This window comes from Coregonus clupeaformis, chromosome 18, assembly GCF_020615455.1.
Source record: "Coregonus clupeaformis isolate EN_2021a chromosome 18, ASM2061545v1, whole genome shotgun sequence".
Lineage (NCBI taxonomy): Eukaryota > Metazoa > Chordata > Actinopteri > Salmoniformes > Salmonidae > Coregonus > Coregonus clupeaformis.
Window position 1 is genome coordinate 45920849 of NC_059209.1, and position 288358 is coordinate 46209206.

The 288358-nt window shown below is 42.8% G+C and overlaps 11 protein-coding genes across 21 annotated transcripts; 6 read left to right on the forward strand and 5 right to left on the reverse strand.

Moving 5' to 3' along the window:
* Positions 1-34024: 34024 nt before the first annotated feature.
* On the reverse strand, positions 34025-41466 carry LOC121587332 (alpha-1A adrenergic receptor-like). The gene is made up of 2 exons (XM_041904235.2): positions 40563-41466; positions 34025-34923 (listed from the first exon to the last, which is right to left on the reverse strand). Exons 1-2 carry the CDS (start codon positions 41464-41466, stop codon positions 34412-34414), a joined length of 1416 nt encoding a protein of 471 aa, XP_041760169.2. The 3' UTR covers positions 34025-34411.
* An 18287-nt stretch (positions 41467-59753) lies between these two features.
* On the forward strand, positions 59754-61392 carry LOC121530853 (transmembrane protein 230). The gene is made up of 3 exons (XM_041836143.2): positions 59754-60312; positions 60634-60756; positions 60900-61392. Exons 1-3 carry the CDS (start codon positions 60217-60219, stop codon positions 61038-61040), a joined length of 360 nt encoding a protein of 119 aa, XP_041692077.1. The 5' UTR covers positions 59754-60216; the 3' UTR covers positions 61041-61392.
* A 2639-nt stretch (positions 61393-64031) lies between these two features.
* On the forward strand, positions 64032-114022 carry LOC121530852 (protein turtle homolog A). Of its 3 annotated transcripts, none has more exons than XM_041836140.2 (22): positions 64032-64839; positions 72935-73030; positions 77050-77256; positions 98356-98502; positions 99273-99424; positions 99536-99653; positions 101246-101387; positions 101819-101964; positions 102076-102218; positions 102321-102461; positions 106442-106558; positions 106667-106817; positions 106934-107045; positions 107146-107321; positions 107415-107653; positions 107846-107930; positions 108192-108362; positions 109122-109158; positions 109432-112986; positions 113143-113312; positions 113459-113668; positions 113949-114022. In XM_041836140.2, the coding sequence occupies exons 2-21, from the start codon at positions 72970-72972 to the stop codon at positions 113650-113652; spliced, it is 6264 nt and encodes a 2087-aa protein (XP_041692074.2). In that variant the 5' UTR covers positions 64032-64839; positions 72935-72969; the 3' UTR covers positions 113653-113668; positions 113949-114022. The 3 variants fall into 3 exon arrangements, with proteins under 3 accessions (XP_041692074.2, XP_041692073.2, XP_041692075.2); XM_041836139.2 differs by having other exon boundaries at positions 64032-64796; XM_041836141.2 differs by lacking the exon at positions 113459-113668 and having other exon boundaries at positions 64042-64796.
* A 9494-nt stretch (positions 114023-123516) lies between these two features.
* LOC121530850 (transmembrane protein 127-like) lies at positions 123517-127031 on the reverse strand. The gene is made up of 3 exons (XM_041836138.2): positions 126268-127031; positions 125991-126155; positions 123517-125842 (listed from the first exon to the last, which is right to left on the reverse strand). Exons 1-3 carry the CDS (start codon positions 126509-126511, stop codon positions 125532-125534), a joined length of 720 nt encoding a protein of 239 aa, XP_041692072.1. The 5' UTR covers positions 126512-127031; the 3' UTR covers positions 123517-125531.
* A 289-nt stretch (positions 127032-127320) lies between these two features.
* LOC121530849 (probable cytosolic iron-sulfur protein assembly protein ciao1-B) lies at positions 127321-129586 on the forward strand. Of its 2 annotated transcripts, none has more exons than XM_041836135.2 (7): positions 127321-127751; positions 127870-128018; positions 128125-128236; positions 128389-128477; positions 128646-128847; positions 128933-129008; positions 129092-129586. In XM_041836135.2, exons 1-7 carry the CDS (start codon positions 127613-127615, stop codon positions 129324-129326), a joined length of 1002 nt encoding a protein of 333 aa, XP_041692069.1. In that variant the 5' UTR covers positions 127321-127612; the 3' UTR covers positions 129327-129586. The 2 variants fall into 2 exon arrangements, with proteins under 2 accessions (XP_041692069.1, XP_041692070.1); XM_041836136.2 differs by having other exon boundaries at positions 127322-127751; positions 128646-128838.
* Positions 129587-130670: 1084 nt separating this feature from the next.
* LOC121530848 (U5 small nuclear ribonucleoprotein 200 kDa helicase-like) lies at positions 130671-147766 on the reverse strand. The gene is made up of 44 exons (XM_041836134.2): positions 147567-147766; positions 147002-147165; positions 146718-146889; positions 146352-146544; positions 146080-146234; positions 145820-145972; positions 145641-145740; positions 145410-145546; positions 145162-145242; positions 144812-144985; positions 144549-144686; positions 144223-144378; positions 143903-144073; positions 143529-143722; positions 143273-143396; positions 142627-142776; positions 142348-142458; positions 142130-142261; positions 141799-141987; positions 141436-141633; positions 141097-141249; positions 140876-140956; positions 140376-140459; positions 139829-139935; positions 139577-139695; positions 139301-139455; positions 138998-139187; positions 138527-138700; positions 138188-138348; positions 137618-137845; positions 137292-137483; positions 136949-137127; positions 136665-136816; positions 136457-136565; positions 136233-136341; positions 135932-136121; positions 135094-135258; positions 134789-134910; positions 134486-134629; positions 132048-132224; positions 131767-131927; positions 131460-131541; positions 131256-131348; positions 130671-131047 (listed from the first exon to the last, which is right to left on the reverse strand). The coding sequence occupies exons 1-44, from the start codon at positions 147609-147611 to the stop codon at positions 130898-130900; spliced, it is 6414 nt and encodes a 2137-aa protein (XP_041692068.1). The 5' UTR covers positions 147612-147766; the 3' UTR covers positions 130671-130897.
* Positions 147767-148800: 1034 nt separating this feature from the next.
* On the reverse strand, positions 148801-155881 carry slc20a1a (solute carrier family 20 member 1a). The gene is made up of 11 exons (XM_041836133.1): positions 155673-155881; positions 154144-154846; positions 153860-154000; positions 153506-153591; positions 153211-153307; positions 151172-151291; positions 150824-151036; positions 150148-150628; positions 149879-150064; positions 149579-149663; positions 148801-149329 (listed from the first exon to the last, which is right to left on the reverse strand). Exons 2-11 carry the CDS (start codon positions 154493-154495, stop codon positions 149174-149176), a joined length of 1917 nt encoding a protein of 638 aa, XP_041692067.1. The 5' UTR covers positions 154496-154846; positions 155673-155881; the 3' UTR covers positions 148801-149173.
* Positions 155882-173811: 17930 nt separating this feature from the next.
* On the reverse strand, positions 173812-178782 carry LOC121587331 (transcription cofactor vestigial-like protein 4). The gene is made up of 5 exons (XM_041904234.1): positions 178600-178782; positions 176169-176292; positions 175817-176048; positions 175185-175272; positions 173812-175071 (listed from the first exon to the last, which is right to left on the reverse strand). The coding sequence occupies exons 1-5, from the start codon at positions 178664-178666 to the stop codon at positions 174761-174763; spliced, it is 822 nt and encodes a 273-aa protein (XP_041760168.1). The 5' UTR covers positions 178667-178782; the 3' UTR covers positions 173812-174760.
* A 2018-nt stretch (positions 178783-180800) lies between these two features.
* LOC121530846 (synapsin-1) lies at positions 180801-199835 on the forward strand. Of its 3 annotated transcripts, none has more exons than XM_041836132.2 (13): positions 180801-181798; positions 184832-184889; positions 187807-187898; positions 188419-188575; positions 192443-192532; positions 193300-193362; positions 193484-193626; positions 193820-193894; positions 193982-194084; positions 194208-194357; positions 194546-194615; positions 194770-195379; positions 196163-196981. In XM_041836132.2, the coding sequence occupies exons 1-13, from the start codon at positions 181473-181475 to the stop codon at positions 196170-196172; spliced, it is 1947 nt and encodes a 648-aa protein (XP_041692066.2). In that variant the 5' UTR covers positions 180801-181472; the 3' UTR covers positions 196173-196981. The 3 variants fall into 3 exon arrangements, with proteins under 3 accessions (XP_041692066.2, XP_041692065.2, XP_045082821.1); XM_041836131.2 differs by lacking the exon at positions 196163-196981 and adding an exon at positions 197037-199835 and having other exon boundaries at positions 180803-181798; XM_045226886.1 differs by lacking the exon at positions 196163-196981 and adding an exon at positions 196999-199835 and having other exon boundaries at positions 180804-181798.
* Positions 199836-217113: 17278 nt separating this feature from the next.
* LOC121530845 (apical junction component 1 homolog) lies at positions 217114-225143 on the forward strand. The gene is made up of 2 exons (XM_041836130.2): positions 217114-217286; positions 220355-225143. The coding sequence occupies exon 2, from the start codon at positions 220409-220411 to the stop codon at positions 223658-223660; it is 3252 nt and encodes a 1083-aa protein (XP_041692064.2). The 5' UTR covers positions 217114-217286; positions 220355-220408; the 3' UTR covers positions 223661-225143.
* A 1347-nt stretch (positions 225144-226490) lies between these two features.
* On the forward strand, positions 226491-255726 carry LOC121530844 (GTPase-activating protein and VPS9 domain-containing protein 1-like). 6 transcript variants are annotated; one of them, XM_041836128.2, is made up of 29 exons: positions 226491-226660; positions 232566-232778; positions 233211-233478; positions 233675-234250; positions 234418-234501; positions 234631-234765; positions 235285-235474; positions 236092-236166; positions 237352-237506; positions 237671-237800; positions 238010-238135; positions 238230-238403; positions 242127-242264; positions 243523-243657; positions 244880-244987; positions 245304-245384; positions 245977-246323; positions 246587-246674; positions 247625-247657; positions 248988-249056; positions 249169-249291; positions 249367-249496; positions 249698-249810; positions 250089-250248; positions 250538-250725; positions 250954-251167; positions 251400-251472; positions 251593-251790; positions 252162-255726. In XM_041836128.2, the coding sequence occupies exons 2-29, from the start codon at positions 232594-232596 to the stop codon at positions 252300-252302; spliced, it is 4437 nt and encodes a 1478-aa protein (XP_041692062.1). In that variant the 5' UTR covers positions 226491-226660; positions 232566-232593; the 3' UTR covers positions 252303-255726. The 6 variants fall into 6 exon arrangements, with proteins under 6 accessions (XP_041692062.1, XP_045082822.1, XP_045082823.1 ...); XM_045226887.1 differs by having other exon boundaries at positions 243526-243657; XM_045226888.1 differs by lacking the exon at positions 247625-247657.
* Positions 255727-288358: the final 32632 nt, after the last annotated feature.

Below are 288358 nucleotides of genomic sequence, written 5' to 3' on the forward strand. Positions count from 1 at the left end.
TGGTTGAAAAACGAGTTTTGATGACTCCAACCTAAGTGTATGTAAACTTCCGACTTCAACTGTATATACACTACCGTTCAAAAGTTTGGGGTCACTTAGAAATGTCCTTGTTTTCGAAAGAAAAGCAATTTTTTTCACCATTAACATAACATCAAATTGATCAGAAATACAGTGTAGACATTGTTAATGTTGTAAATGGCTATTGTAGCTGGAAATGGCTGATTTTTAATGGAATGTCTACATAGGCGTACAGAGGCCCATAATCAGCAACCATCAGTCCTGTGTTCCAATGGCACGTTGTGTTTGCTAATCCAAGTTTATCATTTTAAAAGGCTAATTGATCATTAGAAAACCCTTTTGCAATTATGTTAGCACAGCTGAAAACTGTTGTGCTTATTAAAGAAGCAATAAAACTGGCCTTCTTGAGACTAGTTGAGTGTCTGGAGCATCAGCAATTGTGGGTTCGATTACAGGTTCAAAATGGCCAGAAACAAATAACTTTCTTCTGAAACTTGTCAGTCTATTCTTGTTCTGAGAAATTAAGGCTATTCCAAGCAAGAAATTGCCAAGATACTGAAGATATCGTACAACGCTGTGTACTACTCCCTTCACAGAACAGCGCAAACTGGCTATGACCAGAATATAAAGAGGAGTGGGAGGCCCCGGTGCACAACTGAGCAAGAGGACAAATACATTAGAGTGTCTAGTTTGACACGCCTCACAGGTCCTCAACTGGCAACTTCATTAAATAGTACGCGCAAAACACCAGTCTCAACGTCAACAGTGAAGAGGCGACTCCAGGATGCTGACCTTCTAGGCAGAGTTGCAAAGAAAAGGCCATATCTCAGACTGGCCAATAAAAATAAAAGATTAAGATGGGCAGTCTGAGATATGGCTTTTTCTTTGCAACTCTGCCTAGAAGGTCAGCATCCCGGAGTCGCCTCTTCACTGTTTATCGTCTTCTCACCATAAGACTAGTGAATAGCCTTCTCATAAGACTATGGGTACCTCTTTATTGTTCAGTTTTATTGGTTTAATTTTATTATGTTATATTGATACAAATTCATTTAAATTGACTTACTGAAATTCAGTCGCTGTGTCCCTCAATTGTTCCCGGATGATGTGTCTCCTCCTGGGCAGCTCACAGTAAGGGTCTGGTCTGGGCGGGTCCTCATCGTCTTTTGGTCAGACGGGAATTTCCCTCACGCTTCATTAAATGCGCCACCGGTTTTCCTCGCAGACCCTCACTGGAAAGCTCCGCAGGCAGAATCAATCATCCTGTTCATTGATGCCAAATTGTCATGGATATTACCACCAGACAAATTATCTTTACACGATAACATTTTCCATAACAGAGGTTTGTCAGACTGCCTTAAAATAGCATCTGGCTTGTCCAGTGTTTGCTGGACAGAGAGAATAAAACATTCACCTCACCTCTGTCAGAGACTGGTCTTCCCTGGCTGCCTGACCCTGCTGAGACCCCTGTCACCATCTGATCCTCCTAAAATGAGGCATGACAAAGAATTACCTTGGTGTACATTTATACATTATATTATCCAAGAATAGAATAAATAGTTCAATAATTGAAATGACCATTATTCCCACATCCCAGACTGTAGCTTTAAGCTTAAGCTGCTGTCATGTAGCTACTGTAGGTCTACCAATCAATTCAAGATGGAACTTTGTATCATTCACTGAATATACTGCAACATTCACCTGAGCACCATAGACTGGTCTTCCCTGGCTGTCTGACCCTGCTGGGAATCTTCCGACTCCTAAAATGTAGGCTATAAAAATAGCTCAAGAGAAAGTGAAAGTTTCTCCAACTCTTCAAACTACATCTAGCGTATTGGCTGATATAGCCCAGTAATACAATGTAAGGGCCATGTGAGAATCTTTGGTAATCTAACCTATTTCTTAAGTTATTTTTGCGCATTTGATATTGCCTATGGGGCTCAAAATAGCTGGGACCATGGCTGGCATGTGAGCTGCATCACATATGCCTAAAATAACCTTGCGGGACTGCGGTTGAGACCAGTTCTTGCGGTAGTGGGTGGGAGTGCGACAGAAAGCCAGCGGGTGCGGGCCGGAGCGGGATGAAGAAATTCGTCTATAACGTTAGAGCTCTTTGTTACTGACTGTGTCAGTGTGAAAAGTAGGGAATTAGCTAGGGAAACTGACAGATCAATAAAGTTACATTCCCATACTGACTATTACAACTCACATTGCACTGAAAAAACATCAGAACATCAATCTTCAACCGTTTGGCTGATGGTTTCATCGTTTGATTCAGGTCTAGTTTGATTGAGGCAAAAATAATAGCTAATGTAAGCCAACTTTTGGCCAGCTCTCTCTCTAACGGTACATCAACTGGCGAAAGCTTGCCAAGTTAATTTACTTCTGAAACGGGACAAAACAAAGGCTACAAAACATTTCCATACAAACAACTGCTGTTAGATAGTAATAATAGCCACCTCATATCGCTATCTAACAGATAACTAGAGGCTAGAGCTGACCTGGCTGTGGTAGCTACTGTCATGACTGTCCACGAGAATCCAAATAGGTCAGATCAGGTTTGCAATGAATAACTTCAATCAGATCCCCTCTCACCCACAGAGGGGGGTTAACAGCTCTAACAGATTTTTGACATTATTTCTTGTAATATTTATACACATTAATTAAGAGTGAATAAAAGGATGGGTTACGAATTAACATACCAGACCAGAAAACATGAAAATGGCAGCTACACGTTTCAAATGATTGGAACTTTGAAACTCAACATGAGGTGGAGAGAGTAAACTCACCTCCCAGACAATCGTTGGTACGGCTGATAAGCTGGCCTAAGTAAGGTATCTTCGAAAGTGAATTTAAGTAGAACCATCCTGCTACTCCACTCTGCTCAAGCCATCGTGTGACGCTACTCTCGTCACCCCACTGGGGACCATCGATACGGCTGGCTAGCCTATCTTCAAAGAAGCAACTTCAAGAGCGAATGGAAGGAAAATCCATTCTGTAGTTTTGTTCATGACTACATGACAAGTAATCGGAGTCCGGACAACTATGAAGAAGAGAACAACAGTAGAAGACTTGTTGGAACCTGTTTGGACAATCAAAGCCTTACAAGCGTGCCGCGAGAAGGCCCAACTCACTTTCCAGGGCGGCCCGGTTCACCGAGAGATCCATGAGAGACTAAGACATTTCACGTAAATACATTCATGATTTGTTACTCAAAGCGGCGGCGGTTCGTGTGCAAAGTATATGGTTACTATAGAGGAGAGTAGTTTCCGAATGTGGCAATGTTAAGTGTCTCTCCCTCTTCCTCTCTTCTTTAACAAGCCATGTTGTTGTCATTCCACTAGGGACCTGTTTTCTCCAGTCAATAACCGGTGCAGAGTGTGTATGTTTATCCTGTGTTCCCATTTAATTAGCTAATAAAAAAATTATTAAACAAATTTATGTAGTACTGAATCATAAGTAAGGCACTAGTTGAGTTTTTTTTCTGTTAAGTTAAACAGCAGTTACCTGCTACCTTTTACAACTTGGTGAAAGAGCACTACACGTACACACTGAACCATGCTCAACTCTCCCGTGCTGGTCCAGCCAGAAGCTTTGCCTTCACACAGCCTGTCAGCCCGCTCTGTGGTGTCCGTGCAGTTCTAAATCCAGTCGGATAAACACTCCAAACAGCCAATCCGACCGCATGGTCCTAAAGCACACCATTGCCGCTTTATGTATGACATTCCAATGCTAAAACTCGGGGGGTTGGGACACGGGACATGTCCCCCCTGTCCCCAGTGACAGTTGCGCCCCTGATAAAATACATATGAATATGAGAGGATAAATAAACACATTAATTAATGTGTATAAATATTGCAAGAAATAATGTCAAGAATCTCATGTTCCCATTGTAATGACTACGATTTCAATTGTATTTTCAACGTTACATATAATCCAGTAATTATAAATCACTGTTCTCAATCTAAAGGCGAATAGTCAATGTTGTTCATTGTAGTAGTTTGTCTTGAATTCTTTTGATAAATCATGCGCTTTAATTATATTTATTTGCTAATAACACCTTTGAGATGCTGGAGTAGAAATGATGTAGAAACAATTGAAGTGTAGGCTATAGGCAAGCACACTAGGTGGAGACAGTCGTCTTTGTGTGGTCAGCCTCAGAATAGCCTCTCTACAGGCTCATCATAGGGCAGCAGGCAGCCTAGCGTTTAGAGCGTTGGACCAGTAACCGAAAGATCGCTGCTTCGAATACCCTGTACTACTATGGCTCACCCTGTAAAACAACACATTTCACTGCACCTATCCGGTGTATGTGACAATTAAACATATATTTTTATTTTTCAGGGGCGCAACTTTGGTTTTAGAAGTGTGGGGGACATAATGTTTATTAAAAGAAAAAATAATAATTGTTGGATAAACACTCCAAACAGCCTACCCAACTGCTCGGAGGCGTCTACATGGTCCTAAAGCACACTGTTGCCTCGTTTTGTATCACATTCCAATGATTAAACTTGGGGGGACAAAAATGCAATTTCAGAATGTGCTGGTGCGATAGATGGGGGTACTGAATCCTGGCAACAACATGGGCTAATTAGTCCACCAGCAGTTTCATGATTATCCACGACCATGCAGTTGTCCAATTACGACTGAATCTAGTTATGTGAGGGCACACTAATTGATAGTGTAGTGGAGAAGGGAGAGGGGGTCGATCAATCCACCCCCACAGACGAGAGCTTCTGAAAACAAACACTGTAGAAGAACTTCAGTGGAACAAAGCTCCAGGGGAATCCTATGTGCACATGTAGTCATCATCAGTGTTTTCCTAGAACTGCAAACAGTGAGAACGTAGCAGTCACTATTGACCAGCATGTTCTCTCACACACACATTTCTCATTCATTGCACATGCAGTGCCCACATGAAGAAAGACTACACAGTTTACTATATAATACTACAGTACTTACTATAGAATTCTCTAGTAAACTAGTATACTGTAGAATACTATACTACCCACTGTAGTATCCCTAGATCATGTGTAGTACTTACCATAGAAGGTTGTACTATAAAGGGAGATACCTAGTCAGTCGTAGAACTGAATGCATTCAAGTGAAATGTGTCTTCCACATTTAACCCAACCCCTCTGAATCAGAGAGGTGTGGGGGGCTGCCTTAATCGACATCCACGTCATCGGCGCCCGGGGAACAGTGGGTTAACTGCCTTGCTCAGGGGCAGAACAACAGATTTTTACCTTGTCAGCTCAGGTATTCAATCCAGCAACCTTTCGGTTACCGGCCCAACGCTCCGACCCGCCAGGCTACCTGCCGCCCACTCAATACTTCCTTATTATCCCCCCAAAAAACAGTAGTAAATACTTCAGTAATGTCTGCCAATTACACTACATTATTTTTATATATAAATACTACAGTATTTAATTTGCATGTACCCTGCCCATCCCCCTCCACCATGTCCCAATTTGTGTCACCCATAAGTGAGAAACCTACATGCCAAGTATAGGCCATATACACTACATTACCAAAAGTATGTGGACACCTGCTCATCGAACATCTCGTTCCAAAATCATGGAAGTTAATATGGAGTTGGTCCCCCTTTGCTGCAATAACAGCTTCCACTCTTCTGGCATCTAGATATTGGAACATTGCTGCAAGGACTTGTTTCCATTCAGCCACAAGAGCATTAGTGAGGTCGGGCACTGATGTTGGGTGATTAGGCCTGGCTCGCAATCGGCATTCCAATTCCTCCCAAAAATGTTCGATGGGTTGAGGTCAGGGCTCTGTGCAGGCCAGTCAAGTTCTTCCACACCGATCTCGACAAACCATTTCTGTATGGACCTCGGTTTGTGTAAGGGAGCATTGTCATGCTGAAACAGGAAAGGGCCTTCCCCAAACTGTTGCCGCAAAGTTTGAAGCACAGAATCATGTAGAATGTCATTGTATGCTGTAGCGTTAAGATTAGTCTTTACTGGAACTAAGGGGCCTAGCCCGAACCATGAAAAACAGCCCCAGACCATTATTCCTCCTCCACCAAACTCTACAGTTGGCAGTATGCATTGGGGCAGGTAGCATTCTCCTGGCATCCGCCAAACCCAGATTCGTCCGTCGGACTGCCAAATGGTGAAGCGTGATTCATCACTCCAGATAACGTGTTTCCACTGCTCCAGTCCAATGGCAGCAAGCTTTACACCACTCCAGCCGACGCTTGGCATTGCGCATGGTGATCTTAGGCTTGTGTGCGGCTGTTCGGCCATGGAAACCCATTTCAGAAGCTCCCAACAAACATTTATTGTGCTGACTTTGCTTCCAGAGGCAGTTTGGATTTCGGTACTGAGTGTTGCAACCGAGTACACACGATTTTTACAAGTTACTCGCTTCAGCACTCGGCGACCCTGTTCTGTGAGCTTGTGTGGCCTACCACTTCGCGGCTGAGCCGTTGTTGCTCCTAGAGGTTTCCACTTCACAATAACAGCACTTACAGTTGACCAGAGCAGGTCTAGCAGGGCTGAGATTTGAGGAATTGACTTGTTGGAAAGGTGGCATCCTATGACGGTGCCACGTTGAAAGTCACTGAGCTCTTCAGTAAGGCCATTCTACTACCAATGTTTGTCTATGGAGATTGCATGGCTATGTGCTCGATTTTATACACCTGTCAGCAACCTGTGTGGCTGAAATTGAAGAATCCACTAATTTGAAGGGGTGTCCACATACTTTTGTGTATTGTGTTCCCTACAGATTATAGAAAAAAAGCAGAAGTGCTGAACTATTTGTTCAGCGGTAATGGAAAAATTACTAAATTGTCATACTTGAGTAAAAGTAAAGATACCTTAATAGAAAATGACTCAAGTGAAAGTCACCCAGTAAAATACTACTTGAGTAAAAGACTAAAAGTATCTGGTTTTAAATGTACTTAAGTATAGTGGTGGAAAAAGTCAATGCTATACATCAAATACCTTGTATTAAGCTAACCAGATGGCATGATTTTCTTGTTTGTTTTAATTTATGGACAACCAGGGGCACACTCCAACACAGACATAATTTACAAACACAGTATTTGTGTTTAGCAAGTCCACCAGATCAGAGGCAATAGTGAAGGCAGTAAGGATGACAATGTGTTATATTGATAGTTGCGTGAATTGGACCATATTACTGTACTGCCTGAGCATTGGAAATGTAACGAGTACTGTTGAGTGTCAGGGAAAATGTATGGGAGTAAAAAGTACATGTTTTCTTAAAAAATGTAGTACATTTAAAATGTGTCAAAAAATATAAATAGTAAAGTACGGATACCTACTTAAGTAGTTCTTCAAAGTATTTTTACTTAGTTAATTACTTTACACCACTGCCATTCAGACCCCAGTCCTACCTACCTACAGGTTATGGAAAATGTGCTCTTTTAGTATTTCTCCAGTAGGTTTCCTCGAGGAGAAAGCATCCACTTCTATGTCAAAGATAATAAAACAAAAACACTATGCTAAATATTACAGTAATGTCAGCAAAAATACTACAGTAAATACTACAGTATACTACAGTCAGCAAAAAACACTACATTAATTACTATAGTATATACTACAGATTTATTTTATTACAGCATGTATACTATAGTTAACTGTAATTACTACAGTATACTACAGTGAATACTACAGTAAAGTCTGCAAAAACAATACAACTCAAATTAAATAAAAAAGATATATATATTTGTCACATGCTTCCTAAACAACTGCTGTAGACTAACAGTGAAATGCTTACTTAAGGGCCCTTCCCAACAATGCAGAGAAAGAAAATAGAGAAATAATAGAAAAGTAAAACACGTAGTCTTACGGCTTGGGGGTAGAAGCTGTTCAGGGTCCTTGCATCGGTACCACTTTCTGTGGGGTAGCAGAGAGAACAGTTTATGTCTTGGGTGGCTGGAGTCTTTGACAATTTCTAGGGTCTTCCTCTGACAGCGCCTGGTATAGAGGTGCTGGATGGCAGGGAGCTCGGCCCCACTGATGTACTGGGCCGGACACACTACCCTCTGTAGTGCCTTGCGGTCGGATGCCAAGCAGTTGCCATATAAAGCGGTGATGCAGCCAGTCAAGATGCTCTCAATGGACAGCTGTAGAACTTTTTGAAGCTCTGAGGGCCCATGCCAAATCTTTTCAGCCTCCTGAGGGGGAAGAGGCGTTGTCGTGCCGTCTCCACGACTCTGTTGGTGTTTGTGGACCATTATAGATCCTGCCTTGGCAGCAGCTAACGGGGATCCCTAATAAATACAAATACAAATACAATACCCCATAATGACAAAGTGAAAACATGTTTTTAGAAATGTTTGAAAATGAAATACAGAAATATCTCATTTACATAAGTATTCACACCCCTGAGCCATTACATGTTAGAATCACCTTTGGCAGCAATTACAGCTGTGAGTCTTTCTGAGTAAGTATCTAAGAGCTTTGGACACCTGGATTGTACAATATTTGCCCATTATTCTTTTCAAAATTATTCAAGCTCTCAAATCGGTTGTTTATCATTGCTAGTGTGGTGTCGAGACAATGCTGCAATGCTGCGTTGACAAGGAATCCGCTGACACTGTACTTGATTATAACGGTTTATTACATCAAAGATTTCAGCATCAATTTACAGATTTCTGCTGAATCTGGAGAACAACTAACCCAATCTCAAATATGATTATTCTCCCGTCCCTTTTTTCGAACATGGTATTTATCCTATGTAACACAAAATGGCGTTTTTTGAATAGACCAATCCCTGGCCTCCACATATCCCCATGTCCACTGTCTTAGGGGGCCCCTATAGTAATGCTTTCCAGATGTTTCAGCAAAGCAGAGTAAAGTCCATTTAACCAACAATATGAAAACCTCAGCCAAAGCTATACATGTTCAGATACTACATATTTCCCCCCTTCGAGACTAATTAAGTCTCGAAAACAAAAAGAATAGGATTATGACAAATAACAATTTTTATTACATCAGGATTCTTGAGTAACTTTAGCAATAAAACAACATTTATGAAGTGTGAACACATTTTTATGTAGACACATTTTCATGGAGTGTGAGAGCGAAAAACCTATCTGGCAGCTTTCATTCCAAATATCCATCAATCAATCAAGACAGGAAAATTCTCTCACGGCCCCTCTGCCCCAGGCGACCACCTAAGTACTCCAGATCAATTTATAAATCTTCATCAATGCATTTTAAGCTATGATGCAATTGAATACACATGAAAACCCCAGAAAACAAAATACAATCAAAAATGTCCACATTCAGGCTGGTCGACCCATCGGACCCTCCTGTGGATTCTCTCTGTCCCTGCCTAGACCCAATATCCCTAAGCATCCACGAAAAAATTAAAATAACATCTGAGGTCCCCACATGTACCCAACAACAGAAAACATAATTCTTCAAAAAATTTATACAGAAAGAATATGACACAAATTATGTATTACACATGCAAATATGTATATAAATCATTGCAGACACTGGAATGTAGTCCACTACACTGCATCTCCTCAGCAGTGTCGACTTTCAATGCAACGTCGATGATGGAATCTGAACATTTCCACACCTTCCTTGTTCAACTTTCTCCAGTCCATTCATATTGTCCATGTTTGAGTATTTCAATCCCACTCTACACATTCCCCCATATGCTTCTGGAAGAAAAGAAAACACCAACCAGTATCTTTTGCAAAGCAACACATGAAGATTAAAACATCAATATCAAAAATAATATATAAATGTTACATATAAATGAATCACATTCCATTTCCCCCCTTTGATTCATAAGAAAACACTAAATATCACAATAATATGCAAAGAAATTTGAAAATTGATCGAACAATAAGATATTCAAAATTTCCTAGAGTTACTTCAACCCTAGTTTTCATAACATTTTGGTCTGACTTTTTCCCCCAATTTTTGAAAAATCAATTTCACTGATTTATCCACAAAACTCTTTCCCATTAGCTGAGGATATTCGATCGGGAAATCCCCACTGTTTATGACTTCTTTACACAAGAACTTTGCAACCGACTGAGCTTCTTTTCGCTTGGTTGGACATACCTCCGGCCATCGTGAAAATCTATCCACAACCACCAGCATATATCTTTTCCCTTCAACTGGTTTTATCATATCAACAAAGTCGATAACCAACTCACGCATAGGACCTCTCGGTGTAGGACCTCTCTGTGTATTCGTGCCGTGAAAGGAGAGGTTCTTCTTTGTCTGAAAGCAATGGCTAGCTAGTTTGCTAACTATTCTAGCTAGCTAACTAACTAGCTATCAGCAACGGTATAGTTGTTTCACGCCTGAGAGTGCCTGTAATTACGCCAGCTGGCTGCCTACAATAATCACATACAATAATTGCCTACCATTCAGCTGTTTTCTAACCTCATTGTCTGAACCGTTAACGTTAGGTAGCAAGTGGCTACTGTGCTTGAAAATTAGCAAGCTTGTTGCAACCTGGATAGCTACTTGTAAACAATAGCTGGAACGACCGAGTGAACAGACGCGAACTGGCTGAGTCAATTCAGTGGCTAGCTTTGCACTTGGCTAGCTAACACTAGCTGCTAGGGGTAAGTCATAACCTACACTTGTGTTTTTATTTTTTTATTTTTTTTTACATATTGATAGCCCGAGTCGCTCAAGGAATTCGGGACATGGGTGACTAGTTAACGTTAGTTTGGCTCTCTCTGTGTATTCGTGCCGTGAAAGGAGAGGTTCTTCTTTGTCTGAAAGCAATGGCTGGCTAGTTTGCTAACTATTTTAGCTAGCTAACTAACTAGCTATCAGCAACGGTATAGTTGTTTCACGCCTGAGAGTGCCTGTAATTACGCCAGCTGGCTGCCTACAATAATCACATACAATAATTGCCTACCATTCAGCTGTTTTCTAACCTCATTGTCTGAACCGTTAACGTTAGGTAGCAAGTGGCTACTGTGCTTGAAAATTAGCAAGCTTGCTGCAACCTGGATAGCTACTTGTAAACAATAGCTGGAACGACCGAGTGAACAGACGCGAACTGGCTGAGTCAATTCAGTGGCTATCTTTGCACTTGGCTAGCTAATAGTAGCTGCTAGGGGTAAGTCATAACCTACACTTGTGTTTTTTTTTTTTTCATATTGATAGCCCGAGTCGCTCAAGGAATTCGGGACATGGGTGACTAGCTAACGTTAGTTTGGCTCTCTCTGTGTGTTCGTGCCGTGTGTTATGACGAGGTGCCCGGACGTTTTCACGGAATAATACTGCACCTAGTTAGCTAGCTGAATAAACTAGGTTAGTCTATTCCTAGAAAACATTGAACCGCTGTAGTTTACAACAATTATAGTTTCTGAGGTGGAAGTTGGGAGAGTTATATTTGGGAGTTGTGGCTCTCTCCTTTCCCAGATGTTTAGTTCATTTTATTCCGATCTCCTCTGCATTATTGTAGCCATCTGCTGCAGCCTGTCAACTATGCCTCTGCCTATCCCTGTTCTCTTCTCTCCGCACAGGCTACACAAACGCCTCACACCGCGTGGCTGCTGCCTCTCTAACCTGGTGGTCCCTGCACGCACCACACACCTGGAGTTCCAGGTCTCAGGCAGCCTCTGGAACTGCCGTTCTGCTGCCAACAAGGCTGACTTCATCCCAGCCTATGCTACCCTCCAGTCCCTCGACTTCCTGGCGCTGACAGAAACATGGATTACCACTGAAAACACTGCTACTCCTACTGCTCTCTCCTCGTCTGACCATGTGTTCTCGCATACCCCGAGAGCATCTGGTCAGAGGGGTGGTGGCACAGGAATCCTCATCTCTCCCAAGTGGACATTCTCAATTTTTCCCCTAACCCATCTGTCTATCTCCTCATTTGAATTCCATGATGTCACAGTCACTAGCCCATTTAAGCTTAATATCCTTGTCATCTATCGCCCTCCAGGTTCCCTTGGAGAGTTCATCAATGAGCTTGACGCCTTGATAAGTTCCTTTCCTGAGGATGGCTCACCCCTCACAGTTTTGGGGGATTTCAACCTCCCTACGTCTACATTTGACTCATTTCTCTCTGCCTCCTTCTTTCCACTCCTCTCCTCTTTTGACCTCACCCTCTCACCGTCCCCCTACTCACAAGGCAGGCAATACGCTTGACCTCATCTTTACTAGATGCTGCTCTTCTACTAATCTCACTGCAACTCCCCTCCATGTCTCCGACCACTACTTTGTATCCTTTTTCTCTCTCGCTCTCCTCCAACACTACTCACTCTGCCCCTACACAGATGGTAATGCGCCGCCGCAACCTTCGCTCTCTCTCTCCCACTACTCTCTCCTCTTCCATCCTATCATCTCTTCCCTCTGCTCAATCCTTCTCCCTCCAATCTCCTGATTCTGCCTCCTCAACCCTCCTCTCCTCCCTTTCTGCATCCTTTGACTCCCTGTGTCCCCTATCCTCCCGGCCGGCTCGGTCCTCCCCTCCAGCTCCGTGGCTTGATGACTCATTGCGAGCTCACAGAACAGAGCTCCGGGCAGCTGAGCGGAAATGGAAGAAAACTAAACTCCCTGCCGACCTGGCATCTTTTCCTCCCTCCTCTCTACATTTTCTTCATCTGTTTCTGCTGCTAAGGCCACTTTCTACCACTCTAAATTCCAAGCATCTGCCTCTAACCCTAGGAAGCTCTTTGCCACATTCTCCTCCCTGCTGAATCCCCCCTCCCTCTCTGTGGATGACTTCGTCAACCATTTTGAAAAGAAGGTTGACGACATCCGATCCTCGTTTGTTAAGTCTAATGACACTGCTGGTCCTGCTCACACTGCCCTACCCTATGCTTTGACTTCTTTCTCCCCCTCTCTCCAGATAAAATCTTGCGACTTGTGACTGCAGGCCGCCCAACAACCTGCCCGCTTGACCCCATCCCCTCCTCTCTTCTCCAGACCATCTCCGGTGACCTTCTCCCCTACCTCACCTCGCTGATCAACTCATCCTTGACCGCTGGCTATGTCCCTTCCGTCTTCAAGAGAGCGAGAGTTGCACCCCTTCTCAAAAAACCAACACTCGATCCCACTGATGTCAACAACTACAGACCAGTATCCCTTCTTTCTTTTCTTTCCAAAACTATTGAGCGTGCCGTCTTTAGCCAACTCTCTTGCTATCTCTCTCAGAATGACCTTCTTGATCCAAACCAGTCAGGTTTCAGGACTGGTCATTCAACTGAGACTGCTCTTCTCTGTGTCACGGAGGCTCTCCGCACTGCTAAAGCTAACTCTCTCTCCTCTGCTCTTGTCCTTCTAGACCTGTCTGCTGCCTTTGATACTGTGAACCATCAGATCATCCTCTCCACCCTCTCCGAGCTGGGCATCTCCGGCGCGGCTCACTCCTGGATTGCGTCCCTACCTGACCGGTCGCTCCTACCAAGTGGCGTGGCGAGAAGCTGTCTCCGCACCACGTGCTCTCACCACTGGTGTCCCCCAGGGCTCAGTTCTAGGCCCTCTCCTATTCTCCCTATACACCAAGTCACTTGGCTCTGTCATATCCTCACATGGCCTCTCCTATCATTGCTACGCTGACGATACACAACTAATCTTCTCCTTTCCCCCTTCTGATAACCAGGTGGCGAATCGCATCTCTGCATGTCTGGCAGACATATCAGTATGGATGACGGATCACCACCTCAAGCTGAACCTTGGCAAGACGGAGCTGCTCTTCCTCCCGGGGAAGGACTGCCCGTTCCATGATCTCGCCATCACGGTTGACAACTCCGTTGTGTCCTCCTCCCAGAGTGCGAAGAGCCTTGGCGTGACCCTGGACAACACCCTGTCGTTCTCCGCTAACATCAAGGCGGTGACCCGATCCTGCAGGTTCATGCTCTACAACATTCGAGAGTACGACCCTGCCTTACACAGGAAGCGGCACAGGTCCTAATCCAGGCACTTGTCATCTCCCGTCTGGATTACTGCAACTCGCTGTTGGCTGGGCTCCCTGCCTGTGCCATTAAACCCCTACAACTCATCCAGAATGCCGCAGCCCGTCTGGTGTTCAACCTTCCCAAGTTCTCTCACGTCACCCCGCTCCTCTGCACACTCCACTGGCTTCCAGTTGAAGCTCGCATCTGTTACAAGACCATGGTGCTTGCCTATGGAGCTGTGAGGGGAACGGCACCTCTGTACCTTCAGGCTCTGATCTGTCCCTACACCCAAACGAGGGCATTGCGTTCATCCACCTCTGGCCTGCTGGCTCCCCTTCCTCTGCGGAAGCATAGTTCCCGCTCAGCCCAGTCAAAACTGTTCGCTGCTCTGGCACCCCAATGGTGGAACAAGCTCCCTCACGACGCCAGGACATCGGAGTCACTCACCACCTTCCGGAGACATTTGAAACCCCACCTCTTTAAGGAATACCTGGGATAGGATAAAGTAATCCTTCTACCCCCCTAAAAACAAAAAAACAAAAAACAAAACAAAAATTGTAAAGTGGTTATCCCACTGGCTATAGGGTGAATGAACTTGTAAGTCGCTCTGGATAAGAGCGTCTGCTAAATGACGTACATGTAAATGTAAATGTAAATGAATGTGACCAGGAAGAACAGTCACACCTTTGTGCACCTGCCTATGACATAGTCAACCTGTTCAAGCAAATATGGTGCCCAAAAACCATACTCCTTTGTGATCTTTCTCCTAACCTCCCCCCTTGCAACATGAGCTAACCCATGTGCTTCCTGAATCATTAGGCCTAATAGGTCTAGAGGCGCTACTATCAACCCCTCATGGTTTCTCCAAAGACCAGTAGCATCTTTGACGGCACCTCGGTCTAGCCATAACTGTTTGTCAATCGTAGAAGCAGCTTGCTGCATCAAAATCACATCCTTAACCGTAATTTTGTCTTCCAAGTCCACTCCATGAGTGACCAGAAAAACCTTGCCCAATTTGTCCGCTCCTGTGACGGCTTTTGCAGCTTCATCAGCAGCTTTGTTCCCTTGTGTGACTTTTGACACATCTGTTTTATGAGCTGCACACTTAGCTATCGCTATCTCTTTAGGCTTCATCATAGCATGCAACAATTTCATTATTTGCGCATGATGTTGTATTGGAGAACCATCCGTTTTCTTAAACCCTCGACCTTTCCACACTGCTCCAAACAAATGACATACACTATGTGCATATGCAGAATCAGTATATATCGTCACTCGCTTTCCTTCTGCTAATAAACACGCTTCTGTTAGCCCCACAAGTTCAGCAAGTTGTGCGGACGCAGGCTGTGGTATTACTTCAGCCTTTTCAACAACAAATCCAGTTCCTTGGGCTTTAACTACTGCATAGCCAGCACACAATTTATCTCCCACACGAAAACAAGACCCATCAGTCCAATACTCCAGGTCTGCCTCACGTAATGGAAAGGCTTGCAAATCTGATCTAAGCCTCGAGTATTTCTCTGCTTCTTGAACACAATCATGTGGCTCACCATCCTCTGAAGTTGGCAAGTTCTCGGCTGCATTCACCGTATCACACCTCACTAGGGTGACATCTTCCTGCTCTAAGAGCCTATGATAGTATCTGAGCCTAGGCATAGTCAATGTATATTTTCCATAGTTCAGAAGATTTCTGAGACTATGATGGGTAAGAATTGTTACTGGGTAACCCATCGTAACAGATTATGCATTGTCATACATTGAATATACTCCCACCATTGCTCTGTAGCACAGTGGTAGCCCTAGTTCTACTTCTGAATAGGCAGTAGAGTAGTAGGAAATAGGTTGAGGATTCGTCCCTGTACCTGTCGGCTGACAAAGAACTGCACATGCATATTTACCTCCAGTAGAAGTAGACACATATAACAAGAAATTCTTAGAGTAGTCTGGTAGTGTGAGTGCAGGTGCCTCCTGTAGCCTCTGTTTGATCGTTTCAAATGCCACAAGGCCTTCCTGTGTCCAGGAAAGATTGCTATGGAGTTGACCACTCCCAGTATCTTTAACCATAGCTCTCAAAGGTCCCTACTTCATTCACTGCTCTCAAATCATTAACCATACGATAAGTCTCGTTTCTTCAAAGGCAACAAAGGTGTGTTACTCTGAGGATTTTTTATTGTCCTCAAAACACCTGCTTTCGAAAGTCCTTCAATTTGTGGTTCGATCCTGGCTCCTGGTCGAAGTTCAACTTTCACCGGTTGGGCTGATTTCACAAATCCAATATCGGCACTGTGTTGAGACCACAAACCTTCTGGAACTTGTTGCAACATCTCCTCTTTCATAGGGTCTGAATCCATCTTCGCACTGCAAATAGATTCATGTGTCATCCGTACAGCTTGTGGCTGTCCTTGTCCTTGAGCCGAAATCATGATTTTGAGAAATCGCTGATCTTCACTCCTCCAAATCGCCAAATTCTCTTTCATCGGTACGAAGACAGCTTTCTCTGCTTCTGTCATCATTTCTCCTATATGCTTCTGGGCAGCATTCTTGAAATACTTGAGCGTACAATGAAATTGATATTCCGGAAGCCTCGCACCTGGCATGTTTGCAACAATGAATTTCTCCCATATCTTAGCCTGCTTCAAAAAATCTGCACTGAGATTTCCAATCCAAAATACTGAAGAAGAGTCAATCTCTGTCGTCATCAACAATTGGTAAACCTTTTATTTTGGCACTTCTACCAGACAGCCATCTGGCGTACATTCTATTGTACAATTCAATCTACACAATGCATCTCTTCCCAACAATGCAATAGGTGTATGTTCCTATACCAGTATGGGTATTGTAGTTTTCTGATTTTTATAGCAGAGCTCAATTGGTTCCGTAAGAGGAATCAGCTGTTTCACTCCCTCAAATCCGATTGTCCAAATCAGTTGATTGGACATAGGAAGATGTGTAGCATATTCAGGCCGAACACAGGTAAAAGCAGCTCCGCTATCCGCCATCACTTCCAATGGTCGATTGTTTACTTTCACCTCAATTGTTGGATCTTTTTCCGGTCCTACCAGCTGACACCCCCCTTTCAGATCTTCGGGGTACCTCTAGAATCCTTGCTCCGGGCCCCTATAAGGGTTCACCGGTCCTCCAAATGATCTTGACTGGCCCCTGTATCTTCCTCTGAAATTCCCTCTGGTGTTTCCTCCTGGCCCATTACACTCACAGGCAAAGTGACCAACCTGTCCACAATTATAACACACTTCTGAAGATTGCTGGAAGTATGGATTAAATCTTCATCCTCTTCCTCTTCCTAAGCCTTCTCGTCCTCTTCCTCTCCAATTCTGTGTCTGTCCAGAAACTGGCTGTGGATATGAAACAACTGGTCCCACTAGTGGTGGCTGGTACAATTGCGGTTGGAACTGGTTCGGTTGAAGCTGTAGCAGTGATTGTTGATTTGGTGAACACTGATTCTGCATAACCAAAGCCTATTTATTCTCCTTCTTCTTATTCTCCACCAGTTGTATTTGATTTAGTTTTCTGAGTTTCTTGGTCCTGTTCTTTCTGGTTGTGGTTCCTGTATAGATCCACTTGATGGGCTATATGATCTGTATAGATACCTTTTGTCATGCTTCCAAGTCCAACCACCTCTGCCAGTTTGCTCCTTACTGGTGAGGGCAGCCCCATCTGCAGTTCGGCTCGCAAAATTGACTGCTCTATTTGACTCACATCTGGATAATTTCCGGTAATATTTCTCCACACTTGATGAACTCTTGACACATAGGCTCTCGGATTTTCTTGTTGTCCTAGTGGGTCAATCAGAATGTTGTCAGGATGCACATTTGTTGGAAACGTATCTTTCAGTGCTCTCCACAGCCGATTTCTACTTGCAGCTAACAACTCAGGATCATTCACCGCAGTCCCCACATATCGATTAAGTCCAGCTCTCTGAAAAATATCTTCCATACCTGGAATCCCAAGGAGATTAGCCAAAAGTCTCTTAATGTCTCCTATGGCAGACTGTGTTCCCACCGTAATTTCTTCCAACTTAGAAATCCAAGGATATGCTCCATCTTGAAGAGTAGGCAGCTTCTCAAGTATATCTGACATATCGGTATTCTGCAAAGGCTTATACTCCAGGTTCTGTCCTCGAATTATCACTGGCATCATCTTCTTACTCGTGCTCCCTTTTCTTGGCCGCAATATATATTTCCTCTCCAATTTTTGAGATTCTTTTTTCAGCAGTTTTTCCTTCTGTATCTTCAACTTCTTGAGTTGTTCTTCCAATTCTCTTACTTCTTCTAAATTATTCGCCTTATCCAAGCATGATATGCATCGATCCATATCTCTTTCTATTTCTTCTGTGCTAGTCATTGTAGAATAAAATCCACTTGAACATGAAGCACCTTTAATCTCCAAATCTTCATCGCTGTCTTCATCTTGTCTTTCATCAGAGCTCGGATCTCTTGTATCCTTCTTCTTTCAACTTCCATCACCCCTTCTTTCCGCTCTGGCCAACCTCTGTCTGATCACAGGGTCATATCCACCCATGATCTCTTCTGAATTACTCTGATCATCATCATCATCATCTTCAAATTCCATCCTCCTGAACCTCACTATACCCTTAGTTTCCAGACATGTCGTTTTCTTCTTACTTTTGGAGTTTGGATTCATCTTTATGGTCGTTTCTGCTTGTCCTCTCTCTATTATTCGTTCATCTTCATCTCTGATGCAATAATCACCCTCCTGAATGATCATTGGAAGTTGAGGATAGACGTCCTTAAACTCTACTTCTTCCTCGTAAGGTGGGGGCCTTTTTGCTGAATCCGTATGTGAGAAAGGTGTATTGACTTCTGCCATTAGTTTTTCTGTTACCTTCGCCTCTTTTGCCATTTTCTCTACACCTCTGTCTCTTTTATCTTTTGTATCTTTTATCAGTTTTTGTCCCTCATTTTCAAACAACTTAAGAACACCCAGCTCTCTTTGTCTCTTTTCTTTATGTTGTTCCCCTTTTTTCCCCTTCTTTTGATCTGCCTTATATGTGGACACAAGTACTTGCATTATCTTAATTACTTCTGGGTTAAGTGTCCCTTCCACTGGCCATGGTTGTTCAATGTCAGGCCAACGTTTATTCAATTTTCCAGATAACCTTGCAATACCATTAACTAGAGGATTACTATTTTGTACTACATCAACAGGAGTAATTACTTTCGTAGTTTTTATGTCCTTTTTCTGCATTGTAACAACTCTTTTATATTCCTTTATTGTGAATTTTATTTTTTAAACTAAATAATTTTTAAATCATAAAATACTTTAAGCTATGTAGCTTATCATTCCCTCCTTTTTTATTTTTTTCTACCAAAGTATTGATTAGTGGCAATCTTACCACATCTGGTAAAGAAAAGTAAAGGAAACTAGTCAACTTCAGAGCAATCAAAAAAGAAAGACCTGTAATCCAGCAACACTACAGCACCCACAAACCAATTGCTTAATAAGCACCCAATCACTTTAATTTTACAGAACAATCTCAGTGCTGGATTTTCAACACAACTCTAATCAAAACAACCCATGCACAAAAAACTTCAGTGTGCAATTCTCAATTACATCAATTGATCAGTCTGTTGCCAAGTCCCTGTCAAATGGTCACAACATGAAATATTATATGCATACACAATGTATCTATTATATCCTGTAAGGGAAAGTAAGTTTGTGGATAGAACAGTACTGGCCTTAATTTGACTGGATCCGGACTGCACACGCTGTCGCGGGACGCACTGGTCAGCACCTCCTTTCTCTCTGTCTCCTCCCTCTCGTCTCTCACACCACAGGAGAACAAAATAAACAGACAACAATTCAGTCCTTTATGCATACCTATGTTCACATTCGCGCTAAGAAATAAGCAAACAGCTTAACTCAGGAATATTATAAATAGCGCAATAATATTTTATTTTATTTTTTTATTTTTATGTTTTATCCGTCAACATAGCTCTCATTTATAAATTCCATGGATCTCAATCAAATTGTTTCATAGTTAAGCAACAGCCACGTAACAAACAGAATACTTTATTTGTGTGTACTCAAAGTCTCCCCCTCCTTCTTTTTCAGCTCTAAGTCTGCGTCTCCCAGCAGCTCAGTGCAGGCAGGGGAGTGGCATATTTGCTCTGTGTAACTCTAAACTCATAAAATCCCACACATGCGCAGCTCATTTACTAGTGCGATTTCAAGGTGAGAGGAGCTCTCCCGCAAGTAACTTTTCTCTAAGTCAAACAGCAGACAGACCAGCTGTCCCTCCATTCTTTCCAACACAGACAAACAGTAACACTGAACAAATCGCACAAACCAACACAAAACATAGAACTAAAATCCTACTTCGAAGTTTCTTAATTTTACTATCTTCACTTATTCTACTCTAATCTGCAGATTTATAGTTATTTTATTATCCATTACAAATCCTCTCTATACAATCATAACGTCCTCCCGGGGGCTCATAGATTTTAACAATGTTGAAAACGAATCCTCTCTATACAATCATACAGTGGGGAAAAAAAGTATTTAGTCAGCCACCAATTGTGCAAGTTCTCCCACTTAAAAAGATGAGAGAGGCCTGTAATTTTCATCATAGGTACACGTCAACTCTGACAGACAAATTGAGAAAAAAACATCCAGAAAATCACATTGTAGGATTTTTAATGAATTTATTTGCAAATTATGGTGGAAAATAAGTATTTGGTCACCTACAAACAAGCAAGATTTCTGGCTCTCACAGACCTGTAACTTCTTCTTTAAGAGGCTCCTCTGTCCTCCACTCATTACCTGTATTAATGGCACCTGTTTGAACTTGTTATCAGTATAAAAGACACCTGTCCACAACCTCAAACAGTCACACTCTAAACTCCACTATGGCCAAGACCAAAGAGCTGTCAAAGGACACCAGAAACAAAATTGTAGACCTGCACCAGGCTGGGAAGACTGAATCTGCAATAGGTAAGCAGCTTGGTTTGAAGAAATCAACTGTGGGAGCAATTATTAGGAAATGGAAGACATACAAGACCACTGATAATCTCCCTCGATCTGGGGCTCCACGCAAGATCTCACCCCGTGGGGTCAAAATGATCACAAGAACGGTGAGCAAAAATCCCAGAACCACACGGGGGGACCTAGTGAATGACCTGCAGAGAGCTGGGACCAAAGTAACAAAGCTTACCATCAGTAACACACTACGCCGCCAAGGACTCAAATCCTGCAGTGCCAGACGTGTCCCCCTGCTTAAGCCAGTACATGTCCAGGCCCGTCTGAAGTTTGCTAGAGTGCATTTGGATGATCCAGAAGAGGATTGGGAGAATGTCATTGTCACGGTTTCGGCCGAGGCTGCTCCTCCTCCTGGTTCGGGCAGGCTTCGGCGGTCGTCGTCCCCGGAGTACTAGCTGCCACCGATCTATGTTTCATGTTCGTTTGGTTTTGTCTTGATGTTGTACACCTGTGTCTTGTTAGTCCTCGTTAGTGTCCCATTTAGTTCTCGTTGGTTGTGTGTGTCTTTGTGTGTGATTGCTCTTCTGTTTCGTGTTGGAGCTACTATTTTCCCTCCAGTGTTTTGGAGAGGTTCTTTTGCACATGTTTGTGCGCCGTTTGTTTTGTCGCCTGTGTGCGCCGTGTATTCGCCTTCGGGCTTATTGTGCTTATGTATTTTGTGAATATTGCACTAAAGCCTTTGGACTGAGCCTCTGCGTCCTGCGCCTGATTCACACACCACACCCACCTTCAGCACCCGTTGACAGTCATATGGTCAGATGAAACCAAAATAGAACTTTTTGGTAAAAACTCAACTCGTCGTGTTTGGAGGACAAAGAATGCTGAGTTGCATCCAAAGAACACCATACCTACTGTGAAATATGGGGGTGGAAACATCATGCTTTGGGGCTGATTTTCTGCAAAGGGACCAGGACGACTGATCCGTGTAAAGGAAAGAATGAATGGGGCCATGTATCGTGAGATTTTGAGTGAAAACCTCCTTCCATCAGCAAGGGCATTGAAGATGAAACGTGGCTGGGTCTTTCAGCATGACAATGATCCCAAACACACCGCCCGGGCAACGAAGGAGTGGCTTCGTAAGAAGCATTTCAAGGTCCTGGAGTGGCCTAGCCAGTCTCCAGATCTCAACCCCATAGAAAATCTTTGGAGGGAGTTGAAAGTCTGTGTTGCCCAGCGACAGCCCCAAAACATCACCGCTCTAGAGGAGATCTGCATGGAGGAATGGGCCAAAATACCAGCAACAGTGTGTGAAAACCTTGTGAAGACTTACAGAAAACGTTTGACCTGTGTCATTGCCAACAAATGGTATATAACAAAGTATTGAGAAACTTTTGTTATTGACCAAATACTTATTTTCCACCATAATTTGCAAATAAATTCATTAAAAATCCTACAATGTGATTTTCAGGATTTTTTTTCTCTCATTTTGTCTGTCATAGTTGACGTGTACCTATGATGAAAATTACAGGCCTCTCTCATCTTTTTAAGTGGGAGAACTTGCACAATTGGTGGCTGACTAAATACTTTTTTTCCCCACTGTAACGTCCTCCCGGGGGCTCATAGATTTTAACAATGTTGAAAACGAATCCTCTCTATACAATCATAACGTCCTCCCGGGGGCTCATAGATTTTAACAATTTTGAAAACGAATGCTCTCTATACAATCATAACTTCCTCCCGGGGGCTCATAGATTTTAACAATTTTGAAAACGTTCTCTCAAATGGAGACTCATAAGGTTTTAACCGTAATTAACATCTTTCCTTACCAAAACTAAAACCCCTGTTCTCAACCAAAACATATATATGTATATATATCTAACATAAAATCTTATAATAGCATGAGTCGACACACAGCTGAAACACAGCAGAGACCTCTTTATTTTGCACAAAACACACACTCTCTTTCTCTCACACACACATGAAAAGAATGCATCCATTCATACGGTCCTTAAAAGAATGCTTCCGTCGCTCCTATTTCCTTTATATTCCTTCCTACATTTCTGCTACCTTGAGTTGCAGATATTCAATGAGAGGCTACTTCGGACATATACCTCGTCAACTATATACCGAGAGGTAACATACAATTGAATTTGTATTCAACAATCTCCAGTCCCTTGGACTGACCTGAAAATCCACCTAGTGAATTGACAGGATTTGTGGCCCATCTAATGATCGCCTCGTTTGAGGGCTTCTGTAGATCAGCGACGTCCTAAGAGTATACATTTTTCCTTAGTTCCTTTTCCATTCTATTCCGTTATTTTATTCCTTTTCCCTTTCATTTTATTCAAGCCAAATATCCCTGGGCCCAGTGTTATCAATTTCTTTTTTCCTTAGATATTGTATTATATTCACACTCCCCCCTGTTTGCATTGTTTCCAACGCAAACAACTTTAGAAATTTAGAACGGATTCTCATCCCAAAGCAAATAACAGCAAGGCGCACACACAAGTTCTTAACGGTGCATCCCCCAACGCACACACAGTCACACGAACTGACTAGCGCCCAAAGTTGTGAGAAAGCTCACCTTATCTGCCGGACTCTGTAGCGGGAGTCAGCTCGGAGCCCATGATGCAACGCTGAACAGACGCAACTCGTCCCAAAATCCCCGTCGTCAATTTCTGTGGTGTCGAGACAATGCTGCAATGCTGCGTTGACAAGGAATCCGCTGACACTGTACTTGATTATAACGGTTTATTACATCAAAGATTTCAGCATCAATTTACAGATTTCTGCAAAATCTGTAGAACAACTAACCCAATCTCAAATATGATTATTATCCCGTCCCTTTGTTCAAACATGGTATATATCCTATGTAACACAAAATGGCATTTTTTGAATAGACCAATCCCTGGCCTCCACATATCCCCATGTCCACTGTCTTAGAGGGCCCCTATAGTAATGCTTTCCAGATGTTTCAGCAAAGCAGAATAAAGTCCATTTAACCAACAATATGAAAACCTCAGCCAAAGCTATAAATGTTCAGATACTACACTAGACAACCATTTTCAAATCTTGCCATAGATTTTCAAGCATATTAAAGTCAAAACTGTAACTCAGCCACTCAGGAACATTCACTGTCTTCTTTGTAAGCAACCCAATTTGGACTTGTGTTTTAGGTTATTGTCCCGCTGAAAGGTGAATTCAAAAAATTAAATAATCTCAATTGAATCTTCAATTCAGGCTGTAACACAAAAACATGGAAAAAGTCAAGGGGTGTAAATACTTATCTGAAGGCACTTTATATCATAGTATGCTATAGTATTTTTTTATGTTGGTGGAAATGCTTTGGGAGTGTAGTTTTATGGAGTCAAGAGGTTATTTCAGGACAATGGCGGTTAGGCTGTGTGTGTCTGAGTCTCTGAGTCTCTCTCAGAGAAGGAATGAATGAACAGCATCTTTTCCCTCGTGGGAACTTCGTATCGAAGTATTTCTATGGAAGTCTAGCCTTCATATGTCACCAGCACGTCACATTGAGCTGAATCAAAGGCTAAATCATCAGGGTCTGGTTCACGTGTCATTGCAACAGAGGATGGAAACTTTTATTTTTTCACTCTGATCCCTTTTCAGTCAAAGCTCTATTAGTGGAATACATTAGAAGGGTTGCATTTCAAAGACCGTAGAACATTAAAACCCAGAAGCTGGGGGGTAGAGCAAAGAGAGACTTAAAAATATGTAATACCTTTCTCAGTTATTTTTATTAATTTGACTGACGATACTAGTGTGCTACCTGCATTACTATTTTATCTTTCTTTGGAAACTACAGCCCACGCACCCACACATTTCTTATTCAGGAAACTGGGAGCATCTATATGCGAAGGGTGTCTACTCGGTACTGGTTGTAGGTTTTTACCCACAACTTTTCTATGATAAAAAAAAAGCAATTGCGTACGTTTAATAATGCAGGTTCGATTGAATTGGGCTCTTAGTCTCTTTGTATGTCTCTTTATATCCCTCTCTCCAGCCCAGAGAGCGAGAGACAGTGAGTTCATCATCAATATCGTCTGTGGTTTGAGCCAGTAGCCTGTCGATGACGTCAATACTGAGACAGTATGACTCACACAGAGAGGGGCACGTTCAAGACAGCCAATGTCAATGGGGACAGACCGTCTGCTGGCTCAATAAGTATTTCTGGCCACTCCCCTCCGGACAGCCTTTCCACTTGGCTGCCAGGACTTGCTGGAGATACTCATCTTCATGCTGGGAGTGTTGCAATGCCATCCGCATTCCAACCACACAGAGGGAGCACATTGTAACACCCCAGAGAAAATAACAGTAGGAAAGTCAACCAATACTACCTGCGCTCCATATCCTGTTCACTACTATGCTTCTGCCTTGACTTAAATCACAGATAAGCCCATGTAGAGATTATTATGCCCACACTGTGGCAATTGCATACCCACATGAGGAAACCTACTGGAGGTAGGTAGGTAGGGAATACAGTATATGGTCTATACTTGGCATGTAGGTTTTTCACTTATGGGTGGCACAAATTGGGATATGGGGGAGGCGAATGGGCAAGGTATATGCAAATTAAAAACTGTAGTATATACTAGTATTTGTATTTATTATGGATCCCCATTCGCTGCTGCCAAGGCAGCAGCTACTCTTCCTGGTAGTTATACAATTTAAAAAACATTACAATACATACATTACAGAATACACAACCCACTAAGTGCGTGCCCTCTGGCCCATACTCCACTACCACATATCTACAACACAAAATCCATGTGTACGTGTGTGTATAGTGCATATGTTATCATGTGTGTGTATGCATGTGTCTGTGCCTATGTTTGTGTTGCTTCACAGTCCTCGCTGTTCCATAAGATGTTTTTTTCTGTTTTAAAAAAAAATCTGATTCTACTGCTTGCATCAGTTACCTGATGTGGAGTATAGTTCCATGTAATCATGGCTCTATGTAGTCCTATGCACCTCCCATAGTCTGTTCTGGACTTGGTGACTGTGAAGAGACCTCTGGTGGCATGTCTTGTGGGATATAAATGTTAAATGTTGGGTATGCATGGGTGTCTGAGCTGTGTGCTAGTCGTTTAAACAGACAGCTCGATGCTTTCAACATGTCAATACCTCTCACAAATACAAGTAGTGATTTTTATTTTATTTTATTTCACCTTTATTTAACCAGGTAAGCCAGTTGAGAACAAGTTCTCATTTACAACTGCGACCTGGCCAAGATAAAGCAAAGCAGTGCGATAAAAACAACAACACAGAGTTACATATGGGGTAAACAAAACATAAAGTCAAAAATACAACAGAAAAAAAATATATAGTGTGTGCGAATGTAGTAAATTATGGAGGTAAGGCAATAAATAGGCCATAATGCAAAATCACTACAATTTAGTATTAACACTGGAATGATAGATGTGCAAAAGATGATGTGCAAATAGAGATACTGGGGTGCAAATTAGCAAAATAAATAACAATATGGGGATGAGGTAGTTGGGTGGGCTAATTTCAGAATGGCTGTGTACAGGTGCAGTGATCGGTAAGCTGCTCTGACAACTGATGCTTAAAGTTAGTGAGGGAGATAAGAGTCTCCAGCTTCAGAGATTTTTGCAGTTCGTTCCAGTCATTTGCAGCAGAGAACTGGAAGGAATGGCGGCCAAAGGAGGTGTTGGCTTTGGGGATGACCAGTGAGATATACCTGCTGGAGCGCAGACTACAGGTGGGTGTTGCTATGGTGACCAGTGAGCTAAGATAGGCTGGGATTTGCCTAGCAGTGATTTATAGATGACCTGGAGCCAGTGGGTTTGGCGACGAATATGTAGTGAGGGCCAGCCAACAAGAGCGTACAGGTCACAATGGTGGGTTGTATATGGGGCTTTGGTGACAAAACGGATGGCACTGTGATAGACTGCATCCAATTTTCTGAGTAGAGTGTTGGAGGCTATTTTGTAAATGACATCGCCGAAGTCAAGGATCGGTAGGATAGTCCGTTTTACGGCATGTTTGGCAGCATGAGTGAAGGGGGCTTTGTTGCGAAATAGGAAGCCGATTCTAGATCTAACTTTTGATTGGAGATGCTTAATGTGAGTCTGGAAGGAGAGTTTACAGTCTAACCAGACACCTAGGTATTTGTAGTTGTCCACATACTCTAGGTCAGACCCGCCGAGAGTAGTGATTCTAGTCGGGTGGGCGGGTGCAAGCAGTGTTCGGTTGAAGAGCATGCATTTAGTTTTATTAGTGTTTAAGAGCAGTTGGAGGCTAATGAAGGAGTGTTGTATGGCGTTGAAGCTCGTTTGGAGGTTTGTTAACACAGTGTCCAATGAAGGGCCAGATGTATACAAAATGGTGTCGTCCGCATAGAGGTGGATCCAAGCGTCACCAGCAGCAAGAGCGACATCATTGATATACACAGAAAATAGAGTCGGCCCGAGAATTGAACCCTGTGGCACCCCCATAGAGACTGTCAGAGGTCCAGACAACAGGCCCTCCGATTTGACACATTGAACTCTATCTGAGAAGTAGTTGGTGAACCAGGCGAGGCAGTCATTTGAGAAACCAAGTGATGAAGTCAATCTCTCCTCTACTTTGAGCCAGGAGAGATTGACATGTATATTATTAATGTTTGCTCTCTGTGTACATCCAAGGGCCAACTGTGCTGCCCTGTTCTGAGCCAATTGCAATTCTCCTATGTCCCTCTTTGTGGCACCTGACCACACGACTGAACAGTAGTCCAGGTGCGACAAAACTAGAGCCTGTAGGTCCTGCCTTGTTGATAGTGCTGTTAAGAAGGTAGAGCAGCGCTTTATAATAATATGCCATTTAGCAGATGCTTTTATCTAAAGCGACTTACAGTCATGTGTGCATACATTTTTACATATGGGTGGTCCCGGGGATCGAACCCACTACCCTGGCGTTACAAGCGCTATGCTCTACCAATTGAGCTACAGAAGCTTTATTATGGACTGACTTCTCCCCATCTTAGCTACTGTTGTATCAATATGTTTTGACCATGACGGTTTACAATCCAGTGTTGCTCCAAGCAGTTTACCTTAACTTGCTGAATTTCCACATTGTATATTACAATATTTAGTTGAGGTTTAGGGTTTAGTGAATGATTTGTCCCAAATACAATGCTTTTAGTTTTTGAAATATTTAGAACTAACTTATTCCTTGCCACCCATTCTGAAACTAACTGCAGCTATTTGTTAAGTGTTGCAGTCAGTTCAGTTGCTGTAGTAGCTGATGTGTATAGTGTTGAGTCATGTCGTTAGTAAAGACTGAAAAAAGAAATGGGCCTAGACAGCTGCCCTGGGGAATACTTGATTCTACCTGGATTATGTTGGAGAGGCTTCCATTAAAGAACACCCTCTGTGTTCTGTTAGACAGGTAACTCCTTATCCACAATATAGCAGGGGGTGTAAAGCCATAACACATATAATACATACGTTTTTCCAGCAGCAGACTATGATCGATAATGTAAAAAGCCGCACTGAAGTCTAACAAAACAGCCCCCACAATCTTTTTATCATCAATTTCTCTCAGCCAATCATCAGTCATTTGTGTAAGTGCTGTGCTTGTTGAATTTCCTTCCCTATAAGTATGCTGAAAGTCTGTTGTCAATTTGTTTACTGTAAAATAGCATTGTATCTGGTCAAACACCATTTTTTTCAAAACTTTACTAAGGGTTGGTAACGGGTTGATTGGTCAGCTATTTGAGCCAGTAAAGGTGTCTTTACTATTCTTAAGTAGCGGAATGACTTTTGCGTCCCTCCAGGCCTGAGGGCACACACTTTCTATTAGGCTTAAATTGAAGATATGGCAAATAGGAGTGGCAATATTGTCCACTATTATCCTCAGTAATTTTCCCTCCAAGTTGTCAGACCCCAGTGGCTTGTCATTGTTGATAGACAACAATACTTTTTTCACCTCTTCCACACTCACTTTACGGAATTCAAAATTACAATTCTTGTCTTTCATAATTTGGTCAGATATACTTAGATGTCAGTGTTTGTTGCTGGCATGTCAAGTTTGCTAATCTTGCCAATGAAAAAATAATTAAAGTAGTTGGCAATATCAGTCGGTTTTGTAATGAATGAGCCATCTGATTCAATGTAATTAGTCATTACTGTAGTGTTTTTGCAGACACCACTGTAATATTTACTGTAGTGTTTTGCGGTCTGTAATATACTGTATTATTTACTATAGTATTCTACAGTATACTACAAAATCCTATAGTAAGTACTACACATGATCGGGATACTACAGTGTGTAGCAGGGGCGAACTTTGGTTTTAGAAGTGGGGGGGACATATTATTATTATTATTAAATTTTTTATCCAGTCGGATAAACACTCCAAACAGCCTACCCGACTGCTCGGAGGCGTCCGCATGGTCCTAAAGCACACCATTGCCTCGTTTTGTATCACATTCCAATGATAAAACTGGGGGGGACAAAAATGCAATTTCAGAATGTGGGAGGGACATGTCCCCCCCGCCCCCAGTGAATGTTGCGCCCCCAGGTGTGTAGTATAGTATTCTACAGTACTGTATACTACAGAATTCTATAGTAATTACTGTACTATTCTATAGTAAACTGTAATATTTTTTTCATGTGGGTATCCATGCAATCACTTTTATTTGTGTGCTTGTGTAAGTGGCGGTCGGTGCCGTTTAAGATGAGGGAGGATATTTTTGTATTTATTGAGCATGGCCTTATTTCTATTACAGCATATTGGATGACTGTCATTCATATTCCATTCACCCAGCTCAATGTAACATTGATAGGTTTAGGCTACTACATGATACTCAAAATTTTCCTATCATGAGGTTGCTACAACCTAGCCTATTAATAAAAGTGTACAATGTAGGTGCACAGGTCGAGAGAAAAAATTTGAGTAATCAATGTGACAGACAGTGACACATTCAATACCGCCTTGCACACTCTTGCCTGCATCTAGCTAATCTAGGGTGTAATAATTTGTCCAACAGTTGCAAACAAGGGTTTCTATTGGACAAATTCAGGTAGGGTTATTCTGTTTGCTTCCGTTTAAGAAACATTTTGCAACAGAATCGGTGGAGTGAATACACCCCTGATCACACGCAAACACAGTTCACTTTCTTTCATAGCAGCCACATACAAACAGTATGATATTTTTGCTCATTGTAGAATTCCTTCACACATCTACGCGCTCTCCTCCTCTCACCTTTTCCCTTCGCTTGTGGACTTCAGTGCACATCACATCAGCTGTCTGTGACCAGGCGGAAAAACCTTTCCAAGCCAAACCTTCATATCATAACCGCTAACCACTACACACAGCCTACATCGTTGTCACCATAACGTCATAGCTAGTCAACATAGCTACTAGAACTAAAGCCTTAGTAAACCCGCTACAATCATGCAAGCAGTTTAGCAGTTACGGTGGCAATACATTAATAAAACCAAAAGCTTGCCTTGACTTGGAAGAGTTCCAGTGTTGGATAGTCTTAGCCAGCTAACTAACATAGCATCCCTCTCTGTTTGAGCCAGGCGTTTGAGTAGGCTAAACTAGCTAGCTGCATTCACTAGCTAAGTGAAAGTGGAAAAAAAATACAACGAAATATACAGTGCTGTGAAAAACGATTTGCCCCCTTTCTAATTTTCTCTACTTTTGGATATTTTTTATACTGAATGTTATCAGATCTTCAACCAAAACCTAATATTAGATAAAGGGAACCTGAGTGAACAAATAACACAACAATTGCATACTTATTTAATTTATTTCATAAACGAAGTTATGCAACACCCAATGCCGCTGTGTGAAAAAGTAATTGCCCCCTTTCACTCAACAACTGTTTTTTCCACCTTTAGCTGCAATGACTCCAACCAAACACTTCCTGTAGTTGTTGATCAGTCTCTCACGTCGCTGTGGAGGAATTTTGGCCCACTCTTCCATGCAGAACTACTTTAACTCAGCAACATTTGTGGGTTTTCAAGCATGAACTGCTCGTTTCAAGTCCTGTCACAACATCTCAATTGGGATTAGGTCTGGACTTTGACTAGGCCATTCCAAAACCTTTTAGCCATTTTCATGTGTGTGTGCCTGACATTCTCCTGTAGAATTCTCTGATACAGATTGGGTGGACAACATGTCAGTTCATGCAGCAAGAACTCTGATAGGTTGGAGGAAATCATCCAGAGGTTGTCATTATTACTGTGTAAGTCTATGGAAGGGTGTGAGAACCATGAGCCTCCTAGGTTTTATTTAAAAAAATGTTTAGTCATTTAGCAGACGCTCTTATCCAGAGCAACTTACAGTTAGTGAGTGCATACATTTTTCATACTGGCCCCCCGTGGGAATCGAACCCACAACCCTGGCGTTGCAAGCGCCATGCTCTACCAACTGAGATACAGGAGGGACTTTGTATTGAAGTCAATGTACCCAGAGGAGGACCCTAGAGGGTGCTGTTGATGCTACTGTAGACCTTCATTGCAAAACAGTGTGTTTTATAAAAAAAATTTGGGGACGTGAATATATTTAGTATAGTTATGTCTAAGAAGGATCACTTTTTTAATGTTTCACTATTTTTATTTTTTGAAATTCACTGAGGAGGATGGTCCTCCTCTTCCTCCTCTGAGGAGCCTCCACTGTGTGGATGCAATCTGCAAATGTGTCCCTGAAACTGGAAAGCCTGAGCTACAGTATGAAGGAACATTTCTCACTGGCTCATGGTGGATTTAGAGGCTTTGGAGCAGTTATGAGGTCAAAACCCATAAAATGATCCCTCAGAATTCCAAAGGAGGAAGTTAATCTTCTATCTGGCAGTGGAGATTGGAAAGTGGTATCGTGGGAATGTTGGAGTACAAAGCAATACTGCCCATGTTTGTTTATGAAACATGTGTGTTCATGAAATCCCCCCAAAAAAGGATTCTCAAAGTGACGTTGAATACGTGACATGGAAGGACATTATCCTCTTGGGTTCCAGCCTGCTGTGGATAGTATAGTGTGATTCATTTGAGATGGGCATTGTGCCTGCCCTCTGACTCCACAGGGAGACTGGGAGGGATGTCACAGTATCACACAGTCACACACTATTCTCACAACGGGACAAGAGCTTGGTAAATGGTAAGACAATGGGAGAAAGATAACATTTTTTTTTTTTTACCACCAATTTCATATGTACAGACTTGACCTATTATGCATTGGTAATATTCTTTATAAGTATACAACTTGAAAACATTACACAAGGAAGACATTATTTGGTCCTTCTTTGGAAATACCTTCACAAACCCCAATATCTTATCAGGAATATCTGGAATAAATAATACATATATTGATATAGCTAAAGTGTAGATCCCAGTAAAATTACTGAGCTCCTTATGGAAAACTTTTTTCTAACACGTATATCAAATCAAATCAAATCGTATTTGTCACATACACATGTTTAGCAGATGTTATTGTGGGTGTAGCGAAAGGGGAGGGGGATATATTTTGCTCTTGGGGAACTATCAGTTTTGGCCTAAGATTAGAATAGTAATTTGGACTGTTTTTCTATTCAAATCAACTGGATAGTAAAGTGTGAAGAGTGGCAAAGACCACCTGAGAGAATGTGCACTTGTCTTAAAGGCCCAGTGCAGTCAAAAACGTGATTTTCCTGTGTTTTATATATATATATATATACAGTGGGGAGAACAAGTATTTGATACACTGCCGATTTTGCAGGTTTTCCTACTTACAAAGCATGTAGAGGTCTGTAATTTTTTATCATAGGTACACTTCAACTGTGAGAGACGGAATCTAAAACAAAAATCCAGAAAATCACATTGTATGATTTTTAAGTAATTAATTTGCATTTTATTGCATGACATAAGTATTTGGTACATCAGAAAAGCAGAACTTAATATTTGGTACAGAAACCTTTGTTTGCAATTACAGAGATCATACGTTGCATGGAGCCCCAGACCGAGGGTGATTGACCGTCATCTTGAACTTCTTCCATTTTCTAATAATTGCGCCAACAGTTGTTGCCTTCTCACCAAGCTGCTTGCCTATTGTCCTGTAGCCCATCCCAGCCTTGTGCAGGTCTACAATTTTATCCCTGATGTCCTTACACAGCTCTCTGGTCTTGGCCATTGTGGAGAGGTTGGAGTCTGTTTGATTGAGTGTGAGGACAGGTGTCTTTTATACAGGTAACGAGTTCAAACAGGTGCAGTTAATACAGGTAATGAGTGGAGAACAGGAGGGCTTCTTAAAGAAAAACGAACAGGTCTGTGAGAGCCGGAATTCTTACTGGTTGGTAGGTGATCAAATACTTATGTCATGCAATAAAATGCAAATGAATTACTTAAAAATCATACAATGTGATTTTCTGGATTTTGGTTTTAGATTCCGTCTCTCACAGTTGAAGTATACCTATGATAGACTCCTGAGTGGCGCAGTGGTCTAAGGCACTGCATCGCAGTGCTAACTGTGCCACTAGAGATCCTGGTTCGAATCCAGGCTCTGTCGCAGCCGGCCGCGACCGGGAGACTCATGGGCGGCGCACAATTGGCCCAGCGTCGTCCAGGGTAGGGGAGAGAATAGCCGGCAGGGATGTAGCTCAGTTGATAGAGCATGGCGTTTGCAACGCCAGGGTTGTGGGTTCGATTCCCACGGGGGGCCAGTATATAAAAAAATAAATAAATGTATTCACTAACTGTAAGTCGCTCTGGATAAGAGCGTCTGCTAAATGACGTAAATGTAATAAAAATTACAGACCTCTACATGCTTTGTAAGTAGGAAAACCTGCAAAATCGGCAGTGTATCAAATACTTGTTCCCCCCACTGTATATCCACAGTATTAGGTTGGAATAATACTGTGAAATTGTGAAAATTATGATGATGCACTTTTAGTGTAAGAGCTGGATGGAGTTTTGGCCTGCCTGGTGGCATCACCAGGTGGTAAATTAGTTAATAGACCAATAAGAAAGAGAGTTCCAATAACAGCTAATTTTCCGTTTTCCCCTTCCCATTCAAACCACTACCAGACAGCCATAGCAAAATTCTTGCTTAAGAAATTGCTCTTTGCTAAGAAGCTTTTTTTTGTTTCTCACTACTGTAAGACGCTCTGGATAAGAGCATCTGCTAAATGACTAAAATGTAAATGTAATGTTTATTTTTGATCATTTTAATTGAATCAATCACAGTAAGGTACTTAACTGTTACCCCAGAAATGAGTTGATATGTAGATACAAATGGCTGCATTGAACCTTTAAAGAGTGTCAACATCTCAAGGTAAGACCTTGGTTTAGTGTGTAAAAACATCATTCATTTAAATCCACTGGCATTGTGTATCTGCAGTCAGAATATTCAAAATATTTCAGAATTTCATCGACCATCTCCACCAGCTATTATTAATGTTCCATCGTTGTAAACTCCACTGGGCTTAGAAATGTATTCACTTTTCACTTTAGTTCCATTAATAGCACTGGACCTTGAGGGTGCATCATCCTTTTGTTTAAGAGAAGATGAGCTACAGTATTCATACCAGAGACATTCAAAATAATTTACTCCATCATTATCTCTGGTTATACAGCCTCTCCATTTTCACACAAAGACAGCTGGTGGATCTTAATGATGGGCAGGGTCCCATGTGGAGGGGGCTCGGGATGGCTGGGCTGCTGGCTGTGGCTCCCGTCTCTGATGCAGCAGCAGGTCTTCAGCAGACTCTTACTGCACAGTTGGGCCACCTTAGCCTGTCCTGTCTCTATCTTCCACTCTCTGCCATCCCTAGAGGAGGGTGTGCGGGACAGGGCTATGGAGGAGGAGGGGCTAAGATGGGAGGGGTCGCCTCTGCCATCTAGTCTCAGAGTGAGAGAATTACCCTGGACATGGGCTTGGCTGAGGCCTGGACCCAGGTGATGAGTGGCTCTGGGCTGGGCTCTCAGACAGCGCACTCCCAGAATACTCTGGAAGGCCTTCTTAAACTCCTGGTTGGAACAGGGGTAGATGATAGGGTTGATGCAGCTGTTGAAGTAGCCCAGCCAGAAGGTGATCTTGAAAACTGTGTCCGAAGGTCTGTATGCTGGGAATATGGAACCTATAATAGGCCACACACACACACACACACACACACACACACACACACACACACACACACACATGCCACACATACAGAGGGAAGAAATCGGATTAACATCAAGGTATTGACGTCAAGGTATTAGTTGTATTCAAATTGCCTTCATAAATCCTGCTGCTTCTGATTACAGAGGCTCATGGGAGAAAGTGTGAAACAGTGTGAGCTGCACACTTAATTGTGCAGTAGATTAAATGGTTTAACATGCCCATTACATGCAGCACTTGTTCTCAGTGCAAATATGAAGGACTTTTCACACCCAATGCTCGACACATTAAAATTATTAAATGGCTTGGATGGCCTTGAATTTGAGCATCTATCTTCAAAGGTAGGATGGGCGAGCTGTCTTGTGAAATTCTTTATTGGAGAAGCTGTTGGAGAAGGTTTAGAGTGGGCTTTTGAATAAAAAAACTGAGTGACGTGGAGATGGATAGAGAGGGAGAGTGAAAGAAAGAGAGCGAGCGAGGGAAAGAAAGGAGGTGAACTTTGAGTAGATAAGATTCCGTGCCAAGTACATCTCAGATGACTACTGTGCAACAAGCAACAGCAATTCTATTACTCTTCTTGCAACTGAATTCATACATTCTGGAGGCTATAAACCCTAAAGGGGGAACTTGATTGCCGTTACTCATGTAGCCTCATTTGTCTATGAAAAGTTAACTCCATAAAGACAGTGATGAAAAACATGCTTTTTTAAGAAAGCTAAACAACTCACTTGGTCTCATTCTCTCCCTCTACTGCACCAAACAGAGGGTATACAGTGATGTATAGCGACTGAAAACAAGATAGAGTGAGCAATAAATAATGGATGATCAATAGATGTGCTCACTTCCCAAGAGAGACGTTGCCATACATCCAGGAAGACAAGGATGCACACTACTGCTATAATACTGTAGCTCACTACCAACACCACCAAATATAATTCATCATGTCAATAATGATTTCAGATTTTTTATTTTATTTTATTTATTTAACCTTTATTTAACCAGGTAAGCCAGTTGAGAACAAGTTCTCATTTACAACTGCGACCTGGCCAAGATAAAGCAAAGCAGTGCGATAAAAACAACAACAACACAGAGTTACATATGGAATAAACAAAAACGTACAGTCAATAACACAATAGAAAATAGAAAATCTATATGCAGTGTGTGCAAATGTAGTAAGTTATGGAGGTAAGGCAATAAATAGGCCATAGTGCAAAATAATTACAATTTAGTATTAACACTGGAGTGATAGATGTGCAGAAGATGATGTGCAAATAGAGATACTGGGGTGCAAATGAGCAAAATAAATAACAATGTAAATAACAATATGGGGATGAGGTAGTTGGGTGGGCTAATTACAGATGGGCTGTGTACAGGTACAGTGATCAGTAAGCTGCTCTGACAACTGATGCTTAAAGTTAGTGAGGGAGATAAGTGTCTCCAGCTTCAGAGATTTTTGTAGTTAGTTCCAGTCATTTGCAGCAGAGAACTGGAAGGAATGGCGGCCAAAGGAGGTGTTGGCTTTGGGGATGACCAGTGAGATATACCTGCTGGAGCGCATACTACGGGTGGGTGTTGCTATGGTGACCAATGAGCTAAGATAAGGTTGGGATTTGCCTAGAAGTAATTTATAGATGACCTGGAGCCAGTGGGTTTGGCGATGAATATGTAGTGAGGGCCAGCCAACGAGAGCATACAGGTCACAATGGTGGGTAGTATATGGGGCTTTGGTGACAAAACGGATGGCACTGTGATAGACTACATCCAATTTGCTGAGTTGAGTAATGGAAGCTATTTTGTAAATGACATCGCTGAAGTCAAGGATCGGTAGGATAGTCAGTTTTACGACGGCATGTTTAGCAGCATGAGTGAAGGAGGCATTGTTGCGAAACAGGAAGCCGATTCTAGATTTAACTGTCTAACCAGACACCTAGGTATTTGTAATTGTCCACATATTCTAAGTCAGACCCGCCGAGAGTAGTGATTCTAGTCGGGTGGGCGGGTGCAAGCAGCGTTCGATTGAAGAGCATGCATTTAGTTTTACTAGCGTTTAAGAGCAGTTGGAGGCCACAGAAGAAGTGTTGTATGGCATTGAAGCTCGTTTGGAGGTTTGTTAACACAGTGTATACAAAATGGTGTCGTCTGCGTAGAGGTGGATCTGAGAGTCACCAGCAGCAAGAGCGACATCATTGATATACACAGAGAATAGAGTCGGCCCGAGAATTGAACCCTGTGGCACCCCCATAGAGACTGCCAGAGGTCCAGACAACAGGCAGATAACAATACCAAAGATGCATGGTAGGCACCAGTGCAACTACCGACTAACGACCACAGCACCAGCAGACAAAATACCACTACCCTTGTGAACATGTGAGCAAACAGTTGCTTAGCTCTTGGTCATGTCTTTATAAATGGCTACTGGAACAAACCAGTCTCAAAATAAACACACTGCCAAGACAGTGATAGCCCTCCTAACCCTTTTGACCCACTCAAATCCCCACAAGGGTTAGTTTCCCTCTTAATGAAGAAATACAGCCTGTCCCAATAAACCAAAGCAAACAAGAATAACCATCCCCAGCCTAACACAATCAATCTTAACTGGAAAACTGTTCTGTGATTTAATACATAACATTGTGACATGTTGTCCAGACATGGTAAGGGAATAGAATCACCACCAAGAAGCGCTAGCTCTCTATTGCAGTTGCTATATTTATGAGCATGAGAGTATATAATACATCGGAATCCTGAGGGGTTCGGAAGGAGTTGACTTGATCTTAAAAAACACTTGATTTGTATTTTCTTCCCACATTCATCCCATACTGAAATGATTAAACTAACAAGCAGACTTGATCTGTCCTTCCTGCTGTGATCACATTGATGAGAATGCCTCTGTGCAAGAGAAATAGATGCTGAGAAAGAGAGAGAGAGAGATGGAGAGAGAGAGCAAGAGATGGAGAGATGGAGAGCGAGAGAGAGCGAGAGAGATAGAGAGAATGGTTGTCTGAAAAGTGTGTGTGAAATATGAGCAGCAGACAGGTCCGGCAGCGTGTGCTCAGCACTCTATAACTTCATGCAGCTCACTCCACCAATCCCCTAATGTTGCCAGAGAGACTAGGGGATCATAAACTGGCTCCCCAAACTCCCAGTGACCTCTGCTACAAGGCCACCTATAGGTTGCTAGGAAGGTTGCTAGGGAGGTTGCTAGGGGGCAGGATAGCAGACAGTCCTTCTGCCTGCTCAGGTCAGAGCCTCATCAGTCTCTCTCCAAGTGGACAAGAGTGATGGAGTGCGTGGACAGACGTGAGTGATGTTGTTATTGAAACTTGTGTGCATTTACTGTTGGTTGTTACTATTGCTAGTCATTAATAGTAGTTGATGCTACTATGTGTTAAACAGTCATTGTCATGTTATGTTTATTATGTATAGTATATTCATTCATATTTCTCTTTGTACACAACCACATCCATTGCATATGTCCTCTGGAAATGAATAGTTTCATTCCAAATCGCTATATATCAATTTTCAGAAATGTTGGTAAATTAGCTTTTATTGTTTAAAGACATTATTAATGAGATTAATGTGTTTTTTCACGATCTAATCATGACATGGGGTTGTTCAATGACAGATGTGTATTTGTTTAAGATCTATCACGTCATGGTTTCATTTCAGAGAGACAAATAATCATGTTTTATTTCCTAAATGCTATATATCCACCTCACTCTCAGATAAATAAGTAGTACTGTACTGCTAGGTTTTACACAGTCAAATGTAACAAATAACTACATTTTTAATAAAGAAATGTACAAATGATACATTTGTGACATCAATATATATAAAAAAAGGTTTTAAAAAGATAATTAAATGCAGTAATATGAGATCTCTATGTAAAACATTTACATTTCACATTTTAGTCATTTAGCAGATGCTCTTATCCAGAGTGATTTACAGTAAGTACATGCGTCTTAAGATAGCAAGGTAAGACAACTACATATCACAGTCAAATACACAGGACACGAACATTCCATTCCAGCTAAACAATGGATATATAGCGTTTAGCAAAAAAACTAACATTTTCATACTCTCTCAAATCTATGAATAAAAAAATCTGACAACAGTAATATTTTATACACACATGAAGGTACCCATAAGCAATCATTTCTGATGAAAAAATACTAATGTGAAAAATGTGTGGATATAGCATTCAACTCTTCAAATAAAGTTTATTATGTGCAACTCTCTGTGAGGTTGCCTTATTCCTCTGACTGGGAAAGGTGTCAGTGAGTCACAGACCAGCCCAACTGGAGAGCCGCTCTCTTTCAACCACAGCAGCTCTTTGATCACACTGAGAAGATGACTGGGACAGAGGCTGACTGAAAGGGACTACCCACACATTCTGAGAGTATCTCTGTTATCTGAAGAATCCTATGATGACCCATTGTCTGGCTAGCCTAGTACCAGACCCGGCCACAGCTTTTACCTTAGTTGCCTGCACTGCATTCCTGAGACACCCAAATTACAGTAACTCCTCAGTGGCCTTCAGAAAAACCATTAAATTAATACCCCAAACTATTAATTTCACAAGCACTTACGGCTGTGGCTGGATAACAAAAATCGACAATGGTGTCTTGGAAATGAATTAATGTAAATGTAAATGGATGTTTCAAACGTACTCTATCTCTCTCTGTAGCTCTCTATCTCTATCACTTTCTAATGTGTGCGTGTGTGTTTTCATGTGCCTGTGCATGTGTGTGTGTAGTTCAAGTCTCTAATGTAGGATAATTTCTTGAGACTGGTATTTTGGCTTGCCTGAAAATCCTCTCAATATTTTCTACACAATAGTGTTACATAAACACGATTATTTCATCAATCAGTTTTCTTTTAAAATAATACTGACTCTATTCAAAACTTGTGATAACATCAGTAAACGCTTATGGCAATTATAGTGTGGTCTGAAATAAAAGCTACTGAAATTACTTTTTTATTTCATTATTTCCACATGAAATACCACATTATTGGTAAGTGTATATATATGCTAATATTTCTTTGGGTCTCGTAGTAAATTAGACTTCAAAGCAGTCATGTGTGACAAGTAAAATAACATCAGGGGGAGGAGAAGATTGACATTTTGCACAGTTGAAACAAATACTTTGATTAGTGTACTCTTTTTAATGATACATTTTAGTTATTTCAGATGGTTTCTATTTGTAAACAAGTTTTAATTTGTGTCATCAATGAAAGTAAATCTTTGCAGATGCAGCCCATTACTGATTAATGCGACAATATACTAAATTTTACATCATCCACATCCAACAACCTCACATAACCTAAAATAACTGATTTATTACACATGTAAATAAACTTTTTTCTACTTCTATGGTTGATAGCGTATGACATGAGAAAGGCATGCATGATATGGTACCAGAGACTGTTGTGAACATCTATTTTGGGAGTCATCCCACACTCCCTCCTACATCTCTGCAATGCAATTTAATTACAAACCCTCATAAATTCCTTTGCCAAGTGTAGATACAACAGGGGGTGGCATTAACAGCATGACACTGCAGCTGTGGAGCACAGTCTACAAGGTAAGGTACAATGGGTACAATGGGTAACACTCACCTATGGGCAGCACCAGGAAGAAAGGCAGCCAGCAGAGCACAAAGCAGCCAACCACAATGCCCAGGGTCTTGGCGGCCTTCTTTTCTCGGGAGAACTTGAGGAGGCGCAGGGCGAAGTGTGTGTGGCTGCGCAGGGCCTCGTCCTCAGACACGGCTGTGTTGCCGCGATGGATCCTCAGCGTGATGCTCTCTGAATCTGACTTGTCTGTTTTGTGCCCCACCCTCAGGCCCCGGCTCTCCTGGCGGGCCACCACATACACCCTGCAGTACATAGACAGTATGATGGCCAGTGGTAGGTAGAAGGAGCCCACAGCAGAGAAGATGGCATAGGCAGGCTCCTCTGTGATCTTACAGATAGAATCATCCTCAGGCACCGGCTCCTTCCAGCCAAACAGAGGGCCGATGGAGATGGTGACAGACAGAGCCCACAGGCCAACCAGGGCCAGCAGTGCCCTGCGCTCTGTCACGATGGCTGGGTAGCGCAGCGGGTAGCTGACCCCGATGTAGCGGTCCACTGAGATCACACACAGGCTCATGATGGAAGCTGTGCAGCACAGCACGTCCATCGCTGCCCACACGTTGCAGAATGGCCGTCCGAACACCCAGTACCCTAGGATCTCAAAGGTGGCAGAGAAGGGCAGCACGATGGAGCTCAGCAGGAGGTCTGCCACCGCTAGGTTGACAATGAAGTAGTGTGTGACTGTTCGTAGGTGTCGATGACAGACCACAGACAAGATAACCAGGATGTTCCCAAAAACCCCAAATATGATGAAGGTCCCAAGTATCAGTCCCAGCGCCACAGCCTTGATCACATTGAGCTCTGGGACAAATGCTTGGCTGCAGTTGGAGCAGTTCTGTGTCGGAAGCTCTGGGGTCATGTTCATGTTGTCTGCTATAGGAACCATCTGTTCTCTATACAGTATTGATACACTGTGCTGCCCTTTACTGTAACAGTAGTCTGATAAACAGACTGCAGACAGTAATGTTTTCTGAGAGAAGACAAGGACATCAGAGCACTTTCCTGAGAGCCATTAAAATAAGGATCACATTAAGTCTGTCATGTCAAATCATAATTTGACTGATGATGTCTCAATCTAATGGGAATTACGATTAATCAAAAATAGAAAGCTATGTTCTTGTTTAAAACACTGAGAGAGACACACATTGTGTATGCAGAGGAATGCTATTTAACAAACAAATGCTAATCCATCTTGAGATTGTCCTTGATGGTAAGCCACAAGTTATAATACAGCTGGTTACTGAGGATCATGTTCATAGGCATAGCTCTGGGGTCCCTCTCTCTGATCTTCCCAATATCTACTTCAAAGTGAACAAGTGCAAGTCTGTGTCATATAAAACATGTAGAATAGTGGGAAGAGGACAGTGAAGCATATAAAATCTGCAAAATTGTCAATCTGAGTAGTTTGGTTTTAGTTTGGTCCAATCCAACTGGAAGAGAATACTGAAATATGTTCTCACTGTTAAAGCTTGAGCTCCAGACCAGACCCCTTTCCAGAGTAGGAGTTAGGAGGTAGGATGTAGGAGGGTTATTACAGGTGAAAAGACAGGCCAGTCCCAGGGCATGTCTGGCCAAGCCTCCTGAAAGTGGGAACAGCCTCAGCTTGGATGTGGATGAGTTGAATAGTCACTGTGCATATGTGGCATGACACCCCCTGAAAAAAAGAGATACAGCCACAGTGATGCTTTGGTCTGAGTAAGACAAAGTGTAAGCTGGTATGACATCCAACCACCACAACAGATCTCATGCTAAATCAAACCTAGGTAAGACAAGTCAAAAACATTTTCAGACAGCCACAATTTATATTCTGCCGCATGTTTCAATATCATTAGCGGCATAAAATTACCTATCTGGCTCCTACCCATACCCATTGTATGGGAGATACAATCCCATCTCTCGTCCTGAATTAATTTCCTTTTTGAAAGAAAAGCAGGTGCAGACTTTGCACCTGCTGCAAACGCTTAGCAAATCTGTCCCTTTTTCTCAATGTATCTGTGTAGCCTAAGAATAGAATAGGAAGAAAGCCTCCATATAAAATTGGATTTGATTGCTGACTTTAATTACTTTATATCCTTTCATATACAGTGCTTTCAGAAAGTATTCACACCACTTGACTTTTTCCACATTTTGTTGTTGCGTTAGAGCCTGAATTAAAAATGTATTAAATTGAGGTTTTGTGTCACCCATCTGCACACAATACCTCATAATGTCAAAGTCGAATTATGTTTTTAGAAATGTTTACAAATTAATTCAAAATGAAAAGTTGAAATGTCTTGAGTCAATAAGTATTCAACTATTTTGTTATGGCCAGCCTAAATAAGTTCAGGAGTAATAGTTTGCTTAACAAGTCACATAATAAGTTGCATGGACTCACTCTGTGTGCAATAATAGTGGATAAGATGATTTTCGAATGACTACCCCATCTCTGTACTCCACACATACAATTATCTATAAGGTCCCTCAGTCGAACAGTGAATTTCAAGCACAGATTCAACCACAAAGACCAGGGAGGTTTTCCAATGGTTCGCAAAGAAGGGCACCTATTGGTAGATTGGTAAAAAAAAGCAGACATTGAATATCTCTTTGAGCATGGTGCAGTTATTAATGTATCAATACACCCAGTCACTACAAAGATACAGGTGCCCTTCCTAACTCAGTTGCCAGAGTGGAAGGAAACCGCTCAGGGATTTCACCATGAGGCCAATGGTGATTTTTAATCAATCAAATTCAATCAATCAAATGTATTTATAAAGCCCTTTTTACATTAGCAGATGTCACAAAGTGCTATACAGAAACCCAGCCTAAAACCCCAAACAGCAATCAATGCAGATGTAGAAGCACAGTTTTTCTTCAAGTTAAAGAGTACAATGGCTATGATAGGAGATAACTGAAGATGGATCAACAACATTGTAGTTACTCCAGAATACTAACTTTAATGACAGAGTGAAAGGAAGGAAGCATGTACAGAATAAAAAATATTCCAAAACATGCATCCTGTTTGCAATAAGGCACTAAAGTAATACTGCAAAAAATGTTTACGTTTAAAAAAGAATAACGGGCTAATATTGTACAATCCAGGTGTGCAAAGCTCTTAGAGACTTACCCAGAAAGACCCACAGCTGGCTGTCTCTCCTTTGCCTTCAAAGAGTAAACTTTCATAATAGAGGACATAGCTACATGATATTCAACATAAAAAACAACTGTCTGACTGATGTTAAATTTACACACTGTCTGACTGATGTAAAATGTATCTAATCAGCCTTGTCTCTGCTGCTCAATGGCATTTGGTACATGGACGTCAACTATGGAATATAGATTTGATCAAATGCCTGACAACACAGTAGAAAACTAAAAGTGGAGGGAAACAGCCCTAGTTTGATTTATATTGTGTTATGATAAGCAGCTTTGACTGAGATGATGACATTAGAAGTTCATCTGAGTGCAGCTCTTAGACTATAAGTCCATCAGTGTCTAGGTTTATGTATTCTAACCAACTCTCTTGTACTTTACATGCACACCATCCATTACCATACAGAATAGGTGAAAGTAGAATCAATGGGTGGAAAAAACGCACATGGGTAGTGATGGGTCTAAATTAAAAACATTACTTAGTCACCTACTGTCCTCCTTCCCTCTCTCCTCCATCATATTATTGGTTCAGTCTGCTTTCCAACAGACACTGGGAGACAAATTCACCCTTCAGCAGGACAATTACCTAAAACACAAAGCCAAATATACACTTGAGTTGCTTACCAAGATGACATTGAATGTTCCTGAGTGGCCTAGTCACAGTTTTGACTTAAATTGGCTTGAAAATCTATGGCAAGACTTGAAAATGGCTGTCTAGCAATGATCAACAACCAACTTGACAGAGCTTGAATCGTTTTTGAAAGAATAATGGCCAAATATTGTACAATCCAGGTGTGCAAAGTTCTTAGAGACTCAGAAAGACTAACAGCTGTAATAGCTGCCAAAGGTGATGGTAACATGTATTGTCTCAGGGGGGTGAATACTTATCTAATCAAGATATAATAGTGTTTTAATTTCCATACATATTTTAAAAATGTTAGAATTTTTCTTCCACTTTGACATTAGAGTATTTTGTATAGATCATTGAGAAGAAAATGACAATTAATCCCACTTTGTAACACAATAAAATATGGGAAAAGTCAAGTGGTGTGAATACTTTCTGTCTGTCTCTCCTTCGCCTTCAAAGAGTAAACGTTCATAATAGAGGACACAGCTAGATGTACTTTTTCACAATGTCCCACAGAAAACACCCACTGACTGACTGATCTAATCAGCTTTGTCTCTGCTACTCAATGGCATTTGGTACTTTTAGACGTAATCTGAAAGTGGAGGGAAACAGCCCTAGTTTGATTTATATTGTGTTATGATAAGCAGCTTTGACTGAGATGATGACATTAGAAGTTCATCTTAGTGCAGCTCTTAGACTATAAGTCCATCAGTGTCTAGGTTTATGTATTCTAACCAACTCTCTTGTACTTTACATGCACACCATCCATTACATTTACATTTTAGTCATTTAGCAGACGCTCTTATCCAGAGGTCTTACAGTTAGTGAATACATTTTTTTTTTATATATACTGGCCCCCCGTGGGAATCAAACCCACAACCCTGGCGTTGCAAACACCATGCTCTATCAACTGAGCTACATCCCTGCCGGCCATTCCCTCCCCTACCCTGGACGACGCTGGGCCAATTGTGCGCCGCCCATGAGTCTCCCGGTCGCGGCCGGCTGCGACAGAGCCTGGATTCGAACCAGGATCTCTAGTGGCACAGTTAGCACTGCGATGCAGTGCCTTAGACCACTGCGCCACTCAGGAGTCACCATTACCATACAGAATAGGTGAAAGTAGAATCAATGGGTGGAAAAAACACACACGGTTAGTGATGGGTCTAAATTAAAACATTACTTAGTCCCCTACTGTCCTCCTCCCCTCTCTCCTCCATCATATTATTAACCACAGCGTGACCTTTCCTCTGTGCCCTACAGAGTCCTGCTCCTCACTGGCTGAGCAGCTGCTGAAGCAGGCTGGTGAACACCTGCATACAGTCAGATGCCACTTACATTCACACCTCCAACTAGTTCCTGCCTGTGGTATGCTGCTGGAGCGAACACTGGGATGTTGCCATCATATTACTCACGGTGTGGGTTATAACACACAACAGCACTTGGCTTGTGTCCTAGCAGGATGAGAGTGCTAATTTGCTTTAAGGGCAATATAGGTGCTGAAGACAGTAACATCTGAACCAGTATCTCTAGACCTCTCTAACGCCCAGAAAGCTCAGATTCAAACTCCCATTCACCAGCTCTGAAAGCGATATAATCTCTAAATATGTTTGCTGATCGCCAAATATGGAGTTTCGCTGAGCAACTATCTTCATTTACTCCCATTACGGCCCTTATGTACTTCCAAAAATGGTCTAAATAAAATGTACAAGCAACCAAAGAAAATCATATTCTGCACTTCCAATCACTCATTACTGCCACTCACAGGTCGGAAGTCTACAACAGCTCAATACATTTTATTTAGACCTTTTTTGGAAGTACATACCAGCCGTAACGGGAGTAAATTAAGATAGTTGCTCAGCGAAACTCCATATTTGGTGATCAACAAACTTATTTTGACATTATAATGCTTGCATAGCTGGTTTGATCCAGAGTTTTCTGGGCGTTAGAGAGGTCTCTAAGGCACAGATACTCACTTGGGTAGTGTACTAGCAGGATGAAAGAGTGCTCATTTGATTTAAGGGCAAGATAGGGTGCTAAGACTGTATCTGATTTTCAGCCACTGAAGCGGGTGGAACAAATAAAAAACTGCCCATGGCAAAGTTATGAATAAACAACAATGACAGTTGCATCATTGTCACACATGAAAGCAATACTTAATGAGTTGCCCTCAGCATAGTGCCTTGTAAGCAACATTTGGATGTTAGAAATTAGGTACATACCAAACTCAGGTGGACAGGTAACCTGAAGTTCCTCAATAAATGACCACAAACCCAAACTGCAAACACATTATACTCAAATCAAGAAAACAAGGATTGTTTGTGTCTAGCAAGTTGCACAGACAGCCAACACCCTCTAAATGGTGCCTGTTGTGATTTGTTCAAGTTAGGGATAGTTAAAGCATTACATTATGCCTGAGACAGTGTGTCCACATAACTGCAGTCATGACTGCCCCTAAAGCAACATCCATTCTGTCCAAGATTACATCACAATTACTGGTACGCTTTAATTAACAGTTATCACATTATTGCAGTAGTATGGTGGTATTCACTGTCTCCGTTAGCTCTAATCAAGTGATAATGCCCGAGAAGCCGGTGTTTGGAGGATATATTGGCACGGTGTCGTCGTCTCGGGCCGACAAACCGTGCCACTATATCCTCCAAACACCGGCTTCGAGGGCATTTTCACTTTTATACAACCCAGTCATTCGTTCTAAATGTTCTATTGCCATTCTGGCTGGCAACATTCTTATCCCTTGCTTGCTAGCTAGCCAACTACGGCTAACTTAGTTACGTCAAACAGTGCAGCCAGAATAAAAACAAAGTAGCTGCATTATTTGGATACATCAATAACAATGAGCTAATGATGTGCGATTTCACCTGGCATAGAAAATGTGCTCTCTTGTCAGGACACTGTTGTTCATAGGAGCTAGCCAACAACACAGCTAACATAATCACTTCAAACTGAAGCTGGAAAGACTGCAAACTAGCTGCACTTCGTTTCGTTTGACCTGTTTTCTATTGATATGTCTTTGTACATATCCATAAAAATGGTGCTGATTCATGATTTCGACTGGCTGAGAAAAGCTGCCTGCCTGCCTGTCTAATCCCAACTTCCGACACGTTCATTACTATGTGACAGCTGTAGATCGAATATGAATATTGAAGCAATGTTGCAAATGTCGGAGAGACAGGTCTATACAAATCTCTGCTGTTGAAAACTAAATGTTAGTCTAAAAGAAATGTGAGATATTGTCTAGATGTTTTTTATAGTATAGATCAAGTTTATAAATTGCCTGGCTGGGCTGATGAGACAGTGGATTGTGCAGTCAGATGGAACAGAGTACATAGGCATTTTATCATCACAGATTTAGCCGGTGGTAACTTGTGGAATAGACACCAGCTGGAATGCGGTTTTAACCAATTAGCATTCAGGATTAGACACACCCATTGTATAATGCTCAGTAATCACACTGTTTGTTTTTCACATACATTAATGGACTGTGTAGTGACCTCTTACAGCTCAATTCTATTGCATGAAAAACTGAAGGAAGGAAATGAATATATAGTAGGCCTATGTGTGAAAAATACATAAAAGAAATACAAATAGACGATTTATAAGAACAAGAAAGAAAGAAAGAAAGAAAGAAAGAAAGAAAGAAAGAAAGAAAGAAAGAAAGAAAGAAAGAAAGAAAGAAAGAAAGAAGCCATAGGCTAACAATTCACATGGCTAACAATTCACTGTTTCTCCTTACTGCTAGCTCTTCAAGGCTAATGTAAAGTGCAATGCATAAAAAAATTAAATATATTATTTCATACATTGTTATAGTCTATTGCAGCAAGCAAATACGCTATAGGCTTCAGAATTATGTCATTGTACACATTTAAACTACACAATCCAGGCTCTGTAAAAGCGCCAGATATCTAATGTTGATTAGGTTATTGACTAGTATTGAAAATGACAAAGTTGATAAAATTAACATATTTGTGTTGAACTGTAGACACTAGAAGGAACCGTTTTCTTTCTGTAAAGAATAAGAATAATGAGAGAATGAAATAGTCTAGTAGATATTCTGTCTTTTGACCATAACTGTGATTCTCATAATTGGATGTAATTTTAAACCAATACTAGCCTACATTTCGTTCTCCTCAGCCTATTTTTCCAATACAGCCCAGTGTACATCAAAGTAGCCTATGGAATACATGCAAACATGAATAACATATCTGTTGACAATCATCTAAAAATAGATTGCAATAAATGAGTTACTTCTTCAAAAAACAAACTCGATCCCATTGACAAAGGCAAATAAACATTTTAACTGGACCGTTACTCACCTAACTCTTGACACTTGTCCCGAAGGTTTGAACAGCAACAAATGTCAAGTATACGGAAAAGCAAAAAGAAAGCTGAAAAAGGAGTATTGTGAGGTGTAATCAGGCCAGGGTGATAATGACTGCGGGATTTTGTGATGTCCTCTGCTATCTCGACCGAGGTGAGGTATCCGATATTAATTCAGATAGCCAAGTGCGCTCCTAATGGAAAGCCCTGGAGCCATTTAAGTGCTGCTCTTCAAGAGCATTTACTCCTTGAAACGATGACTACGAAATGAGTCATTGCTCATTCCCCCCGCCTCCACTATAGCCAATACCTCTCAGTTTCCTTCTACAGATCAGCATCCAATGTGTCATCAACATTTATACAGAACTTTAGATTTTCCCAGCGATATAAACAGCGCTGGCATAGCCATGTTTCATGGTTTCCACAAAATTATGAATCATTATAACACGATCATACTAAAGAATCGAATGAAACTGGTTTGGAGATGCTGTATATTGTTTATTATTTAATTAATTGGTTTAAAGTTATGTTACTTTAAGCTCAAAACTATAAAGAATAAATAAAGTTATGAAAAGTGCCTGAAACACTCCCCCTGTGTTTTAAATGCTAAAGTAAATGTATGCAGGTCAACTACTTTAGAAGAGCTGCAGAACACAACAGATGTTTATGTCTTGTGGATTAAATAGATGAGTCTCATATCTCCCATGGGCCTCAAACAAACACACATGCACACACACACAAACACACACAATAAGCAATAAGACGATTGACACTCATGGATAAATCCTCAAATAGTATAAACTACAATCTCAAATGGTTCCAGATGTAAGATATTTATGGGGTGCTGGGAACTGTACAATATCTGAGTCTTACAGTGAGAGATGTCACTGTCCCTGAAAAGACCATCTGACCATCTCTGGCTTCAGCAATTCATCAGAGGCTCTTTACCTTCATCGATATGCTGTGCTTTACTCCTCCACTCTCTACCATCCATTGTAAACTGTTCATAGCTTTTTTGTTTTCAAGCTCATAAAGATTCAACACCAACCCAAGTCTATAGGATGCTACTGTATCATAGCAAATAATGATCTTTCTCCCCCACTGGCAGATGAGCAACAAACCACCTCTCAGTACCTGCTTCTCCTGCCTGGGGACGATACACTTCCCCCCCACAGCGCTTACATCACCATGACAACTCCTAGTTGTTCATCACCACTTAAAATGACTAGCAATGGTACACTCTTAGAAAAAGGGTTCCAAAAGGTCTGTCCCCATAGAATAACCCTTTTTAGTTCTAGGTAGAAAGCTTTTGGGTTCCATGTAGAACCCTCTGTGGAAAGGATTTTACATGGAACCCAAAAGGTTCTACCTGGAACCAAAAGGGTTCTTCAAAGGGTTCTCCTATGGGGACAGTTGAATAACCCTTTTAGGTTCTTGATAGCACCTTTTTTTCTAAGAGTAGGTTACAGATGCCGTATCTTAATTTGATCAACCTGTTGTTGCAGGAATGTTCCTAACGGAAAATGTATCAACCCCTACAAAAAATGTCCATTAATAATATAATAATTCACATTTCTCGTTGCTCCAGGATTATATTCCTGCTGTAGCAAACTGGCTCAAATTAAGATCCTACATCTGTATGTAGAGTAAACATATTTAGCAATAATGACGTTATTTGCACAGAGGGGTTGGGTTAAATGCGGAAGACACATTTCGGTTGAATGCATTCTGTTGTGTAACTGACTAAGTATCCCCTTTCCCTTTCCCCACATTTGGGTTGCATGCAGAGAAAATCTGTTCTGACCCTTCCTTACTGCACATCTGACCTTTTATTTCACTGGTGAGATATTAATAGTGATGAAAAAATGTCAAGGACATCATTACATTTAATGATGGAATATGAAAACGTTTTTTTTTTATGTGCTGTGCTGTGAATAGATCAAGATATACTATCTTATGAGCTACCGAGCCCAAATGAGATTCATTTGGTTAGAGATTTCTCTAAACGTTAGAACAAGAGCAGACAATTACTATTCCAGATTGTATCTCTCTTTCCCTCTCTTTCCACCCCCTCTCTTTCGCGTCTGTCTTTCTGTCTGTCTGTCTGTCTGTCTGTCTGTCTGTCTGTCTGTCTGTCTGTCTGTCTGTCTGTCTGTCTGTCTGTCTGTCTGTCTGTCTGTCTGTCTGTCTGCCTGTCTGTCTGTCTCTGTGACCTGTCAGAATGGCAATTATCAATCTGAGCCTTTCAGTCTGCTGAGTTTTCATGTTTCTAAAATCAAGTTAGAGAACATTACACTTAATTGAGGGACATATCTTGTCTAAACATTCATACAAATGTTGACATTTACACTGACACTCACCTTAATGACTTCCGCTAGAGATGTTCTTCTTGTAGATCAAATATGTGACAAGTTCCTTGACAACAACTCCTCAAATTTCACATACATACGTATTTTAAACACAGTTATTAGTGGATTGGATCACACAACCATCTTTGGATTTACTGACAAAAAATAATGTCATTCAGTTCCAACAGCAAGAGCCTTCAAAGTTTAACACTATGAGGAGATGACATTGTATGATCTGTCCAGCAGCCGCTTATAGATACCCGGGTCTTCACATTTACACAGGAAGGTGCCAGTCTGACTCATCCATTTGAACCGAGGATAAAGCCTTATGGAATCTGCTGAAGTGTGTTAGCGCACCAGCCAATCCTCCACCCACACACAAAAACATCTCAGGTCGAAAAAAAGACAGGTTTTATGCATCAGTGGTTGAAGTGTGTTCAAGGCTCACATGGGCAGACAGATTGAAGATGAGGAAGAAATTCTTGCATGCTTAATATTTATTTTGAAAACCAACATTTTCTTGTGAGATAATATTAAAAAGGTTAGAAATACAAGAGCTAAAACAGTGAATGTCTCATTCTCTGTTAACCACTTACTTTAGCTCATTTCACCTTTTCCATCCATTTTAGAGGAATTTAAAACATTCTATCTATGTAATGGCAGCTATGGGGAGCATCGACTAATGACCCCTGCTCGGGAGGAAGAGCCGAACCCTGCTCGGGTAGAGCCGAACGAACAAATCCTGCTCGGAAAGAGCCAAACAAATTAACACTGACCACTGCTCCGTGAGCGAATCAACTGCTGTGTTAGTTTACCCGGTGCTCATAGTTAGCCTATAGCCCTAAATCCTACGCCTTTCATACGTTTCTAATCAGGCCATAGTGATACTGTGTATTATTGTCATTGTTGTAAAAGCAGAATTTAAAATAAAGAATCTTTGATTGCACTTTGGCCTGCCTCTGCGGTTGTGTTTGCCGTGGGATTTTAGAACTCTGCGTTTGACATTTCCAGTCATGGCACTCTCTGAATTGCTGTAATGAAGTCGGCCCTAATTATTTTTGCCGATGGAACTCTGCCCCCAAACAGGACTCTAATTATGGCCCTGCTGCAGCTGCCTGACTGCTGCAAACACACACGAACATCCCCGGGGCTATGCACATCTGGTATTATGCTATAACTGACTGTGGGGGAATAATGCTCTAGTGGTTATCATCTAAAATGGCAACCCTTCATGTCTCCTTTGGACCAAGGACAAACTATTTTAGATGTTGACAAACTAACTCTTGCGTGATTGATTTAGGGCTTGGTTTCACACATGGTTGAATCATTTTACTATATTGAAGTGTTACACTGTCTTTAGTGTCTTGTCTTTTGCGTCTTAATGAGTGAGTTTTGAGAAAGAAAATCAATGCCTCAAACCCCACCAGGACTAATATTTGTCCAATTAAAATGGCCATTACATCTGTATTTTAAAAGTAACATTTACACCACATCCTTGTCAATGAAGTATTGGTTACCATCAAGTCTAACCATCTGTTTTATCTGATCACAGAGTAATTATCTAATCATCCTCTGAATCAGTTTCACATCAATACACCATTATTTAAGCTTCCATGACCAAATTCCAGAGGGAACTGTTGGGCCATCATTAATTAAACAATACCGATACATTTTAGTGGCTTTGTTTACTCTAAAATTCTATACAAGGAAATAGATGTTTCCCACAGACATGTTTTTGCACTCTCTGCACTACCAGAAATTATATGGTAAAAAAGTATACGCAATGCATCATTTAAAGTGCCTTCAGAAAGTATTCATTCCCCTTGACTTTTTCCACATTTTGTTGTGTTACAATGTCTTTTTTTTTTCAACGAGCTACACAAAATACTCTGTAATGTCAAAGTCGATAAAAATTCTTACAAAAAAAATTATTTACAAAAAAATATTAATGACTAATAAACACTCATATATCTTGATTAGATAAGTATTCAACTCCCTGAGTCAATACATGCTAGAATCACTTTGGCAGTGATTACAGCTGTGAGTCTTTTGGGGTAAGCCTCTAAGAGCTTTGCACACCTGGATTGTACAATATTTGCCCATTATTATTTTTTAAACATATCAAGCTCTGTCAAGTTGGTTGTTGATCATTGCTAGACAGACATCTTGCCATAGAATCTCAAGAAGATTTAAGTCTAAACTGTAACTAGGCCACTTAGGAACATTCAACTCCCTAATCCTTGCCGATAACAATCATATCCATAACATGGTGTCACACCCTGATCTGTTTCACCTGTCTTTGTGCTTGTCTCCACCCCCCTCCAGGTGTCGCCCATCTTCCCCATTATCCCCAGTGTATTTATACCTGTGTTCTCTGTTTGTCTGTTGCCAGTTCGTCTTGTCTCGTCAAGCCTACCAGCGGTTTTCCCCTTACTCCTGTTTTGTTCTAGCCCCTGTTTTCCAGTTTTCTCAGTTTTGACCATTCTGCCTGCCCTTGACCTGTCGTTTGCCTGCCCCCTGTTTTTGTAAATAACCTTTTGCTATTTCGAACTGTCTGCATCTGGGTCTTATCCTGAGTGGTGATACATGGTGCAGCCAGTGATGTTGTGTTGGATTTGTCACAAACATAATGCTTTGTATTTAGGACAAAAAAGTTCATTTATTTTCCACATTTTTTGCAGTATTACTTTAGTGCCTTATTGCAAGCAGGATACATGTTTTGAAATATTTGTAATTTAGGTTAGTATTGTGGAGTAACTACAATGTTGTTGATCAATCCTCAGTTTTCTCCTATCAGAGCCATTAAACTCTGTAACTGTTTTAAAATCACCATTGGCCTCATGGTGAAATCCCTGAGCGGTTTCCTTCCCCTCTCGAGTGACTGGGTGTATTAATACACCATTCAAAGTGTAATTAATAACTTCACCATGCTCAAAGGGATATTCAGTGTCTGCTTTTTACATTTTTACCCATCTACCAATAGGTGCCCTTCTTTGCGAGGCATTGGAAAACCTCCCTGGTCTTTGTGGTTTAATCTGTGCTTGAAATTCACTACTCGACTGAGGGACCTTACAGATAATTGTATGTTTGCGGAACAGATATGGGGTAATCATAAAAAGTGAGTCCATGCAACTTATGTGACTTGTTAAGCACATTTTTAACTCCTGAACGTATTTAGGCTTGCCATAACAAAGGGGTTGAATACTCAAGACATTTCAGCTTTACATTTTTTATTCATTTGTAAACATTCTAAAAACAAAATTCCACTTTGACATTGTGGGGTATTATGTGTAGAGTGGCACAAAATCTTAATTTAATCCATTTTAAATTTAGGCTGTAACAGAACAAAATGTAGAAAAAGTAAAGCCGTGTGAATTCCTTCTTAAGGCACTGTACTGTATATGGTGCACTGCATTGTAAAAGAGAACATCAAGACCAGAGGAACAAGCTTGTATTGTTTTTCACTTGAAAAGTGTGATGACAACACAAATAGCAGCATGTAGAAAATGTTGTAGTGTCCAATTGGACATGTGTTGTCTCAAGATTCTAATAACTTGCCAGACAAGAGATTCATTTATTTTATACAAAGCAACTCTGATGAGCCTATCACAGTAGCGGCGGAACAGGTTCTCAGATATTTAAATAAAATCTTCCCTGTTTGACTCACATTTAGCCATAAAATTATTCATAATCGGAGCATTTACACCATGAACGCTGTGTGTGACCCTGGCAAAGCGCTCATATCACTGTTTCCCCGCTAGCTAGCTGCAGGGCTGTACTGTGAGGTTGCTATCAGACACTCCTGCCTACAGGGGGCTCTCTAGTTTGTCTATGTGATGGCGGTCCAATTTTCCCAGGACCAGAGGGGCAATGTGGAATAATATAGTATTTTTCAGGGAAGGAAGACAATTTCCCTCTATCATCTGCAACTACATTAATTATTTATCACAGTGTAAAAATTGTGCAGTATTGTTATTCTCTGTGTGTTAGAATCATCAGGTAACCTGAATAGACTGTCTGCCTCTGCCCTCTTTTTTCTTCACAGACAACACCAAGTGTATCTACTTTATTGACCTGTGCAGAGCCATCAGCCACAGCTCTTATTGCACGGACACCGGATAGATAATCAAATCGTTTCTAGTCTGTTAAACACTGTCTGAGACACAGCCTTGATCAACAACGGCAACATATTCTGGGAAGTGATGGCCTTTAATTGTTTATTTGACTCAATATCACCATTCATTGAAAAAGTCAACTTCTCGTATCACAGTTAATATATTGACTAGAGGGCTAATTTATATTTTACAGACCACAGAGTTCTGGACAAGATAGACCCTGCAGAGATTGGTCTATTCTGAGGCAATTTGATGAGAACAGACATACAGTATGGGAGTGAATGGTGCACATGGAATGTACCTCAGTAAGTATGTGGATATGGATACAGCGATGGAAACAAAGCCGTAAAACCATGTTCAGTACATAAAACAATACAAAATATTTGAACATGTCACTTCAAAATGCACTAGACACAAAGATGAGAGATGGGGTTTGTATTTGTCTAATTGACTAAAAGCAAGATAAGTAAGAGACAAATATATGGGAGAAATATACAAAGAGATTACAACATTTTATCTCAGAGAAAGGAGACACTGCACTGAATAAGAGAAACAGGGTTTATTTAAGCACATCAATCCATTTTGAGTACAAGCCTCAGGCCAAAGGATGTGATATAACCATATTTGATAACAATTTCAGATAACAGTAATTGCCTATTCAATCTGACGTGTCGTCATCGTATGAAAATGAATGTCTAACATGGATTACTATGAGCCTGTGCACCATTTCATGTTTATTGACAAAGACTGTTGAGGTGCAACTGATGGCGTGTGTGTGTGTGTGTGTGTTTGAGTAGGGGTGGGAGGTGATCCCTGCACAGTTTTGATTGTTATTTCAACAAAGCTTCTTAATTTTATTCGCACAAACAACAGGAAGTGACAGACGCAGTAGCTGGAGGTCTCTTGCAAAAGTCCTAATACAGTTACCATCTGTTGATTTGACTTTTTTTCATACAGATGTAGGATCTTAATTTGAGCCAGTTTGCTACAGCAGGAAAATAATCCTGCATTAAAAGGAAATGAGAATTGTTATGTGGATTGTAATTAATGCAACATTTGTGTAGGGGCTGATACATTTTTCGTTAGGGCAAATCAAGTCTGAAAATTCAAAGTGGAAATTACAAACTTTAGGGAGAGGTCTAAATGTACACAATTGTTACCCGGAGGAAAATGGGGGCGGGTCATACTTTTTCAATTTCAGTCAGGGGGAGATGGACACGGAGATGGACAGCGCATGGGTGCTGAAAGTAGGCCAATTTGAGATTGATTTAGAACCACAGAGAGTTACCGCAAGTCGCAAAGAAAACAGGAGCTGCCTCCACTATTCCAGCACCATTTCAACTTCAACATTTCAACATCATCAAATCACCTCTGATTAGTCTAATACAGTGACAACTAAAAGATACCAAAAACGATTTAGTCCAATCAATTAAGCTAAATATGTGGCTGTCCATGGTTCTGATTTCTGTGTGCATGTGTGCATGTGTGCGTGCGTGTGTGCATGTGTGTGTGTGTGCGTGCGCGTCCGTGCAAGAAGAAAAATATGTTGACTCACCCTACTTGTAGAGAAACGCTAATGCCATCCTCCTCTCTTTCATGTTGATGAAACGGTCTATCACTCTGTCATACAGTACATGCTTTTATTTGTTATTGTCCTAGGCTACCTGGCTAAAATGCTTGTTCGCTAGCCATACTTCCATTCATGGGCAACGTTAGTTAGTTAACATTAGCCTTCTACATCTAGCTACATATTGAACTTATATCCTCTCAGGCCAGGGGCTCAACAATGTATGAATTAATGGTTGGATCAGAAATCGCTGTTATAATCATTGGCCAGTATGGAGAATTAAGTAAAACCACAAGTCGAAATCCCTATCTCCATCCATGGCTAGTTTAGGAAAAGGTCAATTTTAGCTAGCTAGCCACCGGAGGACAACAACACAACGAGACGCAACAATTGAAGTTTTTCTGTCAATGACATATGCTCTCAATGAGATTTGATAGGAGTGATGCCAAAATCCAAGTTGGCTTCCCTTGACACTTTTTTTTAGGTGCGCCAGGACCATTCACAGTTGTGCTCGCTCAGTTTAACTCAACGCTGATTGGCTAATGTTTTATACTTTTTTTTATCAAGGGAGGCGAAGTGCTCGCTGGCTTCCCTTGTCTTCAATGCTACGGGTGGCAACAATGTCATACTCGTTTCGACCAGACAGCATCAAATAGATGGCCTACAAGTACAAAGACAGAGGGACGCTGTTTCGCTCGTTCGGATGCTTTCTCCTGTGAGATACAGTCAGCCTCTTGCGAATTGAGGGAAAATTATGAAACACAGGGAGGAAAGTTAAATTATTTTAAATTTTTGTAAATGTTTTATTGTCCAATTTTTGGGGGAAGCCTGGCTTCCCTTGGCATCATGAATACACGCCACTGCTATCAATTGATGTTAAAAATTTCAACAGGCGATTACATTTTTACATTTTAGTCATTTAGCAGACGCTCTTATCCAGAGCGACTTACAGTTAGTGCATACATTTTTTTCATACTGATTAAACAACATACTAACTCTAAATCAGTCAGGAGAAAGCCAGGTAGCCTAATTAATTATTTAGGCTATATTATTATTATTTCAAGGCTATAGCCTGCCATTTAAGAAATAAATTGTGAAGCATTTGTGTCACACTACAGGCTGGCAGGAACACTCAGCATTTCAACAATACATCAACAACAGCACTTCAACAACATGCCTATAAATTTCGCATTTAGGCTACATAAAATGAAATTTATTCACTTTTAGAAACACAAGTTTGGCCAGTCAGGTTTGAGGATCATGTGGTGAGCTATGCATGTCTAGTTTGTTAATTTAGCCTAGCAGATGCTCTTATATTCCCATGCCCTAATCACAGTCAACACAAATGTTATTTCTTCACACCAAAGAAAATAGGTAAAAGACAAAACAGTACAGATAAAAAAAAATTGAAAAAAAAAATTGTGTGCAGGTGAGGTTAGAAGCCCAAAAGGGCTTATATGAAAACCACACCACAAATATAAGTAAAAATAATAATAATATGTTTAATCAATCAGTTAAACAAAGCTTATTAATTATAATTGTACATAATATACTCAGTAAACAAGGAAACAAGAAAAAACATGCTTGATTGTGTGTGTGTGTGTGTGTGTGTGTGTGTGTGTGTGTGTGTGTGTGTGTGTGTGTGTGTGTGTGTGTGTGTGTGTGTGTGTGTGTGTGTGTGTGTGTGTGTGTGTGTGTGTGTGTGTGTGTGTGTGTGTGTGTGTGTGTGTGTGTGTGTGTGTGTGTGTGTGTGTGTGTGTGTGTGTGTGTGTGTGTGTGTGTGTGTGTGTGTGTGTGTGTGTGTGTGTGTGTGTGTGTGTGAGTGTGAGAGTTAGGCTACATGGAGGGAAATATTGGGTAGTTTGGTTCATCAAGCTGAATAAAATAAAGTTTGATTTTTTAAAAACATTGAAAGATACTTTGTTTATCTGGAACCATTCAGAAAAATGTGGCCATACCTTAGTTGGCTTGATTAATTATTGAATCTAAATTCTTGTGTAATAAAATCTAATTGGTATCATCAGCAAAGAGAATGGGAAGTACGGTAGAAAACAGCAGCAAGAGGTCATTGATATAGATTAGGAGTAACAAAGGTCCAATTATCGAACCATGTGGCACACCACAGGATATCTTGGCCCTGGTAGATGCACATCAATTTGCATAAAAAAAGTATTCTCTATCATAAACATAACTATAAAACCAATTATATGTATAATCATGAAAACCGTAATAATGCAATTTAGAAAGTAATATTTCATGATCAGCCATGTCAAAACGCTTTGGATAAATCTAAAAAGATGCCAAGAGCGTATTCATTGTTGTTAAGGGCTGTAAAGATTTTATTCACAAGTTGCAGAAGAGCCATATCTGTGGAGTAGTTTTTACGAAAACCATATTGGTGCTCACATAGAATACAGTGTTGATTTAAATGTTTCAACATTCTCTTACACACCAATTTTTCTAGGATTTTAGAAAAACACGGAAGTACAGATATTGAGCGATAATTTGTAAAATATCTTGAATCCCCGGATTTATAGAGGGGGATAACTTTGGCAATTTTCAAATCTTAAGGAACAATACCAGTTTGCATAGATTTGGTGAAGATATACGAGGAAGACACTGATTTCACCAAAAAGGCACCAATCTCATCATGACCTGCTGCTGATATCTTTAAATTACTGATTACCTCTATCACATCCATTACATCAGGAGGATCAAACTGAAGCAGAGAAGGGAAATGTCGGGATTTCCATCAGTTTTCTCAATTTTATTTGACAAAGAGGAACCCACACGCACAACAAAGTTATTAAATGCACATTAAATAACACCAGGACCACCATAGCCTATATTATAACCTACATATAGCCTACATTTCTTGTGATTCACTTGAGCGGTACCAAATTGTTTTTCAGCTGTGATACGGCAGCGCCACTTAGTGGTAGGTTACTTCCAATCCACTTCAGGGACCTGGGATATATTCATTCTGCCCATTCTGATGCAAAAAGTTTCTCATACGGAAGCAAACGGAACGAAACGGGTAGGGACCTACCTTGAATATGTCTAATATAAACTTTCATTTTGCTCTGTTTTGCTTCCGTTTGGTTCTTAAACGGTAAACGGTTTTCGTAATGAATACACCCCTCTTATCTGGAGAAAAGAAACGCGCATTGCGCAGGCATTGTACAGACGAAACACGGAAGAAGTCACTTCAGCATGAGTAGCAAGGACTACGCCTACAGACCATCGTTTTGATTTCGGCAGAATTAGGATACCTCTATTTTGAACTTCTTATCTGAAAAGGCGGTACCCTTCTTTCTATTCACACTTGGTTGCAACGTAGGCTACAGTAGGCTAATTATAGTGAGTCGAGAGGAGCTGACAGCCTGATTACCACATTCGTCGCAACATTGTAGCTGACTAGGCGAGTGCCATCAGTGTAGCTAGCAATGTAACAGAACAATGCAACATTTTTAAGCAAGACTGATACTTTTGTTTCCCGTAATTTAAAGTAAAGATGACAGCTCGCAGCAGTGTAACACATGGAATACCTAACACTAAGGTCAGGTACTCCAAATTAGCCAGTGATGATGACGGCTACATTGACCTGCAGGTAAGCGCTTGAGTGTGCTAGAATGGGCCTGGTAGGGTTGGAATGGATTTCTGGAATCTATAGGCCATTTGAAATGAACTGCCCATGGCAATTATGTGAATCTATAATCATTATGTAACTACGCTATAGACATAGTCCAATATCATTATGTAACTATAGACATAGTCCAATATTGTTATTGCATCAATCTACCCTGTATATGAAATAATGTTGTAATATCAGTATTGGAAAAAGCTTTGGGGATGGTTTGGGGAAACACTTATCACAAAATGTTTGATCTTCTGTGGTGTGTTGTTATGAAGTAATGTTTATCCCCCCCAGTTCAAAAAGAGCCCACCAAAGGTCCCATACAAAGCCATTGCACTGGCCACCGTCCTCTTCTTGATTGGCTCGCTGTTAATCTCCATTGGAGCCCTCCTATTGGCAGGGTACTTTGAAGTCACAGTGAGTATGAAAGTCCATTTGTACATTCCTGTCATGTTTCACAACAACACAACAAACACATTTCACACAATTAACTTTGACACATTCCAATGTGTTCCTTAGAAATCAATATTTTATAGATTTTCTGTCTTGATTCATTTCAGCATGCTGACCGGACTGTGCCTGTTCTCATCATTGGAATCCTGGTTTTCCTTCCTGGATTCTATCACCTGAGGATAGCTTACTATGCATCGAAAGGCTACCGTGGTTACTCCTATGATGATATCCCAGACTTTGATGACTGAGCCACTCCTAACTGAGGCAACTCATATGTTATTTTCATATAGCATTGTTGAATACAGTAAACAGATTGGGATTGAGGTTAGTCCTAAAACAGTCCTTTGATGTTTATGTTCATCATAGAATGTCTGTTGTCTTTTTGTTTTTTGACTGAATTACCACCATAGTTCATTATGATTGATTGCTATATTTAGTTTAGATATGTTCGTGTTATTGTTTCTAACAAAGAACATATGTTTTTTTAGTTGACGGATCAATTGGAAATGTGATTCTAGGATGCTTTTTTCCCCCTCAACATATAAAAGAGAAGGACATAATTTCTGTGTCAATAAAATACTTAGCTGTGCTGTGAGGGAGGCATGAGTTTAATTAATTGTCCAACTGTATATACAGTGCCTTGCAAAAGTATTCATCCCCCTTGGCTTTTTTCCTATTTTGTTGCATTACAACCTGTAATTTAAATGGATTTTTATTTGGATTTCATGTAATGGACATACACAAAATAGTCAAAATTGGTGAAGTGAAATGAAAAAAATAACTTGTTTAAAAATAAATAACGGAAAAGTGGTGAGTGCAAATGTATTCACCTCCTTTGCTATGAAGCCCCTAAATAAGATCTGGTGCAAACAATTATCTTCAGAAGTCACATAATTAGTTAAATAAAGTCCACCTGTGTGCTATCTAAGTGTCACATGATCTGTCACATGATCTCAGTATATTTACACCTGTTCTGAAAGGCCCCAGTCTGCAACACCACTAAGCAAGCGGCACCATGAACACCAAGGAGCTCTCCAAACAGGTCAGGGACAAAGTCGTGGAGAAGTACAGATCAGGGTTGGGTTATAAAAAAAATATCTGAAACTTTGAACATCCCACGGAGCACCATTCAATCCATTATTAAAAAATGGAAAGAATATGGCACCACAACAAACCTGCCAAAAGAGGGCCGCCCACCAAAACTCACGGACCAGGCAAGGAGGGCATTAATCAGAGAGGTAACAAAGAGACCAAAGATAACCCTGAAGGAGCTGCAAAGCTCCACAGCGGAGATTAGAGTATCTGTCCATAGGACCACTTTAAGCCGTACACTCCACTGAGCTGGGCTTTACGGAAGAGGATATCCAGTATCAGTAATCCATAAACATGTCAAGCAGAAGAACTGAAAGACACAATGCATGGTCTTTCAGAATGAAGTCAGTCTCAATAACCAAGTGTGGATTGAACTGGTGACTCATTATGGAGTAGCTAAAGCAAATATGCATCATATTCTGTTGGGTTTTTGCCTTTATCCCAAACATATAGAAGAAGGTACTCTGGTCAAATGAGACTAAAATTGAGCTTTTTGCCCCTCAAGGAAAACGCTATGTCTGGTGCAAACCTAACACTTCTCATCACCCCGAGAACCCCATCCCCACAGTGAAGCATGGTGGTGGCAGCATCATGCTGTGGGGATGTTTTTCATCGGCAGGGACTGGGAAACTGGTCAGAATTGAAGGAATGATGGATGGCGCTAAGTACAGGGAAATTCTTGAGGGAAACCTATTTCAGTCTTCCAGAGATTTGAGACTGGGACGGAGGTTCACCTTCCAGCAGGACAATGACCCTAAGCATACAAAGCAACACTCGAGTGGTTTAAGGGGAAACATTTAAATGTATTGGAATGGCCTAGTTAAAGCCCAGTCCTCAATCCAATTGAGAATCTGTGGTATGACTTAAAGATTGCTGTACACCAGCGGAACCCATCCAACTTGAAGGAGCTGGAGCAGTTTTGCCTTGAAGAATGGGCAAAAATCCCAGTGGCTAGATGTGCCAAGTTTATAGAGACATACCCCAAGAGACTTGCAGCTGTAATTGCTGCAGAAGGTGTCTCTACAAAGTATTGACTTTGGGGGGGTGAATAGTTATGCACGCTCGTTTTCTGTTTTTCTGTCTTATTTCTTGTTTTTTTTCACAAAACAAATATTTTGCATCTTCGAAGTGGTAGGCATGTTATGTAAATCAAATGATACAACAATACTTTCGCAAGCCACTGTACCTGATCAGTGTAACCATAAACAGAACCATGAGTTTGAGATATTATGGCTAAACTTGAAAGTTGACTGTTTTTCTGTTGAAATGTCACTTGTGCTTTCCTGTAGGGTATCCTGGAAGGAGTATCTTATGTGATTAATGCCAATCCTTTGATCTCCATATGGTGTGCTGCTAGGCATGTGAGAGTCAAGAGGGAAAAGTAGTCAGGCAACAATACAGAGCTCAAAGTGTCTGGTATAGATTTCTACTGACTAAGTTTGAGAGGCATTGTCACTGGCAATGAAATCAGGAGTGTATCCATATGTTGAAAAGAAAGGCATTTGTACTTGTGCACCAGCTCAAATAAAGACTCATAAACAACCATCTTCACTTTTGTGTCAACTCACGCCCCCATGTGGTGTTCCAAAGTTTACTTAGTGGGGGAAAAACAAACCCAATATTCTGTAGACAACCATTGATGTTGTCTGAACCAAATGTTTCTAAAATGTAAGATCTGTGTTAGTTTGAGAGCTATTATTGGACATATTTGGGTAAATGATGCTACTGGTAGTGTAGCTGAAGTTTTTCCTAAATCAACCGGGTAAGGGGTTTCCACTAAGGTAACCTCCTCAGGCTATTGCGCACAGGCTATTCTGCATTTGGCTGGAAGTGTTTGGGAACGAGATTACCACTAAGGGAGGGTCTAGGACCAGTTTACCCCCAAAGACCCCAGACCCCAGAACCCAAACCATTAAAAAGCAAAGCTCACAGACATTACATGGAGTTGTTTGAGGGACACAGTTGCATTTATTCATATAGGAAAACTATCCCACCCATTTTGATTAGAAAAAATGTGGTGTTGTGAAGGCATTTTGTTGTAACTTTGTGTGGCAAAGTATTTCCCCCTGTAATAAAGGCTTTATAAATAATTGCATCACGGAAAGACACATGAGATGAACAGAATCAAGGCATTTTGGATTAAATGTGGACCCTTATTAAAAATGTATGATTGGGGGGATAGGCAACATTACATTGTCATTGTTTACGGACGTGTTCGGTTGCATAGCATGTCTTTTGTCAGGGTCTCCAAAACGTCCTCTCACACGAAAAGGCGCTTTTGTCTGGAGCGCTCAAACTGAGTGCATGTCTTAGGGAGGAGGAGGGAGATACGAGGAAGGAAAGAAACCGCGAGGAACGTAGTGCATGAATAGACGACTATACTCTTACACGCTCTCTGTCATTGTAGTGTGGAACTGAGGGGTGCACATCATTTGGGGATTTTTTGAGCAACGCATTACTTAAATAAATGCGCTTTATGGTTTCGGAGTTTTTTTGTACTGCTCCTTTTTACTACACTTTGGGTAACTTTAGACAAAGCAGCACGAAGGAGGGAAATACAAATATGCTCGGACACTTTCAAATTATTCTAAACCCATCTAGGCACTCCTTAAGTTTTTCTCTATCGTCATATGGGATGTAATGACTTAGAATATAATGAAATACTGCTACAGCTACATCTAAACGGAGCTTTTCCTAACTTCACTCTGGTTGTGTCAGCACCTATCGCCCGGGGCAAGTGAAAGACAGTCTGCCACGCTTTTATAAAATATGCGAACACCTTTATTTTTAAGTCGAACTTATCAAACTTTAGAAGAACTAATGAAAGCCTAAATACGTCAACTGCTGAAAAAAGCAAAGGACCTGATGGACTGATTCTATTCTGGTCAACTCAGAGAAGTGCCTCAAGCAAGGTAAATCGACTCGGCCACATCCTACATGTGAATAGCAGTTTATGTGAGTTACAGATGTGGTCCACTTTTAATACAAATGTACATTCACTTATAATTTTTATTTCACAAACACACATTTCCTCATCCTTGTTTTCGTCTAGACAAATTGTGCCGTTGGAGCTCTATACTTTTGTCTGAAGTAGCTTATTCAACCAATCATTAAAGCAGTCTGACAAGCAGAATATTCCCTGAAGTGCATTGTGTTGACGTCCGTTATTGTTTATCATTTTGCTCTAGACATGTTGCTTTATCCCCTGGTGATTACAGGTTGAGGTGTGATTTATTTAGCGTGCGTTAGCATTTAAGTGTACATTTAGATCAAGGTCGATTATTCATAGCCGTTGGTAAATTAAGATTAATTAATGCATTAAATGAATGCATACTGAGAACAATGGTCAATCACAGCAGAATGGTCATTTTGTATTCAGGTTGGGTCCCTTTCCTATCAGTCCATGTCAGACAATAGAGGCACCTGTTTTTGTTGTTGTTGCCTGATATGGAGACATCCTTGTAAACAAACCATCTAGTTAATCTAAAATATTTTTTTTCTGATATATGATGTTATTCCCATTCTTTACTTATTTATTGCATTCAGATAGCAGCCTTGCTGCCACACATTATATTTGTCTTTATATTTGAAAACGGATCAATGAAAACAGCATCTGCTACTAAACCCTCCCATCCCAATTGGGGGTCCCATCCCCCAATGTGGATAAAGGCAAAAACCCAACAGAATATGATGCATATTTGCTTCAGCTACTCCATAATGAGTCACCAGTTCAATCCACACTTGGTTATTGAGACTGACTTCATTCTGAAAGACCATGCATTGTGTCTTTCAGTTCTTCTGCTTGACATGTTTATGGATGACTGATACTGGATATCCTCACTTGGAGCACTGTTGGGACTGTGGCACTTCATGAGTCATGACACAAGGGCATCATTGATGCTAAATAGTTCAGTTCTCTACCATGGCACTTATTTCATGATATAGTAAAAGTGTCGATTGTAACAGAGTTATGGTTTTTTCTATTGCTGATTTTGTAGATTGGAATCGCTTACTCAGGTGACCAAAGTCCAACTGTAAAGCTCAGTTCATCCATGGGCCTTAGTGATTTACCGGACTCTGTGGTTCTATGTTCTACACAGTGGAGGCTCCTCAGAGGAGGAAGGGGAGGACCATCCTATTCAGGTGGATTTCATAAAAATAAAAATAGTGAAACATAAAAAAAGTTATCCTTTTTAGATAAAACTATACAAAATATATTCACGTCACCAAATCTATGATTAAAACACACTGTTTTGCAAAGAAGGTCCACAGTAGCATCAACAGCACCCTCTAGGGTAGCACCACGGTGTAGCCAGAGGACAGCTATTTTCCGTCCTCCTCTGGGTACATTGACTTCAATACAAAACCTAGGAGGCTCATGGTTCTCATACCCCCCCCACACCCCCTTCCATAGACTTACACAGTAATTATGACAACTTCCGGAGGTAGTCCTCCAACCTATCAGAGCTCTTGCAGTATGAACTAACATGTTGTTCATAAAATAAAAGGATCAGAGAATGAATCTAGTACTGAAAGCATAAGCTACAGCTAGCTAGCACTGCAGTGCATAAAATGTTGTGAGTAGTTGACTCAAAGAGAGAGAAAGACGATAGTTGAACAGTTTTGAACAAAATACTTTTTTTCAAAAATTAAGGAGAAGCAGCAGAGAGAGAGAGCTAACTATATTTTGTTGGATTTGATCTTCTTCTTAGTTTACCTTTCACTTATGTAGCTAATGCAGCTAATTTAGCCTACTCAACAACCTGACTCAAACAGAGAGGAATGCTATTTATGTTAGCTAGCTGGCTAAGGCTATCCAACATAGCAACTCTTCCAAGTCAAGGTAAGCTTTCGGTTTTATTAATTAATTGCCACCAGGGCCTGCCAGTGTAACTGCTTGCTGTACACTGTACTGTGTGATTGTACACATGAATTGGATTGTGGGTTTACTAACGCGTTAGTTCTAGTAGCTATGTTGACTATGACGTCAGCTAATGTGGTGACAACAATGTAGGCTGTGTAGCGTTTAGCGGTTATGATATTAAGGTTTGGCTTGGAGAGGTTTTTACGCCTGGTCACAGACAGCTATTGTGTTGTGCCCTGAAGTCCACAAGCGAAGGCAAAAGGTGAGAGGTGGAGAGCGGGTAGATGCGAGAAGGAATTATACAATGAGCAAAGTGATGATGCTGGATGTGGCTGTTATGAAAGTGAACTGTGTGTACAGGTGATCAGGGGTGTTTTCATTCCACCGATTCTGTTGCAAAACGTTTATTAAATGGAGGCAAAAGGAACCAAACAGGGAGGGACCTACTTGAATTTGTCCAATAGAAACTCTTGTTTTAGTTACAAAACGGAACGTTGTTATTTAGCATCAAAGTGTAATAAAGCTCGTTTTTGTTTCTTGCATGGATTTGATACAAAACCGCTTAGAGTTTTTGGGGAAAAACGAAAGGAGATTAGAGAAAGGGAGCAAAGAAAGAAGTATTCAGCTGAATGCAGTGTAAATGGCACCATTGTATAGACATGGCCATTTCAATCTGCAGTGTTATTGGAAACTCTGAATGTGTTTCTCAGTCTTACATGGTAAGAGTTGACCTGGTGAGATACAAATTAACCTCCAGAACCAAATGGGTTCTTTAGTGTTATTTTAGCTTTCTTTGGATCAACCAAGACATTTGGGCAGCATCTCGCTTTTGTCTCTCTCCTTCTAACAAGGCCAACGTGGTCATTGCGTGTGAAATATTCTAGCTCAGGTGCAGCAGTCAGCTATCTATGCCTTGAGACACTTTCATTTCACATCAACGCAGTGGTTGGCCCTAAATTAAGGTTTGCATGGCCACCAGAGGTCATGGGGTGGGGCAAACCACTCTAAAGGGCTGGTTGAATTAACAGAGGATGTCAGTACACAAGATATAGACCTCTCCGAGGGTGTCTCAGCGGGAGTTGGGATATGCAAAAAAACACATTTTCAATTCACACGTGCGTACAATACACACTTGTACATGTGTGAACTAGGACAAAAATAAGCACCAACCAAATTATTATTATTATTAATGAGTCTCAGTGGGCTTACTACTGGCCTGGCCTGGGGGGATAATTTCCCTCCATGTTTTCACTTCTTTACCTCTTAATGCATCCTACCTGCTGGTGTGAGATCCAGCTCAGCCCTGTCTGGCATCTGCTCCCTTAGCTCCACTGTAAGTGTGTGCCACGCACGCTGAGCCACATTTAGATGGGATAAACCATCCATGTTATTTAGAATGCGATGAAAATGGCAAGCATCCCTGTAAACAGAATAATCTGGCAGGTTATGGTACAGTATTTGCTGACATGATAACAACTGTTTACTGAGGAGAAAACAACAATCTTGATAGATTGTGGATCTATGTATAATGGCTCTCTCACAGGTGATGGATGGAAGGTTTGGTATGGTACATTTGTCAGTGAGATCAATGGCTGTCTGTCTGCTATGGCAAGCAGTGCTTAATAAAAACTGCACCAACTGTTTGTACAAGCATATACAGGACAGCGTGCTGCTGACAGATGCCCTTTATCTTTGATTTCTAATTAGATTACACTATTAAGGTTGGGAGCAGCAGTACTGGATTAGACTAGGTGTTCACAAGGGTGCAGTCCAAAGTCATTTGTCTCTTTGAAGCCCAGTAAGAGATGCAACTCTTCTTAAAGGTGCAATATGCAGATATCGCTCCGCCATTTCCTGGTTGGCCTAATTTCAGTTTAAGTGACAAAACAAGCAGTCATTATGTAGAGAATCATTGAAAGTCTGTGTTGCCCAGCGACAGCCCCAAAACATCACTGCTCTAGAGGAGATCTGCATGGAGGAATGGGCCAAAATACCAGCAACAGTGTGTGAAAACCTTGTGAAGACTTACAGAAAACGTTTGACATGTGTCATTGCCAACGAAGGGTATATAACAAAGTATTGAGAAACTTTTGTTATTGACCAAATACTTATTTTCCACCATAATTTGCAAATAAATTCATTAAAAATCCTACAATGTGATTTTCTGGATTTTTTTTCCTCATTTTGTCTGTCATAGTTGACATGTACCTATGATGAAAATTACAGGCCTCTCTCATCTTTTTAAGTGGGAGAACTTGCACAATTGGTAGCTGACTAAATACTTTTTTTCCCCACTGTACATACTATCAGTGACCTATGTAACCCCTCATTACTACATATGATGTAGCGTCTTGAGATAAAGTTGTAGGCCTCCTCTGTTTGCATTTAAATTAAAGGACTTCCTGCCATGGGAAACAGGTCGTACCTGAAGCCACAGAATAGTGGTGGGTGCTGTCCTCTGTCTCGCCTGTCTACACCTATAGACTTGGACCCCTACAGGCTCTCTCTGCAGGGTCTGTAGTCTGGACACTCCCCTGTCAAAGCACCAACTACAAGACTGGAGAAACTCTAGAAAATTTGGCAGGTGATATAAGTGCCTATACAGTACCAGTCAAAAGTTTGGACACACCTACTCCTTCCAGGGTTTTTCTTTATGTTTATAATAATAGTGAAGACATCAAAACTATGAAATAACACATATGGAATCATGTAGGAACCAAAAAAGTGTTAAACAAATCAAAATATATTTTATATTTTCAAATAGCCACTCTTTGTCTTGATGACAGCTTTGCACACTCTTGGGATTCTCTCAACCAGCTTCATGAGGTAGTCACCTGGAATGCATTTCAATTAACAGGTGTGCCTTCTTAAAAGTTAATTAGTGGAATTTCTTTCCTTCTTAATGCGTTTTAGCCTATCAGTTGTGTTGTGACAAGAACAGCTCAAATAAGCAAAGAGAAACAACAGTGCATAATTACATTTAAGACATGAAGGTCAGTCAATACGGAACATTTCAAGAACTTTTCAAGTTAATTCAAGTGCAGTCGCAAAAATCATCAAGCGCGATGATGGAAATGGCTCTCATGAGGACCGCCACAGGAATGGAAGACCCAGAGTTACCTCTGCTGCAGAGGATAAGTTCATTAGAGTTACCAGCCTCAGAAATTGCAGCCCAAATAAATGCTTCACAGAGTTCAAGTAACAGACACATCTCAACATCAACTGTTCAGAGGGGATTGTGTGAATCAGGCCTTCATGGTCGAATTGCTGCAAAGAAACCTCTACTAAAGGACACCAATAAGAAGAAGAGACCTGCTTGGGCCAAGAAACACGAGCAATGGACATTAGACCGGTGGAAATTTGTCCTTTGGTCTGGAGTCCAAATTGGAGATTTTTGGTTCCAACTGCCGTGTCTTTGTGAAACGCGGTGTGGCTGAATGGATGATCTCCGCATGTGTATTTCCCACCGTAAAGCATGGAGGAGGAGGTGTCCTGAGTGGCGCAGTGGTCTAAGGCACTGCATCGCAGTGCTAACTGTGCCACTAGAGATCCTGGTTCGAATCCAGGCTCTGTTGCAGCCGGCCACGACCGGGAGACTCATGGGCGGCACACAATTGGCCCAGCGTCGTCCAGGGTAGGGGAGGGAATGGCCGGCAGGGATGTAGCTCAGTTGATAGAGCATGGCGTTTGCAATGCCAGGGTTGTGGGTTCGATTCCCACGGGGGGCCAGTATAAAAAAATATGTATTCACTAACTGTAAGTCGCTCTGGATAAGAGCGTCTGCTAAATGACGTAAATGTAAATGTGTTATGGTGTGGGGGTGCTTTGCTGGTGACACTGTCTGTGATTTATTTAGAATTCAAGGCACTCTTAACCAGCATGGCTACCACAGCATTCTGCAGTGATATGCCATCCCATCTGGTTTGGGCTTAGTGGGACTATCATTTGTTTTTTAACAGGACAATGACCCAACCCACCTCCAGGCTGTGTAAGGGCTATTTTACCAAGAAGGAGAGTGATGGAGTGCTGCATCAGATGACCTGGCCTCCACACTCCCCCGACCTCAACCCAATTGAGATGGTTTGGAATGAGTCGGACCGCAGAGTGAAGGAAAAGCAGCCAACAAGTGCTCAGTATATGTGGGAACTCCTTCAAGACTGTTGGAAAAGCATTCCAGGTGAAGCTGGTTGAGAGGATACCAAGCGTGTGCAAAGCTGTCATCAATGCAAATGGTGGCTATTTGAAGATTCCCAAATATAAAATATACTGTGATTTGTTTAACACTTTTTTGTTTACTACATGATTCCATATGTGTTATTTCATAGTTTTGATATATTCACTATTATTATACAATGTAAAAAATAGTACAAATAAAGAAAAACCCTTGAATGAGTAGGTGTGTCCAAACTTTTGACTGGTAGTGTAGGTGATACGAGTGTATAAAGAGCTATCTAAAATAAAAATGTTAGCAGTTAAATTAGGTTTCCCTCAATAGCAGCAACATGAGATGAGAGGGGGTTGGTTGGCTGGGTGCTCGATTGGATGCCCTGTGGCTGACTGGTGAAAAACTGTTACTTAGGAAGACCATTTCTACCTTAGAGAATGATGCAGTGCTGTGAAATCAGCTCCAGTGACAAGTAATCGTGTGTTTCTGTCACTTTGCAGGGATGATGACACAATAGCTAGTGCAGTAGGAAAAAAAACTGAATGGGATGGGCATTGTTCGATTTCATTTGGCATTTCAGGCGTAAGACAGGAACAAGAGGAAATCATTATTGCTTCCGTCTCTGTCCCATCAGAGCATGTTATAGGTATCATTCATCCCTGTGAAACAATTGCTATTGCTGCTTTTCCATTCAGAGAGGAGAGATGTTTGTTTTGGTTATGACATAGCCCACGGCCATGTTGCCATTTCTACTACTCTCATATAATACCATCATTGTTGCCTTGCCCCCAAATCAGTGATAAATATCACACTGATTAAACAAACTCAGGATAGATGCCATGGCTAATTCCTAACAGGACTAAAGAGTCCCGTTGAGTCCCATACCCTTATCAGACAAGTGCAGAGGATAACAATATCCCTAACCTATTCTTCTCAGATCTGTTTACTATGTCAGATTACTCCTATGAGACCAAATGTGTCACATGAGTTGAGTTGGCATATCTGTTGCTATTACACTTCCTAGCTTTCCAAAAATAGCCTCCTTATATTAGTGTAATTAACTTACACTAGTGATAAGCTGGTATTAGTGACTCTGAATCGCGTGTGTGGGAGAATACAGTGTATATGTGTGTGTGGGGGAAAGGGGAAACTTAAACTGTAGATGGTTTTAAGCTGTATGTTGCAACCTTAACACATCACGGGCCAGACAGTGGAACACAGATTCAGTTTTCAGAGCTTTATTGACCCTTTGTATTGTCAGGCTCCATCCATTCTTCATTCTAGGAAATTGATTATTGAGCAGTCTGGTTACAGTAATATCCGGTTCACATTCAGTGGGTCGGTGCAATACTGCAAAATGTCAGAGATAGAAATTACATTCATGGAATTTACAAGGTTCTCTTCTCAAAAACGGTGAATGGTAATTTTTTACATTGAAACACAAGAGGAAAGATTAATTGAAAGTGCATTGTCCATTAGACTGGGGTTGGGATGACGAGATAGAGCCAGTCAGATAAACAGAGATGTCCCTGATGTTTTCCTCTTGCATGTGTCACCTGTCTAAAGCTGTTAGCCCAGTTAGCATGAGACGAGACCTACAGTGTGAGCTGGACCAATCACAGGCAGAAGGTTAATCTTTTTGACCATATCAGTGACAGGGACACAAACTCATACACAAACTCATATACACACACACACACACACATCAATATATTTTCACTCCCAAAGCTAGTTTGAATAAGCATGTTTCCCTTAATCCAAATCCAAGTCACAGATCAGACATCCAATTTTGCAGTGGGCAAATATTATTTACAGAATACAGTCAGTTATCAAGCCGTCAACAGACTGGAATGGAGTTTGAAGTAGGGATTATGAAATACTTTAGGGTTTATGTTAACTTGGAGGATTACCTTGGTCTTGTCTGATGCCAGATGCAGTGGGAAGGTCCTTGTACAGTATTGATGGCTGTGTGTTACTTTATGTCAGAGGTTTGAATTGAATGTTTGTTTCTGTGTTTTCAGGTTGGGAGATATGTAAAGGAGTGTGAGGGACGGCGATGGGATTGGAGAGGCTGTGGCTTCTGGGTGTCACCACTGCTGTTGCCCTCTGTCTGCTGCGTAAGTATCATACTGTACAGTACATTTGCTATGCTCATACAATTTTATTGGTTTCTCTCCTTACACCTGCCTTGCTCTCCTAGCTACCCAAGTAATTCACTTCATACATTTCTATTACAATGGTACATCAATATTGTGAAGTTATGTACTGTAAAACACATCATATAAAATGTGCCTCTAGAGAAATCCTCTCATCCAATTCACTATCTGCCTCTCACCATTTCTGTCTTTCTTAATCCTTTTCCACCCTTATACTACCTAGGTATTTTCCTCTGTAGTTTATACCACTCTCTTTACATTCCTTGTTTACATGGACGCTTATGTAATGGCATAGAGTCCTAGGCCTTGGCTCTCATGTACTGGTTGGGGGACGTTTCTGAATGTACTCCCTAGAACATATGATTTAAAGCATCATACTGATAAGTCTCTGACATCAGTCACTATGTACATGTGACCTGGATTGGGGAAAGTGATGAGGAGGGGGTCAGGAGGTCTAGACACAAGTGTATACAAGGGAATGGGGTGAAATCTAAAAAATATATCTGATGGTGCGGATTTAGATTAATCTGGGATTTATACTGGCCCCATCCCAAAGGCACGCTTCTAGGGGGAGGGGAGTTTAGTGGAGCTAGGCCATGTGTGGACCCCAGGGGGTCGTGGAGCGGGAGGGAGGGGTGAGAGGCCTGCTGCCCTACCATCTATCAGGGAGTGTCCCCTTTTGAGCGAAGCACTGCCGCAACGCGTTATATTTTACGGAGAACACTGCAGCAGAAGCGAACTTCTTCCGTTACTCTTTAGTCTACGTGAGGCTACAATACCTTGAGTTTCCCTGGGAAGCTGTGAAGCGCCGGGGAAGCTGTGAAGCGAGCTGTAGCCAATCGCGTGATTGTGTTTATGAGTTTGTTATTAAAGAATGTGAAGCAATGTTTATGTTTACTGCTTTTCATTAAATAATGCATGGCTATAAATATTGTACAGTCGTGGTCAAAAGTTTTGAGAATGACACAAGTATTGGTCTCCACAACGTTTGCTGCTTCAGTGTTCTTAGATCTTTATGTCAGTAGTTACTATGGTACACTGAAGTATAATTTCAAGTATTCCATAAGTGTCAAAGGCTTTCATTGACAATGACATTCAGTTTATGCAAAGAGTCAATATTTGCAGTGTTGACCCTTCTTTTTCAAGACCTCTGCAATCCGCCCTGGCATGTGTCAATTAAGTTCTGGGCTACATCCTGACTGATGGCAGACCATTCTTGCATAATCAATGCTTGGAGTTTGTCAGAAGTTGTGGGTTTTTGTTTGTCCACCCGCCTCTTGAGGATCGACCACAAGTTCTCAATGGGATACCTTTTGCAGAATATCAGTCTGTCTCTGATGTTTTTCCTGGAGAGAAGTGGCTTCTTTGCTGCCCTTCTTGACACCAGGCCATCCTCCAAAAGTATTCGTCTCACTGTGCATGCAGATGCACTCACACCTGCCTGCTGCCATTCCTGAGCAAGCTTTGCACTGGTGGTGCCCCGATCAACAGCTGAATCAACTTTAGGAGATGGTCTTGGCGCTTGCTGGACTTTCTTGGGTGCACTGACGCCTTCTTCACAACAATTGAACCTCTCTCCTTGAAGTTCTTGATGATCCGATAAATGGTTGATTTAGGTGCAATCTTACTAGCAGCAATATCCTTGCCTTTGAAGCCCTTTTTGTGCAAAGCAATGATGACAGCATGTGTTTCCTTGCAGGTAACCATGGTTGACAGAGGAAGATCAATAATTTCAAGCACCACCCTCCTTTTAAAGCGTCCAGTCTGTTATTCTGACTCAATCAGCATGACAGAGTGATCGCCAGCCTTGTCCTCGTCAACACTCTCACCTGTGTTAACGAGAGAATCACTGACATGATGTCAGCTGGTCCTTTTGTGGCAGGGCTGAAATGCAGTGGAAATGTTTTTTGGGGATTAAGTTCATTTTCATGGCAAAGAGGGACTTTGCAATTAATTGCAATTCATCTGATCACTTCATGACATTCTGGAGTATATGAAAATTGCCATCATCAACACTGAGGCAGCAAACTGTGTGAGACCAATACTTGTGTCATTCTCAAAACTTTTGACCATGACTGTATATGCATTCATTCATATGGGCAGATTATTGTATATATAGCCTATAGAAATTGGTTCAGATATAGCCTCAAATAAATGTGTTCATATGGGCAGAATATTGTAGATAAATTCATTAATATGGTTACATAAAGGCTGAAGGCTAAAAACAGCCTATACTATATCTAGGTCTAAATCTAGTTTCTACAATGTGTTTTCGTTTTAAATAATGTATTTTCCCTCCAAATAGGCGCAAGCCGTGTGTACCACGGTCCACAACTTGGTCGGTTTCTTCCTGGGTCACCAGGCTTCTCTCCTTTAGGGTAATCATCACCTTTCGGATCTGAATCCAACATTGTCTGCGATATGGTTGTGTTCTCCAGATAAATTGGAGATAACGCGTCAACACCTAGCCCACTGTGCGCAATTGTGTAGGCCAAAAGGCTATTGCTCAACACCCAACGGTATTTTCCTTACCATTATTCAGGACATTTAGACAACAAATGAGTCGCCTGGTGGGTTTATAAACCAAATGAACTGGTTATAACATTTCACGACAAAGAAGTATTCAAGTATAGTCCTAGATCTATTGTGTTGTTAGACCCAATGTGTCTCTCCTTACTGATGACAATGAATGAATGGTGGGCGATCGAATTGTGTATGTGACTTGATTGAATTAGAATTATGTGAATTGCCTAATGATAATGAGGTGTGAGCCCAGTAACAGATTGACTGCAGTCCCTTTAATCATAGGCTATTGTTAATTTGAGTCTCTAAAATCACAATGTTTCCATTACTATAGTCATGTGACAAATTGTCTTTTTTTGTTTTTTTTAAACATATGTTGGCCTTTTACCAGATCCTTATATTTTTGCATGGACTGTATATTTCCATAACTTATCAAATTTCCGTAGGCTATAGGTTTATAGGCAGGCCTAATAACCTGCCGATATTAACAATAGCCATACATGATTTAATGAAAAGCAGCAAACATACACAACATTGTTTCACGTTCTTTAATAACAGACTCAAACACGCAATTGGCTACTGCTCTTTCACAGCTGTTTCCCGCCCAAATGCAGGGAAACTCATCATATTGTACAATACAAACATTGAGTACACAGAGGGGTCTGTACGCTACGCTGTGTTGTACCTTCGCTGTCGTGTTTTGCTCGACAAAAAGACGACACGTAAACCCTTTGAGATTAGTACTTAATCACCAGGCTAGACGAGGTGCAGAGACAACACAACAATGCCAGGCACCCGGTTGCAGGCTCTGGCCCAGGTGTCGTTAATGAGATTGCAGCATGTCTACAGAGCCAGTTGCAGCCTAGCGATCTTGTCACAAAATGGAGTACCATTGTTTTATATGGCCTCCGTGTGCCTGCTTTAAACAGAGCATACTCTGGAGAATTGAATGTGTGTTTATGTTTACATTTAAATATGTGTTTATGCTGTCAACTCTAATCTCTTTTCCCTTAGACCTACTGCATGTTATTTTCTCAATGTCCTTCCAGTTTTTCTCTATCCAATCCTTTTGGTTTTAGCCCTGTTTCTCCTGTCTTTGTCCTCCACTTCCCTCTCATGAAACGAAGCTGTTGCTGCAAAACAGTGCTATCATAAGTTCTCTGCCCTGCAAAAAATAAATTGAATATTTAATCAGTATCTTCCTGGAATGTATAACCAGAAATTCCACTGAATGCATTTAGAAAAAACCTCAAAGTTGATCTGGTTCTGTATAACACTCAAACCTACGTGGAACAGATCCACATAATTTGTGGATGTTAAGGAGCTCTTAAATATTGATTTATGTTGTGGGTGTTGACTGTTGACCGTTCAGGCATCAACATGTTTTACTGCAGATTCACCAGTCATGCTCAGCCTTCCTCCATGGTATTATTGTTATATATGTGCATTCTCCTCAGGTACGTCCCAGGGTGTGGAGGCGGTGGTCCGAGCCAGGGTTGGGGGGACTGCAGAGCTCAGTTGCAGTCTTACCCCCCCTTCTACAGGAGCCACCACCCCAAACCTGTTCCCACTGCACGTGGTGGAGTGGGTTCGCCTGGGTTACAATGTTCCCATCCTCATCAAATTCGGAGTTTATGCACCACGCGTGCATCCCAACTACAAGGGTGAGTCCTCTTGTCCTAGATCTATGTCTTATCACTGCTTCTTTACAATTATGTCATGCACAGGAAAGGCATTGTGGAAGTTGCAGTTATACACCATGACTGAACATTTGAACCTTTTGGTTCTCACTTTCAGAGTCCTGGTGCAATTTCATCTTTTGTCCTGTTTGTTTATTGGGAGCCATTTGCCTGCACACAACAGCCCAGTGCATTCCTTAGTGTCTTTTACAGTGCAGTGTATGGGAGAAGGACAAAGGAGAGTTTAACCTCAATAACCTAGACGTGACGATAGCAGTTGTGGTTTCTCAAAGGAGTGAAGAGAAGGACCTGACAAATTTCTCTGATTATATCTGAAGAGATTGCGTGCAATAAGGTTGCATTGTCTTAAAACAACTTTCAATGACCTTCCTTTGAGCCTTTCTTTCCCCTGAACAGGGGCTGGCTGGGAATGTGCTTTAAGTACAGCTGTTCTGTTTTGAGTGGGGGTGGGGAAGGGGGCTACATTGGTATTTTTGAATGTTGGGAGGTTTCAGTGGTGAGAATACCCCAAATAGGTAATCCACCCAATTAAGAGCCCTGTAATTAGACTGTGTGTCTGTGTGTGGTAGGGCAGCAGTAAGGCAGGGGACTGGGACAGGGACCAGGCGAGGACAGAAATATGTTAATGGTTCGGTCAGGGGGGTGGGATGACAGGCGGGGCTGTGTGTGGATGTTTGTGTGTGTGTCTGTGTGCGTGTGTGTGTATGTGAGTGCAAGTGGAATATGGATTAAAGAGAGTGGGGTTAAATTGAGGCAGGCTTGAGTGAGGTGGGGGCTGGTGGTCTGATGACAGTTTGTTATTGGTATTCAGAGGGGTGACCTTGTTTTGCTGTAAGGAGGATGGATGAATCATATGGAATATTAGAGTTTTCTTTCCTAGAGTACCATAATCTAGTCATTGTCTCTCGGAGAACAAAAGACAAAGGCTATGTCACACCCACCCCGTCCTCTGACAGAGCCCATGCCAATACAAATCCCATACCCTCTCATCTAGGTCACTGAACTGGCAGGAAGCTTTTCATGTCCACCGAGAGTTGGTTTTCACTTAAAAACTATCAATAGATGCATTCAGCTATCTCACTGAAGATCATATAGACCCTGGCGTGCACTGGACACCCACCAGGCTCTGACCACTCAGGAATGGCCAGGAGAGCACTGGTCAACAGATGTCTGGCTGTCTATCTGACCCACCCATAGATAGGCCATTAATAGTGTTATTATTTTAGGGCTATCATGTGATGCTCCATGACCCAGAATTCATCACTCGGGTAAAAACAACAGAAAAGAAACAACAACAATCTAGTTTTGATGAGGGATATTCTCCCTCTCTGTGTGCCTGGTCTCTGCTTAACCCCTGTCTGCCTCATATCCTCTCAGCTCCCCTCCCTCTGGAGGCAGATGGCAACATGTGAAGCGTATCAGCGCTGCAGATCTAATGTATTCTACCCTCAAATTAAAATGTTTTGGGATTTAACCACAGCCCCACCTCACTAGACAGTATGAAACACAACCACTTCCTGGTCTCTGTCTCAAGCAGTCTATGCTCAGGGACAAACAAGCACAACTTTTTAGTAAGGGGAAGAAATGCCTCACTGTTGTTCAACCTTATCATCTGTCATCGCTGTCTCTAATGTACAATCTTGCCCTGATGCCATCCGCCAACCTAAAAATGTCACATGCAAGAATGAGAGGAAGCGTTATCTTTGATGAGGGCATAATATTGTCATGGGTTTAACCTCCAATTGTTCAGATACGAAATCAGGTGTATTTCAGATGACAGTGAGTTCTTGAGGAGTGCTTGCTGTGTCTATGTCTGTGTCTGTGCCATAGAGTAATGTCCTTCTGTTGACCCCATTAGAAGCCCATCCCTCTGAAACACAGACAGATTACTTGTGCAGGCTGCTCTGCAAATCTTTTATTTCTGGAGGGAATCAGAAACCCTTTTGAAGTAGGCTTCCCAGTGCCACATCCTTCTTCTTCCGTGTCTCTTTTCTAAACATGCCCTGGAGGACTCAACTGACAAAAGAGAGGAACAGACAAATAAATAGTGACTGAAAGTGCAGTCAACTTGATTGGTGAAGTCTGTTTAAGTTGTGCTTGTTGAGGAAATTTTTTAGTCCAGGCTAGCCTGTGAGTCTCCCTGCACTGGATGCCCTGTCAGGGGCACTTACTCTAAAAAAGGGCAGATCAAATGTGTCCTCTCTGCTGAAGTAAATGAATGGAGACGTTATGGAGGGGGTAGAACGACAGCGGCAAAACCCCTGACTCAGCCCAGCAGGCCCCCATCACTCGGTCTCAGTGTGAGCAATAAAATAACAATAATGAGGCTATATACAGGGGGTACCAGTACCGAGCCAATGTGCAGGGCTACAGGTTAGTCGAGGTAATTTGTACATGTAGGTAGGGGTAAAGTGGGGTGGTGGCATGTTCTCCAGCTCTGAGGTGCTCCGTCAGGACAAAGGCTTTGTTACTTCATCTCACAGCGCTGTTGGTGTGTCCCATGTGCCCGGAATCAGAGCAGAGGGAGGGGGTCAGGCCCAGTATTGTGCTGCCTGGGAGCTTTTGTTAGGCCCAAGCACTGCCTGGGAGGTTCTACCTTATCCCAGACCTGAGAGAAGAGAGAAGCTTTGGTTGAGCCAGGCCTCTGTTATCTACTGTTGGAAGAGTGATTTACAAGGATAGGGTTATAAGTTAGGCTTAACATGTGTGTTATTACACCACTCCACTGAAAGGCTTGATTCATTATGTAGAATGCACTTAAAGAGGTTTAAACTGATGCATCATGTTAGTATGCAAGTAAAGAAGTTTAAACCGTTGGACTTGCCTGAATGAGCAAAAAAAAAATGCTGCATCTATTTTGGAAAGGTCAATCTAACTGTCAATTATTTACCAGCACATCATGTGTGGAATACAGAAGGGATTAGGAGAGAACTCACATTTGCATGAACATATGCACATGGTAATTTCTAAGTCATGTCTTAGTAAGTGTCAAATACAGTGTTGTTAAAAACAGCAATGACACATTGTCACCCTTCCGTGCTCTGTCACAGACCATGGTTGACTAGTTGCTTCTAAATTGCTTGTTCTCTTGATTCAGGCATGGAGGGTCATGCCAAGTTGTCTGAGTGCTGAAGTTTGGATGTGTCAAGCAGTGGCTTGAACATGTGAGCAGAGGTTAACACAGTCGGACAGAGAGCGAGGGACAGAGTTAACTGTAATCGCTTGACAAAGAGCTATTCATAAGAGGGTTAAACTGATTAGGGGAGAGGAGGATTGAAGAGAGAAATGTTGGGGAAAGGGAGGGGTGGGCTGTCAGGGGCTGGGGTACGGCCCCAGACTTATGATTGTATTCAAATCAAAACACATCCCACAATGCACCTCTGCCCATCTCCCTTAAACACATACGGAACAGACAAAGAACAACAAAACGTCTCTAAACAGAATGATCTGTCTTCCTCCATAGGTGCCACTGTTATTGTAGGATATGAAATTCTGCATATCCCCGCGCATTAGAACGTGTAAATACGTGGCAGTGGGAACCACCATTGCAACATTTACATGTCCATTCCATTACCTCTGAACAATAGAGCATTATCCCAGAGATTTAGCTCTGAAAGGCTGCATGGACCACAATGAACATTTGCCACACACAATCACTGCATCGGAAGAGTTGGCTTCCATAATGTGTGACACCCATCTTGAATGGAATTATGTGGGTAAAATGAATATGATTTTAACTAGTTTCAATAAAGTAAGCATGGGAGCACAGCGATTTTAAATACAATGCAGTACACCACATAGAGCTTCCTTGTATATTAAAACCCCAGGCCATGGTTACATAAAAACAGTTGTCAGAGTACAGGCTTGACAGTTTTCTGGCAGTGCAGTGAGCGGTGCAGCTCAGAAAAAGCTGAGTGATTTTTAACCCGCCATCCACTGGGGGAGAACCTGACTCTGGCTAATGTGAAGAGGGTGGTGTATTTTAGAGAGGCACACTGAACTGAACGGGTGGATTAGAGTTTCCATTTTGCACCCTTCACTGCACACCAGCAGGACTTGTCAGAATAGCGGCTCATTTTAAGGTAGACTGGAGCCATCATGTGATATCTGGGGGTGGAAAAACAGTGAGGAGAAGAGACAGGAGAAAGCAGCAGCTGTTGTTTCTCTGCCTCTGTGTTGTATAGACTAGTGTGGTGGAGGACCTCTGGACATTGTGCTAATGCAGACCAAGGGGGAGTGAACAATGCCTCTGCTGGAGTGTTGCAGGCTCACTGAGGTCACAGAGGTCTCTCACTCATTGGTAGCAGTCTGTGAATTATTGATCCAAATACCCTCCATAACCTCTCCATAACCTCTCATTGTATTCCTTGTGGAATGCAGCGATGGGACGCTTAACCGTTTTTGATCAAACTTGGTCATTTTTTATGAGTATTCAGATTTTGAGTTGGGATGGATTGGAAATTCTTCACAGATTTAATTTGGAACATTATTTTAAATAATGTGGTAGAGACCTGTCTGTCCATCTTAGCAAAAGCAATCATTAACAGGGCACATATTTATTTTTATCTTATCCTAATTAGATTTTTATAAATGGAAGCAATTTGGACCATGGCTAGAAAAGTAATATTCAAATTCAAACAAATCTGCATTTGTCACTCTATGTCAAGGGCTATTGTCTGACCACAGATTCAAATGAAAACAGGCTTTTCTCTCTCTCGCTCTCTTTTTCCTCTCACACTCTCTCCATTTCACACTGTTTTATCAGTCACAAGCCATTTACCCATTCTTTAAATCCAAACATGTTTTCTTCCACGTGTCATTTTTCAAATCACAGGCACAAACCCACCCCCTGTGATCGACCCTCCCTACCCAGTGTTTTGCCGCCGTCGCTCCCCGTTTCTACAGCAACTGAATTCAAATCCAAATGCCCTGCCTGGGGTATTCTTGGTTTCATCACTATGGTAACCTGAGAGAATTACGAGGGGTGGTGTGGGAGGGGGGTTGCCATCCCTTTGTAGTGATGGACAGGCAGGAGGGGAGCAAGAAATGGTTAAGTGTTTGATGGTCAAACGAGAAATTCCCCATTGGTAAGCCAGTTGGCACTACACACTCCAGGTTTTGAAAATCAACACATATGCACACTCACACTGGCATGTATTTTGATTAAATTAGCCATTAGGAATTCCATGGTTTGTGTTTGTTTCTTAATCATTCTTAGAGGTGCTGGAAATCTTAATGAGCTTAAAATGTCCCTCAATATTTAACCACATAGGGGTTTGGTGTGAGAGAGAGTCTGTGTAGTGTTGCACATGAAAGTGTTTTTCCTCCAGTGTACTCACTAGGTGTAGAATCAATTCCATTGCTGTTTGGGAAAAAGCCTGCATAGGACATAGGCAGCTCAGGGAGGATCCCTCACTTTGAGATAACAGCCAATGGATAAAGTATTTCATACACCTGTTATCATTTCAGCACACATTTCCCCCACTGAGTGCTCTATCAGTTATCCTAGTAACACTGACCTGGGATTAAAGGTACCTTTTTATGGAAGCACAAACTCAGCGCTGCCCAGTAAGGGTTGGATCTGTGTTTAAGCAGGTCAGTCAATCACTACCTCGGCACGCAAACCTTACTATTAACCAAAGCAACAGCCCCAGTCAGGAATGTGGGGTTAATTGTTAGTAATTCCTTTTTCAACACAGTGTGGTGTTTCACCCTGCAGCCTCAAGGCTGTGGGTGCATAATTAATCACAAGGCTACCTCTGGCCACCGCTGGCTGAAGGGAAAACATAATGGACAGCTGAATAGTGTTGCTATTGTGTTTTCCTCTGATGTTTTTTGGCATAATTTTAAGGTTGATGTAAATTCAATACATCTCTGTCATACAACACCCTGGAGAGATGACTGCAGGAGCTGAACTACATTTTTACAGACGCTCTTATCCAGAGCGACTTACAGGAGCAATTAGGGTTAAGTGCCTTGCTCAAGGGCACATCGACAGATGTTTCACCTAGTCGGCTCAGGGATTAGAACCAGCAACCTTTCGGTTACTGGCACAACGCCCTTAACCACTAAGCTACCTGCCGCCCCAACTACAAGATTGTGTGGCGAAAAGATTCAATGATGAGGGTGCTACTCCGTTTCTATTCTCATGGTTATTCAATGAACAGACCAGGTTTCAAATAGGGGCTTTTTACACATTGTGTTGTCAATCATAGGATTTAGTGTACAAGGTGCCTACAGTCTTTTATCCAGATTCTGCAGGCTCTAGAGTTCGATTGGTTATCTATTACAATTGCTTACTACAGAGGCTTATAAAGCCTATGCATTTATCAGACCTAATCATATTCCTTGTCAGGGTTAATTGGTCAAACTAATTCACCTTGAAAAAGATGTGGAGCCCTTTCCACTCACAGTCACTGTCACCCCATATACGGGTTGAAAATGGCAGTTCTATATCGTGGAGCTCCGCCCCATAGGGGAGCTCTGCTCCTATTGGTTTACCCTCTGCCCTAGGGCAGAACAGCCTGAAGCAAAATTATGCACACACCTACAGCCAATGGGAGTACAGGTGTCCCTATATAAGGAACCCCGTTCCCTCAATCTGCCTCCCTTTATCTTCAGCGACTGGACTAGAACTGAAGAAGCCATACGAAGACTCTAGAAAGAATTTCGCCGTTGACTGCCAGCCGTCAACGTCTTTTCGCCATGAGCACACCTGGGATTTTCCCACCCCCAAAGGCCCTTTTAAGGGCCCTGTGTCGGTGTTCCACCATGGCTACCTCGGACCCCCACGACCTCTGCTTCGTGTGTTTGGGACCGCAGCACGCCGAGGATAGTCTCGACAACCCTCCTAATTGCGCCTCCTGCGCCCTCCTTACTATAAAGGAGAGGCAGCAGCGTCGGGCGTTCTTTATGAAGGACGTCCCTCTGGATGATGTAATGTCCTCACTCCTCTCTGCTTCAGAGGCGTCAGAGGACAGTGCGGTGTCGGAGGATGACAAGGAAGGCGCCGAGGCGGATATCCCAGTGGGACAATCCAGACTTCTGGCGCCTACCTTCAAAACCCCCTTTCATTCTGAAAGCGCGAGGTTAGAAGGATCCTTGTGCGATGACGACATGGGCTCTGCTAGGTCAGAAGCCCTGTCCGTCGCGGTAGCCTCTCTGCGCTCGGACTTTCCCGGGCTCATTGAGAAGGCTGCCACACGACTCGAGGTTGCGCTGCCCCCAGTTCCCCTTCCTATGGAGGTGGACCTGATGGAGGGCGGCCCTTACTCCAAGCCGAGGAGGGCAGCTGAGCCAATGGCTCCAGCCTTGCCCTCTCTCGGCAAGTATGTCGAGGGTTCGTGGGGGGCACCTCTGGCGGCGCGTTCGCCGGCCAGAGCGTATATCCCCTTCACCAGAGTGAGCGGCTATGAGTGGGCGGCTAAGGGAATCCCCAGGCTCGAGGGCGCCATGGCGGCGTTCCTAGTGCCGGGGTCGAGTCCCTGGGCAGCCTCCAAGAAGGCCACTCTGCCAGCACAAAGAGATAGGTTCACAGCCCAGTTGGCTGAGAAATCCTTTACGCTGGGAGCCCAGAGCGTAGCAGCGGCAAACAATATCGCCCTCCTCGCGGCCTCCCTGTCCCGTCTCACAACGGACAGGTCGGAGATGACCAGTGAGGAAGTGGAGGAGGCCTCCAGAATATCTGGAGCCATTCTACACCTGACGCAGGCGGTTGCCATATGCGCGGGAAGGACCATGGCCACCTCCGTGGTCACAGAACGACACCTCTGGCTTTCGATGACGGCCATGAAAGAGACCGACAGAGCGTCTCTACTCAACGCCCCCGTCTCCAGCGAGGGCCTTTTTGGCCTCGCAGTGAAGGATGCGACGGAACGAATCGCCAGGCTGGACGAGGAGAGGAGGCACCTGGCCAAGCATTTGCCGCTGGCAATGAGGTCCAGCAAAGCCCCAGCTAAACCGTCCATCTCCAACGCCCCCAACAGAGCTACAGTGAGGCGTCGGGCCAGGCGACAGACGCACACCACAGACAGCAGGAGAGCGAGCTCGGCCCCTCCAGCAGCGACGGTGGCAGCGACGGTCCCGCCAGCTAGAGAGGTTGTCACGAGACCAGCTTGGCAGCACCAGAAGGCCTCCCAGAAGCGCAAGCACCTCTGACGAGGCGAGGGGGAGAGGACGGAGAACGGCCCGGCGAGTTTCGCAGAAGGGCCTACTGTTCCCCCCCACCCCACTGTTCAGGGCGTGGAGGGCTGTGTTGTACATTGTGTGAATAAAGAGATTGTTCTCATTGACATTGTCAAAGAAGGACATTTATTCCATAAGGTTCGGAACACTTCACGTTCTATGTTTCTCCCTCACCATCTTGAGCGCAGCCCAACCCACTTAGAGTGTGTAGCTGAGCGTGCTCAGGAGAGGAAAGGGGTAAAGGTAGCAAGGCGCAGCCTTAGCTCACCTAGTAAAGATCTCTTACTACAGACTCCTAGGAGCTCTGTAGTAAAGGTCTCACATAGTAGGCAGTTGCCTCTGTCCCAATGTGACATGAAGGCGCAGCCGCTAGCCGGGAGTGACGCCTTACTGCAGGCTAATGCCTCAGTTAGTGCAGATCAGACCCGTGCGACGTTCACGGAGAGCGGGAATACCAGGGCTACTAAGGTAGCCAAGGTATGGATGCCTCCGGTATATTCTGAACGTATCAATGCCCATGGCTCTGAGCGCAGCTCACCACACATTGAGTGTGTCGTTGAACAGCCGCATAAGACCAGTGAGGAGGCATTGTGGCTCCACCATGTGGTACCAGTCAGTGATCACATCTTTCAGACTCTGTTGAGTACTGCAATGAATGGGTCTCATGGCAAGCAGCAGTCTCAGTCAGACAATGACGTGATGACGCAATTGCTTTCCGGGGAGAACGCTCTGTCTCAGGCCAAAGCCTCAGTCAGTGCAGTTCAGAACCGTGCTGCGTTCACGGAGGGCCGGATTACTGGAGTTACGGTCGTAACTAACGTATCAAGGCCCCCCGATTCACCCAGAACGAGCTGATGTTTCCTCTCCCTTTCGAGGGGGCCGCCTTGGGCTATTCCACCAACTCAGTGCTGGGGAATAGCAGCGGCGAGGGCCATAGAGGAATACAGGTCCTTCCTACTGGATGCACCACAGCTTTGTGCGCGCCCGCTTTCTCTGCATCGCTGGCAGTGGCAACAAAGCTGTACCCTCTCACGCTGGCTAGATCAGACGTTGCAGAAGGGTTATGCCCTCCAATTCCATCGGACCCCACCCCCGTTCAGGGGAGTGGTGGAAACGGTGATGAAAACGCCAGACAAAGTAGCCGCTCTGATGTCAGAGATTACGGAACTTTTGGCGAAGGAGGCGGTCACAGTAGTTCCCCGAGAGCAAAGGAACAAAGGGCTGTATTCGCCCTATTTCCTAGTGCCCAAAAGGACGGGGGGAGTGAGGCCGATTTTGGATTTACGCATTCTCAACGAGAGCATAACCAAACGGTCCTTCCGAATGCTGACGACAAAACGTCTACTGGAATGTGTCCAGAAGGGAGACTTTTGTACAAGCATAGACCTAAAGGACGCGTACCTTCATGTGCCGATACAATCACGCCACAGAAAGTTTCTGCGGTTCGCATTTCAAGGGGTGGCGTACGAGTTCACGAGGATGCCGTTTGGGTACGCCCTGGCACCTCGAACTTTTTCCAAATGTGTGGAGGCGGCATTGGGACCACTGCGTCGTCAGGGGATAAGGATATTAGCCTACCTAGACGACCGGCTGGTTCTCGCCCCGTCAGCAGAGCTGGCGTTCACTCACACGACACAGACGGTGATTCATCTCACGCGTCTGGGGTTCGCTGTGAATTGGAAAAAGAGCGCACCCTGGCCCAGTCATCAGATTGTCTACCTGGGACTACAGCTAGACACTGTAATGATGAGGGCTCGAATTTCGGACCCTCGAAGGGCAGCATTGTTACTAGCCCTGAGGAGGTGTCGTCCGAATCACACAGTAACGGCGCTATCGATCATGTCACTTTTGGGTCTCATGTCGGCAGCCCACTCTGTGGTCCCGCTGGGGCCTCTGCACATGCGCAGAACACAGCGGTGGTTCACCCAACTAAGACTAGACCCAGTGCGTCAACGTCATCGGTTGGTGGTGGTTCCTCTCTCGCTAAGAGCAGACCTGGACTATTGGAGGAACCCGTGCGTTCTCACGCACGGAGTCCCGATGGGCAAGGTGTCATTCCACATTCCAGTGTTTACAGATGCCTCTCTGACTGGATGGGGAGGGACATGTCAGTCTCAAGCGATAGGAGGTGCATGGCCTCAATCAGGTCGTCACATCAACCTCCTAGAGTTGGAAAAGGTTCGACTGGTTTTGACCCACTTCGCGTCTACCCTTCGGGGTCGCGATGTGTTGGTCTGGTCAGACAACCGGACCACAGTGGCTCACATAAACCGCCAGGGAGGAGTCAGGTCTCCTGCTCTCCATTGGGCGGCAATGGAATTGTGGCTGTGGGCTCACAAGCACCTTCGCTCGTTGAGAGCAGCGCACATTCCGGGCTACTTGAACGTAGGGGCAGACCTCATGTCAAGAGGGGGTCCTCGAGACGACGAGTGGTGTCTGCACCCGGACATTGTTCTACGAATTCGGGAACAATTCGGGAGAGCCGAGGTGGACCTGTTCGCGTCACGTGTGAACGCGCAGTGTCCCCTATGGTTCTCTCTGAGAAACCAGGACGAACCGCCATTGGGAAGAGACGCATTTGCGCACTACCCGTGGCCGAAAGTTCTCCTGTATGCATTCCCTCCGCTGTCTTGCATTCTCCCACTGCTAGCCAGGGTGAGGTCAGAGGAGCTGTCAGTGATACTGATAGCGCCCGATCGCCCGGGGGCTCCGTGGTTTGCGGAGATGAGTCAGATGTTGATTGCGCCACCATGGCCAATTCCACATCGACGAGACGCGTTGACCCAGGCGGGAGGCTCGATAGGGCAGTGGCCCATAATCGGCCAACCACTGAGGGCTTGGTTCCTGAATGGGACAGGTTGAGGCGCCGTGGGTTATCTGATGCAGTGATCAGAACCATACAGGGCGCAAGAGCCAGTTCCACTTCTAAGGTGTATACCAGCAGATGGAATGTTTTCTCACAATGGTGTGACACACAGGACGTGGACCCCATGAGCTGTCAGGTAGAGAGTGTGCTCTCATTCCTGCAGTTTATGTTTGATAAGCAGAAATCGCCCTCCACCATTCGAGTGTTTGCAGCGGCAATTTCAGCTGGTCATGAAGGGTTTAACGGGAAAAACGTGTTCAGTCACCCATTAGTGAAACGTTTCTTATTGGGAACGCTGACGGCTTAGGCCGAGGCCTAGAGCTACGCTGCCCAAGTGGGATTTGGACTTGGTTCTCGAGCGCTATGTAAGTCGCCGTTCGAGCCATTGAGTCAAATACCCCTCAAGATGCTGTCTATCAAGACGGCGCTGTTGCTCGCCTTGACTACCGCTAAGCGGGTCAGTGATTTGTGTGCACTGTCGACGAGACCCGACTGCCTTGCCATCAATGGCGATCTGAGCAGAGCGGTGTTACGTCCTAATCCGGCATTTGTGCCGAAGGTTATTAACAGTGCATATAGATCACAGATCGTGGAATTGTGGGCTTTTTCATCCCCCTCCCCATGGGGAGAGGAGTGAGGAAAGGCTTCATTGTCTGTGCCCAGTACGCGCTTTGGCGTGCTACATTGAGCGCACAGCAGCGGTTAGGTCATCGCCTCAGCTGTTTGTGTGTCACGGTGCGGCTGCATTAGGTAGACCACTTTCAAAACAGCGATTGTCTCATTGGCTTTGTGAAGGAATTGAGACGGCGTACGAGGCGGCGGGGCAACAACCGCCTCAGGGTATTAAAGCGCACTCCACTCGTGGAGTAGCAGCTTCTACTGCCCTCTTCAGAGGTACAGAGGTAGTGGATATTTGTAGAGCGGCGTCTTGGTCGACACCGTCTCCTTTTATCCGTTTCTATCTGTTGGATATGTCTTCTAACTCTTTGGCTCGATCTGTACTCAGCGTGGCTGAAGGGAGATCTTGAGAAAGAAACAGAGAAAGAAAGCAGGATTGTGACCATGTTCATAAATCCGTTTTTATTAGAAGAGACATATTATGGCACGTTTTTTCCAACCCTTTAGCTCGGTCGGCATTCAGTAGAGCTGAAAGGCGATTTTGAGCTAAAAGGAGAGGACAGAGCAGGACCTTGGACAGGTTCCAATCAGGTCCGCCTTGGTTAGGAAAACGTGTTATGTCAAGAATAGGCTTTTTAACTTTCAAGCTCGATTGCACTCAGCATAGCTGAAGGAGAATCTTGAGCTAGAGGAAAGAGAAGCAGGACGATAGACAGGTCTCTATCAGGTCCGCTTCGGATGAAAAGCTATCTGTAGCATGTCTCTTGACTCAGGGTCAGTACATAGAGACATGTATTGAACTGACAGAATGTGAGGTCATCTATCTGATTTAGATAGTATGACTTATATATTTTGTTCCTGCCTACTAATCTCTGGGTTCCATTGAGTGAGTAGGGCGGTCTGTTGGACACTTAATGTAGAGTGACTGATGTCATTCCATTAGTGGACGATAGTGTTGTCACAGAATATTGAGGCACGGCTATCTGCTGGTACAGATTAGCACGGCGTCTATTCTGATGATCTGCCCACTAGCCATTGGCATTGCCATTGAGCTAGATGGGGCGGATCTATAACCGATGACGCGGTATATTGTGACGCCCGGGTGGGTCTTTTAGTCGCAGTATTGCGGAAATTGGTTGCAGCCATTGCTGGGCTTGACCTATTCTCATTTTTGAATGGGATGTGTTAGGTTCGGCAGGGGGTACATTTTGGAGCGTTTCGCTCCGCCTTAAACCAATAGGAGCAGAGCTCCCCATGGGGCGGAGCTCCACGATATAGAACGACTAGTTACCGGAGTGTAACTCCAGTTCTATGAGTGGAGCGGAGCCCCATAGGACTTAAGGCCCTACCGACCCTCTCTAGTCTCGCTGAAGATAATATCTCGGGAGGCAGATTGAGGGAACGGGGTTCCTTATATAGGGACACCTGTACTCCCATTGGCTGTAGGTGTGTGCATAATTTTGCTTCAGGCTGTTCTGCCCTAGGGCAGAGGGTAAACCAATAGGAGCAGAGCTCCCCTATGGGGCTCCGCTCCACTCATAGAACTGGAGTTACACTCCGGTAACTAGTCGATTTTGTAATTGATAAGTGTAATATTCATATGTGTCACCATACTGAATTGTAATTGGATGCATCATACTGTGCAATGATTGGTTAAGACCACCCAGGTGGTGAGGTCATTCTAAGATGATCATGGCCAGAGACACATGGACATGCACGTTATAGCTAGTTAATAAAGAGCTACGTTTATAAATATCCTGTCGTCCTGCATTTTATTATTTTGTACAAAGCGTACAAAACAAGACATGGTGTCAGAGTAAAAGGACTAAAAGATGGATTTTGCTGGAGTTCCTTCACCTCGAATGGATTGGGGGTCTACAAATCTACCCGATGCATGGCGTAAGTTCAAACAGCATGTGGAGCTGATGTTCACGGGTCCTCTGAAGGAAAGAGGAGAAGAGGAAAAGTGCAGCTACCTGCTCCTCTGGATCGGTGAAAAAGGGAGAGACATTTACAACACATGGACACTTACCGAGGCTGAATCAAAGGTACTGAAAACATACTACGATCGTTTTGAAGCATATGTTTTGCCAAAGACCAATACAATTTTCGCTAGGTACAAATTCCATGAGAAAGTACAAGGCGCTAGTGAATCGTTTGAACAGTTTGTCACTGAGCTGCGTCTGCTTGTGAAAGACTGTGATTATGCAAACAAGGATGAGATGGTCAGGGACCGTATTGTATTTGGAATACAATCACCACGAGTGAGAGAGAAACTTTTGAATGTTGGATCAGAGTTAACGCTGGACAAAGCTATCGACATAGCCAGATCTCACGAGCTAGCACAGGTTCAGATGAAAACCATTTCAGGCGGCAGCATGAGCGCATCACGTGAACAAGCAGTGCACGCAGTCAGGCAGACATCAAAGCACACCTCCAGTGCCCAGAGAGCATGTTTCAGAACGGGAGACAGACAGAACTCCAAAACAGAGCGACACAGACTCCAAACGCCCCAAAACATGTGGATATTGTGGATACAAAGTGCATGGCGAACAGGGGAATTGCCCAGCTAAAGGCAAACAGTGTACTAAATGTGGAAAATGGAATCACTTTGCAAAAGTGTGCAGAGTTTACCGTGGAAAAACAGTACATACAGTGAGTGAAGATGAAATGTCAATCAAAGAGTCAAATGCTGATGAACTGTTTATTGATTCAGTGACACAGAAAAGTCAGATATCAGAGACAGAGCAAGCCTTTGCTGACATTGAGATAGGAAGACAAGGCACAGAGCTAAAATTCAAACTAGACACTGGTGCACAAGTAAACATTATTCCTCTGAGTAAGTACAGAAGCTTGACATCTGAGTGTGAGCTACAGCCCACCACGCGCAGACTGACTGGTTATGGTGGTGAACAGCTCCCAGTAAAAGGCACATGCACTCTCAAATGCAAATACAAGGAAAGGGACATGATGTTGGACTTTTACGTTGTTGACACTCGAGCACCTGCAGTGCTAGGTCTTAAAGCATGTTTAGACATGGACCTTATCAAGCTAGTTTTATCAGTGACAGCACCAGTAGAGATAGAGAATGTCATGGAGGAGTTTGCTGATGTTTTTACAGGAATAGGACTATTCCCAGGAGAATGTACCATTCACCTTAACCCAGACGCAACCCCTGTGATCTACCCACCGAGAAAGATTCCACTTGCTCTCCGCGCCCGTCTGAAGAAAGAGTTGGAGAGCATGGAGCAATCTGACATCGTCACCAAGGTTACAGAACCGACGGATTGGGTCAACGCGTTAGTGGTGGTGGAGAAACCACGGACAGGCAAGCTCAGAGTATGTCTCGACCCAAGAGACTTGAACAAGGCTATCAAACGCCCCCATTACCCCTTACCGACGCTAGATGGCATCACACACAAGCTAGCGGGCGCACGCTACTTCAGTGTCATGGACGCCAGATCAGGCTACTGGGCTATCAAGCTCACAGAAGAGTCATCTAAGCTCACAACGTTCAACACACCGTTTGGACGCTACAGGTTCCGTCGCCTGCCTTTTTGGGATTATCTCAGCCCAAGACGAGTTTCAGCGAAAGATCGACGAGGTGTACGAAGGCCTCGACGGAGTCGTGGCAATTGTGGACGACATCCTTGTCTATGGTCGAACCAAAGAGGAACACGACAGAAACCTCAGCGCGATGCTGCAAAGGTCCCGCGAGAGAGGAGTCCGGCTCAACCCCGAGAAGAGCACAGTCGGCGCTACAGAGGTCAGCTACTTCGGGCATCTTCTCACAGCGAATGGAATCAAGCCAGATCCGCAGAAGATCTCAGCCATAAAGGAAATGGAGCCACCAAAGAACCGCGCAGAGCTGGAAACAGTGCTTGGCATGGTCAACTACTTAGCCAAGTTCGCACCCAGCCTCTCCAATGCTAATGCACCCCTCGCGTCAGCTGCTAAAGCAGTCCAGTGAGTTCCTCTGGGACAACCAACACGACATCGCTTTCCAGAAAGTGAAAGACTTGATCACGAGAGAACCAGGACCAATCCTTGCCTACTACGACCCCAACAAAGAGCTCAGACTCCAGGTGGACGCGCCAAAGTATGGGCTAGGGGCAGTGCTACTGCAAGAAGGAAAACCCATCGGCTACGCTTCCAAATCTCTCACAGACTGTGAAATCAACTACGCTCAAATCGAAAAGGAGCTGTACGCCATTCTGTTCGGATGTAAGCGTTTCCATCAGTATGTCTATGGACGACAAGTCATTGTGGAATCAGACCACAAGCCCCTCGAGTCAATCATGAGGAAACCGTTAGCCGCAGCCCCGCCAAGGCTACAGAGAATGATCCTTCAACTACAAAAATACGACTTCACAATCACTCACCGTCCAGGCAAAGACATCCCTGTCGCAGACACACTCTCCAGGAAGTTTCTTACCTACAAGGACAGCAGCCTCAGTGAAGGCATGGACATGCAGGTGCACACTGTGTACAGCAACTTACCAGTTAGTGACACAAAACTGACGGAGATCCGAGCAGAAACAGAAAAAGACACACAACTCACACAGCTGAGGAAAGTCATACAGTCAGGATGGCCTGAGGAGAGGAGAAAATGCCCTCAGAGCGTCTCAGAGTTCTGGAACCATCGTGACGAACTATCACAGATCAACGGAATCATTTTCAAAGGAGAGAAAATCATCATTCCTACCAGTCTCAGAGAAGAGATTTTGACAAAGATCCATGCTGGACACATGGGCATGGAAAAGTGCAAACAGAGAGCACGGGACATTTTGTTTTGGCCCGGAATGTGCAAACAAATAGAGGACATGGTTGGTAAATGCCCCACGTGTCTTGAACGACGCCCCTCGAACACCAAAGAGCCAATGTTACCTCACCGTATCCCAGACCGACCCTGGCAGGTCGTGGCAACCGATCTGTTCACGTGGAACAACGAGGACTACATTATAACAGTGGACTACTACAGCAGATACTTTGAACTCGACAAGCTTCACAGCACCACATCTGCAGCTGTGATACACAAGCTGAAAGCAGCCTTTGCCAGGCATGGCATTGTAGAGACTTTAATATCTGACAATGGGCCCTGTTACAAATCAAATGAGTTTGAATCCTTCACAAAAGCATGGGAGTTCACACACGTCACCACAAGCCCACATTACCCTCAAAGTAATGGCCTTGCTGAAAAATCTGTGCAGATCGCTAAATCACTCATGGACAAAGCAAAAGCAGACAAGAGAGACCCCTACCTCAGTCTCCTTGAATACCGCAACACTCCAGTTGACAACTTCAAATCACCAGCCCAGCTGTTGATGAGCCGCAGACTTCGCTCAATCCTCCCCAGCACCAACCAGCAGCTGCAACCTGAGGTCGTCAGCTACAAGGAAGTGCATGCAAAACGTGCACAGAGACAGCAACAGCAAAAGCGATACTACGACAGGTCAGCCAGACCACTGCCACCACTGAACGACGGAGAGTCAGTTAGAATCCAGGAGCATGGCTACTGGAAGCCAGCAGTCGTCATCCAACCAGCTGACACTGAACGTTCATATCACGTTCGCACCGCAGAAGGAGCGGTGTACCGCCGCAATCGTCGTCACCTACTGAACACAAAAGAACAACACACTGACGAGATGAACTGTTCCCCTGAAAGAGAACGGGATGGACTAAACACAGACACAACACAACATACACCATACTTACCTGCAACACCACAAGAACTGTTGACTGACACAGAAGCATGCTCAGCTTCATATCACACAAGGTCAGGAAGAGAGGTCAAGCCTAGAGCTGTCCTAGACCTGTGAAATGTCAAAGGGTGTAGGCGGATCGCTGCCCTAAAAGAGTTTCCAGACTGTAAACTTGTTATTGAAAGTTAACTTGAAATGCTTTGGTATTGTATTTGTTTGATATGTTGAGATGTCATTGCTACAGTGAAAAGCTGAGTTGCTGAGAAATATTTGTTCTAAAAATAACAATATGCTGAATCATTGTTTGTCTGTTATGTTGATGCAGTTGGTGCAGTTTAAATGGTTACTTACCTCGAGTTCAAACTACAGAGCATATATTCAAAAGAAACGCTTTATTGTTCCACATATTTTTTCTTTTTTTTAAAAGAAGGGGGATGTAATATTCATATGTGTCACCATACTGAATTGTAATTGGATGCATCATACTGTGCAATGATTGGTTAAGACCACCCAGGTGGTGAGGTCATTCTAAGATGATCATGGCCAGAGACACATGGACATGCACGTTATAGCTAGTTAATAAAGAGCTACGTTTATAAATATCCTGTCGTCCTGCATTTTATTATTTTGTACAAAGCGTACAAAACAAGACAATAAGTGCCTAAATTGGAACGCAGTGGTTGTACAGTAACATGATATACATGTCAGAGCTCAGGTTCTCCGCATCACAGCGCTGTGTGGGTTTTGACTGACAGCCGTTATAAAGTTGAGCACCGCACGCGACAAGAAGATGCCCCCATCCCTCCCGCTAATTGGGCTACTTTTGCACATTTGTTGTTGTCTGAGTGAGTAAATTGTAAATTGAGAGAAGTCAATGTGTTCTGAAAGATGAGACGTTGAGGATTATTAAAAATACCGCTTTGATGTTATACAAGCAAACCACACACCTGTGAGTCCAAATGTGCACTTCACATTTCCATATTTGAAAACTCATGTCATTTAAGTATTAACGTTTACGATCGCTATGTTTGATCCACAGTTACAAGAATGGCATGCGTTATACCCTGGGTTGTCCTGAACAGAATGAGCCTATGTTTCTCAGAAGTGCAATTTAAAAGCATAACAGTGTAAGATCATATTTTATAACTTAGCTAGCCATGTTGGCAATAGAACACGCTTTCAAATTATGCCCACCTGACCCAGAGTGAGATTTATAATGGAACATTTGCGTAAACAACAACAGTAATTGTGTGATGGTGGGGACACAGGGCTGTTTTCCAAACAAAAAACTACAAGTGTGCTTGCTTCAGTTCCTCAATGGCAAAGCTAGGAGAGCTAAAAAAAAAAATTGCACCTTATAGTTGAAGCTCTTTCCTTGAGTCATAAAAGTGCATTGAAATTACTTAAGAACTGTACACAGTTTGGAGAGGCGTGTGGCCACTTGGAGACACCAGTTAGACCTCTCACTCAAACCCTTCTAATAGTTTTTTCTTATCTTGCACCTACTCCAAAATTACAATGAATATTCTTATTATGTTACTGAATGTATCAAGAGTATTTTCAGATTTCGTCATTGACAAATTCTGTGAAAAGTACATCAAATCAACAGTGTAACGTTTGGATTCAGTCTTGTGTCAGGTGAACTGTTGTGTCCTTACCTTTGGTCTGATCATTTCCCAATAATCTCCAAAGTGTTTCCTTGCTATTGCTCAGCCTGGTCTCATAGACTAGACGTAACATAGTAAACGAAAATCCGGGCCATGATATGTTTGGTATGGTTACATAAGACAGAAGGTGACTTAAGGCAAAAATGGGATCAAGACAAAGGAGATGATTGTGGACTACAGGAAAAAAAAGTGGACTGAGCACCATTCTCATCGATGGGGATGTAGTGGAACAGGTTGAGAGCTTCAAGTTCCTTGATGTCCACATCACAAACAAACTATCATGGTCCAAACACACCAAGACAGTCGTGAAGAGGGCCTATTCCCCCTCAGGAGACTGAAAAGATTTGGCATGGGTCCTCAAAAAGTTATACAGCTGCACCATCGAGAGCATCCTGACTGGTTGCATTGCCGCCTTGTATGGCAACTTGTCGGCCTCCGACCGCAAGGCACTACAGAGGGTAGAGCACAGTACATCACTGGGGCCAAGCTTCCTGCCATCCAGGACCTCTATACCAGGCGGTGTCAGAGGAAGGCCCTAAAAATTGTCAAAGACTCCAGCCACCCTAGTCATAGACTGTTCTCTCTGCTACCGCACGGCAAGCGATACCGGAGCACCAAGTCTAGGTCCAAAATACTTCTTAACAGCTTCTACCCCCAAGCCATATGACTCCTGAACACCTAATCAAATGGCTACCCGGACTATTTGCATTGTCCCCCCCTCTTTTTACGCTGCTGCTACTCTGTTTATTATCTATGCATAGTCACTTTAACTCTACCCACATGTACATATTACCTCAATTACCTGGACTAACCGGTGCCCCCGCACATTGACTCTGTACCGGTACCCCCTGTATATAGCCTCCCTACTGTTATTTTATTTTACTGCTGCTGTTGAATTATTTGCTATTTTAATTTTTTACTTATCTATTTTTTACTTAACACTTTTTTTATTTCCTTAAAACTGCATTGTTGGTTAAGGGCTTGTAAGTAAGCATTTCACTGTAAGGTCTACACCTGTTCTATTCGGCGCATGTGGCAAATAAAATTTGATTTGATTTGATAAAGCTACAAACGTTATTACATTTATGGGTAACTGATTGGGTAAGCCTACATTTGTTTTGTTCTGAGGGGATGCATGAGGTTTCTCTGTGACTGCTCTGTTTATTTTCAAACTGCTTGGCTGTTGCCTGCTAAGCGCATGTGTTTTCCCCTGATGTACTATACACATCCTCTATCATTTAAAACCCTGCATTTGGGAGAGAAAAAAATCATTGAGAGACAGAATCAAAGGGTGGGTACCCTGAAAACCAGGCCTCAGTCACCAGGCAACCAAGAGATCACGTTTCATAGTTGAAAGAAAAAGAGAGGTGTGTGAGTGTGAAACAGAGAGACGTGGGGTGTCTTCCGTTCTCCAGTTTTGTTTTCTCTCTGCCATATGCTCCTCCATAATAAACAAAAACAGGTGGTACATTTCATAAGAAATCTTGATATTTTGACATTGATAAGAGCTTCTCTCTATGTGTTGATCTTGGTACCAAACTGCCTTTACTATTTTTAATCTATTCTCTTCTGCACTCTTCTTATTGTAAACAACGGGAAGTCTAAATAATATAGTAAAGCTTTCTGAACTATAATCTTGCTTTACTTGTCACAAGTGAATCATGTGTTTGTACTTCCCTAACCCAAGGTCTCTGGCTTCTCTTGAAATTGTATTATCTCCCTGCAATTTTTCTCATTCCATATATTCCATTCATCAGACTGAAAAGCCCTGAGTCCAAACCTCTTGGGGAATGGATGTAATGCATAATTTAATATTTGATACTAACAGCAAACTTTATGGGACAGCATAGTTGATGTCCTCTTGAACCTAGCTGAAAACCCATGAGGTTGGACTTTGACTGTGGTCTTTTGTGACACTGGATGCCTGTGTCCTCTGCTTGGTAAGCCCCCTGTCTGCATGTGCTGACTCTGCTAGTCTGGTTGTGTGTTCTGACCCTGGGGGCTCTCTGTCTCTCTCTGTGCCCAGGCCGTGTGTCTCTGACCCAGGGGGCCTCGCTGCTGGTGGAGGGGCTGAGCCTGGAGGACGAGGGCTGGTTCGAGTGTCGCATCCTACTCCTGGACCGCACCACAGACGAGTTCCGCAACGGCACCTGGACCTTCCTCTCCATCACAGGTGCAGCTCAGTGGGTCTCTGTGGCAGTCAGAGGAACTGGACTAGCCCTTACAGGACAGGAAAACCTCCAGCTGCTCACAACCATCAGTGTTTTCCCTTTCAAATATCCTCAACATGGGGCTGGAGCATGACAGTCCCTCTCCTGTTTATCTTAAATGGAGTCTTATTGCAGTGTGTGAGCTGTTGTTGCATAATGCTCAGTGTTTTACACAGTGCTCACGTCTCGTCTTTGTCTGGTTCTGCTGTTCACTGTGGGATGACGTTGACACAGGAGTGTCTGTTAGGAGCCACAGGGGATGTAGACACAGTGCATGTGACCTCACCAGGATAGTGGAGGCTAAAGGGAAAACAGTGTTTTGTGTTGCAGTTTCTCTTGTCCTGCATCATTCTCTCCCCCTACTGTCACTCTCTCCTTCTCTCCTTTTCCTATTCTATTTTTCCCATCCACACTCATATCAAAACACATGCCATTCCAATTTACTATCTACCTCCCATCCTCTCTTTCTTTCCATTTGTCTATCTTGTCTTCTTTTCTGCCTCCCTCACGCATCAAATAGGATATCATCAGGGCAAGTATTGTTACATCCAAGTAATGCACCTGCTTACTCAACATGTTTAGGTGATCAAAGGCCACAACTAGCTTACAGATGTAGCAATAACATCATTCATAGTTTCCCATTAGTTATCTAATTGTTAAACAGTAGTTAAATAACTAGCTAGCTAATTGTAATACATTTGTTTAAAGATCAACAAATGTTCCTCTATTACAGCCCCACCTGTGTTTATCAAGACTCCACCTACCTTTGTAGAAGTCTTGCAAGGGGATTCCCTGACCCTCAGCTGTGGTGCCCATGGCAACCCTCGACCAACTGTTATCTGGCATAAAGATGAGACCCCAATTGAGAAACATGAAAAGATGGCGGTATGTAAAAAAAGTGTATGTTTGCTGTTGTTGGATGAAGTTGTTGGTCATGATTCAAAGCATTGGCAATCTCTCTCTCTCGCTCTCTCTCTCTCTCTCTCGCTCTCTCAGGTGCTCAATGGCACCTTGTCTTTGGACACCGTCACCAGAGAGACATCAGGAATGTATAAATGTCAGGTGTCCAACTCGGAGGGGAATCTGACCCATACTACCCAGCTGCAGGTCAAAGGTCAGTGTCTGACTATCTTTTAACCATCTGGGAGAGGCAGAAAGGTCCTCCCTCTGCTGACACTTCAGCTCAGTTAGCGCACCTTAAGGGTCTCTAAGGTATTAACCCCTAAAGTGTCTCTTACATTAGTCCTTAGAACCGTAAGCCTGGTCAACAAGATTTTGGTCATAAAGTCAGTCTATTCAAATCAAATCTAAGACAGTATAACTGAGGTCATCACGACATGAGCGTTGGGTTTGGATTACAATCATGCCCACTTGCCTACTAACACAGGATTGTAACCCCTAGTGAGAAATGTAATGCACGGTGAAACAGCTGCGTGATTGCACTCTATCCAATCATAGCAGCGAACATCCAGACAGTGAGACAGACCTGCCCATTACACAGCACACTTGGCCCATAAGCCCTTTATGGAGTGGCCACTTGCTGATGTTTCATAGTGATCACTCAAGTCTGCCACTGTTTTGGGCAAAATGAGAATTGAGACGATGCACACTTGCATCCCAACTGCCACTTGTCAATATTCCAACATTCAAACCCCATTCGCCAGCATCTTGTGTCCCACCGCAATCTCGAGACCTTGGGACTATAAGGTTCTGTCTGACATTTTTGTCAAAAATAAGTTAGTCACATATAATTGATCTTAAGATGATTCTTAAGATGGTTCTGTCTATGAAGTTAATTTTAATTGAAACAAATGAAAAACTAGATTAAGGGAAGAGAAAGGGGATGCCTAGTTAGTTGCACAACTGAATGCATTCAACTGAAATGTGTCTTCCGCATTTAACCCAACCCCTCTGAATCAGAAAGGTGTGGGGCTGCCTTAATCGACATCCATGTCATCGGCACCCGGGGAGCAGTTGTTGTTGGGGGTTAACTGCCTTGCTCAAGGGCAGAACGGAAGATTTTTCCACCTTGCTGGCTCATGGATTCGAACCAGCAACCTTTTGGTTACTGGCCCAACGCTATTAACTGCTAGGCTATCAAAACGTTCTATCAGCATAAACCCATTTGAACGTGGCGCGAGAATGTTCTATCTGCAATCCAATAACAAGCCTGAACAAATACAGACGGACGAATCAAAACATACTGTATGTCTTTGCCATCTCGCTCTAATGCTGCGTGTACGTGCTAGTCAGAACTAGGAAAAATGTCTGACTTGCTAAGTGGTTGAACGCGGCACGTGTATAACAGCAACCAGTTAGAAAGTCCTGACGAGCACGTGAAGGTGGCAAAAGTCTTGAAAACTGCTGACATGCAAAACATTTTGTGACTGTATCAACAGTGGACTAATTAAAAAAATACCAAAATATAGTTTTTTAGTGGATTTGTCCTTTAATGAGCAGCAGAAAAACACATGCGGAATCTTTAAGAGAAGGTAAAAGAGTGCAGATCAGAGCTACTGTCATACTGCCATCTAGTGGTGGATGGTCTATAAACGCACTGCCCTTGTCACATCAAATCTGATCGTGAAGCTGGTAATTGGCATAAGAATGACTGTATCATTAAGGTTAATCAGTTTAATCACTTGTTTTACAGCCAGATAAAATCGTATATATGCAGTAACTGAAACTCTCCCAACTTCAAAATAGGTCCTCCACTCATCATTATCGCCCCAGAGGACACCACCCTCAACATATCCCAGGATGCAGTTCTACAGTGCCAAGCTGAGGCCTATCCCTCCAACCTCACCTATGAGTGGTGGAAACAGGGACAGAATGTCTACCATATCGAGTGAGTTGACTACAACACAAACACACACAAAAACACCAATTATAGTAGCAACAGGGATATGTGAGAAGCATACTGCACTCTATCTAGGTGCTATCTAGGTTCTAAAAGGGTTCTTTAGCTGTCCCCATAGGAAAACCCTTTGAAGAACCCTTTTTGCTTCCAGCTAGAACCCTTTTGGTTCTAGGTAGAACCCTTTTGAGTTCCATGTAGAACACTTTCCAAGTGTGTGTCTTATGTTTTCAAGCATTGATTCGATGTAATCTTACAAAGCCATTGGCACTACAATACAGGTTAATTGGATTGTTAGTAAGTCAGTTATATACCGGTAGCAGCATTGTGACCACAGGTAATCCTTAGACAATGGAGCATATTACAACTAAGAAGATACTAACTCAAGGCCAGGTTGTGATGTGTGTGTGTTTTGTCCTCAGGTATCTCAAGACACGTGTGAAGATCCTAGTGGACGGCACACTCCTCATCCCTAGTCTTGTCCCAGAGGACACTGGGAATTACACCTGTATACCAACCAATGGGCTGATGACCTCACCCTCTGCCTCAGCACACCTCAAAGTCAAACGTAAGAATTGTGGTTGACTATGGCTATGCATGCCTTGATTTCCTGGCTTGTGTGTTTTAGTCCATCTCTGGGAGAAAGACTTACTGTATCTACTTCCTCTGTCTCTCTTAGACCCTGCCAGGGTGGGCCGGATGCCCAGGGAGACGTATCTACCTACGGGCATGGAAGGAGTCATCTTCTGCCCAGTCCAGGCTGAGCCCCCCATGATCTTTGTTAACTGGACCAAAGATGGGAACAACTTAAACCTTGACAATGTAGGCAATCAGGGCAACATGAATCCTATCACACAGTATATCGATCATTAATCTCTGTTGTATTTCATGTTTGTTTTTCTCCTTCTGTCTTTGCCTGCTCAGTTCCCTGGCTGGTTGGTGAACGCCGAGGGCTCTGTGTTTATAGCCACAGCTAATGACAATGCAGTGGGTATGTACACCTGTACTGCCTATAACAGCTACGGGACCATGGGACAGTCTGAACCCACTAAGGTTATCCTGCAGGTAAGGCTGGTCCCCAGGCCTCTGTTCCCTGGTTATGGATTACAGTACTACCTGTAAATGTGTACAAAGAAAAGGTACCGAATTTTACTTAAAGGGTTACAAACGCTTGTCACTGTAGGTACCCTGTAAGGTACAGTGGGGGGGAAAAGTATTTAGTCAGCCACCAATTGTGCAAGTTCTCCCACTTAAAAAGATGAGAGAGGCCTCATCATAGGTACACGTCAACTATGACAGACAAAATGAGAAAAAATAATCCAGAAAATCACATTGTAGGATTTTTAATGAATTTATTTGCAAATTATGGTGGAAAATAAGTATTTGGTCAATAACAAAAGTTTCTCAATACTTTGTTATATACCCTTTGTTGGCAATGACACAGGTCAAACGTTTTCTGTAAATCATCACAAGGTTTTCACACACTGTTGCTGGTATTTTGGCCCATTCCTCCATGCAGATCTCCTCTAGAGCAGTGATGTTTTGGGGCTGTCGCTGGGCAACACGGACTTTCAACTCCTTCCAAAGATTTTCTATGGGGTTGAGATCTGGAGACTGGCTAGGCCACTCCAGGACCTTGAAATGCTTCTTACGAAGCCACTCCTTCGTTGCCCGGGCGGTGTGTTTGGGATCATTGTCATGCTGAAAGACCCAGCCACGTTTCATCTTCAATGCCCTTGCTGATGGAAGGAGGTTTTCACTCAAAATCTCACGATACATGGTCCCATTCATTCTTTCCTTTACACGGATCAGTCGTCCTGGTCCCTTTGCAGAAAAACAGCCCCAAAGCATGATGTTTCCACCCACATGCTTCACAGTAGGTATGGTGTTCTTTGGATGCAACTCAGCATTCTTTGTCCTCCAAACACGACGAGTTGAGTTTTTACCAAAAAGTTATATTTTGGTTTCATCTGACCATATGACATTCTCCCAATCCTCTTCTGGATCATCCAAATGCACTCTAGCAAACTTCAGACGGGCCTGGACATGTACTGGCTTAAGCAGGGGGACACGTCTGGCACTGCAGGATTTGAGTCCCTGGCGGCGTAGTGTGTTACTGATGGTAGGCTTTGTTACTTTGGTCCCAGCTCTCTGCAGGTCATTCACTAGGTCCCCCCGTGTGGTTCTGGGATTTTTGCTCACTGTTCTTGTGATCATTTTGACCCCACGGGGTGAGATCTTGCGTGGAGCCCCAGATCGAGGGAGATTATCAGTGGTCTTGTATGTCTTCCATTTCCTAATAATTGCTCCCACAGTTGATTTCTTCAAACCAAGCTGCTTACCTATTGCAGATTCAGTCTTCCCAGCCTGGTGCAGGTCTACAATTTTGTTTCTGGTGTCCTTTGACAGCTCTTTGGTCTTGGCCATAGTGGAGTTTGGAGTGTGACTGTTTGAGGTTGTGGACAGGTGTCTTTTATACTGATAACAAGTTCAAACAGGTGCCATTAATACAGGTAACGAGTGGAGGACAGAGGAGCCTCTTAAAGAAGAAGTTACAGGTCTGTGAGAGCCAGAAATCTTGCTTGTTTGTAGGTGACCAAATACTTATTTTCCACCATAATTTGCAAATAAATTCATTAAAAATCCTACAATGTGATTTTCTGGATTTTGTTTTCTCAATTTGTCTGTCATAGTTGACGTGTACCTATGATGAAAATTACAGGCCTCTCTCATCTTTTTAAGTGGGAGAACTTGCACAATTGGTGGCTGACTAAATACTTTTTTCCCCACTGTACGTCCATTGTACCATTAGTTATAGGTACATAATTGTACCCTTGCAGTTCCTTAAAATAGCCAATAGTGTACCATACAGTCCAGTCCACAGGTACAAGAGCATTTAGCCTTTTTAGGGTACCACCACAATTTACCATTACCGAACAGTACCATGTGAGATCATATACACCGAGTGTACAAAACATTAAGGTCACCTGCTCTTTCCATGACAGACTGACCAGGTGAATCCAGGTGAAAGCTATGATCCCTTATTGATGTCACTTGTTAAATTCACTTCAATCAGTGTAGATGAATGGGAGGAGACAGGTTAATAAACGTCTATATATATATACATAAAGTGCATTCGGAAAGTATTCAGACCCCTTGACTTTTTCCACATTTTGTTAAGTTACAGCCTTATTCTAAAATTGATCAAATAAAACATTTTCCTCATCAATCTACACACAATACCCCATAATGACAAAGCGAAAACAGGTTTTTAGATTATTTATTTATTTTAGATTATTTATCAAAAATAACGTATTTACATAAGTATTCAGACACTTTGCTATAAGACTCAAAATTGAGCTCAGCTGCATCCTGTTTCCATTGATCATCCTTGAGATGATTCTACAACTTGATTGGAGTCCATCTGTGGTAAATTCAATTGATTGGACATGATTTGAAAGGCACAGTTGACAGTGCATGTCAGAGCAAAAATCAAGCCATGAGGTCGAAGGAATTGTCCGTAGAGCGCCGAGACAGGATTGTGTTAAGGTACAGATCTGGGGAAGGGTAGCAAAACAATTCTGCAGCATTGAAGGTCCCCAAGAACACAGTGGCCTCCATCATTCTTAAATGGAAGAAGTTTGGAACCACCAAGACTCTTTTTAGAGCTGGCCGCCCGGCCAAATTGAGCAATCGGGGGAGAAGGGCCTTGGTCAGGGAGGTGACCATGAACCCGATGGTCACTCTGACAGAGCTCCAGAGTTCCTCTGTGGGAGAACCTTCCAGAAGGACAACCATCTCTGCAGCACTCCACCAATCAGGCCTTTTGGTAGAGTGGCCAGACGGAAGCCACTCCTCAGTAAAATGCACATGACAGTTTGCCAAAAGGCACCTAAAGGACTCTCAAACCATGAGAAACAAGATTCTCTGGTCTGATGAAACCAAGATCGAACTCTTTGGCCTGAATGCCAAGCGTCACGTCTAGAGGAAACCTGGCACCATCCCTACGGTGAAGCATGGTGGTGGCAGCATCATGCTGTGGGGATGTTTTTCAGTGGCAGGGAGACTAGTCAGGATCGAGGGAAAGATGAATGGAGAAAAGTACAGAGAGATCCTTGATGAAAACCTGGTCCAGAGCGCTCAGGACCTCAGACTGGGGCGAAGGTTCACCTTAAAACAGGACAACGACCCTAAGCACACAGCCAAGACAACGCAGGAGTGGCTTCGGGACAAGTCTCTGAATGTCCTTGAGTGGCCCAGCCAGAGCCCGGACTTGAACACAATCGAACATCTCTGGAGAGACCTGAAAATAGCTGTGCAGCGACGCTCCCCATCCGACCTGACAGAGCTTGAGAGGATCTGCAGAGAAGAATGGGAGAAACTCCCCAAATACAGGTATGCCAAGCTTGTAGCGTCATACCCAAGAAGACTCGAGGCTGTAATTGCTGCCAAATGTGCTTCAACAAAGTACTGAGTAAAGGGTCTGAATACTTACAATACCAGTCAAATGTTTGGACACACCTACTCATTCAAGGGTTTTTCTTTATAGTGAAGACATCAAAACTATGAAATAACACATATGGAATGATGTAGTAACCAAAAAAGTGTTAAACAAAGCAAAATATATTTTATAGTTGAGATTCTTCAAATAGCCACCATTTGCATTGATGACAGCTTTGCACACTCTTGGCATTCTCTCAACCAGCTTCACCTGGAATGCTTTTCCAACAGTCTTGAAGGAGTTCCCACATATGCTGAGCACTTGTTGGCTGCTTTTCCTTCACTCTGCGGTCCGACTCATCCCAAGCCATTTCAATTGGGTTGAGGTCAGGGGATTGTGTTTGTAGCCCAAACGGTTCGGACGCTACAGACAGAATCAACTCAATATTAGGAAGGTGTTCCTAATGTTTGGTATACTCGGTGTTTGTACCTCTGAAGGTACATTATGTGTATTTTATATTTCTGTACCCCAGGGAACAATACTGTACCCTAACCGTACCCTTTTTTCTGAGAGTGTATGGACTTAAAACTCTCTCCCTCTGCAGGACCCACCCTCATTCTCGGTGTCCCCTCGTCCTGAGTACCTGCAGGAGGTGGGTGGGGAGCTGGTCATCCCCTGTGAAGCTGATGGAGACCCCTCTCCCAATATCACCTGGAGCAAGGTGAGGTGTCCCCGATAGACACTGCTGAAGGAACCAGAGACGTCATAGCCCTCTCTCTCTCTCTGTCTACTTACGCTAATCTCTACATGTTGTCCCTTTCATTTGTAGGTTGGTCCCATTCCTCGCTCCCCATACACTGTGCTGTCCAATGGCTCCCTCTACTTGAAGCCTCTCAGCAAAGACCACCAAGGGGGCTGGGAGTGCCTTGCCACCAACCGTGTGGCCACCATCGGCACTGCCACTGTTGTCTTGGTGCTGGGTGAGTGCCCACTGCATGGAGCAACATGGTACAAGACATGCTATACTATTTACATACACACTAGTGTATACATTTCCACTGGTGTATTCTCATTGTCCTCCTCATCCTCCTCCCAGGCACCAGCCCTCATGCTGCCTCATCTGTATCTGTCAGTACTGGGATGAACCAGGCCAATGTGTCCTGGGAACCTGGCTTTGATGGAGGATACACACAGAAGTTCACTGTCTGGTTAGTAACTAATCTCAATGTTTATCAGAATGATACTCAACTCAACGCTGCCCTCTGGAACATGGGGTTGAATCTCTGTGTCCCACCCTCTTGCCCCCAGGGTTAAGCAGGCTTCCAGGGGGAAACATGAGTGGGGATCTCTCTCCGTGCCCACTTCCAAGTCCCACCTGTTGGTGACAGGGCTGCTGGCTGGCACCAGCTACCAGTTCAGTGTCCTTTCTCAGAACAAACTGGGCTCCGGACCCTTCAGTGAAATCACCTCTGTCAGGACGCAGGGTCAGTACAAATTTTAACTGACAAAGTACTTTTTAATTTGTCTGTATTGGACACTGATCTACAGTCTGATCTTATCCTGTCTCTCCTCCACAGCCCTGCCAACATATCCACCGACAGTGGTGACCACTCAACCAACTCTCGACCCTCCCTTGTTCCTGTCAGCCAATCGGACAGTGCTGGGGATTGTCCTGCAGTGGTATCCTCCTGAGTCTCAGGCCACACTCCTCACTGGGTATGTCCTCCAGGCTCGACGGGACAGAGGCCAATGGGTCATTCTCAACAGTGCTGTGAAGGCCAACCAGAGTGAACTACTGGTGCAAGGATTACTGAGGGTGAGAGGCAATGATAATTTTGGACCTTGGCAGAATGAATGAAGACACTGACTATTTGATAAATTAGGTGTAATGATAAATAAATTAACTGTAATCTGAAGGCCATGACCTCCAAGCTTTAATGTGTTTTCAGATACGTTGCCCAGAATTGTGTCTATTGAACACTAGTCCTTCTCCCCTCTCCCCTCTCAGGACAGCAATTACGATCTGAGATTGATGGCTCGCAGTAACAAACTACTGAGTGAGCCCAGTGAGTCTGTCAATGTGAACACCACAGGTTAGTATCATTATTGTACAGCCAGCTCTGGTCAACTGTATGATAGAAACACTGTTTAGTTTCATAAAGCCTAGACTAAACAGTCCTAAATATTATGTAGCAGGTATATAAATTGTGCTTGATAATAATCAATGTTCATAACACTGGTCATTATGTTGATAAATGTATTACGTAGGTATTTCTGATTGTTAGTCAAAAGCATGGCTGTCTCTACACTGTTGGTAGTGCATTACTCAGACACTATGCCTGGTATGGTTGCAGGGATGGAGATGTACCCTGTCCGGCCAGGCTTCCTGGAGTTTGTCCCTGAGCCCCTATTGGCTGGTGTGTTGGGCGGAGTGTGCTTCCTGTTCGTGGCCATCATCCTCTCCTTGGTGACAGCCTGTGTTATGAGTCACAGAAGAGCCCATCGGCGCAGGAAGAGGAGAGATGGTAAAGACTGCTGTATCCTAACATTTCTCTGATACTAAGACAGACAATTTCAAGCTTTTGTTTTATTAGAGGTTATCTTTAAGAAAGTATTTTCAAAGCCTACTAAGCTGGAGTTCCAAAGCCTTGGTGACTGGAGCAACTCTTTGTAACTGTCAAGTGGTTCCTTTGCATGCTATGCATGTTAATCTACACTGAGTACACAAAACATTAAGGACACCTGCTCTTTCAATGACAGACTGACCAGGTGAATCCAGGTGAAAGCTATGATTCCATATTGATGTCACTTGTTAAATACACTTCAAATCAGTGTAGATGAAAGGGAGGAGACCGGTTAAAGAAGGATTTTTAAGCCTCGAGACAATTGAGACATGGATTGTGTGTGTGTGCCATTCAGAGGGTGAATGGGAAAGACAAAATGTTTAAGCGCCTTTGAACGGGGTATGGTAGTAGGTTCCAGGCACACTGGTTTGTGTCAAGAACTGCAATGCTGCTGGGTTTTTCACACTATACAGTTTCCCATGTGTATCAAGAATGGTCCACCACCCAAAAGAAATCCAGCTAACTTGACACAACTGTAGGAAGCATTGGAGTCAACATGGGCCAGCATCCCTGTGGGATGCTTTCGACACCTTGTAGTCCATGCACCAACAAATTGTTTACTCAGTGTATTTCAGTTGACAGCATTTCTTTTCATCCCATCTATTTGTTTATTTTACATGTGCCATTGTTTGACCTTTTCACCCTTCCCCGCCTTTTCAGATCTCCCCTCTGCCTTCCAGAAGAGTCCTTCTCCAGAGTAAGTTCCCATCCTTACCAGCATGTTTCCCTCATTGCATTGGCTGTCTTCTCACCAACCCACGTTTCATTCTTGTGTATTTTTTTGAGAATCATTGCAAATGAATGTGTATTTATTTTATCTGCTACTCATAACAAGCATAACTATTTGTATCCACTGAATGCATCCTTACATATTGTTCTTCTAAGCTTGAGACAATAATGTAATAATGCATTAACCTGTACTGTTTAACTGAACTCATCTCTCCTCCTTTATGACTCTTCTCTTCCTCAGAGCTCGCTCGCCTTCTGACAGCCCCGACAGCGTCCTGAAGATGAAGTTGTGTCCTCCCCTGTCTTTCTTCCCCAACTCCTCGTATTCCCAGGCTGATCGTTCCTCCTTCGATAAAGGCAGCAGTGGAGAGTACCAGGACCAGCGCAGGCAGCTCCTGTCCAGCTCTTCTTCCCCACCACATTACACCCTCTTTGAGAGCCACCTGGGGGGTAAGGCCCCCTCACCGTCTGCTCTGGAGTCCATCTTAAGAGGCCCAGATGGACGTTTCATTGTCCAACCCCTGCCAGAGGCGTCTACTCTTTCTAACATGAAGAAAAACGTGAAAACAGTCTTCCTACAAACCCAAACCAATGGGGGAGGCAGCGGCACAGGGAGCAACCAGACATCTTTCAGAGGCTCTCCAAAGTCCAGCAGTCTGAGCTCTGAGAGGGGAGAGAGAAAGGACTCCCCCCTGACAGTGGAGGTTACAGAACTCAGCAAGCCCCCTGCTTCCCCAGGTAGAGTGAGGGCAATGGCCAGGAACTTCTCCCGTCATGGCTGCTTCTACTCTGATGACGAGCAGGGCTTCTCAGAAGCTCTGCTGGAGAGAGCCAGTTTCCACTCCGACAGGAGTGAGAAGAGAGCATGTGACTCCCTGAAAAGATACCGATCTGGGCACCCAGAAGACATCTTCCCCAGCCTGGGCAGGAGAGCCAGACTGCTGGAGAGGGACAGGCATCACCAAGCAGACTACCAACCCATGGAGAGAGAGAGCCAGCTGACCAATGCCTGCACACTGGTCTCACAGATTGACACAAGTGAACAAGAGCAGGATAACCTCAGAAAGTGTCTGCAGCTGGCCAAAGAGAGGGAGATGAGGGAGTTGGATACCTATACCGCCAGCCAGAGGGCAAGGGAGCGGGAGAAAGAGGAGAGACAGCCTGAAAAGGCAGCAAGCCCTAACAGGGAACTGGGCAGTTCAGGGGCTGAGGATCCTATATGGAAGCCACAGGACATTACCTTACGTCCCAAAGCCCACCGGGCATCCGGGCAGACCCATCAGCTGTCGGACTATAGGAGGGCCTGCTACTTTGGGAACACCAGCAGCCCAATGGACCGGCTCCCTTCCTCCTACATCCAATGGGACATCAGCCCAGTCACCTCTATCAACAGCCTTATCCCAGTGCAGAGCCCCTTAGAGAGCACCACACCGAGGTCCCAATATCCTCACCAACGTCATGCTGGGCCAGCCATGGAGGACTCACTACCTGTGGACTGCTCACGCTGCCCAGTCACTCAATGCACCTCTCCATCTCTGCTCTCCCCTACCTCAGAAAGCCCACCTATCAGTCAAGGAACAGCCAGAAACATAGGCAGAGCCAGGTCAAGGAGTCCTGACAGAACTGTAGAAAGAGAGCAGGACATGTATCGTAGAAGGTCAATGGTTGAGGAGGGCTGGAGGGAGACAAAGCAGCCAGGGGGAGGTGCCTTAAAGTCAAGATTGTCCTTTGCTAATGGTACACAGCATCTGGAGCCAGAAGCTGAAAGATCTATTTCAGCAGATCGAGTGAGGGCCACAAGTTCGGGCCAGCCTTACCCAGGCACTGCACCATACAGTCTGTCTGAGAGAACAGAGACAATAGATGATAGGGAGAGATTAAATCAGAGTCCCTCTGGTTACTCTACCTTGCCCTATGAGCTCCACAAAGCAGGGGCCAAAGGGAAAGTGAGAGATGATCAAATTGGGGAAGACCTTCAGAGTTCACTGTCATACCCTGAGCAGGAGAGAGAGGGTGTCAGAGCACGCTCCAGAAGGAGTGATAGGGCTCTTTTTAGTGACAGCCCCAGTCACATTTCCCCCTTAACCCTTCTGGAAGAGTGTGAGAGCAATCAGTCCCAGTTCTCTGTAGCCAGAGTATCAGAGTCTTTCAAGAATAAGCCGGCAACTCAGGCACTCAAAATGTCCCCACTGCAGACAAGTGCGATTCTGGAGTATTTGAGCCTCCCAGGTTTCATTGAGATGAGTGTGGACAACCCTGGGGATGAATCTGAACTCACAGACACTGCTTGCAAAAGCGTAGAGCCACAGACAGAGACTTCTCTGGAAGGTAAGCCAGACGTGGTTCCAAAAAACTGGGATGTTCATGTGCAGGAGAACCTAGAGACAAGTTCAAGCCAAAAAACTGTTTCTTTTTTAGAAAACAGACACTTTGTTGGTCCAGCAGGAACTTCAAAGGCAACTGAGAAGCCCGACTATAGATACTCTCTGCAAGTGCAAGCAAGAGATTCAAGCCACAGCGCTGGGATTCCAGACAAGTCAAAAAAACTATCACCCGGTTCAGAATACACAGGGAATTATCGTTATTATGAGCAGTCACAAACACTTATTAGTCAAAAGACCACAGGCTCAGAGAGACCACCATCGAGAATGGGTTTATGTCCAGCCCAGACATTGGTTGGTGCAGCTAAAAGCATGGCAGAAGTTGTGTCAAAACACACTAATACTTTTGCAGGGAAACCAGAGTCAGCTTCAGAACAATCCCAAAGACTTCATTCTCAGGGCAACAGGACTAATAAAATAGCCTCTAGGATCTATCAACCCCCTGCACCGTTCATCAAGAAATCTCTGAGCATTGGCCCCTGCAGAACACTTTCAGGCATGGGACAGCCTCGTCCATTCCTAAAAAAGTCCATCAGCTTAGGGTCACAGAAATGGGAGCATTTTGAAAGTCCAAGGACTTATGTCTCAGAGAAATGTTACTGGGATGAGTTCCCAAACCCAGACGTCCGGGTCAAGTCGTATAGTTTAGGAAGCACCCCTGCATCCTCCTTCTCCAGACCAGGCCCCTTGTGGCGGGAAGGGGTCCCGTTTAGACAGCCGAGGGTAGGAAGCTTGGAGAAGCCTCTGTATGCTGACAGATCCTTGGAGAGGCCTCGGTATGACAGACCCCTAGCCAGCTCTTCCTATACCTACCTCAGCCCCTCCATGTACCCAGCAAGACAACCCCCAGCCTCTGTTAGACGAGACTTATCTGATCCGTGTAGACAGGCCACTGCTTATCCTGATGCCTCCAGGTCGCCTATCACATATCAGGATGCTCTGAGGTCTGTACAGCACAGAAATGTCTCTATGAACTCCTCAATACCCCAGTACCCACCCAGACTAGACCAGTACCCACCCAGACCAGACCATTACACACCCAGACCAGGCATGAGGGGGGACTACCCCAGACCGATGGAGTCCAAGAGGGGCCCACCGAGGCCCGACCTGCCCCGGATGTACAGCTGGCCCTCACACTACCATGGTGGCCCTTTCCCAGCCAGAGATGTAGATAGTCATAGAGAGGCAGAGAGAGGGACAGGGAAGGGGGCAGGGGCTGAGGCAGAGATGAGAGACAACAGGGAAGGAGGGAGGGCCAGTTATGCCAGTCAGAGCAGTGGGAGAGGTAGCATTGGCCTCCTCCGTCAGTCCCTCTCTATCACTCCCACCCTTCTCAGCTCCCCAGAGACAACAGAGGAAAGTGAGACACAGACACACAGAGCCGAGATGGATCTACGTGAGCAGAGAAAAAAAAGGTGAAACTACCGCACCAGTCCAACATCACACACAGATGTCTTCACAGCTAAAGAAATTGAGGATATTGCCAAAATGCCATTGATTAACTGTTAAATTATTGCTATTGTCCCCTGTATGTCTGACTCTGACCACTTGTTTTGTGTGTCTGTCACTAGAAGGAACACATCAGTAGATGAGAGTTATGAGTGGGATTCTGCTGATGTCTGTGTGGATTTGGAAGTCCTGGAGGCCATGAAGCCACAAGCAGGGGTAGGGAAGGGCAGGGGGGAGGGCAGGCATGATCAACCCCGTTCTGTGGCTGGCCTCCAGGACCTCTACAGGAAAGGTAAGATAATTGTATTTTATTACTCACCACACTGAATGTATCATATCATGAGTGAATACATGTGCCTTTTGTTGTGGTTGTGGTGATGTGAGCTGTACCCATGACTCTTCCCATTCCATGCTGTTCCTCTCGATCCTGCCCCTCAGGCCTTCCTCCCTCAATCAGTCCACCAGTTTCCAACCTACCTCACTGCCAATACACTCGCTCCCTAAGTGAGGCACGCTTCAACGCACTCCGCCTGGAGTACCAGGAGTACAGGCGCTCTCAGGGATCATCCTGCCCCAGTGATCCCTGCCTCCCCCCCGACACAGACTCTGACTCCAACTCAGCGCTGCTCTAACCGCCTGCCCACCCTGGTCCGTTCCTCTCTGCCTGCTACTGTTACCCCCTCACCTTCTCTTTGACTTCTCACTGCCTGCCTCTGTCCCTGCTAGTTTTCATCCATCTGTTGTGAAATTGTGCGTTCACTTTTTCTGTTCATTTTAAAACACTGTATTTTTAAGCAAAGCACCAATTTATACTAGCTAATGGAATCCTAATCTTACAGTATTTTGATATTTGTCTTTCTGAATCTTATATTGTTTGTCCTGGGAATGTGTTTAACGGTGTGCTGTATTCTATCATTTTGTGTTTCAGATATGTCAAAGAAAGCAACCAAATAGTTTCTCAGATGCCGAGAACGGACAGTACTGTGGTCCTGGATATATGCCGGATATCTTTTTTGAAGCTTCATGATACCGCAACCTCATTTATATATGTACAAAATCCATATCCTCAACCATTCAACTGGATCCTCTGTGGACGGAACACTGTCAAAAGTGTAACCAACTGAAAAAGACAGGATATGCTTGATCATATGGTGCACATCGTACACACCAATTGCCACAGAATAATACTTGGCCCTGATTGGAGCCTGTTATGACATGCTGGATATATATATTTATTGTGTTTTGGTGAAACTGACCATGGACCTTTCAAAGAGGCAAGTACAAATGTAAACCAAAACAACAAGTGTTTTATGGGCTTTTGGAAAGCTTGGACAATCAAATACAGTTGGCCCTCTTTAAAAAAGATATTGGACAAAGTCACTGGATTCATACTTGTACATAACCACTAGGCCAGCTAATTGTGGCAAGCTATAACTTGTGCCTGTGTAACCGGTGTGAAATGGCTAGCTAGTTAGTGGTGCGCACTAGTGGCATTTCAATCGGTGACATCACTCGCTCTGAGACCTTGAAGTAGTTGTTTCCCTTGCTCTGCAAGGGCCGCTGCTTTTGTGGAGCGACGGGTAATGGTGCTTTGAGGGTGACTGTTGTTGATGTGTGCAGAGGATCCCTGGTTCAAGCCCAGGTAGGGGCAAGGAGAGGGACGGAAGCAACACTGTTACATTGGTGCCGTGACCCGGATCACTGGTTGCTGCGGAAAAGGAGGAGGTCAAAAGGGGGGTGAGTGTAACCGGTGTGAAATGGCTAGCTAGTTAGCGGTGCACACCAGTGGCATTTCAATTGGTGACGTCACTCGCTCTGAGACCTTGAAGTAGTTGTTTCCCTTGCTCTGCAAGGGCCGAGGCTTTTGTGGAGCGACGGGTAACGGTGCTTCGAGGGTGACTGTTGTCGATGTGTGCAGAGGGTCCCTGGTTCAAGCCCAGGTAGGGGCGAGGAGAGGGACGGAAGCAACACTGTTACACCTGAGATCTGTATTTCAAGTCTACAGAGTATTTCACATCAAGGGTGAGTCCTTTTTTTTCCTTAAAGGACAGCAGTGCTCAGTGAAACATTCAGTAATTATTTAATGCCAATATTAAAAAGTTGAGGCATTCTTACACAAAAACATATTACACAAACCCAAGCCTTTCATTTGCATTTAAAGTGAACTTTTCACCATTGGTAGTAAACAGGCAACGCAACAGGCATGCTGTCAGAACAGAGTGGAAAGTGGACAATAACATGAAATTATTATAAAGTTTATAGGAAATCTTACACTGTATGAAAGGATGTATAATATAGAAATGGATATCAAGTGGATGAACTCAAACCTTTGACTGGAAGAATAGCATACAGTATTTTATGATCATACTAAATGTGACTAATTGTTAATGTGCTCCAGAACTGCAACAATTAATTGATACAAAACAACATATATACAGTAATATTAGCAAAGACACTATTAAGACTTTCTAGAGTACCATATATAACTGGATTTTTATGCTAAGGTCAACTATATACAAAGAAACATGCGGCCAGAGCTGCTCTGTGTGTGTGTGTCTGTCATCTTATTTGTACAGGAATTTTGCCCGTCTGTCCTTCTGAGTGGCAAAACCTCTCAATGACCCTTTGATTAAAGTCAGGAATGTCCCTGACAAGTTTCTTCTCCATGGAGAGCATGGCCAGAGCGTTCAGGCGATCCTGTGTCATGCTGTTTCTCAGGAAGGTCTTGATCCTTTTCAGTGTAGAGAAGCACCTTTCTGACTCAGCAGTTGTCATGGGTGTGGTGATGAGGATCTTGAGGAGGCTGGCAGTCTCTGTGAAAGTGCTCTGAAGGTTGTTCTCCATGAAGAACTGGTACAGGGGCACTGCACCACTACAAGCCTTGAACTCACTGTTCTCATAGATGAGGGACAGTTTGGTTTTGAGCTTGGCCTTGTTCAACATGGGGTACGCCTCCACGGTTGTTTCAAGCGCTGTATCGGGGAACTTCACACTGTGTTGTGGGAACAACTCTCCGTGCAATAGTGTTGCGCTGATGAGGTGCTGGGTGAAGGAGAACCTCTCTTTGGCATGACTCAGGATGGTATCACATACCTGTAAAAGATACATCATCAGCTTTAATTTGCAATTAAGCTATTTTTGATGCAAGTGATCCTGACTGACACATGCCTATGTCCAACTCAAGTATATGATTACCAAGGTGCTGATTGTTCAGGGTTTTGGCTACATACTACCAGGCCTGAAAAAAGTTCTAGGTGGGAAACACTGACAATTACATCACAACTTACCTCTATAGCCAACCTCTGTTGTTCTCCTGGTCCCAGCATCCTCCGTCGCTTGATGGGCTGTTGCTGCTCGTCAGATGCGCTGTCCCCACACAAAGAGGGAATTGAGGCCCTGGGTCCAAAAAATAAAGTTTAATTTGATAACTTGCAATCAGACTTCTTAACTCACTGTAATTCCCCCTCAACACACAACCAGTGACTTATATATATATATATAGACAGACAGACAGACAGACAGACAGACAGACAGTGTGTATATACACACAAACTATGTCTAGTAACTGCTTTTAACCTGTGATGTACATAATTAACTGATGTTATTACGTTTTAAAGCCTTTTTCTATTACATTTGTGAGAGGGATGCAACATAATTTTGTTCTGCTGTTCACTTAGCAATAAAGTTAATATTCAATAACAACTAGGCCTCTTCTAGAAATTGACCTGGTGGACACCTGAATAATTATTACAAACTGTGTAGTACTTTCCTGCATTATTATCAACGTCTGATTGTGTCTTCTCTTTCCTTTTAAAATACTAAAACAAATATAATTGTGACGGCTCTATGATAATCACTCACACAAGCACCAACTGGCAGTGGGTGGAAAACGTCAGTCGTCTCGTCAGCTTGAATGGCGATAAAATCAGCACTCTTTACTTCCTCCAGGATGTAATCCTTAAGCATTGACAGCATACAGTCCAACAGCTCGTTCTGTATCGTCTTTGACGTGCCCTTAAAAACGGTAGCTGTCTTCAGGTGCTCCTCCAGCACACTGTCGAGGGAGGCAACAAAATCCACTAAGCCCCCGGAAAATGCCGGGGTTGTCTGAGGAGTCAGTCTCCTCGTGCCCACGCAGCCAACTCAAAAAAGCCCCACAGAACTTCACACAATCGATAATTTTGGATAGAATGTGCCTGTTTTTATCCACCTCCTCATTGTGTTTCCTCACCGCAATCCTGTGGCCGTCATCCAGCTGCGTAGCAATGTTCACCCTTCCTAATACAGCTAGCTTTACAGAGTTGTCCATGTGTGCCCTGGTGTTCTCATGTTTCTTTACCTTCTCTGACAGGTGCTTCATATCCCTCACTCCGGTACCTGTCCATGCTGAATCTGACCCCCGTCGTTTTAAAAAGCAAGCACGGAAAGCAAAATAAAGCATTAGCATCAGTGCACCCAGCTAGCCAAGCCTTCCTGGTGTACCAGCTACGGGAGAAGCCCGCGCATATACTGCTTCCCTTTCTCGCTAGCCTGCTGTCTGATTGAGAGGTCAGGTTGATCTGGGCCCAGCTCTTTCACCCGAACTTTCTCTGACAAAGTTCTCCTCTCAAACGGATCTTGGAGGAGAGATTTCACCGAGTTAGGGTTGGGTCTTGGAGGAGTAACGTTTGCGTTCGCCATTGTTGTCTAGTAAAATGGCGTCACTGGACCCCGGTCCTTATTTTATCAGGGACGAGCTTGGGGGTAAAATAATCGCCCTCCTTGGATTCGATTTAAGATCGCTTATTGACTACATTTTATGTCATACATTCATATCTTAAATTAGCAATTGGCTTAACTGCTACGTAGACCCGCCTCCTCGGGGCACTTTCTGTATCGCCCAGAGCTGACGAGGCGTTTGACAGGCAGAGGAAAGGTTGCGAATATGATTTTCTATCATATCTTACACATATTACTGTGTGCATTCCATATTTCAAACACACAAATATTGACATATTTTTTTTTTTTTTTTTTTTTTTTTTTATTTTTTTTTTTTTTTAAAAAATAATTTTTTTTTTATGGCGCCCTCGCGCCTCCTCTATCTCCCAGCCGCCACTGCATCAAGGACAGTCTTTTTGCTACCACCACCCTTTTATGAAAATTGGTGAAAACATCAGTCAGTTTATGACAATGTATGGATCTGTATGTGAAAACATTGAATATGAAGATTTAGTAAAGTACTCAACACAAACAGTATTTTGTCTTTAGCCACCTAAATTGCATGTGCTTTGAGTGAGCGAGCCTTCATCTTTGTATTGCATTGTTACAGTGAGTGGGTAGCTAGCTCACCATTACCTGAGTAGAAAGACGTGTTTATTAATTTCCCAATTACACAGGTAAATCTCCCTCATTGATGCGTTTGTAATCGTACTCAGTTTTCTCAGCAGAGTATTTCAGACTAACAGGAAAGTGTTGAGTGATTGCTGTAAGTTATGTGTCAATGTTTTCATGTACTGTAGCCCTAGACAATTACACCTTGTATTTTTGGTACCATAGCGACTCAACATCTTAATCCTTGATCATATGAAAAATATGTTATAAAGTTGTCCATGACAGGGAAAGGTTGTGTATCATCTTTGCTTTACCTTTGTCCAAAAGAACGGTAGTTCACCATTCACAAATGGTTGAACATTATTCCCAAATTAAGCCTATATTAAATTATTGGAATTCAAGAATCACAATAAGGCTTGAGATTAAGTACTGTATATAATGTATATCATCACCTTTTGTACTACAAGCATTATTGAACATTATTGTATATTTATTAACATGCGTTTTGATATGCAGCAATGTTTACATGCAAGTTCACATTATTGATGTGAAAAGCACACTGTGAATGTACTCCATTAAGCTGAGTTCTGCTGGAATAAGTAGTCCCCATTTACTGTTCTACATTTTATGGCCAAAATTGTGTCCTGACATTTGTCATTTAATGACAAAACTGTACATTATAATGGAACTGTTTTACAGTAACCAAGAGAGATATTTCTAATACAATTTCATAAAATAAAAAAAGGAAATAATTTAAGCCAGTATTCTACTTAAGGAGCAGTTGTATCTGTAAATTTGGAGTACATTGGCATTTTTTTATTAAGTTTGATGTTTTGTACAAACTGGATGTTTTTCAATATCTGCTCATTTGGGTGTTGTCATTGTCGATTTTTTTTTGTATTGAATAAAAAAAATATATTCTGAATGTACCAGAATGTGACGTTATGATTTGACATTGAAAAGTCTTGAACAGGGTCCTGAACTATCCAGTTTGCACCCATGTTCATTTTATTGGTCATAGTAAGTGAGATGGAACTCAGAGTGAATCATTCACAGACTTTACACCTTTACTTATTTCACAGACTTTACACGAGGTCAGCATTCAGTGAACTGGGTTCAAAACGGAGTGATGCATAATTTATGATTATAATGCTGCGTCCTACAGCACAACTCTTCTCAGACGGGATTTCAGCACAGCTTGTGCCTTCTGTCTCTCTTCTATTTTGGAGTTTATGCTCTGTTTGATGACCGAAGATCAATCTTTCTCTCATGCCAATCGGCGCTAGGGTTTGGGGCGTTATACGTGTCTACCTCGATTGTAAAATGTAATATTCAACTAACAACTGATAAGGCAATGCCGCAGTAGAGTGATTATTGGAAGACTCGAACTGCTCATGCAACGAGACCCGGAAGTGACGACTGCTAAGGGGAGGAGAGTGGACGATTTTAAGTGGAAATGTCAGTTCAAACTTCTTAGAAAGACTGTTGTGGAGAAGTGGAGGGAGGGAGACTGTAGGGGGCACAATGTGTAGCTACAGCTCAGACTGCTATGGAATGGAATGGAATGACTAGCTAGTGTAGTCCAGGGGACGAAATGGAAGATATGAGGTCTGATGTGATCGCGTGCTGCTAAAATTGCTTAATCGTTTTGGTTGGTTAGTTCAGCATTGTAATTAGTTGGTATTGCTAGATAGCTAGCTAACGAGCTAACTGTAGTAAGCTAGCTGTATGCTAACAGCAGCTAGTTAAACTAACTAGTTAGCTAGATAGATTACATTGAATTCTGCTCCATTGTGGCTACAGTATCTATCTAGCTCTCTCTCACAAACGTTAGCTAGCCAACCAAGCTAAACTCAAGTTTATTGTAAATCATGGAGTTGAGTTAGCTTGGCTAGCTAACTAGCTGTTTTAGATGCTGACCAGATGGGCCACTTCGCTTTTCTAGCTAACCTAGGTAGCTCTATAGCAAACAGTTTACCTGCCGCCGACGAAGATGGCGGCCTCGCGACTAGCTCTTAGGAAACTTTGCAGTATTTTGTTTTTTTATGTATTTTTTTACATTATTAACTCAGCAAGTGTTTTGTATCATTACATACAGCCGGGGGAAACTATTGGACATCAGAGCGGCAGTAACTCACCAGCATTACGACCAGGAATACAACTGACAAAGATAAGACAGCCTATAGGGAGGAGGTCAGAGACCTGGCAGTGTGGTGCCAGGACAACAACCTATTCCCTCAACGTGAGCAAGACAAAGGAGATGATCGTGGGCTACAGGAAAAGGAGGGCCGAACATGCCCCCATTCACATCTACAGGGCTGTAGTGGAGCGGGTCGAGAGTTTCAAGTTCCTTGGTGTCCACATCACCAACAAACTATCATGGTCCAAACACACCAAGACAGTTGTTCAGGAGACTGAAAAGATTTGGCATGGGTCCCCAGATCACAGCTGCACCATCGAGAGCATCCTGACCGGTTGCATCACCGCCTGGTATGGCAACTGCACGGCATCGGACCGTAAGGCACTACAGAGGGTGGTGCATACGGCCCAGTACATCACTGGGGCCAAGCTTCCTGCCATCCAGGACCTATATACTAGGTGGTGTCAGAGGAAGGCCCAAAAAATTGTCAAAGACTCCAGTCACCCAGGTCATAGACTGTTCTCTCTGCTACCACAGAGCAAGCAGTACCGGAGCTCCAAGTCTAGGTCCAAAAGGCTCCTCAACAGCTTCTACCCCCAAGCCATAAGACTGCTGAACAATTAATAAAATGGCCACCTGGACTATTTACATTGACCCCCTTTAGTTTAATTAGCTCTTGTTAGCATATAGTTTGCAACAGTTAGCTCATTAGCTAGCTATCTAGCAATACCAGTACCAATGAATTACAATGCTGAAGCAACCAACCAAAACAATTAAGCAATTTTAGCACACGATCACAACATCCGACCTTTTACCTTCCTTTCCGTTACACTAGCTAGTCATTCCACATAACATAAGTTTCCACTCAACATTCCATAGCAGTCTGAGCTGCCCCCTACTGTCTCCCTCCCTCCACTTCTCCGCAACAGTCTTCCAAATAAGTTTGAAAGTTTGCAATGAAATGTCCACTCTCCCCTTAGCAGTCGGCATTTCCGGTTCTCGTTGCATGAGCAGTTGGAGTCTTCCAATAATCACTCTATTGCGGTATTGCCTTATCAGTTGTTAGTTGAATATAACATTTTACAATTGAAGTATAGACACATAACGCCTCATAGTTCTGTTTCCATCAGGCCTATCATGACATTTTTTATCAGACATGTACTCTACTCGCATAAAAAGGTTGTTGGATGGAAACCTGTTTAATCATTTGAACTGTTTTGCTATTTTTATATAGGTTCTGCCCACTATGCTTCCCGTTTGCTCCCACTGTAAACGATACAGATGAACTATCCTGGATTAGTTATAAATATCTTTGGCATTAGTTTGAACTGAGGGGGCAAATTTTTGGCGTCCTTATGCTTCCAGACGAAACCGTTCGGAAGAGTAAGTGCATATATTATGACGTTTTTGTTCGTTTTTTACTTAATTATAATGAATTCTTATCACTTTACAAGATCCCTGTAACGCCTAAAGATTTTTGCAATTGTTTTAGATTCCATTCCCTCAGGTGTTGCTTTATTATTCAGGAACGTGTCAAGACCCTCAGAACATACCTATCAGTTGGAAAGATTTGTTATTTTGGTCTATTCAACAACAATATAGCTATTCGAGCCTTGTTTCAGCGGGATGTTGTAATGTCATGCCCTATTGGAAATGTTTTATTGATAATATCTGTTGGGAAAACGTTTGGATGCTGCTACACACATACCTACTTATTAACAAAATGTAGGAAGTTTCGTTTAAAATTATTTATAAATATTATCCTGCCAATCATTATATGAAGAAGTTCAAGAAAAACATAAATTCAAATTGTACCTTTTGTAATGACCACCCAGAAACGGTGTTGCATCTTTTTTGGGCATTGTATTCATGTAAGAAATCTGTGACAAGACATCAGTAGATTTATAATTGAACACATTTATGAAGATGTTACACTATTATGGAGAGATGTACTACTTGGATTCTTTACCTACGATATAAATAAATTGAAACAATTTAATGTAATTAATTTAATTCTTTTGGCCAAATTTCAGATTCACAAATGTAAATTTACAAACAAAACACCACATTTTCTTACCTTACAAAAATAAATTGAACTATATTTTATGACAATTAAATACTCTACCAACAAAAAAGCTGTTAGAATTATAAATGTGTGTATGTCCCTTAAGGTCCTTGTGCAATGTGATATTGTACCCCTAGCCCAAATGTCCTTTGTATATTCTTTATATATACACTTGTGTTCCACCATATACTTTTTGTATTGATCTATTTTTAATAATAACATATTTTATAATAATAATAAAAAGGGGGTTGTCGGCTGTTTGGGCACACATGATTTTTCTCGAGGCAAGCCAAAGTCTATGCCCCTTCGTCGTCATTTTTTCATTGAAAATACTGCGCTACTAAGATCTCCTCGGCGAAAACGTCAGAATTAATTACAGATTTCTTGAGTTATTTTAAATCAATACTGACTATTTTGAGGAAGCGTATTACTGGCTACGGCGTCTCGAAATGGACAAACAGTACTATTGCCGCTTTTTTTCTCGTTTTTCAAGCTAAGGACTTTTAAGAGAGTATGCGAGCACACTTGTTCTGTTCGCCTAGGCTAGGCGCTAGCCGAACTGAAGCATGCCCCCTTTAGTACCCTCGTGGAGCCGGGTAAGAGCCTACATTTGCAGAAAGCAATTATCTAAAACAAAATTGGACATTTCTTTTTATTTCGAATATGACCAGCTTTTGTATAAACACTCCACCATACATGTTTACAGACTGATGAAAGTAAAGCAACAATGCAATGAGGGGAAAGGCTAAAATAAAAGAAACAATAGAGCAACAAATCACCAGTGGTACAACTACATTATTAACCACGTTAAGCAGTACAGGGCTGAATCTGAACACAAGTTGATAGGTGTGTGTAGGATTCCATCCCAAATGATTACAATCAGATTCTCACAATCTTGAGGATCAAGGGGGAAGAACTCATGCACAGACAACACACTACTGTCACATAACTCAAGCCAAGTAATCACAAAGTACAAATAAGAGTTGTCAATCAGTTGTGTATATTTAAGTGAAATGACTTAATTTATGAAATTACCAATGCATTGTGGATAGATGATTCTACAATGAAGTTCTACCCATATTGCCCATTGTTATAATGAGAAAATAATGTTCCTCTATTTGTCCAACATAGGAACGTTTTGAATAACGTGCATTGCAAAATGATGAGACACTTCACATTTCTCATGGTTTTCCATCAATTTCTTTCACAGCAATGAGTGCCTCAATCACTAGCCATGTTTATGTAAAACATTTTTTTACTTCCATGACGAACCAATCTTACAGAATATTGAAAACCTATTAATTTCCAAGTTCACAACTGCAAGACTAAATAAAATGCAAAACAGTGCCTTTCATACACATATAAAAAAAACATTTACCACACCAGGGACAGGCAGTTAATACATAATGGTCCATTTCAATTGAAAAATAAATGTCCACAATTCAGTGTCTATGTAATCTTGGTGCCTTTTATTGGGTTTAACTGATAAAATGTTAAATAATATTCACATGGCAGGCAAGTCACCAAGTTTTGGATGTTCAGTGGGCATTTAAAGTTTCAAACCAAGGGCCAAATACTACTGCCACTGTGGAAAATCCAAACTCTGTTCAAAACTTGACCTTTGTCAAGCCATGACTGTCATATACCAAGTTGAGTCCAGCCGAAACAGTTCGGAAGAGTAAGTGCATATATTATGACGCCATTTTGTGACGTTTTTTACTTAATTATAATGAATTCTTATCACTTTACAAGATCCCTGTAACACCTAAAGATTTTGCAATTGTTTTAGATGCCATTCCCTCAGGTGTTGCTTTATTATTCAGGAACGTGTCAAGACCTGACCCTCAGAACATACCTACCGATTAACCCTGTTGACTCATCAGTAGGAAAGATTTGTTATTTTGGTCTATTCAACAACAATAGAGCTATACAAGCCTTGTTTCAGTGGGATGTTGTAATGTCATGCCCTATTGGAAATGTTTTATTGATAATATCTGTTGGGAAAACGTTTGGATGCTGCTACACACATACCTACTTATTAACAAAATGTAGGAAGTTTCGTTTAAAATTATTTATAAATATTATCCTGCCAACCACTATATGAAGAAGTTCAAGAAAAACAAATTCAAATTGTACCTTTTGTAATGACCACCCAGAAACGGTGTTACATCTTTTTTGGCATTGTATTCATGTAAGAAATCTGTGACAAGACATCAGTAGATTTATAATTGAACACATTTATGAAGATGTTACACTATTATGGAGAGATGTACTACTTGGATTCTTTACCTATGATATAAATAAATTGAAACAATTTAATGTAATTAATTTCATTATTCTTTTGGCCAAATTTCATAGTCACAAATGTAAATGAACAAACAAAACACCAAATTTTCTTACCTTACAAAAATAAATTGAACTATATTTTAAGACAATTAAATACTCTACCAACAAAAAAGCTGTTAGAATGATACATCTGTGTATGTCCCTTAAGGTCCTTGTGTAATGGACTTGAACTCCAAACTCTGTTCAAAACTTGACCTTTGTCAAGCCATGACTGTCATATACCAAGTTGAGTCTCAACCCATATCTCGTCATTCAAAAACCAGGTGTAGACCCAAACCGCACAGTAGTGCATGAATTAACACACCATATATTACCACTTTCTCTTGCTTTACATGTAAGGATCATGTCCTTAATGCCATTTACATGTAAATTGCTAAAAGCTTCAGTGGTGAAAATAAGATTCAAGTATTGAATCTCTGCCATCGTAAAAGGAAGCTTTCATGCACTCAAGCACCCACAATCAAGAAATAAGTGTGTTCATTAGTGTATGTTGATTATGGAAAGGAGAGTAGGCTATTTGCAGAGAATTTCCATTTGGTACAATTATTGGATCACATATCTGTATATGTATGTATGTTTGTTATGAGGCCAATAGTGGTGCTCATAGAGAAGCATGGATGTAAGAGAAAGAAGCGGCCGGGCTGGCTACATTAAGGCATGTACGCAGGAGGCGGCTGGAACTGGTTGGCAATGTCATAATCAGCAGGATATGTTTCACTGCTCTCCTCCATCTCTGAGAGAAGCTCCAGAGCCTGCTCTTCCTCCTCTGTGGGGTAGTGGCGCAGCAGGTTGGCAGCTGTGGCCAGAATGGAGGCTCCACCAGCACCCGCCACCAGGTAGAAGCTGACGGCAAAAGTGACGTAGATGAGGGATCCGTGGTACTTCTTGTGCTGCTGCTGTAGTGACAAGATGAGCTCTGAGGCCCAGTAGCAGAACCCTATCACTGTGGCACACTGCAGCACTGAAACCATACAAAATAACAGCAGGCAGAGAAAGAAGAAACATTTTATTCTTAGATTTCCATTGTTTCTACCTTGCCTTGCAATTGTTTTCACACTCAGCTGAAAAGCTGATTCCCTCTCTTGTTCACCACCCAAACCCCTTCATACCTGTGAGAATGTGTGCAAATGCATATCTGCGGGTGATCTTGAGGGCAGGGTGCTTGGGCCCAAAGACATCCAACAGGAAAGCTGTCAGGCTGCACAGGATGCCCAGGAAGCAGAAGGCAGCAATGACCCTTATCAGCAAGATGGTCTGGGAGTTCACGCAGTAATCTTTAGGAGAAGTTCGTGATAGTTAACACAAACCACAGGTCGTATGTGTAAACATGCCAATGTGATTTCACATTCGGTGCTTCGAGACACTATTGACAAAATCATTACTTACCCTCCATGAGTTTTGGGTCAATGTATCCCAGGACATCAGCCACTCCAAGCTCCTGTCTGGGACACGTCCCTCCGTGAACTCGGACCCAAGCTGGTTCGGCCAAGGCCGTACATAGAGCCGTGATGGAGAGTGCTCCGGGGAGGGCAGATGCCAGGCTTCGCTCTGGCTGCTTGGGAAGTGCGGTACCCCCTCTCCTTCGTCGGCTTCCAGGGACAGTGGCACCAGGTGGTGCATACATTGTCATTCAGTTTCCTATTTGTCTTCAACCAGGACTCAGTGCCTGATGTATATCTATGATATGTCACTCAAAGGACGGACAGCTTTCGTTTGACAATGCGCCCTTATAATCAACTCACCAAAACCGATAGTGACGGTCAAATGGTTACATTATTTGTATAATTGGTTTCAACTGTTGAGTCCCAATGTGTGATATGATAAATTACTCAAAAATAGACCGATAATTTTCAGTCTAACTAGCTAAGATCTCGATCTAGGCCTGTTAGCAGCAGAAGTTAGCTATCTAACGTTACTTAGTTTTAACCGTATAACGTTAGCTTGCTAAGTCTAAAATCCTAATTGAATCACTTCAAACAAAACAGTAACGTGAATTGGCATAATAAATAAAATCTGATGATATGATACTCACAATCTGGCCAAGAAATGTATCTAAAACGCCCAAATCAGGATTTATACTAGCCCTTAAGCTAAAAACAAAAGGCAGCCAATTCGCTAGCTAGCTTCCTGTAAAATAGTTTCCTTCCTTGTTCTTGTTCTTGTTCTTCTGTGGATTTATATAGCGGTTGGCAACCAACTTTAAGGTGCATTACCGCCACCAACTGGACTGGCATGTGGACCACCCTTCTTTGCACTTCATCACTTCTTCTTTTTAGATGTACAGCAGACCAAGGTACTTTTGTGGTTATTACCGCCGCCTACTGGGATATTGTGCAGCTACACGTTGGCCGATTTGGAACCGGGTGTCCAGAAAACACATGCAATGTTCATCCTGTACTGATGGGGGCGGTAAGGAGCCAGATGGACTTTAGATCGGCAGCCAGCACTAACAAAGATACAGAGAGGAAGAAAAAGTAGGAAGTTGCGGTTGAGCGTTTTCAATAAAATGTGGTTGGTAAATGTATTTACATATACCGGATAACAATATCATATTTTAAGTGCATATTAGCTATCTTCCTTGTTTATATTTTCCTATGTATGATATTTGCATTATCCCCTTGAAGATACGGTTTTGTTGATATAATTCATAGCTACGACTAGCTTGGTGGTTGCACATTGTGCTTATCAGTTCCCAGCAGCAAGTAGCCGCTAGATAGCAAGCTTGCTAGCAATGAAGGACACTTTGGCCCTTCTACAGAAATTCAACGCTCATCCAGATTCCCGCTGTTGGTATGTTGCGTGGAACCCCAAGGGCACATTGCTGGCCTCATGTGGTGGTGACCGGGCCATTCGGATATGGGGAAAGGAAGGTAAATATCACAAATCCACTGTGTGAAATGAACCTTATCAGAAGTGTGAAAATAACCTTATCAGAAGCATGTACCTGCAGAAACCAGAACAAATTACCCCCTTTGATTGTCTGTGTAGGTGACTCTTGGGAATGCAAGACAGTGCTCCAGGATGGACACCAGAGAACTGTCAGAAAGGTGGCATGGTCCCCATGTGGGAACTACCTGGCCTCAGCAAGCTTTGATGCCACAACCTGCATCTGGAAGAAGAAGAATGATGACTTTGAGGTGAGGGGACTGTGCTTCTCGACCACGGACATCATACCAAACGCTTTATGATGATGATAGTAAGATATGGCCCTTGAGAGCATCACACTGTCTCTGTTTCTTTCAGTGCTTGACTGTGTTGGAAGGACATGAGAATGAGGTCAAATGTGTGGCCTGGGCCCCATCCGGTAACCTGCTGGCCACATGTAGCAGAGACAAGAGCGTCTGGATCTGGGAGGGTTAGTGCTGCATTAACACAGGAATAAAATACATTTTTATCACATTGCTTGTTTCACAAGTTATTACTTGTGTTCCACATAACATTCATCTGTTGTGTATCTGTATGTAGTTTTGAACAGTCTCTCACCATGTCTGTTTCTGTCTTTCTCAGTGGATGAGGAGGATGAGTATGAGTGTGTGAGTGTGGTAAACTCTCATACACAGGATGTCAAGCATGTTGTCTGGCACCCAACACAGGAGGTACTGCCTATTTCATATGCTGTTTCACTCCTTGTACTAAATAGCAACATTATATAATCCTTTCACACCCCAACGCTATTGCAAGGCTTCTCTGGACTAATCGTTTCAGTATTCTGTACTCTGCATTGTGTCTTTCCCCACTGAAGCTAAATTATGTTCTCTATGCAGCTCCTGGCCTCATGTAGCTACGACAACAATGTGTGTGTCTATAAAGAAGAGGATGATGACTGGGAGTGCAGGGCAACCCTGGAGGGTCACACAGCCACTGTCTGGGGTTTGACCTTTGACCCAAGTGGCCAGAGACTGGCCTCCTGCAGTGATGACCGTACTGTGAAGATCTGGAAAGAATGTCAGCCTGAAGGTGGGCAGGGTGAGCAAGATGCTCCATAGATGCAGGAATGTGTGGGGAAAAGGAAGGTAAGGATAAACGGCCAATTATTATTTATTTTTTACAGAAGGCACAGACGCGGCTTGGAAATGTGTTTGCACCCTTTCAGGGTTTCATGGACGGACAGTGTATGATATTGCATGGTGAGCATCCTCCGCTTTATATAAAAAATATATATTAATAAAATGCAGCCACAGATCCAAGTCAGTACTTATGTTGTTCTCAGGTGTCCGTTGACTGGTGCCCTGGCGACTGCATGTGGTGATGACGGAGTGCGTGTGTTTAAGGAGGATGAGACCGCTGACCCAGACCAGCCTGTTTTCTCCCTGTCTGCCCATGTACCCAAGGCCCACACCCAGGATGTCAACTGTATTGCCTGGCACCCCAAGGAGGCTGGGCTCCTTGTCTCCTGCAGTGACAACGGGGAGATAGCAGTATGGAACTACCAGTCTGAGGTCTGAGAAAATGTACAGTATGCTGGGCCAGTTTGGACTTCCAGATCCAGTGTTTAACAGTACTGAATTTACCTTGTACAATCAAGGGTGCTACCAGCACTGAAATAGTCATGTATTTTGTTTAGATAGTCTTTCTCTTGCAATTTCCTGTTTTAATTAAGTTAGTGGTTATGAGTTTAACTGGAGGTTTCTTGGTCTCATGTAATACTGATAAGACTCCTGCCTGTGCACTTGTTTTGTGCTTCATAAATGAATGTGGTCTTCAAGGGTCCCAAATGTGTATTATTGTCATAATTATGTATTTAAATAACAATACAATTTACACATATTCCAAAGGCATTTTGTAATATAAAAAAAAAAATGTATACATGGGCAATGTTAACTATTTAATCAAAGTTGAGGGGTTCGGTACATTTGGATGTCTAGGTCTGGTGCCAGCTAAAAGTTTCCAGAAACCTTGTAAGAGGAAGAAAGCACTTCATTGTAAGCTATGATTGAAAGTGCCTTAGCTTTGAACACCATTGCATAAAGAAATTACATTAATTGTTCGTAAGGATGATTGTCCTTAGACTCGGCTCTATGACGTAAATGCACAAAGTAAAATGGCATAGTGGGTCAATTTCCGCAACGAAGAGCATGAGTTTCTCAGCTGTTTTGGTCCTGTGGCTACCCAGGCACAAGCACAGATACTGTGTGTGTGTGAGAGCGAAGTCTTTGCATCTCACTCATCGCAATATCTGCGGTGCTGCTCGTGGCAACATCATTACGCTTAGTCTACCATTACATTTACAGTCAAGTCAATGTTGTTAATTTTTTATTGTAAAAAAAAGCATTTTACTAAAAAAAACCTAGCAGGTCAATCCATGAATCACATTTAATTGCAGTTGTTGAAACGGTTATAGTAGACAAATTGAGACATATCTTTGATATTCAACAACTGTTCACTAAAATAGTAAGCATGCTTTCCCCCCCCCATGTACACATCTCTAATTAGGTACTATATACATCATTATTCTCAACTTATGTAAATTCACATTTAAACCCAATTCAAAAACAATAGTAGACATACAAAAATATTGACCATTACCTCAAATGCATGAGAAGATAAGTCCAAAGACATTCAAGGGGGAAAAACGTGACTTGATTGTTTAGCAACAAAACCGATGCATGCACAAGTATGGGCAAAAAAGATAGGGTTGGCTAAGATTGTAAACTATAAACTATATGAGCATTTGTCTTAAATACATAGTTACAGTTGTTGGTTAGCTAGTGAATTTTAGCCATATTAGCATAGACATGACAGTCAAAACACCTCGAAACAAGACATGGTATCAAGAACAAGTTAAAACTAGCTGAAACAAGCCACTTATGATTCCCCACATGGTAGCTTCTTGTCATTGTTGCTAGCCATCTGGCCATCCAGAATCCCAACACAGACCTCTGCTCCATTGAAGCGTGCGCATCATTTGTGACGTTCTCAGCTAACCCGTGTATGCCTTATCTAAAGCAAAACCAACAATCCCTACTGATCCCAGTATGCATTGAGAAATGACTCCTTTCCATCTATAAATCCCTGATTAGTCTGAGTCACTGTCTCCATCGCTTTCTGCCTCCTTCACGTCCACACTGAACTTATACTCCTGATCACAGCCCATGTAGGCATCGCTCATGAAGTATAGTGTGTAGTTGTGAACGCCCAGCACTGGTGCAACAAAGTCCAGCTTCACCTGCAGTGGGAGAAAAGGGCACAGAGTGAGGCCAAGCAATGCTGACAGAGGGCATTCACCTTTAAGATTATTTTTGTACTTTGTTTTTACACCTACAAGCCATTTGCAACAATTTTGCACTATATGTAGGGAACTTTCAAATATATACAGTTGCTGCAGTTATTCATTGGCTCCACAAGATCAGATTGATGTGTGGTATTTAACTGACCTTGGCCTTCTGCTGCAGGGTCAGCCTCTTGATCGAGATCAGGCTGTTGGACTTGGGGTCTCCAATCACCACCCACCAGCCCTCCTCACGTTTCTGGAACAATAACAGAACAATCAAATGTTAAACATGGCCATTGTTGAGTTTGGGCTTTTTGAACGAATCAGTAGTGGAGTTCTGACACAAGCTGGTGGGGATGATACGTACTTGGGGGAAGAGTGGGGCAATAACGGGCCCAGTCACCTCCTCTTCTCTCTCCAACTGGACCAGAACCAAAACTGGACCTCCACTGTGAACACAAAGATATGATCAGACACCTTCACCTACTCCGTTTCTCTCTCATTCTCAATGTTCTATAGATTCACTGGGCAGTAGTAGTAACTAGTAAAAACATTATCATTATCAAACCCCTAAGCAAAGGGATAGTTTCCTGTGGAACTGATGTTTTTATATTTGGTCAAGCTATTTCCCCACAACGATCCCCTATACCTATAACAGCCCCCATTTAAATCACCTCTTGATGTTCTCCTTCTCTGCCACCTCGTAAGACAGTTCAATGTTGGGGTAGCGGTTACAGAAGCGAGCCACGTCAGCTATCTGGGTGTCTGAGAGCTGCAGCAGCCCACTACGATCCTCATCCTCCATCTCCATGATGTCAAAGATACTCTCCACACCCTGAGAAATACATTGAGAGATCAGCTTCAAGATACACACCCGAGCAAGATGGCCATCCCTTGTCTGGTAAATGAAAGTGTTACAAATGGATAGAATAACAGGCAGTAGTGGATGTGTTACCTTGTCTGTGCAGCGTTTGATGTGCTCTGAGGTGAAGTAAGGCAGCTGTTTGAGGTAGGAGTCCTTGGACCACATGGCCTGGGTGACCATCTGAGCCAGCTCCATAGCAGCCAGCGCAGGGCTCAGCCAGCCGTTACTGGATAGCACATCTACACAGGCCTGGATCAGACGCACAGCCTGGACAAGACACAACCATACACAGATTTTTAAAACTAGCACAATGAGTTCAACACTATGTCATATCAGTCTTAAGTGGTCAGCATTCTTCAGTTCGGCTGGCGCCGAGCCGAACCAAACGAGTGTGCTCGCATAGTCCCTTAAAAGAACGAGAACAAAAAAGCGGCAATAGTACTGTTTGTCCATTTTGAGAACCCGTAGCCAGGGTTACCCAACTGGCAGCCTATTTGGCCCCACAAGTTTTCGGAGCAAAAAATAATATTCTTTTTGGGACATACAGTGCACTCAGAAAGAATTCAGACCTTGACTTTTGACATTTTGTTACATTACAGCCTTATTCTAAAATGGATTAGATTGTATTTTTTCCCCTCATCAATCTACACACAGTACCCCATAATGACAAAGCAATTTGTTTGCTAATTTATACTAAATAAAACAACTTAAATATCACATTTACGTAAGTATTCAGACCCTTTACGCAGTACTTTGTTGAAGCACCTTTGGCAGCGATTACAGCCTCAAGTCTTCTTGGGTATGACGCTACAAGCTTGGCACACCTGTATTTGGGGAGTTTCTTCCATTCTTCTCTGCATATCCACTCAAGCTCTGTCAGGTTGGATGGGAAGCGTTGCTGCACTGTTTGAATGTCCACTCCTGCGTTGTCTTGGCTGTGTGCTTAGGGTCGTTGTCCTGTTGGAAGGTGAACCTTCGCCCCAGTCGGAGGTCCTGAGCTCTCTGGAGCAGGTTTTCATCAAGGATTTCTCTGTATTTTGCTTCGTTCACCTTTCCCTCGATCCTGACTAGTCTCTCCGTGTCCCTGTCGCTGAAAAACATCCCCACAGCATGATTCTGCCACTAACATGCTTCACCGTAGGGATAGTGCCAGGTTTCCTCCAGACGTGACACTTGGCATTCAGGCCAAAGAGTTCAATCTTGGTTTCATCAAACCAGAGAATCTTGTTTCTCATGGTCTGAGAGTCCTTTAGGTGCCGTTTGGCAAACTCCAAGCGGGCTGTCATGTGCCTTTTACTGAGGAGTGGCTTCCGCCTGGCCACTCTACCATAAAGGCCTGATCGGTGGAGTGCTGCAGAGATGGTTGTCCTTCTGGAGGGTTCTCACATCTCCACAGAGGAACTCTGGAGCTCTGTCAGAGTGACCATCGGGTTCTTGGTCACCTCCCTGACCAAGGCCTTCTCCCCCGATTTCTCAGTCTTGGTGGTTCCAAACTTCTTCCATTTAAGAATGACGGAGGTCACTGTGTTCTTGGACCTTCAATGCTGCAGAAATGTTTTGGTACCCTTCCCCACATCTCAAGGATGACCAATGGAAACAGGATGCACCTGAGCTCAATCTTGAGTCTCATGGCAAAAGGTCTGAATACTTATGCAAATTAGGTATTTCTGTTTTTTATTTTTTATATACATTTGCAAACATTTCTAAAAACCTGTTTTCGCTTAGTCATAATGGGGTATTGTGTGTAGATTGATGAGGGGGAAAATTATTTTAATCAATTTTAGAATAAGGCTGTAACGTAACAAAATGTGGGAAAAGGGAAGGGGTCTGAATACACTGTATAAAACACCAGGAAATCAGCTCCAAATGATTTTAATTTGGGAAATCTATTCCCAAGTATTCCCATGCATAATAGAGAGACACGTGATCATATACAAATGTAAGCAAGGTTTGAAATTGATGTTTTAGTCAAATATTATATATGTTTGGGATTCTTGCGGTCAATTTGCAGTCTACAGATTATTTGTAATAATGTTCTGGCCCCCCAACCATCCGCTTAAGAAAATATATCGGCCCGCGGCTGAATCTAGTTGATGATTCCTGCCATAGCCAGTATACACATCCTCAAAAGTCAGAAAGAGAACTCAAGGTATCTGTAATTCATTTACACGTTTTTGCAGAGATCTTAGTTGCGCAATTTTGCATCTGACTAGGATGTTTGGTGCAGTATTTCTCAAGGATTTTTTTTTGCATGAGGACGAGTTGTCTCTCGTTGAATGACAACAGGCACTTCATTGAAGAATCCCTACTGTTGACCAATCGCCAACGGGGGGTCATAGACTTCGGCTTGCCTCAAGAAAACATTTAGTGTGCCCGAACAGCTAAATTAAGTCCAAAACGTCACAAAATGTTGTCATAATATATGCAGACTACTTTACTGCTCTACAGATTCCATTTACCACAGCTAAGATTCCAACCAAGTATCTATTAATATCTCATTCAGGGAGCTGTTAGCTGGTCCTCCTCACCTTGCTGAGGATCTCCTCTGTGTCTGACTGGAGCTCAGCGCTCAGCTGCATCCTGGACAAGTGAGCCTGCAGCAGCAGGTTGGTCTTCACGTGGGGGTCGTTGAACTTGGGGTTGTTCAGTTTGTGTGGCACCTTTTGGGCCAGCTGAAAATACCACATATATAACTTGATTAATGACAAGTGTTTCCGGATGAGTATTTGTGAGCAATGAATTCACACTTTCCATTTCCTCCAGTTCTACATGGGTATTTGAGTGGGTTATAAATTCATATTATGATTATTGATGTGCATTAGTATGTTTACCTGTCTGAGCAGGTTGTCCTCATGGTGTCTGATGGGGATGTTCTTGTACTCGGCAGCATTGGAGATGATCTCAATCAATCCACGGATCTTGGTCTTGGCATTCAGGGACATGCTGAACAACTCTGATACAAACACAAATAAAATATGTCAGTAACGCCACAATTGTTGTACCTAGCAACACGTTATAAACTCAATGATGGATGTATTCTATTTCAACAGTTGTTTAGTCTATGCGGTGGTTCACAGTATAGGTGATGTGACTGATACAGCCATATTTAGTGATAGTTGGTTGTGGTAGTTCTCACCAATGGTGGTGTAGTTGATATAGTAGTAGGCAGCGATCATGCCCAAGTTAAGCGGTGCCACGTCCATCTCATCCTCGATGCTGATGCACTTGGACTGCTCCAGATCATGCAGGGTGTTCTCCACAAGCTCTGACAGGTGGTCTGATAGGTGACGGTGAGACATGCCTGCAGGGGAGGGATGGAGAGCAGCAGTTTAACATTAGACTACACATATACTGGTAACTGCCTAAATAAAGCAAACACTCAAGTAAATGAGGGATACAAAGTATATTGAAAGCAGGTGGTTCCTGAGTTAATTAAGTAATTAACATCCCATCATGCTTAGAGCCATGTATACAAATGCTGGGCAGGATATTATTTTGGCTGCCATGGCTATGCCCCCATAGGATGACAATGCCCCGATCCACAGGGCACAAGTGGTCAAAATTGTTTGATGAGCATGAAAACAATATGCCATGGCCGTTTCAGTCACCAGATCTCAACCCAACTGAACACTTATGGTAGATTCTGGAGCAGTGCCTGAGAAAGCGTTTTCCACCACCATTAACAAAACACCAAGTGATGGAATTTCTCGTGAAAGAATGGTGTTGCATCCCTCCAATAGATTTCCAGACATTTGTAGAATCTATGCCAAGGTGCATTGAACTGTTCTGGCTCGTGGTTGCCCAACGCTCTATTAAGACACTTTATTGGTGTTTCCTTTATTTTGGCAGTTTCCTGTATGTCTGGAAAATAAGTCAACTTCAACTTAAAAGCATATCGTCCAACATCTTTATAGCCCATCTGTAAGAGTGTCAACAGTAGAGAGCAGTCAGATTGCTGTAAGTGTCTGTCTCACCCTGCAGGTTGTAGTAGTTGGGGTTCTGGGTCATGCGACGGTACAGGAAGGTCCAGGTCAGGTAGTCCACCGCGTCCTGTTTGTTCTCCACCGTCTTGGTGACGATCTCAGCGTTGAAGTGGTCGTGCATGCAGTGGTCCAGGTGAGATTCCACCGGCAGGGGCTCATACAGGAACTTCTTGAAGAAATCCTACATTTGACAAAAAGAGAGTAGGTTATAAATGACAGAATGATGGAATGTGCGAGACAGAGAGGGAGTGAAAATGGAGAGGGAGAGTAAAAGAGGATATTGCCAATGTACCTTTTTGGAACCCTGACACATGATGACACAGCGTCCCTCATCGTCCTGCAGGGGCCGGTTGGCTTTGCCCACCATCTGGAGGACATCGTAGATAGGGTAGTCCACATAGCTGGGGACAGAGAGGACATGGTCACTAACACACTCAACCTGAGGCAGGAGGAGGTTCTGACTGGTAACGATTTGGAAATGTAGTCGTCACCAAAACCAGTGTCGTAGCTACTTACGCATGGATTTTGCCATTGTAGTACTGGGTGTCCATGACAACAACCAGGTGAGCAGAGATGTTGGTGCCCCAGCAGAGGGAGCGTGAAGCCACCACAACCTGGACTGCACCTGCAGACAGAGGACCAGCCACAGCATGTCATTTAACAACCACACCCCATAATTCCTCTAACTAGGCATCAGCAGGTCTAATGGCGTGGCCAGTTGTACCTGAGTTGAAGAGCTGCTCCACGATCCTGCGCTCTGTGGTGGACAGGCCCTCGTGCAGGTAGCCCACCCCATTGGCCAGCGTCTCCTTCAGGGTGCCGTCCGTCACCTTCTCCAGGAAGGGAGCCAGGTCCTTCTCAGTGCAGTGCAGGAACCTACAGGGAGATAGGGACATCTGTTACTGCTCTGAGACCTCAGGTTACAACACCTATCATTATTGGATACCTATTAAGAGTTTTAACCCCTTGCACCACTCAGAGATTAAAGGGTGAGGTTATGGGTCTGACCTCTGAGGGACCACGTCAGCAGCACAGAAGGTGAGGATGTCGATGGCGGTGAGGCGGGTCTGTCGGCGGGACGGGACGAACACCACGGCCGGTTTGGAGGGGGAGTGCTTCATGATGGCGTGGTACACTGGCTTGGCCATCGAAAGCAGGCGAGTCTGGGTGTGACTCACATTGAAGCCCTGAAGAGAGACAGCCATTACAATGAGGTTCAATTGAGAAGATGATATTACCCAGCCAAACAATAACATATTTTATGGACAAATCCTTACTGGTGTTATATCTGATAAGGGCAGGTTGATGATGATGTAACATGTTGAGAGGACATTAAAATCATGGTTCAGACCTGGATGTGCAGCTCCAGAGGGACAGGCCTGACGTTCGGGTGGAAGTTGAAGGTTGCTGTGGTGCTGCAGCCCAGCCAGTGGGCCACGTCTTTGGCGTTGGATAGGGAGGAGCTGAGGGCCACGATGCGGATGGGACGCTCAATCTGAGATGAGATGTACCTCATCCTGGAGCAGATCACCTCCAACACGGGCTGCAAGCAAGACAATGAGTGTGAATATCAATGTATTTTACTTCACGTCAAACAAGTATTGTATAGTTGCTATCTAATCAAAGCACTAGGCAGGTGTATATATAGGTTTTATCAGTTTGGATTCATGGCCTTACTCCATTCTCTCCTCCAATGAGGTGAGTCTCGTCCACGATGAAGAGACTGACGTTTTGGACGTTCTTCCTCTGCTTCCAGCGGCGCGACAGGATGTCCCATTTGTCCGGGGTGCTCACGATGATGTCACCCTTCCCCAGCAGCTTCAGGTCAGTGCTAGTCTCTCCCGTCAGCAACACCACCTTCTTATTCAGAGCATCCTGGAACTTCTGGTGCCAGTCAACAAACACCTAGACACACAAAGGAAGATGGTCAACGGAGGTGTAAGGAATGGGTAACAGTGTGAACAATTAGAAGTCAGATGAAAACAACATTATGTTGAAAGGGGCAATCTGCAGTTGCTACATCCAAATGAATGTACCCATTGATTCTTGAACTAAGCTCATAACTTATATTCGTCATCTGTCATACCCCACCAGAACCCCAAATATAAGCTTGTTTTATTCCAATGTTTGTAAACAAAGTATGTATAGCCTCAAAACATGATTAAAACTATAATTGTGATATTTGAGGGTGGGTACTTTTCTTCAGCAACTTTTAAAGTTGAAAACACTCCATATTGATAACTGTACCTGTTCAGCCAGGGCCTCCATGGGTGTGATGTAGACACAGCGTCCCTCTGCGTTGTGCAGCAGCATCCTCAGGATGGCAAACTCAGCACAGATGGTCTTCCCACTGCCGGTGGGGGCTCCCACAAACACGTTGTCGTCACTATTGTACACAGCGTTGAACACTAGAGGAAGACAGACAATACCACAGTTTATTCACAATTTAAGCACCAAAGATATAGAGGCATGTGCCTGATCGAAGTCATTGAATGGGCCACATAGATCTTAGAGGTCAGATGGGTGAAGTTAGAAACTGTTACCCTACATGGTGACACTTAAAGAGAGTCTCAGAGTGTGTCTTACCCTGCGTCTGGATGGGGTTGAAGAAGGGGAACTTGTTCTGGTAGAGGGTCTCGAAGGCAGCATTACGGAGGGCGGTCACAGGCAGGGGCTGCAGGTCCAGCAGCTCAGTGGGAGGGGGGTACTTCTCTGGCAGGATCAGGTGGCGGAAAGACACCGGCAGCTGGGTCTCACAGGCTGAGAGGAGGAGAGAGAGATACATTTTCAATGAACATCCTCTAAACTATATTTTCTTATACAGTTTAATTAACTACATTTGACATATTTAGCAGATGCCCTTATCCAGAGCGACTTACAGGAGAAAACAGGTTTAAGTGCCTTGCTCAAGGGCACGCCGGCATTTTTTTTTTTTGCCTAGTCGGCTCCGGGACTCGAACCAGCGACCCTTCGGTTACTGGCCCAACGCTCTTAACTATAAAAAAAAAAAAAAAAACTCATTTACTAATAATAGCTAGCCAGAGGATTGTCACTCACACAGCCAGTGGTCCGAGGCCACACGGATGAAGTACTGTGGGGGCAGAGGCTCGAACACGGGCACAAAGAAGGTGACCAGGTGCTCGTCCTGGGCGTACTTGGCCTTGAGCAGGAAGTACTCGTGGTGTAGGATGACCTCACTGTCCACATCCTCCACCAGTATCCAGAAGGCCTCTGACGAGCCATGCACCTGTAATGGCCACAGTGTGTTACACAGTAAGAAAGACCAAATGTAATCTGAATCCTGTTAAACTACTATAGCTTGAGGGTACTAAAACAGATCCACATATAGAAACCACTAACCTTGTCATCCCACTGGAAGTCTGGTGTGATGGTGAGTTCCACCTTCAGTGTGGAACGGGTGATGGGCTGCAGGTGGACGGCCAGGTCCAGTTTGGGGAACTGGTGCACGTACTTGTGGATGGTCTTCCCCATCTTGGGCATGCGGATCAACTCACCTGAGGGACAGAAGGACTTTAATGACAACATCAACAACCGGGAATGAATCAATGAGAATGTAGTGTTAGTGGGTGCAAGTCTGAGGTGGGGCATTTGGAGTGGACTGCAGAGCAGACTCACCAATCTCATTGTGGTTGAGGTCATAGAGGCGCTCGAAGGGGAAGTTCTTCTTCTCAATCTTCTTGATGACTTCCTCTGGGAGTTTCCTGAACTGACGCAGAGGAGACATGGACTGCCACCTGTGTAGGAGGGACACATTCACACAGGGAAGAACATCACATTTCATTCTAGCCTCGTCATGTAATTCACTAGGACTGTAGACTAAGGTGTTAATAAGTGAAAACTAGGAATAAACAGCAACGGTTAACTTACATCCTCTTGTCAATCATCTTGCAGAGGTTCATGGTCTTGTCTGTGAGCTGTGCCCATCCCCTGCTCAGGACGATCTCAAAGATTGCCCGCATCAGTCTTCCAGCACTCTGAGGAAGGACACAATTGAAGCTAGAATCAGAAGTTGAAACAATAAAGCATTCACCCCGCCTGTTTTGGTCAAAAGGTGAGTGATGGGCCTGGAGAAATGCAACCATACTCAAATTCATAGATGGAGCTATGGATGGAAGGACTGACCATCCATGATATCAAAATGATAGTTAACCATGTTGAGGATATACAGTGTTTGTTTACATTTATGCTGTTTACAATCATTGGAGTAAAACAAGATTATATTTGGGGTTCTGATGGGGTACAACAGTTGAACTAAGCTCATGAGGTATTGATAAGTTATATTCTTCAAGAATCAATGGGTATATATAATAATAATAACAACCAAAATTGGATGTTGCAACTAAGGATTCTACCTTTAATAGTCAGAGGCTGGTAACATACTTACATCAAATCAAATAAACAGACTTGGGCTTACCTGTGTCACATAGACCATGTCAGCCATCAGAGCAAAGCCCTCCAGTTTGAGCTGAGAGATGTAAGCCTGGAGCAGCACGTTGATCTTTAATAAGAACACACACCTCAGAACTGGTTCATAGTAATACATACTGCAGTGGTGTACCATATCATTGATCAGTGTTAGACCTAGGCTCAAATATATATCTGTATTTGATCATTTAATATCATTTCTGTGTATTTTCTAATAATGTGGCCCAAATCAACTACTTCTATTGGATTTCCTATAAATAGCCTACTATTTGAAAGTATCTTCTTATTTCAACTATCTAGGTTAAATGCATGGGAGTGTATTTGAGTCAGTGTATTTGTGTATTTCCAAATACATTCCAATATTTAAGTGCTTGTCTTTTCAACAAACAAAAAACATCTAAATACTTACTTCCAAATGTCTTTGAAAGTAATTGAAATACCCTAAATAGTATTTGAACCCAGGTCTGATCATTGACACATGTAGCATACCTTGGCACTGGGCTCCTCAATGCTCTCCTTCACTGGAATGGGAACTCTCTCCAGCAGCTTCTGCAGCTCCAGCTTCTCTTCCTGAAATAAATCCCCACGTGAGCATTTATGTATCTGTAGCCTTTTACTAGTAACTAGTTTTGTGTAGATCCAACCAAAAGCTCCCCCCCAAAAATGTGTGGCCTTTAGTAGTTGATATAGTATCCCAAAGTGGTGCATACCTCTCTGACAGTGATGTTCCTGAACTCTGAGGAGAGGGAGAAGACGCGGAACAGCTCGATCTCACTAAGGGTGGGCTTCAGCAGCTGGTTGTAGGTCTGGATGGAGTCGTGGGTTATATAGAAGTGACTGGCGATGCGACCCAGGTCAGTAACCTTCAGGGAGGGATGCGAAAATGTTGCCCAAAATATAATCCATCATGCACATCAATTTGACTCATTCATATCAATAACATAATCTTTGTTTTCACCATCTTAGAATCTTGAAGAGAGTTCTCAATTGGTCAGCATCATTGCATTGATCAACCTGGACAAACAGAGAATGTGTAGAGCGGTGTGTACCTGGAAGGCGCCGGTCCTCTTGTCGTACTTTACCAGGCTGTTCTTGTCCAGCACGTTGGCTGCAGTGTGGATCAGGTCCATCCTGCGGCGCTCCAGCAGGGGGTCAGAGCTGCGGTCGTCATGGGAGACCCCGTACAGGGTGGGGTTACGGAGCATACGCACGTACAGGTAGGTGTAACCCAGCCAGTTCACTGCGTCCTGATGAGGAGACAACGAGAGAGGAGTGAGCACTAATGATTCTAGCTGACCAGTTTCTGTACAGGTAAAGTGCAGTCTCAACAGCACACCACAGCATGTCTGTATGGTTATTAGTGGTGAGTTGTGTGTGTGTGGGGGGGGGTGTAACTCCAGTTATACGCTCACCTTAGCATTCTGCACATTGCCCAGTACTATCTCAGCGTTGAGCATGTCCGCCAGCTTGGACACCATCTGGCTCTCGATGGGCAGCTGCTGGTTGAGCAGAGACAGGTAGTACTGCAGCTCCCCGTGGGATGTGATCAGGATGCCCTCTCCCTTGGTGTCGTACTGAGGACGCCCGGCTCGACCAAGCATCTGAACACAGCGAGGTGTCATTCAAACTCACAAATACGGCCAGACTTTGAGGATTATTTAGCTAAGAAATTACACTGTGCTACAATGAAGTCTAGCCCTGTGTATGTATCTCAGTAGTCTAATCCTGCCAGTGCAGACTAACCTGTAGAATGTCCAGGGCTCCCAGCTCTGTCCATCGGCCTTTCTCTGGGCTGTACACCTGGGTGCCTTTGATGATGACAGTATGTGCAGGCAGATTCACTCCCCAGGCCAATGTGGCTGTGGACACCAGCACCTGAAACAGACGGACAGAGCCCTTTCAGTGAAACAGGTCCGGTGACATTGTAACAATAACTGACTGTATTAGAGCAAAGAAAATACCTGGATATGGCGATCAGCAAAGAGATCTTCTACCAAGGTACGGTCCACTCTGGTCATACCAGCATGATGGATGGCAAAACCGTAGGGTAGCAAGTCCTTCAGCTCAAGGTTCTGGGGGATGAAAAAAATGGATGTAATGTTTAGGGAAATGTTTTTTTAAATAATCAGATTTTGGTAAGATTTGGTTTTCAATGATATCCATAAAATTCTGGACATTTCCAGAGTTTAAATAGACTGACAGCTAAAATCAGTCTCCAGGTCAGAATCATTAGAGCTCACCTTGCACTGCTCTGCTTCAGTCCTGAGGACCTCGGTGGAGGCCGAGCCCTCCCTCAGGAACAGCCCCAGAGTGTCCTTCTCCAGACACATGTCCCTGATGGCCCGGGCCGTCTTCCCCGTCTCCTTCCTGGAGTGGACAAACACCAGCACCTGAGAAACACGGACACAAGTTAGCACAGGGATACTAGATTGTGTGGTACTGTCTGTTGCTCTTCCTCTGATAAACAGACATTGGGATTTTCTAGAGCTCATGTTTTGTGTTGGTCGCAATGCGGAGTCAGATGATGGTTAAAGAACACTAGACTCAATTGGCCCAGCGTCGTCCGGGTTAGGGGAGGGTTTCGGGGAGGCTTTACTTGGCACATCGCGCTCTAACGACTTGTGGTTGGCCGGGTGCCTGCAGGCTGACCTAGGTCGTCAATTGAACTGTGTTTCCTCCAACATGGTGCGGCTGGCTTCCGGGTTAAGCGGGCGGGTGTTAAGAAGCGTGGTTTGGCGGGTCATGTTTCGGAGGACGCATGACTCGACCTTCGCCTCCCGAGCCCGTTGGGGAGTTGCAGCAATGAGACAAGATCGAAATTGGGGAGAAACAGGAGGTAAAATACAAAAAATTAATAATAATAGCACTAGGCTGAGCTGGCCTCACCTGGTTCTTCCCAGCATGCTCCATGATCTTCTCATAGACGATCTCATTCATGATCTGGAAGCGCTTGATGGCCTTCTTCTCAGTGATGCCCACGTATGTCTGCTCCAGAGGCACTGGGCGGAAACTACAGGACAGAAAATACCATTATACTTCTGCTTACAATGCAACCACTCACAAGTCAAAACCTGTTAACCTGAAGTAGGATGATAAGTAAGAGTGTGGAGAGATTGTCCCTCCTTCCTGAGCCCTGGCTGACCTGTTGTCGAAGTAGAAGAGTCCCTTGGCGGGGTCCACGCGCAGGCAGGTGGCCACGTCCTCGTAGTTGGGCAGGGTGGCACTGAGACCCAGCAGACGCACGTCCTCCTGGGTCAGCTCCACGTTGCGGATGGTCCTGGCCACCAGAGACTCCAGGACTGGCCCACGGTCGTCATGGAGCAGATGGATCTCATCCTGACCATAAGACACACTCAGTTACACACAGTACTTACACCCAAGGAGTTTAGAACTACAGTTTTAAAAAGAATGTTAAAGAATGTAAATGCTTGGGAAAGTAATGGGATGTTTGACTAAACACTCAAAGGATCTTGCATTAAGTCCACAAGAGGACTGTTTGAGAGTGTCTGTACTTACAATGATGATGAGGCGCACTAGCTGGGTGTAGGTGCGCTCGCCTCCTTTGCGCGTGATGATGTCCCATTTCTCTGGGGTGCAGACGATGACCTGGGTGGCGTTGATCTCCTCTTTACACAGCTGGTGGTCTCCTGTCAGCTCAGACACTGTGATGCCGTAACTGGCCAGACGCTGGGAGGGAGACAAGCAAAACGGATCAAACAACAGGACATTATGCCGTATTATGATTTATTATACAAACACAGCTTAATTGGCAATTCAAACCCTTGACAGCATCTAACACTGAGTTCTGACCCCATAGAAAGGACAACAAGTCTCACCTTACTAAAGCTCCCCACCATCTCCTGTACCAGCGAGCGCATAGGAGCAACGTAAATTATCTTGAAATCGTCCAAGTTGATGGTTCCGTCCAGGTTGATGTGCTTGCCGATCTCCCTCAGCATTGCCATCAGGGCCACGTTGGTCTTGCCTGCCCCCTGGAGGCACCCAGGGAAAAAGACAGAGGGAGACCATACATAGGGATAAATTAGAAAACAAAACAAAGAAAGTTTGACAGTGGCACTTTCGAACATATGCAACATGACAGCATGCTGAGCAGAGGTCTTGGGAGAGAAGTATTATAGTTGACCGTGGTTTATTTACTAACCGTAGGAGCGCACACCAGCAGGTTCTCGTCGGTCTCCATAGCAGTCTTGAACAGTTTGCTCTGGATGCGGTTCAGGGTTTTGAACCCTTCGAAACCTGCCTGGGCATACTTGGGAAGCTTCTCAATGGTCACCAGCACCTAATAACACAGATAATCAATTACGAGGCTTGGCTGACAGTTCTTGAAAACGAGACCATTCACTTGCTAAAAGCCTCAGTACTGACTACAGTAAAAAAAACACATACACAGGCGCACACACAAACCTCATCGTCAGCGAAGGGCTTGGGCTTGAGGGCAGGAACGTGCACCTCCTCGTAGCCTTTCCGCTGCTTGCGGAAGGAGCCGTCTGGTAGTTGGCACCTCTTGTTGGCCATGAAGTGGCTTCCCTGGGTGAAGGCCAGGTCCTCCAGGTCCAGCAGTTGTTTAGGGGTCATGGTCTGAGAGGGGGTAAATGATTCAAGTTAGTATTTAGCATCAATGTATTCATATTAAATGCGTGAGTGGCATTGCAACGTGTGTCATGTTTGCAATGTATGCGCAAATCGCCTGTGGACTACACAGTGGGTTGACGGGCTATATTCATGAGTGCATTATTCATGGTTCTCCTCCTCACCTCTCCATGGTCGATGTCCATAGACTCCAAGTCATTGTCCACGCGAGACTTCCTCACTCTCTCCCTGCGAGATCGCTCCTCCTAAAGACATGAACACCAGCCATTGTTTGAGACCAAGGGAACCAACATTAAATGTTTAGCTGATCATTTGTTTATGTATTTCAGTCTGTTCCATATAGTTTATATTGCACAGTATAGAAACAATGATTTATCCAGTGATTAATGCAACAATGAAGATGGCGTCTTACCCTAATAATATCCTCCTTCTCAGTCTCCTGCAGCTGGTAAAGAACTTTGGACAAGTCTGGATCTGCCTCCATCTTACCTATGATCTTCTCCTTCTCTGCTTCGCTCTGAGCACTTGCCAACATGGTACAGTACTGGACTGTGAAGGAGGAGAGAAATTGATTATGAGTGACCTTTCAAATTTGGTAATGCAAGCTGTGATTGTCTCCGTTGTGAAAATGACAGCTACTCACTCATCCGGCGATGCTGCCGAAGGATTTTGATGAAATCGAAAGTGTTGAATCCCAACAGTAAGACCAGCTGGTTCTCACATTCTCTGTCATCACTGGCCGTCTGTGGAACACAGAGACAGTCAGAGCCCAAGGTATCCACACAGACACAGGCAGACACACTGAAACAAATAAACACACACCTTTAGGATCTCCAGAACCTCATCTGCTTTCTTCTGAGAGATTATGGCATCGTCATAGAAACGGCTGAGCTGACGCTGGAGCCAGAAGGCATCGATGTCACGAGGGTGCAGCTCCTTCTTTTTGGCAGTCATCACATCACCTGTCACACCAAGCTACAGGGGAACATAGAGATACATGTTTATTAGTGCAACGGTTAAAAAATACATAGTAGTTTAGTATGAACACAGGTGTGTGTTGTCATGTGAACGAGGGGTCTTACGTTGGCCGTCAGGGTGCAGCCCAAGTCTGCTTCCTCTCCTTCACTCTCTTCATCTGAGCCATCATCTCGCACCTCCCCAAACTGGTCCTCATCACCCTCTTCCTCATCAGATTCAAACTGGACATTCACCCCGTATGTTTCATCAATGTTGTCATCTGTACGACGAAAAATGTATTCGTTTGAGTGCATAATACTAGCCTAGAAATGAAGGCATGGTCGAGTTGAGTGAACATGATGTAAACATTCCTTTAACATTGTGTTTGTTTCCTTACCCATGTTCTGGAGCTCTTTGTCACCCCCGTAGTCACTGATCTTCTTGCCCAGGTTGACCAGCACGTGGTAGCGTGTGTCATCTGCAGGCCCTAGTAACTGCTCCACTTCACGCCGTCTCTCCTTGTCCCTCATCTTGTCATTCTTCAGCACAGCCAGCACCTCGTCAGCTGCTCCACACAGGATATCTCTCGGCTGCAGAGACAGATACACATCACAGGCATATTCAAGTCATCATTGATTTGAATATAACGTTGTTAATTCCACCATTATATATTGTCTGCATAGTGTTCTTCAAACTTTTCAAATCAATGACTCTTGAGACAGACGCATAATTGCACAAGTGCCTTAATGATTGTTTCTCTGACCTGATCTCCCAGGGCAGCCTGGATGAAGCTGAGAAGGACCTCATATGTCTCCCTGGTCTCCTTGGTCTTAGGCTTGTACACGATGCCCACCATCTCATCAATGCCCTCTGACAGGAGGGTGAAGCCCTTCATCTTGTTCATGTCGTGCCTGTCCTCATCTCTCTTCCTCCTCCTGCACAGTTTAAAAGACAAAGGTGGAGGGAAGAGTCATACATGGGTTAGTTAGTCAAGAAGTGATTCAGACATGCACCAGGAAATAGACATGAAGAGGCACTTGTAGTTACTTTGCCCGTCTCTCCTCCAGCATTGAAGGTTTGGTCCTCTGGGACTTGTCACCCATCTTGGTTCCCCCCAGCTTCCCCACCAGGGACAGCACCTCTCCTGTGGGCTCATCACGCCTTGTGCGGTCAATGAGCGAACGGTCCGCTTGTAAGACCAAGTTGGAGTTCTATTATTGGACAAGAGACAAATGTTAAAAGGAGGAACTGTAATGCAATGTAAACTTGCCTACACCAAGTTATTCTTATGCTGGCTGATTATACAGAGTTACTGAGGCCCAAAAACTACTTATTTTGAGGAATTCGTGTTTCCCAACATTGGACAATCAACTGTCTAACTAGCAGACTAGTTAGTTAACTTATCTCGCTAACTAGCTAGTAACTGGTCGTGCAAACGCGGCTGGTTAGTAACCCGTAACTTTTGTCAGTTTTGGTAGTTAACGTTACACGGTTGTGTCCAGCTACGCTAACTAACGTTAGACACTGCGAACTAGCTACCTAGGCGCAACAAAACAGTGAACATATTTCCAAGAAGCTAACGTTAGCTAACTTAGTTCAATTTCATTCTCACCGCTTTGTACTCATACTGCAAGCTACGTGCAGTAACATCTGCCATTGTTGAATTAACGTTACCGCACTTTTGTTGTTCAACAATGGAACAATAAATACAGGTAACGTTAAGCAGAAATCCTCTGTATCAATACACACTTAGCAATACGTGATGTACTTTTTGTAAATAAAAGCGTTGGTCATCCGTTCCGGCAAACACTCTCCAACTACAAGCACCGAATCAGTCACTACTTCCGCTTCTGTCCGTGTTATAGGTCAAATTCGAGGTTCGTTTTTTTTTTTACAGTGCTCTCTATTGACTCGATGAAGCATCACCGCTCTGGCCAACTTCATTATTGCAAAGATATAGTTTTCTAGAATCTAAACTCTGTTAAGTGGATGTAGCCTCCCAATATGTCAGTGCTGCATCTGCTAAGAAATGCTTTATTTTATTGCACATGCGGTATTGCACTCGCCCCACGAACACACTCAGCACAGTGTCCATGGTCCAAACCCCAGACTGTTCCTCCTCAACCAGCACTGACTGTATTATTCGCAGGCTGGGCTTTGGTGCCAATTATATAATGACAAGAGGTCAAATAGGTTTGTGAATACTGCCCAACAAAGGCATAGCTAATAATTAGGCTGCTGAGCCATTCTTTAAAAAATTGGTTATGAAATTGCCTGCAGTTGCTCAATTCGCTTTGTGTTTGTACACACTGCAATATAATAATATAGTTGTAGTGTATAGCCTAATCTCTATCGCATAGCCTATTTCATTGCCAATGAAATGCTGGATTGTATTTTAAATCTATATGTAGGCTAGTGTGTGTATCATCTCCTGGATCTTTTCCATCCCTAAATACTTCCATACCTGTGCGGCAGATCACCTCAGTCCCACCCAGTGTCAAATTATCTGGACACACACACACACTAGCCTACATATACATTTTAAATACTGTCCAGTGGTATCCACAATTTCATTATTATCCTATAGATTTTTGTCACCCAAGTGCCGCACATAGCATAAATGTTTCTATCATTGTAATCTAGAGTGAATGGCAACCTTGATTAAGTGAATGAAAGACTAGAATAATCTAGATTTTATGAGGATTTCAATGTCTCTGTATTGTATGTGCCTCCGCAAACCATGACAGAGGGTATTGATCTATTATTTGACTATTCAAAATGAATTGACGTTTTTACTGCATTGTATTTTCTTGCTGGTAAATGTGTACTGACATTATAACAACAAATGGGTTGGTAATGTCATTTTATTTTGAATCAAAAATTGAATTAGAAACGCCTTTGGAGGTACACCTCCTAGTTCTGCTGTAAACTAGACATTTTACAATTTTTCAAACAATTCATTACATGATAGATAGATTATCAACATTACATAGTAATCAACTTCAATGATGCTGGATACTGTGTATTAAACACAAGTGTATAAAGAAACAAAATAACAGAGTCGGGACTTGGTATGTACAGATAACATAAACATGCTGAAACATATTTTTCAACACAATTTGTAACTATGGTCAGTGAGGCAACAACAGTATCCCCGGCTGCAGCGTAGTAGACCCTCGTCAGGGGTGAAGGCAAGGTCATCCCAGGTCCATTCGAACCTCACAGGATAACATAGGTGAAGAGAGCCATGATGGCAGCACTGATGAGCCCAGAGATGGGGACGGTTACAAACCAGGCGATGAAGATGTTCCTGAACAGATGCCAGTCAACAGCCTTCCTGGAGCGCAGCCATCCAACAGCAACCACAGAGCCCACCTGAGAATGCATAACAGAAACTTTACTCAACACTATGCACAGGTTCACACTGGTTTCTACCGTTTCACACTGGTCAATGAATGAATGAATGAATTGTTACTTATTAACGTGTCATGCGACTCCTCCGGTATGGTGTTATAAAACACACATTTTCCAAAATATTTTATAACAGTGTTATAGCACTATAGACAGTTTCTCGTTAGGCTAAGAAATTGGACAGACTCATCTATACATTTAAACTTGAATTACCTTGCAGTGAGTTGTGCTGACAGGGAGACCAATATTGGAGGCCACTACCACTGTGAGTGCTGAGGACAGTTCAATGCTAAATCCACTGGAGGAAGCAAATAAGATTCGCAAGAGGTTATACAGTATACTGTGTAATAAGAAACAAGAGTACAGTGAATGATATTCATACTGAATAAACATTGGGAGTTTGAACAATGTGATATATTGTTGTATTGGCCCAAAGACTTCTGTAAAACTCAGATATTTACTTTCAGTGCATGGTATACCTGGAGGGGGTGATAGTTTCAGTGCATGGCATACCTGGAGGGGGTGATTGGGGTGAGGTCCTTGCCCATGGTCTGGATCACTCTGCGTCCCCACACCCAGAGCCCAACAGTGATGCCCACTCCTCCATACAACAGCAGCCAGATGGGTGTGGGGGCATCGGACACCACAGAGCCACTCTCAAACACGAGCCACAGGGCCACCAGAGGACCAATCGCATTACTGTGAGAGGATAACAGCCTATAATCAGCCTATGATAATACACAGACAGTAATTCTTTCTCTATATTCTCTATCCTAGCATACCTGACATCATTGCCTCCATGGGCGAAAGAGCCGAAACAAGCAGTGAGAATCTGGAGGAACCGGAAGAGATGTGTGACCTCTGGCCGGTCCACCTCCAGCTCATCCTCCTCTAGAAGTATATCCTTGCCAGCCTCCAGTGTCAGCCCCACAGCCCCTGCCTCCTCCTTAGCCACTGTGCCACCATCTGCTACAGCTGAGCAGTAGCTGTTGTAGCTGTCATGCCGCAATCTCTTCCGCTGATCTGCTAGATCTCCCTCCTTGTATCTGGGGTCCCCATGGATGCCATAGATGGCCAGGGTGTAGGACGTGTAGCTGTTGTTCCGCCGTATGGGCCGTCCATCATCGTCACCAATGCAGTCACCCACCTTGGCTAGGTGAAGCTTGTGCAGCAGGTCTTTGTAGAGCCCTGAGTCCTTGTGTACAGTGTGAGCCTGACCACTGTGTGGGTCCGTGATGGTCATGGGGCCCATGCCATTAATACCTAAGAAGGATAACCAGCAATAATACATTCAGTTCAAACAATAATGATGAGTGTACAAATACTATAATACTTATTATAGTAATGTAATAATATTATAATACTTTATCTATATAAAATGTATACCTTTACAAATAATGTCTTGTGCCCTAATTAAAATGGTCACTAGTCACTTGCAACAAAGTAAGGGGATCTCACCATTGCTAGCTTCTAAGTCTTTGGTGTCCATGTTGCTGTCCAGATCAGCCTCCTCTGAGCCTCCAATCTTAAAGGCCGCCCTTTTCGCATAGGCTGGCGGTGTCTGGGGAACAGAGTCAAAAGGATGAATTGTGGAGGGATGCTCCTGTGGGGCAGGTTTGGAAGGGGTCTTCTCCATCAGTGGAGTCATACAGGGGCTGGAGGCCACTTTACCTGATTGACAAACAGGCAGAAATGGAGCAATCAGGATTATCTTCATATCAGTCAATTCCCTTTAAATCAACACAAGTTTGAAGTCCAGTATTTATTTTGTGCAAATGAATGAAAAAGGACAGCAATGCCACTTACGCCTGATCTTCTTCTTGAGCCGTGGACAGACGAAGAACCACACGACCATGGCTGTGATGAGGGCGCAGCCTAGCGAGATGAGCAGTGTTAACCACCATGGCATTTTGTCGAACCCCAGCACTATGTACAGGACAAGGGAATGAGGAACAGAATGCTCAGAGGATGCTTTCACTAAAGCATGTACCCTCCACATAATCCAAGGTCATCATACACAGCACCTGCCATGGGAATGTCAACATTTCCCACTGTATTATATCACAGTCATAGCAACAAAATTCTGTCCAAAACATCGAACATGTCTCAGTTTACATTCGTAGTTGGGTTAGATGCATTTTCTAAAATTAGAAATTGTACATACTTCAGTAATTTGAATAAAGTAGAACGTGACCTTATCATTTAAGTTATGCAAATGGCCAGTACACTATTCAGTGTACTATTGCTTGTGCCTTCAAAGTCATTTTAGATAATCACTAGGATACTACAAACCAAATGCTGTCCTTTGATGGTAGTTTCTATGCCCCTGCCTACTTCATAATCACATGAGATGGGAGACACGTGGTAGATTTCTTGAAAACTTTTGAACTTCCAGCTAAACTGTTTGTGTACGTCCTCAGAGATTAGCAGTATCAGACAGAGTACATGCTCCGCACAACAGATAATGGGAGTCAGACAGGCGCTGTGGCACAGTGATTATGTGATTTAGGGTCACTTTAAAATAGGCCAGTGCATTACTATGTACCAACCACTAGTAATTGTTTTTACTTTTTTGTTTCTTACTTATTAACATATGTTTATACTATATGGTTAGTAACACAATTTTCATCAAATACTTACCTGTTTAATCCGGTAGAGAATGAAATGTAATAGACTAACGTATGGCTAACTAGTACATTTAATTAAGAGATGCTCTATCAAAGTGTCTCATAGTGGTATATGAAGCAAAATAAGATGTCTAGCTCTGCCTATTTTAATGAAGACTTGACAGAAGTAAGAGAGAGGGAGCAAAACACCATTTACAGCCAAAGGCAGAGACGAATAATGCAAATATACAGGATGGAAAATGCTGTAATGTAGTGACAATGAATCTCCTACTGCCATAGATATAGCAAGAGGCTCCCAAAAGAACACTTCTTATCTCGTCAATCAGAGTTCTCCAACCCTGTTCCTGGAGAGCTACCCTCCTGTAGATTTTCACTCCAACCACAGTTGTAACTAACCTGATTCAGTTTATCAACCAGCTAATTATTAGAAACAGGTGCGCTAGATTAAGGTAGGAGTGAAAACCTACAGGACGGTAGCTCTCCGGGAACAGGGTTGGAGTGAAAACCTACAGGACGGTAGCTCTCCAGGAAAAGGGTAGGAGAGCCCTGCTCTAAATGATGCTACACAAAATTGTGTGGTTCTGATTATGTGTGTCTGTTGGAGTGAATGAGATTATCAACATTAGTTGTGATACTGTGAGTGTCTGAGAAACAGAAAAAGTGGACAAGAGTATGTGAAAAGAGTATGTGGGCAAGCATTAAAACGAGCGTGGTAAAAAATGTTGTCCTGCTAAATTAGCAATACCATACAGAATAGCCTACATATTGTTGTCTATGTGTGCTGTATGTGTGCTGTGTGCAGGGGTTATTGTGTGTATTAATCCCAGGCCAGTTGACTTCTCGAAAAGTTCAGCCCTGCAAGTGAAACACACATTTCTCATTTAATATTTCTCTCAGTGGCTCATTCAACTTGAAAAGAAAATTGTATTCCAAAACACAGTATAAGAAATGTCATTGCAGAAGTTCTGACAGCGGTAGGCTTGCTTTTCTGAGATTCAGGTTGTTAAATACACTGAATGACAAAACATAAGAGTGAAATATTTAGAGATGTCATCAAAGCAGACTCCTTGGTGCCTCCAGTGACACTTTTTTATAAGGCATCAAGCGTGCTCCAGGGGTGTCAATGGTCCCTGCATTAGTGCTGTGAGAGAGTGGTTTGAGAGGATGAAGTAGGTGGTGTGTATGTGTGCATCGTGATAGAGTGTGTATTGTACTCACAGGGGGCTCCAGTGAACATGATGGAGAACAGGTTGATGGCCATGGTGATAGCATAGAAGACAGGGAGAGCTCTCAGGCCATTGGGAACAGGGTCCTCCTGAGGAAGACAGGATGGGTAATATCTGGCTCGGAGTACATAGTTAAGGATCTCTTCTTAAATATCACTGTTATTTCATATATTCCTCAGATACTCCCCATGTTGTGTTGAAACAGTCATTTTATCATTCTACATTCACTCCCAGAGGAAAGTTTAAACACTAAAAACAAGAGTGAATTACAGGTTTAGCCCTCTTACCTTATTCAGGATGAACTTTCGAACAAAATAGAAGAGAATTGCTGACATGATGCCTGACAGCAGAGGTGAGAGGAACCAAGATGCCACTACAGAGAGAAAAGAGGGGTATTTTAAAAGAGAATCCTTTCAAAGCATATTTTAACTAGTCTCTGACCAACACTATTCGTTAACACTTTACTTAACACAGACATATATAATGCATTATGATACAGATATAATGCATTGTAAGACTTGTCATAAGCATGCATGTCACCCTTTTAATGTAGTCTTATCATCTCACAATAAAAATGTCTGTGCAAGTCACTATTGCGGCATAGTCCCTATTGCAGCATATCTCCACAGTCATTTACATACCAATGCGTAGTAGCTCCATCCATTTGACCCCGTGATGACCTTTGGCTACCATGGAGAAACCAATTGTTGCACCCACAATACAGTGGGTTCCAGATATAGGGAGCTTCAAAAATGAAGCGGCCAGTTGCCACACAGCAGAACCTGTAGGACACAAGGATGAACAAAGTCCTCATTTGTTGCCCTTTTCAAAAGGATATCAATAAATGCTTTTGAGACCTTTCAAATCAACATAGCATGCAAGGAGTTTCTGAAATCCTAACAGTGACCATCATATAAGCACTCACCAAACATGGCACTGATGGAGCCTGCCATCAGCACGTGTTCGGAGCCGTTGTACATGTTCACGTCGATGATGCCCTTGCGGATGGTCTCGCTGACTTTGGCCCCCAGCAGCATGGAGCCCACCGTCTCAAAGATAGTGGCCAGGATACAGGCCTGCCGTAGGGTGACCACGCCAGAGCCCACCGCCGTGCCAAATGAGTTGGCCACATCATTGGCCCCCACAGAGAAGGCCAGGATGAAGGCAATAACAAAGCCCAGGATCAGTAGCCACAGGTAGCCTGACATATCGCTCGAATAGGCCGCGGTAGCTAAAGTGGTGGCTGCTGCAAGAGATGCTATAGTGGTAGATTCCATTGCAAAAAACTTGTGTTTGAATCTCAAAACTAAATTCTAAATATTAGGATAGTTTCATAATAACTTAACAATGCTTTCCAAGATTATATGATTAATAAATAATGAGGTATATTGCTTCTTTGAGATTCAATAAATAAATGTTTCAGGTGTCCTGCCTCAAATCAAAGAATATAGCTATTTTCTTACTCCTTTCCGAGCTCTGGTCAATAAGAGGCTAAAGGGAAGGGTAAAACAATAATTGTTATCTAAGTTTACAGAGCTGGTTTGAGAGTTTTCTTAGACACTGGGATAATATGCAAAGGACATCCATTGTGTGGTAGCCTCAGCAGGTGGTTGATGATATACAATATTCTGCAAAAAAGACAACCAAAAAGATTAATCCACCACACTGAATCAGAAGTTCTAAAGTATTGTTTCATTTCAGCATTTAACACTCATTACATACTTGTACTGACATAAACATATTAGACCAGGAGTTAACAGACAGGACCAAAACAGTCACTATGGATCAGCAATGTTACAGCATGTCTGCTGACAGATCAAAGTCAATATTGATACAACTTGGGCTGCGTCAAATTAATGACCATTGTATGTGTGAAAAAAAGCAGACAGTGGCCTTTAATTTGTGGAGCAAGAGCACATCCAAGAATTGGATAACCATGGCGTGAATCGTTACCCTAAGGAGTCTATGTTTTGTACTGTAATTTGAGAGATGGTACTTTAGAAATCATGTATGATGGCTCAAATTTAATTTAAATCTCTGAAATAATACAGTATAAAAGTAGTTTTTCTGTAGGCCTTCACAAGTTCATACACTAACATAAAAGTAACATACTTATATAATAAATTAGCACAAAAGTAGATTTCAAGCACTTCAAGAGCAGTGTTATTTGATTTAGTGAGGCCTTATCCATGTAGGCTACATAAAGTTATTATAGACCACAGTGAAAGAGGTCTTATGCAATAGCCCGACTAGGCAACCAGAAAATACCACAGTTCTGTGTCTTGCATAACTTGCAATGAATAACTGACTGGTTAGGCTGCTTCACATGTGCTTTATACTAAAACCAGTTATGAAATTAAAACAAGTGGAACATAAAACCATCATAGAGTAGTAGCCCTTTAATTGTCAAATTCTGAAAACCACAAGAGGAACAAGAAGTTGCTTTATACTCACCAATAATGTAGCCAAATAAGTTTCTCTCCGAGGGCTGTCACTCCGCTGTTCGGTTGCAATAAGTAGGTGACATTCAAAAGACTGTGCGTAGCATGTGTGTCTAGAAAGCAAGCATCCGCAGTATCCTGTCACTTGTCCACTTATAGGCTAAGCAGTCATTGGAGGAGAGGTCTATTTCAAGTGGCGCTGCCCGTGTTGTTTTACGTTAAATTGCTTGTGGGTTTATATTTGTTCGGCAATGGGTGGAGAGTAGCCTAACGGCTCATGCGCACGGACGTTCATTTCTAATCATAAGATCGCAGCTGCCAGAGGCAAGGCTTAATAGCCTGTTTACAGGAAACATTATTTGCAGCTCTTTTAGCAAAAGGCACACCTTGTTCAGCTAACTAGACCATTTTCTTCCAGGCGTTGTGTATCCTATAACTTAGGCCTATTACTTAATTGTTTGAGATTCAAATCTGAGTTTCAAATCATGTTCTAAATAGTTTTTAGTGGTGTTGCTCTCATGAGCACTACACATCATGGGATGCAGAAAGTAAATATCATGGGATGCGTTACCTCCATAGCTTACTTTTTTGAGGTGGGGTTGGTGGCCCATCTTCCAGTGTATGTGCATGTGTTTATGATTACCGCAGCTAGATCAACCAATTTCAATGCAAGTTGCTTTCGACAAAAAAACGAACATATATTTTACAGGCTAGGCTATACTCCTAGAGTTAATTAACCAAAATGAAACTGTATACAGTGGTGTAAAGTACTTAAGTAAAAATACGTTAAAGTACTAGTTAAGTAGTTTTTATGGGTATCTGTACTTTACTATTTCTATTTTTTGCAACTTTTACTTTTACTTCACTACATTCCTAAAGAAAATAATGTCTTTTTTAATCCATACATTTTCCCTGACACCCAAAAGTACTGGTTACATTTTGAATGCTTAGCAGGACAGAAAAATGGTCCAATTCACACACTTATCAAGAGAACATCCCTGGTCATCCCTACTGCCTCTGATTTGGCGGACTCACTAAACACAAATGCTTTGTTTGTAAATTATGTCTAAGTGTTGAAGTGTGCCCCTGGCTATCCATGAATAAATAACAAGAAAAGTGCTGTCTGGTTAGTGCTGTCTGGTTTGCTAAATATAACGAATTTCAAATGATTTATACTTTTACTTTTACTTTTGATATTTAAGTATATTTTAGCAATTACATTTACTTTTGATACTTAAGTATATTTAAAACCAAATACTTTTAGACTTTTACTCAAGTAGTATTTTAATGGGTGACTTTCACTTGACTCATTTTCTATGAAGGTATCTTTACTTTTACTCAAGTATGACAATTGGACACTTTTTCCACTGCTTGTCTAGAAGAAAAACAATAGTTCTAGGTAGCCTGTAATATACACAGAGTGCACCAAACATTAAGAACACCTGCTCTTTCCATGACATAGACTGACCAGGTGAATCCAGGTGAAAGCTATGATCGCTTATTGATGTTTCTTGGTAAATCCACTTCAATCAGTGTAGATAAAGGGGAAGAGACAAGTCTCCATAAGAGTCTATTGACCCACCATCAATCTAATGAACATAATTTTTTTTAAACATCAAAATCTGTCAGTTTAAGGTAGATATATCTGTTTTGTTTCCATATATCTGTCTCAATTCGCTGCATCCGCCTATGTTGCCCTTCCCCATCTACGGTGGAAAATGGCAGAGCTACAGCCCTGTTTGTCAGCCAGGAGACATCCCTAAAATCGATCTTCTCACGAAAACGTCTGTAGCATTCGAATGGTTTGACTAACTAATATGACCACTCTATGGAAAGATGAGACTCTCACAAACACGATGGTGTTCTCCGCTTTGCTCTATGACCCCCACAAGTGGCACGGGTCTCGTCTGAAGGTAACGCATACAAATGGAAGTATGGAGGTAGTTTTTTGCTAAAATAAATAAGGAGTTAAATATGTATCCAAAAAAACTTAAATATTTCCTATATATCCTAGATATAGGACAGACACTTCAAAACCTTATTCCTTATTATTCATTTTTTGAATGTATTTTTTTCCATTTATGAATGTGTTATTCATTGTGTTTCTATGGGCTACAGTATGGCTTAGACCTTTGGAGGTTAAAGAAGGATTTTAAGCCTTGAGACATGGATTGTGTGTGTGCCATTCAGAGGGTTAAATTAGCAAGGCTAAATATTTAAGTGCCTTTGAACGGGGTATGGTAGTAGGTTCCAGGCGCTCCGGTTTGTGTCAAGAACTGCAATGCTGCTGGGGTTTTCATGCTCAACAGTTTCCTGTGTGTATCAACAATGGTCCACCATCCAAAGGAAATCCAGCCAACTTGACACAACTGTGCGAAGCATTGCAGTCAACATTGGCTAGCATCCCTGTGGAACGCTTTCAACACCTTGTAGAGTCCATGCCCCGACGTATTGAGTCTGTTCTAAGGGCAATATTAGGAAGGTGTTCCTAATGTTTGGTATACTCAGTCCCTGCACATAAACTCTATGCAGTCACTTTAAATGTCAAGGGGTTAGGTCAACCTCCAATTGACTATTAATCACCTTTTCTGTGAAATTCACATAGGAAGTCTACAGGCCCATGGTAGTCAGCAGAATTTGCCCAGGTTTGACTTGCAACATTGCCCTCAAAACTGCTGATGGCTTCCCTTTAAACATCACTAATTATTTGGTACTCTGTGGTGTTATAAGTTGTGGTAGTTGATATGCACGTGATCTAAACCTTTTAGTCAGCATTTATGTGATCCGCTTGCCCCTCGGATGGAACTTTATGACCCATCAAAAGCATTTGGAGGTGGGCCAGGAAGACAGAGCTGATGATTCTCTAACTGAAGTCCTTTTATATTTATACTGCACATACAGTGCCTTCGGAAAGTATTCAGACCCCTTGACTTTTTCCACATTTTGTTAGGTTACAGCCTTTTCCTCAAATTAATTAACACACAATAACCCATTATAACAAAGAAAAAAAGGTTTTTTATACATTTATTTAAAATAAAAAACGGAAATATCACATTTACACAAGTATTCAGAGCATTTACTCAGTACTTTGTTGTAGCACCTTTAGCAGCGATTACAGCCTTGCTTCTTCTTGGGTATGATGCTACAAGCTTGGCACACCTGTATTTGGGGAGTTTCTCCCATTCTTCTCTGCAGATCCTCTCAAGCGCTATCATGTTGAATGGGGAGCGTCGCTGCACAGCTATTTTCAGGTCTCTCCAAAGATGTTCGATTGGGTTCAAGTCCGGGCTCTGGCTGGGCCACTCAAGGACATTGAGAGACTTGTCCCAATGCCACTCCTGCGTTGTCTTGGCTGTGTGCTTAGGGTCATTGTTCTGTTGGAAGGTGAACCTTCGCCCCAGTCTGAGGTCCTGAGTGCTCTGGAGCAGTTTAAAAAAATCAAGGATCTCTCTGTACTTTGCTCCGTTAATTGTTGCCTCAATCCTGACTAGTCTCCCAGTCCCTGCCGCTGAATAACATGCCCACAGCATGATGCTGCCACCATCATGCTTCACCGTAGGGATGGTGCCAGGTTTCCTCCAGACGTGACGCTTGGCATTCAGGCCAAAGAGTTCAATCTTGGTTTCATCAGACCAGAGAATCTTGTTTCTCATGGTCTGAGAGTCTTTGGGTGCCTTTTGGCAAACTCCAAGCGGGTTGTCATGTGCCTTTTACTGAGGAGTGGCTTCCGTCTGGCCACTACCATAAAGGCCTGATTGGTGGAGTGCTGCAGAGATGGTTGTCCTTCTGGAAGGTTCTCCCATCTAGAGCTCTGTCAGAGTGACCATCGGGTTCTTGGTCACCTCCCTGACCAAGGCCCTTCTCCCCTGATTGCTCAGTTTGGCCGGGCAGCCAGCTCTAGGAAGAGTCTTGGTGGTTCCAAACTTCTTCCATTTAAGAATGATGAAGGCCACTGTGTTCTTGGGGACCTTCAATGCTGCAGAAATGTTTTGGTACCCTTCCCCAGATCTGTGCCTCGACACAATCCTGTCTCGGAGCTCTACGGACAATTCCTTCGACCTCATGGCTTGGTTTTTGCTTTGACATGCACTGTCAACTGTTAGACCTTATATAGACAGGCGTGTACCTTTCCAAATCATGTCCAATCAATTGAATTTACCAGAGGTGGACTCCAATCAATGGAAACAGGATGCACTGGAGCTCTATATCGAGTCTCATAGCAAAGGGTCTGTATACTTATGTAAATAAGGTACAGTGGGGAAAAAAAGTATTTAGTCAGCCACCAATTGTGCAAGTTCTCCCACTTAAAAAGATGAGAGAGGCCTGTAATTTTCATCATAGGTACACGTCAACTATGACAGACAAAATGAGAAAGAAATATCCAGAAAATCACATTGTAGGATTTTTTATGATTTTATTTGCAAATTATGGTGGAAAATAAGTATTTGGTCAATAACAAAAGTTTCTCAATACTTTGTTATATACCCTTTGTTGGCAATGACACAGGTCAAACGTTTTCTGTAAGTCTTCACAAGGTTTTCACACACTGTTGCTGGTATTTTGGCCCATTCCTCCATGCAGATCTCCTCTAGAGCAGTGATGTTTTGGGACTGTCGCTGGGCAACACGGACTTTCTTCTCCCTCTAAAGTTTTCTATGGGGTTGAGATCTGGAGACTGGCTAGGCCACTCCAGGACCTTGAAATGCTTTTTACGAAGCCACTCCTTCGTTGCCCGGGCGGTGTGTTTGGGATCATTGTCATGCTGAAAGACCCAGCCACGTTTCATCTTCAATGCCCTTGCTGATGGAAGGAGGTTTTCACTCAAAATCTCACGATACATGGCCCCATTCATTCTTTCCTTTACATGGATCAGTCGTCCTGGTCCCTTTGCAGAAAAACAGCCCCAAAGCATGATGTTTCCACCCCCATGCTTCACAGTAGGTATGGTGTTCTTTGGATGCAACTCAGCATTCTTTGTCCTCCAAACACGACGAGTTGAGTTTTTACCAAAAAGTTCTATTTTGGTTTCATCTGACCATATGACATACTCCCAATCCTCTTCTGAATCATCCAAATGCATTCTAGCAAACTTCAGACGGGCCTGGACATGTACTGTCTTAAGCAGGGGGACACGTCTGGCACTGCAGGATTTGAGTCCCTGGTGGCGTAGTGTGTTACTGATGGTAGGCTTTGTTACTTTGGTCCCAGCTCTCTGCAGGTCATTCACTAGGTCCCCCCGTGTGGTTCTGGGATTTTTGCTCACCGTTCTTGTGATCATTTTGATCCCACGGGGTGAGATCTTGTGTGGAGCCCCAGATCGAGGGAGATTATCAGTGGTCTTGTATGTCTTCCATTTCCTAATAATTGCTCCCACAGTTGATTTCTTCAAACCAAGCTGCTTACCTATTGCAGATTCAGTCTTCCCAGCCTGGTGCAGGTCTACAATTTTGTTTCTGGTGTCCTTTGACAGCTCTTTGGTCTTGGCCATAGTGGAGTTTGGAGTGTGACTGTTTGAGGTTGTGGACAGGTGTCTTTTATACTGTTAACAAGTTCAAACAGGTGCCATTAATACAGGTAACGAGTGGAGGACAGAGGAGCCTCTTAAAGAAGAAGTTACAGGTCTGTGAGAGCCAGAAATCTTGCTTGTTTGTAGGTGACCAAATACTTATTTTCCACCATAATTTGCAAATAAATTCATTAAAAATCCTACAATGTGATTTTCTGGAGAAAAAAAAATTCTGGATAGTTGACGTGTACCTATGATGAAAATTACAGGCCTCTCTCATCTTTTTAAGTGGGAGAACTTGCACAATTGGTGGCTGACTAAATACTTTTTTCCCCCACTGTATGTTGGTTGTTTTTTTGTTTCTGTATTTCTGTTTTTAGTTTTTAATATATTTGCAAAACTTTCTACAAACCTGTTTTCTCTTTGTCATTATGGTGTATTGTTTGAAGATTGATGACGAAATTGTTTTATTTAATCAATTTTAGAATAAGGCTGTAACGTAACAAAATGTGGAAAAAGTCAAGGGGTCTGAATACTTTCCGAAGGCACTGTAAATGTTCAATGAAAGTGATAAACAAATGTTGAATACACTGAAGACATGGGGTCAGTGTGCAGCTAACAGCTTTGCTTCCTCCACTGTCCAACTGCCCCATACTGGGCTCAAACCATAGATCCTCTGCTTCGCAACACACGTAACTGCCCTCCTTGACAACATTCCAACGGTTTTATCTAACGAAAAGCTGTAATTTGATAGCTCCATCCGCGACATTTCAAACTGGCTGTGGAGTGAGCTTACGATACATTCTTATTAACTCAGTTACAGAGACAAGAGTGTGAACAAGTGTGTGACAGTTTTGGGAAGCTTGGTCATCTTTGTGTGATGTTTCTGAAATGGAAAAGCATGTAGGGATTTATTTACCCCCTTTTACACAAAGAATAATCAAACAAAGGAGATTACAGTGGGAAGATAGAAGATAATAAATGTGTACAAGTTTTGCAAGTCATACTTTTCATTGTGTCACATCTACTCCCACTCCCCCGCTCCGGCGCTCGACATCGCCGGTCGACTAACCACCGGTGCTGGCATCCCATCATTACGCACACCTGGCAACCATCATTACGCACACCTGCGCCTCATCATCAGGCACACCTGGACTTCATCACTTCCCTGATTACTTCCCCTTTATCTAGCACTTTGTTGTATCCCCCATCAGGCAGTATTGTTTCTGTGTTCATGTTCAGACACTACTCTTGTTCTTTTATTCTCGCGATGGTCATTCATATTAAACTCACCGACTGCACCTGCTTCCTGACTTCCTGTGTCTTCGTTACAGAATACTGCCTCACAAAATGGAAGCAGAAGCCAACCGAGACATCTCCCAGATGGTCAATGAACAAGAAGATCTGCTTCGCCAACACCACGACCAGCTGGCGCAACTGGGGACGGCGATGGATAAGGTCCTCCGCATTCTTCAACGTCTAGATCTTCCTCGAGAGGCGTCACCTCCAACGAGCGGAGGATCCTCTACCATGAGTCGAGCCAGCATGTCAGCCCATTCAGCAGTCCGCCCAGGTCAGCAATGCCCGTTTGTCCCTCCTGGACAATTATGACGGGACTCTATCCAAATGCCGTGGCTTCCTCCTCCAGTGCTCCCTCTATTTCACTCATCAGATGGGAGGCTCCCACCACCGAGAGGTCCAAGGTTGCCACGGTTATTTCCCTGCTGACTGGACGGGCGTTAGATTGGGCTATGGCCGTCTGGGGGAACGGAGAGGAGGAGCTGGGTTCCTATGAGAGGTTCATGGCTCTGTTCAGAGGAGACTTCGATCATCCACCGGAGGGCAGAGAGGGGGGTGAGCGCCTACTCCAACTACGGCAGGATGGACAGACCGCTGCGGAGTACGCCCTCACCTTCCGTACAGTGGCAGCATCCAGCGGATGGAATGAGCCGGCACTCTGCACCTTATTCAGAAGAGGTCCAGAAGGAGATGCCATGACGAGACAACACCTATGTTCCCACGGAGGTAAGGGAATGGCTGTTGTCCTGGGCACACGCATCCCTTGTCACTGGACACCCAGGTATCACCCGCACCATTCAATCCATCTCCGCAAGTACTGGTGGCCCGCCTTGACGCAGGACGTCGCTCACTACGTCAACTCCTGCTCCGTATGTGCCCACACCAAATCTCCCCAGCACGCTCCAGCAGGGAAACTCCTTCCCGTGCCTCAGCGGCCTTGGTCTCATCTGTCCATTGATATCATCACTGATCTCTAAACCCTGCCGTTTTATCCCTGTCTCTGGTCTCCCTACCGCTCACCATGTCGCTGAGGCACTGTTCCAGCAGGTCTTCCGGCACTATGGCCTTCCGGAGGACATCGTCTCCGATGGTTGTCCCCAATTCACATCACGGGTATGGAGAGCCTTCATGGAGAAGCTGGGGGTCACGGTCAGCCTCACTTCTGGGTACCGGCCTCAGTCCAATGGGCAGGTGGAAAGGATGAACCAGGAGCTGGGGAGGTTCCTTAGGAGTCACTGCCATGACCGGCAGTGGGCCCAGTTCCTTCCCTGGGCGGAGTACGCCTAAAATTCACTTTGTCACTCCAGTGCGTTGTGGGATAGCAGCTGGCCCTGGCTCCGTGGACCCCGAGTCAGACCAAAGCTCCTGCGGTGGATGAGAGGTTTGGAACGCTGCACACGTGAGGCTCCAATGCGCCGTCTGCCGCCAGAAGGAGCAGGCGGACTGCCACCGCAGTGATGCTCCCGTGTTCCATCCTGGTGATCGCGTCTGGCTCTCCACCAGGAACCTACCGCTCCGCCTGTCCTGCCGGAAGCTGAGCCACCAGTTTGTGGGGCTATTCAAAGTCCTCCGGAGGGTCAATGAGGTAACATACCGATTACAGCTCCCCACTAACTATCGGATCTCACCCTCTTTTCACGTTTCCCTCCTCAGGCCGGTGGTTCCTGGTCCCCTGGCTGATGCTGTCCTCCACCTCCCCTGGATATCAAGGGAAGCCCCGCCTATGACGTCAGATCCCTCCTGGATCCCCGACGTCGTGGGGATCGGCTCCAGTACCTGGTGGACTGGGAAGGGTACAGTCCAGAGGAGCGGTGTTGAGTTCCGGTGGACGACATTCTAGATCCCAACATCATCCAAGACTTCCACCTTCGCTGACCGGCCCGCTCCTCGCCCTCGGGTCCGTCCTCCTCGCCCTCAGGGCCGTCGCCGGTCTACTAACCACCGGTCCTGGCAACCCATCATTGCACACACCTGGCAACCATCATTACGCACACCTGGACTTCATCACTTCCCTGATTACTTCCCCTTTATCTAGCACTCCGTTGTATCACCCATCAGGCGGTATTGTTTCTGTGTTCATGTTCAGATGCTACTCTTGTTCTTGTATTCGCTCTGTTCGGTCATATTAAACTCACCGACTGCACCTGCTTCCTGACTCCCTGTGTCTTCGTTACGCATTGCTGAAGTTAATAATATTATCAATGGAATTTTATGAGTTAATACCATAAAGGTGAACAGTTGAATAGATCCAGCAATGACTCCTGGAACTCTGTAAAGGTGTATGTAACATTCCAATCAATCTGTGATCTAATAAACATTTTGAAACTCCTTCAATTTCACCCTCATGTGTTTTGTTTATAACCCTTTGGCTGAAGCAGCTCACTCACTTTCAGCATGTTTGTTTCTGCTATGTTTGTGTGTGATGCATGTTTCTCCTCAACCCCAAACAGAACTACAACTATTTTGTGTATACAGTATGTGTTGTAGCTGGCTTCAGGCTCTTGATAGGCTGTGATTTAACGTGAACAGTGAAAAGATCTGAATGAACAGATCTCCACGAGTTTGTTCAATCTCTCTGCTGGTAAGCTTTCCGCATGTGTCAGACTTGTTCGGTTCTGTTTTCTAATTTTAAGAAACTTTAGCATCACGTAATGTTGTCTGTTATTCGTTACCACACTCCAAATTCTTAATTTGGGAAAATGTGGGACAAAACAGGAAGAGCATCCTTAAACTAAAATAGTGTGGTTTGAAGCGTCTCACCCACACATCTTCAGTTATTTCTCTACACCAGGGTTCCCCAACTGGCGGCCCGCGGGTGGTTTTATTTGGCCTCCGAAGTACTTTTATTTTGGGTGGAATTTTTATTGGACATAAAAGACTGTAAAAAAAAACAACAGGAAAACAGCTCCAAGTGATTTTAATTTAAGAAATTTGCTCTCAAGTAGTCCCACACATAATAGAGAGACACGATGTGATCATATACAAATGTAAGCAAGGTTTGAAATGATTTTGGTTTAGTCAAACATATCTGTTTGGGCTTCTTGTGGTCAATTTGCGGTCTACAAATTATGAAATTATGTTCCGGTCCCCCGACCATCCACTCAAGAAAAAATTGGCCCGCGGCTGAATCTAGTTGATAATCCCTGCTCTACACTGTTAAAATTAAGTGCTTTGTAACACCAAAACTAGTGGCAACTGAACTGCCACCAACGTGAAGGAGATGAAACCTTAATTTTGCTGGAGTATTGAAACACATCCTGAGAAGTTTCTTTCGAAAATGACATGGTGTGTTGTAACACCACTTAATCAAGTGTTGTGCAAAACCTTGCCAGGGACTGGGCGCACTACCGGAAATGGTTGAAAACCCTATTTTGGTCTTTAAAATCCTGTCTGGTGCAGAATTAGATCACTTATTATGAAGTACTTTAATGTTTAACATTGCTCTATCTAACAATTTACCAGTTTAACCCATTTTGGCAGGCAATGTTGAATACAGCACTCAATCCACCACCATAATCAGATGTTTTACAGTAAGCATTGTAGGATACTGTATTTGACCCCACTATTAAAAGTTTGATTGTGGGAATGTGTCCTCTCATCATTGACCGTAATTTTGTCTCACGGTTTTGATATCTGTTCATCATGATCCATTACATCTCATGGCACAACAAGCTTAATACTAACATAGAAATATACTTTTCTTTCATCAAACATGCATACAATATTGTGTATAAGAATCATAAAGTCAAAAAAGGTTGAATTACCCACAATCCTCTAAAAAGTTCAGTCACTCAATTTTCTCTATTTGGTTATCCTAATAAAATAAACTTATGTTTTTAAAATGTGTAGGTAAAATGAAATTAACAAATCATTGAAATGACTTGAATTAATTTGTATTAGTATACAGTGGGGGGAAAAAGTATTTAGTCAGCCACCAATTGTGCAAGTTCTCCCACTTAAAAAGATGAGAGAGGCCTGTAATTTTCATCATAGGTACACGTCAACTATGACAGACAAAATGAGAGAAAAAAATTCCAGAAAATCACATTGTAGGATTTTTAATGAATTTGTTTGCAAATTATGGTGGAAAATAAGTATTTGGTCAATAACAAAAGTTTCTCAATACTTTGTTATATACCCTTTGTTGGCAATGACACAGGTCAAACGTTTTCTGTAAGTCTTCACAAGGTTTTCACACACTGTTGCTGGTATTTTGGCCCATTCCTCCATGCAGATCTCCTCTAGAGCAGTGATGTTTTGGGACTGTCGCTGGGCAACACGGACTTTCAACTCCTTCCAAAGATTTTCTATGGGGTTGAGATCTGGAGACTGGCTAGGCCACTCCAGGACCTTGAAATGCTTCTTACGAAGCCACTCCTTCGTTGCCCGGGCAGTGTGTTTGGGATCATTGTCATGCTGAAAGACCCAGCCACGTTTCATCTTCAATGCCCTTGCTGGTGGAAGGAGGTTTTCACTCAAAATCTCAGGATACATGGCCCCATTCATTCTTTCCTTTACACGGATCAGTCGTCCTGGTCCCTTTGCAGAAAAACAGCCCCAAAGCATGATGTTTCCACCCCCATGCTTCACAGTAGGTATGGTGTTCTTTGGATGCAACTCAGCATTCTTTGTCCTCCAAACACGACGAGTTGAGTTTTTACCAAAAAAGTTATATTTTGGTTTCATCTGACCATATGACATTCTCCCAATCCTCTTCTGGATCATCCAAATGCACTCTAGCAAACTTCAGACGGGCCTGGACATGTACTGGCTTAAGCAGGGGGACACGTCTGGCACTGCAGGATTTGAGTCCCTGGTGGCGTAGTGTGTTACTGATGGTAGGCTTTGTTACTTTGGTCCCAGCTCTCTGCAGGTCATTCACTAGGTCCCCCCGTGTGGTTCTGGGATTTTTGCTCACCGTTCTTGTGATCATTTTGATCCCACGGGGTGAGATCTTGTGTGGAGCCCCAGATCGAGGGAGATTATCAGTGGTCTTGTATGTCTTCCATTTCCTAATAATTGCTCCCACAGTTGATTTCTTCAAACCAAGCTGCTTACCTATTGCAGATTCAGTCTTCCCAGCCTGGTGCAGGTCTACAATTTTGTTTCTGGTGTCCTTTGACAGCTCTTTGGTCTTGGCCATAGTGGAGTTTGGAGTGTGACTGTTTGAGGTTGTGGACAGGTGTCTTTTATACTGATAACAAGTTCAAACAGGTGCCATTAATACAGGTAACGAGTGGAGGACAGAGGAGCCTCTTAAAGAAGAAGTTACAGGTCTGTGAGAGCCAGAAATCTTGCTTGTTTGTAGGTGACCAAATACTTATTTTCCACCATAATTTGCAAATAAATTCATTAAAAATCCTACAATGTGATTATCAGGATTTTTTTTTCTCAATTTGTCTGTCATAGTTGATGTGTACCTATGATGAAAATTGCAGGCCTCTCTCATCTTTTTAAGTGGGAGAACTTGCACAATTGGTGGCTGACTAAATACTTTTTTCCCCCACTGTATGTTGGTTGTTTTTTTCGTCAAATTTTAATTCTCCCCAGAAAAAAAAAAAAAAAGTAAGTGTGTAAAGTTCCAATGAAATTCCATTGAAATGTACCATCTTACTTCCCCAGAAGTCGGGGGTTCAATTCCACTTTCACCCCTTCTCTGTCTCCTCCTGTTTTTAATCTGTCTAAATAGAGCATTGAAAAGGTGTAATTCCACAAAAAGATTATCCATAGGCCCTTATCGTCAATCAATATTTAGGCTATAAACCATTTGCATTTCTTAACAATTTGATTGTATGAGAGACACAGTCTGCAAAAAATATATTTTGTGTGTGTGTGTTTTGATGCTGCCTTTTACATGCACCGAAATCCCAAAAAGTGTTTTCACAACACTATCTTAAAAACACCAATTATTCGGATTGAAGAGACACTTTGGGTGTTTCAGAGTACTTCTATTCTGTTTTAAAACACATTTTGTGTATCAAAACATTTACATTGGGTTTACATTCAAACACCCTCCAAACACCAGATCTCAGATTAGTTGCACTACTTTCATGGTTTCATTACACAATCATAGTGTTTTGAGTCTTCCTATTTTTACAGTCTGGCTGTACAACTGCCTCGTTACACTAGCTGGCACGGCATCTTCTAGATGTAAAAAAACAACAAAACAAAACACTTTTAGAAATAATCTCTAAACCAATTTTTTTAAATGTTTTATTGAATTAGCACATTAGTTCTTATTTCAGAACAAGTACTTTAACGGCTGAGAATGTCTTACATTTTCCAGCAAACTTACTGTATAATCAAATAATTACATGAATGCGTCTTTAATTAGTACGTCCAAGCTAATAATTAGATTAATGTACCTTTGTATGGCTTTAGTCAAGTTGGTGGCATTGTTGTTGAAAATCATAGGGATGTGCCATTTTGGTCTTAGAGGAAAAATGCATGTTGTCTTTTGAGGCGTGAGAAATAACTTTGTGACAAGGGTAACTCGGTGTGAGAGAACCAAACCCCCGGATCCAACATATTGCATTTTTCCCAGGCTGGGGCTTCACACTGACTATACAGGATGGACAGTAGAGCCTTTTCCCACAGTAATTGTTAGTTGCGCTCTAATACCGTGGTTTCTCATTTCTGTTTTGTATGATCATACATACACACAATTTAAAGTATAATACTGCCAACCATTATTGCTTGATCACATAATAAGCGGAATGGATCTTTCACAATGAGCAGGCCAGGCTGATGGTGAAATACTACACAAACAGCCTCCACTAAAACACCACTTAGTTAGATTATACTGTTCTTCATAACTAAGAAATACTTGTGGGAGTGAGTGTGATGGAAAGTGTAAACATAGGAAACTTGAAGACACAAGTTGTAACGAGGCTGAGAAAGATACAGTGGTATTAACAATGAGAAAAACATTTCCCGGTAAGAAATCAGAGTAGCTTACATAATGCAGATATTGTTACAAGAAAAGTCTCTACATAACGATTGTATAGACAGCAAAAATTTGACTTCAAAAGAAAATGTGTAGTGTTTGTATTGCCATTATGCTGTCCTAAGGCATTCCATGGTTGTATTGTACAAATGATGTGGAATAATGCCTGATCAAGGTCATGTGTCAAGTATTTATTGATGCTTATTACTGTTACATAAGTTTAAACAATAAAGATACTAACAAGTCTGGACAGGGGATGTTAGGAAATATACTGCATGAGGTTAACAGCTAGTTTGGTTAGCTTAGAATGTTTGCATTCCGACAGTGGCACCGATAGTGACAGTGACACAAATGCACCGCAAGCACAAACACCTGGACACATGTACACATGCATACACACACTCACAGAAAGCATACAGAAAAAACCCAGATTAAAATAATTATAATACTCCCAGTCCCAGTTCTTGTTAAGCCCCATTGTTAAAGATCTGTGAAATGGATTTAGTGCTTGGGAATTAAATCCTGGTATGGCTAAAATAGCACATTGAAGAGACGCCCCTTGGTGGTTTGTTAAAGCACACCAGAGGCTGTAGGTCAGGCCCAATGGCAGCAGAAAGTGTTTGTGTGTGTGCAAGTGCCTGCGGGTGTGTGGTTTATCCTGTAGTTAATAACCAAGATCACATTTATACAATCCCCTTGACTATATAGTTAACATATAACCCCTTTCCATTAGCCTTGTTTCAGATATTTCTACACAATTTCCCTTCAAGTCCTCTAGATGGCAATAATATCTCTGTACATGTTTTTTAAGTTCTGGAAAGGCAGCATTTTGTTGGAACAGGGTTGAGTGAGTTAGATGCACTCCATCAATTTCTGCAGACTCAAAGCAGATCAGAGAAACTCCTCTCTGATTCTTGTCAGATGATTGATGAGTACTTTGCATTGAATTGTTATTATATGTATTGTCACAAAAACATTTTTTGTAGATGCCCGCAAATTGCAATCCATTCTGAAATGCAGTACATTTGGTCATTTTAGAGTGATTCTCTTTTTTCATGAATAAATTATCTGTTTATAGTACAGATGGATTCGGGAAAGCCAGAGCGTGTATCACATCTATACTGTTTTTACAGGGGTCTGGGCTAGAATTCAAGAGAGAAAATCAACTTTTGCCTGTTTTATTGATTTTCAGAAGGCTTTCAATTGGGTGAATACAGACCTCCTTGCTTTTAGACAAATTAAAATTGGAATTGATGGAAGATTCTATGATGCTATCAAAGCTCTTTATCGAGCTCCAGTTGCCTGTGTTCAGGTCAATGACCTCAGAACTGGCTGGTTTCCAACCCATTACTATGTAAAGCAGGGAGACATACTCTCACCCACTTTATTTGCACTATATGTTAATGATTTAGCCCTACAAATCAAACATGCTAAACTTGGTGTTGAAGTTGTGGATATATTCCTGGGCATCTTGTTGGGCATCTGATGACATAGTTCTCCTTGCCGAGCATAAGATGACCCCCAGAACACACTGAGTGTACAAAACATTAGGAACACCTCCCAAATATTGAGTTGCACCCCATTTTGCCCTCAGAATTCGTCGAGGCATGGACTACAAGGTTTCGAAAGCATTCTACAGGGATGCTGGCCCATGTTGACTCCAATGCTTCCCACAGTTGTGTCAAGTTGGCTGGATGCCCTTTGGGTGGTGGACCATTCTTCATACAAACAGAAAACTGTTGAGCATGAAAAACCCAGCAGTGTTGCAGTTCTTGACACACTCAAACGGGTGCGCCTGGCACCTACTACCATACCCCATTTAAAGGCATTCAAGTATTTTGTCTTGCCCATTCACCCTCTGAATGGCAAACATACACAATCCATGTCTTAATTGTCTCAAGGCTTAAAAATCCTTCTTTAACCTGTCTCCTTCCCTTCATCTACACTGATTAAGGTGGATTTAATAGGTGACATCAATAAGGGATCAAAGCTTTCACCTGGATTCACCTGGTCAGTCTATGTCATGGAAAGTTGTTTTGTACACTCAGTGTATATTCAATATTGTTAATTTATGGTGTACTAAATGGAGATTAGTGATAAATCAAGATACGATCCAAATTGTTCATTTCAGAAAGAAGGGCGTGCAACTTTTGTTTTGGTACAACCCTATTATTCTACACTGGGCTCTATAAATACTTTGGCTTCACTCTGGATGACCGCATGACCTTTGAAGGTGGCATTAGATCACTAGCAGATTCTGCAGGTAGAGCCTTGGGGTCAGTGTTAAACAGAATTAAAGTATGTAAGGACCTTGGTTAGTGTGCTTATTCTCAGCTGTATAAATCCTGTGTGTCCAGTTATGGACTATGATGCTGGGGTATGGGGATCCAAAGTACGTACTAATTGTAACAATGTTCAAATCACAGCAATCGGCTGCTTTCTTGGTGTGCATAAACTGACTCCGAACCTAGCCATCTGTGGAGATATGGGTTGGAAACCGTGTGTGGTTAGGCAAAAGGGTGACATGGTACATCTATGGAACAGACTGATAAATATGCCAGAACACAGAATCACAAAAAAGTGCTTGACTGGGACCTTACTCATAACTATCTGTGGGCTATAGAATCTATTTTTGTGAAACTGATTTGCAATATATATTCAAGAACAAATTACCATGTGGGGTTAACCAAATCAAGTACAAGCTTTTTCTGATCCACAACGGAAAATGGGCAGCTGATATTTGGTTCAAACCTAAACTTAGAATGTATACTCTTCTCAAAGAGAACTACAGCCCTGAACCATATGTAAATCTGAATCTAACAAAAGCCCCAAAGTTAGTTTGTGTGCAGCTAAGATCCGGTCCCCTCCCTGTGACACTACAGACAGGTAGATTCAACAGAATCCCTGAAGAGGAAAATGTTTGTGTTTTGTGTGATCTTCTGGGAAATAGAAAGGGACGTTCGTTTTTCTGCAGAAACTGAGTTTTTGACATTGCACAATCTATTTTCAAAGCCTGCGGGAGAAGAGGTGTATTCCTTGTGTAGTGTGACAAGGTGAAAACTGTACTTTTTTATGAGTGCTAATTATTAATTTAATTGTTTAATGCATTTAATTTGTTCAATGTAAAACATTTGTTTAGTGTTTTTTGCACACATACTTGCCATGGTGTTTTATAAGCCCATATGGGCTGGGAACCAATTGGTGTACGACAGAAATAAAATCAATCAATGTATTTCTTTAGTGACACATTTTTACTGAAACCAAACCTGCAGGATCTATAGTCTATTCCGTCAATAGTGGTTAACTTACAAATTCAGTTTTTCCAGTTTACGCCTCTGTACATGGACGTATAAAACAGCAAAGACACGTTGCTATAGAGTTCAAAGGTTTCATTTCTGGAAAATGTTTCAGAGCATCATATCATTACACTCATTTGACAAGATAGAACATGCAAATAAGCAACTGAAAAGCACGATCAGTTCTGAAGCCAGGGCCTACATTGGCCCTGCCCGTCCTACCTCTATCCCTCCCTCCTTTTCTCTCTCCCTCCCTCCCTTCCCCTGCCAAACAGGAACTGTAGGATCTTTCAGAATAACTTTCTCAGGAGACAGGAATGTTTGAGCACAAGCCCTGGTGCCTGCTGGAACATGCTCCTGACATTCCCTAAAACTCCCAGAAAAAAAGCCTTACTGAGGATGATGTATTCACCTTTCCTTTAGTTTTAAACCCAGGAGGGATAGGGATTCAACCCCCCCTAAACGCTGCCATGACTCAATCACCAAAAGCTATAGAAACATCCTCCTTTCCCTAAAGAATCAAGTGCTGAATGCCATAATGCTGCCATCTTGTGACCTGGTGTACATGTACAGTATAATGTAGCCCAGACACACAGTGACTCACCACTGAAATGAAGCCGTCTGGAATGCTATCTTGAATGGCTGCAGGACTCGTGTTCACATGAGACTCTGACTTCTTTACTCAGATGTGGAAGTGACACACAACCAACCTCTCTGACCGTGTCTTCTTTAGAAGTAAGGTCATGAAGGATATCTGTTTTTGCGATTGTATTTCCTTGTACCAAATCAGTCTGGTGTAAGTCAGTGGTATTTTATTAAAAACGTATGTACAACAATTACAATCATAGACTCAAGGGAGGTAATGATAATGAACTGAATGGGTGTACAAAACATTAGGCTCTTTCCATAATATAGACTGACCAGGGGAATCAAGGTGAAAGCTTTCATCCCTTATTGATGTCACCTGTTAAATCCACTTCAAATCAGTGTAGGTGAAGGGGAGGAGACAGGTTAAAGTAGGATTTTTAAAACTTGAGACAATTGAGACATGGATTGTGTATGTGTGCCATTCTGAGGGTGAATGGGCAAGACAAAATATTTAAGTGCCTTTGAATGGCGTATGGTAGTAGGTGCCAGGCGCACCCGTTTGAGTGTGTCAAGAACTGCAACACTGCTGGGTGCCAGACGCCCCGACAAATAGAGACTGCTCTGAGGGCAAAAGGAGGTGCAATTCAATTTTAGGAAGGTGTTCATAATGTTTTGTACACTCAGTGTATATAATGCATTTCAACAGTTTTCTAAGCATTACATTTTTTTGGAACAAGTACATAATGTATAAATTGCACACACATTTATTTTCTGAAATCTCCAGGTTGCTTTTTTTTATACAAGAATAAGGTTAGTTTAAGTTCTAATTCATAAAGCTAATGAAATGAATAACTTGCAATATCCCAACACAAATAGGTTTTTCTTTTTGAGTTGTCCATAGTTTATACAAAAACATGAAGTTACTGTATTGAACAGATTTGGTGAATTTGTTAGCACTGTATACAGTAGATAATTTATTAGACTGAAAATAGGATCCAGGTTCGTTAAAAAACATACAGTATAAATACACAATCATGAAAGTAGTGGCATCTTCACCGCATTAAATGAAATATGGCACATTTAATGAAATATAATGGCACATTTCTTTTCTCCAACTATCATCCCACATCACCATCTATTTCAGAGATAGATATGCTATTGAAAAGGCTGGGACAGGCTGGGACAGAAATTGAGAAATAAAGACATCACTGCAAAATTTGCTTGTCCCCTGAAATTGAAATAACTCCCCTTTCCACTGGCAGGGAATAGACTCATGGAGATGCACTCAATGGTTCAACCATATAGAGTAGCTAAGTATTCCTGCATTCCTGTTCTCGAGTCTACACTTTCACCAACATTGTCTCCTTGGTGCTCTCATTCCTTGAAAAGCATGGATCTGCCGTTGTATTGCATTCAAATGCTACGTCTCAAAGTTAATTCTTTCTCCAGGAAAGCTCTCTGTAGTTTTATTTGACTGACCAGAAGCTGGAGGTGGGAGTGGTGGTACTTGGAGACTCTTTGGGAGCTTGGTTTGGGCTGTGGCCGTAGCTGGGGGAGTAAGTGACACTTGGGCTGCTGGGTGGAGAAGATGTAGACGAGGAGCATGAGGAGGATTTCGATTTGATCTGAAACCACTTCTCTCCCAAGGCCTTGGCAAAATGGTCATCCACAGAGACGCTGATGGAGAGATGGCGGGAGCTGGCCATTTGGTAGTCCATCCCCAGGCTTCTCTTGAAATGTTCCTCCACAACATGGTCATAGCTGTGCTTAGATAACACTACAATGGAAAGAATACAACAAAGGTCAGAGGCATAGTTCTTAACAAGTCTGCAATAAAACAGCAGCATTGTAGCATTAGTTTTTATGAAATAAAAGGAGTATGAGACTGACCTGTGGAGGAGTGGCTACTGCTGCCGACCTCAGAACTGCAGGTGGGCTTTCTTGTGGAGGAGACACAGGTGATCACAGAAGGACGCACCTAAAAGAGGCAAAATCATTGGTAAATTTCACAACAGTATACGATTCTGTACAGAACAATGTAGTTGAAATTCTCATTCCCCCCAAAACAATAGGATTAACATGTCAATGTAAACATGATACATTTCACCATCACTAACTCTTTGTCAAGGGTTCAGTTTGAGTTTTTGGAAACAAAATTAATTTGGTTAAAGGATGGGACCTGAAAGCTGTTCACCCTCATCAGGGTGGCACAAACAGGTCAAAGAGAGAGGTGTCTGTTTGGTCTTACTGATTACCTTCCTACCACCATTGCTTACATTCTCAAATCAGGCTGGATTGGATATCATGGTCAAGCAGAGTCCCATAAAGGCTCTTGGGAATAGAATGTGCCTGAGCGTTTAGAATCCATACAGAGATCTCAGAGATATGTAGGCTCTGACTGCCTAGGGCTACACTGGGAGATTACAAAGGCACATACAGTGTGACTGACACAAACCAGAAATTCCATATTTCAAGTTGTTAGCACCTGGACCCACTATTATAATTGTTCCTCTTGAAATTACCTGTATCTGATTGATGGCGCTAGTGCTTTTGGTTTTCTCCTCTGTCATCTCAGGCTCTTTCCTTGGTTTCTTAATTAGGTCCAGTGGTTCATCGATAGGTGGTGTGGAATACACATGGCGGGGCAGATGACCTGTGGGGCTGGGGGTTGGGCTCCAGGAGGATGTGGGGCTCTGGGGAACACTGAACACAGCTGACCTTCTCATGTTGCTCCTGCTTTGTGCCCTCTCTCGCCTGAAACACAAAACCACACATCGAAACATGGAATCACACACTGGACATGGAGTTATGAAACCAGTGGTTGTCAATTATGATGTTATAAAGGTGGATAAGGCATGGGGAGATTTTACAAACCTTTCTTCCAGTGTTAGACCACACTCAAAGCTGTGCTTGCGCTTGACCGGATGCACTGGTGGCACTCGAACTCTCTCATTGGCCATATGCCTGAATCTATCTTCACTTCTTAGGTTGGGCTGACCTACAAGAGGAAAGATCAAGCAAAAGTAAAGCTCATGGTTACTATTTGAAATAATATACAGTATAAATATTGGCAGAGATATTGGCACAGATAAGGATGGCGTACACCTAACTGTAACCAACTGAAAAGACATTAGGTGTGGCAATGAGTAAATAGGTGACTGGTTGTTTTGGTCTGTGGGACTGTGACATATGGTGTATCACCTGTATGAGTGGTTCGTGGGAAAGCTTTCATGCCACCGTTAATTGTAAACTCCGTTAAGCTGTGGAACTAGATCAACCAGATTGGTGAGTATTACAACTCTTTCCAGCTGATTCAATGTGAACGGTAAATGTTGTTTTTCTACATACAGTGATGATGACACCCATCTCATTTACATATCTAAGAGAGAAATATTAGTTTCTACTCAAAATGTGGATTGAACTGGACAAACTTAACACTTCAGTTGCTAATGCCTTAATCAAAGTATTACTTCTTACTAAAAGATAACTAAATGTCTCACAACTGTCATTACAATACACACATCACACAGAAGCTTTCTCCTTATTGTGAGAAACTAACTGAAACACATTAGCAGGTGCTAACATCCTTTTTGTTACTGACAGAGAGATCAATGTGAAGTTTATCAATACATTACACTGGTATTTGTATTTTGTAAAGCTGACACCAGCCCTCTTCATACCTCATATCATGTTGTTTCTTTCAAGCTAAATTCCTTGAACTATATTCAAATTAGCATTATCAATATGCCAAAAGAAATCCACCACATTGGCATGCAATGCTCTACTACCACATTGAGATGCAATGCTGAATGATTAGGTCATGTTATTACATGAATGGTCCCCCTAACCTCAAATACTCCCCCAATCCACAATCCTCAATCCAATCCACATCCCAAACAGTACTGTCCCTCAATCGCAACCTCTCACCTATGACCTCCCCTTCTATCCCTCGGACAGCAGAGTGTCACAGGGGAGGCCTGTGGTGGGGGACTGGGGGAAAACCACACCTTGCCTGACTGACTTTCTGATGCCTGAGGCATGGTTATTTGTTTCCCATGCAGGAGTAAAGGTACAAGAGGGCAGTATCTTCAGAGCATCTCCATCTGCCACAGTTATTCTCAGCATCTGACCTAATCCCCCCTGAAATAATGCTTGAGCACATTGACACATTTTAGGAAGTTGAAACTGCACCAAAGTTTATACAGTGAGGTGTCATTATCACACTTGTCTACATGATCTATAACTCAGATTGTAAAAGTGAACATTTGTCTTGGTTTCTTAAATGAAAGTGTTCAAATTGTTTTGGAACGGATTACATATGTTTGTGTGTTTATACAATTCAAACCATCAGCTAAAATGCACTAATTGACATTCACACAGTCTTAGTAAAAGTTATTTTATAATGGCCATAAACATTTGCATTTCTAAAAATATTATGTGAACTAATTACTAACTAATAACCATCTAATATGGTCCAAGCACACCAAGACAGTTGTGAAGAGGGCACGAGAACACCTTCCCCCCCCTCAGGAGACTGAAAAGATTTGGCATGGGTACCCAGATCCTCAAAAAGTTCTACAGCTGCACCATCGAGAGCATCCTGACCGGTTGCATCACCGCCTGGTATTTTAACTACTCGGCATCTGACTGTAAGGCGCTACAGAGGGAAGTGCGTACGGCCCAGTACATCACTGGGGCCAAGCTTCCTGACATCCAGGACCTGTATTCTAGGTGATGTCAGAGGAAGGCCCGAAAAATTGTCAAAGACTCCAGTCACCCAAGTCATAGACTGTTCTCTCTGCTACCGCACGGCAAGCGGTACCAGAGCGCCAAGTCTAGGACCAAAAGGCTCCTTAACAGCTTCTATGGCCACCCGGAATATTTACATTGACCCCCACTTTACAAATTACCTCGACTAACCTGTACCCCCGCACATTGACTCGGTACCGGTACCCCCTGTATATAGCCTTGTTATTGTTATGTAATTTTCTTGTGTTACTTTTTGATTATATTTTATTTTTTACATTTAGTTTATTTAGTAAATATTTTCTTAACTCTATTTCTTGAACTGCATTGCTGGTTAAGGGCTTGTAAGTAAGCATTTCACGGTTAGGTCTACACGTGTTGTCTTCGGCGCATGTGATAAATAAAATGTGATTTGATTTGATAATAACAACTGTGTCATCATACATTATAACAATGCATGTTGCAGCTATGAAGACTGCTATTTAAAGTAGCACAGATCACAGCAGCACAATTATATTTTGTGAAACAATAGTATAAGAAAATAAATAAGAAATATTACCTTCCAAGATGTAAACTTTGAAACCACTGCTCATCCGAGTTATGTATTGGAAATTTGCAACAGCCATGGCTCCTTAATTGTCTTTGTCTGTGAATAAAGCCAACTGCAGAGGACCACCTTGTCTGTTTGAGCTAACAGGACACAATGAGCCTAAGTTCTGGTTGGTAATGGAAAGGCAATGAGATGCTTGGCTAGAGCTTGCCCAGGTAACGTATCAGGAGGCTGTACAGAGCTGCTGTGTCTTCCAGGAAACTATATTCCTGCATTGTCATTGGTTGTTCCCAAGCCAATCACAACCTCCCCCCTTTTAGATGTTTTTGTTATTGTTGCAGGAAGAGTGTGATCACAGGTAGGTACATCAGAGAAGTAAAATAATGGTAAACTGTTCTATGACTGTCCCTGCACCACCCAACCAAGCATCTACTTTACTTATCCAGAAGACTAGCTATGTCAGGAATAAACAGGATTGTAGCATAGATTACTCTACACACAAGTTACATTTAACAGAGACTCAAAACAAGAATGACTGTAAGTCGCTTTGGATAAAAGCGTCTGCTAAATGGCATATTATTATTATTATTATTATAAGAAAATACATACTGATAATGTCACAAAGGTGTATTTTTTGTCTCTGGAAGTCAGCACCTGTCCTCTGCCCCTCCCTCGCTCCTAATCTTCAATCTCACCAAACTGCATTTTTTCGAGTGCTTAGCCCACTGGTGCTCCAATCATTCCACTGACCTGCCCATACACGCTCACAGCTGTACTGTGAGCCAGCCTCACCATTAATCCAAAGGCTTTTGTTGATGGTCAGACAAAGGCTCCTAAGTCCTGGAAATGCTACTGCCCTGAGAAACAATCTTGCCTGAGCATGCTGAAGAGTCTGGACACACATGAGCACACTCTCAGCACACATGTGACCACAACAACACTCAGGACCTGACACATTTAAAGTAACTTTAAAATACATAAATAAATACAACTTTTAAATCCTCTCTTTAAAAATGAGCACATTAAGAATGTGTATTGATTGATATGCCTTTGAATGGAGGGACTCATTTAGTTGCTGACATTTTGTTATAGCCTACATTTTATATTCATTTTGTACCTTGATTAAAGGATGTAATAAGTCATTGAAATATCTTATTGGGTTTATGTGTTGTAAGAATGCATTCTGGAGATTTTTTTTTAGTTGTGATGAAGCTCTGTGAAAGCACTCAACAAATATGGACACTACTCTTGTCAGAATAGGATTGGTGCTGCTTTGAAGCAAGTCAAGCTCAACAGTGACCCCTTGTGGCACACACTACAATTTCTAACATTTTATTTATAGGATTTTGTTGATTATAATGATTATAATGTATCTAAACTTCATGAATGAGTGTGCAGAGTAAAACTGACATTCCTTCCTGATCACCAATGTTATACATCAATTCCATTACATTAGGTTTTATCAACATTTAATAGAATAGGATGATTTAATATGATTAATTTTAATAGGACATAGAATGATCCTGCATGTACAGACTATTCAGTGATGTTTTCTTTCCTGCATTCATTGTCTCATTGCTTTGTTTTATGGGAATATTTCCTGCCATAATGTCAACCAATCAACATGCATAAGAGGTGTAACTTCATGTAGTGTGGATAATAGAAACAACATTGTTAGTAGTTCCCGCTCAGCAAACATTTATTGGATTCTATGGGCTAGTAGTTAGTAGACCAACTGGTTTCTATGAGTGTTTTGGGTGAGTAGGCTAATTGAGAGTAACAAGAACAGAAACAGGAGAGCTTTGCTGGACCTGTATTTATAGAACATGGAAGAAATTAAACCAGTGAGTAAACTGGTAATTTGAGTAATTTAACTCAAAGAAGTCCAGCTCTCAGTAACAATCACTCTTTGCTTTGTCTATACATTTGCAGCCTATGATAATGCATCACAAAACACTCTAAAATCCATTCCTTTCCTTTAAATCAAAATGGGACCAGCTGCCTAAACATATGGCTATTATTACTGCTTCATTCACTTTTATAATTCATCACGAGCATAGGCAACATATGGCGCATTTCCTGTATGGATTGTTTTACCACATCACAATTATGCATTTCCACAACATTATATCAGGCTAATGCAATGATTAGACAGTGTAGGAGGTGAAGTGTCTGTTTTATTTCTCAGAATGCCCGCAGTCATTGTCCCGACACGAAAGCTACGCCCCTATCAATAGTCTCTCTTCAGCACCACACTTCATCCCAACCTGCCCTCTCCTCTCAAAGGATACAGGGGAGTGACGCAGGAGGATAGACGGAAAAACTGCGCCGAACCTCGAAAGAAGGATTGGGTAGGGGGTGGTGCAATAAGACAAATTATGCACACCCAATTGTAAGTCACGGAACCTCCGTTCCCTAGAACTGAGACCGAAGCACGGCCTGTCTGGTCAGAGGACGCCAGACTCACCTGTTATCTATTTTACGCATCCACCCACTAACCTTTTTATGGATGCGGCTCGAATTTTGACAATTGTTTGAGGTAGGCGAAGGTTAGATATTCGTGTTGACTGTTTTCTCACCGTGACCAGGAGACATATCCTTCCTCGAGTCAATTGAACAGGTCTAAAGCTTGAAGCGGATACAGGCCACTCCATCGTTAGAATTAGAAAATAAAATAATTTAATTGATATACCCATTTTGACGACCTAACTTGGTTTTTCTTCTGCGACTCAGGACTGATTAATTTCCCACTTGATCCTTCTATTCAAATGGAAAAATAGTGTTGGTTATAGGCTATTGGTAAGCTAATTCATCAATTTTTTATTTGCATCAGAGGGGAGGATTCGCCATACACCTTTTCGTAGCCTTTTTTTTTCTTCAACATGAATTACCTGCGTCGTCGGCTGTCGGACAGCAATTTTATGTCCAATTTGCCCAATGGGTACATGACTGACCTACAACGCCCTGACCCGCCTCAGCAAGACCCTGCAGTAGAGTCGCCTGGACCACCAGAGAGGCGTATGTCTACCAACCAACATTCTGAGGGCACTGGAAGCGGAGCCGGAGCTGGCTTTTTATCCTCCTTTACCAAAGCTGTCAAACAAACCACTGCCGCTGTCGCTGAGAAAGTCACCGAGGTAGCAGACAAAGCAGGCGTTGCCTCTGGTGCCAAGATACTCCTGGTTATTGATGACCAACAGACAGACTGGTAAGGAGATTGATGTGTAAGGCTAGACGGCATTAGACTCAAATGTGGGCCAGTAGCCTATGCTCCCAATAAACTGGTCATAATTAGGATATAATTAAAATGTACTATAGTCATAACACACACACGCGCGCGCGCGTAGGCATATAGAGCGAGACAAAGCAAGACTAATACAGTGTATGTCAAAGACATGTTATCCACAGTCATTACCTAAATAGGCCACCGAAATTGCTCGTTTGCACCACCAGCGCATTCCAGGTGGTCTCGCGTCTGCCAGGCATGGTAAACGAGACTATGCTACATATTCAGATGGTTCTGTCGTGACACATAAGGAAGCATGCAGAATGTAAAAATGTTAAAGGGATAGTTCACCCAAATTACAAAATGACACATTGGTTTCCTTTCCCTGTAAGCAGTCTATGGACAAGGTATGACCAGGTCACACCCTGGCCGAGAGCTGTGACTAAACTCATTTCAGTACCATAGAACCGACTACAACACCCTAGGTTTACACCAAGAGCAGAGGTAGCAGATATATTTGAGAATGGGCTTGAATGGAAATACATGAAAGGAAAATCAGAGGCAGGTAATAGGTCAGACACACCGAGAAATTTGACTGTCTACTTAGCACCTCTGCCCAGTGTTGGCAGTTAAAGCTGCTGTATGTAACTTTTTGGGTGACCCAACCAAATTCACATAGAAAGATAAGTTATAGATTGTCATTCTCATTGAAAGCAAGTCTAAGAAGCAGTAGATCTGTTCTATGTTTGCTATTTCTATACTTCCCATTCTTAAGTTTCGTTTTTGCTTCTTTTAATTTCAGTTTTGTACACCAGCTTCAAACAGCTGAAAATACAATATTTGTTGATTATGGAAAATATATTTCAAAGCGGTTTAGATGGTACAATGATTCTCTACACTATACTTGCTTGTTTTGTCACATTAACTGAAATTAGGCAAACTATTAGAATTTTAGCAACCAGGAAATGGCGGAGCAATTTCTGCATAGTGCACCTTTAACCTTTTGTTGTGCATATAGAACAGTTTTACCTCCGATTGGCTCCATTTAAACACGGCAGGTCACAAGGTGGCAGTAGCTTGTTTGGCTTGTGCCTGCTGTAGCTAATGTAAGCTAACTGGCAAGCTGCACTAATGTTGTTGCTAGGTAGAATTTGTAGTAAGCCCTTGGTGAAACTTAGCCACAGCTAGATAACTAGTGTAGCTAGCAACATAATTAAATAACAATGGATTCGTTTTTTGATTGAAGCAGCTGCCTGCTAGCTGTTGAGAGTCAGTGGAGTAGCTAGCTAGTTATGTTGTGCTAAATGGCGATGCAAACCATTTAGCTAACTTTAGCTAGCAAGCAAACTGGCAGTCTGGATAATGGACAGTGGTGTACTTGAGTAAAAGTAAAGATACTTTAAAGTACTACTTAAGTCGTTTTTTGGGGTATCTGTACTTTACTATTTATATTTTTGCCAACTTTTACTTTTACTTTACTACATTCCTAAAGAAAATAATACTTTTTACTCCATACATTTTACCTGACACCCAAAAGTATTGGTTACATTTTGACAGGAAAATGGTCCAATTCATAAACTTATCAAGAGAACATCCCTGGTCATCCCTACTGCCTCTGATCTGGCGGACACACTAAATACAAATGCTTTGTTTGTAAATTATGTCTGAGTGTTGAAGTGTGCCCCAGGCTATCCGCCAATAAAAAATAAAAATAAAACGTTGCCGTCTGGTTTGCTTAATATAAAGAATTTGAAATGGTTTATACTTCTACTTTTACTTTTGATACTTAAGTATATTTGAGCAATTCCATTTACATTTGATACTTAAGTATATTTAAAACCAAATACTTTTAGACTTTTACTCAAGTAGTATTTTACTGTGTGACTTTCACTTTTACTTGAGTCATTTTCTATTTAGGTATCTTTACTTTTACTCAAGTATGACCATTGAGTACTTTTTCCACCGCTGATAATGGAGAGTGAATTAAATGATTTCTTCATCATCTAGATAGCTAGGTTGGTAAATCATTTAGTGTTGTGTGCATTGTGCTGCACTTACCCATTCGTTTCATATGAAGTGTGTGTGACTGCCTGGCGCAGTTGGCAAGCGAACGTTAGCTAGCCAGCCAACAAATGAGCAGGTGCACATTATCAAACTGAACCTAACAAAAAAAAATCCTTCTTCAAGCACAAAACTCCAAAGCTCAATGTGAAAGATGTAAAGACTTGCTCTAGATTTTTATGTTTATTATGCAGTGTTATTGTTTTAGTTAGGAAGCTCATTTATTTATCTCCCAATTTTGTCTTTTATCAACCATTTTAGCTTCACAACAAAATGGAGGGAGGACATGAAACACAATCAAATAATTGAATCCAACAAAAACAGGTTTCAGTGCAGGTGGAGGTTAACCTTATCCTTAAATCATCATCTCATCCAAGGAATACTTCTCTTTGCAAAACCAAGGCTTCAAAGGCACTCTGCCACAGCCTCCACACAAACATAGCTTAGCTTAGCTTAGCTTAGCTTAGCTTAGCTTGGCTTAGCTTAGCTTAGCTTAGCTTAACTTAGCTTAGCTTAGCTTAGCTTAACTTAGCTTAGCTTAGCTTAGCTTAGCTCTCACCTGCACCTTCCCCTGGGCGGCCACACCTCAAACAAGGGTTATAAAGGGGCAGGGAAAAACAGTGAGCCAATCACATCACTCAATGAATCAAGCAATAAACAAGCTCTCTGTTAGGAGCACATTGGCAGCTAGAATTTGTGCATCATGTTCAAATCATCTATAAGTGACTTTGTTGAGCTTCACAATCAATTTGAGATACTTGTGTAAGATGCCATGATGATTTATTGTTCCAAAATAGTTAATGTTCTTCTGTTTTATTAAATGTACGTACATGTCACCATCATTTGAGTATGCTTGTGTGATAGGATAGCATTAAAAAAACGGCTGTCCAAAGTAGGCCTAGTTGCTATTCAAGTCAAATATTTTCCTACCCCTCTTGCCTCTCTTCTTTATAGGGTAAAGGTCTTCAAAGGTAAAAAGGTTCATGGTGAATTCGACATTAAGGTGGAACAGGTGGGTTGCTCTTGCACCTTTGTTTTTCCATTGTCTCTTTTCCCTGTAGAATTATTTTGGTGACTGGTTTTCCCATACAAGGCATTAAAGACATTGTGCTTTTTGTAGAATAAAGGGGTGTTTGTGTGAACGAAAGAAGAACAATTTAAGATAGAGTTAGCTTTATATTTAAGTCATTTAGCAGATGGTCTTATCCAGAGTGACATACAGTAGTTAGTGCATACATTTTAATTGGTCCCCCATGGGAATTGAACCCACAACCTTAGCGTTTCAAGTGCCATGCTCTACCAACTGAGCCACACAGGAGTTGGAGAGGTAATTTGAGGTAATACAACACCTAATGAGGCTCACAGGCCACCTCATGATGGGCATTATTGAGTGCAGGGATTGAAGCACACAGATAGACAACCCCTGCATCTAGTGACATTTTCAAACTGTGCATTGATGCTGCAGACCTACACTTACTGTATGCAATAAACAATGAATCAAAGAAAACACAAGACATAATTCACATATTGAATTATTGTTAAGTGGACTGAGAGTTGGATAATCATTAAGTGTGATAAAATGTTTTTGTCACCCTGAATCTGATAGCAATATCTATGGAAAATAAGATGATCTTATGGACCCCAAAACATTTATACCCGGTGGTGGAGTTAATGCTACCATCTGTGCTTTGTAAATGAAGACTTGAACATGTTTTGGGATTATTTTCTCTGCCTTGGGGCATTTTCCATCTCTCCTATTTCTTTCTTCTCCTTTTACTGTATGTTGCATTAGAGAGTTTCCGCTATGTGTGCCATGAGTCTCTCAGGAGTAATAGCCCTGTGCAATGAATGTCTCATTATCTGCAGAGGTGATAGTCGTTACCTTGTACAATCTGCCTCATAGTATTTGGGGACAAAAGCCATTGAATTAATACAGTAGGGTATTCCAACACCATCTGTCTTGAACAGTACCAGTCAAAAATTTGGACACACCATTTAAGTTTTATTTTTTATTTTTACTATTTTGTACATTGTAGAATAATAGTGAAGACATCAAAACTATGAAATAACACATATGGAATCATGTAGTAACTAAAGAAGTGTTAAACAAATCAAAATATATTTTATATTTGAGTTTCTTCAAATAGCCACCCTTTGGCTTGATGACAGCTTTGCACACTCTTGGCATTCTCTCAACCAGCTTCACCTGCAATGCTTTTCCAACGGTCTTGAAGGAGTTCCCACATATGCTTAGCCCTTGTTGGCTGCTTTTCCTTCACTCTGCCACCCGACTCATCCCAAACCATCTCAATTGGGTTGAGGTCGGGGGATTGTGGAGGCCAGGTCATCTGATGCAGCACTCCATCACTCTCCTTCTTGGTAAAATAGCCCTTACACAGCCTGGAGGTGTGTTGGGTAATTGTCCTGTTGAAAAACAAATGATAGTCCCACTAAGCACAAACCAGATGGGATGGCTTATCGCTGCAGAATGCTGGTAGCCATGCTGGTTAAGTATGCCTTGAATTCTAAATAAATCACAGACAGTGTCACCAACAAAGCACCCCCACACAATAACACCTCCTCCTCCATGCTTTACGGTGGGAACTACACATGCAGAGATAATCCGTTCACCCACAAAGACACGGCGGTTGGAACCAAGAATCTCCAATTTGGACTCCAGACCAAAGGACACATTTCCACCGGTCTAATGTCCATTGCTCGTGTTTCTTGGCCTAAGCAGGTCTCTTCTTCTTATTGGTGTCCTTTAGTAGTGGTTTCTTTGCAGCAATTCGACCATGAAGGCCTGATTCACACAGTACCCTCTGAACAGTTGATGTTGAGATGTGTCTGTGACTTGAACTCTGTGAAGCATCTATTTGGGCTGCAATTCCTGAGGCTGGTAACTCTAATGAACTTATCCTCTGCAGCAGAGGTAACTCTGGGTCTTCCAGTCCTCATGAGAGCCAGTTTCATCATAGCACTTGATAGTTTTTACGACTGCACTTGAAGAAACTTTCAAAGTCCTTGAAATGTATTGACTGAACTTCATGTCTTAAAGTAATGATGGACTGTCGTTTCTCTTTGCTTACTTGAGCTGTTCTTGCCATAATATGGACTTGGTCTTTTACCAAATAGGGCTATCTTCTCTATACCCCCCTACCTTGTCACAACACAACTGATTGGCTCAAAAGCATTAAGAAGGAAAGAAATTCCACAAATTAACTTTTAAGAAGGCACACCTGTTAATTGAAATGCATTCCAGGTGACTACCTCATGAAGCTGGTTGAGAGAATGCCAAGAGTGTGCAAAGCTGTCATCAAGGCAAATGGTGGCTATTTGAATAATCTCAAATATAAAATATATTTTGATTTGTTTAACACTTTTTGGTTACTACATGATTCCATATGTGTTATTTCATAGTTTTGATGTCTTCACTATTATTCTACAATGTAAAAATGATGTTTGACTGGGATTGCAACCTGTTACGAATTTGCAAAACGTACAATATACTAAGAGTTAGGGTTAGGGATTAGAGTTAAGGTTAAGGTTAGGGTTAAGTTTAGGAGTTAGGTTAAAGGGTTAAGGTTAGGGGAAGGGTTAGCTAAAAGGGTTAAGGTTAGGGTTAGGTGAAGGGTTAGCTAAAATGGTTAAGGTTAGGGTTAGGGTGAGGGGAAGAGTTAGCCAACATGCTAAGTAGTCGCAAAGTAGATACAAATTAGTAAGGAGTTGAAAAGTTGCTAATTAGCTAAAATGCTTAAGTTGTCTGTGATGAGACCTGACTTTCATTTTTGCCTTAATTATCCATCTGTCTTATGTAACCATACAAACGTAACATATCATACTAAATGGAGTATTTCGGATTTACGTACAGAATAATACAAAATAATCTGAGACCAGGTTGGGGATTGACACTGATGTTTTCCATTCAGGCTGACTTCTCTGAAATCAACTTGATAGCTCATGCTACGGGGGCCTATAGTGTTGATATAGAAGCAATCCGGAATGAAACCAAGGTCACCAAGTAAGTCTACTGTACATCCTTTGAATACAGTGTTCTACGTGCTGTTTAAAGGCTGAGTGCATTCAAAAACATGATTTTCATGTGTTTTATATTTCCACACTATGAGGTTGGAATAATACTGTGAAATTGTGAAAATGATGATAATGCCCTTTTAGTGTAAGAGCTGCTTGAAAAGACCACCTGGTGACAGTCCTAGCTAAAGTCTTGCTTGAGAAATTGCTCTTTGTGAAGAAGCTATAATTTTTTTTTTTTTACCATTTTAATTTAAAGCAATCACAGCAAGATACTTAATTGTTACCCAGAAATTATTTGATATTGAGAAAAAAACTGCTGCATTGGACCTTTAAGATAGTCATAAACAAAACAAAGATCATCAGTGTGTCATGATTTCTGATGTTACAAGACATGCAGGATTTCTTACAGGTTTCAAGTGCAATACCAGAATAAAATGTTCATATGTCTGTCTGAATATAATGTATTGATAATTTGTGGAATTGTTTTGTATTTTCTATTTTGCAAGATGTTTCAGGCCTGACTTTGTGCTGGTTAGGCAGCATGCCTTCAGTATGGCCAAGAATGGAGACCACCGACACATAGTGATTGGGTTGCAGTATGCTGGTCTCCCAGGTGTAAACTCTCTGCACTCTGTCTACAACTTCTGTGACAAACCATGGGTGGTAAGTAGTGTTGCCCGGTATACTAAAACTTCGGTACTTTTTTTATGCTAGAACATAAAAAATGGTTTGGTACTAGATTTTTTGTTACTTTCGGTACTTCTATCAAATGTGGCTCACGTCGTCTAGTAATTGAGAGAGGATCACGTCTGTCTATCAGCGCAGCCGATGTCCCCTTACAGCGCACCGTGCCTGCTCCACTTAAGGCAGCCGCATACATAGGTTAGGTTTGCTTCTAGCAGAACTCGGCTATGCGAAACGAACGTCTGTGCTCTGCAATATTACTGTTGTTTGTCCCTCTTGAGCCACCGTAGCTATAACATACCCAGTAACACTTTCTCAAAATAGGCTGAATTAATCTAAGATAAATCAAAAATCTGTAATTCATTTTGACGTTTTTTACATCTAACTAAGATGTTTGGTGCAGTATTTCTCAACTGGAAAAATTTGCATGAAACCTAGTCTTCTCTCGTTGAATGACAATGAACACTTCATTGAATAATCCCGTCCATAGCTCCCACTCCTACTAGGAGTAGGACTATTGACCAATCACTGATGAAGGGGCGTAGACTTCGGCTACCGAACCTCAACTTGTGTCAAGAACAAATGTTGTGTGCACGAACAGCCGAAAAAAAACCTGCCGAAGACCAAAACGAACCAAAACGTCACAAAATCTAATCATAGTATATGCACAAACTGTTTTGACTGGGAAGCATACGGTATGCTTAACTCATTGCTAGTTCTAGCCTGTCCCGAAGGAACCACTGCACTCACTGGGAGTCTGGGCTCCTCAAGTTAACACACTTGAATAATGCAACACGGCAAAATGTTGCAACTGTTAATTACTGTTCGCAAAACAATGTCCATTACATGCAAAGAACACTTTCAATGCAAGAAGATACCGGTAGCTCCCAGCTTTGTAGGCTAACTTTCCTTTCTAGCTTACAGCTGAAGCTAACATCAATTCACTACCCTGGTACGTTGTTTGTGATAATATGCAAACCATAACGCAAAACATGCTGATTTCAGTCGGGATTTTAGCATGTAAATCTTGGTGGGGCAAAAAAAAATATATATTATGTAAACGCATGCCAGCAAAGCCACTACACAACACAACAGTAAACAATACATTAATTGCACTATAACGGTGACAAACGGTGCCCACAAACTGTTAGGGCCTACATAAAGCTTTCCCAACAGCAGAGCTTTCTTTTCAGTACCATGGAGTGAATCCTTACCACTGCTACACCTGGCTGTCAGCGGAGCCTTGTCTGGCAGCGAAACAGTTCATTCAATCTCATTTACTGCCTTTTTTAAAAACATAGCTGATATGGCTGACTTGCTTAAACAAATGTGGTTTCTACTGACAATTGAGATGTACAAACTATGGCATAAGGGAACGATGAGCGGATAAGAGGCAATCCGTAATTTCGATTAAGACATTAATGAGCGAGCTAAGACGGATGTAGTCAATATAACTATTTGTTCAGCACTTTTGAACATGGGCCGTTCTTACAGTATTCTCCCTGTACACCAAGTCAGAACTGTAGGATAAATAAAGGGGGCATATAAGCAGACAATTTAAGCTCTTATAATATTTGATGATGACATTTCTCTAGAACAGGCTATAGGCTACATGTGCACCACCAAGTCAGAACAGTAGGCTAAGTTATGAGGGGGAAAGTGACCAAATTATTAGGGTGAGGCACATGGGCTACTAACAGCTCACTACACAACATACACTTAGTATTGCTTTCTTAGCTACTGTATACATATCTCCCTGGCATATTACATAATTTATGCAGCAGCATACAATACATTTTTGTGCTGTGCTTACTTGAACAGGAAGGTGGCACGGCAGTCCTTCTTGTGGGCAGATTTTGTCATCAAACTTTGTCATCAAAGTCTGGCGTTCTCTGGATATATAGTGCTTTCAAGACAACTGAGAACTCTGAAAAAAACAGGGTCGAATCATGACGTCAGTGATCTTCAGGTCAGAGCTCTAGAAAGAGGCCTGAGTTCCCAACTTGGAATTCCGAGTTGGATGACCATTCAAAACTTATTTTCCCAGTGGGGCTCGTTTTTTTCAGAGTTCCCAGTTGTGTTGAACTCACTGAAGTCTGAGATTTCCCAGTTCCGAGTTTCCAGTTGTTTTGAATGCGGCAGAAGTAATGCTGGATTGACAGCATGGCCAATGTTTTTAACCTTTTCTGGCCCATGGTGTTGCATGTGAATGTTTATCCTTTTAAGCTTGGAAAATAGACCCTTAAACCCAGACTTGGACCACACACCCTCTCCATTGAATAGCAGGCTATTGATTGCTTTGCAACACTTGCAGTTAGCCACTGATTACTTCCAAACCACTCATTGTTGAATTTGCGATTTCCATCTTGTTGTGTAATGTTTATGTCCAATGGCCGATGAGCACCGATACGTTTTATCTATAATTTCTCTTCATATGACAAGGATCGAAAAGGATTTGCCAGTAGATTGTCGACTTGATTCATGATGATGACTGCTTGTCTAGCTTGCTAGCTAAGATTTTGAAAGTATGATGTTGACATGATCAGTCCAATCAAAGCTACGGTAGATATAATGTGATTTGACGTCATTTTATGTGTGGCCAATGACCTTGAGCCTTCTTGGATGGGCACTTCTAATGTAAATCAATGGCAGCACCCAAGGGGCTTGAATTTTCAAGCTCTCCCCATAGATGTTGCAGTGACTAGTCTCCCCATGAGTGACAGAACACTGAGCCCATCACGGCACAACTAGAGAACATTACCAACCCCTACGCTTTTTATTTTCCGCTGGCTGCCCCACCACCACAGAAAGCACTGAGCTAGGCTGAAACACCTGCATTTTGAAGCTGCCTTACTCAAGAAAACAAAAAAGAGACCATGTTTGTATGCGGCTTTATTAACTCAATGATGTTTTCTTTACATTGTTTGCAAACTGATATGTGACACGTATTAATGCCAAAATAACATGCAAAACAGGCAACAGCTAAACAGGTGGGGCTCAAAACAATGAATGATGGGTCGCCACTGGCTGATTTCAAAGCTGATTGTCACCAAAAACCATACAGTCATTGCAAAAAACATTATTCATTCACTTCGTCTCCCTCGCCTCAGTCACATCACTCCTGTTTCTCTCGCTGTGTGTGAATGACGTCATTAGACCTTAAAGAGACAGTGCACACCTTTATAAAAGAAGAGATTGCTTCTTCTACTGTATGCAAATGTTTTTGATCAGTACTATAAAATAGGTCCCAAATGGAAAGGAAACAGATCATTTTCCATCTGTAACCCCATGAAATCCGCCAAAATAAGCTCAATAACTCAATGGATGCACATACTCCTATTGAATATGCATTCACCTGTATTGTGAATAGGCCTAGTCTACAGCTTGATTTAATAATCAGATTACCGTTATGTACTTAGATTGGTAAAAACAAAGTCAAATTGTTTGTATGCTTGTATAATTGATTCATTAATACATACATGGCTGTCTCTGAAAAATGGACATCAAACATTTCAAATGTAATGATATTGAACTCAAAAGATCTGTCTGGATCATGTGCCATTATGTGACTTTGGCTAATACGCCTTCTTTTTCTGCCATGGTATCGTTTTGGTATCGTTTTTAATATCGTTTTGGTATCAAGTATCATGATGGTATCGAGTATTGTGATACTAAAAGTCTGACAACACTAGTGGCAATATAAAGCAGATGAAATGTTGTTTTTCTTTCTTTTTCTGTTCCTCCTAATCTAATTCAAGTATACAGACACTGACTGCTAGACAGATCATGACTATTGATTTAACTGTAAAGGTAACCTCTTTTGTGTATTATCATGTCTCGTTTCAGTTTGCTAATATGGTGAGATTGTACAAACAACTGGGACCAGAGGAATTCCCACTGATCGAGCAGGTTTACTATCCCAACCACAGGGAAATGGTGGGTGTTCTGCCATCTGCTTCTCTCTACTCCTCCCCCACCACGACATGACCATGTCCTCACACTAGACAGACCTAAGCACAGTCTAATAGGTTGCCCCTCTGTTTGGATGACACACATGTTTCGGTGTCCAGTAAGACTAAGACAAGGACAAAGGAATAGCTAGCTCACATCAATATTCTCAGATCTAATTACAGCAATCTATCTTAATACTGGCTCTGATCAGACTCAGGGTGCATTTGTACAGGTCCTAGTAGAGCCAGAGTAGGTTTGATTATTCCTATGCCCTATGGATCCCCTCAGTAGCACTGCACTGAGATCAGTGTCTGTGTCTGTGTTGCCGCAGTGCTGCCCCCCTCCACCCCTGCAGTCTCAGGCCTGCTCTCGGCTCAGCTCGCCTCAACGATCAACATGAATCATTCCATAACTGGAGTTTTACTTCTCCTTTTTGGGCTCATGCTGGCCTCAGCATTTTTCACACAATGAAGTAGATGTAGATTTTGTAATTACAAGGCTTCTCACTCAGTTGATTTCACTGTAGCATCTTATCTATATAGCCCACTAAAACTTGAGGTGGCTTTCTTATTTAGCTGCATCCTGACACTTTCAGCAAATAACAGCAACTTTGAGTTTATAGTTTACTCAATTAGCAATTTACTAAGAAATGCTGTGCTGTACATTACCTTTAGTCAAACAAACATACATGTCTGAAGACTGTGTAGTATGATGTTTGCCAATGGAGGATGTTGTGTTGTCTTTTGCACCAGATCACCACTCCTGGTTTCCCTGTGGTGGTGAAAATGGGCCATGCCCACTCAGGGATGGGAAAGGTAGGACTGGACTGCTCTTGTTACTGTTGTAAATGAGATAAAGTAGGCCTGGATCAGTGTTTATGCTTCACAAATCATTACTATGAACTTAATCTTATTCAATCATATCTTTACCCTGTAGGTGAAAGTGGACAATCAATATGACTTCCAAGATATTGCCAGTGTTGTTGCCCTGACCAAGACCTATGCCACATCTGAACCTTTCATTGACGCAAAGTACGATGTCCGCATCCAAAAGATTGGAGACAATTACAAGGCCTACATGTGAGTGAAATAAATTAGCTCCTTGTTGTGGTGTGACTCTGAGGTCAATCCATTCTACACATTTCCAAGCTATTTAGCACAGGCTACAGATCAAAGACCAACTAGATCCATTTAGACTGCATATCCCAACATTGATGTGAATTAGATGATCAAGAGAGAACATGCTAAATGGTAGATCTTGTCTTTTTAACAGGCGGACATCGATTTCAGGGAACTGGAAAACCAACACTGGTTCAGCCATGCTGGAGCAGATAGCCATGTCAGACAGGTGAGTGCTAACACAGACTGGGCCTTTGTGCATCAGACAGACAGCAGTGGGTTCCGTAGTTAGTAACGGTGTTCTCCAACATCATAGGTATCGGATGTGGGTGGACTCCTGCTCTGAGGTGTTTGGTGGTTTGGATATGTGCGCTGTGGAGGCTCTGCATGGGAAAGATGGCAAGGATTACATCATAGAGGTAAAGGATTAGAAGTATTTTAAACTATTTACATCAAGTTGCTCTTATACCTGTGTAGTAACACTGTAATAACACTGATATCAACATTGTATTAACATTTCATTTCCCCTCTCGTTCTCGCAGGTGGTGGGCTGCTCCATGCCCCTGATTGGAGACCAGCAGGATGAAGACCGTGCTCAAATTGCAGAATTGGTCGTCTCCAAAATGAATCAGACAGTCCCACACACTGCAAGTCCCTCTGCTGTCCGCCCCACAGCTGCACAGCCCGCACAGGTGACACACTGTTGCTAACCACAACTCAGTTTATTACACTTATAATGAGTTAACAATTGTCAAAAGGCGTGTGTTTAGATGAGTGGTCTCTTTTGTTAATTGGCCAGTATATTTGGTCAAAATATCAACTAAAAGTGTATTTGTAACCCATTAACTCTGTGTCTCATTGTGATATGTTGGCCATGCAGAAAGCTGCATCCCCTCAGCCCATCTCACAACCCAAAGTGCCACAGGCTCAGCAACGCCCTCCTCCACAAGGTAAGACAATGGATCTATATTAAGGTCCCAAATCCCAATGGACACTATTTGCTTTTGTGCATTAGCTGGTAATAAGATAGCTACATTGTTGTTTTTAAATGACTGCTTGATAGGGACTCTGGACTCTGGATAAACAGTGCTCTGTCTCCTCCAGGTGGCCCACAACAGGCCCCCACCAGCACTGCTGCCCCTCGCCAAGGCCCCCCCTCCCAGCAGCGCCCCTCACCCCAAGGCCAGCCCCCTGCACATGCCCAGCCCCCTGCCCCCAGCTCCAACACCCAGAACCCCCCTGCCCAGGCACCACAGCAGGCCAGACAGGCCAACCCAGGAGCTGGGGCCCAGCAGCGTCCCCCAGGGCAGGGGCAGAAACCCCCCTCTGCTCAGGGCTCCCCCCAGCGATCCATGAGCCAGGGGGGCTCCCCTCAGAGCCAGAGGCCACAGCAGTCAGGTCCCCAGCAGCAGCAGAGACCTCCCCCTGGAGGCCAGGGCCAGAAGCCCACAGGGGGCCAGCCCCAGCAGAGGCCCCAGCAGAAGCCAGGCCAGCCCGCCAGGCAGCAGTCCCAGGGAGGAGGTTCCCAGGCCCCCCAGCAGCAGAGGGCTCCAGCCCAGCAAGGTCGCCCCGGGGCCCCTACCACTCAGCAGCCCCGCCCTAGTGCCCAGGGCCAGGGAGGCCCCGGAGGGAAACCCCCTCTGCAGCAGAAGCCCCAGCCCCCGCTGAAGCCCAGCCATGACCACCCTGCTATGGGAGCCACCCCTCCACTGAAGTAAGCAAAGCTTTCCTAAAATATTCCAAAACATTCAATACAATATACTTTTAGCTTAGTGTATCCTAACTGTATTACTCAATAGCTCAATATTTGATGTAACATCCTCCTGTTGTTTTTGCCAGATGTAAATTGACACCAGTCAGCCACACAGGATGCTCTGTCTATCTCACTCTAAAATAAGGATGGTTGTATAACTGATGAGAGGATTCTATGTTCCAGATTTAGCTTTCATTTATTTTTTATCTTCACCATGGGGACTGATGTGCATGATCCTGTTATTCCTGTAGGCTAGATATTGAGATAAATATAGAATATGCAAATAATCTATGTTTTGTAATGGGATATGTTAGAAGATCTTCATAGTGTGATTCGTTATTTGATCGACATTACAAATGTTTGGACTGGGTGTGCATGAATCACTCATATGCCTAAATCTTGTGGACTTTTTTGTATTATGTAAAATCATGCTCAAAGGAAGGTTTTTTCACACTTTGTGTACTGCACACTATTCCAGAAGCCTTTTTCAAATGACTGCCATCAACTAGAATTTCCTGCACTCCCTCAAACCTTTTCTTTGTTTGACAAACCTTGGGACTTTGTTGTAGTTAATATTTTGTACTCCCCTTTATCATTGGTCTTCAAAATAATTTGCAGAAACTGTAGAATTGTGTGTTAAAATAATTACAATTGAGCATGCGATTATATGCATGACTGATCAAGTTTTGATTCAGATTATTCTTCACAGGGTTAAACTATAACATTAAATGTGTCCAATTTCAGGATACACTGAAAAAGTCATGAAGACATGGTGGCTATTACTTTTCCATTGATGACCAGGAAATTACAAGGACCATTTTTGATCATGCTAGATTTCATGGTCTCATTGACGAGAGGTTGGTATTGTATTAAATACCATCGGTATGACCATGTTCAATTTCTTAGTAATTCTCTGGTGATTAATGAAAAATGAAGTTTTTACATAATTTAAAACTAGAGTAGTGTTCTTAGAAAAAGGAAGAAAGGAATCGCTGCTAGGATACACAACAGTAGGTCTTTGTAGATTGAAGGTGCTCTTTGGTGAAGGGGTTAATTGGTCATTAAAAAAACAAGGAAGAGCAAGGTACTCGTCATATCATTAAAATACCTTTATCGGTACGGCATGTTCAATGGAACAAAGATTTAAAAGAGTAGTGTTCCTTAGTGCATGTGATAGAGGGCACAAATGTGGAAGGAGTCGGAGAAAGTGTTATGTAGTAGATTATGTAGGCTTCTAGAGTATATTGCATCAGGAATATGGCTTTAACAAGCTATTAACAGTCAAAGCTGCAAGCAATTCCTTCAATTCATTTCTCGTTGTGCCCTCCAGAACTAGGAACCCTGGTCAAAATAAAAATAGAAAAAGAGCATGCGTTTGCATACAGATCAGTCATTCACTGATCAAGTTGAGCTGATCAATGCACTGAATCAGTTATGTAATGAATTACATTACATACTGAAGGAACTCGTCTCTCTCTCTCTCTTTCTCCAGCCATGCCCTAGTCTTACCATTCCATGGGTTTGCTGCATGACGTTAATAGCCTCTTCCTCTCCTCTATTGCCATTTCCTCTCTTTATAGCAAGTCCCAGTCTCTTACCAATGCCTTCAACATTCCAGAAACCCCAGCCCCGCAGGCCAGCCTTAGCCAGGACGAGGTGAAGGCTGAGACCATACGCAACCTACGCAAATCTTTTGCCAGTCTCTTTTCAGACTGAGAGATGGAGTAAGCCCCCCTCCCACACCGACAGAAAGACAGACAGACTGAAAGACAGACCCTTCCCTGCCAATGCGCAAAGGACCAACAGGACTTCACCTCCCTATTATTGACATTGATGTACATTGATGTGAAACTGCATTATACAACACCCACTGCCTATACATATCAAGACCACACATAGACTATAATACAGCTAGGTTTGTTGGTGTCAGTCTGAAACATTCCCAGTCACCTTCCCATTCAAAATGATTTGTACACTCACACACACACACACACACACACACACACACACACACAAACAAACAATTATCTTGTTGTTGCACGTGTGTTTAAATTTCTGAAAAAAGTAAGGGTGAAGATTCTTGTCCCTTTATAAATGGTGTTTATACAGTGACTGTTTGTATGGTATGTATTGAAAGATATCTGCTTGGTCATCCTTTGATCATTTTGAATGTTTTTTATGCTAATAGTGGGATCAATACACTGGTAATCTTCATGAAAGTGTTCCCAGTTTTCTGTTGTTACTGTAAAATCATAGTGACACTTTTGACCAACTTTTGGTTGGCTCTCAAAGGAACCATCACTCAGTTCATTGTTACAGTAAAGCAACACAACATCTGTTTGAGCTACCCATTTATTCTAAGTGATGTTGTTTTAGATGCATGTCAATAAAGGAGGTATGGTTGCAGTTTCAACCACTCACTTTGGCGCTTGTAACCGTGTTGTCACATGTAATTAGCTAGAGTAGTTAGCATAGCAAAAGGATGTGTTTTTTGTGAGAATGCCGTTGCTGCCTCCCTCTCCCTTCTTCTGTTAGGACAAAACCCCAATAGCTCTCAACTTGGAAAACATGCCTTACACAGACACAGAGTTCAGTCAGATCAAATGGTGTTGTCTCAGGGATGTCCTGGTGATTGTGACACATGCGTGTCAGGAGTCAGGTCTTCCATACGTTGCACTGTAATTAGGATAATGATCTACTGCAAATGAAAGCAAAAGCATGTGTTTTTATTGAGGTAGAATGTATTTGTTCTTTGAAATGTATTTGCACACGAAGTATAACAAAATCATACTTGAATACATGAGCCAAGAGATATTTTTTAGATTTTAATGTCAGTTTGTCAGATTGCAGAGACACAGCCAGCTTAGTACTCTATTTTACCAGCCCACAAGGGCCTGTAATGCTGCTGTCTCTGTGAGTGGAGAGTGTCTGGGTGCCTGTCCTGTCTGTCCCCTGGCTCCCAACAGGGTCACAGCTTGTGACCAGGAGTACAAAGAAATGCTCAGCCAAGGAATGTCCCATGGATCATGTATGCAGTGTAAAATAAATGCACTGGTATTCCCCCTGTGAGATATACCACTGCATTATACTTCTGTTTGATTTTTTACTCATAACACTTTCTCCCCAAAATATAAATCAATGACCCCTTTGATAATTGGTCAGAAATAGAGCCCATTGCTGAAACCTCTTTCTAGGGCACTAAACATGTCTTCCAAAAAGAGTGTGTTCCATGTCAACATGGCAATATGTTTTTTTGGAGCCAATTCGGAAAGTCCCTATCTCCCTGCAAAGCCCCTGCGCATCGCCTCCTTTGTGTATCCACAGTGACCCCTTGTGATAAGTGGTGCATAAACGTGTTCATGTTGTTCTGTAAAACTGTCAAACCAAATAGAAATGTTGTACAGATAGTGACATACAAATTATGCAGATTCGTCACGTTTTCACCCCTGCTGCTGGCTGTGCTTGTTAATATTTTGTGTGTTTTCAATGAATACTTGTGGATCTTGGTTGATTTTTGGCATTTCTATCATTCATTTTTGGGAATTAAGCCCTTTTTAGTACTGGCATTTACTGTCATGGATTATTTCTACTTTTTGAAGAAGCTTTTTTAACTTCAGTTTCTCTTCTATTCAGGATTACGTCTTTGTTTTTCGAACGTCTCTTAAACTTCTAATCATAGGACTCAAATGTAAATCATAACTCAGCAAACAGAATTGTCATGGTATACCATTTTGTGTGGATCACAGAAACCTCAAATGATACCTCCTACAAATCTGTGAAATTAACTTGTCTGGATGAAGGCATGATTGGCATGCATTGTTACTGTTTTACTCTGCTCTCTGCCTCTGCTTGTAACAGAGTGGTATGCTTTCCATCCTATAACTCATAGCTATGTTTGGAGTTATAATCCTCCTGTGGATTATACATTGGGGTGGCATGATAACAAGTGGTTATCTTGATGAATCCTATTTGTTGATATTCATAGATGTGTGTGTTGACATGGTACATGTTTCTTTTAAATGTTTACATTATTTTTAATAGATATATTTGAATGTATGTTTACAATTGGTAGGCTATGCCTTTTTCCTTTGGTAAAGTGGTTTTCCTGTTTCTAAATGCAGGTTTTTTATTTTGTAAAAGTTTTATCTGTTATCTGCACTATGAATTTCTGTGAAATTGATTGTCAATATTGATGCCTGCCAGATGTATAAAATAAGAAATCTATATATGTATCTAAAATAAACAACAATCAAGAGGAAATATTAAATATTAAATATATTGTAAATCATGGTGGAGTGTTAAAATACCTGTAGAAACGTATATTTGATGTTATTTGCAATGTAGCTGAATAATTATGTGAAAATTACTATGCTATCAACATGCGCACATATTCAATAAAGTTCAAGACCAATAGTGACATTGATTCTTTTTTATGTGCAAATGATGAATGATTCAGATAAAAAAATAACTTATCATTGAGTAGATATGATGACAGCAAGCCCAGAGAAAAACGGTGAATGGCCAATGGCTCATTTCCTCTGTGGAGTTATAGCATAGTTGCATACAGTACAGTCCCACTGGCTATCCTAAGTTGAATGCACCAATTTGTAAGTCGCTCTGGATAAGAGCGTCTGCTAAATGACTTAAATGTAAATGTAAAATAAGCTATTCTATACATAATGTTTGACTCAATAACATTGGTGTAATAAGGTTTAGCTCTACCAATGTAACCACAAGGTGGTGCAGGGTTGCAGTCTGACTGACCAGCCAGATAAAGGCCTTTACAGTATGTACTGTGAACTTTATCACACGCACAATGCACCAAAATGAGATCCTAGTTTCAAAATACAGTATCTAGAGTGGAATGGCCTTAATTATTGGTGTCTTTTCTGATGATGTCTTTCTTATCATTTGTATTTATTTATTTTATTTTACCTTTATTTAACCAGGTAAGCCAGTTGAGAACACGTTCTCATTTACAACTGCGACCTGGCCAAGATAAAGCAAAGCAGTGCGATAAAAACAACAACACAGAGTTACATATGGGGTAAACATAAAGTCAAAAATACAACAGAAAATATATATACAGTGTGTGCGAATGTAGTAAGTTATGGAGGTAAGGCAATAAATAGGCCATAGTGCAAAATAGTTACAATTTTGTATTAACACTGGAATGATAGATGTGCAAAAGATGATGTGCAAATAGAGATACTGGGGTGCAAATTAGCAAAATAAATAACAATATGGGGATGAGGTAGTTGGGTGGGCTAATTTCAGAAAGGCTGTGTACAGGTGCAGTGATCGGTAAGCTGCTCTGACAACTGACGCTTAAAGTTAGTGAGGGAGATAAGAGTCTCCAGCTTCAGAGATTTTTGCAGTTCGTTCCAGTCATTTGCAGCAGAGAACTGGAAGGAATGGCGGCCAAAGGAGGTGTTGGCTTTGGGGATGACCAGTGAGATATACCTGCTGGAGCGCAGACTACGGGTGGGTGATGCTATGGTGACCAGTGAGCTAAGATAAGACAGGGATTTGCCTAGCAGTGATTTATAGATGACCTGGAGCCAGTGGGTTTGGCGACAAATATGTAGTGAGGGCCAGCCAACAAGAGCGTACAGGTCACAATGGTGGGTAGTATATGGGGCTTTGGAGACAAAACGGATGGCACTGTGATAGACTACATCCAATTTGCTGAGTAGAGTGTTGGAGGCTATTTTGTAAATGACATCGCCGAAGTCAAGGATCGGTAGGATAGTCAGTTTTACGAGGGCATGTTTAGCAGCATGAGTGAAGGAGGCTTTGTTGCGAAATAGGAAGCCAATTCTAGATCTAACTTTTGATTGGAGATGCTTAATGTGAGCCTGGAAGGAGAGTTTACAGTCTAACCAGACACCTAGGTATTTGTAGTTGTCCACATACTCTAGGTCAGACCCGCCCCGAGAGTAGTGATTCTAGTCGGGTGGGCGGGTGCAAGCAGCGTTCGGTTGAAGAGCATGCATTTAGTTTTACTAGTGTTTAAGAGCAGTTGGAGGTTACGGAAGGAGTGTTGTATGGCGTTGAAGCTCGTTTGGAGGTTTGTTAACACAGTTTCCAATGAAGGGCTAGATGTATACAAAATTGTGTCGTCCGCAAAGAGGTGTATTCGAGCGTCACCAGCAGCAAGAGCGACATCATTGATATACACAGAGAATAGAGTCGGCCCGAGAATTGAACCCTGTGGCACCCCCATAGAGACGGCCAGAGGTCCAGACAACAGGCCCTCCGATTTGACACATTGAACTCTATCTGAGAAGTAGTTGGTGAACCAGGCGAGGCAGTCATTAGAGAAACCAAGGCTATTTAGTCTGCCAATAAGAATGCGGTGGTTGACAGAGTCGAAAGCTTTGGCCAGGTCGATGAAGACAGCTGCGCAGTACTGTCTTTTATCGATCGCGTTTATAATATCCAACCGAACGCTGCTTGCACCCGCCCACCCGACTAGAATCACTACTCTCGGCGGGTCTGACCTAGAGTATGTGGACAACTACAAATACCTAGGTGTCTGGTTAGACTGTAAACTCTCATATTGTTGTAAGGACAGAAATCATGTTTTATTGCTTGGAGAACATGTTATAAGTGAAAGAGATATACAGTATATATTATACCACAGGTTGGAGCCACCTTAACAGGAATGAATGCAACACGCTTGAACCATATTACAGCAACAAAAGAGCTGTAGAGTATATTCTAAATGTCTGGTAACCTTGTAAGATTTTACCCTACTTTCATGCATGATATGCCAGCTATGCGAAAGGGATAATGAATATAGTATGAGGTGGCAAAATACGATTTAGTGCCAGTATTACTATATCCAAAAAGCCCAACGTTCAAATTATCCTATTAATTGAAAATGAGCCAGCATGCATGCACAGAAAATATCCAAAGCTGATCATGGTAGAGCCTTTTTATTTTTTTTATTTTTTGTGCAACAAATATGTGTATTCAAGGTTCATATACAGTACAAGCAAACACACAAGCCCTGTATAGTCAATAGAAACTTCTTACCAGACAAAGGCAGCATCTACCCCATCCAGCCAAAGAGATCCAGATAATATTGTTATTACTGCTTCCCCCTCTTGGTCTCTTTACTCTGGACAGAGGACTTGCTTCATAGTTTGTTTGTTTTTAGCTTTATTTTGTATATGAATAATAAGTACGCTCTCTGATAATATAGACTAACACAAAGAGTGCCAGTATTGGTTTTGCACCCAAATATCTGCTGCCTCCCTTGTGCTCTTGCTGTGACTTGGCCTGGAGAAAAGGTTGTTAAGATAAAGTCAACCCATGGCTGTGTTGCACAACTGTCTTGTAAAAGAAAAGTCCCTGAGCTCTGTCAAAACTCCATGGTTGGCCCTTGCAGCAGAAGGACATAGCTAGGGAAGGATGAGGGAGTTCAATATTTTAATTACAGCGTGGATCAATTTCTGTTTCCCTTGAACGTTTTCATTATACACTAGTGTGTCTGGAGTGCAGAATCCAATTTGTGCAGGATGTTATATGGCTTCTAACCGGCTAACTTGTTCTGAAAGGTCACACTGGATTTTAAAACTCTGTCTGCCTGCATTTCTTATCTAGATACTCAGAGCGCTGCTGTTTCCAACCCGACCATAAATCTTCTTAAATATCTAATGACCTATAGAGAGACCTTCTTCTCGACAGTGATGAGATGATTTCATGTTGAATAAGTACTTGCACGAAATCCCTCTCTGATCTCCTGGCATACAAATGGCATAGTGTCGTTTACGGCTACCTCTCCACATCTCGAGTTGATACAATATGACATGAGAATCGCACTGACAACCACTGACAAACCCATGATGTAGAGTGGCGGTGGAGTGACAGTGACATATGATATGAGATGTTGTCAACCCTATCTATCAGAAGGAAGAAAAGTGTTTCAATATGACAAAATAACACACATTCCAGTGCAACTTATTGTATTAGTTCAAGGAGCAAATACAGCAAACCTATTCAAAAGCTTTTAGGAAGTAGTTCAGGTCTCCAGCTCCACTCAAGCCCTGCCTGGTACTGTTAGTCAGCCATGCAGTGTCGAGGGAAATGTCTTTAATGAGTTCAGCTCTCATTATCTTGCTGGAGTTTAATACAATTTCTGTGATAACATGAGCCTTGCATTGTCACCGACAGGGAGGGAGGGAGAAGGCAAAGATGGCCGAGAGAGGAGAGGGCTCTGATGTCTCTTTCTCTCACTGATACTTCTAGAGCGGACCTACTTAAACAGCCCTGAGACGCCGTGAGCACAGGTGCATCTGGTTCTGACTGTCTCTGATACCCAGACAGACACAGTAATTAGCAGGATTCACATGATAAGAATAGAAAATGACAACCTCAAACAGCACAGCTCATCATCTGACATATCACATTAGGGAATGGCTGATGACTAGGCATGTTTTGAGCCCTTCATAGATATTTACAAGACTTTACACAGTTGTGAAATGCGAAATTCCGTCAATAGCTATGAAGTGTGAACAATCATATTTAGGGAGATTACCTGCCACTGTATGCTAGCTAAGTTATTGTTTAAATAAAAACACTCTGAAAGTAAATCTGGAGATTTGCTAGTATTATGCAAGTAGAGCGATTGCATATTTGGTCAGCTGTGAAAATCTAATAAAATGTTGATCTCATAAATTGTAATAGCTTTTTACATTCTTCAACCAAGCATGACTAAGCTTGTATGAGCCCTTTGTTTAGGTGGTTTCAGCATTGATGGGAGCTGTCCTATTGTGGACGGCAGAGCCATAGCATAATTATAAAAAGCTCATTGATTTTATTAACTGAAGCACTGAAGATTTGTTGTCTGTCAAGTCATGAATAAAGCCTTTTTAACAGCAAGGCATGAATGACCTCTCATTGACAACCTTACTCTTAAAAAATCGATCAATAAATGAACAAATTACTGTACGCATAATCTAAAAGCTCTGATTACATTTAAGTTAAACTTCCCATGACAATGGCTTCCTCTGTGTCTTAGAATCCACTAGGCTCGGAAATTTGGCCAACGTACTGATACTCCAGAGAAATTGGCACCACACAGCACAAAACCAGGAACATGCACATTCATGTGATATTTAGGATAGTTTTATCACCTGTATAGTGGGATATTGGGATAGTCTGTAACTGTCTGAACCTGTCATGAGCCCTCTCACTCCACCGGGTTACCACCTTATGTGTTTCCACTATCTTCCACTCTGCTCATCTCTCTCTCTCTACTCAGCCTTACGAGCTCCACCTGTCCCTGCTCTGCTCGGCTCTAATTACTCTGCCAGCTGCGCTGCATTACCCACTAACCTCTCCCAGTATTTAAAGTCCCGTCTTTCAGCTCTCCTTTGTCAGATCGTCTGCAAAGCTCACACCCGGAATCTGTGTGCTCGCGCTTCTGGCTCACCCCTGTTTTGTGACCCCGGACCTGCCTGATTCTTGGATACTCTTCTGCCCCAGGAAAACCAGACCTGCTTTCTGCCATTACGACTCCTGACTACTCTTCGACCCCCGGTAACTCTGACCAGCCTTCTGCCTTGCTACTACGTATTTGGATTTCCCTTGAACTGTACTTCTGCCTGTTTTCATCCGCCCCGTTGTGTCTGTGTTTCCTCCCCCCCCAGGACTTCTGGACCACCAACCACCGGCGTCATCGGACGCATCGCTGCCACTGGGGGAGGCACAGACCCAGCACATCGGACGGGATAACCCCTGGAGCCTTCACTCACTCCCCTACATCCCTTTCCCCTTAAGTTTAAATAAACTTTCTGGTGTGACGCAATTGTGGTCCTCTTGTCGTCTGTCTGAACCGTGACAGTACGATCTGACCATCATGGACTCAGCGCACACTTCCCCCGACATGGAAGCCGAAGAACCTGAGCAACCCACCGCCATGCTACGCCTGGAACACACTGAGAGAGAGCTAAGCCGCATGAGCGGCGACGTCACCTCTCTGCTTCAGGTCGGCCACCAACAGCATCAGCAGTTCCAGCAGCACCAGCAGCAGTCCCAGCAGCAGCAACAACAACTCGCCAGGATCATCCAACTCCTCACCAACCTTACGCCAGCCAGTCTGCCCACCAGCCCTGCCTCCGAGTTACCTGCCCCGGTCATAGCAGCCGCTACCCCGGAACCCAAGATTGGAAACCCCGAGCGGTTCAACGGCGATTCTACCCAGGTCCGGCCATTCCTGACTAGCTGCCGACTTCAGTTCTCCTTGCAGCCAAGGACCTTCTCCAGGCCAACCCCTCATCCTGGGTTACCCATGGCTCCGCCGGCACAACCCTCAGCTCGACTGGGTGACCGGGGTGATCAGGGAGTGGGGAGAGGACTGCCACCGAACCTGCCTGCTTGCTGCCGCACTACCCCCTCGGCCAGTACCTACTAACTCCGCTCCTGACCTCTCCTATGTCCCAGAATGCTACCATGGTCTCAGAGAAGTGTTTAACAAAGCTAGAGCCACATCTCTGCCCCCTCACCGACCCGTCACGACTGTGCCATCGACCTCCTCCCTGGAACAGCCCCTCCAAGGGGTCGTCTTTATTCGTTGTCTGCTCCTGAAAGAAGGTCCATGGAGGACTACATCAATGGCTCTCTGTCCACAGGATTGATCCGTTCATCTTCATCTCCGGCTGGTGCTGGCTTCTTCTTTGTGGGGAAGAGGGACGGATCTCTTCGCCCCTGCATCGACTACAGGGGACTCAACGACATCACAGTGAAAAACCGTTACCCTCTCCCTCTGCTCACCTCTGCTTTTGAGTTGCTCCAGGGAGCCACTGTTTTACCAAGTTGGATCTCAGAAACGCTTACCACCTAGTGCGGATCCGGGAGGGAGATGAATGGAAGACCGCATTCAATACACCAACAGGCCACTACGAGTATCTGGTTATGCCTTTTGGCCTCACCAATGCTCCTGCTGTGTTCCAGGCTCTAGTGAATGATGTACTGCGGGACATGTTAAACAAGTTTGTCTTCGTTTACCTGGATGACATCTTAATCTACTCCAGAAACCTGTCTGAACACACCCGCCATGTCCAGCAAGTCCTTCATCGTCTTCTGGAGAATTCCCTCTACGCCAAGGCAGAGAAATGTGAGTTTCACGTCAAGACAGTGGCCTTCCTGGGGTACATAGTGGCAGAGGGAAGTATCCAAATGGATCCTGCCAAAGTATCAGCAGTCACTTCATGGCCAGTTCCGGAGAACAGAAAGAAGCTGCAACAGTTTCTGGGGTTTGCTAACTTCTATAGAAAGTTTATCCGGAACTACAGTACCGTTGCTGCCCCTCTCACTGCTCTAACCAGCACCAAGCAACCCTTCACCTGGACCCCAGCAGCCGACAAGGCCTTCAGTACCCTCAGGTAAGGTTCACCTCCGCTCCCATCCTCCAGATGCCTGACGTGGACCGGCAATTCATTGTGGAGGTGGACGCCTCGGATGTGGGAGTTGGTGCTGTGATTTCTCAGTGGGCTGCGGAGGATAGGAAGCTCCATCCCTGTGCCTTTTTCTCACGTCGGTTGTCCCCCTCTGGAGTGCAATTACGACATAGGGAACCGAGAGCTGCTGGCTGTGAAGCTTGCCTTGGAGAGTGGCGTCACTGGCTGGAGGGGTCCACCATTCCATTTCTCGTTTGGACCGATCATAAGAACTTGGAGTACATCCGCACGGCCAAACGGTTGAACTCCAGGCAGTCCCGCTTGGGCCCTGTTCTTCACCAGGTTTAATTTCACTCTGTCATACCGGCCTGGGTCACGCAACACCAAGCCAGACGCCCTCTCCCGTCAATTCCAGAAGGATGACAACCCCTCCAAGGATCCTGTGTCGATTCTGCCAAGTCCCTGCATCGTAGCAGCTCTGACCTGGGCTGTTGAGGAACAGGTGCTGGAAGCTCTCCGTAACCAGCCCGGTCCCAGCACTTGCCCAGCTGACCGCCTTTTTGTCCCCGAAACCTAAGGTCCCAGGTCGTTCAGTGGGGACATGACTCCCGCCTAGCTTGTCACCCTGGCTCCACCCGCACTTACAACCTGCTCGCCCAGAGGTTCTGGTGGCCCGCTCTGAGAAAGGGGATGTACGGGAATTCGTCCAAGCCTGCCCCATCTGCAACCAACACAAGTCGTCCTGCCAGCCCCCAGCCGGATTGCTGCAGCCCCTGCCTGTGCCCAGACGTCCCTGGTCTCACATCGCCCTTGACTTTGTCACGGGGCTGCCCCCTTCAAGGGGCAAGACCGTCATTCTCACCATAGTTGACCGATTCAGCAAGATGGCACACTTCATTCCCCTCCCCAAGCTCCCAACCGCCAAGGGAGACCGCCCAGGTGGTCCTGGAACACGTCTTCCGGATCCACGGACTGCCAAAGGATGTAGTTTCTGACCGTGGTCCACAATTCTCTCCCGCTTTTTGGAAGGAGTTCTGTCACCTGCTGGGAGCCACAGTCAGTCTGACTTCGGATTCCATCCCCAATCCAATGGGCAGTCAGAGCGGGCAAATCAGGAGCTCGAGAAGGCACTGCGATGCATGACTTCACGCAACCCCCACTCCTGGTCGCAGCAATTGACATGGGTGGAGTACGCACACAATTCTCTGACCTGCTCTGCCATCGGGATGTCCCCTTTCCAATGTGTTTATGGATACCAGCCTCCTCTATTTGCCAGTCAGGAAGGGGAGGTTACTTGCCCATCTGCACTTGCGTTTGCCCGTCGATGTCGCCGCACCTGGTCACAGGCCCGAGCCACACTTCTCAGATCCGTTGCCAGCTACACTACCGGGGCCAACCGTCGGAGAATCCCTGCTCCCACCTACCATGTTGGTCAAAGGGTGTGGTTGTCGTCAAGGAACCTGCCACTCAGGGTGGAGTCGCAGAAGTTGGCACCTCGGTTCATTGGCCCATTCCCTATCATAAGAGTGATTAGCCCAACTGCTGTCCGGCTCCAACTGCCTAATTCCATGAGGGTGCACCCCACTTTCCATGTGTCTAAGATTAAGCCCGTTCATGAGAGTCCGCTGGTCCCTGCTGCACCTTGTCCTCCTCCTCCACGGCTCGTCGATGGTGGTCTGGTTTACACCGTCCGCCGCCTGCTTCGGTCCAGACGGAGGGGTAGGGGTCTCCAGTACCTCATTGACTGGGAGGGCTATGGACCTGAGGAAAGGACCTGGGTGCCAGCTAGTCGGATTGTGGATAGGACTCTCATCACCGCCTTCCACCAACGGCATCCTGATCAACCTGCAATCCGTAGGGGCCGCCCCAGAGGGATCCCTAACCGTCCTGCCCGCTCGGCTTCCTGTCCTGTGCCTGATCCTGTCTCGGGACCTGTCCCATCTCCCCGACCACGGCCCTCCGGCTTCCTCCGAGGATGAGGCGTTCGCTCGGACCGTTCGGAGGAGTTCTAGCCCTCCTCCGGCTCCCTCCTCCCGCCCGGCGTGGTGTTGCTCTTGGGACTTCTGGGGCCGTCCCCTTGGGGGGTTCTGTCATGAGCCCTCTCACTCCACCGGGTTACCACCTTATGTGTTTCCACTATCTTCCACTCTGCTCATCTCTCTCTCTCTACTCAGCCTTACGAGCTCCACCTGTCCCTGCTCTGCTCGGCTCTAATTACTCTGCCAGCTGCGCTGCATTACCCACTAACCTCTCCCAGTATTTAAAGTCCCGTCTTTCAGCTCTCCTTTGTCAGATCGTCTGCAAAGCTCACACCCGAACCTGTGTGCTCGCGCTTCTGGCTCACCCCTGTTTTGTGACCCCGGACCTGCCTGATTCTTGGATACTCTTCTGCCCCAGGAAAACCAGACCTGCTTTCTGCCATTACGACTCCTGACTACTCTTCGACCCCGGTAACTCTGACCAGCCTTCTGCCTTGCTACTACGTATTTGGATTTCCCTTGAACTGTACTTCTGCCTGTTTTCATCCGCCCCGTTGTGTCTGTGTTTCCTCCCCCCCCAGGACTTCTGGACCACCAACCACCGGCGTCATCGGACGCATCGCTGCCACTGGGGGGAGGCACAGACCCAGCACATCGGACGGGATAACCCCTGGAGCCTTCACTCACTCCCTACATCCCTTTCCCCTTAAGTTTAAATAAACTTTCTGGTGTGACGCAATTGTGGTCCTCTTGTCGTCTGTCTGAACCGTGACAGAACCACTAGAAAAAAAAATTTCCTTCATCATTTTCTAGAAGGGGTAAATCGCAATTGTCCATGGTGCTCTTCGAATTATGGTCTGTGTTATGTTTGCACACATGGTCTAAGCCCACTGAGTGTTTCCCTGGCCAACATGACAGATGATGTAGGATGAGAGACTGGAGTGTGTGGCATAGATTTAATTAAACCACTCCCCAGGATGCCTCTCTGCCACTCAGGAGACTAGCAGAGACGAGTTTGTGTTTGCAGAACGCAGTAGCAAATAGTATTGTCTATTCTTACATTATATAAGAATAAACTATATGAACACTATATGCCTTAAATGCTGCTTTTGAGGATCTGCCCTAAGGGTCTGGTTCCTGTTATGGTTATGTCACATTCCATTCCCCAACTGCATAGCATCCTGCATAATAGAAAGCTCTAATTGATCATTCTTGATAATATGGACTGGATGGGGAAGTGATTGGATTTTGTTTATACCTAATGGCATCAAAAGATGAGGTAGAAAGCCTTAACCCCTAGATCCAATCTACAGTCAACTCACAGACTGTTACATGTTTACTAGCAATTTTCGCCTTCATTCATCTCTGGCTCCTGAAGAAGATTTTTATGGTCTCCATGGGTTGCTCCTATCAGCACTTTACTTCATTCCCTTTGAAATCAGTGTAGCCTTTTTTGCTCCTACTCAATATGGGTTACCATGGATACTGCTCCCTTCTATCTTAGCTTCATGAACTTTTTTATGACTGTAGAGTTGCCTGGTGTGGTATATGTATATATATATATATATATATATATATATAACAGCGCCGTGTAAATATATTTGCCCCTTTTCTGATTTTCTTTATTTTTGCACATTTCATATACTGAATGTTATAAGTATGAAATAAATGAAATACATATGTAATTGTTGTGCTATTTGTTCACTCAGCTTCCCTTTATCTCATATTAGGTTTTGGTTGAAGATCTGATAACATTCAGTATTATAAATATGCAAAAGTCTATCTATCTATCTATCTATCTATCTATCTATCTTTTTATCTATCTATCTATGTATACACTGAGTATACTAAACATTAAGAACACCTGCTCCTTCCATGACATAGACTGACCTGGTGAATCCAGGTGAAAGCTATGATCCCTTATTGATGTCACTTGTTAAATCCACTTCAATCAGTGTAGATGAAGGGGAGGAGACCGGTTAAATAATGATTGAGACATGGATTGTGTATGTGTGCCATTCAGAGGGTGAAAATGTACAAATAAAAAAAACTCTGGAATAAGTAGGTGTGTCCAAACTTTTGACTGGTACTGTATATATCTCTCAACAAAACATAAATGCAATACACTGTTTTTGATGTTACAGTTTTTCTCAGTCGCTTTGGTGCATTTTTCACATCATCCCTAACATGTGCAAAATAATAAGTGCATTTCTCAGAACAATTTGTACAAACTGCAATATACAATAGATATGTTTCTAAAGCTAGTCAGTCACTAAAAATCCTTAGTACATCTCTCAAAAGTAAATATTCATGCCAATGATCATGTCAGTGTCATCAGAATGATAAGTCATTGAGTCATTGTTCACGAACAAGGTTGTCAAAATGTTTAGGCATGTTGTCAATGGAACTGTGTACTTTGACAGTATTACCTGATGTAAACTTAGGCTACAGTTTGGATGACAGTTACTGTATTGAAAATGCACAAGGCTGCACTTCTATGGCATATATCAATTTCAACAGTACTATTTACATATTACTGTATGTGGGTTATTGATTGAAAGAGACTGGACAACCCAAGGGGCACAAAGGAAAAAAACTAAATTAGAAAGAAACACAGGAAACCACCCTAAGGCACAACTTTTGCCCACAGCACTGTTCTAGTGCTGTCTCTACACATCCAGACGTTCCTGTCTGTCAGCCCACATATTCTCATCCACATCACACCGGATATTTTCCCTTCCAATGCAACGTGGAAAGAATCTTTTGGAATGCCTTATCCATCCTCTGCAGGCGTCTACTGTGGTGTCCTCACATGCTGCATCCATTGCAGCCAGCAGGGTCATCTGTGTGTGTGGCTGACGATCGTACACCTTCCACCTCCATGCTGAAAAGAACTCCTCAATTGGGTTAAGGAATGGTGAATAAGGTGGGAGGAATTCTATGAGCATCCCTCGGGTGGGTCACAAACCATTGCCTTATGATGTTTGATCGATGGAAACTCACATTATCACAAATGACCACATACTTTGGCAAATCCTCTCTAAACAGACCCCTCTCATCATCAGGGATGAGAGCCCTGTAGAGAGTCTCTAAAAAGTTGAGTAGATGATGGGTGTTGTATGGCCCTAAAAGGGGGATATGGGTTAGGACACCATGCTCCGAAATAGCAGCACACATGGTGATATTTCCTCCCCGTTGGCCTGGCAAATCCACAGTAGCTCTGTGACCGATGATATTCCGACCCGCCTTCTGCATTTGGTCAGGTTGAAGCCAGCCTCATCCACGTATACAAAGTTGTGAGAGGGTTCACTTGATTCCAACTCCATTATACGCTATATCCCAGAACACACAGTTGAATTTGTTTTGGTAAGGAAGAGTGACATAAAATGTACATATATTGCATGTTCCTTCCACAGCAATGGAAATGTGTGCAGTTTATGCTTACTGTACTATGTAACACTATAAAATGTTGCTGTAAAGTAGTTACATAGATATACGTTTACCTGTACATACTGGTACCCGTAGCTCCTTAACTCTGTCCTCATTCCTTTGGAATGGTACACGGTACAGCTGTTTCATACTCATCTGGTTTCTATGCAGCACCCTGTCGATGGTTGAGATGCTAACCGTATGGATGTTTTCAAAGACATCGTTGTCTTCTATAATGGTCCTTTGTATTTCCCTGAGTCTCATGGCATTGTTTGCTCGGACCATGGTGCAAATAGCCTCCTCCTGTTGAGGTGTGAAAAGGCGTCCTCTGCCACCGGTTTGAGGTAATCTTGCAGTCCTATGTGTGGAAAAATGCAGTGATGCATCGCACACTTTCACATAGACAAAAACTATGCGAACACACATTTTACTGTAAAACATACAGGTGGGTGCATGTAAGGTGCAGTATGTATCTGTATAGAGTATATTTCTGTATGCTGTGAAATACAAGTGGACTACTGTAATATGAAGCATTGTAGGAAGTATACAGTATACTGCTTATATACAGTAACAGTGCACTGTACATTGGTGGACATACCTGTTCTCTCTTCGAAAACGTTTGTACTATTGAGGACACGGTTGATCTCCCAATATTCGGCTGCACCCTTCGACCCGCCTCAGCCATTGTAAGGCCATGATTGACAACATGGTCTACAATAGTGGCCCTTATGTCATCAGATATGCGCCTATGTCCTCTTCTGCCTCTTCCTCTGTTTTGCCTTCCACCACGCATCCTTGCTCCTCTTCTTCCTCCTCTTGGCTGTTGACCCTGTTCGTTTCCTGGTCCATCCATTATTGGAAAATTGCAACTCTGTGTTGTGGTCTGTCTATATATGCTTGCCAATTGATTCTTCATGAGATGCACCTTTGAGCAATTTAGACAACTGGTTGATTGTTGGTTGAACTAACACTTTACATTCCTTCATGAGTGAGGGTTAATTTCACCTGCACGATTCAGCAATTTACGTTTTTGTACAAAAGGTCTAATAGAAATGTGTAAAACTATGCTTGACAGTTTATGACAAATAGTTCAACAATTTTGCATGTAATGGCTTATGCAAGGAACTAATGCCTAGATGTTTTGAGGGGTAAGACTATTCAACAGAGAACCATCTACTATATTTTGATCAACATGACATGAGGAATTGAAAATGTGGAAAAAAGCTGACACTTGTACATTATCAATTGCAATATGTACAAAAGCAATTGCAATTTGTTCAAAGGAATAAGAAATTGCTTTAATGATGTGCACAAGTGACTAGATGATTTGGAATTTGTACAAGTAGTATCAAGAATTGCACTTTTGATCTAAGAAATGCACCAAAGCGACTGAGAAAAACTGTAACATGTAGCCTATGTTGTGAATGCATGCGTGATGCATTTTTCCTCACTGAAATACTCAACACCACCTTAAACTGCTTCAATTAGGGGTTCATAAGAACATCTCTGCTACACTAAATCACTGTGCAAATGTAATCACCATACAAAATGTCCCAAGAAAATTCAGGGTGATCAGGATAAAAGAGTGGTCAGAAGCTCAGGAGATTTAGACTCTATACTGTTTCTCACTCATGAAAAAGCCCAATCATCCTGTCTGTCTATGAGCCAGCCAGCCTGACTCAATCAACTCCACTCCAGGCCTGACCCCAGGCTGTGCCAGGGTGGAGGCTTCAGCTCCCTATTAGCCTAAAGCCTCAACACTACTGCACTCTTGGCTGTGTCTAAATCCTCACCCCATACTCCATTTTATTGGCCACATACACATATTTAGCAGATGTTACTGCGGGTGTAGTGAAATGCTTGTGTTCCTAGCTCCAACAGTGCAGTAGTATCTAACAATGGTTGCTCAGGTCTGTTTGGGCAATGCAGATGGATATGGGGCCTTTGAGGAGAGAGTGGTTTAGTTTAATTATTTGACTGTTTAATCCTCTCAGTCTTGACCAATGGATTTAGGGAAAGACTCTCCAAAGGATTCCTCAGATTCACAACACTGTTCTTAACTCAATCCCTAGAGTCTCAGCCTTGGGTAAAGCCCGGCCTGATTTAAAACATCTACATATTTTATAATGAACTTCTATGGACTGTAGGAACTCTTAGAAACCACACATAATTCAAAATCCACACATAATGCAAGGCCCAAGCCTGTGTATGTAAAATATTCACCACCAAGGGGAGCACAGACAACATCTTGAGATTCCCTGGAGAATTTCACTTGAAACTTTCAAATTGAATACGTTTTTTTTTACAAGCACACATTTACCCAGACAACCCCCTCTAATGTATTTTCTGTGTTTTTTTGTCCTTTTTGCTTATTTTACTCCAAGGTGAAAGCCTTCGCTTCTGCTGGGCTGCTGGATCTGCTATTACTGGCTGGCAATATTATAGAGAATTGGTCTGAATTCCTTTGAAAGCTGTAGTCTACATCTCTTATATAAATGTGTAACACTCTATGCCGGATATAGAAATGTCCATCTAAGAGACACAAAGATTTATGCAACATGTTCATGTTGGGGGCCACTCATCAACCAGCAGCAGTAAACCAACTCATAGAGACTTTTCAGAGTACAGAGGATTTCTCAGTGACTTTGGCAACATGGCTCTTTGGAGAGCATACGTTGAAAGTAGTCAAGTTAAGACCCAAAGTGGCTCAGTTTACAGACAGAGGGCAGCAGTCAAGCTCTGTGTGCAGTTCCATTTTGCTACTATCTGGTGTTTATCTGATTGATCCCTTTGAGAGGGGGCTCTAATCAACACAAGGCCATTGATTTCCTCCCCCAAGAACCCCTGAAGAGATTGAGACACCTGCTATCACACAGCTGACAGTAACTGATGCCAGAGTGTGGGGCAGGAGAAGGTGATTCACTCTCAGGGAGACTGGATGCTAAAACACATCACAGTGAGATCCTCAGTGCTGTCATTCTGAATCATATCTTATACATGTGGGAAGAGACAGATGGAGGACTCAGGCTCACCAATGGGAGATGTTTTGCAGTGCTCTGATAAAACTGATCGCCCAGGCATATATTTGTATTTATTGCAAGTACAGTGTCAATGCTCTCTAATGATATGGGAAACTGACTGGGGTTGTATGTATGTTATGAGCCCAGAGAGATGCAGCGGGCTAGTTCTGCCATCTAACAAAATGGGTACCACCGCAAATGAGAATAATTTCAATCTCCAGTTTATGAGCACTATCTGTATGCTACATGTTTCTCTCCTCTCTCTGTGAGACTGCTTTAGTAAGCAGTTTTACTGAAGCAGCTAGTCACATGCTGCTCTGGGGTCCACACGGTGCTGTCACCGTCATCAATTCAACTAATGCAGAAACTGTGTCTAGGTGAGATTTAGGAGCAGGTGTGGGGAGCTGCAGTCATTACCCTGTGCTGATGAGAGGTCATTTTCAGAGCTTTTGCTTTGCTATGTTGTTTTTCACTTCACTGAAGCACCCCAAATCATTTTGACATGAATTCACCATTTTATCATCAGTAGCCTTTCTACTGTTGTGCAAGAAACTGTTGTGACAAAATTTGTGAAGAACGTGAGGATTAGTGTGAACACAGCAGGGAGCTGTTTAGGTGTGGATTTGAACATGCTGCTATGCCTCATCTCACACAATAGGTCTACTTTTTTGGTGAGGATATAATGTCTGTTTAATCAATAACATGCCATTAATTAATAAGCAAATTGAAAAGTTCATTTCCATTGACATGATATTTGTCTGAGCTCAGTGAAAATGATTCAATGAGTGAATTATCTTCCTATTTGAACAGTGATGATCCCTTTTGGAAAAATTAGCCTTCATTTTTGTGTCTGCAGCTACTTTCATGAACACAGATAGGATGCAATTCTCCTCGCAAGCTAGGTTTCCATCCAATTGGGGACAGATTTTCATGTGAATATTCTAAAATTGGCATAAAAACAATATGCCATTTTCCCACCAAAGATATGTTTCCATCAAATTGACTTGTTGCAGATAAAAAGCTGTGCGTGATGACGTATGCACATAAAAATACCTTTTGCGGTCAAATTCCCATGTACCGAATGAAAAATACAAGATAAATGGGTTTCTATCGCATTTTCTACTTTACTGATGGTTTTATAGCGAGTGTACCCACTCTGTTATTGGCATGTGCACTCTAGCCAACAGCTCACAGATGCAGTGCGGGTATAGTCTACTATGAGATTATTATGAACAAAATATTATTTTTATTTGTCAAATGGCAGCCAAGCATCGATGATCATGTCACCAGAATAAGACTCTCGATAATTATTGGAACGCAGCATGAAAGTTCATCAGCTTGCACTTTCACCACCCTGCGAGGTTCATCATATAATGTATTTCAGCTGTAGCCTAATAAACTGCTTGCTTTCCCAACGAGTCGAAGTGGGAGGGTCACACAACATGTCATCGCATGACTCAAAGTTTACATCGATATGATTGTTATTATATCAATATTTGCGCACAAAAGCGTTTCCACCAACATTTCTTGCATAATTAATTTTACCAACACAAAAAGATCCCACATTGTCAAGTGTATTTAGTTTTGTCAACATTTGGAAAGTTTACCGATCAATTATATTTTTCCATCAGGACTGTCATTTTTTATCCGACATGTACTTTACTCGCATAAAAAGGTTGCACGGAAACCTGGTTAGAGCCATGGATTTAATGAGTGTAACAAACCCCCTCATAAACGCACGAACGCACGCACGCATACAAGAACGAACACAAGTTGCACGCGAGCGCATCATTGCACGCCCATAAGCGCAGCCTCAGACACACCCCCTTCCTCAGAATGCTTCAGATAAACCATGAGGGCGCACTGAATCACTGCGTGCGGAATGTGATGTGGACAACATGTAGCACAAGATGCAAAGATGGCATGATTTTTGTAAAGACTATATAAGAGATACAGATAGGCTGAACCGTACAGGAGCCATGGATTGATAATGTAGCCTACAGATGATGGAAGTGGATCATTGGCGAGAAGGGTAAGATGAGATCCACTCCTATTTGATGATGGAATTAAAACTCTTCCTTTTCCTGTGAGTAGGGCCACAACATTCTGGTATATTTGAGTGTGCAATTACCTCTTCCAATGATGTCATCGATGTTCACTGAGCAGGGCCGTGCCGCATCAATAAAGGAGGAAAAAGTGTGCTTCAGATCTCACTGATAAGAAATCAAGCCCTTTCACATGTAGCAATGTGATCATGACACTATTGCAATATGCGTGTATTATTTTAATGACGCATGTATTATTGTAATGACGCATTTTCCCAAGGTTGTCTCTGTGGAGTGGATGTACTTTTTTTTTAACCAACATGGAATATAAATGTATATTGAATTGACGTCTGTGCCCAGTGGAAAATGGCTATTTTCTCCCACTGACAGATGGCCCTTTTCAGATGAGACTATACAAACAGAGTAGGTCTTTCATGATTGAACATTATAATGTTCATTGTCTTTCTAGATATCTGGATTTCAGCAACATCAAGAGAGACAAAAAGTTACAAATTCCAGAGATCCACAATAGTTTAGCTCAAAGATGTGTTTTGCTTTATCTTTAAGAGGCTCTCTGGATAAATAACTTGTTTAACCATAACATCAGGCACACTTTACATACCAAGGCCATTTTTGGTATGGGGCACTAAAGCAGCTCCCAACAGGGTGTTTAATTAGCTAAGTAGTTCTTTATTGTTCATCAAACATTGCTCACATGTCTCAATCCTTTTGTAAAAAGGAAATTGCTGTCACTGTGATGACTTACCCTCTAAAAAGGACATTCAATGCCTTAGTCAGTATGAGAGGAAATCAGGTGCCATGTTTCGATGGACAATGGCATAATGGCTGGCATAATGTTGGAACAAGGGTATGATTGTACACAGGCACCTGCATGCACACACACACACACGCACGCACACACACACACACACACACACACACACACACACACACACACACACACACACACACACACACACACACACACACACACACACACACACACACACACACACACACACACACACACACACACACACACGCACACACACACAAACAAGCATGTATGCACTTCAATGTCAGTGTTGGCAATTTACCTACTTTCTGAGAAATACTGTATATTAATAATTAATTCGATCCTCTTTAATTCTATTTTGGGTAGCATGGCAGACACAGATGTCAGATTGATTAGAGAATATTCATGCCTCAGTGGAATTTGAGGGGTGGCCATCAATAAGACATATGGACAGCGACCAAAGCAATGAAAAATAAATAATTACAAACATTTCTCTTGTCAAAAAATATGTGGTTACACTTCATCTTACAGTCTGACACAATATTTATCAGGTATTTTCTCGGAAATAACATTTAAAAATAGTAATAACATTATAATAATCTAATAATTATATTTTGTTCATTTAAACAAACACACCAGTGCGTATGCATTTTGATACCAAGTTGTTAGCAATTGTATTACACTAAATGTGATGATATAAATAAATAAAAATTTGAATGTTGAAATCTGGTTTGAAAATCTTAATTAGAAGATTAATCAGTGACTGTAACCATGGTACATTATTTAATAGTGTCCGTAGGTCTGGTAAGGTTAGGATGGTTGTGTGCAAATATGATATTTAGGTGTGTTGTGGAGACATGACGGGGGAGATGGTTGGTCAGTCTTATCTACTCAGGATGAACAGATGGTTTCTCAGGGTTAGCTCATGGGCGAGAGCCAACAAGGGAGCCTCTCTGTTTGTCTCTCTGTCATTTAAATATGCTTTAAAAGTCAAACGGAAAAGCATTAGAAGCAAGGTCTGTGGAAAAATATAAAAATGAATGCTAGTAAATGTTTGCACAATTCGAAACATGAATGCTTACATTCTCCCTTAATCTTGGCTTTAAACAGACACACATTATTTATATTATATTTCTCCATATAAACAGTGGTCAAGTATACCCCTTTATTATGAAGTACTGTTGTTTACGATATGAATGGCAAGCTATGTACTAGTGAAATGCTCTGTGTGTACTGCAAGCCACTGTGCCACTGTATCTATTCTGTTTGAATGAATTCATTTATCTTATATTGTGTGAAAGAAAGAGTCAGTGATCATTCTACAAATCAAACCATTTGCATTTTACATAGCCTTTTTTTATGGATTGACTGTCATCTACAATCAATGGAAAGGGATTTATTTACTGAGGAGTTGCCCTTCACTATAATACTTTTTGTATGTATGCTTTTGGATCCTTACACAATCATTCCCAAAGTGCTTGAAACAAACCATTGAATTATTCAGTGCGGTTTAGTGACTCTCCTTCTCTAGAGTGAATGATTACAGATACAGTGTAGTGCAGTTTTGCACTCTTTTCATGACCAGACTTTGTATGCAAGATCCCGCTAAGAGAGTCTGATTTTAGATTAAAATACAACACTGATTAGGTTACTATCGCTCTGTTAGAAATGCAGTACTTTCTTGAGGCGAATGTCCACAGCTGCAGTATTTGTTACTTTAATTGTATCTCTCTTTAAAATGTCAATTTATGGGCCTTGTATATATTAGTGTTGTGTATCTCAAGTGAATCATCTTAGATGTACTGTAGATACTGTGTAAAGCATCTTGGCAATATGATGGGCAGTAAAATCTAAATGTCCCACTCTCCTAAAATTAGAACAACCTTTTGCAGGGATTTGAGTTCTTTTAATCAAGACCTTGATACAGAGCACACTGCAGAAAAGGACATCACAGCATGCATGATACAATGAAATCCTTCAGTATTTTTCTCAAGCTGTGTGAAAATCCACAGATGACAGATGCTTTAGTAGATGTGAACTTTTCATTCATTTCATTGGACCTGGAAGGAAATAGGCCATAGGTCTACAGTATGGAAGATAAACCTACTGACTGTTATTATCATTATATTATTTATGTTGGTAATCTCCTTCATCATAACACTTTAATGTCTGTGTAGAACTGTTACATTTAAAAGAAAATGTGTATGTGTGTATGTTTTACTATGGATCTAAAATGCTTCTCTATCTTTCTTTTCTCAGCTCATATTGATCTTGAATCAATCTGAATGGGGAGATTGGAGGAGTGCCTTTAAGATGACACGCACAGATCCCCCTGATATACTGGTATCCACTCTGTATCGGGACATCAAACTAAACCCCATCACTGGGCACTCTCAACAATGTGACTCGCAAATGATTGACAAACTGGAGCGACACACGGAGACCATCAACAAAAGACACTGCCGTAGTTTTGACTTCCTTGAGTCATTGGATGACCCACAGTCCTTTTCTGCCTCAATGGAGTACCCTTACAAGAGGACTGAGCATCAGGCGGTGCATAAAGAGGTGACCTGGAATGGCCTGGATCATCCAGGACACCTTCGTTTCTCCTCTCCTGATCTGTTTTACACTAGACTACTCCCACCACAGCATGCCAACCCAGACAAAACCAGTCAGTCTGCAAGGTCAGATTCAAAGAAGAGGACTAGATCGAAAAGTGCCCCCAGAGTCAAGACCACCCTTACCCCTGTGCCCATTTCATTCTCCCCACCAGCAACCAGGATGGGACGAGATGTCTCACAGGCTGTACCAGACCCTCTAAGGACATCTGAACCACATCGGGACTCTTACTCCTCTAACCGGGCTTTTTTGAACGAGGTACACCCTATAAAACTGCAACCACACTCTCCCCTCTATGTCTCGGACTGTTTCTCTGAGGTGAGCAAACAGGATCAGCCTGCCATCACACCTCATGTCAGGTGTCGTGTGGATATCAAGCCAGATGCAGCGGTCCTGCAGCACACAGCCAGGAGGTCTCAGAGCATGAGGACTGAACATCCCTGGCAAAGATACTCCTACTCCAGTCAGAGCAGAGGTCTGTCTGTGCCACGGCAGGTAGGGACACCCACACCAAGTGAATGTTACAGTGGGGATTATGGACAAGCATATCAGTACACTACCTCCATGACCCCCAGCTACATTCAGCCAGTAGACATGCGAAGGGTGCCCTCCCCTATAATGCCAAGGGAATACTTGTCAAGGGAGCAGAGGGCTCTCTCAAACCCCAATATACCCACTAAATTCTTCTACACTGAGGATCCGACTAGAAAACCTGTCCATCCCTCTGCTAGACCGTACTATCAGGATGATAATTCCAGCCTCACCAGCCAAGGCAGTACTCTTAATAGTCAGTATGTGCATGATCCAAGGACTCGCTGGGTTCACACTCTCCCTGTCCGGCCATATTACACAGAGCAACACATGTCCAGCAGGGACCCTGTGCAGGCTGTCTATACCAGACCTTACTCCACAAGCGAGGCAGGGCCATACTTTGCTCAAACACCACAGGCAAGAGCGTACTATGGGGAGGAACCTAGAGCATATCCCTGTCAGTCAAATGGCTCCAAGATGTTCTACAGCAAGCCGTACAACCCCCCAGCAGAACAGTATATTCCATACAGGGCGTATCACACGGAGGGCCGTCGACAACCACAAATGTCCCAGGCTTATGCAGATGACTGGTATCGTTCAAGTATATCTGGATACTCCAACCAGTCCTCTCAGCTGACACCACAGAGAGTAAGACAAGAGCCAGTAATGTCCCCCTGGTTTGCAAACAGTTATGTGGAGCCAACCAGACTGGTAGCAGAAGTCAGAAACCACTCCAAGTCCTGGGACAATATTCTTTATCCTTGTCATGACAGAGAGCAAGCAGTACCCCGTGGACGCAGCTATGAAAATCTGTTTTACCAGGGGAGACATGCTCTGTTTCCTAGTGAAACACCACAGCCAGTTATACTCAATCTATCTAGTTCACCAAGGCGCTATGCTGCCCGGTCCATCTCTGAAAACTCCTTAGAGAAAGGTCCAAACAATCCTGGAAGGAACACTAAGGCTGGGCTATGGTTTGTAACTCCTGAGATCACGATAACCGACAATGACATACGCGCACGCAACCACAAACAGCGAGATGTGCGTTCAGCCAGCTGGGATGCACTGGATTGTGAAAAGGCGCCGACTCAAAATGTTCTTCATCATCAAGAGAAGCCATCTGAGTCAGCGGAGCTGACCAAAGACAGAAAACACAACAATTATTCCCTACAGCAGAGCCTAGAGCAACTGGACGAGCTGCTAGCTGATCTTGTCATTGATTACAAACCGCCGACCAGCAGGAGGCCTAGTCAGGATCTATTGGACCAACTAAAACAGTTGATTAGTGAGGATGATGAAAAAGGAAAGATAATATCTTCGGGCCTAGAGAGTCTAGGAGGCCTAGAGAGTTTAGGACCTCTCAACACACCACCCTCCTCCACTAAAACCAGCCCTGACAATATCAAAGACCCAGACAGTGGGTGTGATGGCTTACAGAGCTTACAGAGGAGTCCAGAGGAGTTCTCCCCAGACCACAGCACAGACGACAATGACACTATGATGTGCGCCAACAGGAAGTGCAAGCGGACAGAGACCCTGTTCAATGCCTGTCTTTACTTCAAATCCTGTCATAGTTGCTACACCTTCTACTGCTCCCGGAACTGCCGTCGGGACGACTGGGACAGCCATAAAGAGAACTGTCTGTATGGACGTATCAGCAGTGTGTGCAGGCATATGCTGAAGTACTGCAGAGAGAACTCTGAGATCCATAAAGTCTTCTCTCGCATTTCCAAAGCTGGCTACCTTTCCAGAGGGAGAGGCATTCTTTTCCTGGGCTTTGCTAACCCAGGGACTGCTGACAACTTCCTGAAGGTTGGGCTTGAGAGCCTTGTTATGTCCCCCACATATCTGTCTCTCAGAGAGCTGGACAGCTTCAAAGACAACCTGGGGGATTACTGCAAGGACCTGCAGCAGGCTGGCAATGAATATGACCCCAATGAATGTTTCCTCTTGAATGTATCCATAGCTGTTGGTGAACTAGTGCCTAACAGACCCTCACCAAGAGTCCAAACACCAACGGTCCGAAAATATGCAAAGGTTTCGTTGGCCTCCTCCAGCCCAGATAAAAAGGTCTTCAAGAAGGAGAGTGACATGGAGACACTCATTCTCACCCCGCCTCCAGGCACACCTGATATTGACAAAGAGGGAAAGGAGGGTATGAAAGCCAGAGAGATCTGCTTTATCAATATCCAACGTGAGCTCAGGACCAGGGGAGTCTTCCTGCGTCATGAGTATCCCAAAATATACAATCAACTCTGTGAGTTTGTGGAGAGCAACAAGAGATTCACACCCACCACCATTTATCCCATAGATAAGAGAACAGGGAAGCAGTTCATGTGTATGATCATGGCGGCTTCTGAGCCCAGAACGCTAGACTGGGTAGGCACCCCCCATCTCCTGGATGATATTATATAGTACTGTACTGTGCACCTCTGATGTCACCTATATGTACATGTAGATACATGTAATTTAACAGATATTTATGATGGATGTTTAGAAACATATGTATTTTACATCAGAAAGGAAGATTGTTAATAAGACTACCGTTATTCATGTTAGCATATTAATCACTAAGAATGATTCAAACAATGTGCAGGAAAGTGTTGACTGATGTTACACACACAAACAAACTATAATGTAACACTTTATCATTGTTGGTTTTTGTTGCAGTAGCGTTGTTTTTATCCTGTTACACTGAAAATAGTTTGATCTGCATGTAAAATGGTCATACTGTATTTACAAGTCATTATTTCGTTTTGAATCCCTGTTTAAACAAGGTACTGTCTGTGTTGATACCACATGAACTGGGTTGGGTTGTCATGCACAAATCATTCACAATTATCTACAAAAATACCACTGCCTGGCTGAATATAACTGAGAGAGACACTACTATTAAGAACATTTCTAAAGTAATCTAGATTAAAGCTTCATAACATAATTTTGCTTGAAATGTAGAGCTCCACTAGTGTTCTACGTGTTGAAGCTGTTCTCAGCAGCTGTAATTTATCAAAGAATACCGACAGTTGTATTTCTGCACATGCTTCATTATATCCTGAAAATATTTTAATATCAAAGAATCTCTTGAAATTGCAGTGCTGTGCCAGAGTCTGGGTATACATCTTAGTTAAGATTATTAATATCACTGCTGATAATAATGCTTTCATTATGCCTACTCATGGATAAAAAAATCTGGTGTCTACACCTATGCTCTGAATCCCCTCCCCCCTTGAGTTTTGTTTTAGGCATTAATTGCATCCTCTTTCATCACTTTATTAACATTCTATTGATTCTACACTGCTAAATTCACTGTAACATGCTTGATAACTTGTTTGATAGTGGCCTTCAGTAGAAAATGCATTTGACAGAAAGCAATGTGTGGATTTGTTTTATAAGGCTTGACTCTTGACTGTAAATTAATGTGGTGCATTTGCTTGACATTGCAAATGAATATTTATTTTGCTTAAAGCATGTTATTTATATTCAGGTATTTTAAATATTGATTATGCTTATGAAAAACTGACAATGGTTATAATAAACTGACATTCAATTCTTGGAATTGTAATATTATGTTTGAAGAATAAAATACTAGTACTATTATTGTTGGTTGAGAAAATACAGAAAGAGCAACCTTCATATTTGAACAGTAACATATTAGTAATGACAAGCTGGAGCTTTGAGCTGCTAAAAGCTTCTATTGCACTTGAACATAAATTATACAGAATGTCTCCAATGCATCTAACCACACAGCACTGAAACAAGCATGTTATGTTTCCATTGATAGAGCCTGACAAATCTAAGGTTGATCTTTTACACCATATTTCCACCTGCAAGATGTTACCCAGTTTTCTATTTTGTGATGTTTATAACCTATGTATAATAAACAGAAAATATAGACTGACCCTTCTCTTTGCATTTCTCTTCTAGAGTAAACCACAAAGAGCCCTGTATTCAGCCATCTCAAGGCTCTTAAGTAAACCATACAGAACACTAAAACAATGATCATACAATGTGATCAATTGACCAAGTATTTAGTCTTTCCCCTTTTTGTTGGTCTTACAAGCTACGGCAGTGTCTTTTGTTGATGGTCTCTGTGTGTTGTTCCAGTTTCACCAAATTAAGCACAAGTAGATGGGAAGTCTGTAATTATTCACACTTCTATCAGATAGCCCTGAAGGACATTCGGATGACTTCAAGACTGATGAGCCATTGGCACATCCTCTTCTAACTGATGCATAGACAGACTGTAAATCAAATCAGCCATGGCACATCCTCTGAACTTTAGCCATGGCACATCCACTCCATTACAGACAAAGACAATACAGATAGTCATTTAAATGGTTAATCAATATTCTATTGCCATGTTGATAGTGCCTCGTTAATTGCCAACAGACACTATCCCAACACGATAGCGCACCACCCTGCAATATGCAGGTATGTGAGAAACCAGCACTAATTCTGCTGCTCTTAAAACAGACATCTCAATATTCTTACGTAAGACAGTGCTGTTGCCTATCTTTGTTTTTCTTTACAAATGGAGATTGATGGCGAGAAAAACCTGGAGACAAGTCATTTTGAAGAGTATATATGAACTCATGGAACTTGACTGCCACCTATTGATGAAATCTAGACATTGCTAAAGTGGCAAATCAGGAAAGTGAAATTACTGTATTTCATATTATTTGTAAACCTAGTTTGTAGTTTATAGCATACAAATCTGAGCTGCATTTGTAAAAATAGTATGTTTTCTTTGTGCAGGTAGTATGCCTAGTTTGAACAGTAGTGATGCCTCCTACACAAAACAAAAAAGTGGGCTTGTCATAGACAAGGATTTTATAGATTTTGCTTCCCCAGCCTTGACATGAAAAGGTCAGGGACGCACCTCAACCACCTTGAGTCTCCAAGAGCATCATATGCCCAGTTCACATATCCTCCTGACCCAGCAAAAAAAGTAAACAAATATATTTGTTTAATTGTATGTGCAATGTAGAGGAATCGGTTATTAGTAAATGTGATTTTTTTTACATTACAGTAAATGTGTACAGTCAGTAAGAAAACATTGTTTAGCATCCTGATGTCTACTACAGACATTTATAAACAAGCTCTTATTTAGGTCTTGTAAATGTAAAAATAAAAAATTATAACAATAGTTAGAAAAACTCACCAAACTACTCAGGGCTGAGATTTTTACTTACTAAAATATCAGTGGCCCAGCGCGCATGCGGGTGGAGAGCGTCTACTCTTGATGACAGCAGATGACAGCTGACTGAGCTAGCTAGCGCTTTGACGAAAAGGGGAGATCAGGAACGGTCTGGAATAGATATATCTAGCGATTTAACCCGTCAGATTGCTTACTGAAATTATTTCACGGTTATAGGGATTCCATAAACAACTGGTATACTATCAACAACTTGTTTGGTAAGTCATCGAATTCGTGTTATAGCTAACGCGAGCTAGTTCTTTTCCTCGCTGGCCTTCTTCAGCTAACGTTAGCTAGCTACTTCTTGGATGTCCTCCGTGATTGAACGCTATTTTCTTCCACAACTGGCGTGCCTGGCCTACCCGAGCAACATGGACATATCCCACCGTAGCTCGATGTTTGACTAGTAACAGTACTGCCAACATTTGAAGTTGGCTATGTCGCTAGCTAACGTTACTTAACCAACGTCAACGAGCTACAGTAAGCCAGTTAACGTTGTTGATAGCTAGCTAGGTACAGTAACGTTAGCCATGCTCTCTGTGATAGCTCGGTACGTTAATTAGTTAGCTATTTTGATTGTAAACTAGTACCTAGGCACCTAGCAAACTAACTTACGCTATAGCGACCTACTTAACGTTAGTTAGGTAATTAGGTAGTTGGCTAGATAGCTAGATAGCTAACCAATGCGCCTCTAATAGCAAGCTTTCTAGTTAGATTGCTAGCATTTCACTGTTAACGTTTGCCAGTATGATGATATGAAGCTAGCTAACTGTTTACAACACAGGCCGACGATGACACATTAGATACTATTAGTAACTAACGTTAGTTAGTTAAACTAACAATTCCGCAAGATGTCTACTGTTGCAACAGTGAACAAGACAAGGCTGGGGCCCTAAAAATGACTAGACTGGAGAGTTGTCTTGGTTGCTTGAATAATTAACTAGCTAGCTAGCGAACGGTAGTCGCCCATTCCCTTACCCACCTGATCCCCTATATTAGGTGTAGAATTGAGCCCCACCCAATGCAGGGGCCATGACTATCCACGACTGTAGGGTAGGATGATGAACCATAGAAAACTTCAGACGTGTGTGTATCAAGTGGGGCTCAAAGGTTTTCAAAACAGGATGGTCACAATTTATGTTGATTCAGGAATGCACTTGACCTTTTCATTAGGCTAATTGTTAGAGCCAAAACATGAATACATCTCAATCACTGCAAATTAAGATTAGAGTGTACTCTTAGCTTCTTTTATTTATTCTTGAGTTATAGTGTTCTACCAGAAATTGGATATCATTCAGGTTCCTTTGAATCTCAACTGCCCTTGCCCCTGCAGTACTAGTAGTGTTGTTTCGAGACAAGGTTGAAGTTTTGGCAAGGTCAGGAGTTAGGATGTTGAACACTCCAGAGCAGAGGATCAGGATGTCTCATTCAGTGTAGGAGTGCGCTGTCAGGCTTTGTCTTCCTGGCAGGCAGCATTTGGCCTACATTTAGCAAAAAAGATTTTGAGCATACATCTGTCAGTGAAGGTGTTGATTTTAGGCCTACAGAATTTTCCTTTCCTTATATTTGGAAGCTACTCATTTGCTCCCACCTTTGAACTTAAAGCATCTCTAGATATTTCATGCTAGCACTGCTTTGACCTACAGAATGCCCTCCTTTGGGTATGGTTGTGTAAGAGGAAGCGTTTACTAATTTGTCATCCCTGGGATCAGATAGCCTAACCCAAGTTTGTAGGCATTGATGACAGGACTAGGGTTATTTTGGGTAAATAAATGAAACTAGCTCCAGTAGGCTAATCTTTTTTAGCGTGAACTGTATTACTATACTGTATTGTATTATACCTTATTATATGGACTGGAATTACGCACATCGTTCAAACCATGATAAAGCAGGGAGAGAACATGTGATTCTGGTGCAGCACATGCGGCCCACAAAGTTACAAGTATAGGCTAGCGAATTTGATTTTAATTTTGAAATATAATAGGGCCTATTTGTATAATTAGTAGGCTGACTCGTATATACATTATATATACAAAAGTATGTGGACACCCCTTCAAATAAGTGGATTCGGCAAGTTCAGCCACACCCGTTGCTGACAGGTGTATAAAATTGAGCACACAGCCATGCAATCTCTATAGACAAACATTGGCAGAAGAATGGCCTTACTGAAAAGCTCAATGACTTTCAACGTGGCACCGTCATAGGATGCCACCTTTCCAATAAGTCAGTTAGTCAAATGTATGCCCTGTTAGAGCTGCCCCGGTCAACTGTAAATGTTGCTATTGTGAAGCGGAAACATCTAGGAGCAACAACGGCTCAGCCGCAAAGTGGTAGGCCACATAAGCTCACAGAACGGGACCGCTGAAGCACGTAGTGTGTAAAAATCGTATGTCCTCGGTTGCAACACTCAGTACCGAGTTCCAAACTGCCTGTGGAAGCAACGTCAGCACAAGAACTGTTCATCGGGAGCTTTATGTAAGGGTTTTCCATGGCCGAGCAGTCGCACACAACTGTAAAGTTTGGTGGAGGAGGAATAATGGTCTGGGGCTGTTTTTCATGGTTTGGGCAAGGCCCCTTAGTTCCTGTGAAGGGAAATCTTAACGCTACAGCATACAACAACATTCTAGACGATTCTGTGCTTCCATCTTTTTGGCAACAGTTTGGGGAAGGCCCTTTCCTGATTCAGCATGATAATGCCCCCATGCACAAAGCGAGGTCCATACAGAAATGGTTTGTCGAGATCGGTGTGGAAGAACTTGACTGGCCTGCACAGAGCCCTGACCTGAACCCCATCGAACACATTTTTACATTTACATTTTAGTCATTTAGCAGACGCTCTTATCCAGAGCGACTTACAGTTAGTGAGTGCAAACATATTTTATTTTTTCATACTTTCACACCTTTGGAATGAATTGGAATGCTGAATGCGAGCCAGGCCTAATCGCCCAAAATCAGTGCCTGACCTCACTAATGCTCTTGTGGCTGAATCACTGATGTTGGGTGATTAGGCCTGGCTCGCAGTCGGCGTTCCAATTCATCCCAAAGGTGTTCGATGGGGTTGAGGTCAGGGCTCTGTGCAGGCCAGTCAAGTTCTTCCACACCGATCTCGACAAACCATTTCTGTATGGACCTCGCTTTGTGCATGGGGGCATTGTCATGCTGAAACAGGAAAGGTCCTTCCTCAAACTGTTGCCATAAAGTTGGAAGCATAGAATTGTCTAGAATGTCTTTGTATGCTGTGGCGTTAAGATTTCTCTTCACTGGAACTAAGGGGCCTAGCCCGAACCATGAAAAACAGCCCCAGACCATTATTCCTCCTCCACCAAACTTTACAGTTGGCACTATGCATTGGGTCAGGTAGCGTTGTCCTGGCATCCGCCAAACCCAGATTTGTCCGTCAGACTACCAGATGGTGATGTGTGATTCATCACTCCAGAGAATGCGTTTCCACTGCTCCAGTCCAATGGCGACAAGCTTTACACCACTCCAACCGACGCTTGGCATTGCACATGGTGATCTTAGGCTTGTGTGCGGCTGCTCGGCCATGGAAACCCATTTCATGACGCTCCCGACGAACAGTTATTGTGCTGACGTTGCTTCCAGAGGCAGTTTGGAACTCTGTAGTGAGTGTTGCAACTGAGAACAGATTATTTTTACACGCTTCAGCACTCGGCAGTCCCGTTCTGTGAGCTTGTGTGGCCTACCACTTTGCGGCTGAACCGTTGTTGCTCCTAGATGTTTCCACTTCACAATAACGGCACATACAGTTGACCGGGGCAGCTCTAACTTGGCAGTAATTTGACGAACTGACTTGTTGGAAAGGTGGCATCCTATGACGGTGCCACGTTGAAAGTCACTGAGCTCTTCAGTAAGGCCACTCTACTGCTAAAAAATACCTACAAAGTAGTTGTAGGACAGGCACAGGGTAGCCCTACTAGATGTGACAAACAGCCTCTGTGTGGGAACTCACGAGTGAAAGAGACAAGGGTCTCTTATTAACATTTTTATTGTGCTGTCCAGCACTCACTATGCCTGAGCTTCGGTGATGTAGCCTAGTGAATAATTTCTCATATCCTCATTCTGACTGAAGTACATTAGGATAGGCTATTTGCTACCACCACCACTACCTCACTTTCAGCTACCCTGCTTACCCTGGTTTCATTTTCATATTTGTAATTTCCTAATTATCTAAAACAAAATATCTGCATGATTAAAGCTGATCTACCCCCTAAAAAAATGGTTTAAAAAAGACACAAGAAAATGCAAAAAAATCAGACTATCTTATGTTGTCAATTGGATATGGTGGTGCTGGGGCTGGATTGCTGGAATAGGCTGGGTAGAGTTTTGCAATGTCTCTTTTGTGGTGTGTGTGAGCTCATTCTGAGAGGAGGTGATTGTAGGGAGGTGCAGCATGCACCCCAAGGCATTGCACACAGGAGCTGGTAAAATGTCTGCAGTCCAACGGAAGAAGGCCTGACAAATTTCAAAGGGACACAGCCCTTGATGCTGCGGCTCAGCTGTTGGACTAGGGCAAGGCACTGGTGTGGCGTACAGTACCACAGATAATAAAACAGGAGTGGTTAACCTGCTCATGCAAACAGTCCTATTTTATCTCATGTTGAGGGGAAGTGAAAAGGGGACTTTGTGTTTTGAGTTTCGTGTGCCTTTAGAAAGTGATTCCTTTCTGTATGTCTATAAAAAGCACGTTGTTCTGTTGGCCTGTGTTGCATGTTCAACTGAGGAAATGTTTGGGCTGTGTTCCAAACACCTCCACAAATGTGCTGTGTGGTGATCTGCATCACTGGTTCAGGTGCTTTTCAGTTTGTCAGATAGTTTGCTTCACAATGATTCCTTGTTCTGAGCCTAAGCATCATGTACGTAATGTTCGGAGGGATGGCTTTGGACTGAGAATTCTATTTCTAGCCTACCTACAGCTAACTACCTTCATTCTGTCTCGCACACCCCCACCTGTTCCTTTCCCCACCACCTACAGTGGTTTTTCTTCTGCTTTAGAGTTCCCCTTCCTTTTCCATTACTTACTTATTAGGTAGGTCTACTCAACAAATCTTGAACTCGGAAACAGCTTTACCCGTACCAGGCCACAGGTCCTACAGTACCACCTGTCTGTCTGTCTGTCTGTCTGCCCTAGATCTACACCCTTTACTTCCACACAGGACTGTGACAAATGTAGTCTACTCGTTCAAGAGCATACGGCACATGCATCTTCTCATGGACTGGTACACTAAGTTGGTCATTCATCTATTGACAGAAGTTTATTTATTTAGCTGAGATCGCACAGTGTCTTCATGTTTCCAGAAAACTCCACAGTGGCCAGTCCATCATTTGGATTTAGCCTACTAAAGGAACACAGAGACTTTCTTGTGTGTTACCGATGATTAACCTTGCTTATCTGGCATGACATGGTTCAGAAAATGCTTCTAAGCCTCATCAAAATATTTATGTTTCAAACCACATATACATTTATTCTGTTTAATAGTATCAAGCCTTTGTAGTTGTATGCAAGCTCTGAGGCAGGGTTCTCTGGGCTGCTCTCACAGGCCTTCCAGCCTCACAATCTTGTCTGTTTTCCTTGGTAGCAGCCATCCACAAATAACCTTTTGTGTCAAAGAATGCTCTAGGAAATAATTAAAATTTCATGCATTCTGTCTGGTTTGTGTTTGTGTGTGAAGGAAAGGGAGACTAATATGATTTGCATATTCTCTTGTGCTGTGAATAATGCTACCAGACGCTTGTGTGAGCGAGAGTAGGGGCATGCTATTGTTTAAAAGCCCCCCCCTTTGCTTTCAATCTCAGCCAATGGAAGTGTTTATGCCTTCTCTTGACTACTGATGCTCTACTTCCCCTGTCAGTGTGTGAGCTAGGATTCTGCCAACCATGCCTCCACAGGAAACATGGCCTTTCCTGCTCTTCCTCAGGATTCCACTCTGAGATATAAAAATGATACATTGTCCTCACTTGTAAATCTACTCCAAACTGCCCTGTATGTAGCTCTGTCCTGACTGTCTAGTACTCATTCTCTCTCCAACAATGTCAATACCATCCTCATCATTACCATTTATTTCCCAGTGTGACTGATCTTCCTCTTCTCTCACTCTTCTGCAGTATTTTACCTCTGAGTGAGCTGGTAAAGATGGTGAAGCCAGACATCCACACTCTGGCCCACCACCTGAAGCAGGAGCGACTGTATGTGGCTTCAGAGAAGCAGCTGATCCAGCGGCTCAACGGGGATGTGCTGAAGACTGCTGAGAGGCTGTACCGTGCTGCCTGGATCACTAAGCAGCAGAGGATCAACCTCGACCGTCTCATCCTCACCAGGTCAGCATGGGGCCCCCACAGCTATTGTTACCAGGGCATTTCAATGAGATTGATCCAATTAGGAACTCCCCCATTTAAAAAAGGCGTTTTGAATTGTCCTCCCCTTGTTTGCACTCGGCAGTGTGACCTTTAGTGAACTGTAGTGAACTAGTAACTTAGTAGTCCTGAAGTAGGATCCCACCATATTAAACTGTCTTATCTTCCTGATGTGATCATGTTGGTTGTTGTAAATCCTGCCAAATACAAACACGGTGCATGCCAGAGCCAGCTGAGCACTATTTAGGCCAAAAGGGAAATTGCAAGGAATCCTGTAGTCCTGTGATCAGCAAGTATGTCATACAATTACATGTCACTCCAACCAGTAATCAACAGCTCTCTGTGGCTCACTGGTTTGTGGAGCTCTCGTAGTAATTAAAGCTCCCTGTCCTGTAGTGCTGAGGCCTCCCCGGCCGAATGCTGCCAGCATGCCAAAGTGCTGGAGGACACGCAGTTCCTGGACGGCTACAAGACTCTGGGCTTCCAGGAGAGCATCTACGGGGAGTTCCTGGGTCGGGTGCGCGAGAACCCCCGGCTGTTGGCCTCCTGCCTGGTGGCTGGGGAGAGGCTGAACCAGGAGCACATACAGGGGGTCATTTACACGGTCTTCACCTCACTCTATGGCAACTGTATCATGCAGGAGGATGAGCGCTACCTGCTGCAGGTGAGCAGCCTGGACCTCTTCTGACACTTATACTATAAACATGCTAGTCACACACAGCCAATAGCCACATGCACTCACCAATCAGCAGCCACCTGTTATTTAATACTATTACCTATCCCCATAGGTAGTGTGATGAGGCCGTTTCTGACCTCTGTACAGCTAAAGCTGATGATGCTGCGGTTTCTATCAATTCCAGGTCCTCCGCTACTTGGTGGAGTTTGAGCTGAAGGAGAGCGACAACCCTCGGCGGCTGCTGCGGCGGGGCACGTGCGCCTTCAGCATCCTCTTCAAGCTCTTCTCCGAGGGGCTGTACTCAGCCAAGCTTTTCCTCACCGCCACCCTCCACGAGCCCATCATGCAGCTGCTGGTGGAGGACGAGGACCACCTGGAGACGGACCCCTCCAAGGTGACAGAGCGCTTCACGCCAGCCCAGCAGGAGCGCCTGTTTGGGGAGAAGGGCTCGGTGGGCTACAGGCAGAAGGTGGCGGCCGCTGTGGAGGCCAACGAGGCCAAGCTGGTGACCCTGGTCAACAAGTTCATCGGCTACCTGAAGCAGAACACCTACTGCTTCCCCCACAACCTGCGCTGGATCGTGTCTCAGATGTACAAGACGCTGTCGTGCGTGGAACGGCTGGAGGTGGGCGAGGTGCGAACCATGTGCACGGACCTGCTGCTCACCTGCTTCATCTGCCCAGCCATAGTCAACCCCGAGCAGTACGGCATCATCTCAGACGCCCCTATCAACGAGGTGGCCCGCTTCAACCTCATGCAGGTCAGTGGACGACCCAACAGACTCATACATCCACACTACTCTTATACATGCATGGACATTGACAGCTTATTGAGTACGAATCCTATTTGAACTGTTAGATAATAAGATAAAATATTGTTATCTTGCTTTCCCTTGTATCTATCCTAATCATTATCTTTGTCCTGTAGGTAGGGCAGCTTCTTCAACAGTTGGCAATGGCTGACGATGATGGAGACCCCAGGAGGAAAAACAGTTTGGCGAAGTTCGATAAGGTAAGATCCTCAAACACACATCTTAATATGGAACCGGTTTTCCCATGGGGTAGCTTTTATTACGTTTTCAATACATGTTTTGCTTCTTGTCTTATTATTGAAGTTGCCTGTCTGGTTGTGTCACCTCAGAGCTGTGTAGCTGCCTTCCTGGATGTGGTAATCGGAGGGAGAGCTGTGGAGACACCGCCCATGTCCTCCATGAACCTACTAGAAGGACTCAGCAGGACTGTGGCGTACATGACACACAGTCAGCTGCTCTGCCTGGTACGCTGCTGACCTGACTGTTTCAGTCTGAATGTTGTATGGCTTATATTGTAGTTAGCCTAGAACAGTATGCAACCATGTTTTAGACAGGCAACAGTAAACGTTCCTATGTTACAGAAAGTGAACTTGACATGCCCAGGCTTGTCAGACCAGAAAGACATTTCACACAGGTTGTTGAGAGTGCTGTTATGTCTCAAGGACTGGGAATTACCGTACTATACTGAAGCATACAAAATATTACCACATACTCCTGGAATTACAGTGCAGTGGCTCCTCCCTTAGTTACCTTTCCTTATAACATTAGTGCGATAATCAACAATTACCCTAGCTGTATTCTATTGGCATGTCTCAAGCCCCACTTTTAGTTTCATTGTGAAGAAGAGTCCTGTACTTGTCACCCGTGGCATAAATTCTCCACCAGCGTAGCTATTCATGCATTATTAAAAATGTAATTTAATTCCTCATAGAAACTAGGATGTGAGAGTATTAAATGAAGTAATTAACTCCTATGGTGTTCAGGTGGACTTTGTACGGAGTGTGATGGCAGGGGACCACCTCCGGGAGGAGGAGCATATGCTCCTGGAGACCCTGCTGGCTAACGTGCCCCAGTCCCGCACGGTGAAGAGCAACAGTCTGGAGCTCACCCCCTCCAACACCCCACAGCTCTCCCCAGCCACTACCCCCGCCAACAAAAAAAACAGGAACATAGGTACCTACCTCCTCGGCTGTTGTTAGTGTACACCTGCAGCCACCGGCTTTCTGACAGAGAGAATGACCTACTGCATAATGATATACGTGGTTTATCTCCAGTACTTGTTATTCCCATTATAGCATTGCACCAGTTGGAGAGTTCAGTTTGAAATTACACTGAAACCAGCCTTTTTATGTACTAACTGCAGGTTGTTTCATTCATGGTAATAAATAAGGAGGTGAAGTAGCTAGAGTTGTAATGGCTGCAGAAAGCCCCTGTTATGTAGGAAGCTAATGAGGTTCTGGGCCTGTTCTACAGGTAATTAGCAGTCTCTAGATTGGAGATCCATTACACAAATGACAACCAATTAAATTACAAAATATAAATGGACCCTTTTTAATTGGTATGGATGGAGAAATGTATACCTTCTTCCGTCATTAGGAATAAATCAATTAAATGTGACGGAAACAACATCCTCCTCCATTTGAAATAAGCCACTTTAAGGTGCCCTATTGAAATGTGAACCTTTTCGATTTTAAGCTGTTTTACACAGTTGCTTGCTACTCGCCCTGTATTCTCTCTGTCGCCCTCAACCTTCTTCCTCCTTTCCTCCTTTGCTGCCTGTGATCGACCAGGACAACAGTTAGCAACTTCCTGGGACTCCACAACCACCACCCTGTCTGCTCACATTCCATTAGTTACCCCTTTTGGTGGGTAGCATGGCAGCCCTGTGAAGCTGACTAGAACTAAAGCGTGTTTGTGCCACCTAGTCATGTGCCACTGCCAGTCACAGACACACAGTACCAGCCATGCTCATAGCCATGGTCCCTGCTGCAGTCTCACTGCTTCACCACCAGATAGAGCTAGCTGCTAGATGTGCTCTTGTCACCATGCCTTTTCACCATTTACATTTACGTCATTTAGCAGACGCTCTTATCCAGAGCGACTTACAGTTAGTGAGTGCATACATTTTTCATACTGGCCCCCCCGTGGGAAACGAACCCACAACCCTGGCGTTGCAAGCGCCATGCTCTACCAACTGAGCTACACGGGGCCTTATATGCCTGCTTTGGCCTGTGCTCTAGTCTTGTAGACCTCGTTTATACCCGGTTCTCTGCTGCTTGTTTTCACTCACGTGGTAAATTATATTATGTTTAAAGAAACATGCTTTTGGCTAAAGAGAAGATTGAAGTCAGACATGTTCTGTTTTATTGCTGATGTTGCGATCTTACATTCCTCTGCAAAAAGCAATGCATCATAATTACCATACAGAGCACGATCAGGTCAGTCATTAGAATGGTATGCATGCCACGTGCTGATTGGGATGTGGAGTGTGGTTGCTTCACTGCGTCTCGCATGCACTTGTGATTTGTGAACCTTATTGGATGCACTCATGGACCTGTATTACACTGGACGGGTTACACAGCACACGTTATCTAAGCAGGGCCTAGCAAAATATCCAGTTTCTATTAGGAAAGATTGATTGATTTAATGATTGAATCCAATTAAGTAAAAATTTTCTGTTCACTGCAATACCTCTTTCACAATGCAAACTGAAAGGTTGGGAGCAGCTAACAGGTTGGGAGCAACTAACAGGTAATCTAAGAAGCAATGCAGTCCATATGTAGTTGTGTATAGGTAGGTGAGTTTTTGCGTTGTTTATAGTTAGTATAGCCTACTTTTTTGCTTTTGTTATTATAGTGTAAGCTGATCCCAGTCTTTTGCGCCCCCTGAATCTCAGTGAGTGAGTATTACAGAGTAACACCTTGTCCCCTGCTACCACTGAATCTCTGTTAGTTAGTAACATCTCGTCCCCTGTCTCCCCTGCTCCCCCTGAATCTGTCAGTAAATGAGTAAAGCCTCATACCCCGTCTGTCTCCCTGCTCCCCCAGCAGCCTCCCGCAGTCGTAGCCGTTCCGAGCTGGCCCAGCAGGGGGAGGCAGAGGCTAGCTCCCTGGAGTCCCTGCAGGAGGTGATGCCAGAGGAGGTGCTGGTGATCTCACTAGGAAGCAGCCCCCAGACCATCCCTGGGATGATGTCAGAGAATGAGGTAAGTAACGAGCCTGTAACATGCACATTATTATGGAGAGTATAGGTGTAATATACACTTGCACACAACAGTGGAAATACATTTGATATAACAGGTATATTTGTCATTATCGGAAGCCCACTTTAAGAGCCAGGATGGCAGTAACCAGTGCTGTTCCCTCTCAGGTGTTGACCATGCAGCTGACTGATGGTTCACAAGGGGACACTCCTGCAGATGACACCAAGCACCATGGCAAGCCAGACAAAACCCTGCGCTTCTCCCTCTGCAGTGACAACCTGGAGGGCATCTCAGAGGGTCAGTGTTCTAACAACCCACATGCCCTGCTGACTCAGTAGTTACTACAGCAACACAACAGAATGTTTTCAATTAGGTGTTAATGGCTTTTACACTTAGTAGTTTATATGTTCTCATGAAAACAACAGTAACTGTTCATGTACCACAAAAAGAGGACCTTGTGTAATCTGATGCATTGTAGTATAAATGTAATTGTTTTCTTTGCACAGGTCCGTCCAACCGGTCTAACTCTGTGTCGTCTCTGGACATGGAGGGAGAGTCTGTGTCTGAGCTGGGAGCTGGGCCATCAGGGAGCAATGGGGTGGAGGCTCTACAACTGCTGGAGCATGAACATGGTGTGTTGTGAGAAATCATTGTCTGCTAAACCAATGTCAGGGATCATTACATTGAGACGTGATAACATTGTCATTATCCCTGTCACACCCCCAGCCACCACTCAGGACAACCTGGATGACAAACTGCGTAAGTTTGAGATCCGCGACATGATGGGCCTGACAGATGACCGGGACATCTCTGAGACAGTGAGTGAGACCTGGAGCACAGACGTGCTGGGCAGTGACTTTGACCCCAACATGGATGAGGATCGACTGCAGGAAATAGCTGGTAAGATATAGGGAGAATCTCAATTGCATACTCCTCGTACTCTCTCCTCGCCTCCTTCTCAAAATCCATTGGATTTAAAAACCAGAGGTTCCTCCCCTCTGACCTTCTCCTCCAATTGGTTTTGAGGAGGCAAGGAGAGAGGACTTGAGGAGTATGCAATTGAGATTCTCCCATAGACCCAGAGGTCCTTACTACATCAGATAATATGGGACAATACTGCCACCTTTTGGTTTATGGCTAAAACAGCATGTTAAGGCTTCATCAAATCAAATTGTATTTTATTTGTCACATTACATTTTAAATTTTTAGTCATTTAGCAGACGCTCTTATCCAGAGCGACTTACAGGAGCAATTAGGGTTAAGTGCCTTGCTCAAGGGCACATCAACAGATTTTTATGCTTAGTAAACAACAGGTGTAGACTAACAATGAAATGCTTACTTACGGGCCCTTTCCAACAATGCAGAGTTAAAGATAAAAAATAGAAATAGTGACAAAATAAATAAAATACACAGTGAATAACAATAACGAGTGAACATAACATGGCTATATACAGGAAGTACCAGTACCGAGTCCATGTGCAGGGGTACAAGGTTGTTGAGGTAGCTATGTACTGTACATATAGGTAGGGGTAAAGTGACTAGGCAACAGGATATATTATAGACTGTAGCAGCAGGGTATGTGGTGAATGTGTTTGTGGCGTCAGTATGCATGTTATGTGTGAGTGTGTGGGCGGATGTAGTGTGTGGGTTGAGGTGTGTGTATGTGTGTGGGTAGAGTCCAGTGTGTGTGCATAGTCTATGCAAGCGAGTCAGTGCAAAAAAAGGGTAAATGCAGGTAGTCCGGGTAGCCATTTGATTAGCTATTTAGCAGTGTTGTTTAGCAGTCTTATGGCATGGGGGTAGAAACTGTTCAGGGTCCTGTTGGTTCCAGACATTTTTAGGGCCTTCCTCTGACACTGCCTGGTATAGAGGTCCTGGATGGTAGGGAGGTCAGCCCCAGTGATGTACTGGGCCGTACTCACCACCCTCTGTAGCGCCTTGCGGTCGGGTGCCTTACAGTTGCCGTACCAAGCGGTGATGCAGCCAGTCAAGATACTCACAATGGTGCAGCTGTAGAGCATTTTGAGGATCTGAGGGTCATTGCCAAATCTTTTCAGTGTCCTGAGTGGGAAGAGGCACTGACGTGCCCTTTTTACAACTGTGGACCATGTTAATTCCTTTGTGATGTGGACACCGAGGAACTTGAAGCTCCCGACCCGCTCCACTACAGCCCCATCGATGTGGATGGGGGCGTGCTCGCACCGCCATTTCCTGTAGTCCATGATCAGCTCATTTGTCTTGCTGAAGTTGAGGTAGAGGTTGTTGTCATGGCACCACACTGCCAGGTCTCTGACTTCCTCCCTATAGGCTGCCTCATCGTTGTCGGTGATCAGTCCTACCTCTGTTGTGTCGTCAGCAAATTTGATGATGGTTTTGGAGTCGTCCACATAGTCGTGGGTGAACAGAGCGTACAGGAGAGGACTAGGCACACGCCCTTGAGTGGCCCCTGTGTTGATGGTCAGCGTGGCGCATGTGTTGTTGCTTACCCTCACCACCTGGGGGCGGCCCGTCAGGAAGTCCAGGATCCGGTTGCAGAGGGTGGTGTTCAGCTCAGAAATCATTTTATTTTATTTTATTTCTCTATTTAATTTCTCTGCATTTTTGGGAAGGGCCTTAAGTAAGCATTTCACTGTTAGTCCACACCTGTTGTTTACGAAGCATTTGAATAACAACTATTAGAATAACACACATTCTTTTCTAGAATAAGAAATAAAAATTAGGTGAATTACAGTTTACACTAGTAGGAATTGGCCTATGTTGATAGGCTAAATTGAAATGTTTCTTACAGAAGAAATATGAAAATGCATAACCATGGTAGCAATTGAATGGGAACAGTTTGGATATTATGGGAAAATTATTAGACCAAAGTTGAGGTCTCAAGACTGCATCCAAACATTACACTGTTGATTTTATGTACATTTACTGTACTTATAAATGCGTATAAAAATGCAAAAGTTGCCCAATTAGCAGGAGGGATGGTGGCACGTTCTTGTTGCGTGCGGTGCTCAAGTTCAGAACACCTGTCAGTCAAAACCCATACAACACTGCGAAGCGCAGAGTGAGCTCTGATGTAATGTATGGCATGTTACTGTACAGCCACTGGGTTACAATGTAGGCACTTATCAGTGCCCAACTCTGCCATTTTCAACCCGTATATGGGTACGGGTGTAAAGGGCTACAATGCGGTAAACGTTGTTTTTACCTCAGGATTCAGCTCATTATCAAAATTCAGATATTCCTTAATACTCATGGATCTCACACTTTCATTGAAGGGACTAAGCACACACCCCAGAGGGGCCCCAGTGTTGAGGGTTGGCGTGGCAGGAAGTCCAGGATCCAGTTGCAGAAGGAGGGGTTCAGTCCCAGGATCCTTAGCTTAGTGATGAGCTTGGAGGGCACTATGGTGTTGAACGCTGAGCTGTAGTCAATGAACAGCATTCTCACGTAGGTGTTCCTTTTGTCCAAGTGGGAAAGGGCAGTGTGTAGTGCAATAGAATTGGAGTGGTATGTGAATTGGTATGGGTACAGGGTGTCTGGGATGATGGTGTTGATGTGAGCCATGACCAGCCTTTCAAAGCATTTCATGGCTACAGATGTGAGTGCTACGGGGCGATATTCTGGAGCATTCCATCTATTTTGCTAATTGTTAAGTAAGTAAGGACAATCTTCAATGTTCTCTAAGACATGATTATCAAAATGTTCATTTTATTCCACGCAAACTTTTCTTCCTGCGCTTTCCTTTCTTCCCTCTCACTGCTTTCTCTCTCCGTTGCTTTCTCTCTCTCCATTGCTTTCTCTCTCGCTGACATTCACTCAGTCCCTGCAGTCTTATTGACCTTGGTTCCTTCTCATTTGCATCCACCATTTTTCATTCCTTGGAATATGGCGTTGGGGGACTTTTCCATCATTAAGTGAATTTACAGCGATTTCCTTATGTGTTTTCTCCAAGGGATTGGGTTATGAGATGCACATTAAATATCCATTAATACCTCATTATCCCACTGATAAGATTACCATGATAATGAGGCAGAAATTCTAATTGTTTCACTTCTTGTTGTGCCACTCATTTAATCATCCACCTGAAAGACAAGTGCTCTGTGCCCCTACCTTGAAGACTGTAAACATGGACAGCAGGGTAGAGCTCTCCTGCCGCTAGAAAGGGACCTGCCCCCGCCCAGCCCCGCAGACTGTTGCCTGGGCGCTGGCACGCATGTGCGCCAATGGTGTGTTTGTGTGCTGTGAAGTGGAAACATGGCGTACCTGGGGGGTGCGGGTACCACGGGTCGACTCCTGATCCGCTCCCCGGCCACCATACTCCCACTCACACCTGCTAGCTCTTTCCCCTCCTCCACATTCTTCCGCCTTGTTAACCCACAGCATCCCAAATGGAAATGGAGGAATGTCGTGTGGTGGACTTTGTGGGTGAGGGGTAATTTGGTTGTGAGTAATGCCCGGCTTAATCAACAGCTCAAAGTCATGGCTCAGGAGGCAGGGGTGGGGTGAGATATTACCATTAACCTTTGAACTTTGGCACAGTAGTGTGTGCCTGTTGGCCCAGCGTGAAATGCCTGTGACCTCAGGCTCCCTCTCTGTCTCTCTGTCTGTCTGTCTGTCTGTGCTCAGGGGCAACTGTAGAGAACATGCTGGGCAGCCTGCTGTGCCTACCAGGCTCCGGCTCAGTGCTGCTAGACCCCTATGGATCCACCATCTCAGAGACCACCAGCGAGGCCTGGAGTGTGGAGGTCCTGCCCAGTGACTCAGGTGGGTTCAGTGTTGAGAAGGGGTTGTAGGAGCTGAATGGAGTCTCCTCCTGTCAGTTTCGCAACTCTGTACAAACATTTTCCATGAGTTTCTATGTAGAAGTATTTTTCTTGTCTTCCTCCATGCACTGCATCTGCATGAGTCACTCCAGTAGGTGTGTGTACGGAATTACTCTCCATGTGTGTGGGTGGACACGCCAGGTGTGGCTTCCCCCCCAGTTCCATATCAAGGAAGTGGGTGCAATCTGTCATGTTTGTGTGCACTAGCCTGTCTATCAGGGTATATCTGCCTGTGCCAGTAAAAGGCAGCTCTGGGTTTCCCCAGAGGAACCTCCAGGTGTGTTTGCACCTGTAGTGGATGAACAGACATGAGGAAATGTTCAAGGACAGCAGCTGTTTGCAGTCTATTGACATGGTGTCAACCTTTTTGCTGGCAACATCCTCTCACAAATCTGTAGGCTTTGCAACACATTCTTCTGACAGTGGGGTTTTATGTATGGACATGTTTAGCTGAGCAGTTCCAGCACAGTGTGAATGTGGTCCCATTGCAGCAATTACAAACCATACGTTATTATGAACAGGAGGAATCATATCAATCTTAAACTGTCTGTTCTTTAGTTAAAATAAGGTCCTAAAACCATATGTTAGATTACGTGGTTAAAACCCCTTGAAAGTGTTTCATGAATATCAATAGAGTACTTTAATAACAGCATTACAAGTGTTTCTTGGGAAAGCCCGGACTCTCTGTTAATTGAAGTGCACAATTGCAATATGTGCAATGTTAAATTGACATGCATGAGTATCTTGATTGCTTTTTGTTTCTGTTTGCTGCCCCTGTTCTGCTCTGTAATAGGGCTATCTGATGCTCGCCTGGAGTTGAGGGCTTGTTTCATGGCTAGGCAGCAAAAAACGACACTCCAAAGAGCACTTCACTAGCACATTATTACTAACGAGCATGCAAATGAGTACTGTGGTTACTTTGGAGCCTCTGGGTTAAGGTGAACTGCTCCATTGGGCAGCCACAAAATGGTCTGGACTCGAGTTTTCGCTTTTCCCTTTGTCAGTTGTAGATGGTTTGTTTTGCTTTCGTGCATATTAGTTTTCTTAGCTATTACTTTATCCTGCCAGAAAAGGGAGCCCAAACAAACACTATGTGCCTATGAACAACTTACATTGTTGACTATAACTGGATGTGACTGTACTGTGTGTGTGTGTGTGTGTGTGTGTGTGTGTGTGTGCCTCCCCCTCATCCCCCCCAGAAGCCCCAGACCTGAAGCAGGAGGAGCGTCTACAGGAGTTGGAGAGCTGCTCAGGGCTGGGCAGCACCTCCGATGACACAGAGGTCAGAGAGGTCAGCTCCCGGCCCAGCACCCCAGGGCTCAGCGTCGTCTCAGGTACCCTGCACCTCTTTCACTCAGAAGCTTTACAGTATATCCAACACATCAGTTTCTATACTAACATACAGATTGAAATAAAACAAGTCTAACCAGTCATAGAATTATAATTAATGTAGTTCAGAGCCATATTGGGTTTTGTCTGTGTTAGCTGGAGAGCAGTCAGATAGTGCTAGATAACCAGGTCGGTGTGAGACTTTGGCTAGGACTCAGGTTAACACTGGCACTCTGTACTGGTAGCTCAGGTAAACAGGCCGCGTTGACATGCTTGATGTAGCATTCCAGATTAAGAGGACTGGGCCTGTGCCCACGGCTGAGCTCATGTAGGAACATGTCACACAAGGGCCGGGCCGATGGATAGGCTCTGTCTGATTATCAATCTTACTGCTGCTGTTTGCATCTCCCTTCCCAACCATGGGAGCTCCCGCTACCATATTTAGTGGTCCCAGTGGGCCCCTGGTTGAGAGGGACCATTCAGCATATCGTCTCAATACAGTGTGTACACTCTCAGACTGCTAACTTCCAACTGTCACACATTCCCCGTCACTCAGAATAGGAGCTAGTCAGCCAAATCCAAACCAAGTCTTCCATCCAGGACCTCTATACCAGGCGGTGTCAGAGGAAGGCCCTCAAAATTGTCAAAGACTCCAGCCACCCTAGTCATAGACTGTTCTCTCTGCTACCGCACGGCAAGCGGTACCGGAGTGCCAAGTCTAGGTCCAAAAGACTTCTCAACAGCTTCTACCCCCAAGCCATAAGACTCCTGAACAGCTAATCATGGCTACCCGGACTATTTGCACTGCCCCCCCACCCCATCCTTTTTACGCTGCTGCTACTCTGTTAAGTATTTATGCATAGTCACTTTAACTCTACCCACATGTACATATTACCTCAACTACCTCAACTAGCCGGTACCCCCCTGTATATATAGCCTCCCTACTGTCACTTTATTTTACTGTATATATAGCCTCCCTACTGTCACTTTATCTTACTTCTGCTCTTTTTATCTCAACACTTTTTTGTTGTTGTTTTATTCTTACTTTTTTGTTTAAAATAAATGCACTGTTGGTTAAGGGCTGTAAGTAAGCATTTCACTGTAATGTCTGCACCTGTTGTATTCGGCGCATGTGACCAATAAAATTTGATTTGATTTGATTTGAAATGTTACCATCTCCTGGATGGCACAGATTCTTTAACATACATTTCTGTTTTTTTCCTGCAGCGACATCAGAAGACAGAGGAAAGACGGAGGACCTGCGGTCGGAGTGCAGCTCGGACTTTGGGGGGAAGGACTCTGTGACCAGTCCAGATGGGGAGGAGTCGTCCCACGGTAGGAGAGAGGGGAGAGTGTCAGCTCCTCCTGTGGCCTGGCTGTGGCATCACTACACTGTCAGCAGCTAGACCAATCAATCCCTGTCAGCTGAGCTGCCATAACCTCTCCACTACACTAGAATGCTGCTGACCCTGTTGGAAACGTTCTGCTTTGTTTTCAAATGAATGTTTAGACCAGATGGCTCATACAAAGTATAGCTACATGATGATAACTAATACAAAGAACAGAATAGCCCATGCTTTTTTCAATGGCATGAACAATTATATCAGACAGTGGCGCTTTGTTTAAAGTATGAATAACTTTCTTGTTTCAGGAGGACACCACAGTTTAGCTTCTCCGCCCTCACAGGCAGACTCCTTACTGGCCATGTTCGATCCCCTATCCTCCGGCGAAGGTAATTTCTGCTCCCACAATGCTCTGGGGTATTTGCTATGTCGAGCGTCCAGGAAATGAAATAAGACCAGGAAATGAGCATCATTAAGTCGTGTCTAGTGGCGTGGACTCACAGAACAGCTTGATCTCTGAGAAAATGAACCAAAAGAGTCTTGCCCCAATTACTGGACAAAACATTAGTGCAATAAAAATGTCTACTGCGTGGGAATGTCATTTCAATTAGCTCATTTGAGTGAGGTGAGTGAGCTGTGTGGCAAGGTGAGGGGATGACAGGTTGAGAGACCTCACCCCAGGCACTTTGGCACAGTCCCTTGTCCCACTGTGCTCATGGCACCAGGCTGCCATTGGAAGCTTTTCAGGAGAGAGAATCTACCCTTGGAACAGGTGGCATACACACACCTAGGGCTTGTCTCCCACCAACCAGCCTCACTTTCCCCTACTTCCTCATTGCTTTGCTGTGGTTCCTTTGTTTCTGGACACACTCGATAATTGTAAAAGTGTTTCTGAGAACTGAGGAGGTAATTGTTGTTCAGATACACCCCTATGTGTTAAGCTGTATAACCAAACTAAGCCATGTTTTTTTTCTTTCACAGGTTTCTCTACTGGTACTATCGTGAGGCCCAAAGTGTACTATGCCAGGCCCCTTCATCCTCCCCCTGACCCTCCCATCCCAGAGGCCTGTGCCCTGGGCCAGGAGCCCCGCTACTCCCTGTTCACGCCCCACTGCCTAGCCCAAGGCGAGCTGGAGCACACCAAGCAGCGCTACTCCTACCCAGACAGGCTGGTACGTAGCCGCAGCTCTGACATTGTGTGCCAAGGCCGCCGGCCTACCAGCGACCCAGGCCTCAACCGCAGGGCTGCAGCCGAGGAGCGGGACCCTGCCGGGGCCTTCTCTATGGGGTCACCCTCGTCCCCCAGCAAGGACTCCCTAAAAGGAGAGGTGAGAGCTGCTGGTAATCACTGTTGTCACTTCAGCCCTGCATGCTGCTCTGCTCTCCAAGCCCAGTTTTAGACCCACTGCACTCTATAACAACAGTCATAGTATGAACTCTTGTCATTTCACTAAAGATGACATTTTATAAAAGGTGAAGTGAGATAAGGAAGTCGAAAGTCACTTTGTCAGTACATAAGCCTTTCTTTCCCGTGCTACCGTTCAGTGTCAGTATGGATTCGAAAACATACTTGAATATTTATTTTCCAAAGGTTGAGGAGCGAAAGGACAGTGATGAGGAAAAGTCTGATCGCAACAGACCATGGTGGAAGAAACGCTTTCAGTCAGCCATTCCCAAAGGTAAGGACTCACTTCTAAACCTCCTCTTTCCCCCTCCATCTCTGGGTCAGTTTGGCATGCCCTCTTTTCTATGTTGCAACAAGTGCTTTTAGTGGGTTAAATAGTTTGACAATTTGTTTGGAAATTGCATGGTTACTACTTTAGTACATTCTTTTCAATCTTTCATGATGTTCTCTTAATCACATCTATTGCAGAAAATGTATACTTTTTTAAAGACCTGTAAATGATGATGCATGATCGCTCCACCTCCGATGTTCTGCTTTGAAAAATACTGTTTCTTGTTGTTGAAAGTTACACCAGACAAATGGACAAGTCTTTTCTCACGTCTCACTTGCACTAGATTTATTTTTCGTTTCTAAAACTAATCAGTCATGTGAGGGGCTTGTGCGGGTGTAGATTGTGCGGTGGTACCCCTCCCAGCGGTCCTGTCATCCCCAGCCTAATGGTCATTAGATAGACCTCTCTGTCATCAACGCTGATAGATTACACATCTCTTGTTGCGGTTAAACTCCAAAACCATCTCTCATAGAAGTGTCAGGAAATAATGAGCTGTGCCTACAAGAGATGACTGTGTATTACTCTTTTAGATAATGATGTTCCTTTAGTAAACATTAAAGTTGGATTAATAAACCCAGATCTGCACAGAGAAGTGTAAACCCGTTAAGTTTGAGTTTGACAGAAAGAATAGCAGAGCACCGTTTAGTGTAAATGGAATAGGCTATTAATATTTTAGTCTTTGAGGAAAAAATGTCCTTGTCCATCCATTCAATATCAACCCCTCTGTCAAACTGTTGAGAACCAGAGTCCACAAAAAGGCCCTTCTGTTGGCCTGGTCCTGCTGCTGTGCTGAGAATATCATGGTGATGTATAGCCTAGCCCCTCACAGAGTGTCAGCCAGGTAGACTTGAGTGTGTGAAAGGCCAACCCTGTCTGTTGTGTTCCTCACACAGTGCTGTATTGGACGGCTGAGAGTGAAGTCCCAGGTAACACTTCCAACAATAGCTGTCATCATTGAGCAAGCTGCCCTGACGGCAGTGGCTGAGTGCTGTAGGCCATGACGCTTGTAGACGTGGCCCTTTGTGATAGAGAGAGCTGTGATGTGACATGGTGCCGCCTGAGTTGATGTCCTGGCTCCTCATTCATGCATTTGTTTTGGTTGTCCCCATTTTTCTTTTTGCACTGTAATGTTTGTGATACAACATTGCAACATTGGGGCGCACAGAATGGCAACACATTTATACATTGCTATACTTCTCTTCACATTCTCTCCCTGTAAATACCGACCTTTAAGATTATTCTGTTATCTGGATATAGACCACATTTGTCCTGTTGACACTCGTGTGTTAATAGCCTCACCTGCTTATTTGCACGAATATATATATATATATATATATATATATATATATATATAACACACACACACACACACACACACACACACACACACACACATCTTTTAATGTGTACACTGAGTGTAGAAAACATTAGCAACACCTTCCTAATATTGAGTTGCACCCCCTTTTGCCCTAATAACAGCCGCATTTCGTCGAGGCATGGACTACAAGGTGTCAAAAGCGTTCCACAGGGATGCTGGCCCATGTTGACTCCAATGCTTTCCACAGTTGTGTCAAGTTGGCTGGATGTCCTTTGGGTGGTGGACCATTCTTGATACACACGGGAAACTGTTGAGCGTGAAAAACCCAGCATCGTTGCAATTCTTGACACAATTCCTGGTACCTACTACCATACCCCGTTCAAAGGCACTTCAATATTTTTGTCTTGCCCATTCACCCTCTGAATGGTACACATACACAATCTGTGTCTGAATTTTCTCAAGGCTTAAAAATCCTTCTTTAACCTGTCTCCTCCCCTTCATCTACACTGATTGAAGTGGATTTAAAAGGTGACCTCAATAAGGGATCATAGCTTTCACATGGATTCACCTGGTCAGTCTGTTTTGTACACTCAGTGTATATCTAAGTGATATTGTTTGTCCATTGCAGTCTGGCAGTCGTATTATTTCAACCATTTTGCTTTTATTTACCTCTCTAGCATTCCTTTGCTATTATCGTGCAGTGAACATAGGGATACATCTCCTTAATGTTGTTCAGTTTATATGATGCTATGCTACAGTATGCATCTCTCATCTACATTGTTAGTCAATGGTAAAAGCCACCGTAAATGTGTGACAACACAATTTCTTGTTCTGCTGTCATGAAGTGAGTCATGATGAGACTGTGGTCCAGAGAGAGTGAGAGCAGAGCGTACAGTAGCAGCACTTCTCCTAGCTCACTCATTATGCTCTCTCCACAGCTCCGATAGCCTTCCGGAAAAGGGACAGGCAGGAGAAAGACGATGTGGGCCATGAACGCGTCCCACAAGGTCTGTCCTGATTTATTGTCAGTGCACTCAGATATTGCTGAATCGGGGGAGTGGGGGGGGTATGTTTCCCATGGTGAGTTTAACCCAAATGTGTCCTGTGTGTGTTTGTCAGACGACCCTCTGTCCAGGAACTCCCAGGCCCAGGCAGCAGAAGACATCCTAGACAAGTACAGGAACATCAAGAGGACCAGCCCCAGTGAAGGAGCCACCGCTGCAGCCTATGATGCCACAGGAGGTCAGTGTCTTTCTCACTCAGGCACACACACACATTCAATGAATTAATTTGAGCGTGTGAATGTGTTGTGCACAGAGCTGTGTGGAGAGGAGGGTTTGCACGACTCTCCCAGAGACGAAGCTCTGCAGAACATGTCCACAGATGACCTGCCAGACTCAGCCAGCCAGACGGCCCAGCAACACCACTCCAACAAGTTCTCTTTCAGGTCAGTGAGCCCTCACCAGTTCACAGAAGTCACACAGCTATGATGATAGGAATAATACAATCTTTGTTTATACATCAGCTTTCATGCAATGCTTTATTATCAGCCAGAAGTGCTTCAGAGGCATGAAAATTGACAAAAGACAAAGTGATAAGACTATCAAACCAAATCTACATTTTCCTATTTTTTCCTCATATGTTGCAGTGATGCAAAGAAGAAGTTGAGACTGGCCTTGTGTTCAGCAGACTCTGTGGCTTTCCCCCTCATGGCTCCTGCCACCACACGCAATGGGCTGCCTGACCACACAGACTCTGAAGGTACCATTCTATTATTACTGGCCATGTTATATCTGGCCACATTCATTCCTGTAAGTAAGCCTGCCCACTACACATTTACCAGCAGGACACGGCCACACACAATAGAAAGGGACATCCTTTGAAAAGGTTACATTTTGAAATCCATGAGACACTCTCTCGGTTGTCATCAGTCACATCCACATGACAGGGGGGAGCAGGGTAGGCTGATCTGATTACAGCAGGGGCCAGTGTGTCTGAGCATCTCACCCACCGCTGTCTGTCTACCGTCTCCTTCCCAGACAATGAGATCGTGTGCTTCCTGAAGGTCCAGCTGGCGGAGGCCATCAACCTGCAGGATAAGAACCAGATGGCCCAGATCCAGGAGACCACTCGCTGCGTCAGCCGCTTCGACGCACGTACCTGCAGGAAGCTTCTGGCAGCCATCGCCGAGGATTACAGGTAACTTTGGAGGAAGAGAGAATCTGCAGAAGGAGCAGCACTGCTACTACTGCATGGACAGTTCTGTGGTATAGTTGATTTGTATTGTTTTGTTTGAAATATGTAGGTCTATTTTGAAAGGCTAAAATAAACATTTAGGTAGCCTATGTCTTGTCAATTAATATTGTGAGTAATGTCTTATTTCAGTAGTAATATCTCAGATCAACCTAATTTTGTCACGGTCACTCATCGCAACTGTTCATAAGCATAATCCATAATGCCTGCATGTGTGTCCCATCCCCCCTGGTAGGAAGCGGGCGCCCTACATAGCATATCTGACGCGGTGTCGGCAAGGCCTGCAGACGTCCCAGGCCCACCTGGAGCGGCTGCTGCAGCGGGTGCTGAGGGACAAGGAGGTGGCTAACCGCTACTTCACCACTGTCTGTGTTCGCCTCCTACTGGAACACATGGAGGCTAAGTCACTGGACTTCATCAAAGGTCTCTGCTCCTTATTACTTATATACTCACTGTGATTTTGGAACCATGAATCAACTGATGGTGTCTCTGCTAGTTGATTGACCTCTGAATGGCCATAGTATGGAATTCAAAATACAGACACTTAAATTCAACCTAACTACCTGCACCACGTTGCAGTGCTTCATTTACAATCTAGAACCTCTAAAATACTCTAATTGTTCAGTGTGTCCATCTCTGGTCCCCCCCCAGCCTTCCAGGGGTGCACAGCGTCAGATGACAAGACGGCGGCGGTGGAGGACTTCCTGCGCTACCTGTACGGGGCCATGGCCCATGATGCAATCTGGCAGTACGCTAGCGAGGACCAGCTGCAGGATGCCCAGATGGCCATCGAGCGCAGCGTCATGAACCGTATCTTCAAACTGGCCTTCTACCCCAACCAGGACGGGGACATCCTGAGAGACCAGTGAGTAACGGTGACCGCAGCCACCTCACCTCGGTCACATGGCCCCAGCGTTGGTGTGGCTGCTGCCCCTCAGGCTTAGAAATGACCCAGCTTCCTGTCCTCCTACTCGGATGCTAGTGTACCATCATATTATCCTTTACAGATTTGAATGAAGATTACACTGTATTGCTATAGTAGGTTTCCAGTTTAGTGTGTTGATTGTTCACCTAATCTATGTTCCCCCCTCCTCTAGGCTTCTTCAGGAACACATAGCGCGTCTCTCAAAAGTGGTGACGGCAAATCACAAAGCTCTTCAAATCCCAGAGGTAACCCCACAGATTTGTATCCCCCCAATTGTCCATCAGTGTCTCTGTTTTTCATTTTGTGTTGATGTTTGGAGCTCTACAGAGTTGACGTGCTGAATGCTATTTCCTGTGTGGCTCCAGGTGTATGCGAGGGAGGCTCCCTGGCCGTCTGCCCAGTCGGAGATCCGGACCATCAGCGCCTACAAGACTCCTCGGGACAAAGTGCAGTGTATACTGCGCATGTGTTCCACCATCATGAACCTCCTGAGTCTGGCCAACGAGGACTCTGTCCCCGGAGCAGACGACTTTGTCCCTGTGCTCGTCTTTGTCCTGATAAAGGTGAGCATCCATTGCACATTGAAACCAAGTTACTCAGATGTTTACGTCAACATCATATTCACTTTAGATAGTAAAACTTATACCTCATTAAATGGTCAAACTGCTTCAAATGTGATTAAAAGTATAGGCCTTGCTAAAAGTATGAACCCAGTCTCCCTATAATGCACTGAGGGAGAAACTGAATCCCCAGCACACATTCTGACAATCCTTTCTCACATAGACAGCTGTATAGTAAATGTGTAGTAGGATGAAGATCTTGCTGTATGATAACCTGTATAAACATATTTACATACGGTATGTATTATACATGGCCTGGCGTATGGCTCTCTCTGTGGTTAATGTGACCACCCACCCCCCCCCCACCCCTCCAGGCAAACCCGCCTTGCCTGCTGTCCACTATTCAGTACATCAATAATTTCTACGCCAGCCGGCTGAGTGGGGAGGAGTGCTATTGGTGGATGCAGTTCACCGCGGCAGTGGAATTCATTAAGACCATCGACGATCGCAAGTGAAGCAGAACCGCCACCTGTATGGGGAAGGAGACGGGAGACTGGGAGACTTTCCAACCAACTGCTCCCCACAGCCCCCAGAACCAGGACCCAGGCCCACGCCCTGTCTGTCTGCTCTCTGTTTGTATAGCTGTACATAGTCAGAGACTTTGAGAGAATTAAAAGTATATATGATTATTATGTGGACAAAATCCAGGTTTTACCATGGAGAAAAAGGCCTTGGAAAAATGGCAGATGTTAACTTTGAACTTAAACTAATTAGCATTTCTCATTTAATCTCTTGTCTCTCTAGTCATGGTGAGGTGTTGGGGTCTATGTCTTGAATGTTATATCTAAAGTTATGATTCTAACGTTAAATTGACTGATGAAAGTGTCTAATCAGATGAAAAGGGACCATGTTTCCTAGAGATTATCTCAGATATATGTTGTGGAAGGGGACTACCTGAAGGTGAGAGAGAAAGGCTTCCTTGTTAAATTGTGCAATCTTTCCCCTGAAATACTCTTCATCCCAATGCTCTTCATCGTATCCTGGGGAATCACAAACCTCAATAGATACTGACTGAGTATTGGTGACTCAAGTACATTATAAGATCAACCCATAATAATCATGCTAATATTAGCTTTTTTTAACATTAGCACATCAATAATAGGACAGCTTTTTTCATAAAATGTAAACAAATGTATTCATTATTCGGTTCATCCTTACCTAAATACTTCTCTTTCTGTGGCAATTTGGACAGAAGGGCCCCCATATTTATATATAAAATGTATTTATTGCTTTCATTCTATTTCATGGAATTTTATTTTATTTCTATAAATGAAATCACACGTCATGCCTATTTAGGAGATTTAAGGCAGCTGTAAGGGTTGAGGTATTTTAATAGTGTTAGGAGGACGAGCAGCATTGTCCTCAGACTGAGAAGCCCCCAGGATGAGAAGTTGGCTGTTTGCTACGGCTTCTATACGTTGTCACCACTGATCAGCTCCTGCACAATATCACTAGTGCTGGTATTTTTAGAAATACTGAAATGAGTGCCTTGAGGAGGGCTTCTTTGTGTAAGTCTGTTATTTGTTGAATTTTTTCTTGAGAATGAGGGTTCTGCTCTTGGTTTTCCATAAAGGATAGGCATTACTTCCCCATTATCACAGGGGTGGGCAACATATGCCCCGGCCTGTGAGCCCATTCAGTCTGGCCAGCGAGAGGTTTGAGTAAAAAAATGAACTTTATTTTGGGGATATTATTATTATTATTATTGGGTTAAAAAATAATCCAGGCCACTCTTGAACGTCTAAAACTAGATAGAAAGTATGTAGAAATTATGTTTATAATGACCTATACGTTTTCAAATAACTGCCCTTTGTATGGCCAGAACATTACTTTTGACGAACAAATTGGTCCGGAAAAAAATATGTGCGCCTGAATTTTGAGAAGCCTTCAAGCCTAATTTATTGCCCACCCCTGCATTATCACCATTGATCCCCACAGCCTGTCTCTCTGAGAAACCTCATTCCAACCTTAGTGCTGTGACTGGAACACCACTGGTTGTTTTTGTTCATTCCCTTAGCACTCATCTCCTTCCCATTGCTTTCAATGTTTAATATCCTACCTCAAAGTTAGAACCAATGAGCCTGACATTTCTGTTTGTGCACAATACTCTTTAATATTGGTTGGATAGAAAGAGTAATGGAACAGGTATTCACTGTTTAGCATCAGCTTCCCCTATTGACACTGATGAATGCTCCCTTGCAGGAGCATTTCCAAACGAACTAAGTTGGGTATTTCTGTAGTTGAAGCTGTTATAATGCATGTAGGTTTCAGCGTAGAGCAGACAGACTAGTGATTGGATTAGCTCTACCTCCTCACACGATCAAGAAAGGGACTCTTAAATATTTATGCACTCTTGTATTATTTTATTTATTCTTTCATTTTAGAGTGCAGGGAAATTATTTCATTTACAGGCAAGTTTCTAATCACTTACAGCCAAAGGCACCAAAACTCATAAAATAATGTTCTGTTTACGTTGCAGCTACAAAAAGCAGGAACACTTCCCACTTTGTTTGTGCACTTAGCATTGTGCCAAGTGTCTGTATTATTTTCTATGTTAAATCACTGCTTTCATATCCCATGACTAGACAGCACAACAAAAAAGACAAAAATAGCAAATAATCAGAACACCATTTATGTTACTGACCGTTGAAAAAGGCAGTGTGGAAGAATGTGGGCTGTGTTGCGTGAGAGGTTTGTACAGTGAATGTGTGATATGTTGGTCTGTTAGACAAGTGTGTTTTGAGAGGTTGACCCTTTCTTTTACACAATGTCAGGACGGTCCCCTTACTGTAGCTAAAGTACTACTCGATGAGCAGTAAATCCTTGCTGGTGAAAAACCTATTAAATATTTCTAGAGATAGTTTCAAACTGAGGCTGGGTTTTCTTTTTGTCTGTGTCCCTGATGTCATTTCTTTTTCAAAGTTCAGAGCTTAATTACTCTGGATTTTTTGTACAAGGTTAGTGAAGCTTGCTCCCTACATTTGACACGCAGAACATTTTACATGTTTTCTACTCTGCTCTTTAGTAATGAGTCACACTGGTTTGAACTAAAGCCTCTGCCATTAAAATGATACTGTAACTGAGATTTATATGGGTAGTTTAGCTAGGTCTGACTGTTACAGATTATCCAATAACATCACTCATAAGGACACACATTTATAAGCAATCTCTAAAGTTGTGATATTAGTGTTTTCTCCCCATTTCCTGACTTCTGTTCCTGTTTTTTGAGGAATATCTGTGTACAGCATCTAATGGTTTTTAAATATACCTGTGCAAAATAGATGATATTGCTGTCTAACCTGTTTGAAAACACACCCGTGTAATGATAGGTCACAAAATGCAGTTAGGCAGTATCCAGAAGTGTTTGTGTGATGTCACTTTAGAGGTATGTACAGTACAGACCAATATGATCAAACAATCTGGACCTGGCTTGTGTGTTACTGTTTCCTTCTACATAGCAGTGAACAAATATACTTTTTAGTAGCTAGAAAACTACAACCAGCCTTCGTGTCTGACCTGAGTGAAACTGTTCATACACAGTGACAGAATACCTCTCATTGTGAAGTTAAAGTACAAATACACATCCTAACATTGAGAAGAATTCTATAGTCTGAGTTTAGCATTGATTGTATGCAAACAAGTGGACAGTTGCCAGAATGGTGGACTAAAAGAGACGTTTGACTATGGAAATCTGGTCTTTAAAGCTTTACAATCCTCCCTGTGCTCTAGTCCCTGTACAGAGTAGGCAGAACAAGCAGAAAATAATCCATTTTACATTTGTAAGCTTGCACAATTATAACATATGCGGAGGGGAAGGCGTTCTGTCTGTGATTAATGTATCATATAATTCTTTAAAACAATAAAATACATTTTTCTGTACCTGTATCCTGTTATTTCTGATCATGCAGGTATAGTATGTGAGGGATCTCTTGTGGAGGGAGGGAAGGTGTATGCTGTAGTTTAGTCTTGTTCCATGTCTTATGCTGTGGGAGATATACAGTGGGGAAAAAAAGTATTTAGTCAGCCACCAATTGTGCAAGTTCTCCCACTTAAAAAGATGAGAGAGGCCTGTAATTTTCATCATATGTACACGTCAACTATGACAGACAAAATGAGAAAAAAAAATCCAGAAACTCACATTGTAGGATTTTTAATGAATTTATTTGCAAATTATGGTGGAAAATAAGTATTTGGTCACCTACAAACAAGCAAGATTTCTGGCTCTCACAGACCTGTAACTTCTTCTTTAAGAGGCTCCTCTGTCCTCCACTGTTACCTGTATTAATGGCACCTGTTTGAACTTGTTATCAGTATAAAAGACACCTGTCCACAACCTCAAACAGTCACACTCCAAACTCCACTATGGCCAAGACCAAAGAGCTGTCAAAGGACACCAGAAACAAAATTGTAGACCTGCACCAGGCTGGGAAGACTGAATCTGCAATAGGTAAGCAGCTTGGTTTGAAAAAATCTACTGTGGGAGCAATTATTAAGAAATGGAAGACATACAAGACCACTGATAATCTCCCTCGATCTGGGGCTCCACGCAAGATCTCACCCAGTGGGGTCAAAATGATCACAAGAACGGTGAGCAAAAATCCCAGAACCACACGGGGGGACCTAGTGAATGACCTGCAGAGAGCTGGGACCAAAGTAACAAGCCTACCATCAGTAACACACTGCGCCGCCAGGGACTCAAATCCTGCAGTGTCAGACGTGTCCCCCCTGCTTAAGCCAGTACATGTCCAGGCCCGTCTGAAGTTTGCTAGAGTGCATTTGGATGATCCAGAAGAGGATTGGGAGAATGTCATATGGTCAGATGAAACCAAAATATAACTTTTTGGTAAAAACTCAACTCGTTGTGTTTGGAGGACAAAGAATGCTGAGTTGCATCCAAAGAACACCATACCTACTGTGAAGCATGGGGGTGGAAACATCATGCTTTGGGGCTGTTTTTCTGCAAAGGGACCAGGACGACTGATCCGTGTAAAGGAAAGAATGAATGGGGCCATGTATCGTGAGATTTTGAGTGAAAACCTCCTTCCATCAGCAAGGGCATTGAAGATGACACGTGGCTGGGTCTTTCAGCATGACAATGATCCCAAACACACCGCCCGGGCAACGAAGGAGTGGCTTCGTAAGAAGCATTTCAAGGTCCTGGAGTGGCCTAGCCAGTCTCCAGATCTCAATCCCATAGAAAATCTTTGGAGGGAGTTGAAAGTCTGTGTTGCCCAGTGACAGCCCCAAAACATCACTGCTCTAGAGGAGATCTGCATGGAGGAATGGGCCAAAATACCAGCAACAGTGTGTGAAAACCTTGTGAAGACTTACAGAAAACGTTTGACCTGTGTCATTGCCAACAAAGGGTATATAACAAAGTATTGAGAAACTTTTGTTATTGACCAAATACTTATTTTCCACCATCATTTGCAAATAAATTCATTAAAAATCCTACAATTTGATTTTCTGGATTTTTTTTTCTCATTTTGTCTGTCATAGTTGACGTGTACCTATGATGAAAATTACAGGCCTCTCTCATCTTTTTAAGTGGGAGAACTTGCACAATTGGCGGCTGACTAAATACTTTTTTTCCCCACTGTAGCTCTGTAATTCAGATTTAGGTTCTGAGAAATTCTGAGATTTAGGCTGCACAATAGCTGGTTCATGTTAACCACATTTTTTGCATGGAACATAATTGTTGGAGAGGGCATTCGAGCCAGATCATATCTCGGCAGCGCCACAAATAGCAACCTCTCATCAAACATTGAATTACTGCTGACAAGTGTACAGCTGATTTGTAATTGAAGATTTTCCCCATCTAAATGCTCCCCTCACTTCATCAATAGCCTTCTCTAATAGTAATCTATCAAAACAACTGCATGGTGGGGTGCCATGCATCTCCAGATGATATCTCACAATTGTTCATTTAAATACAAATGTGAAGTTTATTAGTTGGATTAATAAGCCAATGACTAAATAGGCCTTGTTTGCAGATTGGCTCTTTTGTTTGTTTGTTACTCGGTTGATTTCAGAAACATGGAGGACAAGGTCTTCATTTCCCCCATCTCTGCTTGTACATGATCCCAATGTGATCATATCATTAGACCACTCTAATTTCCTCTGCTGTATGGGCAACAGCATACGTTTCATTATATGCTGATGTTTAAGTTTGATGCAAAAGATGCTTGCCGTTTTATTGGTTGGGGGATGAAGTGTAGAAAATGTGGACTGGGCTTCTCTGACGCAACTCTTGTTTCATATTAATGTCAGATTGTTGCATGAGGATATAAACAGCCCTAGGCCTGGCCCAGATGGCTCTGGAATAACAGATGATCAGTCCAGCGGGGCTTGTACATGACTTCACACACACTGGTCTGCACCAAACACTTCCATTGACTCTGTGCAAACCATGGAGAGTCATGTCTCTCCATGCTCCTCCACTATTAGCCTATATTGAGTAGTTAAATGATACCTGTGTTACAGGTCTATAGAAAAAATATAGAGTATTGTGGTCATCTATATTCTTCAATGATAACATTTATTACAGGGGACATACTGTAGTCCAGCCGCAGTGCTTTGAGTTCCTTCAATTAGGAGGGAATTGAATAGTGTTTGTAAATGTTAGTATTTTCCTGCCATGGTAGTGACCAAAGAAACATGAGAGTACCATGGTATTTTTTCATTGTACTACCATGGTAAATTTTTGTAACAGTATTGTTATCTACCAAATTGTGAAAGAAATTAGCAAAGAAAAAAGAGCATCTCAATAATTGAGCTTGTTCTATGTTCACTGAGGTCAGACTTACATGACATTTACAAACACTATTCAATACCATTGTATTTTCCTGCCATGGTAGTGACCTAAAAAACATATATTTTTTCATTGTATACTGAACAAAAATATAAACGCAACATGTTAAGTGTTGGTCCCATGTTTCATGAGCTGAAATAAAAGATCCCAGAAATGTTCCATACGCGCAAAAAGCTTATTTCTCTCAAATGTTGTGCACAAATTTGTTTACATCCTGGTTAGTGAGCATTTCTCCTTTGCCAAGATAATCCATCCACCTGACAGGTGTGGCATATCAAGAAGCTGATTAAATAGCATGATCATTACACAGGTGCACCTTGTGCTGGGGACAATAAAAGGCCACTCTAAAATGTGTAGTTTTGTCACACAACACAGTGCCACAGATGTCTCAAGTTTTGAGGGAGCGTGCAATTGGCATGCTGACTGCAGGATTATCCACCAGAGCTGTTGCCAGATAATTGAATATTCATTTCTCTACTATAAGCCGCCTCCAACTTCATTTTAGAGAATTTGGCAATACGTCCAACCGGCCTCACAATCGCACACCACGTGTATGGCGTCGTGTGGGCGAGCGGTTTGCTGATGTCAACGTTGTGAACAGAGTGCCCCAAGGTGGCGGTAGGGTTATGATATGGGCAGGCATAAGCTAAGGACAACGAAAACAATTACATTTTATCAATGGCTATTTGAATGCACAGAGATACCGTGACGAGATCCTGAGGCCTTGTCGTGCCATTCATCCGCCGCCATCACCTCATGTTTCAGCATTGTAATGCACGGCCCCATGTCTTAAGGATCTGTACACAATTCCTGGAAGCTGAAAATGTCCCAGTTCTTCCATGGCCTGCATAATCACCAGACATGTCACTCATTGAGCATGTTAGGGATACTCTGGATTGACGTGTACGACAGCGTGTTCCAGTTCCCGCCAATATCCAGCAACTTCGCACAGCCATTGAAGAAGAGTGGAACAACATTCCACAGGCCACAATCAACAGCCTGATCAACTCTATACGAAGATGTGTCACACTGCATGAGGCAAATGGTGGTCACACCAGATCCTGACTGGTTTTCTGATCCACGCCCCTACCTGTTTTTTTTAAGGTATCTGTGATTAACAGATGCATATCTGTATTCCCAGTCATGTGAAATCCATAGATTAGGGCCTAATGAATTTATTTCAATTGACTGATTTCCTTACATGAACTGTAACTCAGTAAAATATTTGACATTGTTGCATGTTGGGTTTATATTTTTGTTCAGTATACTAGCTACCATGGTACAAAAATGAACTATGGTAGTACAATGAAAATGAATACCATGGTTTTGTGCTAACAGCATGTAGTGAAACATGAAAGCATGGTAGTTGTTTACAATGTATTATGATGGTCTGTGTCCCACCATTTTTGGGGTAAAGTGACCAAAAACATATTAATTTAATTTATAGTAGGTACTCACATAATGCAACATTGACTACTCGCTCTGCAATGGCAAAGCGTAGGCCTCCTACCCTCTTAAACCACTTTAGCTCATAGTGAAAAACCACAACACACATGGTCTAGTAGTGTAGTGTATCCTCTTAAACCTGGGGACCTAGATAGGGTATGGTGAGAAGAATGGAGTCTGACACCTTGAAGATATAAAAAAGTTAGTTTATCTGGTGCTTCTCTCTTCAATACAGTTTTCAGTTGGCTCTCTCTCTTTCAACTGACTTGGCTACTCTTATACAATTCTAAATAGTCAACATACTAAAAAACTATTTGTAAAAATGTATAAATGATCATCATAGATACATTTTCATCATGTAATTCTCAACATATCCCTAAAAACAGAAAGTTACAATGTTTCCCTTTGTTAACACTGTGTGAACTTTCGTTGGTCCTGTTTCCATGACTACCACAGGCTAGCTTGACTGGAGCTAACTTTAGCTGACATTAGCTTCTATGCTAACGTTTTTTTTTTTATAAATTGATTAAGTTATCAAACTATCATAAAAAAATAACAACAAGCATATCATTACACTCCATTTAACCTGGTGTTTAATATTATATGCTTTATAACTGACTCACCGTGATGATAACGTTAAAAATATTTCGTGCTTCACTCTTCAGTTTTCAGTTGGCTCTCATTCAACTGACTCACTGACTAGGCCCTCTGTGCGCCGAAACAAGAGCAACACCCCTTGACTATAAATACTGTAAATTAGTACAAAATGCCCAAAATTAAGCTACCACATCTCACATTCTGCCACATTCCAGGTTTGCAACACAGGGAACCCAAACATGAGCAAAAAAACGGTACTATTAATACAGAAAATATTGTAACGACCTGGGTTGCGACTGTGCCCCAAAAGCATGCTCACATGGCAGAGTCGATATCCGCGATTATAAACCCAGGATCGCTACTGTATTACCCATTTTTCACAGCAACTTTCCCTTTTTCTTTGATGTTACAGACAAACTAGGACCACTAGTAGCCTGCCTCTGATTTTATCAGAAACTAGCCTATACTGGTATATACATTCATCAATATAATGCCAACCAACCTCTTTTGACCTCAGGGGGTTAATACTGTAATGAAACAGGCAGGGAGCAGGTCTCGTTACACAACTCCCTCCTTTCAAAGTGCGCGTCCTCGCGCTAGTTTACAACTCAACGTCTTACAGGAACGCGCACAACGGCCAAGCACACGCACGTTCGTGGTTGCAATGTCCGATCACTTCTGACACCAATGTAATGAAACAGGCAGGGAGCAGGTCTCGAACACTCAACTTTCTAGCCCGAAGTCCAGCGCGCCATCGACCGTGCCCCAAAAGCATGCTCGCGTGGCAGAGTCGATATCCGCGCTTATAAACCCAGGGTCGTTACAATACATTATCCTGCCATTGTACTATGGTAACACACAATTAATAAAGATGGTACCATATGATAATTTTTGGTACCATTTATCATAATTGTGCGTTACCGTGGTAGAATGTAGGCTATAATGCATTTTAAAACCATGGTATTTCCATGATCCACATCTATGTCAGTACCATTGCAGTACCATGGTACATTTTTGTAAGCCTCACCAATCAATCTTTGAAAGATTAGCTTCAGAGAGAGAGGAATTTAGGCTACTAAGTAGCTTTTTGTCTTTGTCAGTCACCCATTAATTGTAATGATACGTTTACTTCTATCCTTAGGGATTTTGATAGAATCTTTATTAAATAGGGCCTCCACTGTGTTCATTGACGTTTTCTAATGGAAAATAGGCCTACCCAAACCATGGGAACTGAGGTAAATGGAGGTTCACTCTAACTGGACATGTTTAGTGCCCTTTCCTTTTTAATGATATGTGGTAAATCAATAGTCTGAAAAGAAGAGGTGCAGCCGTGAGGACGTTGTCTGAATGTGTGGACCGTGGCCAATGGAACGGTCATTTAATGTGGCGTGCCGTCGCTCTCCTGCAGATGGCAGACGCACCATTCCCGACGACGGTCTCCTGAGCTGAGCTGAGCTTAGACAAAGAACACCAGGGACCTATGGAACATTACCAAATTAAAAGTCTATGGACACACGCATGTCGGTAGATGTAAACAATATTCATTTACATTTACATTTTAGTCATTTAGCAGACGCTCTTATCCAGAGCGACTTACAGTTAGTGAATACATTTTTTTTTATACTGGCCCCCCGTGGGAATCGAACCCACAACCCTGGCGTTGCAAACGCCATGCTCTATCAACTGAGCTACATCCCTGCCGGCCATTCCCTCCCCTACCCTGGACGACGCTGGGCCAATTGTGCGCCGCCCATGAGTCTCCCGGTCGCGGCCGGCTGCGATAGAGCGAACGAGGATTATACAATTAAAAAATAAAATAATCCATGGACAAATAAATCGTTATATAAAGCCTATTTGCATTATTATTATTATTATTATTATTATTATTATTATTATTATTATTATTATTATTGTCTATATATCTTTCATTTATTATATCAACAAAACTTTTGTAGAGAAGCCTATGTTCTTTATTTGTAGTCTATATACATCTTAGTCACTAAGCAGACGCTCTCATCCAGAGCAACAAGGTTTAAGTGCCTTGCATAGGCCTAAACATCGACAGCTTTTTCACACAGTCGGCTCGGGTATTCGAAACAGAAAGCTTTCGGTTACTGGCCAAACGCTTTTAACCGCTAGGCTACCTGCCGCCCTACTTAATAAAGATTCTATCAAAATCCCTAAGGATAGAAGTAAACTTATCATTACAATTAATGGATGACTGACAAAGACAAAAAGCTACTTAGCAAGTGGCCATAATATTAAGACCTGTATTTGGTCTTAAACCAAATTGATGCGAACCGCTGTAATGCGGTAAATTTGGCCACAAGTGAATCCATCAATTGGTGCCACCTAATCTAATCGTAATAATGAAAGGTGTGCATTCCCATTAATTTGGGCAGTTCACCATTAGCGTTGCACAGTTGCACTCTCAAACAAATCGCCACAGCCATAGCTATTTTCGAATTAATGCATATTACCATCACAAAGCAGTACATTCACATTTCTGGGTGGACAGACAGAATCGATAATATTTACATATAAATACCTTTCTGTTGTCACCACTGTCTTATAATTCGCCTATTCCTAACTCATTTTCATACATGCATTCAAGTGGTCAAACAGTTGATGGCGGCATTGCAAAACATCCCATCTAACCCCATATAGGTTTACATTTATAGATTTATGACTCAAAGTAGTACACGAACTGTCTAAATAAATAGGACATTGGACTGTGTGTGTATGTCTATGTGTTATGTATGTCTAAATGGTCACTATTAATATTTTAGTTCAAATGTTCGAAAGTCCTACGCATGTATTTTCTCTCCTCTCCTCTCTAATAATCGAACTACTCCATCTGGAGATGCAGTGAAGAGAAGAAGTTGAATAAGCAATAGGCCCACTATGAGAAGTAGGTATGCGATTGTAAGGAATCCTTTCACTGAGGAGAAATCAAACAGCACAAGGCAGCAGCACGTCAATTAAATTAAAGGAGAGGCTAAATGAACAAAATGTCAAATACACATATTAAAACCTAAATGAAATAGCCTGGAGGATGCTGGGAGACGAGCAGATTAAAACTCAGGAGGATACAGAGTATCTGTGCCTGAGGTGATAACAGACGTAAATAATGAAACTCAGCTTTCTTCTCTATGATGATTCCCTAACTACACAGACTGGGAATGAATGGGCAACGTGATGGATATCTCCCACTGGTATGATGCGGATGAAAACTCAGCACTGTCTCATTTCAATAGACTCATTCTACAAACTGAAATGCAGTACAAAATAATTTACTACAAAAAAAAACAACATTTAGGAGCCTGTGGTATTGGTGCATAATATAAAAAAGTTTATTTCATCAACATGATCAGGAAAATTATTCAAATGAACTTTTTCAAATGTATCGTTTTTCAGAGTGGTTTTTAGCTCTTCGGTTTGAATAAAGCCCTGGAGACTGTATCAACCTAGACTTACAAACAGAGAGGCAGATATAATATAACACTGAACTAGGCTGTATGGTCAAAAACAGCCCTGCCAAATTCATCCTCACCAGTGAATAGAAGTGGTTTAGTTCTGAAATAAGAGTTAGGAAATTAAATGTGTCTGGCATGTTCCTTTATTGTGTACCAAAAAGTATTAATTAGGCATTGGTGTCAATTGCATTTGTGCTTGTGGTGGTTAGCGCACAGCGCACCTTCATTAAATTGCACATACCTACGCTTTTAGAGACAAACAGTTTTCTATGAATGTCTAATCACCTACGGGTGAAAGTGTAGGTGGTGACATCAAATTGAACCATGGAAATTGAAATATAACAAGAATTAGATGCACTTAGCCATCATATGTTAATGTCAACAATCAACATGTAATTACCTGGTGGACTTGACAAGTGAAGGTGCACAAATCCCTAATTTCTCTTTCATCCATTATTATAGCATTCACATACTTGGCAACAATGAGGCCCTGCTATTACTGCACATGCACTTTCCTTTGTTCTTGCAATTAAGCAGCATAGTTAGGGAAGAGTTCTATTCTAAAAAAAATCCCCTGGAGAATGATGCCACAATGTGTTTCCTGAACCATGCATTTTTCTATGATGCTTCTAAATGAATAGAGCTGATGTTTCTGAGAAAAGCTATTTTGTGTTGTTTGCAGCAATACAGTTTTGTGAATTGTGTGTGTGTGTGTGTGTGCGTGCGTGCGTGCGCGTGTGATGTATTCAGTCAAAAAGTGATACTTCTTTCTTATACTGTACCATTAATGAGTTACATAAACTAGTCATAGTCCCACAATACTGTCACAATCAGCCTAAGTGACACAGACTATTCTCAACTGAATAATTTCCTCAAAAACATCAGCTACTGCTGCACACAAGCTGTCCAGCAGGACATACTGTCAATGCCTGGCCCTCAGAGTGAGTACGATCTGGACAGGGCATGTGATGCTGCTGCTGATTATGTTGATTTCTGTCAGGATGGATATCACGGATCAGTTCTGAGCTTGAGAACGGATTTGACTGGGAGCATCAAATTGGTTAGATGATCCTCTCACCCACACGCACTGAAGATGTCTTGGGTACCGCCCCTGTCCTTGTGTGACCTACTTTGGTTATGCTGTCCTTAAAAGGGCAATCTGCGATTGCTACGTCAATTTTTTGACTTTTAAATTCATGATATGTACCCATTGATTCTTGAAGATATAACTTATATATGCCTCATGAGCTTAGTTCAACTGTTTTAGGGCTCTATTCAATCTGTATCGCTGAAGTTCAGCATTACAGCGCGTTAGCGGGGAGTGCATTTACGGTAAACGCTGCATATGTCGGCTCAATCCTAAATTACCTTTACATTTCTATCGGGCAATCTGTAACGCGACAGCGATACAGTTTAAATAGAACTCTTAACCCATCAGAACCCAACATATAAGCTTGTTTTACCTCTTTGTTTGTAAACAATGCAATTGTTAACAAACATTGTAAAGCCTCAAAACTACAACAGTGTTTCAACTGTTGCCCCTTTAAGCAACAGCTGATGGGCTTTCCTAGGCATTGTCTGTGTCATCTGCCTCTGCTCCCACATGAAAAAAATACTACAGTTTACTATAGAACACTAAAGCATTTACTATAGGAATCTATAGTAAACTGCAGTATACTGTAGAATACTATACTACACACTAGTATACATCAACCATGTGTTGTACTTAGTATAGCATATTGTATTATAATGTAGAATACTGTAGTAAATACTATAGTATAGTAAAGACCACAAAAACACTACAGTAAATACTACAGTAATGTTCGACTAAAACACTACTGTCCGCAAAAATGACTTCAGTTAATAAATTACTACGGTAATGTCCACAAAAACTCCACAGTCCACAAAAACACTACTGTAATTACTAGTATATACTACAGTAATTTAATTTGCATATACCCTGCTCATTCCCATCCCCCATATCCCAATTTGTGCCACCCATGAGTGAGAAACCTACATGCCAAGTATAGACCATATATTGTGTTCCAGACCGGTTATAAAAAAGAGCAAAAGCGCTGAACTTTCTCTTCAGACCTCGGTCCTACCTACCTACCTACAGGTTATGGAACATTTTCTCTGTGAGTATTTTGTCCAGTAGGTTTCCTCAAGGACAAAGCCCCCACTGTATGTCAAAGATAATAAAACAAAAATACTATAGTATTACTACAATAATGTCCGCAAAAACACTACATTACAGTTGAAGTCGGAAGTTTACATACACCTTAGCCAAATACATTTAAACTCAGTTTTTCACAATTCCTGACATTTAATCCTAGTCAGTTAGGATCACCACTTTATTTTAAGAATGTGAAATGTCAGAATAATAGTAGAGAGAATGATTTATTTCAGCTTTTATTTCTTTCACCACATTCCCAGTGGGTCAGAAGTTTACATACACTCAATTAGTATTTGGTATCATTGCCTTTAAATTGTTTAACTTGGGTTAAATGTTTCGGGTAGCCTTCCACAAGGTTCCCACAATAAGTTGGGTGAATTTTGGCCCATTCCTCCTGACAGAGCTGGTGTAATTGAGTCAGGTTTGTAGGCCTCCTTGCTCGCACACGCTTTTCAGTTCTGCCCACACATTTTCTATAGGATTGAGGTCAGGGCTTTGTGATGGCCACTCCAATACCTTGACTTTGTTGTCCTTAAGCCATTTTGCCACAACTTTGGAAGTATGCTTGGGGTCATTGTCCATTTGGAAGACCCATTTGCGACCAAGCTTTAACTTCCTGACTGATGTCTTGAGATGTTGCTTCAATATATCCACATAATTTTCCTTCCTCATGATGCCATCTATTTTGTGAAGTGCACCAGTCCCTCCTAGAGCAAAGCACCCCCACAGCATGATGCTGCCACCCCCGTGCTTCACGGTTTGGATGGTGTTCATCGGCTTGCAAGCATTCCCCCTTTTCCTCCAAACATAACGATGGTCATTATGGCCAAACAGTTCAATTTTTTTTCATCAGACCAGAGGACATTTCTCCAAAAAGTACAATCTGTGTCCCCATGTGCAGTTGCAAACCATAGTCTGACTTTTTTGTGGCTGTTTTGGAGCAGTGGCTTCCTCCTTGCTGAGCGGCCTTTCAGGTTATGTCGATATAGGACTCGTTTTACTGTGGATATAGATACGTTTGTACCTGTTTCCTCCAGCATCTTCACAAGGTCCTTTGCTGTTGTTCTGGGATTGATTTGCACTTTTCGCACCAAAGTACGTTAATCTCTAGGAGACAGAACGCGTCTCCTTCCTGAGCGGTATGACAGCTGTGTGGTCCCATGGTGTTTATTATTGTTTGTACAAATGAACATGGTACCTTCAGGCGTCTGGAAATTGCTCCCAATGATGAGCCAGACATGAACCAGACTTGTGGAGGTCTACAACTTTTTTTCTGAGGTCTTGGCTGATTTCTTTTAATTTTCCCATGATGTCAAGCAAAGAGGCACTGAGTTTGAAAGTAGGCCTTGAAATATATCCACAGGTACACCTCCAATTGTCTCAAATGATGTCAATTAGCCTATCAGAAGCTTCTAAAGCCATGACATCATTTTCTGGAATTTTCCAAGCTGTTTAAAAGCACAGTCAACTTAGTGTATGTAAACTTCTGACCCACTGGAATTGTGATACAGTAAATTATAAGTGAAATAATCTGCCTGTAAACAATTGTTGGACAAATTACTTGTATCATTCCCAAAGTAGATGTCCTAACCCACTTGCCAATACTATAGATTGTTAACAAGACATTTGTGGAGTAGTTGAAAAACGGATTTTAATGACTCCAACCTAAGTTTATGTAAACTTCCGACTTCAACTGTAAATACTACAGTATATTACAGTCCACAAAAACAGTACAGTAATTACTATAGTATACACTACAGTTTTTTTCTTACTACAGTATTTGTACTATAGTAAACTGTAAATACTACAGTATACTACAGTCTTGCCTGCAAAACTACAGTAAATACTACAGTATTCACTCTAGTGTTTATGCAGACTTTAGACATAGTAATGTCAGCAAAAACACTACAGTGAATACTATAGTATTTAAACATAGTATACTATAGTATTTTTTTATATGGACTACAACTGGCTCTCAGGAACCGAGGAGGGCTGACTGGCAATGTGCCAGATCTAGAAGTGAGCTGTCCTATCATTGACATCAAGTGAGCGGAAGATGTCATGTCATGTCTTCATCTTGTAAGAGTTCTATTCACATTTCAGGAGGGATCGAGTTTTCTGTCATTGGAGAGAACCCATGAAGATACGTGCATCCTCAGATCAGTATCACTTTCAGACATACAGTTGCCCTATCATACAGTATTAAAATATATGGCATTTAATCAATATGTAAATATTACATTTAAATGATCTCTCAATGCTTCATTTTGTGTGCTATATGTTGGAAAGATGGTAGGAACAGAACTGCTCTTCACTTTCCCTGTTTGACATTTCTGTATACTCATACTAATGTCACAGTCTATATCTAAAGTATATGAATAAGCATGCTACAAAAACAGGAGCATTGACACAATTTACAATAGGAGCCATTTAAAAGTCAGTAATTCTTGTGCTTGTGTCCCATCCATCTCTTTTAGACATTGCACAAAGGCATTAACATTTTACTACAGCTCTGTGTCAGTGCAGGGTTCAGTGAGAAGCCATGCACTGTGAAGGATCTGCATGAACCCAGGCTAGCTGTCTGGTATTCAGGTTACAGGCATCCAGGGGGGAATAAGAGGCTGCAGGGAGGGAAGCAGGCTTCTCTCTTCTGTGGAGAGAGAGAGAGCGGAGAGCTGTCTGTTGAGACTTAACTACAGTACTGTGCTGCTCCTGCATAGAGTAAAGCTTATGATCCTCCTGGAAGGGTAGGAAGGATAATTATTCCTTGGTGGGCAACAGGATTTTAGTGGGAGAAATTACAGTGTTACTTATCTAAGTAATTCAAAATGGTAACCTTATGCTGTTTTTTTAATACTTGTGGAAGTATGTGTCATGGATATGTTATGGGTATCGTTTAAATAGCCACAGTAAAGCCAGTCAATTCCTAAATGTTTGCAAAGAAAAATAAGGAATATAAAAATATGAATTGCAGTGGTGAACCTCAGTCAAATGTCACTAAATGATATAAATGTATTTCTAGAGTCAATACAAAAAAACGTGTTTCTTGCTGCCTGCATGATCCAGTCATAGCTCCCTACTCATTTACCTTTTCAGATGCCCTAGATTACTCTCCCTCTCTTTCCCCCTATATGCCCTGAAGGTACTTGACTTGCACATAACTTTTCTGCTGTGCAAGTCTGTTTGCTGAACCCTAGCTTAAAAGGGTTCTGAGCCTGATTCCCTGCCCAGTGTGTCAGTCCATCCCCCAGTCTGTCGTTAGCTGTAGGTGGACTGCGCACAGACACCCAGCTCAGACTGGTCACCATGGTCTGCTCTTATTATCCTGCCTGCCTCTTGTGACCTAAACACCCATTGCACTTTCAGGTTGACTCTTGCTCTGGAAGCCAAATGGATCAACCACTAAAAACACAATGTAGCTTCATCAATAGCTGCTGCTCTCAGCCTTATCAATACATACTGACTGTACAAATCAAATCAAATTGTATTTGTCACATGAGCCGAATACAACAGGTGTGGACCTTACCGTGAAATGCTTACTTACAAGCCCTTAATCAACAATGCAGAGTAAAAGTAAGTAAGAAAATATATGCTAAACAAATATAAATAACTAAACTAAAGTAAAAAAATAAAGTAACACAATAAAATAAAAATAACGAGGCTGTATACAGGGGGTACCGGTACCAAGTCAATGTGCAGGGGTACAGGTTAGTCGAGGTAATTTATGTAATATGTACATGTAGGTAGGGGTAAAGTGACTATGCATTGATAATAAACAGTAGCAGCAGTATAAAAAAGGGGGTCAATGCAAATAGTCCGGGTAGCCATTTGATTAACTGTTTAGCAGTCTTATGGCTTGCGGGTAGAAGATGTTTAGGTTAATAATTTTGCACACATCCTACTAGGCCCTACTTGCAGTGTCTTCTCACTACTACTAGCAATAAGTGCAGGACATGAGGTGGAGAATGCTCTCCCAAGAACGGAGGAAATGAATCCATTTTGAGAGAGAAACGCAATGCACCTTGCCACTAACTGTGATTTGGCTTTGTAACAGTCCTGACCTGGGGATCACTTACTGGGAAGTAATCTGAGTGACACCTCTGGAGGAGGGAGTTTATTTGGCCACTGGCCGCTGCTCCCTGTCTACACGCAGGAGACAATGCCCCTGGGCTTCCCATCATAGGGGTTACCACAGGGAAATGCTTTTGAGGAAAACACACATCTTATCAAATTATTTATGCATCAGGATCATTTACATACTTTTTTGTGTGTACAGTATGCTTTTTGTCTTGTAAAGGAATTTCAACTGAAGGTGATACAGTGAATGTAACCAACTACTAAATCAATACATCTATTTAGTGTAGAGTGGGACCAGCAAGCACTTCATATGTATTGGTTTTGAAAAAACATCAATAGATGCCATTGGATCAATAAATGCCTAATGGAAAACGTGCCAATTAAACATTGATTACTCCAAAATGTGATCAGTGTTGTTAGAGGTCATGTATAGAAGTCAGTGTTGTTGGAGGTCATGTATAAAGGTCAGTGTTGTTAGAGATCACATGTATAATAACAGATATTGTTTTTGTAGACATAGTTAGCATCAGTTCTCTCTCTCTCTGTGTGTGTGTGTCTGTGTCTGTGTGTGCATGCGTGTGTATGCGTGTGTGTCAATACTGTATGACCTCGGTCTCATGACAGGCAATGACGCAGTCACCATGGGAGATGCTCTTTCACTTTCTCTCTTCCTGCAGCACACCTCTTTCACTCCATCACTCTGTCACCAACGCTCCACATCTACCCCACAGATGAGTCCACAATGCTATATATTAATGAAGGGTTTCAGAAATAATAATAATAACAAAGAAATCCCGCCCTCTCTTCTTCCAGCCTCCCTAGACGACATTAAGAAGCATACAAGAGAAGGCAGGGGAGAGATAGTGCTTCTCCTCTCTGGAATGGAATATCCCCGATGTTACATGGTGCAGCCTAAACTGATAAATTGCAGATTAAATGACGGCCACACTTCACTTCATCCTCCACCCTCCACCACACCTCCCTTAGTTTCACACCTTTCTGCTATTCGCTGCCTTCTTGGCCTGTCAATTCTGCCTAATTGTGAGAGGCACTAAAACACTAGGCCCTGACAGAGACAGATCAAGAATGATGAACATCTTTCAGTGGTAAAAAAAACTCCAGCTCCTAACTCTAGTGGAAGGCTTGCATCACTTATGCAGAAGTCAATGGTGTGCCAGCACACAGGAATTATGTCTGCTGACAGGAGGTACATGAGGTACATATTGTGAGGCTGGAGCAGTCTTGACAAGATATAGTTATAGCAGGCAATGGTGACCCTGAACACAACGGATACAGCGGCTTATTAATGGTCTAGCGTCCATGTCAATATCCCATGCTTTTGGATTGTGTCCATATACCCATGCATCTTACATTTATATCCTGTGGTATGTCTGTAGTATTTATCGTATGTGTACTACCTACAGTATATGCCACAGTTTTTCCTCCTGAAAGCTTTTTAATTATATAGGTCCTCCTACAGTATTTAAGATAAATCCAACTATATATTCATACCTCTATAGCAATTATTTATCTGATTTCCTAAAAAGCTTTTTTAGGGAGGGTAATAATCCAATCCACACCCATTGAAAACAAAGAAATAAGTCATTAAAAACCAAACTGCATGTCGTTGATGTCTTCTATGGAAATATTTGTAATGTATATTCTAATTCTCTGAATAAATTAGAGGAATATGCATTTCCATGTAAATTTATTCAAGGCTAAGGAAGAGAGTGTGGGGGGGTGCAGTAAAATCTGCCAGATTATGCATAATTTTAGTATTGCAGCCCTCATTTCTACATCAAGCTCCTGCCGTACTGCCTGGTCATTAAATGCTAAAATAATGGCAACCTCACAGCTTCTCCATCCTAATTGCCCCTTCCATACAATTGCATTCTCAAGACAATAATGATGCAGTGTGCCTGTAGCATGTGTCTGCCTATTAATAAGATGGTGTTTCTAACTGAGGAGGACAATTCCCTGTGTATACTAGGCGGAGTGACTCCTCTCAGTCTTCTCTTTTTTCTTTGTTCACATGTTTATTGTTTGATGCCTTTGAGGAGGCAGCAAAACAACTGAGCTCATTGCAACTCTTCACATATCTGGAGGAACCTGGGATTTCTGCATGTCGCTACTTATCTAAATATGGGCTGAAAATCAAAGAGAAAAAATGCTAATTAATAAAAAGTTGTGTCTCCAATCCGCTCAGTGGTCGGGGAGGAAATGTTGAAGAGCACGCTATTCTAATAAAATACAACTCCAGGCTTAATTGCGTGGTTTTACAAGGAGTGCAGTGTGCATTTCAAAGGGAAAGCTACATTAAACATGAGTCTATTTCAAATCAAATGAGGAATTTATTTCTCTCTCAATTCAAATCCGATCCCTGTGGAGATCACTCTCTATGATGCTCCTCGTTCAGCAAACTTTCTCCTCATTACCTTTCAGTTGCAGCCACTATCCTCTAACATCACCCACAATACAAACAAACACACCCAGATAAGCAGTGAAAGCTTGGTATGTATCCCTTAGTATCTATGCCATGTTTTACAGGCCACTCACATGGCTCAAAGCTTTTACACTGAATGTAATATCATATAGACTAGGGAGGTCAGGCAGACTGGTACCATTGAAGTGTGTCTGAGAGGGTTGTAATATCTTGAATTGGCCCCAGTAGATATGTCTTCCCTCTCTGCTCTGCCTGGCTCTATGGAGTCATCACCAAGGGCTTTCCTTTCCAGACCTGGTCTGACTACAGAGAAACCCTCCAGAGGCCTCGCTAGTCTAACCTACCTTAAACATGCTCTCAACTCTCCAAGGCTCCAATGTTTAGCCATGCTTCATCTCCACATCCTTAAAAGCAGAAATGAATGACAAGCACAAAGGCACTCATTTATAATTGCGTCATTATACAATTGTGTTCTCCTGACAATAATGGTGTTTGTGGTGTTTTTCTAATTATGTGGCTTTTTTTTGTTGCTCATTATCAAGGACTTCAGGTAATTGTGGAGAATAGAATGACTTCCTGCCTGGTTGCTGTGTCTCTCATGGATTACGCATCACAAACAGTCTCAGTGCAACCAGGAGCCTTATCAGGGAGGTTCTCTTTTAAAGCATCCTCAATTTGCAATGCTAGTCATCAGAGTGGTCCAATGGCTCTGATGTCTTTAATGAGGTGCTTATTTCAAAGTATTTAACTTGAGCTTTATGACAGATTACCCTTGGCTTCAAATCTAATGTATGCTATGTTTTTTTATTATTGAATGAAGTGGTGTATGGCCCTGTGTAGCCAGGGTTGTGGGTTCGTTTCCCACTGGGGGGCCAGTATGAAAATGTATGCACTCACTAACTGTAAGTCGCTCTGGATAAGAGTGTCTGCTAAATGAATAAAACATTTAAAAAATGTGTATTTGGTTTAGCATTATTTAGCTCCAGTGTCTGTTTCTTCCTCTACTGCTAGATCCTGGTCTTTGGTATTTCCTTTTTCTTTGCCTACTAATACATCTTATGTTCTAATATAGATACTCAAGGGAACATGTTGGATTCATTTTCTAATGTGCCTGTCTAAAGTAGCTTGTATATATGTCTGGCTTGACAATTTCAAAACAAAATACAAAAATGGAGCATAATAGAAATATGTATCAAAGTATTATCATGTAGGGAGACAACAGAGAATACTAGAGAAACATGTGATACATCTGCCAAAAGTCTCCAATATTGTGTTGCACTGATGATGCTAGCGTCACAAATAATGCCTTCTTTATGGCATGACCTCATTTAACAGTGAGGAGATTAAAAACCTGTGCTTAATACCCGGTGGGCCTGGGTGTTTCTTTTTCATTGCCGGATATGGATAATGACAATATAATAATTAAAGAATAGTACGAACAGAGGGAGCTGTGCTATTTGCAACTGCACATAATGGTGACCACCACTGTTATTTCTATTTGAATCCAGTCAAGTGTGAAACAATAATAAGCCCCCAGTGACATGTTTTATTCTTCTACACAAAAAGAGAATAAAATACTCAACCTCACTCACTCTCTCTGATTCGCTCCCTCCCCACTTTCCTCTCCCTGTCTTTTAATTTTTGTATTTTGGTGTTACAGCATCCACCACCATTGCTGCTTGGAACCTCAGAGGCGGACTTAATTAGTTGCTAAGAGAAATATGCCAGTAGCGGGGAGTTGGGAGAACCCTGCAGATTTTAGTTTGCTCTGAACTTCAGTAATTATTAGGTAGTCTGTAATTTCCTCTTCTCCCATGTGGCCCCTGACAAAGAGCTGCACTAACGTAAAGGAGAGAAACCAGAATGAATGAACAGAAAGTGTCCTACTTCACTTCTCTCTTCACATTATACTGCTTACATTTGGGATGGCTGCTGTTTCCGGAAGGAATGGTTACAATGTAACACTATGACAAGGTTCTACCTGAGAGGGTGTGAGAGGGGAGCTTGCATGCCGGTCATGGATCAAAAAGAAAGGAAACAGGACATATCATTCAGTATTTCCAAATGAGGAGTAAAATATGGAGAATGTGAGCTCAGGGTATATCATTTATATCCAGCTATGTGTGAGCAGTGACAGGGATTGTGTTTAGCTGGTTCCTATCGTACATGCATCACATTAGGAATCTGAAGTGCCTCCGACGAAAGAGGAGGTTGAATTGCCATTGACCTGACTGAGCTAAAATGACATAGATTCAGACAAATAGAGCACTGTGCTGAGAGGGGAAACAAGATGGATGTCTGCTGGCAACACTACAGTACAACACACCACAGGCCTTTTCTCACTATGGAGAGTAAGTAAGCCTAAACTTTCACATTTTCTCCAGCTACATAAAAGCAAAGCTGCTAATAAAGTTTAGAATATTTAATTTTCATGTTTTGAAACTGAGAAGTGCTATGGATTATTATGTTGACAATATATGATTCAAGACGTTTCTGGTATATTTTCAATATTCTCTGGAGAAAGAGAGACTGCTTTTATATGTAAACCCTGATGTATAAACACTTGGTTTCAGAACCTTTAAACCATTGAAAGGACATATTTATTTCTGTCATGAAATAAACTGTTATTAAGTTTAGGGGCCGATTTACAGGCTCCCCCCTTCTTGTCTTGGCAGGTCCTGCTGTATGTATATTGCCATGGGTAAAGCTTCTAATATGTACGCCCCAGCGCATTGTGAAAAAATTGTACTTCTTCCTCACTTGGTTTAATTGTCCCTTAGAGACCTGTGGAATTGAAATCTAAGTAGAATACCAGTCTCTTGCTTTCTATTTCTCTCTCTCTCTCCCCCCCCTCTCTCCCACTCTCCTACTCTCTTTCTCTCTCTTCTCTCTCTCTTTTCTTTCTCTCTGGAGTTGGGGCTGGTTTTCTAATACTCTTTATTTCATCGCAGGCGTCTTCTCACCCGGCTCTTCTGTGGAGCGTTTCAGTGCCAGAGTGTTAGGCTTTATTAACCCCCCTAAGCAGGAAGCACCCAAGGGAGGTAAGACATTGGTCGTTAAAAATCTATTGTGACTCGTCTGAAAAATGAATAAATGAGCACATTATTTCCCCCTGTTCCCGGAGCCCTGGTGCAATGTTTGTCTAATCAAGTACAAGAGCTGGCGAAGTCAACCAGGGTTGACATGCACATTTTATTTAAGTTTTTGTCTGTCAGAGGAGTTTAAATGTGTAATGAACAAAGGAGTGGTGATTTGAAATATAATCCCATTACACTGATGAAATTACAAAGACGGCGAGAGTTCACAAATCATGCTCATTGTTTTCTATCATGAGCGATGCCCCTGTTGAGGTTCTGGTGCTGGAAGGAGGAGCGCCCTCTCAATGAATAGTGACAGCACTGTAACCGAATTGAAGGCTCAGTAGCCCAGCCTCTAGCACACCTCTCTGGGCTGAGAAATGCCTAAGGCTTTGTTCTCGCCTCTGCAACTGCTCACATAGGACACATTCACTGGAGCCTAGCTATCCTACATCACAGGCACCAACCTCCCCCTGGTCTGCCTCTGAAACACTTACACCTGACCTGGATGACAGTCTCCTTCAACAATAAAGGAAATGGTATCAGTTTTTACAGAGGGATTGTTTATACAGTTAATGCACTTACTGGATTCATTCTTCTTTTCAAATGACATGTCTGCAACAATAGGAAATAGCTTCTATTCAGCATTTGTAGGATCCCCCTGTGATGAGTTTAGCTCAATAACTGGATGTGGGTGTACAAACTTATGTATTTAATGATCCTAGAGAGGAAAACATTATGAATGGAATTTGCTATTCAAGAATCAAAATGATCATGGGTGATACAAAAGACAATGCATATTGCTTTGGGGAGTAGGCCTATATCATTGTAATAGATGTTTAGTCCACGATGTTGTCCAATGTACAAATACATTCCTAGTTTCAATACTTGAAAAGCAAAACATCTCCCAGGAAGGATTATGTGGTTTATTTTTCTTATTATATACATAATCTTGAGATTCAATCTCAAGGACGTTGGTAGTAATATTGTATAGAGGAACCCCTTTGATGTCTGCCCTTGATAAGGATGGGGCTAACAGTTATGGCTTGGGGAGAGAAATTTGCATCCAACACTGCAGAAAAAACTTTTCTGTTTTAGTTTTTCTCTGCTTTAATTGGGAGCCAAAATATGGGAGGGTTGTCTGACTTGTCTTTTTGCTTTGGGGAGAGTTGTGTGGTTTTTTATTATTTTATTGAGCACGGGAGGGTAGTGGGTTTTTTCCCTGGTTTACATTTGCCCTTTTGCAGGTTTAACTACAGACGTAGGATCTGAATTTGATCGCTCTGTTGCAGGAGAACTTTCCTGCAATGGAAATGTAAAACTTGTAGTGTATTTGAGGTTTAAAAAGGCTTCTGAAGTTTGTAATTTCCACTTTGAAATGTCAGACTTGATTTTACCTTACGAAAAATTTATTAACCCCTACAAAAATGTCCATTATTTATAATCCACATAATAATTCACATTTCCTGTTGCTGCAGGATTATTTTCCTGCTGTAGCAAACTGGCTCAAATTAAGATCCTACATCTGTATATAATTTATTCCATCCTAGCCAAATTTCCTAATCTTCCACTGGGCACAGACGTCAGTTCAATGTTTAGTTTAGATTTACATTTAGTTGAGTTGTCAACTAACGTGAATTCAACATGAAATCAACAAAACATTTCACAATGTCATTGGATTTAGGTGAAAAGACTAAATGCCCTTATGCTGATGACTTTTTGCAAATCCAATCAGTTTTCCACATTGATTCAATGTCACCACATAGATTGTTTTGGTTGAAATGACGTGGAAATAACGTTGATTCAATCAGTTTTTGCCCAGTGGACTGTTTGCATGCACCTCCCCTATCAAGGTGTTTTGGTACTTCCCTTAAGCACTACACTTTTCCGCACTTACGGCAGGTCAATATAGTCTACCGTTCTGTCTATCCTTGCCCTCTATCCACCATTCATAGTGACAATAGTGGTAGGTGGATCATTTGTTCAGATCTGCAATAGGCTAACTAACAATCTTACCACACATAATTCATTCAAAGTGGCACCAATTTTCTATATAAATCCACAAGAACAAAGATAATAGCTGATAGGCAGTGGAGAGGCCAGGTACGCATGAAAGAACAGTGAAGACATGAGCCACGCAGCTCAAAAAGCTCCCCTATTGATCTTGTTTAGGGACAATATGATTATCCTACCTAGACTAGCCTACAACACCACAATACAATCAATAATTGCATTAATGTTTTCAAGTGAGTACAACATTCTACTCTAGGCTGTAAACTGCAGGGAAAATGTCATTTGAATAATGGCGCAAAAGCCCTGTGATTTGAATGTTTAATTCCATTAATTCCATTTGGATCATTTGTGAGTCTACTCTTGACAGTTTATAAGGCCTAGAAAGGCACAGTAGCAGTCCAGTCTGTCTGTATTTTGACTTTTGATACTTCTGTTGCGGATCATCATTCTCCCAAGTCTTCCTTTAGTAATGTGGCCACATATGCTCACGGCACACCCAGTTATTCAGGAAAGCTTAACGGGTGCTCTGCCTCCTCTCTAATCTAAGCGGCTATTCCTCACGCACCGAGAACCTAATGCTTCAATATAGCATGTATTACCTTTTATATGTGGCATAAACACAACCAGCCACAATGTTTTAATCTGATTAGGCTACTTCAAAAGTCTCCTGTAGGCTACCTGCGCATGTTCGTCCACTCCACTGTAATATAATTCCAGCATCCAAACTGTGTACCGGCCATGTATTTGATGAATGAAAAGCGACATCTGTTATAAAACACCAAAAGATGTAATGACATCCAGCGATTGTCAAGCCAAGCCTTCGATCCTGGGTACATGGTAGGAAGGGATGTACAGTATGTTCTGTTTGTCCAGATTTACATAGTCTATTTGATTGTGGTGTTGAAAACTCAAACCAGGATGTTGAAGCGTCCGAAGTCGGTAATCGGCATGCAGTTATACTTTGCTTACTGGTTGTGTGGCGTGTGTGGTGCATTGGCACATAAACCCATTTTTAACACTAATGAACTGAGTCATGCAGTGGAGATTGCCAACTGCGGGTAGATGTTGAGGATATTATGCTGAAATCCCCTGCTACATGTGAGCCCATAAAACACATCTGAAGAAAGAAAGTTGTATCTGGTTATTCGTGTTTAATTGAAGGTGCTGAGTGATGCAAACTAGGCATTAATGCCTTCCCCTGCTGACTGGCTACAAGCAGCATCAGCTCTGATGCCCTCTCACCCACCCATCCACCCCTATGGAAATGACCACGTGCCCCTACTGACAGATACATTGGATGGTGCTCAGCCATCCAGCCATAGACATAATAAATTCTAACTATTCAACATGATTTCATATTCATGCATGGTAAAAGTATGGGCAGCACTAGAGGATTTATATAAATATAACTAAGTACTCAACAGGGTTCTGTTGATTTGGCTTTTAAACATTCAACACCACAAATGTTTGTTTGACATTGAGCTTAGTCAAGAAATGGATCATATTGAGCTTGTCCAACAATTCACCATCTACCAGCATGCATTTAGTTCAAGCCTTTGATTTTCTCCATGTTCATATAATGGCTCATGCTGTAAACATGATAGCAGATTGAATAAAGAATACTTTGGTTTCCCTTGGCCCTGGAAAACAGTTCTGTCATGTGCTGTCCACGCTCATCTCCGTGCTCGGCTTGCCTTGGCGCCTTTATGCGATGTGACAGAGGAGGGCTGGGGACTCTTTCTCCCGGCACCCCGGTACCAGGCACACTGACACTCTCCTCTGAAGTGCCACATTAATTCTAATAAAGCGCTGCTTTACCAGGGCCCATGAAGACCAGGGCTGTTGGGGGAGCAGGCGCTGGTATAAATACCTAGCTTAATGAAGGGAGGCGGTGGGCGCAGGTGGTGTGGCAGTGCAGGTGGCACCTCTCGCCTTCAGGCTCCTGGGTGAGTCCACTGCCACCGCCACTCCAGGGGGCACAGCAGCAGAGATTGCATTTTAATTACCAGGTACACCTTGTCCTCCTGATGGGTCACAGCCTATGTCTTTGTCTATATGTGTTGCTGTGTTTTGTCCCTTTGTATGTCCCCACCGTTGTTCACGGTTGAGCTGTCAGCTCTAAAAGTTACTTCACAAGTAACTACCTTACATGGAGATCTCGTTGTATATGGATGGCCTACAACTATTCCATATTCCCCAATTTGCATATGTGTGAGAGGCAGACATCTCCATTGTGATTAATTTTCTGCCACTGAATCATGTGAACATTCCAGATATATCCAATGGGGGAGCATCCATCCAGTTCGACTCCTGTGCTAACCCTCCCCCTCGAAGAGCTCCAACAAAAGGGAGGTCCACATCCTGGTTCTCCCTTTCTCTGGAAAAGTCCTCTCTCCTCTCTCTCTGAGCACTAACTCAAAACTACTTGACAATTTAAATGTTCCTTTTCTGGGATTTCCATTTTGAGCAAGTGTGGTGACCTTAGTGAGAAGTAGTTTATGGATTTACCCCACCCATTCCCTCCGATGTGTCAAGTCCCTGTTCAGAGCGGTGATGAGAAGGGTTGGGGGAGGGGGTGTCTGTAAGCCCAGGACAAGTAAAGATAAACCACCCTGCCCCCCCATCATCCCACTCAGGGGACACCCCTGCGTTGGCACAAAGCAGTACAGATGTTGTTGTATTGTCTGGAGCAGCGACCCAACAGGGGGCTCCCACTCATTAGCTATTGTCTCTCTCTGTCTGACCATCCCTTTGATAAATGCAGCAGTTGCCTTAAGATCATTCCGTTAAGAGAAGCATCCCCCACCACAGGAAACCCATGAATTTAACACAAAGAAGCCCACTATTCCATATACACAGTGCTGAACTCACAGACCATTTTCAATGCTATACGGATTGAGGGTGTCTGATATACATATAAGTTATTTTTATTTTGAATGTGGTCATGAGACATTGGAAATCCAAAGAAAGAATTTGGTGCAGGTAAAACAATGTAGCAATTTTATGCAAATAATGATACAGTATTTGATTTACATCTCCATAAGACATTCATATCTTTAGCATATTCAGTTTTCCTTCTTTGATCATATGAACTGTCTGTTTCAGCAGTTCTCCACAACAAACACTATCATTTGTAAAAGCTTTGTGTTTACTGCAAAGGGCATGAGCTCTAAGCTCCTGAAAATGAAAGGCACCATGTCTGCCACATGAAAACTCTATTCTTCCTCTCTCTTACTTACCCAGAGAAAGGCCACTGTATTATTCATCTAAAATCTCCCTCCATCCTTCCATCCCTCTTTCCCTGTGCACCCACCCACCCACCCAGCCTCCACCCCCTCTCTCTCCCAGCCGGGCTGTGAACACATTGCGGGGCCTGAGGGCAGTGCTGTGGACAACCTGCGCTGTGTTCACATGGCTGAGCAGGGAGCGAGTGAGGGAGACTGGCACGCCGAACCAAACAGGTGTATGATTGGGAGGCGTGAGCTGTGAAGGGTGAATTTCTTACACAAGGCAATGTTGCTTTTGGAGCAAACAGCGGCTTGGAGCTGTCCCAGGAAGCGTTAGCATGCGTTGTGGCTTTCTCCTCATAAGGCAAGCTACGCTCCTATTGTTATCAAGGAACGTAATGCATGCTTATCAAAGGCAAGGTGACTTGTATTTTCTCACATCACATCCATTTACTTGAATGTCATGATTTCTTATTAAAACATAAAAGTTCTGATTAAGACCTTAATTCTTTGATTCTTTTGAATGTTTTGGATATCTTCTAGTTCTATAGTGTTGGATAACCAGTGCTTTCAGTTCATTTAGGCATTTTTGTTGTTGTCACAAAGTCCAAGAACCAACAAATCACAGCAAGTTTGTAGGACACTTCTAGTTGCCTGCACTGACATCTCTATTAACCAATCTTGCCACATCCTCATCCCACCTCCCAGAAACATCTGAAGCAAAGTGAACATATTGGAAATGTACCCCATCAACTAAAGAGGTGGCATCTTTAATAATGTGGTGTAACAAGCAGCCAGCAGATCTCTCCACACATTGGAATAAAGAAATGACACAAACTCCCAGAGGAGTCAGTAAGGCATTGGACATAAATCTCTGGCCAGCCAGTTCTTGAAGGCTGGACCTTGGGGTTAAGATAAGAGACTATGGTAGTGGTTATTAAGTGAAAGTTTCCAATCGATAGCCAGAGAGACGTAATCAGGGTGTGTTTAATTGCACTGGGGACGACATCTATTCAGGTTATTGCAGCAGTTGTCCAGAGAGGGTTCATTTCCATCCCTTTCAACCCCCCACCCCCCCTCCAACCCCACCCCCTCCTCCAAACCTCACACCCACAAGACTGAACATACTGGATAGATGTCCGCTTTCCCTCTGTGAGTATATACAATAGCTCCATTTATACCTGGTGCTAACATGCCCCTTTTGTCCTGATCTGGTCCACATTCTGATTGTGCCCAGATTTTTAGACAGGTGTAGAGGAATAAAAGACACAGTGTGATCTGATTGTGATCTTCCTGACCACCTCCGGAAGTAGTAGTCAGGCACGCATTGTGTCTGGATATCAATCAAGTGTAAAAAGATCTGGACGGTCAAACCATTTAAATCATAATTTTACCAGCCTCTAAAATAATTGACAGGTAGCACCATTGACTTATGCCATCAGTAATTGTCTTAAAATAAATAAATACATATTATGTTGTAAGAATTTCTATCAAATAATTTGCCTACTGGGAGGCACCAGCTAATCTGGTCACAATGCGGACACATTGGACGGACAAAACAAACCATGATCATATAGTGATTGGATCGTATAGATCAAATCATAAAACTCACGTTAGCACAAGCTGTAAACGAGGCTTATGACATTATCCTCTGTTCCATTTTCCTCAGAATAATGTTACACATTTATGACTGAAGAGTCTTAACAAAACCTCATATTAGCAGGTTGTAATTAATCACTCTGCGATGACTGTTCAACAGAAAGTGACAAAAGGACATAATCTAACTTGAAACAACTTGATATTCTTCAGCTAATCACCTTTCAAACTAATCATGAAACAGTGTGTGTCTAGAGACACACTTTTAAATTAGTAAAATGCTTCTGTGGAGAACCGACTTCTTTGTTAAGCGCTATGAAAACAATAAGTTTTTGTTTATGACTTGGAATTCTCTTCAGAATAACCTTCGAAAATTGGATTTACAGTTGGATTTGTGGACCGCAACTGAGGTAAATCTGCCCATACACACCACAGAGACTTCAAGCCCTACAATGATCTCAGAAAATATTTCATCATTTAGCTGAAGTTATAAATCAAACATCAATGCACAGTCATGTAACATTATACCTAATCCCTCAATGCTGTTGCTCAAGTCACTCCCATTTCTCTGAAATATAAAATATCTGCCCACACACTGTCAAGCTAATAGTACCATGAGTCCCTTCTCACCATGGGAAATACATTGATAGGCTAGAAACTGAGTGATTTCAGGGGCTAAAACCCAAAGCATTTGAAGTATCATTCAACGTATTCTGAAATGAATCAAGGCTACTAGAGTGACTCAGTGGTTAAACAATATGGTTCAACAGTAGTGGAGGTGCATTGGTTCCCCTGAGTGATACAATCTGTGAATTGACAGTTTGAGTAGCTATGGCTGCATTTACACAGCCCAATTCTGATCTTTTCTCCACTAATTGGTCTTTTGACCATATCACATCAGATCTTTTCACATCAGATCTTTTTCAGAACTGATCTGATTGGTCAAAAGACCAATTAGTATTAAATAGATCAGAATTGGCCTGCCTGTGTAAACGCAACCATAGTGGCACAGTGATTTGTCCACTTTCTTAACACCTCAGACTCATGTTGTATACTGTTGCTCTCTTGCTCTGTCTGTTAATAATAATAATAACACTGTAATACCATTGTAATAATAGTAATACTTCTCCAAATGTGTCTCATAAGTCCAAAAAGTCCAAAAGCAGAGCCCCAATGAGAGTTTTGGAAACAACGAGATTTGGATGTCTCTTGCTCCCAAAGCCATAGGCTGTTTATTTCCAGCTTGATCACCAAAATCCACGGGTGACTTATTGCAGTGAAGTTAGTGCCATGAAATTATGATGTGAATGGATGGCTGATGCCATGTCAAATCCAGTAGATGTCACTAAATTGGAACATATGTTACTTAAGCTATAACATCATGATAATTCTCCTCTAAGATGGCTCATAAAGCTGGAATTTATTAGCTTAAATCTGAGGTGATGATAACATATAATTTTTTATGGAAGGTTAATGTGAGAATCAAAAGATAAAAATGAACCCTTTGGCCTTGGATCAGCTGGGTTCTATACTGAAGCGCTAAAATCTTAACAATTTTTATGCACCGTGGGGTGTTCCCCTTTCATTACATTTTATGGCTTAAGGCATAAAAATATATGGAACATTTTCATGGCTAATAAAATCCTCGATCTTCACATGATAGAGAGAGTGGAGTCGCAGTCCAAAGGAAATCTAGCTTATGCAAAGCTTCAGACATAATATTCCCTCTTGCTCTTCTCTCCGCCTCTGCTTTCTGTCCCAGCAGACTGAGGCCTGTGTTTAGCTGCTATGGAGCCATCTCACCTCTTCTCCCAGTAGAGAGCTGCAGGACCGGTTTAGAGTCAGACAGAGGCCTCTCTATTCCCATAGACACACTTTTAAATAGGCCACTTCAGAGAAAACATGACTTTTCACTTTTCCTAATAAATGGGGACTTACCTCTTTATTATTAATGATATCCTAGCATATTTTTCTGATTAGGTTTGTGTAACGCCATGTGAGTAATTTATGTTCATGCTCATGTTTGAGCCGGTGTGTGTATGCTTACTGTCTTTTTACTGTCACATATGTGCATAGTTGTATGAAATTTTCATGTTTACCAGGTCATTCCTGACCTTCTTTATCCCCCTGGTTATTAATACGCTAAAGCTAGCACAGAGGAACAATTAATCACAAAGGCATCCTTTCTGCGCTTTCTTCACCTTTAATTCATATTCATTATGCTCATATGGTTTGAACAGAGAACTACATTAACACATACCAATGGAGAGAAGCAACTGAAATAAACAGACATGGGTGGTAGACTTCTGGAATTAGACAGAGTTTGAGTGGCAGGAACTAGACATGACAAAGTGCTGATTCACTTCCCAGTTCAGACAACGATCTGCGGCCTACTTTTAAAGCTAATTCTACATGGGCCCCCCAGGTTGTGTGTGAAGCATCATGGCGGGGGCCAGTGGCGGTGGGTGTCAGTCACAGGAGGACCAGACTGCCCTGGGGCACAGCTACTGGTCCCAGAGGGAGGAGGAAAGGAGAGAGGGGCTGGCTGATTGAAACAGTACCCAAGAGAATAAAGGACACAGGCCCACTACACCTGCCTCTTCATTGAGATGAACAAATACACAAAGCAGAATGAAGCTATCTTGTCAACTTCAAGGTCTAACCATAATTGGGGCACATTTACACATAGCAATGAAGAATACATTTTTGTCTATGATTTCTCCATAGTGACGGGTTCATCTATGATGCAAAATAAACAGGGTTGGCTTAGATTGTTAACAACATGTAAGCTATTTTTAGTCGCCAAATCTTTATTGCAGATTTTTGCCATATTAGCATAGACATGAAATCAGTCAAAACACCTAATGGTATCAAGAACAAGATAAAACTAGCTGAAACGAGCTACCTACGATTCCCCACATGGCAGCATCTTGTCACTGTTGTTAGCTATCTGACCATTCAGAATCATAACAATGCATGGCTTCCAGCCCCATTGATGCGTTTGCATCAATTTCATTTTGTTGTCTGCCAACCTGTCTATATGTACCACGTAGTCTATGTTCATAAATGCAAAGATGCAGGACTACTCAAGAGCTAGAAGATGCAGCAGCGGTTTCTATTCTCCTCGTTACTCACCTTCAGCGCTATCTCATTGACAATGGCAGCATGAAATTCAAAGGGGGAAAGGCCTATTGTCATGATTGCTGAGATATGTGCTTGAATATTGCATGACCTACAAGGGGAAGAGAACGACAATGTGAGCCTGCTGGATAAGGGGGCATCAGAGTCCATGTCCAAGGGTGGGGAGGATGGGAAACAGATGGCATCAGCCCTGTCCCTTCAGCACAACAGAAGGGGGACTCAAGATGGCGACAGGCCTCTTGCATCAGCTGTGTTCAGGGAGACGCCTCATCATCAAGGCAGCTCGATACGTTTTTAATAACTTTCAACCCCCCAACCCCTCATCACAATGTCGGAGATGCTGAATCAATCATCTAGGTACTTAGCCTATCCATGTGATACTCAAGGGCAGAACCCCCACAAACAGGGAGAAAGTCTAGTTGAGGGGATATTTTTGAATTTGTGGGTAAAAAAACAAACAGGTTTGGAATGACAGAGCATGACAGGCTCAGTGTTGCCTGTGGTAGGCTGTGAATGAGCCTGCAGCATCTAAGCAGCTTGCCTGTGAGATATCCTTCACTGGCATCCCAGGCTTCCCCTCTCCTCCCAGTGTGAGAAGTGTGTATTGAATAGGTGCTAATTAAGCCTGGAGAATGTAAAGAGGATGCCATGTTGCTTGCTGCAACCCAAAGATGCAGAGGATCAAACACCTTCTAGTGAAGTTGCAACCCTGCCTCTCATTGCTTTAATGTACCTTCTGTGAAATCTAGGGTCAATTGAAACTAATGAACTAACAATGTAAGGCTATGTGGTCTAAAAACATTTGACCAAGTTAGATTTGGAATTGAACTTTGTTTATTGAAAGGAGTGCCTAGAACACGAGCAGAAGTTAACATAAGAACATTTGCACAATTTCAAAATGGAGACCTCAGTACTCCAATATTCATTAACTTGGCTGTAATCAGTAGCAGAATCTAAGTGGTTACTCTGATGCTTTTTTTCCTTAACTGCACAATTTTTCATACAGGGCAAAGACCAAGCAGCAAAGAACCTAAGAATCATGCATCTTAGGGAATATAAATTAATAAAAACACAATATGTCACATGTGAAGAAAAATGGTTTTCACTAATGGATTCTCAACAGAAAACAGCTTTTATACAATCAATCTTTCCATTGAAAGCCCAATTATTTAAGTAATTGTTCATCACAGTTGCTACATGAATTTGTCCTTTTGACGTAATAAAAGTAAGCATCTTTATTTTGTCACTCTCAAGATAGCAAATGTATTCTGTTAACACTATCATTGCCAGAGCTGCCTGCATTATCATTACATTTAGGTGAGTTTTAAACGTTTTCCAGTTTACATATATAATGCAATGTCAAACATCCAAGCTTGGCTACCATTAACAATCAGGACACAAAATGACTGATAATCAGTCCTTATCTCAACACAGTTATGTATGTACGTGTACTAGTACATTTTGCAGCCATTTTAATATAATTTTTGGATCCGTTAGGAAGCATCATTTTGAAGGTGGATAATTACACTCTACATACAGTGCCTTTGGAAAGTATTCAGACCCCTTGACTTTTTCCACATTTAGTTACGTTACAGTCTTATTCTAAAATTGATTAAATAAAGACATTTCCTCAGCAATCCCCACACAATACCCCATAATAGACCCTTTGCTATGAGACTCGAAATTGAGCTCAGGTGCATCCTGTTTCCATTGAGCATCCTTGAAATGTTTCTACAACTTGATTGGAGTCCACCTGTGGTAAATCCAATTGATTGGACATCATTTGGAAAGGCACACACCTGTCTATATAAGGTCCCACAGTTGACAGTGCATGTCAGAGCAAATACCAAGCCATGAGGTCGACGGAATTGTCCGTAGAGCTCCGAGACAGGATTGTGTCAAGGCACAGATCTGGGGAAGGGTACCAAAAAATGTCTGCAGCATTGAAGGTCCCCAAGACCACAGTGGCCTCCATCATTCTTAAATGGAAGAAGTTTGGAACAACCAACACTCTTCCTAGAGCTGGCCGCCCAGCCAAACTGAGCAATCGGAAGAGAAGGGCCTTGGTCAGGGAGGTGACCAAGAACCCGACAGTCACTCTGACAGAGCTCTAGAGTTCCTCTATGGATATGGGAGAACCTTCCAGAAGGACAACGATCTCTGTAGCATTCTACCAATCAGGCCTTTATGGTAGAGGGGCCACACGGAAGTCACTCCTCAGTAAAAGGCACATGACAGCCCGCTTGGAGTTTGCCAAAAGACACCTAAAGACTCTCAGACCATGAGAAACAAGATTCTCTGGTCTGATGAAACCAAGATTCAACTCTTTGGCCTGAATGCCAAGTGTCACGTCTGGAGGAAACCTGGCACCATCCCTACGGTGAAGCATGGTGGTGGCAGCATCATGCTGTGGGGATGTTTTTCAGCAGTA

What these genes read in the sequence shown, in the direction of transcription:
- LOC121587332 (XM_041904235.2), bottom strand. Translation starts at nt 41,466, where the DNA reads ATGGTTCCTATAGCAGACAACATGAACATGACCCCAGAGCTTCCGACA. An exon ending in CTTCCTGGTGCTGCCCATAG is followed by an intron (nt 34,924 to 40,562) that starts GTGAGTGTTACC and finishes GGCCTATTATAG; the next exon opens with GTTCCATATTCCCAGCATAC.
- LOC121530853 (XM_041836143.2), top strand. Translation starts at nt 60,217, where the DNA reads ATGACAGCTCGCAGCAGTGTAACACATGGAATACCTAACACTAAGGTC. An exon ending in ACGGCTACATTGACCTGCAG is followed by an intron (nt 60,313 to 60,633) that starts GTAAGCGCTTGA and finishes TATCCCCCCCAG; the next exon opens with TTCAAAAAGAGCCCACCAAA. An exon ending in CAGGGTACTTTGAAGTCACA is followed by an intron (nt 60,757 to 60,899) that starts GTGAGTATGAAA and finishes GATTCATTTCAG; the next exon opens with CATGCTGACCGGACTGTGCC.
- LOC121530852 (XM_041836140.2), top strand. Translation starts at nt 72,970, where the DNA reads ATGGGATTGGAGAGGCTGTGGCTTCTGGGTGTCACCACTGCTGTTGCC. An exon ending in GACCTTCCTCTCCATCACAG is followed by an intron (nt 98,503 to 99,272) that starts GTGCAGCTCAGT and finishes CCTCTATTACAG; the next exon opens with CCCCACCTGTGTTTATCAAG. An exon ending in TGTCAATGTGAACACCACAG is followed by an intron (nt 107,931 to 108,191) that starts GTTAGTATCATT and finishes GTATGGTTGCAG; the next exon opens with GGATGGAGATGTACCCTGTC.
- LOC121530850 (XM_041836138.2), bottom strand. Translation starts at nt 126,511, where the DNA reads ATGACAATGTATGCACCACCTGGTGCCACTGTCCCTGGAAGCCGACGA. An exon ending in TGACCCAAAACTCATGGAGG is followed by an intron (nt 126,156 to 126,267) that starts GTAAGTAATGAT and finishes CTTCTCCTAAAG; the next exon opens with ATTACTGCGTGAACTCCCAG. An exon ending in ATTTGCACACATTCTCACAG is followed by an intron (nt 125,843 to 125,990) that starts GTATGAAGGGGT and finishes GTATGGTTTCAG; the next exon opens with TGCTGCAGTGTGCCACAGTG.
- LOC121530849 (XM_041836135.2), top strand. Translation starts at nt 127,613, where the DNA reads ATGAAGGACACTTTGGCCCTTCTACAGAAATTCAACGCTCATCCAGAT. An exon ending in AGAAGAATGATGACTTTGAG is followed by an intron (nt 128,019 to 128,124) that starts GTGAGGGGACTG and finishes TGTTTCTTTCAG; the next exon opens with TGCTTGACTGTGTTGGAAGG. An exon ending in TCTGGCACCCAACACAGGAG is followed by an intron (nt 128,478 to 128,645) that starts GTACTGCCTATT and finishes TTCTCTATGCAG; the next exon opens with CTCCTGGCCTCATGTAGCTA.
- LOC121530848 (XM_041836134.2), bottom strand. Translation starts at nt 147,611, where the DNA reads ATGGCAGATGTTACTGCACGTAGCTTGCAGTATGAGTACAAAGCG. An exon ending in TTGAGGAGCCCAGTGCCAAG is followed by an intron (nt 140,460 to 140,875) that starts GTATGCTACATG and finishes TTCTTATTAAAG; the next exon opens with ATCAACGTGCTGCTCCAGGC. An exon ending in CTCTGGAGCTGCACATCCAG is followed by an intron (nt 137,128 to 137,291) that starts GTCTGAACCATG and finishes GTCTCTCTTCAG; the next exon opens with GGCTTCAATGTGAGTCACAC.
- slc20a1a (XM_041836133.1), bottom strand. Translation starts at nt 154,495, where the DNA reads ATGGAATCTACCACTATAGCATCTCTTGCAGCAGCCACCACTTTAGCT. An exon ending in GATGGAGCTACTACGCATTG is followed by an intron (nt 153,592 to 153,859) that starts GTATGTAAATGA and finishes TTCTCTCTGTAG; the next exon opens with TGGCATCTTGGTTCCTCTCA. An exon ending in CATGTTCACTGGAGCCCCCT is followed by an intron (nt 151,292 to 153,210) that starts GTGAGTACAATA and finishes TCCTGTACATAG; the next exon opens with TGCTGGGGTTCGACAAAATG.
- LOC121587331 (XM_041904234.1), bottom strand. Translation starts at nt 178,666, where the DNA reads ATGGCTGTTGCAAATTTCCAATACATAACTCGGATGAGCAGTGGTTTC. An exon ending in GGTCTAACACTGGAAGAAAG is followed by an intron (nt 176,049 to 176,168) that starts GTTTGTAAAATC and finishes TTTGTGTTTCAG; the next exon opens with GCGAGAGAGGGCACAAAGCA. An exon ending in GCGCCATCAATCAGATACAG is followed by an intron (nt 175,273 to 175,816) that starts GTAATTTCAAGA and finishes TGCCTCTTTTAG; the next exon opens with GTGCGTCCTTCTGTGATCAC.
- LOC121530846 (XM_045226886.1), top strand. Translation starts at nt 181,473, where the DNA reads ATGAATTACCTGCGTCGTCGGCTGTCGGACAGCAATTTTATGTCCAAT. An exon ending in CAGATAGCCATGTCAGACAG is followed by an intron (nt 193,895 to 193,981) that starts GTGAGTGCTAAC and finishes CCAACATCATAG; the next exon opens with GTATCGGATGTGGGTGGACT. An exon ending in GGAGCCACCCCTCCACTGAA is followed by an intron (nt 195,380 to 196,998) that starts GTAAGCAAAGCT and finishes CTCTCTTTATAG; the next exon opens with CAAGTCCCAGTCTCTTACCA.
- LOC121530845 (XM_041836130.2), top strand. Translation starts at nt 220,409, where the DNA reads ATGACACGCACAGATCCCCCTGATATACTGGTATCCACTCTGTATCGG.
- LOC121530844 (XM_041836128.2), top strand. Translation starts at nt 232,594, where the DNA reads ATGGTGAAGCCAGACATCCACACTCTGGCCCACCACCTGAAGCAGGAG. An exon ending in AGGGCTCAGCGTCGTCTCAG is followed by an intron (nt 243,658 to 244,879) that starts GTACCCTGCACC and finishes TTTTTCCTGCAG; the next exon opens with CGACATCAGAAGACAGAGGA. An exon ending in AGCCTATGATGCCACAGGAG is followed by an intron (nt 249,292 to 249,366) that starts GTCAGTGTCTTT and finishes TGTTGTGCACAG; the next exon opens with AGCTGTGTGGAGAGGAGGGT.